Source organism: Anarhichas minor, unplaced genomic scaffold, assembly GCF_050575085.1.
Source record: "Anarhichas minor isolate MPS153535 unplaced genomic scaffold, ASM5057508v1 ptg000031l, whole genome shotgun sequence".
NCBI lineage: Eukaryota > Metazoa > Chordata > Actinopteri > Perciformes > Anarhichadidae > Anarhichas > Anarhichas minor.
Genome location: NW_027466477.1, coordinates 209,856 through 498,213, shown reverse-complemented (window position 1 = coordinate 498,213; position 288,358 = coordinate 209,856). Strand labels below are relative to the sequence as shown.

Here is a 288,358-nt window from a genome sequence, read left to right as displayed (position 1 = left end):
TGGAGGAAATGTATGTTAAAAAGTACTTTTATTTACTCTTGTACTGACTGTACGAAGTACAAGAACTTTACACAGTCTAGTCTATGTCGGTGCTAACACAAAGACCACAATTTACACTGAATCTTGATTTCTGCTTGCCGCATTTGCAAGGGCCGCTCGTGTATGTAACCGCAGATGCGGATTGGCGGAGCGTATGGAGATAATGTTGGGGCTTTGGAAATGTCTCGAGGAGAAACTCACGAGAAGATCCAACCGTTTCCTCGTCGAGATTCCGTGTCAGCTCGAGTCCGTGCCACCGTCCTTGCAGAAACTATTACCAAGGCTTAACACTCCACACTAATGGACAACGTGGCCTTTCCTATTGACTTACATGTCTTTGGATATCACAATTCTGGACCTTCTTGCGATGAGGTAACTTGAGCTTTTTGGGTTTGAGTTCACAGTCGCATTCTGTTTCAGACAGCGGCAGCACGAGGTTCACCACGACTCATTTCACTGTTCGCTAAGCCTCGTCTCCCTTAAATACTGATGCTACACCGGCTGAACTTTCTATTCCAGCTTTGCGTGTGTTAGTTTACAGTGATAACAGGATACAACGGCAGGTCACTCAAAATTCTTAGACATTTCGGAACAATAGGGGCTTTCTTTCAGACAGAAGTAGACAAAAGCAACTGCTCATTTCTAGGCAGCGACTGTTTTTGCGATCTGGAATGACACCTGTTCCTGGCAGATCTTATCAGCTGGAGCCAGCGTTTGCTACAAGAGTTGGTTGAAAACGCTGTCTTAATGTTACCAACTGAATATTTACTGGAAGGACATGTAAAGGGTCTTAACATCTAAGAATTTCTTTTTTTTCTGTAAATCATCACTAAGAAGTTATATATTTTTCCCAACATGTTACAAAGAGGTATGTGACCTTATTTTGCAGGTCGACAATCAGTCGCCATTTGGATAAAATATTTTAACCAAACACATGTAAATATTACCTTGAAAGTTGCTGATGTCCAACCATTCCGACAGCTTCTTTATACTCATTCAGAATTATAAAATCACTTTCAACAAACCTGCAGCAACTTCATCAGAAAGTACTTAAACAATGTCACAAAAACTGACTAATACAAAATATATCCAACCAGCTCAGTCATCCAGCGCGCTGAAGGAAAATGGGGGATGTGGAGGGTGTTTAAAGAGAAACATCTTGCAGACGATTGAGGCACGCAGACGAATGATGGAACATGACACACAACAATAAGTCAGTAATCCAGCGGAGGGCGTTCGAGGTAATGTGCCTCCAGGCAGGCGGTCAGTCTGCGGTCTAGTGTCCCCTCCAAACCACCAGCACGCCACTGCCGTCACCACCACCGCCACAGCGTGTTTACACCTCCAAAAACAAACTGTCAGACAGCGTTGTTGGTTGCATAAACAGGCTGTTTAACGGGTTTAACGCACACACACACACACACACACACACACACACACACACAGACACTTTGTCCCTCTTGTTGTGGATCCTCTTCTCCCTGACCTTGTCCTAAATATACTTCCATTCTCTGTTTCACAATCCCTGGTTGTATTTACTTTTTGGCATTGTGGCTAACTGTTTTTCATTTCCTCTGTCTTTTTTCCACTCTCCATCTATGCATAGTATTTTTGTATTTCTCCTTCTGACACTCTTCCTGATCCTGTTTCATGCGCCCACAGTTAATCATTTCATGGTGCCACATCTCATCTCCTCAACTTGTCCTTTGTACATGTTGTTATTTAGCCACTGTACATACAAATGATCACACAGGATATCAGCGTAATAAGTGACAATAGCTCAGCTAATTCATCGTGTGATGTTGCAGAATGAGTCAGCGCTTGTGGTTTGAAATAATAAGATCACAAACAAGCAGTGGCTCAGATTTTTATTAGTTTCTCTGCAGAGTCTCCTCTCGTTCTCAGTTTTCCTGTGAAGTGTTTTGGAAATGCAGTATAACTGTTTGAGAATCTTTCAACAGGGAACAGAAATCCACAGTTCAAGTGATTCAGTTATTTTCTTCTCCAGCGTGAAACAGAGGTGAAGAAAATAACTGAACCGTAACTTTAGGCAAAACAAATTTTAGCATGACACATATTGCCATTGTCTTCTCTTGTTGTTGATGCTGTCCTCAATATTGTGTGCTTTCCACACATCTCAGCCTACAGTCAGTGTCTCCGGCTTGTGAACACACACACACACACACACACATCTGTAGGGATACATACACATATATTTACAGGGTATATATTTTACAAAATAGTTTTACATTAGCATTGACCATTTGAACAAACAGTGCAGGGAGTTTCAGTTCTTGAGCTGAAATGACAGATGACGCACTTTTCTTTGATTCACAGGAAATCCTCCAGTTCGATCAGACACACACACACACACACACACTCTCTCTCTTTCTCTCTGAAAGAAGTCTTTGACAAAGTCTATTATAAAGTTTACTATTTTAATTATTATTTACAATTACATTAAGAGGAAATATGCTGTCCAAACATGTTTATATCGCGCCAAAGAGGGAAGTAGTGTGATATGTATGTGAATAAGGTACGGGTTGATACACTTAAATTTCAAACTAATATATTTTATTGGATTATCCAGTTAATAAACAACAGTGAACATTTTGCAGGAACAACATGGAAATCAAATGTACGGTATTGCATGTACTTTACAGGTGAACATAGTTTTTAGAGTATTATTGCACACAAAGACAAATGCATTAAATACAAGCAAACACACATCAAAGCCATCATATGAAGCCATCAAAACACATATGTATACACACTTCCATACACATACACACACACACATCCTGCAGATCTCCTGTGTGCCTCTGTGCCAGGCTTTAGGAAGGAACTATACCCGTAACACAGTGGTCGTTTCCTGCCTACAGGAGCTTTAATAGGCGGCGGGGCAGCTGACTCACCAGGCAGGCTGCGGATGTCTTCCCTCAAACGTGACACTTACAATAGGCACTTAGTCTGTTTGAAGGTTAAGAGGCACATCTCACTGTATTTACTTTAGCTTTTGTGGGAGGTTGAAAAATACAATCAGTCTGATCAGGTTTTTTCATGTCCACATACATATTCTACATCCATAGAAAAAACACCAAGCACAAGAGCAGTAACTGCATTGTATGAATTGAAAGAAAAGTCCAGCAAGTTGTTTAGCTGGTTTTTAGTGCATGAATAACATACAATGCTCATCGTGAGGATTACTTTCTACTGTGATGAGTTATTACTCTGGTGTTTCTGCACCACTATATTATCAAGCGTCAATCCAGTGAGATGGGTGCCACTGGCATCAGTTTACTGGTATTTTTATATCATCATTTTTCTGCGTAAATGTACAGTTGAGTACTCTTAGCAAACCTCCTCGTTCTTAGTTGAAATGCATCACTTTTTTTTGGGCGGAAAACTGTCCCACAAAATGTGTGTAGAACACAGAATAAAAAAAAAATGAAACACTGCTACCAAGAGAAAGTTTCATTTGACAATCGTTATTTCAAATAGTTTTAGACCATTAAAAGCCCCTCTGGTTTGGCTTGACAGCTGACAAGACTCAGTCTGGTCTCTGGGTTTGAGGCGATGCCTGTAGCCTTGTCTACCCCAACCCCAGATGGGAGGCAGCAGCTCTGGCTCTGCCGCCGGCCTGCAGTCAACAGTCCAAGTGCTGCCTGGCCTCGGCAGTTATCACCAAATCCAAACTGGAACCCAGCGAGAAAAGCAATTCGGGCCGGCTGGCCAGACACAGAGGAGGGCTGGCTGCAAGTCCTGTGTATTCTTTCCTCGATCCAAAAAAGCCTGTTGACTCAGACCTCGTGCAAACTGCAGCCGGATCACCTGGAGACACTCAGAGATTTGCAAGTAAATGTTTATGACTGTCATCGATCTATTTCTCGTGTGAATCTGTCATGTCTGGAATTTGTAAAATAAAAATTTAACTGAAGATTACAACCTGTATTAAAGTGATAACAGACATCCAGTCTGATCTGAACACAGCTCAGAATCTCTGCTGTACTTTTCTTCATCTTCATCCTCTTCAGTCATCTTGAAAAAAAAAAAAAATGATGCAATTGTAAATTCAAAATTCAGAAGTTTTTGAATGTGCAAATCATCATCATCATAATTGTTGATTTTCATGCACGTAGCCTTTTATCTGTTGCACCAGTCTTTTATTGAAATGTATTAATAATTCTTCTTTTAAAACAATAGCTAATTTTACAATTATCAGTAAAAGCTCAAGTTTGAAGAGTTTAATGTTATCTTGATCTGAGCCGACTTATTGCTCCATGTTTTGGTTAGAATCACTAAAACTAAAACTCCTATTTCTACAACTTCCCCGTCTCTGTGCACTAGGCCTACCTAAGCCATGTTTTGAGTTTGAATTAAGCAACGTGATCTCTTGGAAGGTGTAAAAATAGCATGTCACTTTTACGGACAATTATTGTGTCATGTCATGCGTTTCAAACTTTTCAAGTGTCAGTGAACGCCGTTGTCATTCCTAACACTTCACATACGGATGCACCTTTGGGTTAAAATTAGATTGTTTGTTGCGTAAATTAAGTAGTCAATGTAAATAAGTCAACTGTTGGCGTTGGCGTCTCCGGGGTGAAAGTCACGTGTTGTTTGACCCACCCATCCACCCCGTCATCCCCTTTTTCGCTCTTTATGACTCCCTGAACACTCGCTCAGTGTCTTATATTTGCGGCGGCAGGAAATGACACGAAAAGCAAAAAAAAATGAAGAGCAAAAATTAAGGAATAAACAAAGAAAATTGGCACATTATTCACACGCCATTTGGTCATCAGGCTGACTTGAGACATTTGGACCTCAGATGTTGTAAACACCAAAAACATTTAGTCAGCAAAGCATGATCGTCCTCAGCTGTCTCTTAGTCATTGACTATTCCTGTTGATTTAACGAAGGCGAAAGGAAGTTTGTATAGCGAAATCAAAGCCTGTCATTCCACGAGTTTACATCTTCACACACATATACAACTGCATACAGACTGTAGGCTCATGCAGAGGCATGCTAATGTAAACACATCTTGTTCTTCTTTTCTACTGTGAGACAGCATCAGGTTAGGAAGAGTTATCACCAGATAAGACAATTCGAGCTGTTGTTTCCGGTGTATAATATTATCAGTAGGTAGACTTTAGGATTTCTAGAGGTAGAAGACATTTAAAAAAAAGCAAAACTGGCAAGCCATTTATTCCGGTGGAAGGGCGAGTGAGGGGGAAGACGGTGGAATTATAGAAAAGGGGAAACAGTCACCGAAAGAGGAGGGTGAGACACATGAATAGACAGAGGTTGAGAGACAGCTAGTGGAAGAGAGAATATTGGGGGGGAAAAAAAGAAATCAAGCAGGGGGTAAAAGCAGAAAGGAGGGAAGCGAGGCCTGGCTTTATTATATCCTAATATGCCTTCCATACTCAGCCAGCGAGCAGAAGAGTCCCGAGACATAATTACATCCCCTCCCCGGGCCGTCTCCCTGTATTAGCGTCTCCTCTAGTTCACTGGCTACGACAGAGACAAATGAGAGAGTTTTTCCAGCAGATCATTCTCATCCGTTACTGCCAGTTCCGTGTGATAGATCATCGGAGGTAAAGCGGGGCAATAGATCACGGCGTAAAAGAGACTCACTAGCGTACCCCAGCGGAGCGCAGCTTTACAGATCATCGCCCGCCTAATGCACACGTGGGTTAAGAGTCAAATCCCATTAGTTGTAGTGCCCCCCCCCCATCGTCCTCTACTCCCCCTGTCCCATCATCTCTCACATCCTCGTCTCCCGATTAAGCTGGAATAAATGGGTGCAATTGTCCCACTGACCCCACAGTGTTACAGTGTCACAGGTACTAGTTACTGCTGCAGTGGTGTTTGGGGTGTCTCTGGGAATACGTTGCTTCAATCAATTAGGTGACATTAACAGGAGGTTTGTAATTCAAGTCAGGCTGCAGATGTGTTTTTCATCAAAGCGGTCACATTTGTCTGTTTTTATGTCACAAAAGTAAAGTGTTTACAAGAAAATTCTGATGCATGGAAACATTTTTAAATCACAGGGACGAGTCTTTAAAAAAATAAATATTCTTTTGTAGTACGTAATGATCATTTCACTATGAAATGTTCCTATTCTAGCAGCCTGTCTGTGTCCTTAATGAGACTCACCTGTCTGGTTGATAATATTCATTCACCCGGTCCTCTCTGTCTGTCTTATTGATACCAGACTGTACTTTTACGCTAAAATTACTGCACAATGAAAATTGTACCTAACTGGACATCACGGCTTGTGTGTAGGGTTTGTTTAGATATCTTAATCCCTTCATCCCTTCTCTTCTCATTTTAATTACAAGAAACACGATACAGGGCATTTAGCTTCTCATTTTTAAGCAGTGATTGTCAGTTTAGCTAGTGGAGTCAGCATTTGTAGCTAATTAACGTTACGTTTTCCAAAGGACAAACAGAGACCTTTGGCTGTTGTCTGGTTCACATGCGCTCTACCACTGCTGGATTAACCTGCTAGGAAGCTCCTGGTGCAAGAAATATTGAGTTAACCCACCGTTCCTCCAGCCCTCTGTGCAATATCCAATTTAGTTGGTTCACCATTGTTCAGCCTTGTTGTCCTTGTTTTAGCTGTATGTTTATTTCTGTGTATGTACATTGAGAGCAACAAGAAACAAGAAAGACGTTTCTAAATTCTCTATGTGAACATGAGTATTGGGATTAAAGTAATTCTGATTCTTGATGTGCAGCATGGAATCAAAATAAACAATCTATGCTTCGGACCTTGGATTTTGACTTGGTGCTTCTCTTAAAGACCTTAATATTAGGTAGCTCTCATCATGTCAGTTGATATTGTGCTTTAAAAGGTAAATAGTCAAATTGACTCACAGTAAAGCTGAGAGGCAGCTGCCAGAGTTACCTGCTTGGTAGTCCAGCCTTTCGCTCTGCAAGCCAGTGTCTGTGCTATTTGTGCTCAGCCGAACATGGCTTCTCAGAAAGAAACACCGCTCTGTATCGCTGTAAAATACAGCAGCAGTGGATTTTAATCAGTGAAATTAACAAGGCGTCCTGGCTTTGACAGGAATCTACACAAATAAAATCCATTTGAATGGAAATAGAAAGAGCAGGTTGTTGTATTATTTTGCAGGTTCGCAGAGGACAAGGCTAATGAAATAACTTTGTAGGCAGCACACACACACACACACACACACACATACGCAATCCACGGAGAAATGATTCATGATCCACGAGTGCCTGTCTGACTGTCTTGTGCAAGTAAACTATTATTAACACCAGTGTTGACAATGTTAATCCATTCTCAAAGACTGAGCACAGTCGGCAGTATCAGGTAACATGTACATTATGAACATAACGGCAGTTCACTGTGAGACTGATTGTAGCTGCATCTCGTTTATCACGAGACAAATGGAAGGCAGGAAGTGTTTGTTTTGTGTCTGCTTAATTATCATTATAGAAATGGCACAAGCCTGTTTAATTTGTCTGTTTTATAGTTTTCTCTGATCTGAGAGAGGTTCGGCGTGTGTGTGTATGTATGTGTGTGTGTGTGTGCGTGATGTTTGTTTTCTTGTTCTGCCTGGGATGTGAGGCTAGATTAGCTGCTCAATCAGAGAGTCATTATGTCGTGTTAGCGCCGCTAAAATGTAGGAAGATAGGTGAGATTGTTCCGCACTAAATTGCATTCTATAACATTTGTGAATGGGTGACCACAGGTAACAGGTATCCTTTGCATTTGATTGGATCGCTAAAAGGTGGGCGGGCTTATAATGTAGTGCGATAAGGAGTGGCTCCACACACACCATACTTGATGCTAAAAGCTGCAGATTATTAGTCGGTACTGACACCCCTCATGTAAGGAAAGATGAATTGATTTTGATACAAACATTGATGTTGTGTTCTTAATGAGCTGCACAATAAGATCTAAAAGGGATCAAAAGGGATTTTTCAGTTAATCTCGACTTCAGTGTATTTTCAAGGTAAATTTAAAAAATGAGTGAAAGTAATCAGAGTATTTTAAACGAGTTTATTTGTGGTAGTCGTTGCTAAATATCCAACAAAGGGAGCAGCCATCACCGCTGCAGAATACAGTTAAGTGTTTAGCCAGTGTCTCAATCAGGGGTAGTGAGTAGACGTCCCTAAATAGCACAATGCTTCTTTATATGCTGCTAGTAACACGGCGAATTAGCGCTGCTGCACAACATAACAGATTTCAATTAATTCTGATCAGCACAGATGTTGCATCACTCTCGCACGAGGCGGCCTCATTTTTATGTAAATTGGAGCTGTTAGACCAAGAGAGGGATACAAGGGAAACTGAAATGGACAAAATGATGCACATAGAAGTTTTCAGGTAATTTACAGTATGATAGTTTTGCTTTACGTTGCTTGTACTGAAAATTAAATGAGTGTAATTTGAAGTCTGTTAAACTAGTGCTCATAATTAATTGATTAGAGGATTAAAAGATAGGTTACAATTCAGTGTTTTGTCCTCGTTCTGTGCATTAATTGGAACACTTATGAGGTGTCCTGTTCCATGCAACCTAACAATAAGACAAGTGATGATGTAATTCAAGGCTGGGGTGAGTTTAAAGTGAAGCATGAGACAGGGATGTCCACTGTTGTCATTCAACTCCTAACAGAAGCCTTGACAGGAACCCTGAGAGCTCACGAGGGGTCAAAGTGTCCGTGACCCCCTCTCCCTCACACATCCAGGATATGCTTTAAGAAGGATGAGGACTTCTGTAAACCTGGCCCAATTTTATTGTACAAAAAGAAAAGTGTCAAAGGACTCATTTTTCTTCTCTTTCTCTTCATGGAGGTGTGGGAACCAAGGCTGCGGTGATGACAGCAAATGTGGCATCGGTTGGTTCGATGAAGTCACCCCATTGTTCACTTTGATAAATCGTTTCGATGGATGTGACCTCTTCGGACGAGGCTTCCTTCTATGACTTTGATGTATGAATGTGTGAAAAACCGAAGGGGGGTGTTTCACTGTGTTGTTTTGACAGCTTCCCCGTCAGACGGCGAAAACTGAATCTGAATCCCCAGAGATGGAAAAGTCTTGAAGAAAATACGGCGAATTGATGTAAATGAGGGTAATGGATCGATCTTCATTTTGCAGTTAACACTCGTTGGCATTGTGTGCCTCCAAAAAAACATCAAGTTTTCCATTGACTTTATATCTATTTCAAACCATATCTAAGAAACATCATGAGGAATTTAGCCTCTCACTGTATGCTCCACATGCTTTGGACACGGACAACGGTTGGAAGTGCAAAATATTAACAAAAACATAAATAATTCCATAGTAATGATCCTTTATACCTTTGATTTCATTTCTGCACTGTTTACAACTATAAATTCAGAGATAATTAATCAAAAAGAGGATTTTAGGATTAATGCTTATAGATTACAAGGTTCACTGCTGCAGTTTTCAGGGCAGAGTGAACCTACCGTCTCGCCCTCGCTCGTCTTTGTCTCCTGTCTTTGCCTAATACCTCGACTAGGAGGGAGATTCCCCACAACAGGTGTAGGGGGCAACGGCGGGGTCACAGCTTTCACATTTGGCTTGCTAAAGACTGGCGACAAGAAACCTGCGGCAAGAAAAGAATCCAGGATACTAAAGGATGTGATTTATCACCTCTGCCAGAATTCTGCCAAGACTGTATGAAAAACGAGCAGGAGGGTTAGAAAACAGAGTCTGTTGTCAATATTTTAATCCCAGTGTGTCCACAGAGTGTCAGGCTTTTATGTCCCTTTTCATACTTTACTACGTAGACGTACAGAAATGCCAACAAAGGAACATAAATAGCAACTTCTGCCATCTTCTTAATATAGCTACTATGCAGTTCCGTGACAGATTTTACTGGAAAAAAATAGGTCTTGGTTGGCCTAAAATCACACGACATTTTTAACATATTAACCTTTTTAACAAAGACTTTTACAATGTTGCAATGTTTTTATTGTAACACATAGTATAAAAAAAGAGTAACATGTTAAAATATGGGCAAGAGAAGTAAAATCTTTGACAAGATAAACTCATTTGAATCAAAAATGGATGCTGGCTTGAGTTGTGTTTCTGTTTCACATCACATGATGCTACCGTCATGTCGTTAACGTGAAACGGACGCAGTAGGGTTGAGGCAACAAAGCCACATAGTTAGGTTTATAAAAACATGGTTGGGCTTAGAATAAGTGTGTAAATTAATTAAAATACGTACTTAAACCATTGACTGTGAAGTGGACGTAGTCATCGTGATGTCACCCATTGATTTGTGGACTGCCTTTATGAAGCCTTGATTTCGGCAAATTTCGCCGTCCCCATCTTGGAATACGGCCGTCGCCATGTTGTTGTTTTCGCAAGCAATGAACAGAAGTTACTATATTTGGAATCCAAAGGAGGCTCTGGTAGCGGCAGCGACCTGTCGATCACAGTAAGCCCGTATTGTCCTCACCCTGAGTACAGGAAGTTGCCGCTTGACTTAAACATTGAACATAAGTACCCAGTTTTCTTGTTGTGAGCTTCAGTATGCGACAAGTTGGGATGAGAAGATGTTGCGCCAGAAGAAGCCTTTCTAACTTTGTATATATTACGTCACCTACAATGAGTGTCGCTTGCTATTTGTCACTAGCTCTGAGCGTAGCATATTCACGTGTATTACATCGCAGCCGGTACAGACTAAATGCTGAGAAATGGTACGCCAAAAGCAGAATTAGCTGAGACCAGGCTGTCCTGACCGTTATGAATAATAATTTGTGCTGATGAATCAGATGAACTAGATTGATGCAGACTGCAGATTTTCCCGCCTCACGTCAAACTCCACGCACTACAGATACACACACGCGTGCACATTTGCAAGTAAATTATCTTGGCTGTTAAGATGATGAACCTTCAGCCACAAAGTGACATTGAAAGATTCAGTTGCAAACCGTTCGCCAACTGAACACACACACACACACACACACACACACACACACACACATACGAGCGCACACGTCTGGACTTCCTCAACACCCCCTGCAGCCATCGAACGTCAACTATCCCATCATGTGGGGTAGGGGATGGGGGGTGTACCAGACGGAACAGCCAACCAAATAACTTCGAGCTGTCACCATGGAACAACACCCCCCGACGGCTGCCACCCTTGCCCCTGTCCCCAAAACGACGGCATACGGCTGTCATCGCCTAAAACAAGATGTCGTGTCAAGGCAGGAAAATTACACAATAACGAGGCCCACTTGAGATTAGGCTAATGAGAAAATCAAAACACAATTTAATTCTTGTCAGCGGCGAGGCGTCTTTAAATTACCTCTCGTACTAGCATGCTGATTAAGAGAAGTCTGCCACTCTGCCTGCTGCCCACTATAAATAGCCCCAGGGCTTTTTGGACCATGGCTGGCTTTCTTTATTGCAGGGGATATTAAATGTAGACACACACACATGCACACGCATGTCCCTGTGTGCACACATGCACTGAGCTGCCTGTGCTCTAGTTTTGAGTTACCAAAACTGTGGGTTTCATCAGCGTTGTTGTGGAAAAGAAGAATATCACTGAAGTGTTTGAAGTGTTAGACAAAAAGTCAGGGGTTCACTGAGCTTTACCATAAACAACTAGTAAAACTGTCATTAATAGTCCTGACTTTTACTTGCTTCAGTCATTGAACTTAACCGGTGTTTATATGGGATGAGCCCTTAATTCCTTGACTGCTAAAAAAAGTATGTAGTCACCATTTTTTCGTCTCTGTTGTTTATCATGCCGATAAATCTGAACAAATTATACTTTAGTGCTCATGGTTTCCATAAAATGTATTGAACAATTTATCTAACCGATCTAACGATGATTATATCCATATTGACAAAAGTTAATCTGGGTCTAATTACCTGCATTTGGTGAAAACCTGCAGTGGATAAAAGGGACTCGGTGTCTGTTTCATAAAATGTAACTTTTTTTCAAACATGCAACGGCCCAGAAAATCAGTCAGTTATAAACTGCTAACCAGCAAACAGCTAAATTGAATCTGAATTTATCAAGATGATGATGGATGAATATGACATTCACCAACTTAAATCAAGAGGGAAGATTTGCAACTCTTTCTATAAGTCAGTCGCCTCACCTTTAATAACGAAGGCTGTATCTTTTAATGATCTCCCCCCTGGAGCCTCCCTCCCCTTCCTCCCTCCCTGAGAGCTTTTTCACCAGCGCGGCATCTGCAGTTTGCTTCCAGTTTTGATGTCATGATGGTAATTAACTGGCAAAATGTAAGCTACAGCATGTCATGATACGGCCACATCACTATTCCCAAACAACCTGCGAGCATATGGCACCAAATGTTACATTTCCCTAATAGCCCCTGAGAGCAGCGGCGCTGCCATCAGAAGGAAAGGGGAAGGCTGCATTGAGACGACGGCAATTTCAAAGGCCCAACAGTCGAACTGAGGGCTGTCAATTCATCCTGCCAACATCATGAGTTCGTAGGGTTCTGCAGCGCCCGGAGCTGTTCAGCTTTCAAAAATTAGAGACGAGCAAGGACCTGAAGTCACACCGCACCCATATAATTAATTATAATCTTTTTCACTGGCAGCGTCAACGTACTGGAGCACTGCCTTGCTCAAGGACATGGAAGCAGTGTGCTGCACCTGCTTATCTGAAGCAGGCATGTTAGGTTTATTTGTGTGTTGATGAGGTGTAACGACTTGCTGCTTTGATGTATTATGAATTTAGAGTCAAGTTTAAGTCGATAATTTATTGAACATGCACAAAAGGTGTTTTATATACAAGTATCACATGTTAATAGTCTTAATTTTCTTCACTTTTTTTCATTGATACAAATCTACATGCTGGACATCACTGTGTCTGGATGCTTCATTGCCTTCAACAAGGACAATCATTTTACATTACTGAGTAATGTTAACATTTGTCCTAACAAATAAAAAAGACTCTTCAAGGGTAAAGGACTTGTTAAGATGGATATTTCTCGCCTGGTCACTGAGTTCCCTCATAGGAAACCAATTGGAAAGTCCGCACGCTTAACAGATCAAACCGTTCCGCCATCAGGACGGGCCTGTCTCGTCGCCAAACAGAGTGACCGCACTCATGATCGCCTCCGCCGCTTACATCTTTCACCGGTTCACCAGGACTTTGATTTGCCAACATTGAGCAGCCAAGCGGCTAACACCATTTCCACCACTTTACTTGCACCGCTGCTCTCCTCGTAGCTGCTCTCGCCGAGCCATATGGCTTACGGACACGCTCCCCATTTTTCAGATAACTTCTCAAGCGAGAGGACAGGACACAAGCACGAGAAAGATGTACACCCACCCTCCCATTGCCACTGTGCACGGTCTGGAGAGAGGAGCAGTCGTTATTAGCTGGTCATGGTTCTTTTCGGAGAGATTTTTTAAACTGAAATTGAGTTTGAAAGTGAAACTGATGCAGTCTATTCAGCTGTTAATTACACAATTGTACTCAATGGTGGAAAATAACATTTATTGAAAACGGAGCATCACAACTATATAGCTTTTATAAGAGCATTACAACTGCAAATCGGGGTAAGAGACATTAATGTCTTTAAGAGGCTGTAGTATAGGCTCGGTTTTAAGCTCGTCGGGAAGGAGGCTAAATAACGCTCCAGTAGAATACATTTTGTCGAGGGAAATACTGGCATGGGCAGCTTTCAGTTGATGTACACCACTTCTATGTGGCACCTACTGTTGACCTGCTATCTCCCCTGTAAGAAACCCTGAACCCCTTTAAAAAAGACAATGAGTCAAAGTGGGTCTCTTAGAGCCAATGGGATTACAATTATATATTATAGTGGTTCACCATTTGTCAGATGTACAACCACATTCTTGGTTGATGAACTCAAATATCCTTTCATCAACCCTCCACCTTTTATCAGTTACTAGCTGTTTTAACTTCTCTGCTTCCAACAGTCGCGTTCAACACATGTTCAGGTGTTACAGCTGACTCAAAATTAGGATATTCTTCTATTCAAATTGTGATTTGTATTTTTTCAGTTAAGTTTAGTTTTCACTACTCACAAGTAGTGAGTACAAGTATCCCTGATTGGGAATCATTGATATATATATATATGTACACAAAAAAACCCGCCAAAAACTTTATTTGTTTATTTTAGCATTTCAGTGCATTTCAAATCTTTGTATATCCAGAATCTTATATTTTTCTGCTTTTCAAAAACCCACATCGATCAAACTTTGATATTCTCTGTGTTACGTAATGTCTGCCGTAGAGCACATCACTATCCCCAAAAGACAAGCCTAGAAGAAGTGTGAGCACCTCCGATACTCCACATTATCCACGCTTTCCGTGTTTCAGTTGCTTCATCCATCCTTTATGCCGCGCATTCCTTAAATAGCTGCATCCTCCCGAATCCTCACAGGGCTCCGCCGCTGAAAGAGTTAAGACTTCCTCTCCTGACTGCCCGATGTTGGCAATGCATGACAGCACCAGTTGACAGCGCCGGCTATGGATGACAGATGACAGTGGAGGAGGGAGCGGTTTGGTGTGTGTGTGTGTGTGCGGGGGTGATTATGAAGATAACGTATCCATGGGACACCTCTCAAACACATGCAGACACCCTCAGTGCATTCAGGCCTATAGACACACATGCAAACACACATGCATGCACACTCACTTGCACACACATACACACACACCCACACTCCCGCACGTTCCTCCCAGGCAACATCCCATCTATTTGACACAGTAATTACAGCACACACTGATTCCAATGATGGATGAACTCCCAGACTGGGATGCGCTTCTCTCCTTCCTCTCCACTCCCTCTCTTTCTCTCCCTCGTGTTCCCCTCCCTCGTGTTCCCCTCTCTCTGTCTCACCACAACATCCAGACGCGTTTCTTAGAGCCTTAATGTTGCTTTAGGAGGATGTGAACGATGGTTCCTGACAACAGATTACAGGATATGTGTTGTTATAAGAAGCTACTAAATCAGTGTTAAATTGCCCATAATTTGATGCTTCATAGCAAGCTTTTGATATATTATTGTTACTGTATTATTAATATTAGAAAGCTACATTTTTTCCTTTTTAAAATCTAACTGAATTATTTTAGTATTTACATTTTATTTTCGCTCATTATGCTGTTTTTCTGAATGTATTTCTAACTTCTTGTTAAACTCAAAAGCGCTCTATAAATCAACCTACATTATTTCAATATTATATTGTATTTCTGTCATGTCCATTTAATACAAATGTGTGTATAGTATATTTATGTACATAATCTCTGTAGCTATCTTGCTATCTATGATCTGTGGACGCCTCTCATTGAGAATTAATAAGAATGTCAGTGAGAAGCATTAGAGTACCTGCACCATATCCTCTTTCACCTGTTCTCTCTCTCTCTCTCTCTCTCTGTGTTATTGTGTCTCACCCCCTCTTAGTCTGAAAAACGAGAGAGCGACACAGAGTCAGTAAGGTATTCATGCCAGACTGGCATAGCGGCAGATGCTTGCTGGCATTTAATTGAGTTGTTAATACAGCACACAAAAGGAGAGGCCCCCCGATTCAATTTGGCTCTTTCCGTCTCAACCGACTGCCCTTTGTATTTCATTAAGGGGACACGGGAACACCTGGTGGGGACCCGGGGAGCCATCCTCACCTTGGTCTCCAAGCAAGGTGATGGACTTCAACTCTGGATGTGACAGTGACGGGTCTAGCTCCGAGCTACGACTCACATTTTGTGATGCTTTACATGCCAGGTTGTATCTTTAGAGGTGTTCAGGATGTCTTTGTCTGTCTGAGGTTTAGGATAAAGACAACGGTTAAGGTGTGTGAACATGAAGTGAGTCTTTGATGTGACTGCATATAAAATCAAGTTAAGATGCTACTGAAATTAAGCCGAAGACATGTCCACACCAGTTTTAATTTTTTAACTTTAGCAATAAATTTGCCAAAGAAAATAATAAAAGGTGAGAACGTCTGGGACCATAAGAAGAAAAACTGGAGTGCCTGGAAACTGAAAGCCGAGGAGACTGAAAAGAGGCAAAGTCACGGCATCATGTCACGTCATGACGTTGGGATACAACACATGTGCAGTCAAATCTAGTCTACAATCATAAAACATGGGGATGATTGATGGTGTCTGCAACTTTCATAGCGCCTCCAACGCTGTGTCTACTTCTCTTTGTACATCCATGGTTCATTCTCATGCATTGATTGAGATGGGGAGCAACATTTTGGACAGTTGATATATATTTTTATTCCTGTTGTAATTATTTAAACTGTTCTTTAAGTCCTTCTTCTCTGGGCTGTGACTGATTATTTTGTTCTGTATCTCATTCATATAATTTATACATATTCAAATATTACACACATACAGGTTATTATCGCTATTATTGTAATTGAGTGGCAAGGGTGCAGGGAGTGAGAAGGGAGGGTGAGGCGCAGGTAGGTAGGGACGGGGGCGGTGGAGGAAAGGAGGGTTGTCCCCTCAGGCTGCGAGTGAAGTGATGCTGTAAGAAAGGTCCGTCGTGCCCATCCCCACCGCCTGGCCGGGAAACCAGCCACTCCTGACGCATCAAAAGCTGTCAGAGGGAGAAACAGAGACACGGCGAGGTCACGGCGAACGGGACGGACGACCTTCTCGACGCCTGCTGATTTATTTTTTCATTAGTCGCCGAGGGGAGGGGGTGAAGGGGAGTCGGGTGTCGAGGGCTGCCGATCCGGTCGACTGCCCTGGCGAGTTGGCCCGAAATGCAAAGCAATCGAGGCTAATGTCATTGCCCACACAAATTAATGCAAGTGCCATAACGTTGTGAATGTTGCTATTAATATGGAGGAGGCTCTGTGAGGAATTATCGAATCCCCTCATGCATTTCACGAGTTATGTAAATGAACGAGGAGGTTGTAACTAAAAGGATGATTAAACTGTCAAGAGTTGGATATGAAATTAGCTTCAACGCTGGAATTCTCGGCCTGGCTGTAGACTTGTGCTGCTTTTCAGTTTAAGATTGTTGGAGTCGTGACGAGGCAGGAAGTAGCTGTTGACTCTAAACTGTGTGCGAGAGTCCTTTTTAACAGATTTAGTGGTCCAACCGTGAGAGGACTCAACCAACACATATGATGAACACAAACTAATGCAGCCTCTCGTTTACTGACATCTTGAATAATCGGAGGCTAATTATTGATCTCAGATAAATCAATCAAAGCAGCCTCTTAAGACTCATTAGACCTCCATCCTTACATTACTTCCTGCAGTTTGTACTTGTCAATATAATTTTCATTCAAGTATGTAATTACTCAAGACTTTGATAATATTTACCAAAGAAGTTTATGTCGACGATGCAACACAATTTAAGGCAAATAGTTTTTTTCTGTTGAAATACAGTATGACTTAGTAATTGGAGGAGAAAACAACAACAAAGTCATGTTTTTGTAAGTTTTGAGTGTAGTTTTGAAAGACTGGAGTAGGGGAGAATGTCTGAGGTGTTGGGGGGGAAACGTTATAGCAGCTTTTGGTTAACATCGAGAATTTCCTCCAATGTTTATTTAAATTTGTATTGTTTGTCCTCTTTAGAAACACTTGTATCCGTCCTAGGATGAAACTTACTATAATATTTTGGTCGTATAACTGAACCTTGAGGGAGCACCTTTGCTCTGGCTGCAGCCGTAACTACCTAACTGTTGGTACAGCCTCGCATGAATCACAGCCACACACAATGGTCTGCCGGCCCTCGTATAACTGAGGCCTTTTCCGCCCCGAAATATTGCAAGGGACTGGGGAAAGGCTGCGCTTCCAGAGAGGATGTCAACATGGGCCGTGGGCACATTGTTGGCCTTGAGTCTCACCACGCTGCAGTCTTCCAGGGCTTTTGGAGTAAAGGGAGGGGCGGTAGTTGGTAGCTTACTTCTGTGGTTTCCTGTTCGCATGGCTTTTAGACCTACAAGACACCAGGGACCATGGCCACTGTGAAAGAATATTCAAGGGAGGCGAGTAAATCCCTTCTTGACGTCAGCAACGTGTTGGGTTGGTTTGACGCGTCGAGGGCTGAGAAATGGAACAAAAATGAATTTTCCACTTTTCCGACAGTATGACTCAGCGCCGTCTGTTTACAGAGACTGCGAGAACCACTCGCTTCCTTCTGACGGACCACAGGGCCAAATAAACAGAACACTCCGCCCTGCAAAACCCCGCAATCATACAACTAATTTATTTACGATTTGATTTATTTATTTTATCGGTGAAATGCAAATCACTTTGTAGCATTTACTGAATTATTTTGTATTGATATGAAAACTTAATATGACAGCGATTGATGACTCTACTAGTCTTGATTTGGGATTTGGGTTTCAAACTAATGCTGACAGAAAAGTTATGATTCCTTCCCAGACAGCCGACATGATTAAAACAATTCTAAATCCCAATATTTTCCCTCTCATATTTTACCCAGAAAGCTGCCTTTTATGATTTCCACACTATCTCTTCCTAATGTCATTATCTGCATAAATCTTGGCACAATTGTCATCACCTCAGGAAACGAAAACATTTTTCTCGCTCTGTATCCTTGTCATGTTTGCACATTGGCATGACCCCCTATTGTTGTACAGAGGCAGAAAAGGAGCTCTTTGATGCGCTAAGTGATTTACAGACCTACAGGACATAAACAAATGGTTCATTCAGGACTCTGGGCAGGAAGCGCCCTCCAACTTCAAACGGGTGCTCCGAAAAAAAAAACAATAGCCCGAGGTCGATTTCTCTCCTGTCACATTATTTTCTGTCACTGAGCTCAGTGGCACAAACGGCAGCAGTGGACTGGAATAAGAACAGCTTTTATCTTTTTTTTTGTCTTTCCTCTGTAATGTCTGTCGTTGCCCATTATAAGTTGTCATGACTCATTTGACATTTTATCAAAAAAACGAGTCTCAGGACTGCTGACATTTTTGTATTGTTTCAAAAGTTTTAAAAACACTGTGCATGAATAGGAAAATAAATTAATTTATCTGCTGAGGCTAGATCATGAAGGATACTGTTTAAACAGCCAGTCCAGTTATAAATAGGTGATGGTGGTTAATAAACTCCTGCATATTTTCGGCATATTTTTACTGTCTGCAGATGACAACTGAGCAAGAGAGAAAGGTTGTGAGAGCCTGAATCACCTGGTGGTGCCAGGTTTATTTGATCAGATCTTTAGAGTAACTGATATCTAACGTTTTCATCAACACGGGACAATGATATGTATGATTCTGATATTGTTATATAATCTTTTAAATTCCCATAAGCATCGAAAATGTGCTGCTGTGAGAGCAAAAAGAAAAAAATAGTCTCATTACGCAGCAGGTCAGAGTGCCTGCAAGTAATAAAAAGTCACGATAAATAAGTACAAAATGAAACATTGCATTATTAATGTCAAATCCGATTTTCACAAGTATGAGGTTTTTTATATTCTGACAAATTTACATATTTATTATTTTTTAAACAATTCCCAAAAATACTGACCTCCAGGTAGCAGCATTAAATATAGTACATCTCATAATGGAACCACACCAAATGTATGACTTGTGATAACAAATCATGACATGAGATGCATAATTATCACAAACATATTGATCTTGTATGACTTTTTATATTGCAACAATGACCTAATATGTGTTAGCCAACAATTATTATTGTAGCTAATATTTAATACACACACATACACTGCACACACACACACACACACACACAAACAAACCCACACTTCCTTATGATGAGAAAATGCACTGGTCTTCTATTCAACTATGTTTAAGCTAACCTCATTAACTTATTCACATTAATGGCAATTATGGCAATAAATGGTAATTAGATCAAACACTTTCCATGCATGCTTTATTTATTATTACCATGAACAACCCTTCACCGTCCCAGGTGGATGCTGGGACTCATTAATCTTCATATAACAGCATCATCAATGTCCGTTTGAGTTGGGGTCTGAACCTCTCACACCAGCATGCACCACTGAGGACGCTCCCGGTAGGGGGGGGGGGGGGGTATTTGCCCTTTAAATCGGCATCCTGTTGTGTTACAAAGTGAGAAATAATCATTCATTAACCCCTCTGACCCTGCAGAGGAGGGGGTGAGGAAGGTTTAGATTGAGCCCCTCATTGTCTCGTCCGCTCAGCAGCTGGGTGAAGCCGATTGACGATGCAAATAATGATCTTTAATGGATTAACTGGCCGAACACGCCCCAGAGTTTCCTTTTCAATTATGAACTGAATCGGTTTATGAAACAGAGCCTGGTATGGATAGCAGCGACCAGAAGACCCCCAGGGATTACAGCGTGTTTGTGTCTGTTGATGTGTGTGTGTGTGTGTGTGTGTGAGAGAGATGTGTGTGTGTGTGAGAGAGAGAGAGAGAGAGAGAGAGAGAGAGAGAGAGAGAGAGAGAGAGAGAGAGAGAGAGAGATAGACGGAGAAAAGAGAAGGGTGGTTGCAGCCTTTAGGACAGGCTGGGACTCACATGGAAAGGTGTTTTATAATGGGAGAGGCAAGAGAGGGAGGGTGGGTTAGCTGGTGTATGTGTTAGCATGTGTGTGTGTGTGTTTGTGTGTATGCGTGTGCGTGTGTCTGCGTGTGCCTGGGGGTCTCAGACATGTCATCTCTCAATAAGCTCCCTGAGGTACAGAGTTTATTGTCACAGTGAAGAGCCTGACAGACAAGTTAATCAATCTGGCAATTTGGTGTTGCAAGTCTCCCTTGTCGCCGCTCCAACAACCACCCCCTCCTCCTCCACACACACACACACACACGCGCACCGGCACACTTACAAACACAATCACACGCACACACAAGCACATTGGTGGGATGGGGGGCACTCTGTTTGTATAGCGATGTTCTAGCTTCACTTTAAACAGCAGGTGGAAAATGATCTCCTTGTTATCTCAGCCTTTTCTCACAAAATGAGTGAACTGAACACAACGAACATCTGCATGGAAAGTGAGAGAAATACAGTACGTCTGCACTCCGTGGAGGGATTAACACAAAGAGCGGGAAGTAGTTTGACACTGAAATAGAGTGATGCAAGGCATAGTGTTCTGCTCAGGTTTGTACATGGGTTGATATTTGTGTTACTTCAAAAAAATCTATTCACCAGTCTGCACACAAAGAGCAACATGAGGGTTTGACGGTGGCTGAATGTTTGGTCAGATGGGCTACAGCTACAGTGGGTTATTCATCCACCCAGGCTCCTGTGAGTGGAGCTGTGTTCCAACTTATGTGGAAAAATATATAAATACTGTGATGCTTCCAAGTCGTGCAAACAATTATTCTCTTTTCAAGCTTTTGTTTCAGCTTGTTTTTCCTCATAAAATCAAGACCAAAAAACTATTTATGAATAAAAGATAATAAAGTAATTATTTTGTATCTCACATCTCCACTTTCTATAACCTGAAAAATATGTTTTGTCATCTGGGTTTGTTGAGAAAAAAGAGTCTACTCCTTTAAAAAAAAACAGGCTATTTTTCAGTAAATTAAAAATAAAATAAAAACAATACTGATGATGTTCACAATTCTGCTGTAAACCAATAACTTTGCGTTGTCGTTTGCGTGTTAAGATGGGGTTTGTTCTGTATTTTAGATTTTAATGCTCTAAACATCGAGTACGTGGATGGAAAATGCAATGAACTCAATGGATCATTGATGCTGATCAATAACATTTGCCACTCCTGCAGAACGTTGTGGTGCCCGAATACTTCCATTTTCAACTGCTAAAGAAAATGATGTTGATATCGAGCACAATTTAGCTACAGAGGATAAACAGGTTCACACAACACAGAAAACAATATGGAAGGAGGTTTTATTTTTCCAGTATGTGGTAACGTGATATTATTATCCCAACTCTTAAGCTCTCAGAAGAACTCCATAAAAATGCAGTAATTCCTTAACACCCCTTAAAGGTTTGCTATCGCAACACTGTGCTCAACACTCTGTTCTAGTTATTAAACACGTCTATGTGTGTGTGTGTGTGTGTGTGTACAATATATGTCTGCACGCCTCCTTTGCTGCACATTCAAGTGTTACACGATCTAAGTGGTTTTTGAAGCGCAGCAGTGAGTTGACCGCAGCACTGTGCTGTGTTGTGACAGCTTTGATTAATTTGATAATGATGACCTATTGTGGCACTTTATGCTAAGGTAAGCACAGCTGTCTGCCCGGGTCAGGAGGAGTAGGAGGAGGTCGCCGTATACGAGAGTTAACTTTGTTAACGGAGACACGGCCGAAGGGGAGACTCACACCAAGGACAGCGATCAATGAGAGAGTCTTTTAATGAAATGGACAGTAACCTTGAAGGGGACACAGCAGCAGTACCAATGACTCCAGCCTGCCTTTCTCTATCCTCCTTTCCTTCTTATTTATACTTTTTCTTTTGTCTTTTATGAGCTGAGTTCGTTTTTCTGTATGTGCACACACTCATACACTTTATATATCTTGAATAATTTGCTTGTCTGTTCATGACCTTTTAGTCTTCTTTTTTTCCCAGTTATTTTCGCGTTTTAAAAAGAATGTCAATATAGATATTTTGTTAAACAAAAATGACTTTACACCTGGTACATAAGCACAGCTGGAGAGTTGCTTCAGCTCAAGAAGGCGATCATATTTACTCTCTCTCTTTCTTTCTGCCTGAGCCGGAGTGGAAAGCTGCTATTTCCCGCCGAGTTTTACCCGGCACTGTGAGAGTTTTACTCTTCCTCGCTCTCTTAGCCGGGTTGAGACGAGACACCCGATAGCCGCCCGGGCCGGACAGTGAGTCATCCTTTTCCAGCGTCGACTGGAACTTGAACCTTTAATCCCGAGGATCTCAGAATCCGGAGAGTTGCAGATTCCTTATCATTTACATTAATCTCAGGAATTTGCACCATGCCACGAAGACACAGGCTCCACTTACTTAACTGACACAAAATAGGGTAACAGCTACGATGATACTGGACTGGTTTTAGCCACACAACCGTATCATTCACTTGGTTGTAAATAATAATGTAATAAGACTGGCAGGGGACGCAGATGTTTAACGTAAGCCACAATGTTGAATTTTGACATAGAATGAGCCTCATAGGAAGTTTTTCTTCATGACGAGAGGCAAGTTGTACATTTTCTATACCTAAATTATATTTTCTTTCATTGTCAACATCAGTTCCTATCACATTTTAAACTGAATCACATAAAATCTGAAATCAATCAGTTGAATGACTTCATGGACCACCAATAAGAGATTTACACTATCCTACTTCGATTCAAATGACAAAGCTTCTCAGTGTCGAGGTTTTTATTACTACTTCAGCAGTAAAGATCTGCAGCTCTCACCTTCAGCTAAAAGTTCAACCTCGTCTCTCGCCAAGTCCTTTGAAGTGATGCTTTCAAAAAGAAAAACTCGTCCATAAACCATGCCAGGCCACGTACCAATGCCCATATGTGAAATTAATACCTATTTCAAAACTAACCCCTTAAAACTACCACCACTTACACACCGCGCGATCTGTCTCCTGAACTCTACAAGGCTCGTCGTGAAAGAAACCGGCTATCAGCAAGGCAAATTGTAAATGAATCTTTTGCCTGCATTTGTGGAAAAATCTGGATGAAAACGATGGCGAAGGAAATCCAATCCGTTCTTTGGAAACGCTGCATCAAAGTAATTCAAGACAACACGGCAGCTGTAAGGATGACATCGATCGTTTCGAAATACCTCTTTTTCCGCTTCTCGATATCGGACCGCGGCGGCTGCCGGAGATTTCTTTACAAGGAACCAAAGAAAGTGGCGGCTTCTCCCGTAGAGCTGTGTTCATTTGATCATAACCACACCGTCTGCGGCAAAAGTCATTTGTTGGATTTACCTTTGAGTTACTGCGTCACTTTAGACTTTAATGTCTGGCTCATATCAATTCTTACATAGATCATTGTGACAGTTGTACAGCCAAACCCGGAAGCGTGCGATGTGGGGAATCTCAGCAAGAGAAATCCATGTTTATTTTTACAAACAAATTCTCAGCAGGGATCTTAATGCAGATAGAAATGTTGTTCCGGTTTTAAAACGACATTCAATCGTGCATGACGGTTGATCCAAAGTGTTAATTGCCGTATCAAGAGCACACACATACAGACAGTTTTACGACCTGATTACATGTTCCTCTCCGTGACACAATACACTGAGCCAGGAATGTTAAGTCAGCCTCAGTTTGTGAAGGGAAGAGGGTGGTCGGGAGGTTAGGGCTTCCCAGAATAGTTGGGTTTTGTAATCGGCATGCACCGGCTCCAGAATGTGTTGAGTATTTGCTAATGGCGAGGATGATCTCTCGCTCCCAGCAGGTACCGCCTCCCATTACAGACAACAAGGTTAAACATGGAGGCTTGTTAGGATCAGAAATGTCCTGTTGGTTAGACACAGAGTTAGTGTTGTTGTCTTTGCTCATACAGGAGGAAATAGTGTCAAATGTTTTATCAGAGGGAGTCTGAAACAAAAACAAGGAGACATGAGAAACAGCTTTCTGTAAACTCATGGTGTCATAATGGTTGCAACATTGTTTCCATTAGTGTTAGTAGTGGAAGCACTTATTCATCTTAAAGTAATATGTAATGAAAATGAAGCAAAAAATCACCCTGTTCCATAGATCCAGAGATAAAGATTACAATCATATGCAATAAAATATCTCCACTCTGATAAATAATAAGGGGTCGCTAGAATACAAATATATTGGCTAAGAAAATTTCAATTAGGGTTTACGTAGTAAACTAAGCTGTTGAAGGACATTTTCCCTCAATTATGGACTAGAGGTGCAGACTCGAGTCACATGGCTTTAAACTTGAGAAAATCAAAAAGAGACTTTTAACTCAACTTGGACTTTAACCCCAATGACTCGTGACTTCAGCCCAAAGAGTAAAGAGTGTGTTATTTAAAAGGTGTGCCACAAATCAACACTTAATTCTCCGGATCCACTTTGTTTTAACCCATCCGGCAGCATCCAATCAAGATCAAGATGTGAACCGTGGTTCAGATCAAAGCAGCATCTCTTCACACGTCTCTTCAGACTACGAAGTCTCCGTGTTGTTGGACACTGTAATGTTTTGAATATGTTGTATTGAACAACATGATTGGTTGATGCCTTTTAAGCTCAGAGGAATCAACCTCATTCGTTTTAAGACAATTCTGTATTCTATTAACTCTTAATAGGGTGTTGCATTAATTTACCCTGTAGAAATACAAGTTGAATACGTAAATTGTTGATTAATATGAACTGTAGCTCACAGAGAGTCCCACAATCCAGAACCAGCAGAAGCAAAACTCACATCAAACCTTACATATATTATTTCAGCAGTAAATTACAGGACAACTGGGTTCTAAACTTTTAAGAAAACATTTTCTAATATTTTAGAACTACTTGTAAAAGTCAAATATCTGGGTCAAGATTTTATACTTTAAGTGCTGTCTTTAGCCATCAGTGTTTGTCAGTAATCAGCGGCAATATGTTCAAATAATGTAACTTTATTGTTAGTGTTAATGGTACATGTTGATGTTTTTATTTAGTACCAGTGAGGGGCAATTCTGTGGAAGCAACTCTAATTTTGGAAACAAGCTTGGTCTCAACACAGGGACCAAATCTCTGAACATTTATCATTTGATTTGCGTTCTCATTTATCCTCAACCTCCGAGACCACAAATGGAGATTCCTAAATGACTCAAGAAACCGGCAACCTCCTCGCTGTCCTTAATGGTCATAGGGAAAGCAGGTTAAACCCAAGATAGAGGGCCAACCTTAAATACAAAGCAGCAGGAGATGGAAGAGTTGGCTTTCAGAGGGAGATATATGGCCAGCACAAGACCCGGATCAGTTGCTTTGGGAACTTAAAACCTTGGATGATGGTGAGAGCCATTTATAAGATTAAGATAAATAGGCGCATCCTGGCACCAGCCAGCGTGGTTGGGAGTTTGTCTCGTTTGATGCAAATGAACCAGATCACTGTGTGTTTGGAGGCATTTGGTCTTTTTGCTACATCTTGGTAGTTATCCACCTTGTTGATTTTAGTTTACAGGCCTAATCCTGTACTGTTCAAGGGGTATGACAGTGTCTGCCTCACCTCATTTCTGGAGTATCCCACTGTGGCAGGTAAAACCTCCCAAATCAATAGCACATATGGTCTGCATTACAGTGGGAAAGGCCTCTAAAAAAACCTCTTTCTCCGAGAGTGGCTCACACCGATGACAGACGCGTTGTGATTCCACATATGTTGAAATGTAGAAAGCGTTACATGGCCTCTTTGATACAGGATGATTTATAGGGCCTTGACACCAGTTACAAATGTCTTTGGCGAGGGCACGGGGAGGCCTACACTGCAAGCGGATAGTGTCGATCAAATCGCATTCAGGGCCACAAAAATGGATTGCGTTTCCACTCAGGAGTTTTTTTGACCTGTTACTTTTGTGCTCCTCGTTGGGTCATTGTCGCCAAACGTCGAGCCGCTTCTTGTACTTAGATTGAAAGAAAGCGAGAGAAAGACAGGTTGGGTAAAACTACGTCCTCATGGATATTCAGTGCATTCACACTGACAATGCCATCTGGAGGAAATAAGGAATTTTAATCCAACTTCTCTCAGTATTCTTGTTGTGCACAGATTTCATGCTCCAATTAGACAGGGGCTGAGTCAGATACAGGCGGGAAGAAAAAAACAGCAGACAAAGCTCGGTGAAATCTGCCCAGTATGCATCAAGGACCCTGCCAAAGTGCCCTGAATTACAAAATACAGTTGGCTAGGATCACTGTCTTGAGAGGTATAATTATACCGTTAAACTAAGCCTCACGCTTCTACATAATGGTAGATAAACATACTCAGATTTGTGACACTTCTCAAGTTCGAATCCAGACTGATGCAGCTAACTCAATTAGTGAAAGTGGGGATCAGGCAGCCCCTTAATAGGGATTGGTGGAGATGAGCGAACTTGTTCCCGGAAATTAATTAGCTATCACATTTCTTGTGGTCATCAAAGTACCAACGTCACAGCTAAATCCATATTCAGCGAGGCGCTCGTGTTCCATTAGAAATGTCAGTCATTCGCTTGAGAGAGTAGTGCAGTAATGTTTGCTGTTGACTCGCGCCCTTCAAAAGGGCCCTTGCATGCAAATAAGCTCTTTAGCTGTGTCTCTGAGATGAGGTAATTTGGTTACGAAGGCATATATAAATATTAGAGTACAAACTGTTGGTCACTCAGAACACCTCCGAACAAAGGTGGGTTCAAGAGGGCAATTAATAATGTACAGTTAGACCTGACAACCCCCAGAAGGACGTAAGTGACAGCATGCAAGCAGGGGCTTAATGTCATTTTGCATCTCCATTACGCCACGTACTTTATTGAATAATATCTCAACCCTGTGCAGCACTGACAATCAGCTGTATGCTAGGACCACACCCACTGCTTACTGTCCTGCTTTTATTTGAAATGTCGTTCGTAATAGGGTCTGTGATGTGACGAGCTTTTTGACGCATCTTAAAGTGGCAATCATTAAGATTTCAGTCCTGGTTGATTTTGGATTTATATTTGAGTGAAAACTATGGAATTATGCTTTGAGTTTTTTTGTGAAAGGAAGTTTTCAGATTTGTGTGCATAGTTCCATTTTTATTATACAATGGAGGAAAACTGTTTTACAGCATGTTTTTCTCATTGATTGCCACTTTAATAAAAAAGAAACAGCTTTTGATCCAATAAGTGAATGTCTTTTATTAGCTTGTAGCTAAATGTGACTCATCTGCAAAGCCCCTGTTGCTGAATTACAATCTTATATCTTCTCTTTGCTGCTGCAGCAATGAGACCCAAAACATAACCAGCTCCACTGATTGGCTGATGCTATATGAGACATTCAATTAGGGTTGCATCCACAATTCTATACTACTATTTAGTATGCTAAAACTGTATGAATTTGTATTGTGTACAGACCTTAGTATGAAACGAGTAGTACGGGAATTGCATGTTTCCAGTGAAGTGTTACAGTATGCAAACACTGGACACCATGCTGGCATACATATCCCACAATTCAATGCAGTAGTGATGACAACGTTCACGACAGATATTGGTGGACAGCTATATATATTTGTATTTTAAATATTCGTTGATATCTCCAGTTTGTAGTGATCTTACTGAAAAATCTGGCTCAGGCTCTAAAATAGTCGGTTTAAAAGTTTAAAGGTAAAGACATCTGCAAGATCAAACTGATTCATTCAGAAGATGAAACCTGATTAAAGATGAGAGGTGAGAGGTCTAATTTTCCCCCTATAAGGTTTGTGTTGGGAACGCAATGTGACTGAATCATGAAGTAACACACAAAGTGTTGAGGTCATAAAAGTGGAAGGCTTCTTTCCTCTTAAAATAACAGAAACACGGCGCCCATACTCTGCAAGAACTGCGTCACACTTCACAGTTTAATCAGTTAATTTATTATTTAGTGTGAGATTTAAATAACCAGCCTCCTTACTCCTCCGCTAAAATCATTATGTGTCATTGCAAATGCTGTTTAAGGCACAACCCGGGCCTGAAGCAATGAAAACAACTTTACCACGGGTCACGCGCAACTGGTCTGCGGCTGTGGGGGCGCAGTACACAGGTATGGTATGGCAAGCGTGTGATGGAAACATGAGCCTGAACCGTAAACGTGCCATGAAGGCCAGGGAATGTGAGACCGGGTGCTGGGCCGAGCTGGATTGAGTTTTCAGTCAGAGGGTGCATTCATGGATCCTGTCGGAGTCCAGCTGATGAAATAAAATCATGATGAACGGCAGTCAAGCACAGCTGAAATATAACGATTCTTTTCCAAACAACACCAGTTTCCCCTTTGATCTCAGAGGTCTTTTTGTGCCACACTGAATATAACATGCAGTTGCTGGATGTCATAAAGTCTAAACTTGAAAGAATTGTCTGCATTGGATGTATGTTTGAGGACAGCTTTTGAGAAAAACAGTCACCATGCTTTTCATATGCATACTAATAGATAAGCTGTCAAAATGTATTGCATTTATTGAATATATTGAAATATATTTCAATGCAACAGTACAAAAGAAAAATACCTTTCACCCAATTCTCCCTTCATATAATAAGTTTATAAAGCAAACTAATACAGTAACTTGAAGTCTGTTAAAACACATGTATTTTTAAATAAATTCCATACTGTAAGATGTATTTTAAACATAGTTTCTACAGTTTCCAATGCAAGAACCAACCTCAGATAACATTTGCATTTGTGCAGTCAATTTAGGGAATTCTCTGGATTTCTAAAAATCACTAAAATAAGTGTACAAAAAGAAGAACAGGAAGAAATACATTTAACTCACACTTTGACGTATTCGTCAAGCACTTTAGCCAACATCAGAATTAATGGCAAACCAAAACCTGGAGCTGTGAACACAATGTAGTCTTCACACTGGCAGGTTGTTTGTTTACACGTGGCCGGAGATAATTAGCCCAGAAGTAATGACTGCTCTCTGATGACAGCCGCTGAAACCTGACCCCCCGATGTGACATGCTCTCCCCGTCACTCTCCCCTGCCCGACAACTGCAGCGGGGTTATTTTGTGCCTCGGCTGCTCGTGGGGCTAGCCTGGCGCCAGCCCCTGGGACCCGGAGAGCTAGGGGGCCCCGACGGGGCCAATGCTGCCATTCGCCCCTTAACCTCCCACGGCAAACGGCACCAGGAACCCAACACTGAAAACACTGTCATGGCGTCTTCCATTGACAGAAAGGCATGACGGAAATATCTGAGCTCTGTGCTGATTCCCCTCCAGCCGTGACTGTCGTGAGAAGAGCAAAGAGTTTGAACTGATTTCAGAGTTGGATGGCGTTGCCATGGTGGAAATAGTTAGTGTAGACTTTCAACTTGAGTCCGAGTACCTTTTCGACTCCCATTAGATGTTGATTTAACTTATGTCCACCTATCAGAAACGTTATCATATTTTGTATTATTTAAATGGGAAATTCTCCACCTTTTATGTGGATGTCCAATCCGTTTTGATGGTAAGTGTAGTCAATTGAAGCACTAAATCCCTCAGTGCGTGCTGTATTGACAGAGAAATCTGAGTTCTCCCGGGATTCATATGTACGCCAGTTGAATTCAGCTTCTTGGGATGACTTGGACTCTTCTTGACCACGTGTCTCAGAATCTGGGTTGCAATCCCAAAGCAATATGAAAAGACATCTCAGTGGCACTCAAATTATCTATCATGTTCCAGAGGCCGCCCACTGGGACACAGCTTAACGAAGGCCAGGCGGCTTGATCTTCCTCAAATCTAAAGCAAACAGGCACAACATGGCAGCCATGCCTCCCTGGTGCACTGCAGCTTTAGAGGGAAAACAATGACTTTCCCTGAGCAGCTATCAAAGCTTTGCTGGCCGCCAAGTTCAAAGGCCTCGCAATCCGCTGTACTCTGAGGGTGAGGAGCCTGGCCAGCAGTCACTGTCTGAGTCAACCACCGAGGGACTCGTTTTAAGATCCTGCAACTTTCGTCTGTCCTTTTCGAGACCTTTAACTGGTCAGAGCAAAGCTTCTCAACAAATTTTAAACTTGCACCGTAATCTAAATTTAGAAGCCATTAGGCGAGGAGTTTAGATGACTCAAACTACAAGGAATGGCATTGCTCAAGCAGCGAAAAAGACAGCATGCCAGAGACATACGTCTTTCTTTTGAAGATGATCAAACCGCATCTCCGTTCGTCGTTGTTTTTTGGCTTCCCTGAAAACATGCACTTTAAAGAAGCTAAGAAGGAGGGCACAGCTACTAAAAGTCATTTGAGTCATGTTTCTGGTACTGAAACAAGAAGCTGTACATACTACAGGTGTATTTCAAGATTGTTTATTGAGCTTGTCATAGTGTTGTGTATTTTGAGACATCATATCTGTTCTTTTTGTATGAACATGGATGTTTGTTATAGTGTCAAGAAACGTAGATTTGAATCTTGGCATCAGATGGGGATTTTACAGTGACAGCTTATTTGCTGCTGTGTTGTTAAAAGGTCTTTAAAATGTCTCGTAGATTTATTATCAAATATTTAAACCAGAGGGTTAAATATATAACTTATATTTGTAGCTACCATGTGACAACAAACTAAATATTCCCAGTGATTTAGTAGGTATAAACTCATGAGCTTGATCACTCCAAGTCATAATCAACTGACATGAGGGCAGTGATGTCCAACACGTATCTCTTTTCCACTCAAAGGTTTAGAGGTTACATCCTTGCTCTTGAAAGGCAGACACTAACATTTGAAAGGCCTGAAGGACTGAGGGGTTGCCACTTGTGACCTCCAAATGGTATTCATTCCTTGTCGGTCTTGTGTGTGAAACATTTCTGTTGACACCCTGCAATGCGGTGTTGATGAGTTAATCTAGCAGCTGAGTGTGTCCTTTAACTACACCCAACCCCCCGTGGATTTTCAGAAGAAAAACACCCCTTATCTCCACGGGAGAGGAGGGAAAATAGGAGCCCTGGTGGCCGTAAATTCACAGGATCTGGCGTAAGAACGACAAAACGTGGCTACGTTTGCGTACCGAATGCCCTATCATGAGTTTCCGCAACCCCGCTCGAGAGCTGAAGCGGTCCCTAGTGTTAATCGGGTATCCAGTTTAACTGAGGACTTTGGGAGCGTGGAGTATTTTGTATCTTGCGGTGGGGGGGGGGGTTCTATAAAGGGAGAAAGCATTCCTCTTCTGGTTGAGCAAGACTGCAAAGACAAGTGAAGGGCACCTCAAAAATGTTCCTCCTCACTCTTAGATCTGATAGAAAGTGAGTTTAGACAAAGTTCCCCGGGAATTTGTAACTGGTGTTGCCCCGTCGCTCTTGAACCCCGTTCCCACATCCTGCAAGTCCCAGTGGACGTCACAGGACTGGTCTGCATTACTGGTGGATATTACTTTAACCATCCTGGATGGGGTCCAGGGTTGTCTGAGATCAGGACAACAAAAATAGGCTTAGAGTATGCTGAGCCCGGAGTATGAAATCCACACTAAGGCTCGCTGCCTTATTGTATGTGTGGGCCGCTCGGCGGATATCGCTTACTTCTCAGAACCATCTTGTAACCTGGGCTCATTAGACAGCCTTAATAAGGACATCTGACAGCTGAGGCGAGTTCTTTTCGAACCATACCGATGTAGGTTTTAACATAGTGATGAAGTCGCATCTTTGACATCATACATTGCATTATTGAAAATGTTTCCATCGGCAGAAGTGTTGTTGCCAGAGTAGGTTTTGTAGACTTACTGCTTGGACAAGATCAGCATGTGAAAGCATATAACCACACATTACAACTTTATTTATCAAATTCTAACACCAGCACACCAAGTCTTAAGTCTTAACACAGGAACTCTTGTTACATCTCTTGTCTGATTAGTTTGGGCATTGACCCACAACATTGCTAATAGCTTTTAGCCTTGTAGGGATTTAAGCATTTTCTGCTTTTGCAGGTAAAAATGACAGGAAAACATATGCAGAGCTACACACGAAAATTGTTATCTCATGGAGAATGCAGAGAAGGTTTGGTCCAATAACTGTATGTAAGTCAGTTTTTCACTGTGAGAAAGTCTGGCTCATCCTCAGCAGGGGTCTGGCTCAGAAGGGAGGGGGGGAGTTTGCATGCAAGCTGGATTTGAAGGTGGTAATGACCAGAGTATTCTTTCACACTGACAGCTCCTCTGACATCTTGGAATTTATCTCTTGCAGCACATTTTCACGGGCTTAAGACAGCCCCGTGGTTGCCTCGCGGGTATATCTCACTTACTGTACGGGCAGAAACAGCTGTAAACAGAGACCCGAGTGTGAGAGGAACAGGGCATTTGTTTATGCTTTGACACATCACAGCTACAAGAATATGCATCGTCTTCCGACGATCTCCTGCAAGTGCCACCATTTTGCTTTACAGGGAAATTGATTTGTTTATGTCGTGCCGCAGTTGCAGTAAACTCCTGAAGCCTGCTGAGTTTCTTACTGACAGTTTGACACCTACGAGGCAAAGGTGAACAGCAAGTGTGGCGCTATCAACAGCTTTAGCTTATTAGCCTGCTGCTTTGACACTAGATCCTGAAAGCTTATAATGAGTGCTGAGTAATGTCAGCCAAAATAAATCAATCCAGCCTTGCCTTATGCAATCGGCATGATGTCTTAAAATGATAAAGATTTGGTCCAAGCAGGGAAAATGTGAGAAATGCACACATGCAAAAGAGACAACCATAAAAGGGAAGCAACTTGATATGCAAATTGCACACTTTGATATACAGATTTTAGAATAGTGGATGGGTAAATTATCAAAATGTCTAATTTAACAATCCAAGGTTCAGTACCCAACTCGTGCAAAACTTTGCTTTGGTTTCAGTGCAATGAATTCTGAATTATCTCTGACCAAAGCCTTAACCTGGTTGCAAACAAACTTAAAAAGCTGAATTCCCAAAAAGTCAATCATTAATTGTGATGAATGAATATGGTATGTGATATCCTCACACAATCCCTTAGCAATGGAGAAATGTATGTTTTTAATTGTTCACCTAAACAACATGTAATGTGCATGTATGAATTTGTGTTTCTTATAATGTGACACCAAGTTTGCATTTCTTTTGTCTGTAAAATACAAACTTCCCTCTGAGACCCAGAATTAATGATTTTTAAGAATCTATTTTTGCCTTATGTGAGCACAATTTATATTTTATCCAAGCAAATATTTGCAGCTGTGACTTAGTGAGGGTTTCCATTGATGATGTAATCAATGAAACCTTTTCACACGTTAACTTGCATTTGTTTTCAGCAATATGTGGATGTATATGTTCAGTGTTGGCACACAGTAAAGCACTTATTAATCTTAAGGTGCCCCATGAATAATGGCCCAAATGCCAAAAAGTAAGGACCATTTATTTCTGCTGCAGCCCAGTTGTTCTTGTCTTTAACACGCAGACACTCAAGCCACAACTTGAGCCCATTTGTTATCTGTTGCCTTGGCACAAGTTATTTAGCCTGTCAGCAGAATGATAAACTCTCCCCTTCCATGATAAACTCTGCCCAGCCATGGGTGTCACTTCGACAGCTAGCTCTCGCATTAGCCAATAAACCTATAAGGTGGAAGGGAGTGAAGAGTTTCAGCTTCAAAATACGACATCAACCGCTCTGAGAAGTGACAGCTGCTCTCACAGAATGATCAATAACACAAAATGAAAACAAATGATGGCACTTTGTCAAGACTAAAAGGTAACCTAACAGTTTTATAGGCTGGATCTGCTCGAGTTGAAAAATAGTAACTTAAACAATTTCTCAACATGGATGCTCTGTACAGAGTCTCAGAGTAGACCTCAAATATTTGTGTAAATTCTTGGGATTACAGCTCAAATGCCTCGAGCTGTATTGAAGTTCTGGGTATTGTACACAGAAAAGACTTTGTGCTCAGTACTGCTATTAATCACACTTAACTTGACATTACAGGACGTCTTTATTGGAGGTTAGAGTTGGACGTGGGGTCGGAGAAAGGTCAAGGCGAGTTTCATTTCTGTGAATTTGTTGTAGCCCTTTCAGAGCTTTTCTGAAATCCTCTCTATTAAAACAGACCATTCCCTAACTTTACCAAAAAAATGTTTCAACCCACAGCAGCTGATATCCAATTGAGGTTTTCTTTACTAAAACAAAAGGTTTAGCTATAACTATAGGGTCACAGCTATTTTGTGTTGCTTAAACATGTCTAATGTCAAAGATATTAGTATTGCTTTGCAGAAAACGGCATTAACAATCTTATAAAACAGTTTTTTGTTTCTGTTACAAATAGAAACCAAAGACAACTGCGTTGTGCTTTAATTTGGACAAATGAGAACATTACTAATTGGAAAAATATATCCAGGTAAGACAATTATCTGAATGTGTTTTTTACTATAATTACATTAAATGTGCATATGTAGCCTGTAAGTGCTTGGAATAAACCCTGAAATGTAAAAACACAAGTCAATAGATAGATGGATAGATAGATAGATAGATAGATAGATAGATAGATAGATAGATAGATAGATAGATAGACTTAGAATCAGGGTCCAGATAAGACAAATACATAAAATGACATACACAAACAATAAAAGTACATAGGCCTAGCAATGCCTTACAAAGAGACATCTGTACCAATGTCCCCACAGCTGGGACTGGTAGCGTGTGTTGTAATAACATTTTAGATTTATAAAAAAAATTCTGCATGCAGCCTCAGTTCCAAAATCCCTAACCACGTGACCATGATGAGGTTGTCAATGTCCTCGTCACTCCTCTCCATAAAACCATAATGGGATGTTTTGACAGTGGCCAATTGCTTGGAATTCCCGCTCTTTCATTGCCCTGCCCTGACGAGGTGATTCCTGGGACCCAGGCTCCATGTTATTAGCCCCGAGGGGTAAGTGGTGCGTTGCTCTTCATGCTAGCTGAGTGTGGAAATTGCCACCTCTGACTGATTAGCTTCCTGTCACCAGGAGGTTACGAATGAACTGTCCCTTCTTTAAGCTTCTCGGGAGATCCCCACGAGCAGGAGGCTTAAGAAACTCCACTGCGGGATGAGCTTTCTATGATTTGTGCAGGAATCCTGAGGATTTAAAATACTATATGATGGGATTTAATCTAGAACATAAACTTCCTTCAGTGTCATACCTTCTCTTTTTCATTTGAGCCTCAACTGTAGGGATATTTTTGCGTTTAAAAGTATGATCTATACATAAATAGTTTAAAAAGTTGCATACTATATATAGTGTCATTGTTTATGACAGTGATAATGATGGAACATATAGTTTTCAAGTAATATAAAATGTCTCAGTCTTTTTCTCTTTGAATAAATGTATTTAATTCCAGATGTTAGCATTTTAAGTTTTGATTTTGCCCTCCTGTAAAATTAGTGAAATGGCATTTGAAACCTTCCCCGTGTTATATGATACTAGAAAAAGTACCAATGATTCATTTGAATATTATAATTTTAAAGGAGCTGTATTTAAAGTTATAGTGGAGTAATGGCTACCTGGGCAGAGTCAGTCCCTCTCTGTGTGTGTTGCTATCTCAGCAATGTTGACTTAGCCGGCCCTACCGCCTGTGCTTTTAGTGCACATTAATGCATATGGACGGGGCCCACTGGTTAGCTCGTGGCCGCCGCTCTGCACTGCTCTCATACGACGGTTACAGGTGAAGTTGTCCCGACCGACAGCGTCGTTGCTAACATGTAGCACCAACCCTCAGGTAAACACTGTTAGCTCTGCCAGTGTTTTTTGTGGTGCTGCACTGTTAGCGCTTAGACTGTATATAAGAAGTGGACCTAGTAATCGTGACATCACCAATTGGTTTGTGGACTGCCGTTTTTAAGCACAAGTTCAGTGATTTGGCCACCGACATCTTGGAATAGGGCCGTCACCATCTTGGCTTTTTTTGGAACCGATGAACGAACGTTATCATATTTGGAATGCAGAGGAGTGACGTAGAGACGCCATATACGGCTCTGGTAGCAGCAACGACCTGTCAATCACAATGAGCCCGTCCTGAAGCATGCTCCGCTTTATGGTCGATTTCACTGGGACCACAATTTACTAAATGAACATCAAGCTGTTGGCCTATAGAAGAAGACTTGAAACTAGAGATTGAGTCCTAGAGAAGTTCCCTGCTATGACTCATGGCACTGCCAAGTTCAGCTGTTACTTTACTTTAAACATGTACAGAATGCCCTCAGTGTTCCTCACGGCACTTTGAATAAAAGTGTGCATCAGATGGCTGACACTCTGAGGAATAGTTAATCTTACACATGTGGAAAAGTGTCGGACCATGCTGTCTCCACTTGGCAAGATGTCACAGTGCTGCTCTGTACATTTTGTCGTGACCCCAATTCTGGCTGCTGTTTTCCTTTCCATGCTTCCTCTTCTGCTGCTGCTGCTGCTGCTGCTGCTCTCCAGCTGGCAGCCGGGCCGGGACAGACACCAAGCTGAGGTCTGACCCCTGCTGACAGAAATGAGTTTCGTATTCAAGACCTGTTGCTGGGGGATTGCATTTTGGCGTCTGGTCTGACTCCAGCCAGTTAGATACAGTTTGCCTGATCCAGCATGAAGTGCTAAATTGGTTATTGTTTTCAAAAATGTTGCGACGAGGTGAGAGATTAAAAAAAATAAATAAATCACTCTGCTGAAGCTGCGAACACAACTGTGAGCAAGTGTGCGAGTGTGGGTTAAGTTTATCACATTGTGCACATGAGTACATACGCTTATATTCATGTATGTGTATATAGTTCTTAATGTGTGAATGCAAGTATACATGTGTGAGTTTATCTGTTTGTGTACAAGCATGTATTATGCAAGTGTTGTTTTGATAGCCTGTTGCCATGGTGTCAAACAGTTAAGAGAAGTCTTTGCTGACTGACCGGCCACCTGCTGGAGGGAGAAGCCCCACAGAGAGACAGAGAGGAGGGGAGGAAACGAGGGGGGAATAAAAAGAGAAGGGAGCAAGGAAAGTAGACAGGTGAGGATACAGAGAAAAGGAGACAAAAGAAGAAATCCACAAGCTGAGCATCACATATTCTCGTCAGTAAGTTGGTATAATGTGATGCATAACATAACAAAAAATGGGACCATAGGACAATAAGCTGACTGACTCACATTTTTGCTCCTCTTCTACGTGCAGCCCTCATATGATTTGCTGTGTGATGTGAATGCCAAGTGTAAAATATCATTTGGCTTTTTACGCCACGTCTCGGCCAAACGCAGCATTTTCATTAAGCTTTCTGGAAGAACTCAAAGGCTATAATATTCTCTTAAATTATGAATCATAGACCAGTGTTTGGAGTATACTTTTTCCAGATTAACAAAGTTAAGTACATGAATAAACTATCAACATTCATATGTGTGATGTTATCTTGCATCAACATATAATGGCATCAGGAAGTGAGCAAAGCGGGCAGGTCGGGACAATTTTGGTGTTGAACACTTTAGTGGTTATTATTGAACCACTGAGTATGGTTATAGGTTAATATTCACTCTTGTTATAGCTCTGTTTTGGTCTCCACTAACTCCTGAAAGAATTGCCTTGTTCTTTAGCTTCACTGATGTTCGAATGTCCTCGCCAGCTAGCTGCTGACTTTTGCCTCCTTTCCACTGCACGGTTTGGCTTGACCAGACTCAACTCACTTTTGGTACCAGGTCCTGTTATATATGTTGTGTTTCACTGCGGTAGTAGCCCATCTCTGTAGCCAGGAATCTCAGTTGATTGCCATATTATTTTGGGCACCTTAGCATGGTGACACTAGCATTTAGCTCAAAGCACCACTGTGGCTCAGTACAATGTCACAGAGCACCACTGTGTTGATGATGCAACAATACTCAATCATGATATGTATGTGCAGCCAGAGAGCAAAAATAATGAGCTTAAACAGCTTAACTTCGGGCAAACCTGTGTACCTCTGCACTGTTGTGTGGTTTTCATTGGGTTTTGCTCCCTTTCACAATACTTTGAGTTATGTGATTCATTTCTTATATCAAAGCTATTGTTTAATTAAAAGAAAAGTCAGATTTGAGCCCCTACTCAACTACATTCGTTCACCAGTATTGTGAGCACAGTGGCCATCTATAAGTTACTCGCAGGTCCAGATGTTGTTTTTTACAGAGCATCTTCAGCTGTGCAGCTACCGTTAAAATAATAGAAAGGAAACTGCTGAAAGCCATCCTTCAATCATTAAAGAATATTTACGAGGAAGATTCAGGTCAACGTTTGCATTAGTTCCGGCGCGGGGATAATATTTCTGTTTTGCACCTGTGCACCTGAAAGAATGAAAGTATGTTACACTTGTCTTTACAAATAGACATGAGCAGTGGCTGAAGAATGATTTGTCCTTTCAAGCCATGCCAGCGCATGCGCTATTAGATGCTTGTCCTTTTCATCTGTCTGAAACTATGACGTGAATTACAACCATGTACACCACAACTACATAGAAAGCTTAGCGGAAAGCTCAGTCACATTTCACCACGTACCACTACTATGTTGTACTGCATGGTCGAAGCAATTACACAGTCATGATATGAATATTTCTGTCCTATTTTGTTACCGTTAAGAAATTGTTCATGTTTCATTTCATGATTACAGTACAGCTCAATGTTATTTACTGCGGCATATTTTGAATATATTGTTTACCTCAGTGTCAACTCTACATTTATTGTACTTTAATTGATTCTAGCAGCCTGAGAACTTTAATTCAAACTTCAAAACAGCGACAAATGCCCATTCTGGCAAAATGTGTCCATCAATTTCATCAGTGAAGGCTTGTAACTTCTTCTAAATGTAATGTTTTAATTGCACTCTTGTGGTCTCAGCCTTCAAGAACATCTGTTGATTCTTGTTACAAAGTCTCAGCAGTGTGGCTTCTGTTTCTGATTTCTCTGGACAGATCTTCTCATTGTATTTGTGACAATACTAACAACATGTCAAAGCACGACATTCAGGCTCGCCATGTAAATGGGGCAAAATTGTTACGGCTAATTTTGTAACAGCGTGGCTCAGTTATGTCTTGATCCCATGCCATCTGGCGACAGCTTTCAGCTGAGGTTGGCATAGTTCCACAACCTTACTTCCATCGCACCGGTAATGCTTACTGTCTATTTATACAGTGCGAGCAAATGGCTGTAGCAGGTTTTGTAACATGGCATTAACAAGCAGAGATGTCTGAACAAAGGAACCTATGGATATGATGTGTCATGTGTCGTGGGGCGCGGCTCGGGGATGTTTGAGATGACTTCCTCATTGTTGAAAAGCATCCACTTCCTCACATTGGAGCAGGGGATGGTTTTCAAAGGTGGGGTTTCTCGTGTTCTTCATTTACCCCGGGGGACTGGGCACAAGGCAGTCTGGAGAGAGTCTGTGCACCCCTATCCCCTCCCCCCTTGCCAGACTTCACCCCCGTCGGTGGCCCTCCTGGGGTTTGAACACAAGCCGGACCACCTTCGGTCTTCGTCACGCATTGTTCACCACTGTATTGCGACAGACCTTGTTTTACCACGGCTGCACTGGGACATCTGGTCTTACAGCGGCTGCCACCTGTTTCCGAAGAGGGATCGTTCACAAAACTGGGATCCATGATATGCCCATTTGTCGCCTGCATTAGTTGCAGCGCGTCATGTGATGTGACAGACTAAGCTCTGTACTCAGTACTATCTCAAATTTCCCATTAAAGACGAACAGAAAGAGTGGGAGAGGGGTGATTATGTTTTTTCCGTTTGGTACAATATGTGTCACACTGTATCCATACAGGGTGGGAACAAAGCTGTGTGAGAGCTGTCCGGTTTTTAATTGAACTGGAAGAAAAACTGCATTGTACTTGCTCATCCTGCTGCCTTTTTAAGTCTGTCAGTAGATACAATCTATTATGTTCAACTTAATAAAGTGCTTTGGTTTTACAGTGAATTCAACAGAGTCTATAATACCAATAACAGAGTTCACCATATCTGGGATAAGGCAATAAAGTCAAGATCCTACTTTATTCATCTGGCAAGAGAGAGGTATAAATTGATGAATTACTTCAATAAGTCAGTGACTGTTCACGAACACTGAAGACAACTTATAGATCAAACCTACTGTGTGGTATTAATAGATAGGATTGTATATAAAGCACTTAGCAAAAGTCATGGCCGTTTGCCCATCGCCTCTAGAATCTGTGTCCAGAAGTGCTCCTTAAGAACAGCCGTCGTGCTAACAGGGTGCCAAGAGAAACAGGAGGACAGCACATGAACACAATACTGCATCTCAAGAAAGAAGGGGGAGAGAGACAGAGATGGAGGAGGCCTGAGACCTGGGCCACGTTCACATCAACTCAGGAGAAAGCAAAACAATGAAATGATTTCTCAGTGACACAATTTGGAAGTTAACATATTTAAGTAATTTGCAGATCCAGTTCCAGGAGATATACTTATATTTGATTATCACTGATAAACCTATTTGTCCTTTGAATTTCTATGTTTTAAATCCCCTAATAAGGAAGATGAGACCCTTTTCGTCTGTATTGAGCTGTGAACAGTGTATGATGGCGAGGCGGCAACCTCCACGTCTGAAAAGTGAAGCCAATACGAAGTGCCTTAAACTTGCATTCTTTCTAATGGCCATCAGGGGGCGACTCCTCTGGTTGCAAAAATAAGTCTGATTGTAGCGAAGTCTGAGAAAATGACTCTTCTTGATTTATTACCTCAGTAAACATTGTAAACATGAGTTTATGGTCTCAATCATTAGTTTTCTTCATTGCAACATGATGTTGATTTAGTAAATTATGGTCCATTTAGAGTCACATTTTAAAATGTGCTATTGAGTGGACTTTTCTCCTGGTCTTTGTACAGTATGTGTGTGAGACTAGGCACGTGTGCGTATGGGAATGTGTGTTTATGTACAGTATATACATAACTGTGTGTTACTCAGTGTGTGAGCACTGGCAAGAGTGAGTTGGAGGAGAGTTGGAGGGGGGAAGTTAAGGAAAACACATCCAACTTCCTCCCTGTAAGTAAAAGGCACACTCAGAGGTAGAGCGATTGAGTTGGTGTTTCCCGTCGGGGGGTAAAAACAACCAAGAGCAAGAGTTTCTTCACACCCGCCTTGTTAATTAGCTTCCCAATGGTGCTCGGAAAGTTTTCGCCTCACCTCGCTCAGCAGGGAAGAGGAAGGGAAATGTCTTTCAACTTCACGGGAAGGACTACAGCAGAACAGTTATTGCAGGCCTGTGCCAACCTCTTGCACAATAAAGCATTTAGAAAAATAAATACATTTAAAATAATAATATATATATATATATATGTGTGTGTGTGTGTGTGTGTGTGTGTGTATTTATATCTACTTTTTTTCTTTCAGATTAACTAACCAAGAAATTGAGTTTCATTTCTGAGTGAGTGAAAACAAAATAATTCAATATCTCACAACTCTACAACGTCAGTTTTATTTTGAAGATTAAGAACTTTGAAGCAACAAATCCAGCTTTATAAAGTACAGAAATGGTTGAATGTTGTTTGATGTGGGATCAATTCTTTAGTTGAAGAAGTCAAACCAAATTACAATTTCCAATCCATTTATTTTTCCAATAACCCAACTGAACTATGCTTTTAAACTTTAGCACAGTCTTCCCCGTTGTCCTCCCTTGGGCCTGATGAAAGTCTCTGGAGTGTCCCAACATGTCTCCGACCGCTCCTGATCCCCTTCCCCTTGACTCTCCTCATTGTTTTTGGCAGAGCAGCTGCTCAGCGATTTAGATATCATCATTCAGGCAGGAAGATAGGACAGCAAGACATGTCCTCCGGGGAGTCTGGAGAGCACGGAGAGGCAGAATATGAGATGTGTTTGTCGGACACAATTTGATAAAGAGTCTGTGAGTAAGTGACAGCAAAATGCCTCCCAAGTGAAACCTCGTGCTGCGTTCGCTGGCTCCCCAGACTCCGGAAAACGGTTTGGGAGGCTCCCTGTGATTTTTTTAAATCACTGGAAGTCTTGGCAAAAGACAGAAATGAAGCATTCTCATCTTGAGCAAATAAAAAAATCATGAACATCAAATGTACATTTATCATTGATTGCCGCTGTGCATATTTGTAACTGTAGAATAACATTAAAAACAAATAAGAAAAGATAATTTGTCTCTAACAACATATTTTCGGCATCAGTTCTGTGTTTATATTGCATGTCTGTAAGAGAACATGTGTGCTTGATGATGTGTTTGCATATGCAGGAGACTGAAATTACAAATGCATGTGTGTGAATATTAGTTTGAGGCAATTAAGGCAGCAGCAGTGCGGAGGTGTTGCATGTAAAGTTCTATTAAATATAACACTTCTCTTTTTTTAACACTGTAGCTAAATTGGATCGCCTGTCCCTTTAAATCAGACAGTTCACATTCATTTTTCTGTACGTTCTCTATTGATCAAAGGAACTTTATTGCATCTCTGCTTATTGCATTTCTTAATTTTGGTTCTCTCCGTGACAACGTTTGGCCCAATGTACAGAGGCACCGTTTCATGGAAGGACTCATCAGATGGGATTCCGAATCAATTTGTCAGTTTGTTTGACCGACTCATTACTGGCGGTTCTCTTAAAAAGCGGAATGGGCTCAGGTGACTGACAAGGCAGCTGAAGCCATTATGCAGAGATTTGGGATCTCATCCCAGCGTTGGATTGGCCATCCCCATCCAGAGGCCTCCTAAAGTCATCCATCATGAGGAATTTCATTTTGCTCCTTAATGTGGGCTACGTGTTGTTTTGGAAGCCGCAGAAATGATCAGAATTTGGCCAGCTTGGACCGTGCACCGTGCGTGCTCAGTCATTGTTATCATCAACAATTATTGTCTTTTATTGATTTGGCAGGAAGCGAGTGACTGGCCATGTTTAAAATGGAGACTGGTGCCAAACACTGGGCAAGATCAACTACTCAAGACTGTTTCCTTTGCCAAGGACGGCAATTAAAGCACATTCCAATCCAGACTAGATCCTGGTTTTGAATGTCTCCAACATTTCCTTTTAAACAATTGTGGAAACAGTTTAGATTATTAACATGTGTGTCCACTCAGTCCAGCCCACAGAAGAAACGGATTGTTCAGCTTTGATGAGAGCTCTAATAAATTATCGAATTTGTCACGGAACACATTCCTTCGAAAAGTAACATTTTAATCTCACTATTACAGTCCAGACTTCATAGAAAAACACAACATAGTTTGCTCATGCTTTAGCTTTTCAGTACTTTAGGTCTTTAAAAGCTTCATACAATTCTGCATGGCTTCTTTTTTCTTCACCGTAACTGAATGTAAGTCCACCAGTGCAAAATTGTGTAAAATGTAACACTACACTGTGGTGCTGTGTACATATTGCTGTGAAGGAGCCAACAGAGTCCCCTGCCTGAGATTATCTTCTCTGTGAAACATTACCGGGAAACCCCCAGGATTAATAATTGCCCAAATGATTAATTGCACTCACTGATGATCACTTACAAAAACTGATCCGTTCATTTCCAACGGACCATCTCATTGGGCTTGACTGTAATGCTTGCCATGCATGGAGACTGCCTCTGTCAACACCTTCGAGAAAGCTCTGAGTGTGTAGGATATCTGAGTAACTCTGAACGAGTCCCAAAAACAGCAGAATAATCACGAGTGGGACTTGAATTCATTTCAGACTCTCACTATTTCTTCTGTTCTTATTAGTTTTTTTTAAGACTGATTGAAAAAATTCACAAATTTCAATCTTTTGTTTTATTATGAACTTGCAAATGTAGGTTAGACAATTAGGCTATGGGGAAATATTTATTTTGTTTTTATGGTTATAGTCGGAAGAACTCGTTGACAATAAAACGTTCTCAGTGGTGACATGAGTTGGGATCACAGCCCAGGTTTTCCAGGCCCAAGTTGGGTAAAAGTATTGTTCATGCATGAGTCACATTATTTGCTTTAAAAGATACCATGACTTCTTTGTTAGTCTATTTTGTTCTGATCTTTTGGCCATTTTCTGCTGAAATGGCCTGATATCCGGAGGAGGATCATTTCTGTTTTACCACTTTTTATTCAGTGATATTTAATTAACATTAGTTTGCTAAATCTTTTGAAGCTCCCCCCAGTTTTGCATCTGATCGCAACATATACGTTAATGTTCACAATCACTTTCGCGTTAAAATGTGGTTGTTATGACTTCATAGGTTTCCTTGCTCTTCGGCTTTACTTTATGGCTTCAAGAGGCTTTTATTCAGATGACAAATGGATCACGGCCACAACCAGCTGTAATTATCACCATTACTATGTTTCCATTTCTACCAGCATTCTGGGCTTCTCCTCAGATCTTCGTCATGGTCCCTTGAGTATTTGATACCCAACATCATGCTGTGTTTATGATACCGCCAAAGCCTTTCTTAACGGTCCCGGCTATCTTAACAGTTGGGGGATTTGCTGGGTGCAGAAAGTGGCAGGCAGGCCTTTTAGATGGAAGCACATATGCATGGTGATAGATGTAATCCTTCTCTCCCCCTCTTGCCCTCTGTTAGCTATCCCCTCTGCACAGCCCTTAATAGCGACGGTTCCCCCTTCAAGGCTGTGAACCCACGCAGCGCTCCAGTCTGCCTTCATGCTTGTTGACTTCAGAAGGTTCTGATGTCATAATGAAGGGGGCTGGCGCTTTGATATGGCTCCTCGGGAATTTCATGCTCCCTGTGTTTCGGACTGACTAAGACGCCCAGCTGGCAGGTACAGTAGAAATTGGAGTTTTATTGCCTCTGCCCGGGGGGATTACCAGCCACCCCTGAGGCCGGGTTGGGGCAGCCGAGGCGGCGGCATCAGGCCCCTTTGCTCCCTTGAACCCACAAGCCGTTTTTCTCACGCCATCTTATCTGAAAGCACGGCTCAAATCCTGCTAAGCTCTTCCAAATACAAAGGGATTCAGGGTGGTATAGCAATTACTCCTCCAGCGGCCTGTTCAAATGGTTAATTGATAAATTGTGTCATGGCGTGATGACATATTTAGCATTTGGGAAAAAGTTCCCTATTTGCTCCATTTATTATATCTACCAAAAGTTGCATTGTTTGTGTTGTTTCTCAAGGCAAAAATTTGTCTTTTTTTTGTGATTATGAATTTTATAAATCTGGTGATAAAACATTTCCTTTGTATGGCAGAGACATGCAACGAGAAATCAAGCAAGAAGAATGTAAAATGCAACAGCAGGCCGATGCACAATGGCAGATATGGTATCTGCACTTGCCAGAAATCATTTGCAAGATGTTGAGACTTTAGAGGAAAGCAGAAAGAAGCAGGGAGAGGATGAATATGTATTTGTTTTTATTAGGGAGACACATGTTCAGTGTCTGTCTCTCAGCATAGATCTTTATTACATCAAACGGGCGGTTCCATGTCAGAATAATAGCAGGAACAAAGCCTAAGTTATTTCCTCCGATACCTTTAATGATATAATGTATTTCGCCATCAGCTAGTGGGGAGTAGCAATCAGTCTGAATATATGGCATTCCTACATGATTCCTGGAGCAAATAGTCAGTGCACAGCCGCACTTGACAGGGGTACAAATTTATCATTTGCTTTACGATATCCCCCAAATCAGTTCAGAATGCCTTTCAAGGAGGCCGCAGGGAAGCAGTGCAAAGACTTATGTGAGTCGTCAGTTCACCAGCGTGCTCCCCGCCAAACATAAATTCTAGGCTTCCACAGCGGTTCGGGCCTGAAGTGGCAGCGGACATACTTTACTAATAAAGAGCCGTTTCCAAGCTTTGCTAATGGCTTCAAGGGCAAGGGTCGACTTTTGTTACAGTGAAAACTAAAAGTAATAATAATGTTTTAAAAACTCCTTTGTTCTAAAATAATGGTGATTTCATCAAAGGTCTTTTTTTTTTTTTTTTTTTTTAGATTACTGTTTTACATATTCAGCGTCTGTTGAGTCTTTCCAGAGAAACGTCCTCTCATGCACAGGAAGGCAAACATTTTACATTTTGGCAGCATGAACACGGGTTTGTTTGGAATAAATTGTCGATAAACGTGGCTTCCTAGAAACAGCATTGATAGCCACAGTGGCCGAGAGAAAAGGGAGACGAAAGCAAAGAAAACAAACAAAAAGACGAGACTCGTACTGTTGATAATTAATAAAGATTTTAAAAAAGTTTACTGTGGGACACATACAACTTGTACGACACCCATCGTACCTCAATACTTGTCTGTGAACAATCACGGTAATTAGATAAACAACTTACACACCCACTTGGGAATCGGATCCAAATTTGTTTTTAATCCCTCTTTTATTAAACAACAAATCAGCGCTGCGTAATGCTTATTTACCTCCTGCACAAAGCCTCAACCGCAGCTGACAAGGGACATTTGCATGCTTGCAGAGACATTTTTTGGAGGAAAAATGACAAGATAGCTAAATGCATTTCTCATCTTCCAGACAATAACAAGATTATGTGATGGATAGGCCTCTTGGGAAACCATTCTATATGCAGGCAATTACAGATTGTCTCTTCCCCACATGCTGCTCAAACAACACCGTGTCAGATGGCAATTTCATTAGCTAAGATTAGAGGCAGATTGTAAAGGATTTCAGAACACTATTACACTTTTCTGCCTTAAAGACCCAATGTGTAGTGCTTGTCAATTGCTGTTAGACGTCTCAAAATCCTAAAAGACAACAATTGCTGTCGTAAACTAGACATATCAGAGGTTATGCGAACAATCTAATGAGATTTTGCCGCAGAGATTTCCAGGCAAACTTCGCAAATTTCGGTCTTTAAAATACATAAGATACAAAATCAACTGCCAACTGTTAGGAATTCAGTTCAGTCACACATGCAATTTCATACCTCCCATTATTTGTGTGTGTTTATATGGCTTTCTTATCATCGTTAAACCTTGTAATATTACAAAATAGCATACTGTAGCAAATGTACATAAATACAACCATACATTTTGACTTTCTGTGACCTCGTGTGTGTGTATGTTTCTTCTCAGTAACACGCGATGACGAAGACATTTCACATATGATTACAATTTACGACTGCATTTTTGAATGGTTTCTATTAATCTGCTATATCCACTTCTTTCATTCTTCCTCACCGCTTTCTTATTCCTGTCGCAAACGGAAAGGCCCAGAGGGAAACATGACCACAGGGTTGCGGTACTGTTTGGCAAGGGAGAGCTAAGTAATTGATGAAAGCTTGATTGGGGTGATAACCAGCTTTGGTGGCCGTATGAAGCATCGACGTGTCCTGTAGCATTCTGCAGAAGGATGAGCTTCTAAGAGAAGACTATCCTGGTCTTAAGAGTGAAGAGGGTCTAATGAGCAAAAATGAAAACAGATCCTAAACAGATGCTCTGAGGGGAAGGCACTCAGCCACAGCTATTATTTCTTTCCTCTTTTCCCCCTAATAAAATGTGCATTTCGCTTAGCTGTCATCAAGCGTGAAACTGTTGATGGAGGATTTGCAGTGTGTTTAAGTTGCGTGTTTGCTCAGACTCAACTCTGGCAAGGGTTTGTTGTCTCATGGCAACCCCATCATTGGGTCAAAGTATTCGAAAAAGCAATCATATTTTGATGTGGCTAGCTGCTTAGGACCTTCAACGTTGAAGTCCAAAATGAAGGGTTTGGGTTGTGGTGTGATTCATCGAAAACCTTTTTGCAGGGAGTGGACAGAAAACGTCTTGAGCCCAAACTCAATAGCCTCTAATCAGTGAGCAAAGAATCAAAAGTGCAAATGAACACATGACTCCTGCAGTATGGAGAATATGGAAAGATGGAAAAAGAGTTACCTCGGCTTTGAAAAGAGACGAGGAAATCCATTAAAATGAAAATAAAAAAAGATTCATCTTAATCTAGTTGTGATGAGCGCAATTAGTCAAAGTTGATTAAACGTTGGTACTGAGAGTAATTTAAACATAACAGTACCCTCGCCGGTCCACACCAGAAATACGGTTAAAATACTAATAATATACGCGATGCCACAGCATGACTCTTCTAAGACCACAATCTCTGCTGGCGTTTTCACACCACACATCGTGTCCGTTAGGCGCATTCCTAGTGGGCAACTGGAGCAGACACATGGGGACATATTGATTTCAGCTGCATTTTAAATATAATTTGGTTATTGAAAAGTGTAATCAATGATTTCAAATGGCTCTTATACAATGTTTTACCTTGTAAACTCTGCAAAATGTTGACTGTTTTCTGAGGGTTTTCTTACTTCTAGAATAGTTGATGAGACTTACTTTAAACTTCCCTAAAACGTCGGGGAAATTAGTTGTTGTTATTAGGTTGAAGAGTTGAACTATGAAAAGTATCTGCAATGTTTGTGGAGAGAGTCTTTTAGGCAGTGTAAACAGGAAGGAGACTAAAATAAAAATAAATATCAGGTACAATTAATGATATCCAATCATCTATTAGAGAGGCTTTGTCATTATCGAGTACTTTTCCTATAACTTCTATTCTTTTACATAACCAATGATTCACCCTGCCAGATGCCTTCATGAAATTAAAACAGTGTGACGAATGCCTTTATTTGTTACCAAACATATAAAAGAATATAAAGAGGGGAAAACGATCGATCAGCCAGCACACATAACTGGCTTCTTCAAAGCCTTTTGAATCTAATTGATCTGTGGCCAAATATGAGGTTCCTGATTGTGGCGCACAGGAACAACTGGCATTCATTAATATGGTGGAGAGCGAAACCGTCCCGCGAAAGATAAATGAACAAGAGAGTGCTTTGCTTGTGACCGAGTAAAGGTTGAGCGTGAGATGCGTCTTTCAGCACTGGGTCTGGCTCTTTGCTGGGACACCTTGTTGGGAGTGCTCTCCATCGGACTGCCACTGCCGCTGGAAGCTCAGGAAACAATGAGCAGCAGACCAAATGATGACAGAGGGTTCGTCTTTGATCTGCTGATACATGCTTGGTCTGTTATTTGTCTGTAATGGCAAGTTAAGTTCCCTTTTAAACCAATGCAAATTACCGTAACCACTGGACAATCACAATGTTAATATTGGACGATTAGGCAAAAACAAAAACGGTGCCAACATTCTTTTACTGTTATTTTAATTCATTGTACAACCAAAGGAATTAAAAAGTCCCTCTGTGTACCACCACTGACAGGAAACAATGTTGGTGCCCATTTTAAATTCCGGAGAACAAAGCAATGTGAGCATGACTGACAGTATGACAGCTCACTTTACTGCAGGCTGCAAACAAGTATAATCAAGTGCCTGTCTTTTGTTACGCTTGTAGAGAAAACAATGTCTGGCATCAAGTCTGACTTGAATCTCTGCTGTGGTATCTGTGATGTACTTGATGTCTTCTTTTCTTGCTAACAACACAAGAATGCCATTTCTGGTACTATCATGAAATGCCCACATGGATTTCTCTATGTGGAGTGCATTTTGACTGCACACAGACTGTACCAACTGTATCTGCCTTCCACATGTAGGTAGGCTATGTCAGCTTGATACAGAAATGTCACTGACCAATGATCTATAGGGCATTTGTGCTGCATTCAAGTGGTGTTGGAAAAATTGGATAAATGTGTTCCCATATTCATGGCTCACCTGACCCATTTCCTTTGCTCTTTGTTGTCACGTCAATACTGGAAACAGCCATAAAATACAACACATCCTTGTAGCGTTCATGTTGTTTCCACATTACGACTTAAAGTTCATGAACACACCACGGTCGGAGGAACGACTTCCCAACTCTTGAAATAGGACTATCCCAGGAGCACATGAATGCACCATAAACCTGCCACGCCGGCTGTCTCAACGCGGGCCCTCGCTGGTTCATTCAGTGCAGTTGGGTCCGTGTACGCCGCTTCCAACACATTCTAGCTCCAAATTCATACTGACACTTGGTTTGTGGCCAGCTTTGAGCTTGGCAGTGACGGTGGGTCAGTTTCCACTCATCACATGCATCGTGTCTCACAGGAAGTTAGGTTTAGGCAACAAACCCACTTAGTCAGGTTTCGTTAAGAGCGTGGTCGATGTTATCTTGACGACTCACGTGACTAGTGAGTGACAACGACTCACACGGGTCACGTGACTAAGGGTGGGTTTACTTTAGAATTAGTAGAAAGGCCGATGCGTCGCATCCAGATGCTGAAGGGTGCCTTCGAGTGTCGGTATCAGACTCCTAAAAGCCACTGACAAACCATCGGTATTTGAGGAGTTTGGAGTGAGACAGGGTTGCCGCTTCCTATGTTTTGAGCAACTGCACCACCGTCGCAAGCAGCCCTTGAGCAAAGTGTTAAACCTCTTTGTTGGAGGAACTGGGGACGAACAGGGCAGCTCCCAGAGGTTAAAAGTATGAAAGTGAAGCAGCGCATTCCTTAAAAACTACGTACATCCTCTGCAGATTCCTTTCTGCATAAATAAAAGTGAAATAAATGTCTATGTCAGAAAAGTGCAGCACAGTAACAAGCAGAGTTAGAAATCTGCCGATTCAACAATAATCCAGAAAGGCCTGAAGTGCAGACGACGCGCCTGAGAGGTTAAGTGGCCCTTCAGTCAGTGTCGTTTAAAAAAGGCTTTAATGGCGAGCCCACAATAACAACAGTAACACTGTCACAGACACTCACCTCTTTTATAGTGCTCGCCTCGGCCCCTTGAAGGATTGATGCGTCGCCATAGCAACAGGGACCCTTAAAGTCTTGCAACCCGAGCCCGTGGCCCGGATTTACGGGTGTTTTCAGCTTGTTACAGCAGATTTATCTTCACAATAAAAAAGAACAACAATCTGCAGAAATCATTAAGGGGAGTCTGTTGGAAAAGTCTGGGTTAGAGGCAAAGCTGCGCCAGAAGCAGCTGAAATATAATGTCGATGTGATAAAGTACAAACACTTGGAAGTTAAGTTTAACAACTTAAAAAGCACTTTTGCTTTTGTCTATGAATGACTGAATATCCTGCATAGCTTTACTGGTTACACAGAGACAAAGGCCCAAGTGCAACCAAAGTTTGGTCCAAGTTAATGATGTAATCGTCTGATTGTAGTCGTCTGTGTGGACAGTTTTCTTTTTCTCATGGGTTTACAGGTGCCTCTCTTAAATCTTCCGCTGCGTTAGACTGATTTTTGTAGCTGCACTGATTTCTTCAAATTTAAGTTCTAGGAAGAGTTTATAGTTTAAGCTTCATTTTGAGAGGATTAGCATCACTCTTGCGCGTCTCTTGCATGTCATGAGGCACAGATATTCAAAACCCGAAGATGTCCTCTGGCATCTCATGATGTCACTCAAGACTTCTCCAAGAATTTTTGACTGGAAGTCGGCGTGGAATGGTCCGTGTAGCATAGCGCACTGATGAAGACGGATGACACAAGGGGGAAGTGGTGACGACGAGCTGGAAGGGTGGAAACCATTCGGGGAAACATGGACGGGCGGTGATGGCTGGACTCTGGTATTTTAAGCAGGACATCTTCATTCCTCCCCGCCGACGTGAGTGAACTTCTAGAATTTGCTACGGTAAGACGCTGCGTGACCCTGCGGGGGCAGTCCGGCTGACTGGCCCTTCTCCAGGGCAGCCAGCAGAGCATCCCTTAAGCAGGCTTGACCGACCTGCAGTCACACACTCTGCGGTCAAGCACTGGGCAGGGGGATTTGAGATGTGACAGCATAATCAATTTCCGTGATTCATGATCACCCCGAAAGGAGGGTGCGCCAAGCGACTGGGCAGCTGAAAGAGGAGAGAAGGGGAATGCTGACAGCAGCAGTCCACAACCATGCATAGCACTAGCCGCGCTACTCCTGTTTGTTAGATCTTCCAGAGTACGTAACAATAATGTCAGACTTTATTGATCTCGGTGGAGGGGAAAATCTCTTTTCACTGAACGCTCTCCAGAGAAAAAGTCAGAGCTCGGGGTCAGCCACAGAACAGGGAAGCACCCAACAGTGTTCAGATCCAGATTCAAGACGATTACGATGGAAGAAACCATCTGCACTTTTTCGTGCCGCCTTGAGACACAGAGGTTTTGAATTAAATACAAATCAGCCACTGCAGTCAGCGCCACAAAAAGATGATTATGTAAGCAAATAGAAAATTCATCGGCTAGTAGGCTACATATAACTTCAGCTTCAAGACTAAAAGCCTTAACACACATTCGCACATCAATGTATTTTTCCGAGCTGTTGCTTTTGTCTTGAATGCCTTCACACAGAACGTGCCATTACGCGGCGAAAAAGAACATGGTGGATTTCTCTGAGTTTTCTCACAGTCAATAAAACAACATGGAGGCTCCGTAGTCGGCAAACTTCACTACTCCTCTCAACCTTGACTAAGGCAGAGCAGATCAGATCCACTCCTTTCCTTCTTAACTTTCACAATAAAAGCCCGAGATATATTATATATTCGCATTCAAGTATCATTTATTTGTCGTGCCCTCGGTGTGTAAAGGCCTAAAGAAAGAAAAAATGCTAGTTTGCCTCTCTGACATTGCAGTCGGTATCCAGCAGCAGAATCTCACAAGGCAACTCTTTACCTTTAGAAATCTGATTGGAACTGTTGTTGTATTTCCACTAATCTGAAAATCTTTCTGTTGGTTGGTAGTTTTGTTTTGTCATTATTCCTGGACTGTATATGCTATATTGTTTTAATGTTTTCTCTGGATTCATCTCTGTGTGTTGTTGAACACTCTCAGTGGACTTTTGAGGAATATTTTGTGTTTCACAACCTGATTTGTGATTTTTTTTTTCCTGTAAGAAAATATAAAAGTTGACACAGACAAGTAATTTAAATTATAATATTTTTTAACAAGTATGGCTGTTGAATTACTCTGATGTGGTGAACTGTAGACATTGAGTTGTTAAAATAAACACAGATGATCGCAATCATTTCTGGTTCCCTTTACTTACATACCATAGTAGAGTAGTGGATGAATGAGTGAAGTAAAAGGTTTGTCTGCTCTAATGGAACTGGAACTTCAGTGAAGTTTTAATTTTATTATCAAAATACATTGAATCTGTAAAGCAGCAAAAGTTTTCTGTAATTCTAAACACTAAGAAAGAAAAAAAGGGAAGAAAAAGTGAGCCCAGCCAGTCTTGGCATTCAGTCAAATCAGACCAGGTTTTTATTCCATGTGTGGTATAGAGCCAGACATCCGGGTAAAGGACATATTTGCCATGAACCGTGTTATCCTTGTAAAACCCTGGGTTTACGTTTTCTGCCTTGGGAAACAGTTTGTGTCAGAAGAACTGAATTCTGGGAGAAGGGAGGAAAAGTCTGCTGAATCCTGATCCATCAATCCATCAAATCTCATGAGCGAGGAAAAGCCTGAGATTTACAAATACCGACCATTCATTTCTCTTGACGTTTTAACTGCAAAAACATTCAAATTAATTTCTTGCATTTCAAAGTTAATCCAAGTATTTCATTTCAGAAATGGTCATTAGGTCTTTGTGTTGTTTTCAATGCCCCGTCTACAGTTCACTGATAACTCAAGGCCAACACCCGTTCCCGTCTGCAGCGTCTGTGAATGACTCTAACAGCTGAAAATCTCTGCAGATGTGAGACTTTGTCGCTGTGGATAAATGTCACCGACTCGTAAACGCCGTCTTGAGACTGAGAAATTGAATCTACAGTCACTCCCTTGCATTCTCGACGGGGTTCATCCCTTGACCTTCCCAACCCCAAGAAAGTCTTCAGATATTAATACGGACTGGGACGTTCATGAGGATGATTTCCTCACAGCATTGCAATTTACAAACAGTAAACTAAATGTTATTTACGGGATCATTTGTTAATTTCACTCCGTTTGATTGGATGGCTTCATGTTTTATTGCTCTAGTGAAAAATGCTATGTTTTAATTCAAATGTGTTTATTTACATGTTTAGTGTGCTCATCATGCTGTGACCGGTGATATTTGATCTGTTGAAATCAATGTAAAAGTTTGAAAATGAAGAAAAAGAAAATATTTTTTATTTCATTCTTTAAAAACAAAATAAAGCGATTAATGTAAAAACAACTTTCATTGCAGCATTTTCTGGAATCTTTGAGGAATCTTTGTGCCAACTACGTATTTAGTTTCAGTTATAGTTGTTAATGGTTCGATCGGCCCTATTTATTTGAAGGGGGCAACAATTAGAAAGCACTTAAAATGCATGATTGTAGTATCCAAATATAAGCCAGTGCAGTAAAACATCATGAATTATATAGTGTATGTAGATATACTATCACAAAGTCTAATTCAAAAAAAGAGGAGCCATATTAAAGGGGACATATCATTCTCATTTTCAAGTTCATATTTGTATTTTGGTTTTCGACCAAAACATGTTAATATACTTTACTGTTCAAAAAACACATTATTTTTCACTTACTCTCTGTCTGAACATACCATTATTCAACCTCTGTCTGAAACGCTCCGTTTTAGTGCCTGTCTCTTTAAGCCCCCCAAGCAGAAACAAAATCCAGTCTGCTCTGATTGGCTTGTGAGAAAAATGTGGTGCACCTTTGCACAAGTAGTTCTTGAGTCGTGGTCAGAGATACTCAGATGGGGGACGGTTTATTATAATGTGCCTGCATGTGACATAAGAAAGGGAGCCAAATCTGAACGACCTGTTGAATCAAATCATTTCTGATCCAAGCAGCCCACAAAAGACTGACTGGGTTGTCGTATTTCACAGTTTGTGGGTTGATTATCCAGATACTCAAATATATATGCATAAGCATGGAAAAGTGAGTTTTACATACATTTCTTTTAAGCAGCAGTGCAATCCAAGTAGCTTAAGCTTGTTATCTTGTTTGCCAATTGTATGTTTGAAAAAAAAGAGTTATTGAATAAATAATGAATAGAATGTGTTTATTAATTATATATATCTTCCTTGTCACAGTTAAAGGTAATATGCTTACAGTTTCATACAGTATTTACTTCCAAATAAATACTTTAAAAAAGTCAAAAATTTAAAAAGTCGTAAATAAGAGGCTGGTTAGTCACCTTCGTCTCGCCTCGAGCTCCCTCCTCGTTTGTTTGTCCACTCAAGGTCACGGTCTCTGGCCCATTAGCAGACCACGGCTGCCCCGTGTGCTATACATGGAAAGGGTTGATGGTATGTATGTGTGTGTGTGTGTGTGTGTGTGTGTGTGTGTGTGTGGGAGAGATGGGAGGGGGGGCTACAACTGAAGAGTTGATATGTCTGTCTCTTAAAGGCCAGCAGGAGATTGGCCTCTCCTGCCCAGACGGCCGCTGGCCCCTGCAGAGACAGTCCCGCTTCAAGTTGCTGCCGGGTCCCTTTGAAAACACCTCCACCCTGCTTGAGTGATTGGCCATATGGGCGACAGTGCCATCCAAGAGCCCCCCCGCTGTGTCAGGCATGGGGAGCGGGAGGCTTGAGTGGGAAGCATGGCCCCCTCCCCCCAACTCCTATATTCCAGTCATCTTGTTTCTAGTATCTGCAGAGTGTGTCGTAACACAACTACATGCTGTAATTTACAGTATACTAAGACGGGACCTTCCCCTTCACATAGCACACATTCAGACACACATTCAACGAATACGCTCACACACATAAAACACCAGCGCAGTCGTTAATGTTGTCCCAAACACAAATCCTGCAGCTCATTTGTTAGTTTTCTCATTAACAAAGGATGTTCCATCTATATTCATAACACTCGAGCAATTACATTTTTGACAGTTTTAAAACAGAACTGAGCTCACTGAAATGTACAGGATCATAATTTGCAGCCGGTGTATAATTTTAGCAAACACAAAGATTGGGCCTTGCAATTAATTGACAAAGAAAATAGGAAGACTCATCTGGTTTCTCAGAGCCAAATGCCTCCGTGTCTTATTGTGAGCCAGAATCAGACCGGATGAACAGCACGCATCCATATTTATGTGCACACAACACCAAACACATGATCATGGCTATATGCAAAAATACGTTTGTTCCCCCGATGCTGTACAACATAAAGGTGTCATTGTCTGTCTCGTTTTATTTTGAAATTCCTTTGACAAATAAAACACTTCCTTCTTTTAAACAAATGACAAAAAAAATGTTTTTTCCAAAGAGTTCGACCTGTCCAAACAATCTGGGAAATACCGGCACATCACCAGCTTGTACATCAAGTGAACACGATGAAATCCGTTCAACGCGTTTGTAACAACATTAAAAGTGTTTGATTGTCAAGCAAATAATTTATCCACATGTGAGTTTTGCACCTGCAAAATTAATCTATTGGCCTTTCTTCCTGCTTTTTTTTATTACACATGACATCTTCATATTACAATATTATGCAATACCAAAAAAACGTATTTAACACTGTTGTTTAATCTGGTTAACAGATTAACAATGCCGCCTGATGAATAATGGAATAACAGTAGAAAATGATCTGCTGTTACCACAGGGGGGTTGTGGAGTTTTCCATGCGGTTTCACGCCCCTTCCAACATGAAAACTCCCACACCTGCAGCACATCAGGCCGCATATCTATACAAATTGAAGCATCATGACTTTTAAAATATAAAACTCCAGGCGGGCCAAGGGGCCCGGAGTCATCAATAACAGCTGAAGAATGAAATATGTTAGCCTACCTTAAGTGGGATTTTTATTGATTTATTTAGACCTGATAACAAGAGTCGTAAAGCCATTTTGAGGCGCCCCTTCCTCCTCCTCCTCCTCCTCACCGCCCTGCCACCTTTCCTGCACTGTCGGCCCTCTGGTTTAAAACACTTACTGCTGCTGCTTCTGCTCGAGCAGCACTGGAAACGTTTCGCCAGAGTTGTAAATCTCCTTGCCAGATATTTCTCTTTGATTTCTCCCCTCCTCCCCTCGTCCGTACACATCACTGTGTTTCTTTTGTGCGCGACTGTGCAAAACCTCAAAGACTTATTTGGCAGCATTGAAGAGGCAAGGGGATTAAAACGGGCAAAAGTAATTTCACGTTTACGGGTACAAATTTGTTCACATTTTGTTTCAGTTAAATGTTGCGGCTGCACACTTGTCTCTGTGAAAGGCGGGGGAATCCCCTCGGAATTTGCCGTTTCCAGTCCATATGCTTTGTTTCACATGGCTTTGCTTTTTTTATTATTATTTTACCAGGCCATCTGGTCTTGGCCTGAGTCACTCCCAGGTCAAACAGTACTTTCACTTAACATCAACTGAGAAGACTTTTTTTCTTTTTCTCAATGAGGCATAGAGTGCAGGGAACATTTCAAAATATAAAATGGTGCGATAACAGATATGTGTAAGCTAATAATCCCATATGTTATCACATCTCCAACTGGGATAAGCCTTCTTTTCACTCTTTTAAATGATACAGAAATACATTTGTATCTACTATTTAAATAATGTATGTCCCTTTATGAATCTTACACCCTCCACCACAGCTGTAGTCTCACTGTATCACGCTAACTACTCGACTATATTGTTCATATCTGCTTTTAGACATCAGTTTGGCTCTCGCTCTTTACTATGAATGTCTGATTCTGACACTGTTTATTGTGAGGAGTGTTCAGGGAGAGAGAAACAGGTCCAGTGGGCCCCAATGATCACATGCAAGCCTTGTTTGCTCAGGCAGCTGCACCCCTACGAAGGCAACAGTAACACGAAACACTTAACAGCACATTGACAAAGGTCATTGATGAAGTCAAGGTGTTAAACAGGTGCGGGGAAAGAGGAGAGTGGGAGGAATAAAGCGGAGCGAAGGGAGGCGCCAAGAGAGGAAAAAAAAGAAAAAAGGTTGGGTTGAAGAGACGTTTCGCTGGACAAACTTCGACCTCTCACTCCTAGATGGATGGCGTTGTAATAAATTACAGGTTGTTAAGGGTCTGGACACCTCTTGGCACCCACTTCAAAAGAACTCCAAAGTTCTGCCTGTTAGCTCCAGATTCGGCACGGAGGACGGGCAAGTTGTGATCCAGTTGCTGCTCCGTGCACCTCCACATCTGGCTGGCAGCACCTCGGCTGAAATTGAGACTTTGTGTCTCCTGAAGTTTTTTTTTTTGTGACATCTTTATGAACACTTGCTGTTACAAGTCGCAGCACCCGCCGCCGTATCTCTGGCAATAAACCATCCCCCCCCCCCCCCCTCCGACTGTCCCCCGCTGACCCCTGGTTCCCAACTCCGCAGCTCCAGCGAGGGTGAAACCCTTAATGCGAAACATTTGGAGCGTCTTCCGTTTTTTCCAGGTCTCTGCAGAAGGTGCTGCTAAGTGGAACCTTGCAAGTTTGCTCGGTATCCATCTTGAGCGAGCTGTGAGCAGCGGAGGAACCTGCACACCTTGTCTACATTACTACAATGGAGGCCTTTTATGTTGCAGTCCTATCGATGAATCTATCTCGCCTACACTGATTTATTGGTTGGCCTGGAAGTGCCCCCCAAAGCCTCCAACCCACTAAAGTTCTCCCGAAAAGAGAGTCGAAAAGAGAGTAAAATAAGATAATGTTGTGCAGTTTTTTGTTTTATTAAAGCTCTGACCTGTGCACCCACCTCCACTGTCACCATCTCTCCAAAGCGGGACCTGGCATGGAAACGGAGCTTATTGTCGGCTCTGAACAGGTGCAGAGTGGAAACCGTGAGCTCAGAAAAGGTACATAAATTACATGGCAGGCCGAATCACACGGCTCTGTTGCTGTGTTAATCTGCCAAGAGCTTTGAAGGCCAGGACAAGTGAATTCACCCTGGGAAGAAGAAAAAAAGTCTTACTGGACTGAACTGCCACCATGTGAGGCTGTAACTCTGACGGGGCAAAGGCTCGCCATGATGTTCATAAACAAGTTTGATAAGAACCATGAGCTTACTGTTTGATCTGTGGCTTTATCTTTACAGAATGTAGGAGATGTTGTGGAGTTCTTTATGTTTTCAAAACGGAGCGTTGAAATGTTACCTAAACTTGCCAGCATGCTGAAGATGGGATGTTGCACCTAACATTTGTGGGTATCCATGTAGGCATCAGGATTTTACATTCACCTTTTGCTGTGTGCATTTCTTCTGACTCCAGAAGAAATTACACCCAAACCCTCTTGGTGTTATTGAGTCCCTGATTGATGAATATTCATGTTGCCCTTATTAAAATAATAGAGCTGCTATTTATCCAGCAGTACAGCATATTGTATTGGTTGTACTGGGCTCAACTGAAAATGTGACGCTCTCTATGGAAGTGGATGCACGCTCAGCTAATTATTTTCTAAACAGCTGTTATGTACAAATATCCAGTGAAACACTCTGCTCATCAACCATGTTCACTGTTCAGAAAACTTACCGTAGATGCAGAAATGTCAGACTGAACAGTAAAGAATAGTGAAAAATAGGTGTTCACATAAATATTATCTAAATATATATACATATAAAAAAGCAGCAATGACCAAAAATTTAATAAAAAAGTAAATAGTGAATGATATACATGGACTGGATGTATATGTACAGTATTTACATGTAAATATGTATTTATACTGTATATACAGCATGTGGGATGTCATTTTACAGTGACAGATGATATACATATTAAAGAATAAAGCCTTTAAAATTATAATCTCTAATGCAGCAGTGAATATAGGTGTTGGATGGTTATTGACAGAGTATGACTGATTTAGCTGTTCATGCAGAGTGACAGCTTGCAGGAAGAAACTGTTCTCGTGTCTGGTTGTTTTGGCGTGCAGCACGGAAGCACATGGCTAATTATTGTGCAGAATGACATCATTGGACCTTCCCGGCCCAAGTAGTGCTGTTGCCGAAACCTAAGTAGATTTCTGGCAGAAAGCCCGAAAGGCTTTCTTCTCCCATGTGCAAAAAAATAAATTGTGAAGGTCAGATGATGTCATTCTGCAGAAGAATTAGCCGTGTGCTTCTTTTTTGTTACGGGGGGGTATTTTAGGAGCAATGGGCTTTAGGAGCATGGGCCTGTGTTTTCGAGCTAACGGGCTGTTGGACAAATGGAACATTTTTCAGAATCATTTTTGGAATAATGGGCCTTAGCAACAATGGTCAGTCCCCATATAATGTATACACAGTTTAATATAATCTATGTCCCAGAATGCAATTAGTTCCTTAGAAAAAAAAATTGTTCATTTTGGAAAATGCTCAGAATATTTTCAGCTATTGTCGCCTCCTGGCAAGCAGGTCCCACATGGCCGCCAGAGGGTTTATGTTTCCCCACTTGAGAGCCTTCTGTAACATTTCCACAGTGGTCCCAACAACATACAGGAAGTGTCATTAACATTTGGGGGTGGGACGTTCTTGGCTGTGGTGCGTGGCAGGAGAGCCGGGGGGGGGGGGGGGGGGGGGGGAGGCGACGTGTGACAGACAGGTTCATTGTGGAGCTACAGGAGTCGGGCCTAGCCGGGCTCCCGGTGGTGTCCCTCACGGCACCGTCCATGAGGCCTGTCACTTCGAGACAATGGACTCGGCTCCGGCGAAAGACTGATCTTCTTCAAGCGGTCTGTGCGAGTCCTTTTTTTTCGGGGAGGGGGGCGTGGTGCCATCGCCGGGGGCACAGAGCATCTGACAGTCAAACACACGGCCATGTTGAAAGGTTGTCGAGGCCAGAAAGCTACACACACGCGGGCATACTGGAGCATTTACAAGCTCCCACTCACAGAGAGAGATATGCAAACTCAAACATTTATATTTGTCAAACCAGAGAGCGAACACCGCAGCCATGAGACAATAACAGGGGGAATGTGTGCCAGAGAGAGAGAGAAAGAAAGAAAGGGGAAAAACCAAGGAGACTAAAGGCAGAGGGGAGGCTGGGGGGCATTCCCTTTGGCTTTGACAGGAGAAATAAATCATCACAATTATGGGTCGGCCCAAGTAAATGGGGACAGGTCACCCTTATCATACCCAAGTTCAAGGTGTTTCCTGCTCATCCGAGCCAGCCAGGCCTCGTTGCCAACAGACCCATGGCCAGTGGGATCTAAATGCGCCCTGGATGCTTGTGAAACGCTTGGCACAACTAGAGACCTGATTCCTCACATCCCAGCAGACGTATTGACGTTGACTAGGTGTTGATACGGGCAGCTATGTTGAAGTGTTGCTACAGTATGAACATTTCGATGATATTTGTGGTCGTTCATAGCTGCTGCCAGGACCGTTTGGTGAAATCAGAGCCAAAATATTCTACTTCAAATGAATTTCCAAAGCTTGTTATAACACATATTCCTATAATCAAAGCTTGCTGCGATGCTCTGGTAAAGGTGTTCACGCTTAAATCCACTAATCTTTTGAAAATGTCGTACACTCTTGGATTGCAGTTTCTGTGTACGTGCTTGTGTGTTCAAGATATAGAAGGTGAAAGAGAGGGATACAGAAAAGAGTTTATTTAAGTGTGTTTATGAGTGTTTGTGAATGTGGGTCCCTTGCCAGTCCCTGTAACTACTGCAGCAGTCAACACAGACGGAGATTTACACAGACGACATTCTGCTCCAAAAAAACATCAGTGTCAGACTGCGAGCGCGACCTCAGAAACACCACTAACGCGCAGCCTTCTCTTTAATCCTTTGTTTCTTCACCTCTTTCATTCCTTCTTTCACCACCACCATCTGACTGTTTTGCTTTTATCCCTTTTCATTCTTGTTCTCCCCCCCTTTTTTTCTCTCTCTCTCTCTCTCTCTCTCTCTTGTGGATGCGAGTAAGGGAGCGCAGGACAGGGGGAAATTGGTGTAATGAATTTAGGGCGCTCATGCTTGCTGAGGCGAGCCTCCCTTGGCTGCTCGTAGCCATTAATCTTCCGCACTCTGTCAGAGCAAAATGTGCCCACAATAGGCAAAGGGGGAGCTCAAATTGACTACCAATTACGCGCCTGTGAATAAAGGATATGGAGAGAGGAGGGAGGGCACAATATGGTTCAGCAGCAACGTTTATTTTAACCCTGCAAGCGTCGCAGGAGCGTAAAGGCCTGGAGATAGAGTGTCTGTGTGCGGAGGTGTGTGTGTGTGTGTGTGTGTGTGTGTGTCTGCTCAAGGGTGAGGAGTCTTTCTGAGGTCCTCGTTCATCTGGGGACGTAGTGGTTTACGCCACCGTGGGGTGTAATAGGTGGCTTGTAGGCTGTTTTGTTCTGATTCTCGGTAACCGTGCCACATGTAACTGTACTATTAAAGGGTTTGGCCCACAGATTAAGTGTGTTTTTTATTTATTGTAAAAAGGAAGTACTCAAGTACTTTATACATAGTACATTTTAGAAAGAGAGACATTTGGCTTTTCTTTCTTCAAATCATATACTTCACAATTACTATGTAAGGATGATAACTACTTTGCAGATTAGGATTGTACACAAACAAATATATGATCACTTAATAAAGCATGATGAATTTATACAGATAAAAGTACCAGACAGTATTTTTATATGTCATTGTAAATTGAATACTTTTGGGATTTGTACTATTGGACAAACAAGCTAAGTATATTAAAGACGTCTATTCTTATTTTTTCAACATGTGATGGGTATTGTTATGAACCATAAAGTATTTACCAGAAGACAATAACCAGATACAGATGTCTCCACTGAAATGTTGCACATTTATATATATTTCTAATTAGAATCCTATAATATAGTTTAGCTATAGTTATACTTTGAAAAGGGCAGTACATTTACTCTCAGTACTTGAAGCCCTTCTATAGGATTTAAACATTTTCCAACTTTGGCGACATCTAGGGCTGCTTTTACAACAGACAGAAAGTGTGCCAACTAATACAGTATTGGTACATTTTAGTCAAACACCTGAATGCTTCCTTCACTACTGCAATATAAATGTATTTCATATTACCAAACCATGAGTTCATCTCCTTACAGTATCATTTATAGTTGACACTTATTACTTAGCTTTTTGCTCTCTAGTGACATTGTGTTTATGTATAAAGATGCTGTTTCTACAGAGGCTATGCAAATGTTTTTACAGTGCGGATGTCTTGCTTAACACCTTTGGAACAAAGGGTGTGGCCTTTAAAGACACCTACAATAACACAGAGTCAGGCTGAGCCAAGACACTGTAATGTGGGGAATTCAATTGTTAGTATGATTGCAGCCCTGATGGTTGTGATTATTTGAGCGCCGTGTTTATTGTATTACCCACAAGAACATGACAAGAACTAATAAGTTCCCTAATCGTATCTGATTTCATTCAAGCCTAATTTTGCTAACGGAGACGAGGACCAGTTTGCTTGGAGACCAACTCCCTCTTAATAAGACCATTACACGAAGGGTGCGCTCAACATGTGGCGGAAAAGAAAAAAGAACAGAGAAGTCGACTGAACACTGGAAGATAAATCGAATGCTTTAATGAAGTTTGACTTTCAGGATTAGAGAATTTAGGCCTGAGCCGCTCTGAAGTTCTGCACAGTTAAAAATTCCAAGAAAAACTTTCACAGCTAAAATAATACATTTCAAAGCTGCTCGCTGTTGCTGGGTTTTGTGAACTTCAACACGGCGTGAAAAAAATGGCTGGAATGGAGCTCGGAGTCTGCAAAGCATGTTTGGAATGTGCTGCTTTCTGTGCATATACTGTGCAAGAAGGTTGATTTATAATGTGAAGATCCAGAGGGGACAACAGAGTTATGTATTGTCTTCATCATGTAATTCTGTCTGTATTCAAGTAGGTGGAATTAATGTATGAAAATAACATTCATGTATAAAAGTAGCTGCCAGCTTTTTTTTTTTCCAATGTTTTTTTTCTTAAGTTATGTAAAGTTATGTTCACAGTGAGATGAAACTGACTTTTGCAAATGAAAACTGCAAAATCTTCTGTTAGATAAAAGAAATGCTGATGATAGACAGTACAGACAGATGTTAGATAACAAACTGGCATATTTGACAAACATTTTGTTGTTTGCTCTTCTTTTTTTTTACATTCCGAAACAGTGATGATCCTCAAAATTAAAATTTTCCACTTTTCCTTTCACTTGTCAACCAGTTTGAGCAGCACTGTGATGTCTTCTTTGGATTTTGTGTTAATAATGAGTTTCGCTGTTTCCGTTGATGCAGAAGCTATCACTGCTTCTGCTACTGCTTTCATAAAGCACACCAACAACTTCAAATGCATCATTTAAATAAAGTCAAGAAACTTAAACAATGTCATAAACTAGCTATAAGTGGAATCACTGATGGTGTCAAACTGTAGCAAACTCTCAGCTTTAATACTTTTGGCAGACAACAACATTGCAACCAACCCAGATTACAGAAATCTCCTTAACACACAGATTGTTTTTTGGGGGGGGGGGGGGGGGGGGGGGGCAGATGGACGATGTTGTTCTGGGTGGGATGAAAGAGGTGTGAAGGAGGCACAGTCAGCCAACTGCTCAGGGTCATGTAAGGGTTGTGCTCTCAGCTTGAAAGAGAGAGAGGCAGGACCAGGGCGACTCAAGACATCAGCGGCTGAATCTTAACAACCCCCTCCATCACACCCTCACACACACAAACACAAACGCACACGTTCGCACATGCACGGTCCCCAACACAAACATTATTAGCAAAACAAACACACTGATTGACAACACAAGTCGGGTGTCACTGAGAAAATGTCCTCGTTGTGTGATGTGGAGTTTTTCTTTCTGTTATATTAATCTGTTTAGCACAGCGGCGATCACTTGTCAGTCAAACTACGTGCAGTTCTGTGTCATCGTTCCCCTCGGTTTCTACGTCAAAGGTGTAAAAAGTATGATTTTTAAAATGTGCCACAGTGCAAAAGGACCATAACATATCATGCAAAGAGGGTAATAATCAGAGCCATGAAGGAGGAGGTGGAAGATGTTTGGTTATGTGTTCATTTGTGTGTTTGGAATAGAACTGTTTTTTAAAAGTCCAAGCCCATTTGACTTTATAGACACTTTTTCATCTCCACTTTTCCCATTAATCACATATTCAACTGCTCAGCAATAGAGGACAGTGCACAACAGTTAACTCCTTCTGAAACAGCAAACAGGCCAATAAGAGCTGTTCTAGTGTTTGCGTGGTGGTTTTTGTTTGATGTCTGCCCTGGTGTACGCCGTGACAGAAACATGCTGATGTTAACTTTCACTCTATTGATCATTGTGGGGGGAAATTCATCCTCATATTCGACTCATCCGACTCAGTTAGGAGCTCTGATTCCAGAGCTGTGGCTAATCTAAAATGACTGAAGTGTCCATGAGTATCTTCTAATGTTTGAGAACACAACCATGATGCTCTGAAGTGAGCCACCGTGGTGCTTTCAGTTTCTCCTGTTAGATGCTACATGTGGAGAAAAGCCAGACAACACATGATGCCTTTTTTTAAAAACACCTGAAAATTCACTTTACATTTTCAACGCCCAGATGCACATTGTGACCGCTACCTTCTACTTTTGGCTATTTTTTTACTACCAAACGGCTCAAATCTTCAACTCATAACCTTCCAGACTGATAGTCTAGCTGCACTCCTGCAGTCTGGATGGGTGGAACACAATATGTCGGCCGCTGGGAGAAAGTCTCACCGCTGTGTTGCTATGCCCTCTCACACTGACAGAGGGAGAGTGGGACATCAATCTTTCACTAATTCCTTCAAGTGTGAAAGGGTCCTTGTGGTGTCAGCCAAAGGGGGGAAAGATGGTCCTGGCCAGAGGTATTGACTGAGGGGAGGGCAGAGAGGAGGATGGGAGGAGAAGGGCCTCCTCCACCACAGAGACCCTTCCTTCTGGATCCCCCCTCCCCACCGCCTCAACCCTAAGGCCGACACCCCCGGACGGCCGACCAGATGGCGGCAGCATTAGCCCAACAAAGGCTATCTAATTAGGGGTACAATAGAGAGAAAGGAGGGGTGTGCGGTGTCCTGATGGACGGCACGCAGGAGGGAGAACAGCCAGGCAAGTCAATACCGACAACCCCCATCCCTACACGTACACACCCTTAACACACACACACACTCTCTCTCTCTTACGCCCCCCCTGGCAGTAATATAGGGGACTATGACTTTATTACCCCTCATTAACACAAATTAGACCACTTGAGCCTCCCTGAATGGCGATGACAAATTGAATTAAGTGTTTGGAAACAAGTCAATCCCCACCCCTGGCCAGGCTGCGACCATATTGCGTTAACATTCATTGAAGGGTGTGTGTGTGTGTGTGTGTGTGTGTGTGTGTGTGTATGTGGGGTTATAAAAAAACGTAGAGCTATTATTTAGAGGTAGGTGGAGTTTTTAGAGGGTGTGAATGGTTAAATTCCTTTAGAAATGCTATGGATCCTCCTGGCTGTGGTGAGTTAACTGCCGAGTTAAAGGAGGAATAAAACAGAAGGGAACAGTTGGTTTGGCCCGAGGCTTCAGTCAGTGAGGACCTTTTATGACAAGTCCAACTAAAGTGAGAAGCTTTAGAAGCAGAAATCCAGACACAGATATGGACTATCAAATGAAATGTGTTAAAGAAACTGCATCTGGTTTGATTTCACTGTGCGCTTTTGTGCTTTTGTCCAGTTTAATCTCACCTGCATTGAAATCAAATCTCTTCAATATGAATCAGACTCACCATTGGTTTCCACATTTCATTTCAGAACATAAATGAAAACTAAATTCGGATAAAAGATTTACACCTTAACTGATTTCCAGAGCAATATACCTATATTAATACACAAAGTTTGGTTATTCACTGCAGTTGGTTTATCTATGATAAAGTTGAAATGTTGACCCATCTATGAGGGAAAGTGTTTGAATAGTAAAGGTAATCTCAACACATCATATCTCACTGAAAATGATTAGATTACAAGGAAATAATAAAAAAAAGCTGCACAAGCACGAGTAGAATAACCTTTCTTTGAGAACTGGAGTTGGAGTTTTTATTATTGTTTATGAAGATATTTTTTTTTTTGTATGGGGGTTATGTTTGAATAAACATTATAAGAGACTATAGACCATGAGCTCACACATCAAAGTTAAATGTAAAATCAACAGTGCCTAATGTTACCTTGAACATTTAAATACCTGAATGAGGCTTGTCGACAAAAATGATAAACATCAGATGCGAAAATATGATGACCTAATCCAACCACCACACTGATGATTTAAAGGTAACATCTGGGTTTATTATACATCTTACAGGAAGTTACTGTTAGCTATCAGGATAATTCCAAGGTGTAAATTGTTGGTTAGTGTTGCTGTTGATTTCTATTTTTAATTAATTTTGCTGACAAGACAACAACAATTCACTTCAGACTGGTTTCATCATCTCTAAATATGAACATGGTCACTCTGAACCTGTGTCATTCAGGATTAATCCGTTTGTTCTTATTCTGTTACAGTTACACTTGTGTTGAAAACATTTATATTTCCTTTTTGAAAATGTTCATCATCAATAAAAGAGTGAAAATATTGAGGATTTATTTTCACGGATTGAGGGTGAATACATTAATAGTGTGCATTTAGCCTACGTTACTGTTTCTAGAAAGCAATGGTGAAATGAAATGATAGTTATTCTGCTTTGAACCCCTCAACATCCAATATGTAGCAGTGAGGATCAGGCTGATAACTTGAGTGCATGAGTGTGTGTGTGACAGAAAGACAACGCATCACCATTGTCTCGCCACGGACTGAGATGCACAGCTCCTCTCTTGTAGGTTGTAGAAGACTGACACCTTGTGGCAGCCAGTGAGATTACAGTTTGCTCTGATTCTTCCTCACAAAATAAATAACTAAATCTAGATGAGATATCCCACCTGCCATCCCACCGCGTAAGCGGAAGTAATGAATTGCATTATACACATGTGACTTTAACAAAGGCAGTACTTTCTGTTTTCTTGGTCTTTTTTTTGAGTCATTTGCAACATTAGTAGTCTTATTATAATAAAGCAGTGATTCAGTGCCCCACCCGGCCAGCAGCTAAGTGACCCAAATCAAACTCACCCCTGATTTTGCGTCACCAACAGGTGTGTGCCAGGTGGGGCAAGCATGCTAAAATGCTAAAATGCTTCTGCCTGGTTTGTTTGGACGCTCTGCGGTGTGTGACACTTTCAGCTCGAGTGGACTGGTTATCCTGGCACAGAGAGGCCGAGTGGACTGGTTATCCTGGCACAGAGAGGCCGAGTGGACTGGTTATCCTGGCACAGAGAGGCCGAGTGGACTGGTTATCCTGGCACAGAGAGGCCGAGTGGACTGGTTATACCGGCACAGAGAGGCCGAGTGGACTGGTTATCCTGGCACAGAGAGGCCGAGTGGACTGGTTATACCGGCACAGAGAGGCCGAGTGGACTGGTTATACCGGCACAGAGAGGCCGAGTGGACTGGTTATACCGGCACAGAGAGGCCGAGTGGACTGGTTATACCGGCACAGAGAGGCCGAGTGGACTGGTTATACCGGCACAGAGAGGCCGAGTGGACTGGTTATACCGGCACAGAGAGGCCGAGTGGACTGGTTATCCTGGCACAGAGAGGTCGAGTGGACTGGTTATCCTGGCACAGAGAGGCCGAGTGGACTGGTTATACCGGCACAGAGAGGCCGAGTGGACTGGTTATCCTGGCACAGAGAGGTCGAGTGGACTGGTTATCCTGGCACAGAGAGGTCGAGTGGACTGGTTATCCTGGCACAGAGAGGCCGAGTGGACTGGTTATCCTGGCACAGAGAGGCCGAGTGGACTGGTTATATTATGCGTTGAGAAGTTGAACCTGGAGCAGACCGAGGAGGACTTCTGGAACCACAAGAGTCACACAACGCCATTCAGTCAGGTGAGTAACGTTACAGCAACACACAGATGGTTAGGAAGAACGTCAATGTTGATTGGGAACGTCGCGTCGTGTGCATATGTGTGCAGCTCTGTTTGTGCTTCAATGTGTTTGTTTGTGAATGATTAAATGTCTGCCTTGGACGTTTTATTTTTGCTTATCCACCATGGTGTTCATAGCTCTTGTATTTATTGTCTTTTTTTAGGTCTTTTTCACATGTGTCCCAGTGTATTTCCTGTTGCAGTGTATGTGAATGTTATAAGCTGACAGGAAGCAGCCTAAACATGCAATGTATAAAAGGAAGACGCCATGTATTTGGACATCAGGGCTCAGGGGTGTGATGTGTATAGGTTGCCATGTTATTGTACTATTTGCAGCCACAGTGTGTTCTTTACTTTAATAGGTCTATAATATAACATCATCATCATCGTCATCGTCATCATCATCATCATCATCATCACAGGCCTATCATTGTTGTTAACCTTCCCTCCACCCTCACTTTCTCTTCATTTAGGTAACATCTGGCCTAGTAGGCCACTTACCTGCTTTATGCTTTGATCTAAATACATTTTGAGTCAACAAAAAGCAACAGTACTTTTACTTGAGTATAATGTCCTACTCTTTTCAACCCTGGTGGAATGGCAGGAAATGGCTGAATCAGAAGTAATTAAAGCAGAAAAAGGTATGTTGATGAGTTATCAGTGATGTAGATGTGCAACTCTGATTTGCAGCTGGGTTTTCTTTGTGCTTTTGGTGTTTGGAAGCTGTTATTGGAAAACATTTACATGTAACGGCACAGTACAACAGTAGATTAACATTATTATGAATACAAAAGACAAATCTAAATGTTCCTCTGCCAGTGGAAAATCATTGTTTCCAGTCAGTAGTGTAATGGAAGCAGTAACAAGATGCTGTCAATATTTTGTGAGTCACTCAGTGATCTTGAGTATGCCGTGTTTTTAGTACAGAACACACACATACTCGCTTTCTCTCACACACATCATGAATGCTGTGAAGCTGTTGGCCTGCTGCTCTCAGATGTCACAATTTTGTCCTTCCTCGTGTGTGTTCCAGACAGCTGTTTTTATTTCAAACAACTGCTGACACTGGTTTTAATTAATAACATTCACACCCCGGGGCGGTTGGGACTTCAGTAGCTTGCTCAGGCGCTTTTTGTTAGTGTTTTTGTTGAAGGAGAAGGAAAACGTCACTCGTCCGTCCACATTTATCCAGCCAGTCCTGGGATTTACACCTGCAACGTTTTTTTGGTAGCCTATCACCGCCATCATCTGTCTGTACTCCGAATTAGGATTTCTCATCTCACTGACATTGAATAAGAGGGGGATCTCCAGGGTGCATGTCTTTGTATTACAGCTGTACTTGTCCAGTGTACTTTTATACTCTGGACTACAAGGGAGAACATGCAGGGAAGACCTCTAGAATAACAATGATGGAAGAAAGCTCGGGAGAAGAAATCCTAAAAGAGATTTTCCCTCCTCGCAGCTATAATGCAAAATGTGATTATAGTCCAATGATATGATTAAAATAGTCCAATAAGATGAAGTCAAAGTCTTTAGAAATAATAAATGAGTCCAATATTCACAGTCTTGTTCACACTGCAGTGGTCAAACTCAAACATTACTCTCCTCTTCTCTGCCTCCCAAACAACTGCAAATGATTCAATCCATTGTCTGAAAGGCTTCACTTATACATGTACTTTTTCTTCTTCCGTCAATAAAATACATTAACCTATCAACAATCAAACACCAGATGGTGCTAGAGGTTAAACACATTCCTTGCCTCTCCTTAAAAGACAGCACAGCTCCTCATAAACTGAACTTTATGCCGTATTACGTAATATTTATGCTTGAACATCAAATCAAGGTGGTTACTAATCTGGCAGGTCAGTCACGGTCTAGATTCTCTACATGCTCAGTTTCACTGCAACAGATGTTCTTCTGAAGAAAACATTTGAGAAAAACACTTCATCATAATGCAAATGTACATTCATAAGTATATTTACTCAAGTACTGTCAAGTACTGTGTACAACGTGGTTACTTTTACTTTACATGAGTTTTTCCATTTTTTACCACTTAATCTCAGAGGTAATATTGTGCTTTTTACTCCGATACATTTATCAACTAATACATTATGAAGTAACAGTTAAACTACCCAGCAGCATATTAAGTAATTAAAATGAGCTCCTCCTTTACCAGCTGCACATTAATACATCAATAAATAATCCAATAATGAGTACTTCTCCCGCCTCTGGTTATAATAGCTGAATTTGTAATTCACATTAGAAGTACAGTTTTCACTGTGAAAGATTTTCAAAGTAAAGATCTGGTTACGTGCATAGAGAGGCCGTTGAGGTTTATGTAACGAGGTATAATCTACTGCAGCAGACGGGGAATGTTGCATGTCAATTATAAAAAAATAAAACATAATTCAGACTAAAGTATATCAGGGCAGATGGCAGATTGTGAACGGCTATTATTTCTGACCAAAACTCCCCCTGCTGATTAAAACCAAATGAAGTGAAGAAGAATGTTGCTGCAGTTTGTTTATGTTTTGCTGCAGCTGGTTGGAGAATGCATGATATTAACATTTCCATGGTTTGACATTTGTTTCCCATCGGGGACCGATACTCCAAACAGGAGAGTGTTTTTGCACGGCATTATAATTGGATGTTAACAAAACCTTTCCCACACTTTTTTTTGCAAGCTGGTTTTGTTTTGGACACAATGAAAGACTTGGTAAATATAATCCTCACCCTCATCTTGATAAAAACTATTAACTCACTAATCTGACTACAAATTAAAATTTCAGTTTTTGCTTTTTGGACTCAAAAAGTGAATCCAACGCTTTGATTAGTGATGGATCTTCATTGAGTTAAACTACAAGTATGTTTAGCCAATCTGTCTACCTTATGTGGGTCAGCTGTTGTTGCCGTACATTCTTAGAGATCTCTGTTCCTTTACTAAACATAATATCCGTATAGTCAATAGGCAGAGATGGGTGCAGCACACTCAATATGGTACAATGCAATCAAATATTCAAATGAAATCCTACAAAACATTCACATAATCGGCCTCTGATAATGTGTGAAATGTCTGTGATGTGTATAACTTTCCCGCCTCTGTAGAAAAATGATCTCTATCACAAGATTTTTGATGAGACGGTTTTCCTTCAGGTAGTTTGAGCTGCGTGTTCTCTGCAGCCGGATCGATTACAGCATCACGACTCGTCTGCGTTATAGAGATTGAGCTTTGAAAGCCTAAACTCTCAGAATCAGGCGAAGAATTCACTGAGTTACTTATATGCACTATATATTTTTCTTATATAAAAGTTGGTTGGGAAAATATGCACAAATCCAAAAGTGATACAACAATGTAAAAGTATGTCATAGCAGTAAAATGCATTAAACAAATGAATTTATTTGAAGCCACTGTGTGTATGATTTGTACTTGATCATATCTTCTATTATTGTGGTGGTGTACGTTTTGTAGAGTATTTCAAGTATGTGGTGACGGGTCAGTGGCTGCCGTCATTGATCATTAGTCATGTAGAGGGTGTAAAGGAAAAGAGACTGTGGACCAGTGTTATAACCCCCTAAACCGAGACCGAGTCATGACCAAGACCAGACCACTACATGACCCATTACATCAAAATGTGGAACATGTAAACCATAAAAATCCCCAGAGAAAACAAATAAATATTCCCCCTCAATCATCACTTTTGTTGCTACATATACTGTATAAGTGTGTATGTTAAATCTTACCATGATAAATGTCTTGAGGTTTTTAAATCCTCCCAGATGAAGTACCTCTTCCAGCCTTGGGGTTGTGCTGTTGCACCATCTTCCTGCACGAGGTCTTGTTTGCCTAAAGACGGGCCCTGTATCCACCTGGAAGTGGTACAAAAGCACAGTTGTGCAGGAAGCTTCTGCAATTTCCTCCCTCTTGCGTCACAAACGCATTACTGTGTCTCTCGCCCAAACCACAACCACATGGGACCCGGTGCAGCGCTGGAATTTTCCCACTGACAAAAAACACATGAACTGTACAGAGCTACGAACCGGCTGGATGGTCGGGCCGAGCTGTTGCTGTGATCCCTGCGGTGAATGAGTCTCTTCTTAGCAGCACCTGTTGTGTGTTTCTGGGAACAAATGAAGGCACATATGCCCTTTTTTTTACCTAAATCAAATTTGAACATATTTTCCATTTCCAGAGACGTCCCCGTCTGGTGGGTGATGTTTGAGTTGTACTGGCTTTCGTTTGTGTGTCTTTCATGTCTCAGCTCGACGGTCTCAGCTTGCTTTGCCAAACCAACAGCTGTGGTTGATCTTTGTTTAAAATCAGGGACAGATAAAGATTACAGATTACACAGATTTCTAAGAAATGCACCTTGTTTCTCCTCTCTGTAAATGAACAATCTGCAAAAAGTAGGTTTATGAACAAGTTTGCAAGCCTAAAGATGAGTTCATCCATCAAAAACAACTGTTTCTCTTATTCCTGGAAAGCCACAGTGACTCACAACAGTGTCCTCTTTGGTTTCATGTATCACGGTACTTTGGTGGTGCTGACATATTGTAGCTCTCCTTCCGAGCATTAGTGAGCCACACGTTGCGTGGAAATAAAGCAGCCGGGTGGAGTTTTGGTTTAAAGTTTGGTCAAACCATTAGCCGAGCTGCTATTCATTATTCCCTGAAACCTGCAGTTACATTTTCATCGGTGTTACCCAGAAACAATCTCAAGTGTGCGGAATAGACCACCCTCTGGCAGTTTTAATCCACTGCATTATTAAGTAAGAAGAGATGGAAAACAAATCAATTTTCCACTTGGACGGTGATCAATGTAGCAACACGATCACAACAAACAACAACCCTGGGCCATTTTGAAGGAACATTTTGTCCACTAGGATTAAGTAGATGTGAATGAAAACAAAGTGTGATGCACACAACAGTAACACTGATGTTGAGTGTTTTTACTGTCTCATGAACTGTGGGATGTTTTGCAGTCACTCTGCCTGATTAGAGACGCGTTCGGGTCAAAGTTATTCCAGGAGGTCACCGACCCCGATGTGCTCAAAAAGATTATGAAATTTGATTTCTCCCAATTCCATACTAGTAGTAACACTATGTGCTATATTCTGATGTTCATGGTGTACTTCCATACTAGACACTAGTGTACACAGTACACTGATTGTATACATTTTTGCAGTTAGTATATGAAAACCGATATAACGCTCTTATAAATGATGCTGTTTCAGTCAAATATCAATTTAACTACTAGGTACCAATTCGCATACTGATAAATAAACTTCCCACATTTTTTATTATTCATCTAATGTTTTGTCGATTTTTCTCTACCTACAATTTATGTAAAATGTTTGCAGCTGTAAGTTGCTCCTCTAACTCATTTTCAGACGATGGTGATTTGCATTTTTTAAATTTGTATACTGATACATTTAAGCAGGCATACACTTAATGTTGTCACTTCTCTGTTGTGAATAAACTACAGACAGCTTGGAGATAAAGGTTTTTGGATAAGTTGTTACTAAGAGGAAACGATACGAGGCTCGTATGAAGCAGGAGAGAACGCAGTTTGGAGTAGTGTTCACCTCGATACACTCACTATTCAACCAGATTTGGTAGATGCTGTATATGGACTGACTGACTGACTGTATCGTGGCTCAGTTCCTCTCCACTCAGACTAGCAAAACCAAACAGGTGAGTAGATGTCAGTCAAAAGTAGTCGTGTATGTTCCACAGAAAACAGCAGTACACCTCACCCATGTGATAGAACAGTGAGATAAAAACGGGTCATTTTGTTTTAACAATAACAGCTTTTTGTTGATTATCTTTACAGAACATACATTGTTTATCGTTATCTAGACAAATGGTAGCGCACACATAATTTGGTAGTGCATATTTACATACATTTTTTTTTTTTTTTTTTTAAATCCGTGTGTGCACATGAATTACTCCAAATCACCAGCAGGCCATGGAGTGAGCGCTAAAGATGGTATCCTCTCTGCTTCGCTCTACGGAATGACGTTCATGCTTGGCTGCTGTCCAATTTTATCTCCAGGAGTTGCTAGGCGACAGGAATATCCTCATTGCACAAGTGTATTGTGGGAAATGATCGGACCAATAAGTGAGCGCTGCACATGTGTAACTTATTATCTGCTTTCAACATTGTTATTGCATGGGTCAGTGACACAACTGGGTGTTGTGAGACAGTCGTACAAACGGCAACAAAGCCGGGTGTTGATAGAACGAGAGACACTTAAATCTTACATGTTTACCTTTTGAAGCTCATCTGATCTACTGTGCAGGAACATCTGAAGTTAAGCTGCTTTTTAATTTAAAAATGTCAATAATTTCTACTTTCTATCAAAAGAAGAAGTCACCAGAGATGTGACGATTGACAGGACTTTGTCTTTTACCTTCAAGCTCTGCAGAGCTGCAGTGCAGGTTGATTATATATATTATAACCTGTAAACGCATCATCACGCTGTCATCACAGTCCTGAACTTCTGCCCTGAGCAAATAACAGAACACTATTGCCCCACTAATGTCCAGTATAGCACGATATGGTCCAGAGGGTAACAGCAAGGGAAAATACTTCATGGAGCAAAAGAGAGAATATTTTCTCAAAGATTCAACACTGATTTATGTTTCCTATGGTGTTTTGGCAGCCTGAAAATTACTTTCCCATACAACGAAACTGCTATGTCAATGAAGTTTATACAGTGATTGACCAGGTGTGAGGAAGTGAGAAGGCAGGCAGTGTTAGAATTTGTCTCTAACTTCTCTTTTGTTTTGTTAGTACAAACAAGTGAAAACTCATGAATAATGAAAAACAAAATGCGACATTATATTTTTGAAGGCCTGACTCAAAAACAATACTTTTAAAAATGATCTCTGATATCTAACTAAATGTTCTTGTTTAGGTGAGCAAGTTTATTGACAAGTTGGGTCGTATCTCCTGTTATGTTGAGTGGCCTCTGAAAATGTGTCGTAAAAATAGCTTTTAAAAGCTCACCATGTCCAGGAATAGTCAAAACGGTTGTTCACAAATGTGAACACGGAAATGTTGTTTGAGTTTTCTCTTATATTACCATTAAATACCCGGTTTCTTCTGGGCCTTTTATGTGTAGCCCTGTTGCAAATGGTCCACAGTACAAATGTGTACCTTTTTAGAAAACCTCCCGTTACTCTGTTCAACATGAAAAGCAGTAGATTTAGTTTCTGCTCCGACATCATGGTTACACTACTGTATATTAGAAGTACAGACCCAGTACGAACACATGTGGGGACCCTAACCAAAGGCCTCTGTGGTCCATTATTTTCTATTAACTATACTGTGACTTGTGATCGAGCTGAATGTGTGGATTCTGTTGCAGGGTAGTGTGAGCAGCCTTATTGTTAACGATATTAGTCTTTGATGTGTGTGCAAAGCTTGCAGTTGATCTTCTGGTCATTTATATGAAATATTGTTGTGTATTGAGTCTGTAAGACACCGGAGCGCTAGTCGGGTTCATTCGAAGCGTATTTTCGCACGCCGGATTTAGATTTAACTAAACGCGGACACAGCGCTGTTCTGTTGCGGTGTAACACGTTACAGAGCAGGGAACGAGCATCTTTACAATGAGGATTCATTGAGGTCTTCTGTTGCTAGGGCAACCGCTTTGGTCCAAGTTGACTTCCTGTCGGCTGCTGCATTAACAAACATAAGAGGAAATACAAAGGGGCCCATTTAGAACGGTTATGTTGTCAAGTTTGAAAAGGCCTGTTCGTAAAACATTACATGATGTCGGATTCATCCTCGCAGTCTGCAGAAAGACGCAGATTGTTCAAGACGACGTCGACAGGAAATTAAATTCCTGATTCTGTATTTGCACCACGAGGCACAAACAGAAACCCAGTCCCTTGCTGTCTTGTTTTATATTTATTGTTGACTGTCTAATAAAATGCCAATGCTAGTGGATAAGCTGAGAATGTCCACAGCAGGAAATGACTGAAGCCAGACATGCGAGTATTTCTAATGCAGAACAACTTTTTAAAGAAAACGCACCCACAGAATAAATGTTGAGATTACTTGATGCGGAGCAGATCTTCTGCGGATACGCACCGGTGACTTGGAGGATTATTTCAACTGACAGTACATCTGCACCAGCGAAACGGCCACTGAGAAATAAGCCGATCATGCTGTGAAAGAAACTTAATAACCTGTCTGGCTCACTTAAACAGCAACGCTTTTTGCTTTCAGATAAATCCTTTGTGAAATTTCAATTACGGCATCAAAGCTGCAATCTGCCCTCAGAGGGACAGAGTTGTTATCTCGGAGCGCTGCGAATGGTCAGCGCAGCGTCGTTGACAGAGAGTTCAATAACACCGTACTCGTCATTATGATGCCTTCCACATCAGCGGCTTTGAATAACACTGGATATCAGAAGTGTCACACAACAGGTATTCATGTTTTTGTAATGCCTTTCATCCCCACAGGGGGTGCTAGTGTGTTTCAAAGGACATCTATGCCAAAAGCCTTTTCGGGGGTTTTCTCTTTTTTTTTTTTTTTTTTTTCCTTATTCCAATTTTAAAATCAAACCGGCACCAATAAGCCATGTAATGTGAAGGCCAGAGATGGTATCCTCTTTAGCTCGCTCTATGGAATGACTTTCATGCTCAGCTGCTGTCCAATTTTATTCCCAGGAGTTGCTAGGCGACAGGAGCATCCTCATTACAAGTGTATGCTGGGAAATGATGTGACCCATAAATGAATTCTGCAGATCTGTGACTTATCATCAGCCGTCTGCACTGTTGTCATGAGGGGTCAGTGAAAGAGAGGGATTCTATGCAAATGGCCCATGAGGTCGTTTAGCAGAACCGTTTCAGTATTTGCTTTGTCCTGCAGAACCAGACGGATTAGGTTTTAATGTTTCAGCTCCATTACACCACAGACAGATGTGATCTATTGTATTTTGATGCAGTTTCTCAGTCTGCATCATTAAGAAGCAATTGAGTAATTCAAGAATATTTTTAAATCTGCAGCCGGCAGAGAGGCTATGATGGCTGGAACAGTGTTTTCTGAGAGCTGATTGGACCAGTGGATTAATTCTCCAGATTCATATCTTATTATTTGCCTTTTAACATTATTACATGGGTCGATGAAGAGGAGGGGTTCTATTAAAATGGGCCAGGGTTTCATTTTGTCATGTCAGGATGGCAATACAGTGGACAATAAGAAAACGCATAGATGAAGGGTGCATTTCATCATCTGAGAAATGAGAGAAATTCTTCCCTTAAATGTCAATAAACGGTAAACGATACCCTTTTTTCCACCAGTATTTGTTGCAGGGTTTTTTAAACTCAAGAAAACTCACAAAAAATAGGATCTGGACTCTTCCCATTGTCAGCATCTGTTTGTTTTTTTGTTTTTTTTCTGGTGAGTCTCTTTTGACACCATGAATGCAGCGGAAAGCAGGGTTAGTAAACCGTGAAAATGTTACGGTGGTTACTTCTTTTTATATATATATATATATATATATATATATATATATATATATATATATATATATATATATATATATATATATATATATATATATATATATATATATATATATATATATATATATATATCTGCTACTTATTCAGTCTCTCTTTGAAACTCTCAAACCAGAGTTGGTGACTGTTGGAATAGTGGAAAGACTCACAGATCATTTTGATGAGTTTGAATAGTGTGTTTTACGATGATCAGCGCGGTAAAAAGGTTTCTGTCAATGGAGTCTGGTGACTTTTGAGGAGAGCATATTATTTATATGTTTTGTAAAATAGTAAATAATTGCCCAAATCCCTGTTGTTTGTATTTATTATATGTCCGTTTCAGTGCGCATTAAAGACTAACCTCAGACACATTTGTCCCGGGAATGAATTCAGATTATAACCTTTTAGCACTGAAGACAAAATCAAGATGTTAGTCAGTGTTCGTGTTTCTGTTGTCCAGTGAGAAAGGGGCTTAAAAAAACCTTCAGCGTGAAAATATATCTTGTAATCTACTGCAGTGATTTCCACCAGGCTTCTTCTGCAATTGGAGAGAGACTGTGTGGTGTATAAAATAAACAAAATATGTGTTTAAGATTTAATAATCACATATGGGATTTAAATTTGCTGTGATGCTGATGGTGTATTTATTGTTAGAAAAAAAGCTAAAAATGATCGTGAAATGGTTAAACATCTACGTTTTTAGACTCCTAATGATTAGCAGATCATAGCGTGAATGTAAACTGAACAGAACTTTCTGAAAAAAATAAGGAAAAGAGAGACCAAGACTAAACATACTCAACTCCAGGATTATGCCGCTGTGAATGGATTCACAGCCACGGATCAGCCATTGTGTCTCTGTAGTTTAGTGATATCAGGCAATTCCATGAAGCCTGCCCATCGATCAGACCGGTACGATGACAGAGTACTTGAGCCCGTCTGATCGGGGTACATCGGACGTCTGCTGTACAGTAACTACAGCTCTTTAACCAGGAAACCTTCTATGCAGCCACCGTGATGAGCAGCGTGGATTAATGAGTCCTCTAAATCACAGCAAAGACTAACTAATGCTGCGGAGCATGAGCTGAATCTTAATCACCTGCCAGAGGGGATCCCATTGCCTCATTCTGGGTGATAACTAATACAACACCTGACCGATAATGCTGCCATTTAATTTCTTCCTCAATCATCTCCCATCTCTGTTAAAGAACATTTAGTACATGGCAGAACTTTGCTGCCTCACATCTGAAACAAACCTCATTTGTTTCTCTGCAGGGAGATTTGTCGTGCACACAAATATATTATAAATATATAAATACAAGTATATTGCATTAAAAACAGCCACATATTATGTGATCATGGGAGATGCATATCTCATGAATGGTGCACCTAAGTAGATTATAAGGGCTCTGTCTGCGGAGCGGCTAATGGAGGCGGCGTAGAGGGAATAAGACCTGTTAGCGTACTGTGTTTGCCTGAAATGCGAGCCCGCCAGGCTTTTTCACCACTGTTCTCACAGAGATAAATCCCTGTTGCACTTAGTAGTCATCCATTTTTAATGGCGCAGCCTCAGCTGGGGAGATGCATGAAGGCAGAGGAGGAGGGAACAGGGAGGGAGGAAGGGTGGGGGGGAACAGCCAAGGTGTGGATGACACCAGCTGGTTGCCTCGGGCTCATGTATGTACACTCTTCTTGATGTGTTTTTGTAGTGCATGCTCAGCGTCAGCAGCAATTATAAACGTCTGAGGTTGTTTTGCTGGCGAGTCGGGCCGCAAGACAGTGAAACCATTCATGAGCTCATCATGGTTTTATTTATTGCGCCCTCATTGATGGCGCATTTGTAAGAAACCGAGCACTCACAGCTGCATAACTGTGTTCAGCTCTTTCCGGAAAAAAACCCCCCGACAAGAAGCAGCAGCAAAGCTCTCTGCCTGCTTTGAGCCCCCTTTTAAAGTCTGCAGCAGCCATTCCACAGATGGCAGGCGGAGAAGGCCGGGAGGGCCAGCTATTCAACCCACTTCAGTGCAAACATGATCCGTTTGAACGGCGAGGCCTAAGCCAAGACATTCTTGTGTGGGCAGACCTCCCTAAACAACCGCCGCACTGTGTTTGTCCTTTGGACACAAATCTTTGAGATACCAGATCAGCAGATCAGTTTTGGTTTGTCCAAAAAGCAAAAAGGTTGTTTTATGCATGAGGGGCTCAAACGCTTACACGATCCACATCCAGTCTGTTAGTTAGTCAGTGAGGCAGTCAGTTAGCAGGCCAATTAGGGCAAGCAGGGGTGTTCCTGGAAGTGTGTTTTTTAGTCGACTTCCCTGCTTGATTCAATCAGTCCATCTGCAAATCACCAAGTCAGTCAGTAAACCGGTAATTCTAGACTCCTGCACACCAACAAAAGAATGCAAAAGGGGTTTATATACCCACTCCGTTTAACCAACTGAAGAACACGACCACATAGCTCCAAATATTTGATAGGTTTTTATTTCTCTAGTGGATTCATATGTTGTTATTCTGCACAGCAGCATACAGGAAATCGTGGCAAAATATAAATAACAAAGTTCAACAGTGTTTTCTTTTTCTATTATTCATTTAATCAAAAAAATCCTCTGTTAAAAGTGGCAAATTGTGTCAGCCTGTTTCAATATCCACTCTCTGGCACACTCTCAAGAATGTAACATTGACCAACTAAACTTTAAAAAGTATGGGTATAATCGTTATTTACAGACAATCACCTTTTGGTGAGCAATGCTTATAGCTTCTTGGAAATTCACTTCCGTCATGTTAAATGCGACAAAATGAAAATACAATTATGTTATACAAAGATCAAAAATACTATCAAAACCCTTATTATAAATGGCAGCACTATATCAATAAACTGCTGTTGACATTTTACATGTAAGTACAAAATCCTGTTGAGGTAGCGCCCTCTGAAGTCACTTGTAATGTTAAAATACTGAATAAACATCACTTTATATACAATACAGCAAATCTCTCTTCTTTCTTCAATGCAATTGTATTCCTTTGGTAAACAAAACTGTCAGAAATGTGCAGTCCTGCAAGTGACACTTTCAATCATACATTCACAACATTTTTGCATCTTTTTTTGGGATTATTCAGGAAAAGAAATAACGGGGATAACATGTCGTTGTTGTTTGCTAACATTCATTTGCTCTTTTTCACCCCACGCTCAGAGTGAAAAGACTCTCAGAGCAGGCATGAGACTGTCCGGTGAAGATGTTGGGCAAATCAAAACAAACCACCAAAAAAAAAACCGCTGTAAAGAAAGAGAGACCTGGCGGAGAAAAGGAAATCCAGTGTGTCGCACTTATTTGGGAATGTAAACATACAGAAACGCAGGCTAGTAGCTCTCATTTCTGACTGCTTGTTAAGTCAGATGACGTTTTCATCACATAGCATTGGAGTAAAAGTTTGGCTTGGCAACATTTGATTATAATGTCCCCCAGAGAACATGAGTCCTAAACAGAGGCCACATTGTCTCTTTTTTTTTTTTTTTTTCTTCCTGCCTCGCAGATTGAATGTCAACTTTTTGAGCACGTTGGAAAATATGTTGTGGAGTTTTTTTTTTTAGGCAGGCAGATGGGAGCAAAGAGTTCCTCGTCCAGTCAGACGCACACAAGCACTCATCAATGACACATTCTTGAGCTTCTTTAATGGCAAACATAACTTTGGTTTTCTAAGACGAGAAAGAAAATCGCAGCGAGTTTAGCTCACCGTACAAAAATACTTGGTAGAAATATGACATTCATCCCCTTTTTGCCAATGTCAGTGTGTTTCCCTACATGACCAAAATACTTCTCTTCAAATGTATTCACACTTTGTGACTATTGATACATGTTGTATATGCACACACTCAAATGACTATAAACTAGCAAGAAAAATAAATCCAATGTATAAAGCATAAAATCGTTCTATGTCGATAAAATAACTATAAAAATATAAGAGATCTTAGAGAGAGAGAGAGAGAGAGAGAGAGAGAGAGAAAAAGGATAAAATCAATATGTTTATGAAACTGGGATAAAGGCTAAAGCCGAAATCAAAACAGTCATCTGGAAATAGTTCAGTGCAATTCAATTTACTCTATAGTCATGTCTGTTTAGAATATTTTCATCCTCTTACCACCCACAGCCCTCCCTCCCTTTAATGGTCGCTGGGATGGCTGGTCTTTTGACAGTGGACAGTATTTTATCGTGTGGGCATTGTCCCCGTTGGCACTGCACAGGGGGCAGGTGTAAGCCCTCAGAATCGGGCACACGACCCTGCCGTCCGGAGTCTTCAGGACGTGAGAGCCGTACACCTCCTCGGGTGCCCCGTTATTTCGGCAGAAGACGCAGATTTTGGGTTCCTGCTTGCTCCTGGAGGCGGGTTTGCGCATCTTCCTCTCCATGCCGAACAGATCGAACCCGGCGAAGCTCCCGCCGAAGCCCACCTCTCGCTCAGGCAGCTGCACACCGAGCTGGTTCTGGAAGGGGCTCAGTATCGAGAAACGCTCTTTCAAGTCCAGGATGGAAGCCGGCGGGGGGCTCCCGGACGGGCAGCAGCAGTCCAGGTGACCGCTCTCCCCAACGCCGCCCGCGATTACGCACGGACACGGCGGGGAATCGTCCAAGCCCAGGGTCGCTTTAAGGGACTCGGTGATGGAGTTTGGGTTCTGGGGGATGCTGAGCTTATTATTCTTCGTGACCAACGTCGTCAGCCCGAGATAGTCGTTCCAGAAATTAAAGGTATAGTCGTAGGGGCTGCGCGCATTCAAATAGTTGTGATTGAGAAAATCCATGGCCGCTTCTGGTCGTTCGCTCGCGGTCATGAGGGTGAAGCAACCAGAGTAATCCGTAAAGTCTTTGTAGCCAGAGTTCTTCTCCAGGAACGGTTCGTGCACGGCGACGTGGTCTCCAGTGTTCCGGTTGTGTTTGTGCGTCCTGCAAACAGGCTTTCTGGTTATAAGGAGCAGGAGGGCGGGGCGCTCTCCCTTCAAAAACCAAGTTTGTGATCAGGTTGAAAGCAGGCTCCCTCTCTTCAACAGCAACGTTTAGACAGTTGTTTTTCTTGCAGCCGGGCACTTTTTCTTCTTCTTTTCGACATCAATCATCATTCTGGCTTTTTTGGAGATTCTGGCATTTCTATTAAATAAAAGTTGTTAATAGTTAATGATTTGGGAGCAGAGAAATAATTTCGCTCTTACTGTAGTTAATTACGTTATGTCAGCGCGAGCACCAATCAATTGGAGGAGGATAGCTCGGCTCTTTGTTTCCTCTTGGTGCTAAGACGTTACAATTCCGCATGTTTCGTGAATCAATATCGTTAATCATTGCGCTTGAATACCGTCAGCCAACTCGGGCGTTCGCACACCTTAACCCGTTGTGTGCCAGCAGCAGAGGCCCTTTGTTCCACGCAGCAGCGGCCATCCTCTCTCACTGTCCGGGGAGAAAACGGTCTGTGCTGGTGCATCCGATCAATGTTGAAATGGAACCAATATGAGGCGAACCTATAAACCAGACACTCGTGTTTCCTCACGCTGAAGAGGTTTACGGCTCAATTGTATTGTCTATTCAAACCAGCAGATTATGATGGGTAATTAAATACAACTGTAGGCTATTTCTTACATGTAGAACATATTATGTATAAAAAGTCGGTTTTCCTCCAGAGTTGTAAACTCAATAGGAGTAAACGACTCTTAAGGACATCTTGGTGTAATAAACCGCTGCTCGATTGTGACGCACTGTCAGTCCGGGTAGTAAAAGCTCATAAAATCCAGACAAAACACCACATCAGTCCACCCAGTCCTGATGTAAACACAACATGCAGAACTGCTCTTCAACAGGGGGCAGCATAGTGCAATTACAGGTCAGTTCATTCAAACTAAGAGACCCCTCCCTCCCACGTCTCTCCTCCCCCTGAATGAATGAGACTGCCAAACAAAACCTACAGTAATGATGGCCACTGGCTGGAAGATGAAAGTCACCCATGATGTCCCAGCAGCCAGATGTCATTAGTATATTCTGATTCCACAGAGGCAACAAGGAGCACACGACCAAGCCGCACGGATCAATGAAACTAGGACTCATAAACTGAATCAAATAAGAGAGTGGGTGGAGGTCTAATGAGGAATCTGTACAATTAATGTAAAACACAACATGTGTAGTGTTGTTAAATGGTCAGTTCACTCTTCTCCCTTACCTATTCTACCTTATCTGGTATCTGTGGTGCTAACGGAGCTAAAAAATCATAACAGCGGCATGCCCATTAATCTGGTTAGATCCACAGAACACACTGGTCAAGGTACTATATCCTTGCTCAAAAGTAGTTCCCTAGAAAGCTGTTCAGAGAGAGGTCTAGATGTGTGCCTGCTTGGCAGCCTGACAATTTTATAAGATGATAAAGAAGTAAATAAAAACACTCGCTATGTAATTATATCTCAAATCGTAGGTAGGTATATTCAGGAATCATCACAATTATCATTATAGATGAAAGATATTTTTTTGGTTTGGAGTCCTTTTTTTCACTTTTATGAAAAGCTGAGAAATAGGGTGATATTCGGCACTCAAGTCCTCCCCCCCCCCCGAAAAAACTGCTTCATTCAATCATTTAGGTCTGAGAGCCACATCTGGAGAGACTGTGTTGGCGTTTCCACATTGTAAACAGACACATCTGTTGGGGTTGTCAGAGTTTTTAAAGAAAAAATCTTGTACTGTTGGTTACTTTGACGAAATGGACCATGTTGCCTTCAGCTTTACTGGAAAACACCGAGTTGTTGCCTTAAACATCAATAACAACAGCGTAGAATAACCTTTCACAGAATAATGTTCATGGAGCTCCAGTATGGCTGTATAGAATGTTAGGGCTCTTGTTTCTTTTCTTGTTATATGCACATATCTGGAAAGCTCATTGCATGTAGAGGGATGAGTATAATCTGCTGCTTTTGCGACTTTTCTTTTCATTTAACGTACCTGTTAGGAGTCTATACATTTACAATTTTGATCTCTTCAATGATCCATTCAGATCCAATCCAATCACATTCGAGCACATTGGCTCTCCGTCAGTGATTGAAGCGATCCAGCTGTCATAAACGGTCCGCTCGCTGCAGGCCTCTGACCCTGTGATGAAGTGGGCAGCTCAGGAATGTGGAAGCGGCCCTCTTGAAACAATGCGAACACGAGTGACTGGTGTTCTAATTAAAACTTCCAGGGGGAGGCTGCGAGAACTCACTGACTCGGAAGGCCCACATCTATTTTTAAGGGATCTAATAAGAATGCACTACCTTAGGAGACACCGTGATAAAAGCAGAACAAAAAAAGGCACGGTCCAATGAGCTGCGGTGTTTTAGGGGCCATTTCTCTCTGCTCTCTGCAAGTTAGTTTGAAATAGTATTGACTGCTCATTGGATTTTCCCTCCGGAGGCCCCATTCGGCTGGCGCAAAAAAAATATGAATTTTATGACGAAGCATTAATAATGTATGTAATCGCCAATTCCTTTTTTGCACGCCAGGGCAGATTGTGCGAGCAGATTCCCAGTGTTGCTGCAGTGCCGCTGAAGTAGTCATGGCCGTATTATTTCTTAATTTTGTTGTGACTAAGCAGGATTAATACTCATCCATTAACTCAAGCTAATTCCGCGGCCGCCTCGAGGTTGCACGAGTATATTGGACAAGGAAGTGAGATTAGCAGTGGAATGAGGCATAACATCAGCGTGGTGGCTGTGGCCTGTTAATCGATTTAGGAATCACACTGACTAAGTGATTGTTGTGTAAGTGTTTTTTTTTTTTTTTTTTCGTTTTTTTAGCTTGACAGGAGGAGAAAATGCAGATCATCAGGAAAAGTGGTGGCTGGCTGAGGAAGACACTTTGTTCTTAATGACCAAATCATATTTCCTGCGTGGGCTCATTAGCAATCTGAGACTTGCTTGTTTTTTTTGTTGCTCAAGATGTATTATGCAATGCAAATCAGCCCAGACGTGCCTTTTGCTGAAGTTAGGGGTATGATACTGTGAGATTTATACCATCCCGTAGAGCTAATCTGCTTCATGCATTATGATTATTATCAACACATTCCGTGCTGTGATCCAGGCCTTGTGTTGTGCCGGAAAAAACTCTGCTCAATTCATATTTGACGTGATAAATGAATGATTGATGGTATTGTGAAATGCATGAAGAAATCTGATCCCTTGCCCCCCCCCCCTTATTGCATCTGCTCATACTGCTAGCAATTATTTAAATGTATCATTTGGGCATGTTTTGCATCATTAACATGGTGTCTGTAACCTCTTAGGCTAAATCAGAGAACACACTCTTTCTGTGAAATGTGTTTCTGTGGCTGTCTGGATATCCTTTCGTTCTCTGTTGCTTTTTTCATGAGGCGAGTTTCGGCAGTGGCCTTGGAGAGGGTGAATGCATCGGGAAGGATTACACAAAAGCGCACACACACAGGGAAGCTTTGTGCGTATTCCTACACTGCTACTAGAGGCAGCTGCTATGGATAAATCATTTCAATGCCTTGCTCAAAGATACTTTAGAAGTAGATATTCCCTTCAACTCTATTTAAGCTGATAATCCAGCCCTCGGCACCACAAATGGGCCTCAGTAATACTCCTTTTCTTCATAAAACAACCACCCCCTCCATCTGCATGTTTACAGAGCAACATATTGATCACGAAACAATACATAATCGGTTTGCAGGAATTGCTGAAAAATAAATTTTGCCGTATCGATTGTTGTAATGAAGATGAATGCTGAATCCCTCAGTATGAAAATGTCTCATGTGCATTTGCATCCTGCTTTTTTCATACCCATTTTTTTTTTTTTTTTTTTGTTACACTGGAAAGACGGCTCTTTCTGTTTGAGCCTCAGACCCAAAGATTACCATGTGTTTTTATTCACAACCATTAGAGCTCTGTTTGTGATTATGCAAATGAGAAAACATGCAGGAAATTTAATCAGTGCGCAAATTTGATTTCACGTGAACGATTGCTCGAGGGCGGGCGGGTGGGCGGGGGTGGGGGGGGCTTGATCGTATAATATCGAGCAACCAAATCATGTTCAATATTTGTTTTCACAGTGGGCCTCTACTTGGACACGTCGCAGCTTTATAGGCTTAAGGTTTGCCGTGGTTTTGGAGGCTGGAAGTTAACAGCACCGCAGCACAAGGTTTGATTATCCTTTGTTCTCCCCTGAGATGCTGAATGGAAACTGCACTTAATGGGAAGCATTTCCATATCGGCAGCAAAGCACAGCAGCTTGTGTTTATGCATTTTTATTATTGTTGCGTCCCCTGAACCAAATATCTAAGTGCTCCGTTTTCTTTTGTTCCCCAGCTGAACAGCAAGAAAATGGGCTCTTTGTAATTGCACATAAACACGGAGGATGCCTTTGTACGGTTATGTGTGCCGCTGTAGATAACTGGTGATTAAACTGGATGTTACTCCAGGAGCATGACAGAAATGAAACTAATAAAGTGTGTCAGTTAATAATAAGGGAGGTGGGTCTGTTGATCAAGCTCAGAGATGTAGAACAAATAAATGTCATTCAGCTTTTGGCAGCGACCGGCCTCGGTTCAGTCGACCTGCGACCCGAAGTTTCAAGGTAATGACAGGAGGGCTGTTGTACATCTTTCATTAACAGTCTCTGGAAACGGAGCTCTACGGCCTTGGCATTCTTTGTACGCACACTCCCTCACAACTTGACCTTGTATTAGTCTGCATGCACATCCTGGCAGAAGCAAATGAAGCTTTGCCATTTGCCTCGGAACTGCAGAAGAAAACACGCATTGCTGAATCGGCACAAGTGAAGTACCTCCAGAGCAAATTTGTGCACATTTCCCCTGGAGATCTCAAGTTACTCCACAACTTTTTAGCAAATACCAGAAGCCGAGTGACTTTCAGTGTGCAGAGGGCAGCTACTTCTACATGTCTGTGGGGCATATGGCCTCAGGTGTAGCTAGCCTTAAGTCTCCCCCATTTTCTAATGATATCCAGTTTGCTGCAAACATTGAGCGTCCTTTGTTCCGTCTGTCGTCCTTGCAAACATCTAGTTTTTGTGTTTTGTTTCCAGACACACACCAGCATTTTAGTTTCTCATGAGGAATACTCCGCTAGTGATAACAGTTGCATCTTCTCAAAGCTTGAATAACTAGATGTTCACTCAATATGGAAATATTGACCCTTACTAGAGATGGGACAGCTTCTTTGATTTTACATTCTGTACCTTCACATTAAAGCTCAATACTAAACGGCTCTAGAGAAAATAAGCCATTGTGTCTCAGATTCTTCTTCAGAGTCAAAACAGGACAAATTCACTTGCTAAAATTGAGATTAATTTCACTGGCCTGAACAATCACAGACCCTGACAACTTCAGTTAGTTTAACTGCTTTGTCCCACAGACAACACAGCAAGGTTATAAGCAGAGTCAGCACTGCCATCTTAGTTTCAGACAAGATTATATGTAAAAATAATGACATGTTATCCAGATTAATGTCCAGTGAAATGGTCTTTGACATCAGGTAGGTTGACGGTCCAATCACAAAGCCATACATGCAATCTTCCTTCAAAGCAAGATTGTACTTGCTTCCATTTCCTGCTTTGTAGGCGCTTGTCACAATCTTGAGCCAGCCTCTCACCCTAATGGAGGGAAAAAAACAAACTCACAAAAGGTCACTTTGATATTAAACCAAGGGCAGCCACTGCATTTCATTCCAACATTCACTTGTTAAATGCCAAATTTAAAAGCAACCGAATCAAGAACTGTGGCTTCTCTGCGATGACTCACCCATGGCTCTCCCCAGGAGTTGCGCACAATCCAGTATTCAGTGCCATTTTCTATCGCCCCCAGCCTGCTACTGATACAATGTGGTTGATGTCAGGTGACTGAACGTATTCAGAGTACAGACCCCCCGTGAATGCGTCAAGTGTCTCTGTGGCTGCGAGTCCACAGCTGAGGAAAGGGGGATTAAATGGATGTGATTTGAGGAGAGAGGAAAGTGATTTGGCATTCATGGCCACTGCTGGAAGAGAATTTTAAGTCATTAACCATCCTCAAACTCAATACTGTAGGGGGAAAAGCAAAAGCAGCATTCACACAACTCCCTGCTAAACAGTTAAAAAATATATAAAAGTTGAACTCTTCCTTGGATTTCTCCCATCATGTTATCCCGTCCACTGATGGCACCATAGTTGCCTTTCCATAAAGTGTAGTTCTGCACTTCTCTCTCATCAGGGATGCCGTGTTTGTGGGCGTACTGCCACCCCTCCATGGTGCCCTCCGTGACTCCGGACTCAGCGCAGTTGACCACATGTCGGACGGACAGATCAGCAGATGGCCAAGCTCCTTTCCACTTTATGTTGATACGATCTGTATTAAAAAAAAAAAAAAAAAGGCAAGAGAAAAGACATTTTCTCACAAATGCAGTAAGTGTTTTAGAAAAGCTCTGCTCGCATCTCAAGTGATTTATTATCACTGATGATCCCATCTGTTATTTTGTCAAGATCTAATTTGCATGCTATTCTTGAGAATATATAGTCAGCTTTCACCTCAGTGATGCCGTTTGCAAAGTCAGATAAAAGTCAGAGCTGGTGCACCAGAACTGTGGGTTCAGGTATGACACACCTCAAGACTAAAGCAAGGTCAGGTGTAGTCATGTGGAGAGCCAAGTACCTTTAGTCATAATTACATGTCCGTACAATCGTGCAAAAAAATGAAAGCCACACATTTAGGTTCAAATCATGGGTTACCCAAATTACACAATTCTTAGCCTTAGGAATAATGGAACTTTATGTGGTGACTTGTTTTTGGCCAGGATTCACTTTTTGTCTGCAATATACATGTACGAAGCCAGAGCCAGGAACATGTGTTTGGTTCAGGAGGTACTGGTTTTTATCGAACTGTTGGCAAAAAGCAAATAATAGAGTCCCAAATGTCCCAGCTAAACCTATAAATGTTTAACGTCTGCCTGAAATCTTAATGAATGCGAATGGAATTCAAATGTCTTTGTAAAAATTAAACATTTAAGTTAATAATGTGAGCATTCATATCTAGACGTACAAGTATATTAAGTGTTGACAGCACGCTTTGTACATCACAGGAGTGACATGTCTTTATTTAATTCAATTAAAACTTAACTATTGGCTTTGCTAATAAATGCCATCAGGAGAAAAGTCCAATTTGACTGGAACACGAGCTGCAGCAGAGGAAATATCTGACCTGTCATTGAGCCCAGCAGGAGCCGCAGTACTGAGGGCTGTGCTGGTTACGAGTTGTAGTGGCGTACTTCATGCCGTTTACGTTGCTCCAGTCCCGGGACTTTAACAGCTGAACGAGGTTCAGAAGTTCACGAGGACGAGCTGCGATTCTGTGGGAGACAGAAGATTGAGAGTCGTTTTTACAAGCAGTGAGATTAAAGAGCAGCAGGTTCACAGTGACACCGACTCCCTGTTCAGTTTGTAAAATACACATCGGAAAGGTTACGGTGAAGCAGAGGCAAGAATCACAGCCAGAGACTCGGGTATTTGGGTCAAATATTTATGTTTTATGCAATTCAGCCTAGCCAACTAAGGAAGGGCATTAAAGACAAAAGTATGTAATGCAGTTAGTGGTCAAGGCTGCAGGCAAACCACACAGATCTGAATGAAGCCAAGAACCTGAAGAATAAACCTTGTTAATGTCTTGACTATGAGAGCAATTGTGCACATTTGAGCTGTGTACAAGTCCCAGAATCTACGTTTAACCTCAAACATCTGTTCCCTCAAAACAATTAGAGCTCGATCACCGAGCATGTGAAATGCAGTGTTGGCCAAAAACAGCAATGGGTGTTGACTTCCGAGGAGTGGGTTAAACAACATGTGGAGACCATCACACAAGTAGGATGTATCTCATCTGAACATCTCATCGACAAAGTTAACTGAAAACTATTTAAAACGTGTTGCGATACGCTTTTTGGTACATGTGTTTAATGTTTAATTCCTTTCGACCCCAACTAACCTCACAGCTAGCTGGATGTTAACCGATGAGAAAACACAAAAGGCTAACTGCCAAAATCAGGCGACTTACTTCACCCCAAAGTCAAGTTTCCTGGGCACCGGCTGGTAACAACTTGGCCTCTCTCTACAAAAGTGTTTTGCCGAAACAGCAGGATAAAGGATAAAAATGACAAACTGCGACACGTCGAGCCTCGAAGCATGAAAACAACACAATGCAAGACTCTTTGGTTCAGCATAAATACACCCAGCGGACCAACCAGCAGAGAGATAATCAAGCTAATCGGCCTTTATTCTTCTCCCTTGGGATCCACTCTGGTTTAGTGAAGGTGTATGCTGGAGCAAGTCATCACATTCTGTCAGGGTCAGATCAGCTGGACAGCTTGCTGACTAATAGACGGATACTACTTTACTTTTTAATTTATTTAGCATTTAATTGACCAAACTTGCCTTGTAACATGTTACACTGAGGGACAATTAAATGCTCCCAATGAACATGTTTCTGTGACATAAACACACATAAATACAATGCTATTCAAGAAAAAAGATGTAATCTCTTGATTGAACTTTTAATGATTTAACATGATTTTAAATGGAAAAATGTGTAACATAGTGGGCCACAGGTGCTACACAAAGTCAGGTGAATTACAGTCAATCAAACTCATTATTTAAGAAAAGCTTTTGATTTTCCATTTATTTATTTTGATATATAAGTTGCATGTTGGGCCATGATTACCTGTATGTATTTGACACATTTACGTATTTACATGTATGTGTTGGAGTTTTAATGTCTGCTTCAAAGTGAGTTTCCCTTAAAAAGTCAAGTGATGTCAACACGTTTTGGCCACTGATATTAGGAAGAGCTGTGGATGCTTCTCAGCAACCAGCATCACAATGGAAGTCAAAAGTACAACAGGCATTAATATGTTGGAGTAGCTGGGACTGAAGATTGAGCATCAGATACTTTAAATCTTGAGTCGCGTGAGTTGGAGAACACAAACCCTCCATTAATGCATTTTCTGGTTGAGAATTTAGTTCAAAAAATATCTTTTCAAATGTTGTTTTTAAAGCGTTGATCCTTGACAGAAGCTCATCATTATGTTGCCTCATTCTCTCATTTCCCTTTTGTCTTTTTGTTTGTGCTCTTACAGCCTCTGTGATAACACACAGACTGTATCAGGCTTCACTGTGCGACTGCAAACAGAGCATGATGCTAATTGACTGCGTGCCATCCTCTCCCATCTGCGGGGGGGGGGGAGCCATATTCAATGCGTTGATTAAAATCTAATCCCTCCATGTGAGTCGGAGATGAAAGTAATTTTCGTGTAATAGACTATTAATATTTATATATAGAAGGGAAAGATTTCAGATTTGCAATCAGCTGGAGGATCGTAAATGATATTTAAGGCTGCCAGTGAGCTGGAAACCAAAGCCAGCAATTCAAATATGACTCTTTTCCAGTTAACATTTTTCTTTCTTCTCACATATAAATGTGTTTTTTTTCATATTTTTCTTTCTTTTTAGTTATAGTGAGACCCTCTCGGTTATCATGAATCAAACTATTCACCACTTATCCGCCAAATTGGATGTCTTCTCATCATGATGGAGTAACCTGATTTACACTAGAACGTGGACTCCCTGTCCCCACCCCCTTTATTTACTATTGGCCTGGGGCTCTTTGTTCCACTGAAGGGAAGTCTTCTGGCTACACATTCAACATATTTCCATGTGCTGCCACCTTTGCAGAACTTGACTATGCACAGAGCCCTGAGCTCAACCCCCCCCCCCCCCCCCATCCAACACCTTTGGGAAGCATTGAACGCCATGCTGTGAGTCTGGACACATCATCCAACATCAGTGTTGGAACTCAGAAATGCTTTTGTGGCTGAATGGGAACAAATCCCTGCAGCCAGGTTTTAAAAGATGAAGGAGTTTAGAAGTTAAGATGTTGAGAGGATGGATGTTCAATTTTTCAAAAGGTTTTGGCCTCTGACAAGATCATGTTATTGATTCACCTGGTACTCATTGGCTGCTGATTCTACCCGATACTGGTGTTGCAGGTTTGAGAGTAAAACTGAAAGCTTGAAACTGCAGATATACTGCCATCTTCTTTTGGAGTAACTCTACTTTTAAATAAGGATGTGATGATTAACTGTCCACATACTTTTGGCCATGCAGTGTATCTTGCCTTTGATGCGTGACACACAACCGTTGCATGAGATTAAAACGTTTAAAACGATGTGTGGTTTTTCATGCGAGGGTTAGCGTCTTCCTTAATGAAATTAGAAAAGTTCAGCAAAGTGTGGCAAGAATGTTAAAACTGCTTCAGGCTGCTTCAGAAAATCTAAATTAAATATTTGATCCACAAGGTTTTTACTCGAAAGCAACTGTTTAACATATGTGACTATTGCTGAGAAGTTACCTGAAAATGTACCTTAAAGTAGATGGAAAAACTATTTGAGATACGTGATTGAGTTTCTGTTGCTATTTGCTTTCCTTTGGCTTGAATCAGGGAGTACTCCACATGTATACATGAAAAACACAACCTCACATCCAAGTAAATCTATGACTCATTCACTGATATGACGGATGTTACGCGGACTACCAGTGTGATCCATGACTGGCATCGTTAGCTGCCTTCATGAGCGTGTCCCCTTCCTCATTAACGTCAACGACATTACTGTGCACTGGCGAGGTGATTGATTTGTGTGTGTGAGAGCGTATTGTGTGTGTGTTAGGTGTGGGCCCATGAACACATAACTGTTGGAAGTGTGTGTCTGTGTGCGTGTGGGGGTAGATAATATCCGTGTTCACTGATCCGAGTGAAACTTGGAGGTCAGTTTCTCTGGCATTCCCTCAGGAAGATATCTCACCCCCACATATTCTCCTCTCACCTGTCAGCTGTCATGAAGGAGTGAACATCAGATAACTGGACGGTTCGCTCACTGGAGCAGCCAGAGGCAGGTTTCTACAGGCGGCTCAAATCAATTTTATTCACATATTGCATTGATAGAGAAGAGAAACGGGTCCAACCCTGTTTGAGGTCGAATTTAACGACAAAATGAAGTGAAACATGTCTATTTACCAGTGTTATTGTTCATTTTCTGTATCGTAACAGATATGTATTTAACCTGCTCCCACAATTCTTGTTTTAAGTGGTTTAAATTTAGGCAAAAACAAAAATTTCAACCAATGATTGAATTCCATCCTGTCACAGACCTGCTTTCCCACACCTTTAAAGCTGGGGTAGGCAACAATTCCTAAAAGCCTTTCAGCATATTATAACTGAAGTGGTACCCCAAGGTAGGCAGGTTCCTGGAAAGAGCAAAAAAACATCAGAATTTGAAAATGCAGCCCTCATCATGCAGTTCCCTCCTCTCTCTCCTATAAGCCCCTCCCACCAGGCAAGTGTGAGTAAATGCACGCTCTTCATACGGTAACCTGTATGAGTACTAGTTTCAGAGTATGGAGAGAACATGTTGCTGATAGTTTACCTTTCTGTGAACCGTAGCGCTTAAGGCTGCTGCTGAGCAGTGATGCTAACAGCTTTAAACCGTTGGCTACGGTTAGCAGAAGGCAAATCTATCAGAGAGAACATGCTTACTTTTACCTGCAAGTTTTCTTATTTTTCCACAGAAGCTTATTTTCAATGCGAGTTTTGCCAACTGTAGCCGTGAGTTAAGCTTACCCTCCGCCATGAGCGTTTGGCTACAGTTAACAGAAAGCAAAACTATTAGCAACATTTTCTTCTTAGAAACGCTTGCCGATATTCTCAGACTCTCTTTTTGAGAAGTTCGTCTTTCTCTTTTGGGTTGCTCTGCAGTGTCGGCCGTTGTTACCAATGCTTGAATAGCAACTTTTTCTACGGGAATTGATCTGCCATTGAATCAGGCTTTCACTGAATGGACGTGCATTTGTATTTGCAGAACAGCCAATAGGAACGCCTCTCTCTCTCTGAAATGACCTGTGATTGGCCAAAGTCTCCCTTCACAGGCTAGATTTTCTAAAAGCCTAAGATCTATTTTTCTCTCGGGCCACTTGAATTACAATATGCTGAAAGGTTTTAATAGAGTTCCTCCCCAAAAATATTCTCCCTACTGCAGCTTTAACGAAGTGTTTTAAGTTTCCAAACCATAGTTTACTCTTGTATGGTTTGGGCCTGCATCTGTCAACATGCTATGGGCAGCAAAAGCAGTTATTATGTCTGTTCATATTTCACTCGTCACTCTTAAAAACTTTCTTTTAAGACACTGCGGCTGCATCCCTGTGGCTGTTATCCATTTTGAAGAGTTCATACACATCATTTCTGGTATTTCTCTAAAACGCTCCTGTTGGAACAACAGAAACAAGACGGCATCAAAAAAAGTATATGTAGCACCAAAAGGAGCAGAGAACAACAAACATGGAGGAAAGCTTTAGATATTAATGTGCCTTGATTAGGTTTCGTACCTGTTTACTCTTCTTAATCGCTTCAATTGATTGCTGTGTTCTGCATGACTGCAGGGCCATTACACATAAAACAGAATAAGCAACATTAAGTGAAACCATGAATCTTGAAGCCTAAATCTCCACCTATTATTAGTACTCTATTTCTTTTATAAGTTTGCAATATTTTTAAGCTGAAAACCTTTAATTTGTAATCTGTTTCGATGATTTGATTGAAATTAACTTTCTACTTTCTAACAAAGGGACGTCATGGGCCAAACAAAGCCAAAGGAATTGAGAGCAGATGTAAAGAGTTCACTGCAAACTGTGTCACTTTGTGACTGGTTTCATGATTATTTTACACAAGTACAAGAACAAGCATTACATCTATGATAACGTCATCTGCCTCAGTGTATTTTGACCAACTTTAAGGTGACATAAAATACATAGTATAATTTATGGAGATGATTAATGGAGAAACAAGAGAATTGATTTCATTGTGTTGCACAATGTTTCATACTTGTTCTCTACTTTTTGTCGTATGGCTTCTTCTTAACTGATTGCATTTGTTGAAATTATTTTTTTAGCTTGTTTTGTATTTCATTTTTTATTTTTATTTTTTTACTGCAAAGCACTTTGTAACATTATTTATTCTCCAAGCGGTGAGATTTTAAGACCCTGCACTAGATTAAATGACTTGATTTGTAGCGTAGACCTCTTGTCGTCTTAAAAGCCACCACATTTTCCAGTTGAGAAGATTTCAAAGGCTCTGCGCTGAGCTCCTGCCTCTCCAGTGGAACCACCTGTCCACCCGGACCAAATCCCTCAGCCTCAAAGCTCACCGTCGGGGGTTTCATCACCCAGCAAGCCATTTCACATTCGATTGGCTCAACTGATGCTGACAAAGCTGCAGCGACGACAGACTTGTTAAGTTAATTTCAGTCATCGCCGTCATAAATGTTTTTTAATAGAGAGGGCATTAGAATATGGTCAGAGGACTTAAACCTGAGGAGTCCCGGTGATCTTTACCCGTCGTGTCATAAAGCCGATAATGTTAACGGCCCCCGTGGTTCATGAGGAGTGAGGGGAATAGAGAGGGTTAAGCAGACACGAAGACTGAAGCTACTGATGTTAAATCAAATGCATCCCTGTGGTTACACAGCAATAATTAATATAAAGTGGATACTAAAATATGGAGCAAGGATATCATCCTTATAAAGAATAATGAATCAAATGATACCAGTCGTCAGTTTGTGGATTTATTACATTATTCCTTCACTTGGCTCCACAACCTGTGGTTCATCATCTACAGTAGTTTATTCTTGCAATGAAAGTGTTAAGTGTTTACTTCATTACTACACCATGGTTTCCATCATGATTAGTCATTTGATTGTTTTGGAGCAGAATGTCTACTTTAAAAAAAACTACTTCACACATTTTAAATGAAATATCATTATGGCACAGTATGTGGTGCTGTTAGAGAGCAATGGTGCCAACACATGGCCATCTAAAAGCACTTGATGTTTGTTCTTCTCTCTTGAGCTCGAGGTGTAAGTGCAGTGCAGGTGTAAGTGTTGCAGTGTTTTTTTTCTGATTATTTATTCAAGACAAATCTGTCAGTAAAGGCTACTACACACACTTCTGGTTTCACATCTTCTTCCATTATACATTCTTTACAAACCAGCCTTTTCTTCACCCTGCCAACTATTTTAATGGCTCTTCGCCGGTGACACCTGTAGCCGGAGGCATTATGTTTTGGGGATTGTCCATCTGTACATCCGCCTGTCCGGTCCATTCTTGTGATATCTCAGGAGCATCTTGAGGGAATTTCTTTCTCCAAAATTGGCACAAACGTCCACCTGGACTCGAGGATAAACTGGTTAGTGGTCAAAGGTCATGGTCACTGTGCCCTCACAAAACTCATTTTTGGCCAAAACTCAAGAATTTATTTGCTAATAACAGGATAAAATGATGAAGTGATACCTCGCTAATTCTAGGTTCTATTCAAATCTTCACCAAAAATGACACATAAAATATTTCTATGATTCCAGAAATAAGAAATAGGTTTTTCTTATATGTTGTACATTTTTCTCAGAATTGCTTGCCAAATTCTTGGAGTCTTGACTGCACTTATCCATCAAACAGTCAGCGCTGCTCTGTGACGACTTCCTGTGGATCGGCTGTTAATAACGTCTGATGTTCTGACAGAGGTGCTCTTTTCTGTTCAGCTCCCTCATTGTTGTTCTGTTTATTAGTCGCTCAGCAGCACCTCGGGGCCCACTGTGCTTATTGATTGGTTGATTGGTTTGTTTACGTTTAAACACATTTTTTCTTCCCATCCACGCTGCTCGGGGAAATCACAGTGTGCACTGTTCAGCTGTACAGAACCCTGCAGAAGGGAAATACAATGTGCACTCATGCACCAGGTGGAGATGTCAAAATCAATGTAGTTTCATTCCCTCCAATCATTCACCCCCTACCCCCATCATTTCCACTCCAGCACCTAAAAAAGTGCTTGCATTGTAGTTACTGTAAAAAAAAAAAAAAAAGTACAATGCTTCACAAAAACCACCACTTCCTGTTTGCTAGATGATTTTTCCAGGGGAATGTCTAAGTCCTTTGTGAACTGGACACAGGATGAATCACCATCATGTTATGTTAAGGCCTTTGCACACTGGGGGAGTGACAAATATAAATTAAAAGCGACATGAAAATGCCCAAATACTCACCTGCAAATATTTTGCATCAAAACTATCCATACCGGCAGAAATGCAAATTGGCAATAGTTGCAGCACTTCCTTAATAACAGGTTTGAATAGAGGACCAACCACCAGGATCGTATTGACCGATGGCAGTCAGTCTGTCCTAAAACCTAAGTTTGCTATCTTATTGAGTTTCCTTTGCCAAATGCTCTGAGTGGATTTGAGTTCCCTTTGGTGAACAGCATCATGGGTCTTTTATTGTGAAAAGGTAAGAACCTAGATCTGGTCTGCTCTGCTTCTTTCAAGGTTGAAAGGAATAATAAAGTGTTCTGCCTTGGTTCAGACTACAGATCTGCCTCCATGTTGTTGACCACTATGGCGTACATTTTGAATATGTCCGTTCCGCACAACGTGATTGGTTGATTCCTTTGTTCGCGGCGAGAAAGCTCAGAAAAATCGGCCTTGTTCTGAAAAAATATTGCGTTGCTTTTTCACCAAGTAATAATTGCGTTCTGTGTGAAAGTACTCAAAACTAAAAAAATATATTAGCTAATTGACGTGCAAATTACAAAAAATAGCCCCTGCTGTGTAAAGGCCTTCAGTGACAAAGAGCAGGAAATGCTGCAGCTATGTAATCTTTCCTCGAGTGTCGTCTGTCAGATGCTACTTAAGCCCACAGACCAGGCCATCCTCTGGAACATTTACTGTTTATTTGGCTGTGCAGTCCTGCAGAACTGAGCCCAGTTGAGAACAAAAGGTCACCTGACACATATGAAGCCTATTCCAGCTCTAGCATGTCCACCTCTCTGTGGTTTTGTCCTCCCAGCACTCTTCTTTTAGGCCCCTTGAGACTGAAAGCACATCCCCGGAGCACAAACTGTGGATGTTATGAGTTTGCTGAGCTCTCCTGCCTAATGGCTTACCTTACCTTGAATTCCCCCTCTTCTCATTTAGTTGGTATTTTCGCTTGTGTTGCCACCAGTTACCCCCTTCTGCGATGTAATTTTTGTTAAACAAGTCTTTCAAAGTCAAGAAAAAGAATCTGAAAACGGAGTATGCCTGAATGGTTGATTCCCACTAATCCCTTGACTGAGCTGCCCCCTCCTACAGAGTCAATGTATGGATGTGCATTCACAGATTCACCACCATAAGGTCACATTTGTTTGGCTGGCTGGATCACCACCACAGAGGGCTAATCCTGCAGAATTAGTCCATTCAGCGACCACCTCTTGACCAGGAGGCATTGGCCATTAAAATGGTTACCAAAGGAATGCCTGAGTCCCTTACAAAGGATTTTTTTTCTCTCTCTCTCTCCATAAGGTAAAGGTAACCAACAGAGTGAGTTACAGTTCCTTCACTCAGTTTGAAGCCCCAATGTGGCAGATTTCATTCTGCACATGGATTGTGCTTATTAAACATTTAGAGAGCCTAATTGGAGCTTGTGCTGCCTACATCCGCTCAAACGAGATTTGTTTTTCCGTAAAACGGTGGAGCTGAGCAAGCGTTGATTTTAATTTGCGAATCAGAATCATCCGTGGCTAGTGGCGATCGTGCTTTGTGTGATCCAGAACAGTGACGCTACAAAAGCTTTTAACACATTTAACGCGTACAAAGTCCTCTGGCACCAGGACATATCCTTTCTTTCTTTTCCATGAAACCTGTTATCAAGATGCCACATTAGATTACTCCTCTTTTTTTTTCAAATTGAGTCCCAATTCAAGCAAGAGCTATCTTCCCCCTTGTTGAGTGGTCTTGACAGAAGCAATTTCCTAGTTCTAATCGAAAGATTTCTTCATTGGTACAGTCTGCTAAATACCAGACCTGGCACACGGCACCACCAGATGTGTCCCAGCGTCCCCAGAAACACTCGAGCTTATTTGTGTTTGGATACTTGCAAAGAAGCATGGCGAACATGTGCCGGATTTTAATTTTTCCGTGAATGAATGTGTGGATGCTTTCATATTGAAAATTATTCTGTTCCCTCATGCTGGATTACCTTCACTGCCTCTACTCCAAAATGACTATCACACCAAAAATACTGACATCTTTCTGTACAAAATGTTAAAAAGAATAGCTTGATGAGTCTGAGAAAATATAAAATAAGATAAGGTTATCCTTTATTGGTCTAGAAAACCTGGTGTAAACAATTGATCCATGGCTGCGTGCTGGATCCCCGGACGTGGTTAATAACACTTGCATAAACCAGTAGCGAGACCAGAGCAACAAGTCTTGTCAATGCACGGCGAAGATTTAAAAAGTGATTAAACGTAGCAAAGTACAAAAAAAACAAATTATATTAAAGAAACTGAAGGGAAAAGCTCAACGGTGAGCAGGTGCTGGTGTAAAAAGCTGCCCCTTGTGCGTTGCCGTTTTGATCAGAGTTAATGCTGCACTGATAAAACCAACAGTGCGTCCCACTTCCATACTATGTACCAATGATATGCACCACATATCATCTGTACAAGCTCCCAGAAAACAAGTCTCAGTTCTTTTAAAACAGGGCTTAAGACAGTTCACTGTGTCTCCTTTCATCTGTTTTATTTGATTTTAGCTTATTGTATTATTTTCATCTTCTATTATGTTACTCCTTCAATTGTTATTCTTCTATGCAGTCTTTTTACAATACCTTTTCTCATTGCCCTTTAGGTCTTTTGAATTGCTTTTTTGAAAGGTGATATACAAACAACTTGCCTTTCCTTCCTATGAAATATAACAAATAATCTTATTGCGAGACATTAATGTTCTGAACTGTTTTATACTGAATTGAGACAAGGTGCATCCATCAAGCTCACTACAGACATTTCAAATTTCAATTCTTGAAAACTGCCTCAGTTATCTGAACTGTTTGACATCAATATCTAATATTTTTCAGCCTTGTGTCTGCAGTTTGTGTCTGGCTGGCTGTGGCACGTCTTTCCCAATTTCTCTTGAATAGTAGAGAAATGACAGAAATCAACTGTTAAAGAGCCAGTGTGTATTGGATGTAGTGCCATCTACGGTGAGGTTGCAGAATGCAACTAACTGAAACTTGTGTGTGTGTGCCAAGCGTGTAGGAGAACTAAACACAAATGTCTCTCGAGAGCCAGTGTTTGTTTGTCCGTTCTGGGCTACTGTAGAAACATGGCGGTGCAACATGGCGGACTCCATGAAGAAGGCCCACTCCCTATGTAGATATATGAGTGTTTTTTTAAACACCCTTTTGCCAAGAGGACACTGTTTTCCAGTGCCTTCCTTAATAATTGGGACCACATCAACAGTGATTCATGTATTTGATCTATGTAGGGGTAAGGTTTCATGTGGTTTCCACACAAAACCTACTCGATTATGCTAAGAAGGAATAATCGGTTCCGGGGAAGGAGTCTTTGTAGGGTTGGCTACAACAAAAAGCTGTTGACATTTCAAAGAAAAGGGGGAATCAAACCGAGTTCTTCCGTGTCACATGCATTTGCAGACCACCCCCCCTGCCCCCTTGACCTCCTCTCTATGGGGGCTTTGAGCCTCTAAAACAATGTCATGCTACTTCCACCTTTGCCCCTAACAGACAACACTCATAATTCAGATGACACGGTCCTTGTCAGATAAACATGAACATGTGGCTTTTGTGAGGCGGCAAACAATTGATGTGGTTGTTTTTAAGTGAAGAATAGCGTCATCGTAGTAAAATAGTGCCAATTTAACACCATACATACAAAACAAGCGCTACTGCATTCATGAAGGCATTTTTAAGTGTATTTAATGTTGCATTCTTACAGCTACAGGGACACAGTTTAAAGATCTAAAATCCCCCAGAGGCAGCGATAAATTTAAACTATCGTGAAATACTGTAAATTACCATTTTCTTGTCATACTGCATACTGTTTGAGTGTCTTAATGAATCATTCCACTATCTGCATCCCTAATCTACATCGTGGTAACGGGGTGCTTGCAGTCTGTTTTTGCCCATCTGTTATTTCTGTTTGGAATGAAATGCAGGTGGTCAGCTGCTAATGTGCCCCAGCTTTGGCCCACCATTCATCTCAGCCCACTCATTCTCCACACGGTGATCAAAAGCAACTTGGCTGCTAAATATACAAGCTCATACATATGCATGACACGGCAAAACGGTCTCCACCGACACCCATTAGTCGTACATTCACACCGAGGAGGCCTATTTGGAGGATTTGCATGCGCACATTAGCAGATTAATCACGAGTGACAGTCGAGGGAGAGCTGCGGTCAGAAACCACACGGGAGCCAAGATGGACTCTGACCTACATGTAGCCGGTAGATTCCTTGCCTGGTTACTTTATGAGATTCAAATGATTAAAATGACCCAGTTTCCCTCTGGCTGTGAAACGTGAACCAAAAAATGATCAATTCTCAAAAAGGAAAATTATATTTTTAGATAGTTGGGTGTAAAAAAAAAAGAAGGTACGACTTTGTGTCCCTTTGATTAAAGGTGGAATGCTTCACTTTGGTCAAAAACATTGTCACAGGAGAAGAAAACACCTTGCATATCTTATTTGCACACAAGTACAAGCACTCACTTTAGCTACATGAATATAGAGCTGTAATCGATGGTGTGTGTGCGCCACTCTGTGAGAAGCACATCCTACATCATTCATATCTGTGGCTGCAATGGAAAAATAATTTATCACTGCCTATTTATAGTGCAGATGGACTCCGGCTTCTGCGTCCAATTTACCTGTTGCTGTGAGAGTCCCCAAGTGAGCGAGGCTAAATTTAGAAACGGCACATCACCCGGCACCACGGGTATCAATCACACATCTGTCTCGGACAGAGAGAGAGAGACAGAGAGAGGAGGAGGGAAGAAGAAGAGAGTGAGATAGCGGGAGAGAGTGAGGGTGACAGAGCGATGAGGGCTGTGCAGCTCCTCTTAATGTCGAGCCCTGAGGCCAGATACTGGTAACTGATACTGTGTCAGGTTGTACCTCCAGAACTGACAGAGTATTAGCCAGGTATCCTACATCATTTTTAATTTTAAGATGAGGCCAACCATGACCCTTCATTAAATCTCTTCCTGGCCTGAAATCCAAACCATCTGGCGTGTCAAGTTATAAACTATGAGGACGGCACTGATTTCCTCTAAAGGAGCATTCCGATTTAAGTGGGAAGCAAATTTCCGTCTTGCTTTATGAACACGAATTTGATAGCTGGAGGGTTTTTGCAGTCAGTCTTCTGGAATGTTTGTTTGTCTCAACCAGCCAGTGTACAGCACTGACAGCACTAGCATGGAGCTAGTAGCTACCGCAATGGCTTGTGTGTTTGAAGTGTGACAGCTGATCTCAAAACTAACCAGGAACTCCAAATCTTTCTGTGACTCGTTATCGCATATTTCTGTGTGCTTTCACCTTCCAATAGATGTTACTCAGCGTTCTGTCTGAATACACCTTCAAATCTGTGGCATGACAGGGGTCAAATTTAAAGAGTTAAACTGACATGAAGATGGACAATCAGAGACTTTAGCCTCTAAACATCTGCAGTGGTAGCGACTGCACACATTGGACAAACACCAATTTAGTTTCCACAGCACCGCCTATATCTCTGTGTGACACAGTGCTCCAAATTCCGCTGTATTCCCTGTACATTAAACCAACTCGTCCATGTAACTAATAGCAGCACAATGTGGCTGTAAAACACTGGTAGGCCTGTTATATGTAATAAGTAAAAGTTCCTTCATGTGCAGGGAAGAATAGAAGCACAAAATGAAAACCACATCGCTCTGACTTCTAGGTTGCAAAGTCAGAGACGTGTCAGCTCAGTCAAACAAAAGGCCTTTATTCCATCTGTGGTATTTCAACCACACAAGCACAAACACTGGAAAATGCATACGAGACAAGTAAAAACATGTGGAAAAAAAAAGATTCCAAAAACAACATTGTTTGGGGTTTCTCCTGGAAAAGAGGCATTTCAGCCTGCGGTGATTAGGAGGAAAAAGAAGTCCTGAAAATGTATGAAATGCAGGTGTGTTTCTTTGACACAAGTAATCCCGGGTTTTATTGGTTCTGCACTCCCCCTCAAAGGCCCATGGCTACTTGAAATTCTTTACTGCAAAAACTCCGCAGCTTCTGAAGCCTCTTTAGCAGGCAGAGGGAGGAGTCGGGCCTCCATTTAGCCTGATTTCCTGTCTTTAAAAAGGATGAATGACCAGCTTTAGGCCATTGAGAGTGCCCTCACCTATAGCACTGCGTTTGATCTCAGCATCACGGCCGCAAACAGGTTGAAAGAGAGCGGGCCCTTAATGTCAAGGCCATTCTTAATGAGTCTCAGTGGACAGGACCAACCACAGGCCTCAAACAAAATGTAATCCCCTGCTTTAGCACAATGACTTCCTGTATGCCACCCTGTTCTCATCGGCCAGCACTACAGTGGTCGAGGAAATATGAGGAAAATATTTAAAACCTTCATCTTAGCCTTATTAATGGATTTTACATTAATCTAGGCTTCTGGAGTTTAATTTGCCATAATCGGTTTAATGTTTATTGACAATAGCTAATCTTAATAACCTTATTGTTTTGTTGTTATTGTCATGGCTGGTGTGAACTCATCTTCTAATGCTGCTTTCTGTCAGTGGGAATTAAAGCGGTATCAAAGCTTTATCGGTTTACAGTCAGCCGCTGCAGTTTGATTGACAAAATGCACGGCGATAAGCGGAGGATGAATTGAAATGACTTTGGACCGGCTCCATCTTTCGCGCTGCATGGAGAATCACAGAAAATTTCGTGCAATTTGACTAATCACGTCTACAACGTTGTCATTTGCATATGTTAATGAAGCAATTCCAGAGCGAGCAAGAGAGAAAGACAGGGTGGTGGTGGTGGTGGGGGGGGGGATTAATGTGAAGTCTCCAGGCTTGTGCACAGCGGCCGAACCCGCCGGTTTGAGCTCAGAGCATTGACAACAAGCGACGTCTACTTCGGCTTTGCCGTTCAGCGGCGGCTCGGCTTTGTGCCAGCCTCTCCTGAAATCTTCCACTGTGCTATAGGTAGCCCCTTTGTGTCACCGTATTCCCTCGGCTCTGTTCCACCCCTTTGTTTGCTTTGGTGCAGTTTCCGTGGCGACTGAGCCCAGGGCCCCCAATCAGAGGCTCACACCACTGACAGGCAGGGATGGGGGAGGGGGAGGGTGGGTGTTGTTACTGAGGGGGGAGGCAGCCACACTGACATACAGTGAATATACACGCATGAACATGAGCACACGCATACATGCGCTCACCCACATATTCGCCGTCCCATTTGCACAGACGCACACCTACAGGCCATCAATTATCAATGGTAATCGCTGGCCCTCGACTATAAATCCAGCAGCGGTGGATGCGTCGATGACGAAATGCCCTTGTGATAACACAGTGAGCTGTTTTTGCACCCTAACGTAGCATGTGACAGCTCAGAAATTCTTCTTCGTCCCTCCCTCCTCCTTCCCCTCCCTCCGTCACCACAACACTACCTTCCATTCAGGTGAAGCCTTTGTCTCTGTGCGCTCTTCCTTTTTGTTTATTTTCCCCTCCTGTTCTCTTTTTTTTTATGCATTATCATAGGAATTTGGGAGGGCTTACACTTTGAAATGTCAACTACCACCTGCCATCGCTACAGGCCTTGGAAACCCCTGGAGTTTTTACTCGGGCAGGTTTAGGCTACTCATTGCAAATGCTTGATTTGACCTGTTGTTCAAGTGCTCGAGGGGGGAAAACCCTCTAATACCGTTTAATCACCAGTGTTGTCCAGCGAAAATGCCCTCGTTTTGTTTTTTTGTTCTTGGGGGAGTAAATGTTGGACTTCAAAGGGATGTTGAAAGTTGATCGTGTTGTGCATATCTCTCCATTACCTCCCCCCCCCCCCCTCATCTCCTCCTCTCCATTACCTGGAATCTGGGGAAAAGGTGATCATATTGCGCCCTGCTGATTGACTTGCAGCCGTGTTGTCACGTCTCCTAACCTTTTGTCAGGCTTTAATCATCTGTTGCTAGCTCTCTGCCCCCCCCCCCTCCCACCTCCTCCTTTCACCCCTCTGGCTGCTGGAGCCAAGAAAACTGCTGTAGGTGCAGCTTGCCGGAGAGGCTGCAATTTATTTCAATGAAGCTTTTTGAAATCGTGTGTTGCGTTGATTGTGTGTGTGTGTGTGTGTGTGTGTGTGTGTGTGTGTGTGTGTGTGTGTGTGTGTGTGTGTGTGTGTGTGTGTGTGTGTGTGTGTGTGTGTGTGTGTGTGTGTGTGTGTGTGTGTGTGTGTGTGTGTGTGTGTGTGTGTGTGTGTGTGTGTGTGGCTCCATATGCATTGGTGGGCTGTGTGTTTGGGTGTCTTTGTCCACAGCTTGCTAGCATGCTCTTTATGTTGTACAGCAGGTGACTGGAATACTGATTGCCTCGGGGTCTCCCCGCAGCACCGACACTTCCCTTTTCTCTCCGCAGCTCGGATGAATTGTGAATTTCGTTTGAGAGACGAAAACGCACAGTGAGATCAAAAGAATTCCACCAAAATTTGGTTTTGATTCACTTGGACAGAACTGCAGGGACCTGCCATTTTTGGTGTTATTTTCACTAACTCGTGAAGTAAAAACAAAAGCTTTAAAGATACCTTGAGTCTTCTTCTGGAGAACAACAACCTGAAAGCCAACGTCGGTGGAATGATAATCTCTAAGATGATATTTTAGTCTTTTTCAGCGTGAAGACAAAGCCCAGATTGATCTCGCTGAGGTTCCAGCCATTTTCATCACACCCTGATTGGCGACTCAAATCAAATCAAATGCCAGGATGTGAAAATAATATATGAGCACAGGGAAAGAATCATGAGTGATGAATCATGGCAGAACTCAGAGGCCCGTGAGATGACTGTGCCAATTGGTTTGAATGTTAACTAGGTTTTACAGACATTTTGGTGCTTATGAATGAATATCTACTGGACAAAATTGTCATCTGGTCGGATGACCTTTCTATCTCACTTTTTCCACGGTCGATTACTTTAAATGACCAATTTGAATTGGACAAAGCCAACAGCTACTATGGGGAACAGGAGCAACAGGGAACAACATACCTTTAGAATCATTTATTTAAATAAATGTAGCCTATCCCTGTACTGTTTTACAAATTATTTTGACATTCAGTAGCTCATGAAAAATAGTGATTTGTAAATCCTTCAACTGTAACAAAAATGTTCCTTTAATACAAATTCGATGACCAGCAAAGCACATTCCTACTACTACTGTAATTCGCTTTGCCAAATATGATTTATATGAAATGTGATTGCTGTTGGGATTGCACTGACTGCCAATTTTCAGCGTTACTAATGTGACATTTTTGTTGCCCAAAAGTCATAAGGAGGAGGGAAAGGCTTTAGTCCCACGTCCCTCATGTTGTTAGGTTTAGGCTACTAATGCACTCATTACCTTACGGATATGCAGATCTTTTTTTTTTATATTTACCCAAAACCAGAATCTATGCCTAACCTTACAGGAGATGGAAATTTTGGGAAACATGCTGATTCACTTTCTTGAGAGTTAGATGAGAAAATGAACACCACTCTGTCTGTTAAACAGCCAGCAGCTGGTTAGTGTTTGGATGGATTCAACCAACGAGATATACGGTGTTGGTTATTGAGTTTTAGCGGTGCTGCTGGGTGGATTCTTTTTTAAACTTTTGGACAGAGCCAGACTCGCTGTTTCCCCGAGCTCACAGTCTCTCTACGCTGGGCCATATTCCAACCGATGTTACCTCCATATTTAACGAACAGACATCAGGGTGGTGTTCTGCTCTAACTTTCTATATAAAAGTAATTTTGGGGGGGAAATGGGAACTTATGGAAAAATAAATAAATTACCATGTTGTTTTTTACTTTTATAATTATGTTTTTCGTTTTATGAAAGTGCTTTGACTGGATGTTATATCTGTCAAAAGGAGGAACTTATGACTGTGATTTGATTAAAGTGAAATTTAATTCACGACATCAGTCATTTGAGCCAGAGCCACCATAAAAACATCCCTCCTTTCTTTTCCCTTCTCAGTTTTGTTTTGTGCCTCCGAAGTCTGAAAGGAGCACGAAACAAACCGAATGCTTCACTTGTTGTTGCCCGCCCTTTTCTTACTTTGAAGGAAAAAAGACAAACCTGTGTTAATTCAAAATGTAACTTCTGATTATTCACAGTATTTATTTGGTTCCTCTTTTCAATTCCCTCACATCCTATATTCAGAGGGGTTATCTAAATGCTAATGACTCAATGCATCAACCTGAAGGCACAGTCGGCTCCACAAATGGAGAACGCCCTTTGTTATCACCGTGGTGGTGGTGGTGAGAAGTGAGAGTTTTATTGAAGGGTTTAGAACATAAAATAGATGTCACCCACAATCCCATGTTCTATTTCCCCCGCCTGCACTGGAATTGGCACAAAGGACGCGTCATTTAGATTTCTGATAGGGAAAGTCTGGGCCTTGCACTCCTGCACACCGTGTTGAAATGTTCAATTTGTGTCGTGAGCCTTCCAGTATCCCCATGCTGCTGTGGATTAGGCATCAGAGATAGCATTATATCCTCTGTCAGAAGGACACTGGCTGAAACGTGTGATATAGGGTGTGTGTGTGTGTGTATGAGGGAGAGGATGTATGTGTGTGTGTATGTGGTGCAGGTTGATGGGGCATGATTGAGTTAAAAGGCATTCTGGTTTATTGGGCGTATACTATATATTGCACAAAAATGTCCACTCCCTTTCCTTTCCTAGTTCAATCTGTGGATGACAAACCGTGCAACAAAGCTTTCCTTTCCTTCTTGGTTCAGTCTGAGGATGGTCTCACCTGTAAATCACCTTTGTATAGTATGTATATACACTAAAGGCTAATTATTTTCTTTCATTCCTTTCTCCGTCCTCTTTTCCTTACCCATTTTATTCAAACCGTGGATCATCTCGGTGCTGATAAACGCTTTCCTTTCATTGCTTTACTCTCTCTTCTTTCCTCTGGATTTGCTTCCTCACCTGGATACACTCACGAACTCATCTCCCTTCCTGACAATAGGCGTACGATCTGTATATAGGTGAACTATTATCTTTCCTTTCTTTTTCTTCATTGTACATAACAAGGATCACCTGGGAGCAGATTTTCTTTTCTCACCTTCTTCTTCCTACATCCTCTCCTTCCCTGCACTTCCCGGCTCAGTCAGAAGATGGCTAAACCTGGAAATCCCCTTGATAAAGATGAAACCTAACCTTCCTCTCCTCTATTCTTCTCATACTCTCTCCCTTACTTCCTTTCCTCTCCTCTTCATGGCTCAACCTGATGCTGGTAAAACTAAGAAATTACATTTTAATTGCTTTCCCTTTCCAATTTAGTATGAAGACCGTAAAACCTGTAAATTACCTGGATACAAATAAATGCCAACCTCTACGTATTCCTTTCCTTAACTCCTTTCCATCTCCCTTATTTCCTTTCCTTTCCCACACTTCTCCTCATTCGATCACCTGAGTCCAGATATACTTGACTCAGTTTGAGGATGGCCCAACCTGTAACTCACCTGGAAACAACTAAGTAAACACTAACCTTTAAACTAACGGCCACCTGGGTTCAGATACACTCTTTTCTTTCCTACCCTCTCTTCTGTCTAACTTTCTCTTCCCTACCTCGCCTTCCTCTCCCCTCGTGGCTCAATCCGAGTACGGTCGGGCCTGGAAATCACCTGGCTACAGATAAATACCCCCGAGGAATTTGTGGTGCGTCTGAAGTCAGCAAGGCAAGCGAGTGAAAGCCCTCCTCTGTGCCCTCCCACCCGCCCCGGGTTGTATAACACTTCTCTCATGGAATCTGACCTTCACTGCATTCCAGTTTTTGTCGAGTGTTAGCAACAGCAGCAGTGGACCCTCTGACTTACTTTCCCAGCCTGTTACAGATACAGTAAAGCCACCAACCTCACTCGCATACAAAAGTGTAAATGTGACAAGTCATGGCCAATCAGTTCAAGGTACAATCATGATTGAAACATAAGAAAAAACATGATTTTCTCTTTTTTTTGATTGCTGAACATGAAGTCATAGTGATGTTGATGATCTGTGTTGTTTGCATGGTGACTAAAAAGGCCCTGTTTGTTCTGACCATCACCTTTACTTTTGCCACACAATGTGGATTTAACCTGGAGATAAATGTGAAATGATGATGATGCTCAAATGTCCAGAAGCTCAAATGGGGTCTCTTAGTGGTGGCCATGTAGCTGTATCCTGCTGTTTAGTGTTTGTGTGGCAGACAGCCTCAGGCAGAAGTACTGCAGGTCTTCCGCTCTTAGAGTTCTCAGCTGATTGCATTTATAAACTTACAGCTTTTCCATCTCACCAGAATTCATTAGATATTGTTCCTGCAGCTTATTAACTTCAGGGACTGGGCACTTAGAGTTAGCTTGAAGCTCTTTTTTTGTGTGTATTTTGATTTTTATTAATGCAGATTCTCCATTCAGAACTCTGCCGTCTGGAGAAGCATTTGTCCTTCATGCAGGGTTCAATTGAAGTGAATGGGAGATGAAGCAAATATTCAACCCAGTTATATGTTGAATCACAACATTTTTAGATACGTATATATCAACGTTTTCACTGCTTGTGGACCTTTTGGTGTTTTGAATGTCTCAATTACATTTAGGCAACAAAAGTACTTGGTTAGGTTTAATAAAAAGATTGAAATACATACGTTATTTGTGGTTTTGCACGGGACACAAACACTTGTCTCCTTTACAAACACTTGTCTCCTTGCTGAAAGTCCTTAGTTTGACTCAACCATCAACAACAATCCTCCTCCTGTGTAGCCTTTGATTTGATACGTATTTGTGATACGTCAAAAACAAACGTAATCCGTGAAAGTGTAATGTGACTCTAGAGAGGCCCTCTCTTCATCACCATCGTCAAAACACTGAACGAGGGAAGAACAATGGTCATCCCACAGACTTGGAGAATCAATGCCAGGCTCAGGGTTGAGTTCAATCTGTTACCCATCTGTACATCTGAAACTTTGATGTACGATATTGTTGAGAATACTGGTATTTCCTATATTTGGTTTCAGCTTTGATTTGTGGGCATGCAGGATATTTAGATATCTGTGGTGACATGATGTGTCTGATGACAGCAGAGATTGAATAGGAAACCAGGGGAGTATCGGACATGCGGCAAGATCCTCACCAGTATGCATAAGTCACAGGTTTTATATAATTCCGATACTAAAGTCTGTCTCTGTGAGAGGAGTTACCTGCTGAGTTTACTCACTCTGTGGCATATCATAGTGGTTCATTATATCCTGTCACTATGCTGTTTCTGAGATGCAAAGGTATTGTTTTACCACTTTTTCCATAATTCCTCCGTGTGATCACTGCAGCTCTATGCCGACCATGAGGCAGCGCAATATGACCACAACACACTGAAACAATACTCCATTGATGCATGCCTCTCCCGCTGCTGAAGCTGCAAGTTTTACTGGGAAAGAATCCCTGCAGTGTGGGCATATTTTATCCCCCAGAATGTTTAAGTCATGAGACAGATCTTCAGTTGTGCAGGCGTCTTTCTCTTTGTTCCTCTCTTTCTCTCTCTCTCTCTCTCTCTCTCTCTCTCTCTCTCTCTCTCTCTCTCTCTCTCTCTCTCTCTCTCTCTCCTGTGTGCCTCGTCTCTCTCCCTCCTCCACTTATCAACTGAGGGAATCAAAACAAGTTTCAATGGCAAAACATTAACAGAAATTTGACTCCCATATGTGAGCACTTAAGAGAGAGATTCATCGGAAAAGGCAGTTATAGGCACATCATCCTAGCCAAATGCTTATTTGGTGGGATTCAGAATTAGGAACATTTCTCAGCTGCTCAAGCAGAAATAATCTCATTGGCTGACTTACCTCCATAGCTGGACCAAGAGATTTTTTTTGTGTGGGTAAGTAGTTTTAGATTGCAGCTCTGTGGAAAAGGCAATATGTAAAAGGAGAAAGCAATATTTTGGCACAGCTCTGCAATTACAGTTTGACATGGAGAATTATTTTTAGCTGCCAATTACTGGCAGGTTTTAAAGGTGTGTGTTTAAATATGACTAAGTATATAGTCAAAAACTTGAGAAATTACCAATTTAAAAAAAGTGGTCGAACTCAATGCATCAGAGAGCGACATATCCTGACTTTTATGGGTCAATAAGTGGATTCTGCTCTTGCCATAATGCATATTGATCAAGACGTTCAAGCGTCACTAAAGTCACACTCCATGCAACAAAGATGTAATGCAGGCTTTTCATTTAAGTAGTGCAGTAGTCTACAAACCAAAGTTGAGATACTCATGCTGTATGATGACGTTCAAGTAATTTCCTCAAACTTCAGAAAGTTTCCTCCAGAGACCCAGAAGACGTCGTACAACCTTTTGTATGTTTTCCCCTCGGAAGACAGACAATTTGTCCTCCATTAATATCTGGACAGGAATGGTTGATTAATTATGATCCATAAATAATATGTAGGTATGTGACAAACATAATAATCTTTTAGAAATACCTATAGAAATGGGTTGAGCTACCTTACATGGCAGTTCTAGCCATACTAGCTCATATAACCTGAGGTGGGTATCTTCCAGGGACATAAATGGTTATGTATGACCTAAAGTAAGTGGTCATTGCTATTTTAATTTTCTTATATCTTGAGCCAGCGTGCTGTCGTTGCCATTCCAGTTTGGCTGTTAGCTATAAAGCCGGTCCCTGTTGAGGTTAACCGATCTGCTATCTACACACACACTTTTAATGCTGTTCAGTCCTAATGGTCGTGTTGGTTTGTGTCCCGCTGCTGCAGCAGAACTCTGGTTGTATATTAGTCTTAATTTAGTCAGAATCACATTTTTACTAGTGAACGTCATATCTTGTATAGTATTGTTCACTCTTCTAAAGGCTACATAAAATGCAGCTCTTCCAGCAGTTTGAAATATATGTTTTTGAGACCACAGAGTACCTGATCGCCTCCTTTGTAAGTGTACCGCACGCGACGCATCCTCCCGGAGCGGAGGGACCTCTGCTGCTTAATGGTGCAGAGAGAAGCACCCATGAATGAAACACAGCCAGGTGGAAGGAATCACACCTGCTGGAAGGTGTTCACACGGATCGTGCACAGCAATGTGACACAAAGATGATGAATCGGGAGCTGCAGAGCGAGGCTTTTTTATACGGCCTTCCACTTTTACTGTAATGCAGATACTCTTGCTCCCACGATACAGTGGGAGGAAGAGCAGAAAAATGCATCAAAGCTGGCTGTTTGTTTTTTCCGTTATTCTGCGAGTAGCCTACTTGATGGACAACTTGATCCGTCCCAGGGTACAAAATTACTTTGGGAGAAACAACACGCATGCCTAAGCACACTAGTTTCCAGTTTCACGCCTTAATTTGAGTGCTAACGCTGAACTAAATTGAGTTTGAAAAGCGACAGCACATCGACCTGTGGGTTTTTTTCTCTGTGAAATAAAGTCCAAGTGTAGCTCACAGCAAACTTATTTATTATTAATTCAGAATTTACATCACACTGACTTTATCGTGCAAGTAGATGCACAGTTGTGCAGCGAGCTAAACTGTTAAAAACAGGAGTGAAGACTGTGAGACTGTGACCAGCTGTTCAATGAGTTATACCGTCCATCATACCAAGAATAAAGTATCACCAGTGTGTAACACAGTGAAATTCACAAGTTAGCTGAACAGCAAATTAAGTCACTCAGAATGTTGAATTAGCAACACATTAGCCACAGACAGCTAGCATACTGACTAGCCTTGGTGAGCAGTAAACTGATCACAGAAAACCAAAATGTACAAGTAATCAACATGGACAAAACAGCTTTGATAAAAGAGTGTGGTAGATAAAAGATGTCTGTCTATATTTGCTTGGTCACAGATCTGACAAAATGGCTGATGTATTAATGTCAGTTGAACTGCTCTGGAAATTTGCCAGGTTGCTACAGCAGCAGATTGTTGGACTTAAAACAGAGTGGTGCAGGGGATAACGTATTTCTGTAGGCCAACCCAGAAGTTAGCATCGCACTGGTTAACTCTACAAAAAAAACAATATGATTATTCCATTTGATTTTGGATTATTGCAGCTAATAAAGTTTAGGATACTTACACCTTTTGTTCAGCAAGATAATCTTCACAAATTATTAAACCACTTCTGTGATTTGTAAAGCCTAAATACAATTACCAGAAGTAAAAAGCCAACATTAGGCTATAAACAAACTACACCACGGTCACATGACTTCACGTCACACCACTAAGCTAAAGGAGGACTAGTGCTCTGGTGATGTCGTTTGTTTAGCCACTAAAAACCTTTAGCCACTTCTTAGCATTGCAAAAATGCTGACTCATTTCCAGGTTTTAGGAATCATTCCTGCAGCACTCTATAACTGCTGGTGATGAAATCATCATACTGCAGGCTGAGAACACACTTTTCTGACACGTTGACACCCCGTACTTGCTTTCATCTAATTTTTTGATGGAATAAAACAACTTTTACCTGTTTGTCTGGGATGGATGCATTTCTTATTTCTGATGACATCCATCTCTTGTTCCTATAGAGTTTACAAGCACAAATTGTAACTCGTCTTTTAAGAAAAAACAAGAAATGCATACATTGTTTTCCTGAATGTTTCAAGTGAGATTTTGGTTTATGTTTATGGTTTTTAGCTACTGCAGTGGCGTAGCCTGAGGGATGGCAATGTGTGTCAGCTAATTGGTCCAGACATAAAAATCTCAGCAATGAATTGCCATGACATTATGCAGAGAAATTCATGCTGCCTGGACAGTGAATGCTACGCTATTACTTTGGCGATCCCTTGACTGTTCCTCTTGGGCCACCTTAAGGTTGACATTTTAGTTTTTTCGAGTAAAATCAGCTATAGAATGGATTGCCATGAAATTTTGTACAGATACTCCTAGTACCCACTGGATGAATCCTGTGGGATGAATATTGCTACATAAACTAGATGGATTGGCGCGAGTCGTACTGAATTTGGTGATCCCCTGAAGTTTTCATTCGCATGTTGACATTTGTTCCTCAGAGTGAAATGCCATTTGCAGATATTTCTCTACAATGAGCATTACAGTCTCACATATAAGGTTGTAAACTGGACTCGTTGTCTTGTGTAGTTTATATAATCATAGATAGGATGGAGGTACTTGTGCACCAGTGGTTTGCAATATACAAAAGAAAGACTAGGTTATCCTTTCGGACTTTATCGCTCCCTTTTCTTCTTATTCTGGTCGTAGGTGGCCAGCGATCCAACGCTTACCCCTGGACAAATGCTGAGCCCACGGAAATTTAATTAGAGCTCATTAAAAGGCCGTCGTGAAAGACATGTGGCTCCTTGCCACTGCCGCTTAGATACAGGGAGTCTATTTGGCTGAAGTCTGCGACAGGTCTTCATTTCTCAGCTTAATCCACCACGTCTAGCAGACCACTGACAGCTCCTCTTTGTTTGGGCCTCATTCAGGTTTGGATTGAAACTCTGGGAGGAGGGCAGGAGGATTGGAGGGCCCTTATGAGAAACGTGGGGATGCAACAATACCGCTGCTATTCCTGAACCCGATTGTTTGCTTTTCTGAAGTGTCTGCTGGAAAAAGAAGGGGGGCGGTCTGCTTTTTTGACATAAAAGGGATGATTCTTGAGTTCAGCAACAACGATTTAGCCTCCAGGTTCGACTATTGTCTTTGTCTCCTATCTGCAGAAGGAAGTAGACAATGGAGCAATCACCAAGCAGCACGGCACACAAATCAGTGTCAAGATCCATAGATCCATAGATCCAAGTGATGACAAATATCGTCCCGTCATTGTAGTTTTGATTAGCATTATTGTTGATCGCAGCTGCTTATCGCATACAGCACACTGGTTCGTTTTAGACGGTCAACACACCGCAGAGTGTTTTCACCCCCCCCCCCCCCCCCCCCTCTCTGTTATTTCACAGCCCTTGCCACCCAAAGCCCCTCTTCGTGCTCAAAAGGCCATGACAGTGCTCACAGAGCCAATCCGAGCGTGACACCATTGTAGCTGAATGTGTCCGGATGATTTTCTTTTTTTGTCCTGGGATGTGTGCTGAGCTCAAATGGTTTGTGTGTCAGTGGCCCAGGAGTCAGGCTCATCCTGGAAACAGGATCAGCACAGGGCCCAGAGGTCGATGTCGGGGGGGAAGGGATGGGATTAGACTTATTCCCACACGTCTAATGATCGATCGAATGGATCGACACGATACCAGCGTTCTTGCTGGTGGGGGGATGAAAAGCTCATCTTTTTATTTGTTTTTGAAAGGCATAGAGGTTTGCATGCTTCCTGGGAGATGGGTGCAGCTTTCCAATGATGCAAAACTAGATTTTTATGATGACAAATGTAATTACGTGGAGCCATTATTTTGAAAAAGGGGGGCTGTTTTAATATGGCTTTGCGGTGATGAATGGAGGGGTTGTCGAGGCTGCCCAAATGATCCTCAGATTATGGAAAAGTACATCCCCTCCAGATATTAAAAGTGGATGGAATCATTGTTAACGCATGTTAGCTAGAGTCAATGATGAAGGTGAGAACTTTAAGAGGTCATGGGAGCGTTGCTGTGATGATCTGGTGGTATTGCTTTATTTTCTAAACGTTACTCTCGTTCTTCTAAATATGTGTATTCATCATGGCTCTTTGGCAATCTTATAACTAAAGGTAATTAATGCTGTCTGTTTGTGTATATTTCAAATTAATGAAAAATGCTTGAACGAGAGAAGTAGAAAAGGGGGATGTTTTGACATTCAAAGAACTAGACATGGCATATTAGATATGCAAAAAGCAATTAATGGCAAATTGTGCTTGTTAGTTGTGGCTATCTTTAGCATTTGCTCAAGTTGCTGCCAATGATTGTCCTTTTGCTCTTTTGCAGTCACCTGCATTAAATCACATACAGTATCTGACAGTAATGGCCTAACTCTTAAATGACTGTTCTTAATTAAATCGTCTGGTCTGTCACAAACCATCCAACCCCAAATTATTGTTTGCATGTTTGTCTCGGGGCACAAATAAAGTATCTCTCCAATTAATTTGAAAGGCCAAAAATATATAAATATATCTTTTTTTATGTACGAGCAAAGAACAAATTCCATTTTGAAGGTCAATCCGCAGTTTTTACATTTTTCTGTCCATTAGGGCTGCATGATTAATTGGATTTTTAATTATGTTGCCATTCCAATTAATGCCGCCAGTGTGATGATTGGCAAAAGCCCAGCACGCCCCCGGTTTTATTAGCACTGATGGAATTGTCAAACACGACACGTTATGTTTTATTCATAATTTGCGATTTCCACACCACTTGCTGTTAATATATCAACTGTCAGAAGCAATGACTTCTTTGGACATTTGTCTGTGGAAAGTGAACTGATGCCAGCAAATGAATGGGCTCTCAGATTAACAATTCACATAAAAGCTCCACCACAGAACTCGCACTCAACATGACAGCGGTTACTTTTTTCCCATACAATATTTAAATATTAAGATCGGCAGATTTATTTAGTTTTTTCTATGATGTATTTCTTTCCAACTGGCTACACATGAAAATATATACTAAAGTTTAATATCCTGGTTTCTACACATTCCTTCCCTCCCCACCTGTTACTCGTTACAGGTTATCAGGGTCGGATGTTGAGGACAGGGCAGATGGAAAAGGCAAATGATAAAAAATGAGAGGCAAAGCAAACTAATGTTTAACATGAGAAGAAAAAGAATACACTTACTTGACTGACGTCTGCATGGTCAGCATGCAAAGACGTGTCATATTATTTTACCTGAAATGATTTTGGAGACCATTATCGATTCACAGACAATGAAGTTCACCTTTTTCTTCCTAGAATACAACATGATTTTGAGGATACTTCTTACGGAGGAAGTGCTCTCAAGATAAGCTTTTTCTAGTATGTGAATATATTTAGAATTTTTATTATAAATCAATAAACACTGTAAATTCAGCTAAAAATGCTCCGTCAGTTATCCAAGTTTATTCTTCATGTTAACTCTTAGATGAAATATAGAAGATCCGAAGTTAATTTATTTTGAGGGCAGAGGACATTACCTGCAGCATTGCACCGTAGCTACTATTAAAAAAATAGAAAAAAAAAATACTGCAGTTTATTACATTTGTAAACAACAAGGGAAGCACCAAACAATGAACACGGAGCTCTACAGCGGTCTTCCTCTAGCTTGCTGACTGAGTTGCGTCTGAGCGCTCACTCGGCCAACTTTGGAAGGCGCCTCTTGCTTGTGGAGCGGCGGCCAACACTGACCGTCAGCGGCTTGTTGACTTTAGTCCTCTCTTTATTGCTGACTCTCTCGACTTAGTGCCAAACGGTGGTCCTTTGCTACATCACTCGCCTGCTTCCTTTGCATAACATATTTCACACACTGGTGTTCCCATTATAACCCGCCAAAGCCCCAGTGTCGTCCCATTGAAGAGTCTAAACACACAGACCATTAGGCTTGTCTGTATTGACACAAGCACATTTTGCACATCTACTCAGAGTGGCCTCGTGGTGTGAGCGACCAGTCGAGTGACGAAAACATCACAGGTTTGATCTCTGCAGCAGCTATTGTATGACTCAAAATATGTCTTTTGAGTATAGTATAGTATAGGCATCACTCCTGTGATCATTCTTTTCCCATTTCCAAATCCAGTTTTTCCACAAAATGTAAAGTTACCAGGATTTACTTTCACTACTTGTTATTTGTGTCCTGGTGGCAATTCTAAAAGTGTTTGGGGAGTGTGAGTATTTCATCATATGAAGTAGCGGCTTATTTCTCAAGGGAAGTTTCATCAAGGTGTAAATCTGTGTAAGCTGCTAAGACTAAAACTGAAACAAACATGAATGAAAGTACTATTGATTCTGTTTCAAGCCTTCCATGTTTCCACCAAGGTGGTGGATGGATAAGTGGATAAGTTTTCTCTTATAAGTGTGAATCTATTGAAGATGCCACAGGGATATATTCAGTGCGTTTTTAAATGCCACATTGTCTCTGAGTTTTAGATAGAAGAACATTTTTGCTGTGTTGTAACCTCAGAATGATTGTTTATTATTAATGCATAATCACTTTCAACTCTTTGGTGCTACTGTGATCAGGAGTTCAAGTACCTTTTATTGCCACGCAGATGTTGACTGTTTTGTTTTTTATATTCCGATGGAGAAAGACATTTTTCTGTCATCTGGCGTAATAATCGGCCACATTTTCATGTTAAATGTTTGTTTTTCTTCTCTCTGTGACTGATCGATCTGACACCGCATTAATTAAATCCACAATAAGATCACAAAGCCTTTTACAAACTGTTCTCAGCACTCCCAGAATAACCGAATCATTTAAGGTCTGCAGAGATTGCACGCTGCATAAACAAAAAGACCAAATCTGCTCACTGTGCTATAAATTGCCTAAAGTGGCTTTTAGTAAAATACAACCTTTGCACCAATCATGATTCAACATGAGTAGATTACAGGTAAGTGCTATTTATGATATTATATATTTAAATTTAGGGAAATTTCTAAATATTGTAGTGATGCTAGAAATTCAACACATTCTCACTCTCAACTTCTCAAATACAGCCGCTTGGCCCTACGATTCAAACTATGCGGTTCCCCTATAGCGTCAATTTTGGACGTGTCAGGCCCGGCTTGTCAAGTTTTTGCTCACCACATGCATGGTGTATTTTCAAAATAAACTTCTGTGTCCACAAGAAACATGCAGTTTCTGCTCTTTACATGCATACAGCAAAGATTGTCATTTGGGCTAAAGCAAGTACGCAACTGGTGTCCGGACGTTACGCAACAAAACTACTCTAGAATAATTCTTTGACTTGGTTCAACACGGGACACGAACTGCAGTCTTCTGGGTGAAAGTCCTGTTTGTTTTAACCACCTTCCACCTGGCTCCACACATTATCATTGTGGTATAGAAGGGGGAAAAAAAGCGGTGCCTTGCAAAATAGATAGCGCAGATAGTTCAAGGGGAGGAGAATGCCGCATGAGGTTCACGGCCAATGGCCAAAGTTCTGTTGAAATGGGATGGGATTCATGATATTCGTAGCCGCGATGGGTGGAATTGGCACAACCCATGCTACTCATTATTTTTGACTAACCCTGCCTTTTCAGCATCATTACCACCAGCTTTGCACTGGTCTATCTGCCAGCAAAGCATCAACTCATACTGCCATAAAACTGGAAACCACAGAGAAAAATTGAGGACTAAAGAGAGGATGGTTTTCTTCCTCAGATCAGGGAGTGCTCTGGATGTTTTCTTTTTTTCATATTTCCATGAGAAGCATTCCAATATTCGTTTGGATCGCAAGTTAATCAGCAGAATGAGTGGCGTGAGCTGTTGTAACTGTCATGTCTCAACAATGCAGAAAAGAGTATCATCTCCAGAAAATTCATTTTTCTCAAAAGCAGAGAAAGACATCCCACTGTTGGACACGCTGTTTGACTGACAGCAGATCTTTGGGAAGTGCAGTGCAAGAAAGACAACAGCATGACTACTGAGCAAAATTGTAGCCAGCATGAAAAGGAAAAAATAACTTAAAAGTGCCACTTTAAAACTCCAGTCCAACTGAAAACTTCAGACTGCCATATTGTAGTTACTGAATGATGACCTCAAAGTAATGACACTTCCTAAAGGAAATCTTAAAGAGTGCTACTTGTAAAATGCAGCATTTGAAATGACCTCCTGATTTGATCCAAACTCCCTCTGTGCTCTTCTACTGTTGTCTCCCCCCTTCACTGAATAACTCGCATTCCCCAGCCGCTGCATCGCTGCGTATTATGTAGCATGAGTACAAGCGAAGGCCTGGCAGTGCATGAATAGGGTCAGTTAGATTTCAAACCTCTCCCGATGAAAAGAGTCCTGGCTGGTTGGAGACACTGGAGCTGCTCCCGGCAGCTCCACAAAGGCTAGCTTTCAAAAAGGAAAGGACATGAGGGAGTTGTGAGAGGATTTCTTTTTTTTCTTTCTTCCTTTTACCTCATCTTCCATACAAGTAAGGGATAGAAGAGATGTTGGAGAGTAGGAGAAAGACAGAGTAGTGAAGTGTGAGAGCCAGAGAGAGGCACCAGGAGCAAAGAGACGATCGGCATATTGCTGGAAAGGGAAAGAAAGGAAACAAAGAAAGGTGATGTTAGAATCCGAAGAAAGAGGGAAATAAGCTGACGAGATAAAGAGATTCAGAGGTACTCTATTAGTGTTTTTACTATATGGGTAGGGGCTAGCTGAACTATAAGCAACCATGACCACTAATGTCGGCACGGTGCGAGTGTTGTTCCACAGCACAACGCGGCAAGGTTAAAGGTGCTGTTTAACTTCATGCTGCGAGGTTTCCAGAAGAAGTCTGTCTGCAGCTCGACCAACAGCTCACTGTCCATATCTAGTTGTGTAGACCTGTTTTTATTGAGCAATAGCACGACTAACAAAAGCATTGATACCTCCTAATGTGATAAACAAAGCTGTTCTCATCCAGCATTCGTAGCTATACAAAGATGAATGCGCCATAATACGTAGAGTTCCCCTCACAGCACATAGTTAAAGTTCAGTGTAAGATTGTGGTCTTGAGACATGAAGTGTTTGTTTACATTCAACAGAAACCACAATCTTTTGTTGCCTGACCCCGACCACAGAAGGACGTCTGGATGTGAACTCTGTGTGACAGTTCTGTGCTTTGTACACTCCTGTCTACATACTTTGTATACTTTTGATCTGGGGATGTTTTTCATTATTTGTGATGGGCTCCTTGGTTCCAATTAAGGGAAATCTTAAAGGGACAGTTTTCCCTCATACCTGTAGTGCTATTTATCAATCTAGATTGTTTTAGTGTGAGTTTATTTAGAAAAATACTGTTTGCATTAAATGACCCAGTTACTCAAGATAATCCACTGTTGTGAGTAGTTTGATGTAGGAACTATTTTATTTCTACCAAACTACATCCGCCAACCGTATCACCACGCAAAAGGAAGCGTGCATTCAAAACTCTGTCCTGCTAGCTCACCTAGCACCACTGAGCTAGCTAACGTTACAGCTCAGTCAAGGACGTCATTAATGTTTACATCTAGCGCTGTCACAAGCCTCTCGCCCATGAGTTAGTGCACGCTTCCTTCTGCGCAGTGATACAGAATATGTATTTTTGATATTCTTTAAGGGTAAAGATACTTTAGTTAAGAGTGTGTTCACGTTTGGGGAGCGCTCTTTCCTGCTTCATTAATCAGGTCCAAAGAGAAATGGTTTTCCCAGATTAAGGGGTAGAAGAGGGAGACCGTAACAAAGAAGGGAGTTGAATGAGGTGATTTTAGTGGAAGAGAGGTTAAAAAAAAGGCAAAGTAAAGAGAGAAGAGGGTACTACAAGGAAGAGGAAGGCGATGAAGCTTCAGAGAAATAGACAGAGTACTGAGTCAAGTATCAGTCTGAGAGTCATTAGTAAAAGTGAGAATACAGGAAATGAGGGGAGGAAAACAGGCAGAGAAAACGAGTAGAGGGTACTGAAAGGGAAGAGAAGGGTCTCAAAGAGATGAAGAGATGGGAAGGGAAGAGGGGAGATTTGGTAAATGGAGCCGAGGAGACAGAATGGGAGAGAGAGAGATGACAATAGCGAGTGAAAGGAAACTGGGCAGTGTAAGAGAGGGGGGAGAGAAGGGGTGACGACATGTAAAAGGGAAGAGAGAGAGAAAGGGGGGGAGTGAGATGAACCAAATGAGAGGGGCTGAGTGAGAGCGAGCGAGGGGGAGAGCCCCCCCCCCGCATGTCGAGGAAAAACCCTCCTGTAAAATACCAGCTCACACAAAAGAACAGGTGTTTGGCGGTTTAAGGTTTCAGGCAGAGGGAGCTGATGGGATAACAGGGATGTTGACATTCGCCGACGACAAAGGAGGGCCTGTTTCACGGACGTTATGTTGTTTTAAGGGAAAATATGCATAAAAGATTAAGGCATTATGAGCCATGCGACGATGACAGCTATGAAATGTTATTGGCTGGATATCTCGGGCTGGATCTTTATTACACTCTGACAGATCCTCACATGTAAGGGCCTCGCGTACAGAAAGCACAGAAAGCCTAATTTGTGTGTTCATTTGCTTTCACCAGCTCGAGCTCCAAAAGTGCAGTTTCTGCCTTGACATTAAGCTGTCTTTTAAAGGTATTGCTTTCCATCTAGGTGATAGTTGAATAATCTGGGCTCCAGAGGGAAATTCAATACCTTGAAAAGTACAGCCCCCGAGGGGAACAAATTACTGTTTTAAGTGTCACATGTTGACAGGTGAGAGGCCCGGGCCTTCACAGCTCATTTATTGCAGCTCTTTGTCAAATGTTATTGTCCATTCTTGAGCCGAGGGGGTGGGGGACGGTGTGCTCTTGCTTCCGCTGCAGTAATGTTTGCTTGTGGATTTTTCTTTGCATAATGACAATACAGCTTATGGCCATGCATACATCAGAAGGGGTAGGGTCACAGTAAGTGCTCCGCTCGATGGGGCAACACCATTGATTCTAAGCGCTCAACACTCTCAGTTGCGAGCTCACGCGCTGCTTTCAACTTCTGCAAACTCACCACTGGCTCCATTACTGAGGCGAATGTCAACCTCATCAATAACAAAATACGCCCGTCCATTACTGATGAACATGGGCTGCTGGATGATTTTTCTTCATAACGTCTTCAAGTTTTGTCTCTTCCTCCCTGCCTCCCTGTTTGTCTCCGCGCTCTCGCAGCGGCCTGAGACGGGTCTTAATGTCAGCGATCTGAGAAAAGGCTAAGCCCAAGGAAATGAACATTGAAATATGATTCATGTCATTCCAGGTAATGATATATGCCACAGTGCATCATTGCCTATGTTAAGGTAACAGATTGGCCTGAAGTTGCACGATGCATCAGAGTCAGACTCAATTTAATTGCCCTTTACAAAACATGAGATGCACTTCGAAATGAGATATCCAACATTTGAAAAATTTGTGACGCACGCTGCCTCTCCACCTTACTGACGTCTGTGTACATAAAGATAAATGACACAATACACAGGAGAAGCACTGTACAGTGACATTTGATAGTCAGCCGACATCATAGTGTTGGACCTTATCTGTTTAATGAGACAAGATGGTGAATAATGACTGCTACGTTGTGTCTTTTGTTGTTGGTTTGATATTTTCTGATAAATAGTGTTTTGGGAAAGACGTGACAGCTTGCACAGTTTCATAGAACAGAATAAGGACTCTGCAAACACGCAGTAAAGCCATCCAATTGATTCAATAAACACAAATCAGTCAAGATGAAATCAGCTTCTATCGGTGTGATGGCCATTTCAAAAAATAAGAACTGGGTTTATCAACCTAAAACAATAATTCATTGTAGAGCTGAAATGAAGGGAAATTACTTTTTTTATGCTCATTCGTCATTCTTGAAGTGTCACACATTAGTTCAAGCCTCTCAAACGTAGGATTGACTTCTTTTATCTGCATTCTAAACTAAAGATCTATGAGTATTTGATTGTTGTTCAGACAAAACATGTTATTTAAAGTCACTTTGGACCCTTTTCTCTAACAATTCATACATATTTCAAAACCATATTGGCCAGCGTATAACACAACCATCCTGATTGTAAAACAACCCCACATTTTCCAACACCTGTGTTTGAAGATAAGAAATACCTTCCTTTTCCATGAAGCCTCCTCTCTAGTGAAAGTAAAACATGTTTTCCATGAAAACATATCTGTTTTCAAGTGCAGCTGATTCTTCATTCTGTTTATGAGTCACATCATGATGATTCAGCCCCCTCTATGTTTCTGCAGTAAAGCTGTCTTTCACTCATCCGTGATTTACTTCCTCTGTGGCAACAAAACATGTTAGACACCGAGAAACTCCCGTAGATCAAACTGGGCTTCCTACTTCCTTTTAGGGCACACTAACTCCAGTTGTTTTCGGAAAAAAACAGTTTTGGGTGCTCACTGAAAGGGTCCAGGTGAGCTCCCCCAAGAACTACACACCTCAAAGGGCTTTTTTTCTGTTTGCAGTCACACCTGCAGTCAAGCTCTACGTTAGCCTTTTTAAGTAATATGAGAATAAATAAGCAGCTTTGTTACATGCCACAATTATACAAACACAGAAAAGAATAGCCATATTCTCTCTTCTTAGTTAATGTTAAGAAAAGATAGTTGTTTGGGTTAAAATAACCAAATAACGGTCTCCTGGGTCAAAGATCTGTGTTTGTTGGATTGTATTCTTCCATTTGCTCGCAAATCGCATGGAAATACCATCGAGACGAACACTCGCTTGCTGTGAATTCACCAGACAAACAGCGGCTCTATTCACACATTGGCTCAATCGGACATTAAACGCACTTTTTTCTTGGCGAGCTGGCAGGGTAAAGTTAGTTTCAAACGGATTTAGACATTTGCGTTCTCACATACATCTATAGTGTAATATCTAAATATGTTCAGGGCTACAGGGCTCGTGTGAAAGTTGTTTAACAGACGCACCAAAAACAAACATGAAGGAACTCACCAAGCATCAGCTAAGCATCACTGTCAAGTAACACGTTTCCTCTGGAGGAGCCAGAACGTCTGCTGTGTGAATATGTAAATGCTTAGTCCTCCAGATATAATAATAATCCAGAGAAACATGCTGTATCCCCATATATTAGTGTTGATACGTTGGCACTGTCGGCCTACGTGATTAATGGTTATTTTAGTCTTGAGAATGAGTTGATTCACTGGCCTTTTCTTGACTTTACTTCAATCCTCCTTGGACTTGGACTTGGCAAAGGTGGTGATGTCTGCCGTCCCAGTTACGTTCGTAGGTGGTACAGCCGGTTTACCCCGTGGACTTCTACCCCGGAGTTCTAACTTTCTACCAAATCATGCGGCCTGGCCTAGATACACATGAAATGTTACAGCCCGGGGCTCCTATTTTGTACCATTCTCTTCCCTAACCATATTTCAGGCTTATTCTCACAAGGGCAAGATATGTCCCTCTCAGGCACAAAACAGCAAAGTGGTGTAGACGGAGGGTACCCAGCAGAGTCGGCTGTCAGGTGCGACAAATTAATGGCAAATCTAACCCGGCGCTGCTGCCAGGCAGACAGGGGTGGCAGCTGTTCGACGAGAGACTCGCTCTCGCTGCTGCACACATTAATGTGGCATGGAAACTTGTTTCAGGCATCACTGAGACGATGTTTACGAGCTCTGATTTCTCCTGAAAGGTGAAGCATGGACGGAGGGGGAGCAGAGACCAGCTGTCGGTGAAGCCCGATGGATTTGAGTCAGCAAAGAGGATCTGCTGTTAATGATTGCTCTCAAGGATGGCTTTCACACCACCGAGGGTGAAAATCCATGCTTACAACATGTGGCCTAAAGTCAAAAACATCTTCTCTTTTTCTAAGATATGACAACCTGCTATGTGTTTTTGAGTGACAGAGAGCTTCACTGTGCACGTTCAGCATTTAGACTTTGATTTAAAGGTCACATATTGTAAAAAAGTGAGATTGTCATGTATATTTTATTATAAAGCAAGCCTTATTGCTACATAAATACTGTGAAAGCTTGAAACGCTCAATCCACAGCGAATTCAGAAACTGTGCCTTCAAAACAAGCCTCCAGGATTTCTGCACGTTAACGTTCTGAATGTGTCAGTTTATTTCAGGTTGCAGTGTGAATGACAGGAAGTAAACATGGACCCAATATGTTGTTTCCTTAATCTAACTGTTTGTGGTTATTTTAAGCCCAACCATGATGTTTTTCCAAAACAAAAGTGTTGTTTTTTTTACCTAAACTTAACTCTGGTCTTTAACGCAATGTCGATTGCGGACAATTCGCAATTGACAGGTTCGCAATTTGCAGTCTCTTTCTGTTCCTTGAATTTGTGACTATTTTGACATCGACAGAAGCCCCTGTGAAAGTATTGAAATGATAAATCCACGGAGAGACTGTGCCTTTAAACGATTTGTCAGGATTTCTGTACGTAAACATTTTAAATGTGTCCCGGTTTATTTCCGGTTGCATGTGAATGTCATCAGCTGACAGGACGTAAGCATGGACCCAAGCCATTGCCTCGCGACGCAGGTCCATTGAAACTCGCTAAAACGCAGCGTTTCAGACAAAAGGGTGAAGACAAGTTTATTAAGACAGACAATAAGGGGAAAATACAAATGTTTTGAACATGTTGCATTAAAAACCCTAAAACAAAAGTTCGAACCTGGACATGAGTAAGATATGTCTCCTTTAAATAATAAATTGTGGTTATAATGGTCTAAAATAACCCACAGTGTCGGGGTTTTCCCCCTACCCCTGCCCGTCTCAACCCTCTGACTTTCATTCATCCAACCACAGAGACAAACCGCTGAAACAGAGAGCGTTGTCGTCACAGGTTCACCGAGTTTGAAATCGTACCCGGACGCCCGCCTCCTTCCTCTGTCTCTGCGCCACTGAAATGTGTTTGTCTGATTGCTTCTGAAAGCCTGCACTGACCTGAAAACAACTTCCAAAATTATAAATATCCCCCCCCCCTCCTTTAATCCAGTGGCTGCATGATGGGAAAGTGGCCCCCTCATTCACACATCCAATCAAAGTCTTTTGAAAGATCAAAGGTGTCTCTGGACACTAATGCAAATCTCTAAAGATTAACACCGGATGAAACCACTGTGGAATTTTCAGCGACTCCGAGCTAAACCCTGAAACCCACTGGCAAGAAAAAGAGAAGTCAATAGAAGCAACAGAGCTGGAGTTGAAATGATGAGCCAATCCAGTGCGAAACAAAATGGCCATATCCCCTTTACTCGATGCTGTTAAGGCATTTAGCTGCACTTTCATTCATTTCAGGTCTGCGCCTTCTGAAACATCTCCCATTGTGCACTTTTATATTATGTATAACCTTGCTTTTGTCTTTGTACTTTTATGAAACTTCAGTTGTCGCAAGTAAAATCACTTTAATGCTGCTCTTGTCAATTCAATAGTTTGCAATGAATAATAAAGAAGCACGACCACTGAACATAATGAGGTGCACTCGGTTAACATTGATTTTCAGAAGGCAAGAAATGACTGAAACAAATATAATTTCTCCAAAGTTGCCGCTGCCATAACATAATAGAAAGTACTAAACATCAATTATAACACTTACATAAGGTGAATAAAACAACTAAAAAACTGTGACCATCCAGATCTAGACATTGAGATGTTGACAGATGGATGATCTACTGTAACAGGCGCATTATATTCTGCTTAAGCTATCATCTTATTTCATTTCTTACAGACAGTTAGTTTGGCTTAGCACAATTAGCTGGTTTTGGATTAAAGGGGTAAAATGACAACCTTTAATCCCCAATTTAGGGGCAGTAATGTGTCAAGATAACAAATGAGATTTAATTTGTTAATTAGTGAGCTTTTGGGGTGCTGGTAGTGGTGTAACGCACCGCAGTAGATCTGTGATCTAAAAAATCATGATCGAAGCATCTCTAAAAGTTATATTTGCTCCCTTTTTATCTGATGGTCTGATCTGTGACTCAAAACTGTGATACGATCTGAACCATGAGTTGTGTTACCGTTGGACCGAGCCAGGCTAGCTATTTCAAGCCTGTGCTAAGCTAAGCTAACCGGCTGTAGGCATGAGAGTGGAATCAATCTTTTACCTGGTGTGCAAAAAAAAAAAGCCTGCATGGTGTGCAAATTGATAATTGTTCTCCAGAAACAACTTTACTGTTTCAAAGAGCAACAGTATTTTCCGTTCTTTTCTTTTGTCCTCTACAGGTGTTAATCCATTCAAACCACAGCAGAATGTGACCTCGCTATATTTGGAATCATAACATCCTCAGCAAATGGATTTTCAGTATTGCATGGAAGACTTCCAACAAATTATAGCTCCATTGCTGATTGATTTCTGTTCAGCGTCCTCTCAAACGGCACTGAGCTCTGTTGGATTCTCCATCTGAACTCTGCAGAGGTCTCAATGTGCAATGTGTTTGTGCACTTGTGAGGGAGGCTCCGTAAATACTTCCAGAGGTGACCCCCCCCCCCCCCCCCCCCCCCCCCAGCAGTGTCCTTTCCAAAGGGCCCCGGTGAGAGAGCGGTGCACTCAGTCATCCGTTAAGTGAACACCCAATCGCGGGTCTGAACTGGTGCACCAGCTAAGTTACAAGTTGTGACAAGCTCAGATGGCTCCCTGACTCTCAGGCCACGGTATTTTTTAAAGTCTATTCAGCTCTGTGTCTTGCAAAAATAAACAGAGTGCCAGGCTGCAGGAGAAAGTGCTGACAGTGAGCATACTTTATCCAGGTTGGGAAAGAATGGGGCTGAGCCTTATAGCCCCGAGGTTACCAAGCCTGCGGGGGGAAGAGCGAAGCGCTACCAACTCTGCAGATGGAGCCCTATAGTGGGCCGACTACGTGAACAGACCTTCTGCTTTCCAGTTGACTTCAGGTGCAGTCATTTGCAGAGTGAAATGGTGGCGAGAGAAAGAGCGAGGGGGGAGGGAGGGAGGGGGGGGAAGGGGAGAAAGATTAGGAGATAGAAAAGAGAGAGAGCTGAAGAGCACCGCGCTCTCCTGCCAAAGAGGGTAATGAGGAGAGGAGGTGCATAGAGAGGAGAGTTACTGAGCGGTTCATTGACATGCTAAATGTCAAAGGTGAAGTAAAAATCTCTTGTTAAGCCTGTGGCTCGCCCTTTTAAGCACGGTGGTATAATGATGTGAGCTCTGGCGTCAAAACCTGACTGCCTGTGCTTGTGTGCTCTTCCACGACTCGAGTAAATCCAAGAGGGAATATTGAGTATCAGGAGCAGAGCTGAATGTCTTTAAAAAACAAAACAGCCAGTCCCTTTAGCTTTAAAGTTCAAGTTGAAAGAGCTCCCAGAGAGCAGCGGCAGACTTTGGCAAGATTAAACAAAGAAAAGTTGTGTTCTTGACGATAACTCCAAAAAGACGGAACAAAGTGTCGCCGGGTCAAACTTACTGCTTTTATAACACAATCATAGGGACATATAAAGCTCTCCATGTCCTTTCCTCAACTTGTTTTTTTAACTGTGTGTGATCTGAAAGGGGTCGTAGTGACAAGCCCACTCTTTTGTAAACCGGCACTGTAGTTCAATTCAGCTCTATGGAGCGTTTCACTGTCTTTCAGCTCTTTGTTTTGGTTTTACTGCCCACAGTTTTACTCTTTCGGTTCATGAACCTTGTTTCTAGACAAAACATTAATTAATTAGCAACAAAAAAAAGCTCTAAAACTCACACATCAAACAGCAGATAGACAGAGTTAGCAACTAAAGAGCCAGTTGTTGTCCTCAGAAGTTGATGAGGGCCAACACAGAGCTTTAAATAGAGTGAATATTGGATTTACATGTGTAAGAACGCCAGAAATACGACTCCAAACAAATGGTAATGTCGCTCTATGTCTGCTTGAGATGTAAATAAGCAACTGTTGGCTAATATCTATTTCGCAATAGCAACTTAATGAGGTAACAATACATCTGCTGCACCATAGTGGCAAGCAAATTTATAAATGCAAGGTTCAGGTTGGTGAAAGTACCTGTTTAGATATTGAGTGCAGTATTAGCACACACGTTCAATATACAAGTTTACTTGTTATTTTAATATAAAATTAATCCAGGCAACATTATACTTCCTGCAAAACTGATTTGAAAATGAAAATGAGTATAGATACATTATGAAGATAGAAAGGGTTTGTTGTTCTAAAACTAATGCATTTCTTTTAGTTTATTTGTGAGAAAACTGCCTCCGCTCCTCTGTCCAGTAACGATTTTCAGTGCAGGTCAAACTACGCTTGCGGCAGCAGCTTGGAGCAAACACTTGAGCTGCATCTGCTTTGTTGTGTTCATTGTGGCGTGTGGTACTTCACGCTTGGCATCCGGTGTGTTTGGGCCTGTGGTGAGCACCAAACTGATGTACGCATTTCTTCACTCGCTTCACTGGCCGGGTTCCCTCGTCTGGCAGATTTACCCAACAAACATCTGCCCTGCCCGCCCCCGAAAGAGAATGACAGCCAGCGAATGTGTTGCTTTGTCTGCAAAGCACCTGCAAATTCACGGCTGCTGATTCAAATCCAAAACCGGAATCTAAATTAGGAGCTGGAATTGGAGCTCGTACTCGCCTTGGAAATAATTAAATCACCTTTGAGTTTTAATGAGATTGACGTTGAGCTTTTGTGCACAACACAACAATTTCACCAGCAACTTGCAAATGAGTTGTTTGACTGGCTGCTGGGTTGTGTGTCTGGTGAGGATTACAGGCTGTGAGGAACGATTTACATGACGGGATAATCTTCTTTCAGATTTTCAGTACAAACAAACCATTTACAAAACTTTCTACATATCGGCCAACTAAAAAGTGTCCAGTTTATCCGGAATTAAATTTCCTGACGAAACCGCGAAGAGGATAGAAGCTGCAGTGGAGGTCTTGATGCACGGTGTGTGGGTGAAAGAGCCCTGGGGGAAGAGGATTTACACGGGGAAAACCAGAATCATCGGAATTCAATTTCAAGATCAAGGGGTGATGACCCCACTTTTAGGGAGAGCCTCAGGAGAAGGGCTTAGAGATTGGCTGCCCACACCCGACTCCCACATGTACACATCATCCTGTGGTATCTGTGGAGGGTTAATCACTTCCTCAGACCTTGGGCTGTGGGGCCGGCCTGGGCCAAGACGGTGCTCGTGCATTCAGACCACATCTCCGTCTTTCTGTCTCAATCCATTTCTCTTTGGGTGTCTTCCTGTCTATCTTTCTCCCCCTTTTGGTAACCCTCAAGCCTCTACTTCCATTTCTGTGTTGAACACAATGAGCAGTCTTTTAGATGCAATGTTTTGTATTCACGGAAATACTAGAAACTTCAGCCAAAAGATAAGGGCAGTCGCTGAATAAGGAAAGCACAGATAGGGAGTTGAATGACCGAGCTCGGCTCAAAGCCTCGCTGTATTCCTGTACAGTGTTGTCTTCTCTCTCACTCTCACTTTCCTCCTCTCCCTCGTGGCCTCCTCCTCTCAGGTTGTGAATACTGATGCTTGTGGCGGCTGAGGCCCCTGCAGAGCTCACTGTTTGCACTGCCCTCAAGAGGTTCAGCACGACTCTGCAGAGCAACGTCCAGCCACGAGAGCAAAGGTTAGTCAGACAGGAAGTGAATGATTTCCTCGAACTGATGTGGTTCAAGTTCAATTGTTAGGGTCAGCTTTTTATACTTTAATAAACTGGTCCTTTGTGGATTCTTCTTTGAGATCTACAACAGGGGAAGAAGAGACTTTTAAACCGTGGATTGTTAAATAAAACCGGTATCTATCAGGTCTATAAAGTCAGTTTGAAATGTTGTACTGTATGTGATGTGCAATATCGGTTGTCTTTTGTGTCTTCCCTGCTTTCATGTGCCTGGTTCACATTTTTTTGTGTCAGTTTCAAGTATTTAGTTCCATCTGTAGTTTTAAGTCGTCGTAATTGTGATTGGTAATTGGATTATATTGGATTTAAAACCTAAACTAAAAATGGCTTTGCGAGAAGTAGCAAAGTGAAAACTAAAGTGCCAAGTCCTTGTCACTGTAATAATGTTTATGACAGGTGAAATTAATGTTGTTTTTAAAGATGTTTGTCTTCGCCAGAGATAATTTGTCAGCTTTCTTTACAAGGTCCTTTTTTAATATTTATGTTATAATATCCTGCTGACTCATCCCCCCCCCGAGAAAAACAGCAGCATTACTCGTTTGTCTAAATTACCAAAAGTGACACACTGTTTTATTAATGTGTAACTGACACAGGCAGCCCTGTGAATTATGCATCTTTAATTTAAGAGCAAAAGGTGGAACTAACTTGATGTTATTAGACAGCCACAGTCGTTTTTTAGAGAGGTGGAGGTTGGTGCGGATGTATGGCTTGAGAAACACAAGGCCCCAGTTTGCTTCCTATTTCCTACCAACAGTCAACCTTCGTTGTTGTTTTTGTGCCTAAATCGAACTGCACCATCAGATCAGAAAACGCTTATTTGTCACATTTAGAAAGGCAATTACTTCCAACGTATTTTGTTGTAGTTTAATTTGTGGTGTTAATACTGAAATATGTGCCTACATTGTCTGCCTTATGTGTAGTTTTTACAGCTCATTTAGATAATACTGATGACAATGTGTATTATTTATGACAAATAACAAAATAAAGGAAAGAAACACAAAGTTTCGCACATGCAGAGACGGCAAGACATACAGAAATGACAGGGGAACTTGTTAAATCATCATGTTTGAAGTAACAGTTTCCTCCGGCGTTTCCATGTGCACGTCTTTACATTCCCTGCGGTAAACAATCAAAACCAGGTCACAGTGCGACCACATATTCAAAGTAAAACACTATCCTATATCCTAAAGAAAGGTCTTTGGCAAAACCACAAACAAACACACTGCGAAAGAGCGAATGGATTTCATTGTTAAATTCCAAACATGAGCCCGTCACCGCCGCTGCATGAACTTGGGAGCGATTGAAGGCCTATTCATTCATAAATGTTGAAAGGAAAGCATGCGCACACAACATATGGAAGTGTTTTTCCTGAACCAGGTCCACATGGTAGCATTATTATCCACGGCAGCATGACAGGCTCGGAGCTGGGAGAGGCAGGAGTCTCTGGGTCTCTGTGCTCAACAGAAAGACACTGGTATCTGATGGAGGGGGAAGAACTATCTCAAGAGCCCCTCCACATATGGAGGCAATTACATCAAATGGTGTTCTCCGGCAATTCCCCCAGTCGAAAAGAAATCACTGCAATTCTTATCCCAGTCTCTTTTCTCTGTCCGTTCTCCTGCTATTAGCTCAGGCACGCAGCAGTATACCGTCCTCATGTCTGCCCAGCCTCTTCTTAATCATTATTTCTTTCTCTGCAGCAGTGCCCCACTGATGATTAGAGGCTCTCAAGGTCTTGTTGCAAATTTCATGAAAAAAAAATAAAAAAAATGGCCTTGTGTCGCAGTATGTCTGCCAGGCTTTGACTTTCAAATACCTTTGTCTACCACTCCCGAATTAATTACCATGCCCCCTCCATTTAAAAATGCATTATTCATATGAAGCGTTCTGTTCACTTCTCATTAGTTCTAATCTTATTTTCATTGAACTGATAAACCCTCAGATGTTCAGTGTTGATGAGTCTATGATGAGTGTTTATTGCTGTGGTGTTTTGCTTTGATTCTTATTGAGAGATCACTCGTCAGTCAAACTGTATGAGACTGATGATGTTGATGAAGTCGGTGGCGCTGTAGGTGGCACGCTTTTCTTCCTCTATTCGGTCATGGTGGCTGTTGCTGCTCATAATAACCCACAGAGAATTAATATAGCAGCAAACTATTTGCTATGTAAAGATATAGTGGAGTAATGTCTAACTGAGCAGAGAATGAACTCTCTCCTCATCTGTGTGTGTTGTAATCTGTGCTTTGTTTATGTTGCCGGTCCGGCTGTGCGTGCATGTTAGTGCATGTGAATCCCTGTGTGTGTGTGTGTGTGTGTGTGTGTGTGTGCCCCACCGCCGCTCTGCACTGCGCTCATACAGCTGATAACGGCGCACCGAACCTGATAGATCAATCAGACATGTGTTGATTCTAATTTATATGCTCATATGCGTAATGGATACTAGCTACTTATTAACACTGTGTTTTGCACACAAACACAAATTATTCTTCCTTTTACTGCCTACGATACTGCTACATTATCACCTCCTGCTGTTAGAAAAGACATTAGCCATCCAGTCCACACAACTGGAAGACAAAGCATGACTTTGTTGTTTGTCCAGCCTGTTAATATGCTTCAGTGGAAGTAAGACGGATTTGTTCAAACAAAGCAGAGTTAATCAGGTAAAAGAGCACACAGAACGTATTCCTCTCAAGCCATTTTATTCTCTGCTTGCACCCCCATCCTCCAGTTCTAACACATTCATGTTATGATATGCATCAAGTTCAAAAACAGTGTCTGAACATTGGTGAATAACTCATTGTTATGAGACTGTGTTCTAATGTGGAAACTCTGCTGAGCTTTCACCATCAGAGGAAAAAAAAAACCGAGATTGAAAATAAAATGGAGTCATGACTTCATCCTTGCTGCAGCGTGACCTTGTGACTTCCTGTGAAAGTGATGGAGGCAGAACATAATACATCGGATTGAAATGATAGAGGTGAGGGAGTCATATTCAGCCACCCATCACAGTGAGCCTTCACTTTCATCACGCCGCTCCTACTGTACATGAAGAAGAAGAAGAAGCCGTGTCGAGTAACTGTTAATCTACCAGAGGGTCCACACATCGTCGAACTACATTTCACAGCAAAGAAGTGGAGGGTTAATGAAGTTGTTAACTTTGAATATAGATAAACGAACGAAAGATGTGTCAAAGATGTTTCATACCCATTCAAGTGCAAGCAACTTTTGTCTGGTTTGAAATTATTACATTCAATTTAGGGTACAAACTCAGTAATGCAATCTGATGAATTTTTGGTCATGTAGTATAAAAAGTTTCTCTTTTGAATTCTATACACTTACGTTTGAAAAAATTACTTTTAATGTTTTTGACCCACTGAAACCTCCACAAATCAGTGTTTTGACATTAGCAAAGGATGAAATGACTGTCTGATGTGAAAGAGGTTGTTCACAGTGAAGAACCAACAGAATTATAACTCCCAAATCTGCAGCTCTACGTACAGTAGCTTTTAATCCTGCGCTCATTGATTTGGTTGCACAGTTCAGTGAAAAAACACTGTATGAATTGTATGTTTGTGCAAACCACGGATACGTTGAAGGTGTGACATTAATGCATGCGGTCGGAGCAAGTGATGATCCACAATGAGTATTAATTCCACGTATCCTGTGGTTTGCACAAACGTACAATGCCACCATCTTTTCTGCCGACTGGGTTGCAGTGGCTTAAGCTAAAGTTATCAATGAGCTAGTGAACTCAGTCTGACAAAGCCAAAGACATGTCTTTCTCTTGCGTTGGTGGAGACCAAAGCAGCGCTGAAAGGGAAATAGATAATAGATTCAGTGCAGTGAAGTAAATCTGACCTCAGGTGAAGAAAGGAGTCATTTTAAGATTCATTTTAAGGTTATTCCTGTTATTAATTTAAATAGCATTACCTGTGCAGCCGCTCTCCATGCTGTCGTGACCACTTTGAGCCGCACAAAGCCAGATCACCGCAGTTCCTCTGGACATTAATATTCACCAGCATCTGCTTCAAAGACAATCCCTTTACAAATCCAGGAATGTATCTCCTGTGGATTTCAGGCTTTGACATTTCACCAATGTGGATGTACCCCTTGGCTTAATGGCTTGAAAAGTGCACCTTCAGCGCTTCATAGTATGTATTATTCCCCCTTATTTGCCAAGGGAAGTCTGTATAGGTTACTTATAATTTAGTTTTGCTCCCCAGCTGAGGCAAGGTCAGATCTATTTGGAAAGCATTTCAACCGCAGCTAATATAAATATGTATTATTGAGGTGAGCTTTTCAGAATTCCACTCTACATTTGTACTGTATGGCCGTGTCAATCATGATGGTAACAAAAACCCAGCACTGCATACTGAGTAGTGCATATCACCTCTTGATCTGAGCAGCATGGTGCCTGAATCATGATTGTGTCAATGTGCAGTTGTAGATGTTTTTCCATGAAAGAAATATCTGTTAATTCCCTGTATTTGTCACATCAGAATTGTTGAAATAACCTTTTACCCCGACTGCAAATTAGATACTGTGGTCGTGGATGAATAACAGCTTCGGGTTTTAGTTTGTATGTGATTAAAATTAAGAAATAATTGGATCCGTGTTGACTCTCGGGTCACCCATTTGAGAGGTGTATTTACATTTGGTCTTTGCCTCGGTGACATCAAACACTAGCTCCTCTGGGTGTTGAAACAAACTCATTCCCCCCCAAACAATCTGCTTGAATCTCTAATTGTACACATCTCCAATCCTAAAACCTTCCTGTTAACAAAAATCTAAACAAAGGCAGTAAAAACCAAATTTTGAAAGACCCAAGCCCATGGCCCACTTTAGCTACCCGACAGGGCGAATATAAAAAAGAAAAAGCCCCCCCCCCCCATCGATCACCCTGCACACATGTCAAGATTGCTCTAATAAAAACGAGGTGTAAATAATGTAGGGGGCCGATATGGCGCAAAGCACCATTTGCTGTGTGGAGATATAGGCTGTAAAAACACAGCAGCACTGTTTGTCTCAATCTGAGCTGCTTCACTTTCCTGTTTTCCACCGCACCACCGTTTCAGCAGAACTCCACTCTGCGAGCCAGATTTTCAATGTGTTTAAACGAGATGTTGCGTTTGCTTCTTGGCAAAGCGTACGTGGGAGATGTTTTCTGCCCCATATTTCCATAACAGGTAAAGGAGACTTCTGTCAGATTGTGCGCATGATTTAAAGTGTTTAATGTTGCTCTGCCTGTAATGCTAAATATTAAACATATTTCAATGTAGGAGGAATCAAGACAGAGAGTTTAAAGACATGCTAGCGGTTCTGCGGGGCTGCGCTTAAGAGACAGCCGTGCTTTTGATTGCTAACATGGTCACAATTCCAATGCCAACATGCTGTTTAGTATGTTTACCATGTGTGGTAGCATGTTAACATTTGATAATTGGCACTGAACACAAAATTCAGATGAACATGATGGGACTATCAGTCCACTGCTGGTGGCACAACATAAAAAAATCAGGGGATCACCAAAGCTATTAGGATTCATCCTCTGAGAACATTCAATGCCTGCACAAAATTGAATGTCAGGTCATTAAATACATTAGTTTGGACCAATGTGGTGAAGTAACAGACTGAGATGACAGTTCTTAGTCACGCTGCCAGCTTGGTTAAAGGAAAAAAACTAAAAAAATGCATTTATTTTCCAGCAGCTTTTTTGATGTTTCATCACTTGGCCATGTAATTCGAGAAAGTGTCCATGAGTCCATATTCCACCTAATAATTCAGTTAAGAAAAGCATTAAATAGGAAATGCATGGCTATACGAGGTCAAATCAGTCGTGCATTTATAAGCAAATGCAATATGATGAGATATTTATTATAGTTTAGGGTTCTTCACCTGAGTACGGTTCTTGTGTTTGTGCGATTTTATAAAAACACTGAAGAGCATCCAAGCCGTAATATGAAAAACACAAGGCCTCAGTAACCTTTGACACAAATACTGTCTGACCCCATAAGTCAGTGAAAATGACAAACACTCCTAGAGGAGCCTGTTACTTTCCGCCTCATTGTTTCTAACCAGTGAACCTGGTGGGTTGGACGTTGTGATATGCAGAGTAGGCGCTTTTGATATATGTCTCGCTGTCAAAATTCATACACTTCAGAATGCCGTCTGCTTCGCGCCGCATGAGCGTTTTCTCCCAGCACAATGGAGATGTCACACTAGGACATGTGGAAAGCTACAGCCCCATTCTCTGCCCCTGGGGCCCCTGGAGAACACAGGAGGAAACCCCTCACTGATAAAAAAAGAAACCAAAAAAAACAATACATCCCCTTCCCCTCGACTACTGTGAAGTGAACTCTTGTGGGTGCCTACTGTATGTGATGATAATGAGGGCAGGAAGGAAGGCAATGACTTTGTAAGTGACCAGGAACTGATATACGAGGGCCCGGTTAATTGGTGGCTTTTACGAGGTGATGCATATCGTGTTGCTCTGTTACAGGAGGTCTGGCTCGGTTCCAGTCGCCCCCGTTTACATGATGTATTTATGACTGAAAGCAATTTTCTCGATGAAATATTTATGATAGTAACTACAGTTTCTTAGTTCATGTACACAGGGGTCTGCAGTGTCCAGTTCCTCTGGTAGTGATGCTTTATGTGTCGGGCACAAAGACGGAACACAATGTGACGGTCAAATAGTTACATTTATGTACAATTCTATACATTTTAATACCAAACTGGGATTTTCGCCAATTTAGAAGATTACTGTCGTCTGTAAAGATCAGATATAGCAAAGGCTTCTTCTGGTTCATTAAAAGTCAGGTCTTGTTTTTTATTTATATTTTTGTACCCATGTAATTAAATGCAGCAATCTGAAAACTCAATGACATCTTTGCCAGGAAGTTGGACGTCTGATGATCTGAGATGTAATTTAAGCCAGATCATCTAAATCACTAAATTCCGTTCTTAAAGCAGCATTCAGAGCATTGATATAGCAGCAAACATCTGTTTTCTATAGTGGAGTAATGTCTACCTGAGCAGAGAATGAAGTCACTCTCTCTGTGTGTTGTTATCTGAGCTTCTGCTTGCTTTGTTGACATAGTCGGCCGGCCACACGGGCCTTTGGGTGCATGTGAGTGTGCCCCACTGGTTAGCTCACGGCCACCGCTCTCATCCGAAGTTTACAGCCGATAACGGCGTCCAGACCTATGACGTCATCATGTAACCCGTCAGGTGAACAGTAGTTCTACCAGCGCTTGTTGTTAGCACGGTTAGATGTGAGCCGTCGCCACAATGAGAGGCTTTAGATGCAGAAGGAATGCTCCGAATCTTGGATATAGTGCACCAGAAATGTCAGTAATATTCCCTCATATCACTAGAAAACTACAGTAAATATGGTCAAAGTTGAACCAAGATGTTGGTCTGTAAACTATTATGGATGTTCATAACAGTTTTGATGCTCGTGTTTTCTGATTCTGCTTCCATTGTGATACGTGAACAAAGGCGATGTTCCCAGATCTCAGCATGTAACTTTGTACAATGGAATAAAATGTTGTTATTACTGATTAGAATGATGGCCAAAACTCACGACTAAGTTGTGGTAAACTAGAATGTTGTTTTTCAGGAAATCTCGAATTTCCCAAGACAGTGAAATGTTTAAAATTTGGAGTATGAAAAAAAAATGTCCCATAAAAATTCAAAGCATCGCCGGAGTTGCTGCTCTTTATCATCATGTTTGGGGGGTGAAAGCAGCAGAGTGAAGAGCCGGTACAGCAGCCAACGTGATCTGTATGATTCCTTTGAGTCGGTCACTCCTCTGCAACCTCAGCGCCAAAGCAAACTCCCCGGTAACAGCGCGTGGATTGTACCTTCACTTGGCTGAGGATATAACATGCACATTCATGAAACCGACCGGCTCATACCTGACTGCTTAGACAAGGCACTCTTTCACCCCGCTGCTTGTTTCCTCGACCAGAAAACTCCCTCTGGAGAGTTCGTTAGATGAGTCGTCCAAGGTCATTTTAGGTCGTTCAGTATATGAAACTAAGAATCTGAAAAAGACAGTTATGACATTCTTAGTTTTATTCAAAAGAATTTTACTGATCAACAAAAGCTATTAAAGTTAGAATAAGTACTTTTTGGTCCAAATACAGTTCAGTAAACCACAGCAGCAGTTGTGTTTCTGGCCCTTGGTCCAACATTCACTCTCATTGTAACTATGCGTTGGTCTCCTCCTGCTGCTGAGGGAAATGTCTGCCTCTTTAGCTGCAAAAATGCTTCGCTACGTTCAACCAGCTACTCACTAAATCTGTCCGTGTTTTCTGTTTGTTGCTGAGCAGACGGCGTAAAGATGTTATTTTTCGAGCTTCTTTGGTGAACATACCTCCCGGCTGTGACTGAAAACAATGCTGGTGACAACTGTGTGAGCGTGAACCAGAACGGCTCTGTAGAGCTCATGGTGCAGGTGATGAGTGACACCTTTCACAATACACAGTCATTTGATCCATTGAGAACATACAAATATTGATTAAAGTAGCTTTAAGTAAATTGTAAGTATTTCTATTAAAGTATATTAAAAGTATACAAAACCAAGCTCAAGACAATTTCAGTCCCAAACTTTAACTACAGGATTACTTAAACCTACTTCACATACAAAATGACCATATGTATATCAATCATTCACCATTTGTTGCCTTGAATCCTTGAAGAAAATTAGTTTTTCTAACATACCTCCACAGTGAACGAAGAATCAAAAAATGGAGAAAAGTCTTGATCAATCAAAGTTAGTTTAGAACATGTTTGGCGCACTACACGTCCGGACTCAACTGGACCTGCAGCGCACGCGTGAGACGGAAGTGTTTTAAATCGTATCATGTTGGTGAAGATACGTGCGATTAGGAAGCAGTGAGCATAAGGCTGGTTAAAGGAGACTTGGATTATACTGCTGATGTTTTGATATAGTTTTGCTGTCGTTAAACCTGGAACCCCATTTACTTTACCTCATCGAGGATTTACTCTGTTTTCAGATGCTCAGTTCTCCGGGAAGGCATGAGAGAAAAAGCAAAGTTTCCTTCAAGAATTCAAGGTGACACAAAGTGAGTAATTTATATAAAATCGGACATTTTGTGTAGTATTCCTTTAAATAGTAAACTTACAGCAATAAAGTGAACTTTGTTTTATACAATATCAACAGATCCCCTATCAGCCTCAATCAATGGTTCTCATCAGGATTTCACTAAAAAGGAATAAGTGTGATTTATTTATTTTTTTCTGCATGAACATAAACAAGCCACTCACAGTGATGGTGTCCAGCAGAGACGTTGTATAGAGCTCCGGGTTCAGGAGAGCAGCTGCTGAGGGAAACAAATTCTATCAACACTTCCTTGGCAACCTTGAAACCCAAGGTTTACCCAATATGACCGTGAATATTTTAAGACTCTCTGCTGCTGGAAAAATTACACATGAGATATAAAGATGTCTCTTTCAGAATGTTATTTCGTGCATGCTGGGAAGTATCAACAGGGTGCCAGCCAGAGAAAATATCAAAACGACAGAAGTGGAGGCAGACTCTAATCACAAATTGGATGTGTACAAAACCTTGATGGTGTCGCTGTGAGAAGCAGGAAAACACAAACTCGTCGCAAATATTTCAACCTGCAGAAGCACATACAAATCACCATGAGAGGGTAAACACAAGTTCACGACTTTGCTTTTACAATGCACTGTAAGGCGGCTTTGTGAGAGTAAACCACGCAACAACAATCAAGCCGTCAATCATAAGGCGCTGTGTGTTTGAGTGCGGCCCATTGGTGGTCTTTGCCCCCTCGTAGCCGGTGGGGGGAGGGTTGCTGCAGTGTAACAGGCCCCTGCATGGACACCAAAGACGATGGTGTCAAACAGGCGCCAGCTGGTCGTGACTACTGTAATCTCTGCCATTGATTAAATGGGTTCCCAAGTCTTAGGGGGGCACCGGAGTCCTGATGGGGCAGGACCACAGTGGAGGGCAAATGGATGAACACACCCTGGGCTGCTTTCTGATGTCGTCTGATGGGGCTGTTGGTGTGAAAGACATCGGCGTTGGCAGCCCCAGAGAGATATTACCTGCTGTGTGGGTCTATAGGACAAGGGGGGATTTCTAAAGACGGCGGCTGGATGGGTAGTGTGAATAGAGGTTTAGAGAAATACTGACAAAGCGTAAGAGTGAGCAGGCAGCGACTGCTGGGTGCCGCCTTTCTACAGAGCCATTAAGAAATATTTCGAATACCTCTGAATACCTTGACTTGTATTGACAGATGAGCAAAGAAAACACAGGGGGGAAAAAAGCAGGTCTCTAATTCAGTTTTGTCAGTGCAAACATGAAATATCGAAGTCCAAAAATGACCTCTTTAGCGCCCTGAATTCAATGCAAAAGACTTATGCAAATTGTGACTTAGAGGATGTCTTTCAGGCAAAAGGAACATTTCTAAATTGGTGAAATAGTATCGTTAATACACATATATTTAAATGCATTTAATGGCTCATTGATATTTACAGTGGTAGTGAAATGTAGGTTTCCTGATCAGACTAGGATCCATTGTATTTAACTTGCATATAAAGTACATTGTGTTTGCTTTGCTCAACAAACTACTGCACAGCAGTAAATGTACCTCTGATAAATGCTACGTTGACAGACTACTGGTCTGTAAATGCAAACACATTTAGAAAGAAACGTTAATACCGCCTGGATTACATTTGTAATCACCACAGAATGGAAATGCTATTAATTACTGTACATTACTGCAACCATCAGCAAAATGTTCACTGGCAGCGTATTATGTTTTCCAACAAAATTAGATTTTGCAATACGAAATCCACTCTCAGCAGCTACAGCATGATTACACTATACCACAATCTTTCCCTCATCTTAAACCCAAACAAGCTTCTGTTGCCAAAATCGTACCACAGCCCAGGTTTCAGGATGCAAACTCCAGTCACCTGTGTCAAAGTCCTGCATTTAGTACACCCATCATGCACCCCGACCTCCTCCATGTACAAGAACATGACACTTTGTTCCCTATAGAAAGCCTGCTGAACGTAACTGCCGAAACAAATTAGTTTTATACACTTAATTTCTGAGAGATCTTCTTTGTCTGTTATCTGTATAGAATTGAAAGATTAACATCTGAATGAAAGGAATGAAAAAGAAAATTGTGATTTAGACAGCAAGCTGCACTACGTCTCAGAGATAATATCACAAGATTAATATCAATGATGATTGAAACTAGCAGAATACAGCGCTCCAGCACTGAATAGTGCTAATAGGCTCTCTTGAAGGGCAACTGATCTGTCATCAAAAATCTTGAAAATCATTATACGTAATGGGCATTTTGTGATACATAACTTCTATCATATCCTCTTTCTAAAAACACCAGCAGAAGGTTTCCACTCCAAGACAAGACAGTCTTTAACAGCCCACAGCCCCTTGCATACCCTTGAGCTATTACGGCCTGTAATTGATGCACATTATGAAGTCATATTTTCACAGCAGAGAGGGGAAAGCTAATTATGAGCTGAAATCAAATATAGACGTCGAGTGAAAAGGCAATATGTCACCGTGAAAAATAGAGTAATAATAACCCCGCCGTAGGATTTGACTGTTTTTTAGCTTGAGAATGAGTGTGGCTAAAAATGTCATTTAACAAAACGTCTGAAATTCAGCGTCTGAAAATGTGAACAGGAAGGTTTTAAAAACAGTACAGGTCCGTTTCCTGAGAGCCAGATATTATCTACAGTGAGCATTTGTATTGATCAACAAGCCCCATCAAACCACAGATATTGATGTTATATTTTGCCGTGGAGCAGTAAAAACCTTACTTATTGCCCCCTTAAAAAAGAAACTGCATCTACAGTATGGTTTGATGTCCTAATTTACACAGCTATGGCACTCAACAGCCAAACAATTTCGTCTGGAGAGCACACTGGTGAGAGCCAATACATCACACCACCCTGCTGACTTGAAATTCGAGTGATGGCGAGGGCTGATGTGCCCGGGGGGGGCAGTTTTCCTCAGGGCTTACCTAGGCCGTCGGAGGCAGCGGACGACAGGCTTCTCCATCTAACGGCCTCTCGCTCTAATAACTGCAAGTCCCATCTCAGAGAAAGCCCGCCGCGTGACTGATCAATGTCGACAGGTAGTTTCAAGGCCGCTGCTCATATCGCCCAGAACAGGGAGCAGCACATTTTCCTGAGGGCTCAGCTGTATCTGTTACATTAGATAATAAACTTTATTTGCGTAGCACTTTTCAAAATGCAGTTACAAAATGCTTTACAGACAATAAAACCAGGGAGGTATCCGTTTAAAAAAACAGATGTTTATGCCTTTTTTTGGGGGGGGGGTGTATATTAATGCAGATACAATTTTGTAAGCACAGCACTTTTAAAATCATAAAGCCAAACATTTCAACCATAATTTCATCTTGAAGTTGCTGTTATTAGCAGTGACTATGACAGCAGCTACATATTTAAATATAGCTCTGGGTGTATTTTGGAGTCTAAACAAACTAACTGAAACCTGACGAGAGTGAAAACCAAAAAGCAAACATCTTCAGCATGTGCAGAAATCATCTATCTGGTAATGCACTTTTCCTGGTTCCCACTTTCTTTTTCTTTCTGCTATGAAAATTATGGGGAGACACTCCGACTGCCAACTTCAATGGCCGTCTCAACGGGCAGCACGTCATACGGTCGGGCAGGAAGCACCCACCATTGGCCAGCCACAGTTTCCATGGAGACCACAGCCTCCTTTCCTTCCCCAGAAAGCGTAAACAGTGAGTGAACATGAGGCCATTCATATAAATTGTTTCCTAATCTTGTTATTTCTCATTTCCATGCTGAAATGGATATTTGATTACAAGAGTGCTGGGAGTGGAGGGAAGAAGGGTTGCAAAAAAAAAAAAAAAATGTCATGTTTTGTTATTTCACTGGAGCGTATGTTCATGGTGCAATCACCAGCTGGTGATTTAAATGATCAGGGAACAATCACATATAGTTTAGTGACTATGAGGATTAAAAAGAAAATAGACAGTTAGGTTACCTTCATTAATATATTTGTAATTCCAGGAATATTTGTTAGATTTATTTTCTTTGTTTTGTTTCTGTAACAAGACTAAGAGTAGTGGCTGTACTGAGCTAAATGCTAATGTCAGCATGCTAACATGTTTAAAAATGAAAATGCTAACAGGCTGATGTTAAGCAAGCATAAAGTTAGCTATGTTCACCAGCTTAGTTTAGCATGTTAGCATGCTCACATTGTTTTACTACTTAGCACTAAAAACAAAGTGTGATGGGGATGTCGTTAGTTTCTACATAAACTTAAGTATTAAGTAAAGTAAAGAGGAAAAATCAGCGAGTCACCAAAGTCAGTAGGCTCCATGTTCTTGGAACCATTAATGTCTGTACCAAATTTCATGACAACGCATATAATAAGTGGTGCACCGACCAACAGACAGACTGACATCTACGCTCAGGCCAAAAATGTGGAAGTATCTTCATCAAAGCCTCAAACTTTTGAAGTCAAGTCATCCCTTTTTCCCTTCAATGAACTCCTTTTTTTTGGTACTGCAGGCTCCGTGTAATGTCAAATAAATCACCTTGGTATGCAGGAGGCTAAGGATGAGATATGGATTCCTAACACTCCCACTTCTGTCAGGAAAGCTTGACCTATTTGCACCGCAGTAATCTCTGACTCTTTTGTGCCGCTTTTGATGACACTTTACCTACAGGCCCTTTTCTTTCTGAACTGAAACACAAGACAAGAGGGGTTAGCTGCTTCACGGCTCCTGCATTTGCTGGTCTGCTGGATTTCAAAAGGAAGAGCTATCTTTGCACTCCAGAAGTGTAATGTCCCCAGGTCAGAGCTCTATATCATGTCCAGATATGAAAAGGCTGTCAGTGGGGCAGGGGCCCATGAAATAAACACCTCTTGACCATTTGCACCCTTTGCATTCATCACGATTGTGCAACAAGCACGGCCTCCTCTGCCATCAGAGAAAATACACACAATTGGTGTCAATTAATGGAATTACAAAAGCGCCATAAGCTGGACCGGCATCCTCCTAATACTGAAGCTAATTTTCAAAGTGCTGGGCTAAGCTTGTTTTCTGCTTATTCAGGTGGTGAAATGATGCCACTTATACACAACGGTGCCATTCATCATGCTTTTGCACACTTGTGTTCCGAAGAGGGGTCTTCCTGCTGGGAGGAGGTAGAGGTTGGTGGTTCATGGTGCATTCATTAAACACAGAAATCCACTACAGCTCAGTGAATTAGAAACTATATTACCACTGCCACTGCATGCTCCCGCTTCCATTTGTTTCCTGATTTACTCTTGGTGTGGATTAAGCTGCACGATATAACTATGTTAACCCTCGGCATTACATCATCTTGTTTGTGTTGAGAGCAATGTGTCTGAGTTGGTGAAGTGAAGCCGAATCTTTTGTGCCTCTGCAGAATAATATCAGCATCGATGGATTTTACAAATCCAATTAGTTGGTTCTGGCTGGCTCTCGCTGCTGATTGTGAGAGCTCACTGTTGTATATTAATGGCACAAAGTAATTAGCGAAGTGAAGACAGTCCATTACAATCATCATTGTTATCATCTAATCAGGGATATTACTTATGGAGGGAAAACGTTAACTGTTCCTCAAGGGCATACGGATCATTAATAAGAACAGGGGAGGGTCAGGTCGCCCTGACTTTAATGATACTTTCAACAAAACATAGAGCTGAGGAAAATAAATCTAAAGTCAATTTGAATTCTCATCACTTTCTGGTAAAGATATATAAACCATAATGATAATGCAGCTATTGAGCATTTGTTTCTGTTATTGAAACAATGATCTGTCTGTAGAAATGCAATGTCTGTCTCATTACGACAACATTTGGGATTGGGCTGTTAAGTTCGTGTTCCACTCGGAATGTGGAAGCTCATACTGTACATACATATATGGTGGAAGCTAGTTAGCCTTAGCTTGCTAAGGTTAGACATAGGTCTTCTTTTACTTAATGTTATTACAACTTTTGCTGAGTGATCGGCAACTCCTGCACACTCGGTGTGTTTGTCCTGCACTATAGAAAGGAGGCGGTCTAGCTGACATTAGCTTAGCTCACTGTCTGTCATAATCAGGCGGCCACCTCCAGGTCTGAAAAGTGAAGCCAATGCTGAAGTGCCTTAAAGCTGCATTATTTGTAATAGCCAGCAGGGGGCGACTCCTCTGGTTGAATTGAAGTCTATGTGAAAATGACTCTACTTCTCACTTGATTTATTCCCTCAGTAAACATTGTAAACATGAGTTTATGGTGTCAATCTCTAGTTTCAAGTCTTCTTCAATACAGCATGATGTTCATTTAGTAAATGATGGTCCATTTAGAGTCATATAGACCATAAAGCAAGTTATGCTTTGGGGAGTGGCTGCTTTGTGATTGACAGGTCACTACCTTGGCTTTGTTCGGTCTGGGAGTTGTCTCTGTTTTTGTCTTGTAACTTTAAGCCTTTCACTTCATGGAAGTTAATTTTAACATTTTGGTTCCCTAAAAGTTTCTTATTTAGCCTTTGGTTGGACTTCACTCCACCCTCTTGTGTCACTTCTGGTTCCAAAAACCAAGATGGCGACAGCTAAAATGCCAAACTTGAGACTTCAAAACGGCAGTCCACAAACTAATGGGTGACATCACAGTAACTTCGTCAACTTCTTGCAGTCCATGGTCATAATGGGTCAAAATGTGGTGATGGTAAATAACTGTCGAAGCTCACAGAGTATCGTTAGTGAGGGCTGAGAGATGGGACAGCAAAGACTATAATGTCTGTCCCCTAGTTGTGTCTTTATTTCCATGTCTTGGAAGGACAAGGATCATCAACTGATGCTGACCTTTTGCCTGGGACATGTAGCTTTAGCCTTAGCCTTTTATGTAGATAGATAGATATAGATAGATACTTTATTCATCCCCAGGGGGAAATTTGTTTGTTAGCAATTGAAAGTCAGCTGGGGGCGCATTTTTCAACCAATTCATGACGCACACATTAGCTTATTTAGCTAGCTAATTTCAGCCGACAAAGGTTGTTGGCTAAATGAGAAGCCAGCGTTTCTTTCTCATGCATCAAGGACCCATTGTTTGGAAAATGACTAACAATTTTGAGGGGTGAATCTGCCCGTCATCGTTGTAAACTGCATATGTGCAGTTTACAACCTCTAGGAAGGGACTACAAGTCAGTAGGGCAAACAGCAATCAATTTCCTTCTCTAAGTGTGAGAAAGTTAAGCTAAAAAGTATATTTTATAGTGCGCTTGTTTAGGCCACACCAATCAACTGATGGTGTAGTAATAGTATCAAATTGCCAATAAGATAAGCAGGAGAAATGCTGACAACTGAAATGCACCAGCTTGCTGAATCGCACCTCCTTCAGTTTGTTTACGTTTTTTTTTGCTCCCTTAGTTAAATCCCACCGCTCGTCTCATTGATTTAGGGTTATTACGTTAGTGGCAACTGGGCTGCAGAGTGTAAAAGGTCTGAGATTAATGGCACCAGTGATAAGAGTGCAACTGTGTTCAATAGCTCCTGCGATGGGGTGCTGCAGCTTGTGGATTTCATTACACAAAGACAAATGGATGATCCAGGCACAGCTGAATTTTGGGAAGCAGAGGCCATGTTGGCGTTGGGGGGGCCAGACAACTAGCCTAATCAGTGGTAGCATGTCTCAAGTGCTGTGTAAGCATGCAGTGAGGCGGCCTGCACAGTCAAGGAAATGGCACATTTATCCACTTCTGGAAACTGTAATCTGTGGCAGAAGATCAGAGCAGGAAAAGGATATTTTTCATCCATGGCCACTATGGACTGCCTAAACACAAAGATGACTTTCTCTTTTCTTCCCTATTCAGCCACAGGTGATTTTTAGCATGGGGACAGATGAAAATACTGCAGAGGAAAGCTGGCCTCCTGCCAAACATGCTGATAGAGTAGAGCAGTTCAGCCAAATTTACCAGCATGAGGCTGCTGGTAATTTCTTATCCTTCTTTCACTTTCCTTGAAGTTAGGATTAGAAGAGATGCTACGGTGTGTGTGCGTGTGTGTGTGCGTGTGTGTGTGCGTGTGTGTGTGTGTGTGTGTGTGTGTGTGTGTGTTTTCCTAAGGAGGTTTCAGATATATGGTAATCGCTCCCACAAAGTCTTACCAAGGCAATAGGATGAAAACAGCTCAAACACCATTGAATTACTAATCAGAGCTTTTGTGGAGGAAATGTAAACTCTGGCACTGCGAAGTGGAAACATGTCTACTTTCAGTTTTTAAACATTTGGCTGTGCAGAGTAAGAATAGTTTAGGCCTAATAGAGCTATATTATCTTGTATCAACTCAACTGACCCTTTGCTCAGTCCCTCCCCTTGATTGCTGATTGGCCAATCATAGCGTAGCATCGTCCGTCTCCGACCAGGGTCCGACAACTAAACGACTTTACTCCATAGATTCTCATGCAATCATTAAACATTTTCTTCATTTTCAGGCTAGTTTTGTGTATTTGGAGCTAGTCATGGTTAAATGTTGTGTTATAATGATACTCGTTGCCCGGAGAGCTTAGATGGAGATATGCATATATACATATATATTTAGCTTCTATCTTTTATCTTGTTAACCTGTTTTTGCTGCTGAATCAGTTTAATTAACATCCTGGATCTTCAAAAACATATTGGAGACTCTGAAATCTGTTTTTCCAAAAATGTGATAATATTTATTGAGTGAGTGCAGTTAGTGACAGTGTGGGCTCCATAGTAGCTATGACAGTAGCAGCAGGGGGCGGGGCTTCGCAAACGGTCAATTACAAGAGGCATGTACAGACCAAAGCCATCAATGCAAAATATTGTTGTGTGTCTGCAGAATTATCATTTATGAGCATTAAAGAAAAGAAATAAGGGGGAGAAACAAATGTGTACAGGGTTATAAAAATGTACAATCCATGACTTGTGGGGGGGCTCTCACCCATGGCCTGTCGAATTACATATCACCCACTTGTATGAGGAAACACTGCCAGGGGTTCTGTGAGCAAATCAAATGCTTATGAAACTGCTCTCGGTCCAATGACTGACTTCGCTCCTTTTGTATGCACTGTTCAGCATTGCTCTCAGCTGTTGATTCTCTTTGGAATTAAAATGTTGTTTTCCCCGCATGTTCTTTGATAACATAAAAGACCTGACTGATACTGTGCATAATGGAGAAGAGAAGAAAGCCCGTCTGTTGTGAAGGAGCCATGGCTGAAAACACATCTCACTGTGGTATATTTGAGCTCAGCCTTTGAAGTCATAAGTCTGCTAATGCTTCCTGTTGGACTCGAGCTTCGAGAGTTTGTTTTTAATTGCTCCCAGAGAAAGAGGTGAATGGTAAAGGAGTAACAGATTCTATGTAAAGGGGATTACAGTAATCTGAATACAAAATATCGGCAGCTGTAATTTGTTTGGAAATTCTTTCTTTTCATCATCTCTTATGTTCTGTCCCATGAGCTGTTTTAAGTCCATATCCTTTGGGATCTGCAGGGAAATTATTTTGAGAAAGCATATCAGATTATGTTTCAGAGTTTGTTTTCAGCATCGCATTGGTTACCCACCCCTAATTGAACCCGTATGGAAGAATAGATGTGTTTGTAACCAGGTTGAATGACCAGGCCAGCTGAAAAAAATCTAAACTGGACGCCAGGAAAACACACACTGATAATAACAACCATCAAATCCCTTGAAATAACTCACCTTTCCCCCAATTTCCCACTGGCCAGAAATGTAAACACACTGTTCTTTTGGTGAATGCATGTGAACTGAAAAGCAGGGCTGAAAAATCACTTGTATGTTCTGGAGTTAATAAAAGTGAAGCTGCTCTTTGTGTGCTTATCGAACACTCAAAACAAATCGATATTACAATCAAAGCATCAGCAGCGGTGAAAGATCCCACCATTAAAAGCTTTTATGGAAATACATAGAATGGCGGGCATAAAATCAATAAGTGCCCACATGCACTCACCACGGGGAGTCATTAGGAACATCTGAACCGAATTCCCTCACATACATCAAGCGTGCTGAAACACAATAGACTTTAAATCCTGTTTTTGAATGGCTGACTTGACATGGGGCGGCTTATTGCCATTGTGTTGACACAAATTTACTTCAACAATGGAGCTGAGGGGGGATCAAATGTGGCCCTCGACTAACCATTCGTTATCCTGCTAGCTTAATGACCTGTGTAACGTGACATTACGACCACGAATATTGCCGTCTTAATCTCATTTCTCAGTCGGACACCAATAGGCATCTGGTGTTGAGGGAAAGGCCTTCCAGCGGAATAAAAGATGATACTGCCAAACCATTTTACAGCATGCGTCAATTGTGTTTTTAATTAAGATAAAGGAAATCATGTTTTAACAGAAAGTAGTATACACATGCAGAGGAGGGGGAGAAACGTAGAATTAATTTGAACTTGAGGGCTCCATCTTTCCAGAGCTCCTGGTGGCTTTTATCTTGCAGTTGGGGCTCATTATTTTACATCCAAAATCAAACTAGCAAATGATTGAAGCTTGAAGGAAGTCATTATGTTGCGTTTGTAGCACAGCAATCTTTTCACATAATTGTATTATTGTCCTATTCAAATCCATGTAGTTAAATATCTTCATAAAGTTCTACATTTTTAAGCCATTAAATAGGTGCACACAAAGCTAAAAGCTGGGTTAATGAGTTCTAATAATGGTTGTAATGCTATTGCAGATCGGCAGAGAATAAAGAAAGTATTGAATGTCTTCAGCACTTTGTGAAAATGCTTTTCTTTCTCCATTCTTTCTTGGTTACAATCTTTCCAATGCTGACGAGGAGTTTCATAAAGAGCGGAGAAAGCATGACTTGGACAGTTGCATCTTGTTAGTGCCGCTCCAACATGTGAAGTTCCCTATCGTGCCAGATGTTAATAGGATAATCAATCTCTACTAAATTGTAGGTCTAAAGCCTTGGTGCTTTATTAGTGTCCCCATGTCAGCAGCTCCCCTGTCCTCATTTCCTCTCCTCAGTAAGCTGCAAAGTTCAGGGAGTTACAGTGGAGGAATTATCTCTGTGGATATCTCAGGCTCGCAACAGGAAAAAAAAAAAAAAGCAGTAAAGGCCGAGAGACGGACAGATACAAATAGGCGGCAGCAACTGTCCAAGTGATTTATATGTCTTTACAGGACAGTTCACTGGGGGAATACACCTCATCTGATACCTGCTACCTTTGACCCTCAGCCAAGCTTTTACACGTTATCTTGTCAGGAACGCTGCAAGACTTAAATCCCTCCCCCTGCAGCCTGAACTCTAATGGCAGATGTTTATGGAAGGGGCCGGCTTGTCCCCCACTTAGCTGGCCTGATGGAATTTAGGTGGCAGGAGCTAACAACATATGGAAAGCCCATTAGAGACTGCATTAGAAACGACCTTTTAAGCCCCGCGTCTGTGCTACATTTCATCATTTTGGACATTACCTGCACACAGGCGCGATCCGTTCAGGACTCTGTTTGAGTACGAGAGGATTAGGATGTCTATTGATGTCTGAATTTGGGGAAAACTCAGACGAGTGGTCTGTCCACTGTTGAAAAGAAAAAGAAAAACGGCTATTAATCGTGTCAGAAATGTGTTTTGAAGTCATGAGTATTACTTTTGAGGATTCATGCAGCAAAGTTAGCGATAGAAATTTAAAGGTTTATTGACAAGTAGGTTTTCACATACAAGGAATGTGCCTTGGAATTTGATGCATAACAATAAACATAGTAGGAGAAAGAAAATAAATCAAAAACAAGTACTGCAAACGTTGTTTTTTTTATGAAAACAGCTGCACCGTGTTTGAAATGAAGAGGATGGAATGTGAAAAAAATTTACAAAATATTCAAAAGTTCACAGAATGAAGTGTAAATAATGTGCAGAGATAATTCTTCTTATTCAATTTTTAAACAATGTGTGCAGCATTAAGCAAAACAAAACTGTACAAAGACTGCGTGCTTCTACAAACCAGCAGTCTTCTTATAGCACAAATCAGATTACTGGTGCATGCCTTTCATTGTTCTCTTATTTGAGACTCATTTGCATCTGCAGGCCCAACATAAATGTCAAACTGCACTCTCTGGCTCATTAATAATAAAATGGAACATCTAGATCCCAAAGCTTGTGTGGCATTTTTGGCAATTAACGGACTGACTGTTGTAATTTGAAGTACTGCCCTTAGGGGTCCAACATGCATGTGGTAAATATTTAAATGAAACTGCAGTCAACAGATTTAGGCAGCAGCTATTTAGCTATTGTCAGTCATTGTTTCACTGTTTACCCTGTAGCTCAGCAAGATTCATAAATGTGTAAATGTTCTCTCATCAGCATATTCTACCGCAACGCACAAATGTAATTTAATTCTGTCCTTGGTTTTTATTTGAAAGTGTAACTGCACTTTATTACACTTTATTTAATCTTTGTTCATCTGTGTAGAGTCTTTTTAGCACCATGCTCTGTTTAAGAGCCCCTTGAGCAAGTCATGTTTCCAGCTAGTACGAGAATCATAGTGCATGTTACATTTGATTATTTGCGTATTATTTGCGTATCACGTATGTTGCAGTAAATGTCCAATTGCTTGTTTATAGCAATCTGCGATTGTAAATTCTGCTTTATAACCATGGCCTTGTGTTTGTATATTATATTTACTTTAGTGCTCGCTGTCTATTCACTTTATGTGTTTATAGTCTAATTGTCTTCCACCCGATTTACTGCTCTTTTTACTATTTGTGATCACTTTCATTTTATGTTGTTGTATGTGCTCTACAAATGAACTGAAACCGTTGAAGGTATTACAGCTCCAGATGTCAGCAGAGGGCAGTTTCAACTTCTGTGCCTAGAAGGCATGTAAAAAAGTGCATGCTCATGTGTTACCTAATGCTGCACCAAAGGAAAGAAAAACCAGCCCTTTAGAATACAGCTTACTCTGCAAACCATTAGTATTTCAGTATTGCACAGACCCAAAACCAAAATGGACTCACGAGCAAATACAGTCATATACACGTGTTTTATTGGGGTATTATTAGAGCTGGGTTTCGTTTCAAAAAATGATGATAGCAATACCAGTACCCGTAAAGTTTTACTGATACCAATGTATACCTATCGTGTGTGTGCCCACCCTCTCGTTCCCCCTTAGCTCAGTTAGCACTGTTGCGCTGTTTTTACTGTTAGCACTGTTTGTTGTTAGCACCATTTACTGTTAGCACTGTTAGCTGCTAGTCGCCGGCTCAGTCATATGTGTTGAGAGGCGTTGGCAGGCAGGCAATCCCGGCTGTACAGTAACATTTTGCAATAAATCAATTCTTTTTTTTTTGGGGGCTGCAAGCAAAACTATACATAATACAAATGCTATATTATACTACCATTTGTTTTCTTGATCTGGGCACAAAAAGGATTGATTGCAGGTATCGTTTGACGTTTCGAGACTACATGGTACTGGGTTATTTTAGTCGAGGTGTTGAGTACCGATACCCTGCCCTAGGTTTGATGCTCATCTGTATTCAGCACTTCTTTCATATTTAGAAAGTTGAGGCTTTCTAAGATGCGTGTCTTGCCGAGTGCAACTTTAAATAAACAACAGACTTACTTTCCCTCAACAAGTACCATCAAAGTGCTCAAGTAGCCATGTGTATGCGTGTGTGCGTTTATCCCTGGATCCCAGCGGAGCTATTCCTCCAGGCAGCTGCTGCAAATAAGACTGTGCTTAGTCAACCTGCCTGGTTGAACAACAGCTAGAATGTAAAACACTGTGGATATATCTTTCGCTTCACATTCAGCACAAAGCCACAGCAACATAATAGCTGTGGCGTAAGTGCCATTTCCAACACTGCCTTTGGGTAACACATTCTTAACTCCCCCATTTAGAATCTCTAAGCACATTATAAATTCTTTGTGCCGCACTAAAAGTGGTAGTTGTAAACATATATGAGGACATGTGGTAAGTGTTTGTTCATGCATTTAGAAACAAGCGTTACTGCTCCTGAGGCTGAGCTAGAACTGGTGCATTAACAGCTCATGTTTTTTTAAACAATTAAAATATGACATTGCTGTACGGTTCTTCTGATTAATTATTCACAAATGCACTGTGCACTAACTAAACATGTTTCCATCTCCTACACCTATTAAGTACTTTTCAGGACTGTGCCGTTGGACACGGTCAGCATTTATTACATTTATCTTGCACATGTATAAATTATTCATATTCCTGGCAGTGTCTATTAAAATAAATTCCTTGACGGTCTTGCAATTGTTTCTTTAAAACTCATCTCAAACACTTCTGTCGCTCAGCGAGAGTGTTTGTGTGATCCCTCTCTGCTAAAGTCGGTTTAGCAAACCACTTGTCTGCTCAAGGATAAGTGTGTAAGACTTGTTCCCTAGCAAACATAGCACCTGGTTCTTGAGAAAGCCTTTATGCTATTGATATTTCATTAAACAAAGTTGTGCTGACCATAATATTTGTAATGTTTATTAAAGGAGTAGTTTTCTAGGAAAGACATGATATTGTACTTTTGTTAAGAGTTGGATGGGAAGATCGATTACCACTCACTCACGTATCTGTGCATGAATGCTGTGTGGAGCCTGAGTGTCCATTAGCTTGATGTATATTAGCATAAAGACAGGAAGCTATAGAGGAAAAGAGTTAGCCGGCTTTTCTCCAGAGCTCGAAAACATACCAGCAGCACCTCTGAAGCTCACAAATGAATGCTAATTATAATACAACTTAGTAGTATTATATTATTAGTGATCTTTAGAGGTGCTGGTATGAGAATGACCAGCTCTAGGCTATCAACCCATTCTGCTACAAAATCATGTTCCCATACAACTAAACTACATTTCCAATTGCGTTTCAAGGGAAATGTAATTTCTTTTTTTTTGGCCGCAGTTTTGAACTTGTTGATAATGTTGCAATTTTAGAGAAAACAAAAACGCAACAAAACTACTTGATTAGGTTTAGTGAAACATCATGGTTAGATTTTAAATGGAAGTTTGTGAACTGACTTAAGTTAAATTAACATAAGTCAACGTTGACTTTTGGTTTCACACAGCACACAAACAGTGTACTTCTTGTCTTCAGAGTCAATATTGTCGTGATTATTTTGGAAATCAAGCAAGAAACTGTTGAGGGAGGAAATAAACAGATGGGAATGTATATTTGTATCATACCCTGTAAATTGCAAAGCAGATAAATCAAGAAACTGACAGTAGACACATCGTCTCAATATATTGTTGTATCACCCTCCACTACTCGGGTATAATTAATTACAAAAAGACACAAAGCTACAGATTTAGTTAATGACAGAAACAATCTAATTATTCACCATTTGGAACCACGAATACAAAGCACGACTCACATCAACGATAAATCTCAACGTATTAAACCGTTTTTACTCTCTGCTTGTTCAGCTTGCTGCTTATTTGATTTGGATGAATGAAAATAACGAAAACCAGGCAGCAGATTTCACCACAGTGCAACAGTATTTCCCAAACGTCACACCACCTGCTTGGCTAGCCCCCTGATCAGTTCACCTGACTGTCGGCAAACTGTGAAGAATATATCTTGTTTGCTCTGCTGCGATACAATAAGCAGCGAGCGCAGCTTGTTATCTGTGGCGGGACAACTTCAATCTTCTCGAACTGTGTCCCGGTTCCGCTGCCTGTTGAAGAATACATGATGATATTGCTTTAAAAAAAAAAAAAGACACGGGCTCATCCTCCGCCGGGGTTGCTGGTGTCTGAGTTTTATCGGTGTTTCCTTCGCCGTCAATGCAGCTCTCATTGTTTACCAAGAGAACACAACACAAAGCACAGTATGAGGCAGTGTACCCATTCAAAAGATGGGCGAGGGAAGTCGGTACCAACTGTGCAGTGAATGCCATTATCTATGGTCTGCATATTGAGAGGCACCAAGGGCATCAAGAGCGTGTTGTGTGTTTTGCCATGCTGTGAGCTGCCTTTCAAACGCATTTCCAAGGGCAGCGTTGGAAATGCGCTATAGGGGCCCAAAGATAGAAAACAATATTCTCAATAGGCCATCAGCTTGTGTTCTTTTCTCAGTGGCGAGAGAGAGAGAGAGAGAGGGGGGGGAGGGGGAGAAAGAGAAAGAGAGAGAGAGGGGGGGAGAAACTGCCGTGACCTTTAAAATTCACACAGGAGAGATGCTCCCCTCTGGGCTCTCAAGAGCGTTACAGCCCGAGGCCAATATCATGCAATTCCAGTGTAGTTTAACCGTGTCAAGGGAGGCCTTGAGTGTGCAATTTCTGGTATTACCCCGACTGAACTTGAAAAAAAAAGGTGTTTTCTGTCAAAAACAGATCCAATGAATGTTTTTGCTCTGCAGGATTTAAGTCACAGTAGTCGTGAGGATGATAAGAATATAGCTAAAGATGTCAGCGTGTTATCTATCGGGGGTGTAATTCTGGTTCGGACAATTCTGTGCAGCAAAGGAAGCAGCTCCATCAATGTCACACCGTCTGGCTCGCTCGTCCCCCTCAGGAGTGAAGCTTCACAGAGTGGCTCTGTTGGTAAACAGGAGCATGCGGCGTGTTGTGTTTTAATGATTCTAGGATGGTCCTATAAGATCCTAACAACCATCCTCACCGATAGAATAGTGATCTTTTCCTAACTAAGTAGCTTTATGTTGTGTGAACTCGAAGCTTGGAGGATTTGCTGCAGAGAGCAGGCCAACTCTTCTGCCCTCACTATGCATGCAGGTACACAGCTAGACACACTTCAAATAAAGGTTGAAGGCGTTAGTTAGCTTTTGAAGTTGTTGCTGAGAGCGACTGTGAGGCTGGAAAAACAGTATGAGACAACAAAAGTGATTACGACCCTGAGAAAGATAACAAACCCTGAACCCTGTGTTGTAGCAACAAGGAAGCTGGATTAGCGATGTAGTCTCCAGTTGGTTCTCAAACCGCGTAAACTGTTGTAGCCGAGGGTTATGAGTTGCGCCGATACTCATGAAGTTAATAAATATATAACACAGAGGCCCTGCAGTCTGAACCAAGATGGCAAACTCTTTATTACTACTTGTCAAGGACAGTGCATTACAGCTTCAATCTTTCAGTTCTTAACTTTCACAATAAAAGCCTTAGACATACACGCTGCATCACTGCTCACCAGAGGGAAGTTAAATTTACTTTCAACATTTTGCTAAGAAGCAACTCAACACACTAGCTTACGCTGGCTGTGTCTATGACGTCTAAACATTTCAGAAAGCCAAGATATATTATGAGTGTGTGAAACATCTTGTTTTTGAATTTCTTCTTCTTTTAATTTCCGGGAACTAGGCACAGGAAGCGTTTATTTGCATGTATAGAGCCGGGCTGTGAGCTCCGATCACAAGTGCTCACTCGAGACGCATTCTATTGCCAGGTGTGAACTGACATTCTTAGAGCCGTCCACTTGTGATCGGATCACCCAGGACTTATGTTAATGCCGGGTCTGACCGGAGTCACAGTAAGAAAGTTACTTCAGCTGCTTTCCGTTTCAAAGTGAACATAAACAGTCGTACTACTTCCTGCTCCCTGTTTAGGAAATGTTGGTTACATGGGAACTTTCCTCGACAAAATTCCTCCATAAGGAACACCCTGCAACGTCTCCAATGCAGACATGGCTTCCTCTTTGCGTGACTCTGAGGCAAATTTGTGATTTTGGGCTGTGCAAAAATAAATGGAATTGAATTGAATAAACAACTCGGATAACAGTTGCTGCTACTGTGGAAATTTTACGCTACTGAAATAAAAATGCACTGACAACTAACGTTAACGTTTAACGGTCAGTTTCAGTTTGAACTGAGCTTTGTTTGCTCTGGTTTGTCTACCCCTGTGAAGTGAACTACCCTGTGAAGTGAACTACTTGGCAACCAGAGAATCAGAATCTGATTCTGATTCTGATAATGTTGTATTAGGAACCCTTTAGCCTCGGGCAGCTAACGGCTAGCTTTTATAGTGAATGCGCAACTGAAACCAGCTGAGAAGCAGCAGCTAAACAAAGAGTTCAGTTCAATCTAAAATGTTGATCACCGGTTGTTTTATGCTCAAACATCCTTATTGTAAGTGTTGGGCAGTGGTGGGCCGTCAGGGCCGGCGAAATACAACTGGGGGAGGCTCGACTGGCTTTGTGGTTGTCATTGTGTTAATTACGTTGATTTGACTATGCATTGTCCGTTAATGACGCAGCGTCCCGTCATGCACGGATTCATGTATCTGCGCCGTAGCTGTTCAACGGTAGTAGGACAGCACAGAAGGCCCAGGCATAAAATGCACGGCCCGCCACTGGTGTTGGGTGGTGTTATATTGTTGGGCCAGATGTGTTCTTTGTGTCTCTCTTGTACTGAATGACTCAGTGCCAATGTGCTCAAGGCTTTCTGAGTAGTTAAGCTCGCTTTCCGCTCTGAGACAAACATCTCATTCAATATTTGTGTTCACTTTAAAATACGCAACGCTTGACTGACACAATGATGGATAGCACGAAGCAGAGATATGAGTGTTTCTGTGTAAGTTTGTGCCAGTCATTTGTGTTGTAACTCCACATAGTTGTTTCCTCCCTTCAGACGAGGCTGTTAGCTGCCATTCATTCTTGCGCAGTATGAAAAACAACTTCCACACAGCGAGATGATTCATCACAGGAAACATTAGGCTGTAATTCAGCTTGGTCAAAGTTTCTGTTGTATTTTTATTTTATTATAACTGAGTTGAGTGTTTACATATGACTGCTGCATTAAGTTATTGCTCACTTGCTGTCAATCATGTGAAACATGCACAGTAAGAAAAGGAAACATGTCGTATAAATCTAACAAAGCTAACATGCACAACTGTGACATGTTAAAACATGGAGACATCAAAAACATGGAGAGCATACAAAGCGGAGAGCAGAGGAGTTGGATTATGCAGCATGTGTGTTTTGAGTTCTTGAGGACGGTTTGATGCTCTTTTTGTCTCTGAAAACTTCATGGGACTGATGTGATTTCAGGCTGACCACATGTGCCGTATGATTATATGACGGATGAAACTGTCAACTTCCACATTTCAAGCCCACAGGGGCTGAGTGTTTGATGCCAAGGATGGTGCGTCACATTAGTTCCATATCAGATGTAGGTTGTATGAGCAGGTATATACAGCTTATGCTTCAGGGGAGACAACCCAGGACAAAACGTTTTTAATTCACTGATCAATTTTAAGATTTTGAGCTATTTTACTTCCATTACATTCAGAGTAGTGGAAAGAAAACAACATTTAGTTGTTTCTTTTAATGGACTTTGTCTATTTGCATCTTTAAATGTCTCCTAAATTCACCAAAATGTTAGCTTTAGATTCACATAACATTTCAGAAAACATGTATGAATACCCTATTCCCCTGTAGCGTATTCAAAATGTGATTTTAGGATACATATGTTTAAAGGCCGTTTTCTCTAAATTAGTTTTCACTGTGAGCCAGAAATCTCCACTTCAACTAACACCAAACTGTTTCATTCCTCTCTCTGAAGGTTTCTACAGAGGGGTTTGTTCATACATCATTCATAAGATGATTTATACAACACAAACATTGGGGAAATGGATTAATCTATGACTGTTGACGGTATTTTCTGATTTATGGAGTGATAATGAGAGATATCCAAACATTCCCTCCGTAAAAACCTTTGACTCTAATCTTCTGATAACCATAATGTTCAGATGTCTGTCTGGGAAATGTATGCAAATTAGCACATACTTGATTAGATAATGCCTCATTTGCATGTTTAAACATAACATTTCAGAAAAATTGTACTATAGAAAAATGATTGTCTTGAAGTAAGTAATCAATGGGGAAGTTTCATGGTGATATACTAGTTTTTGAAAGAAATGTTTACAAAAAAGAGAGGCTTTTTGCAATACTACTTTAAGTGGAAAGCAAAAATAAGAAAGAAGACTACTGGCCCATAGACGCAGAAAAGAGATCGTCAGTTCAGTTTTATTTCTATTGCAGCACCGTCAAGACTAAAGTAGTATTAAAACAAGGTTTATAATGGATCCTTCTGACAGCAGCCTGGTGGGAAATCAGATCACGGAACAGATGAAACTCAAGACAGCCCGCCAGAATTTGTCTTACCATTCGATTGTCCAACAGTCAGATCATTGATCATTCTGCCAATTTATGGGCGTCGTGACTCCCCTAAAACTGAAGGTCAAACAGCCGACCTAGTGGGACTTTGGCCCAATGCTGAACTTAAACTCAAGGACCACATTCAGGGGTTTACTCCATATAGTGTCTGTTCAGCTCTACACATCAGGAACACGTGAATGTGTGAAGAGATTTCCTTTCTCCCAAACATTTGGACAGAAATTCATTTATTCATATCGTTGTGTTCTTTCCTTGTCAGCGGCGCACAGCGAGGTCACACTGCCTCGTCCTTTACCGAGCCACGGGTATCTGAAAGTAATTACAAGCGGCAGATCTAGTAGAGACAACGCGGCGAAGACAAAGAGGGTGAACCGCGGTGGTCAACATTGAGAGCATTAACGCTGCCCCCACGTCTCATCATTATCCCAGCGCAAATCTAAAGCGCAATAAAATGCAAATCAAAATCACCACTGTTCTCTCGTCGGGAGATTTATACATTAAAGTGCAGCAATAAAAGGAATCCACGGAGGTTTAAGGTCATGTTGGAAGAGCGTAGAGTAATGGAATATAGAATGAGCATGGATTAAATTAGCTCTGTAGCATGCACTGTGTACTGTTTGGTATCAGGTGTTTTAATCAGCTTTGGCTGTGTGTGCGAGCGGGGGTTTACACACTTCATATATATGATTTATTGCAGAGCCGTGCTCTTCTTTTCTCATTGAAGAGGGAATTTCTTTTGGCCTTCTTACATGTTCCTACACGAGAGACAACAAGGCGAGCGCTGGCAGCATTTAGCAAGCAATCATTTTTCCAGAGCGCTCTTTAACAAGCACAGAAATAGGGGAATTATTTTCTTATTTTGCTAATTGCAACTTAAAAAAAAAAAGCGTTGTTGATCTGCTTCAGTGTTGAAACTGTACACACATTAGCATACCTCCCCCCCCCCCCCACACACACAGGCTGGCCTTTGAGGAGCCATGCTTTCTTACTTTCACATTTAATCCAATTCATTATTGCGGGCCCCCCTCGGTACACTCAGCTCAGCTGTCAGGGGAGACAAAAGCCCTGCCAAATATGGATGCCTTTTTGTTCCCTCGGATTTGTGCTGCCCTCCCCTGGGGATACTGAACCCCCCCCCCCCCCCCCCCCCCCCAACCCCCCACACACACAAACACCCTTCGCCCCCCCCCCCCCCCCCCCGCCCCCGGTTCAGGAGTGGTGAAAAAAATACCTGGGGCTGCTCATTGTGTCACCTCTCTCAGGGTGGAAATAGCATTCAGAAAGGATGGAAGTGAGCGCACTCACAGCGGAGGGTGTATTCTTTTGAGGGTCATGCTAATTGAATGTAAAAAAAAAAACTCAAAGGAAAGTGGAGATCTAAAGGAAGATATTAACTATTGATTGATGAATATAGGATGCTAGAGGGGCTTGATTATGATGGGGAGGGATGTTTACATTTTTCTAATTAAATTCACAAGTGTTTGAATGCAGTGTTTGCTTGTTGTGTCATTATGTATTACTGTTTTAAAACTCTATTCAGATCTCTTTTTGGCAGTTTTGCACGTTGATTTGATTCCAAATAGCCAACTTGTGTCCAATAAAATACATTTAGATAATGATGTTTTCCTTTGCCAAGTACATCTCGGAGGAAATATAATTGCTGCATGGATTAAGTTTATTGGCAGCATTGTTTTTCCCAGCGGTCTTCGCTACCTGCACAACATGTGTTGTTAGGTTTAGGCTGCTAAGATGTTTGGGAAGTTGGAGCAAAGATTGAGGTTTAAATATTGAAAACACGCGCCCTCGCTCATGCTCACGTCATCGTTTTTCTATATTTAACTAAGTCCACAATTTAACCAAGTTCCCGAACTTTAAGTGCTTCAAGTTGCCTGAACATAATCATAAAAAACATTGTTTTTTTATAATATTGTAGATGGAAAATATAATTTGTTGACATTGAAGCTCATTCAGATGTATTAAATATAAACGTTTCCCCGTTGTGTTGATAAAAAAATGTGATCCAGACTGCATGCTGAAAAGATTTAATTGCAAATGCCAATTACTTGTATATTAACATATTTTTAGGAGATGGTGTTTAAATGGGAGTAATAATTATCTGAAACGGTGAAACATCTAGAAATGATGCACTTATAATTTAAGTAAACTACTCATCTATTCCTACTCGGTTTGAAAGCTTTACAATAATTGTCACAATGAATGATAATTGGGATTTTCTAGTCATTAGCAAGATTTTGGTCTTGCTTCCAGCTGCCGCTTTGCACATGTAGGTAAATCAGGAGAAATACCTTTAACACAAACCTGCATCCCTCTCTAGCTTTCTTAATGAAACATCCTCTAGAAGCAAACATATCCTTTGTCCGAAAGAGACTCTTCAACAAAACTCTGTCAGTCACAGCTTTTCAGTTTTTAGCTCTCTGCGGCTGCATTGCTACCAATTACCCAGCATGAGTGATGGGCGGTGGCGTGGAGGGCTTGGCCAGACACCGGGGTCACTGATGCTAGGTCTCAATTAACCACACAGCTACACATGGGATCTGCCATGGCCCTTATCTCGTATTTATGGAATAACACAGAGACAAACACGGAGCCCTGTCAAGAGGCAAGACCCACAAGGTCAGCTGTTGTTACTGCTGGATATTTGCAGCTGCGGCACAAGGACTGAAAACTTTACAGAAAAGTAATCGGAAAAATGCAAGGAAGCTCTCAGACGCTGTACAGCTGAGGTTCAGCTTCTGGCCTTGTTAGGTGTCTTAATGTAGGGAGCAAACACACCTACAGATGGTGTCTGTGGTCCAAAATATCCACGTTGAAAAAGTTAACTTTACTTTTTTTGTATTTCACTTTTTGAGGTTTCTGCTGCACAATTACAAATAAACACAGGCTTTGAAACAACAAAGATTCAAATACAATTGCACTCAAGTCATTTTTTGTATGTTTTTGTCATCTTAGATAAATCACTCTCATCCCTCATGTCTTAAAGGCGTAGTTAGACATTTTGGGAAATAAAGTTTTTTGCTTTGTTCTTGAGACTTAGCTTAGCTTTGCATAAAGATTGGAACCAGGGGGCGACAGCTAGCACATCTATGGTTCACTCAGTAACACGTTATGTCTTGGTTGTTTAATCCGTACAAAAAAAAATCCTCCTGGAGTCTCTTGTAGGAGTCCCGAAACCTCACAGTGACGACAAGAATCCAGAATCCAGTTTATATAAATTCCCCAACTCTTGGAAAGAAAGCTAATTAGCGTACATTTCTCTTTGAGAGCATCAGAGGAGGGATCTCTCTCCCAGGATGGACAGAAGTGTGATCGATGTCATGTGTACAGAATGAACAACATAACAGAGTGCAACACATTCAATGCATATGACAGAAATGATTCATATAGTGAGAGTAGAAAGCAGAATAATGATGGAAAAATTACACTACCATTACTTCCAGCAGCAGTAGATATAGTAGAATAATACACACCATATAAAGCGCATTGCAGTGAACACAGATACTGTATGTTACTGTACAGCCACAGCCCATCTTACCGTATAAACAACAGACGTTCAGTCCAATATTAAAAGAAGCACGACAATTTCTCCTCTGAATAATCTCTCTCCAGCACATGAGCCTCAATTTAATGAGCTTCAGCAGATTAAATATTGTAATCCATGTGCTAATGGCCATGGCATTTTTGTCTTGCTTCATTATGGTGATTTAATGCAGAGAGAGGGGCTTTCAAATCACTTTTTGTGACAAGTGAAACGCAATCAAAGCTTGCATTAAGAGGTTCGTTAGGTGACTCTTAAGGCTTTGTGGGATCCAATTTGCATCGCGAATCCTAGAACTAACGGCGCAAAACACACAGCGTGCATGCAGATTGGTCTAATTATAGTAGCTTCTGTCTTCCCGAATGTCCGCAGATTATTATGGTGTCTGCACTTGACAAGAATATCTACGTAACATATGATAATGCGCAGCAATGCGAATAATATGAAAAACAAAGTCGAGCCCCGTATTCTACTTGTGACGACAGGATGCAGTGTGATTCCAAATGCTTTGTGAATACTAAACGAGCATTTGATTGGACTCATATAGCTGTAAAAGGACTTTGCATACGGGTGAGGTGAAAGCTTAGAAGCCAGTGCAGGAAAACATTGTACTTCCAATGACAACTTATGTTAAAATACCAGTTTGTATCAGTAAAGGGTGAACTCAGAAACAAAGCAACTGTAACCTGCTTCATGTAGAGATACACTGCAGCGTGTTTATTGTAAAAACACAAATGTTTTACCAGCTTAAATTAAAAAAACAAGGCTGCAACAGAGATCAACTTTGCACTTCTGTTGATTGATGTGGCTGGATTTACAGAAATTTGTATTTTCAGCTTTGTTCATCTCTTTGCAGGTCACAAATCAGAATTTTAGAGCCAAACAAACTAGGACCAGTGGAATTACCAAGACAAGATGTTTAACTACTAACCGTGCCCGAAAGTGACGCTAAGAGAGCGGTGAGAGTGAACCGAAACAGAAAACAATCCGCTGCTTAAAGCTGAGGGGACCTGAAGACTCTCCTTTTACACAGAGATAGTCGTGATCTGTTGTTGATATAGGAAATTCAATTATATATGTCTGGGTGTTGAAACTCATCTCTTGTTGTTCTCTCTTGCTGCCCTGCAGCTTGATTGTTAATGACCGTTACTTGTTTTAGAAAACAAGAGTCATTCTAGACTTAGGCCTGAGCACATAAAGTACCTTTAATAAAGATAAGCAAAGATTTGGTTTGTTGTTAAGTTATCGTTGAGCTTCACCTGCCCAACACTGAGCCTGAACTCACATGTTTAAATTACAGGTAACGATCTTCACCATTCAAACATTGAAACCCAAAGTGCTCTCTGACATTACACGATGAAAAAGCTCTCGTTCAGTTCTAATTGTGGCTTTTCAGAAACACAGTGCAATGAGAGTCAAATGCTCTTCCGAGTCTCGTTATGTGGTGTGAAGTGAGTTTATCAGAGTTTTATTCTGAAACCTTGAAAGGCTCGACAGTAAGGGTTGCCAGGTTGCCATTGGCAACTATTTGAAGAAATTGGTCACCAATTACGGGCCTTTGGTCAGTGGCAGCTACTTCCTAACATGTCAAAACAGGGACAGACGGACAGAAAATGTGCGTCTCAAATCGAATATATACTGTATATATTTCAATATTTGTAGTTTCACCTTTTCAGATAGTTGTTACTCCCATTTCAACACCATCTCCTAAAAATGTGTTAATATACAACGGGGAACGTTTATATGTAATGCATCTGAATGAGCTTCAATTTCAATGAATTATATTTTCCAACTAGGGTATTATAAAAAAAAATGTTTTTTTATGGTTATGTTCAGCATTAGTGATATTTGATTTGGATATATTATGCATTTGGAGCCACATGATGTGGAGTTGGATCTCACAGTCACATGACAGACTGGTGGGCATCTCTGGAAGTAGAGATAATGGACGAGCTAATGATGATGTCACTCGAGGGACCCACGAGCCAAGACTTCAGTGCTGAAGGGCCGATGGATCTGTGGTGGGAATCCGCACAAAAGGTCCAGAAAACCAAACAAGCAACCGGTGATTCGCTGGATTCATTTTGAGGGATTTCTGAAGAAAATTACAGCAGCTGCACTTCTGGTATTTTGTTTACCAGGAACTGATGGTGGACACGTTAACTGATAACACTTACAACCTAAATTCTGAGATAAAACATAAACTTCAAAGAATTGTGTTCAGTTACTGTAATAGAGCTTTTTTTCACTCTTTCATTAATAAACTGCATAGAATCTTAATCAGTAAAAATACAAGGTGACTAACCATATTGTCGTATTTTGGCAACCAAAAGCCGACTGCTGAATTGATCTTTCCAGTAGTTGCTTTTGTATTTAACCTTATTCACTGTAGTGAAAAAGATACATAGAGGAACTGATAAAGGACCCTGGGAGCCATGTCTAATTCACAATAAATTCAGCTGCTGATGCCATATTCACAACTTGAAATGTCTACTAATCTACAGTATAACATCTACTAATAACAGCACAAAGTGTTTTTTTCAGGTAAAAGTGCATTGATTCATTAAAAGATTTATTTTGATTTCCACATCTACCTGATTAAAGGGGAACCTGAGGCACTGCAGCACGGTGACCTTCTACCTCCCAGCAGCACGGAGGAGAAAAAGTATTCCCTTTTAAACTGGCCTTGACGGGTCCGACTATTCAAAAGGAAGAAAAAGCACTTGCCTGATGAAATGTTGCACGAGAGAATAAGAACAAAGCATGTGGTGCTTTCTCGTATTCAAATCTGTTTTTTACAAAAAGAGAAGGATTTCTAGAGAGGACCACTGACCGCGTTTCCACTCTCCTGTAAAGAGCCAGCACAATGTGATGCTCCCCAGTCACATGGGGCTCATATCAAGGATACTGTACCTTTGAAGTATAATAGACCCACAGATAGCTTTAATGGCGTGAAATGTGCCACAGTGCAGTTACACCCACCGTGATATACAGACCTGTCAGGAAAATCACCCAAATCAGGTCAGTTTTGCACTCAAGTAAAAATGGAAAAACTCTGGCCCAGACAGATTTAATCAGTGTCTGATTTACCACCTCTAACCACCTAATGTCCCAGTGCCACGTTCACATCATATACAAAGAAGTATAATAAATCTGTGGAGGAAAAAACATTTTTTTTTATTGAAGAGTTGTTCGTCTCTGCTCTCAGCTCGCTTACAGAGGATAATGGCCATGAAATGGGGGCCAGAGAGATAGCAAGAAGAAATCTAATATTATTGTACCAAACACCGCCGTGCAACTGGGAATACAGCACAATATTACGGTCTTATGGTATATGCACCTGGATTTTGATATCTGATAATAACCAGCAGTTACTTGTGCTTGAAAAGCTAACAAAGCATAATGACTCAACAGCAGCCACATTAGCAGGATGCAATTAAACGAAGCCTTTTCCCATTAAACGTTGGATGTTGTTTTCATGCTCTACTTTTCATTGGACACTGAACCCTAAAGAACAAAATACAAAATTGCATGAGCACACACACGCACTAAGTGCAAATCAGACTGCAGAGCATTTGTGAAAGTACAGCAGGTGCAATTTAAAGCTGCAGAACAGCGAAGAAATGGACCGTGTGGTGAGATTGTTTTCTCCACTGCTGTTTTCGAGGTCAATGATGAACTTTGAACTTTAGCTGTTACGCTGTTCTGGACTTAAAGTGGCAATACTAACATCTACAGTTCTACAGAGCAAACGCCTTCTGCTGATAGAAATGGTGCGATGTAATTGAGACTAAATGGACCGTTTGGTGAGATTTACTTTAGTCCACTTGCAGGAATGCTTTGACATCTTTGGAACCAGTAACAACACACTAGTTCAGGTTGTAAGGACTATGGCTGTAGGTAGTTGATCATCACAAGGAAGCTTTTCATTTGATGATCTTGAGCAGCCATACATGTTATGTTGAGATGAATTTGAGAAATTTAAAGAAAAAAAAATCTTCACCGGTATCATCTTCATGACATTCTGTAATAATCAACTCACATTTCACAGTAACGTACTTGATGCATCAGATCACACCCTGGCTCATACTCCAACACAAGCACAGACACTGAGACACACCTTGATTCACATCAGTAACAAAGAAAACGGCTCCTAAATGGACCTTGCTCCAGGTCTGCAATGGCTCCATTGTTTGAGATGTGATCAGCTGTGCTGCTGCTGTGACCCAAACCCATTCTGTGTCCTAATGAAAAGTCCATTTGGAAGACAGCCACGCTGCCTCCTCTTCTCATGTGGGCTTATAAAACGAGGGTCTACACGGGGGAGATTGAGGCGCACTTGTCCTCCATTCTCAAACAAGATGAAAGAAACCATGGCGATGCATCAGATTAGACATCCACAGCAGTCATTAGGGGCTGCGTGCAGGAGAATCTCTACAGAAATCACAGGCAATACCGCAGCAAATAGCGGTAAAGAACAACAGCGAGGGGCCGTGGAAGTGAATTTATGCCATTAGGGATTTGTCAAGATGGCCTCAATTCAAGTGTGTTGGTCAGATATTAAAGAATATAATTTAAATTTCATATAATGCTGTGACTATACTAACTGTCATAAAAAAAACATTCATGAATCACATGATGCTTATTCTGCTTCGAGGCTTAGTATATCTACGGCTACTCTCGGCAGTAATGGACTCATGGGAAATAAACTCGGTGGCTTCATAACAGTTTCTACTCCACCCATGGCAGTGTGTTGGAATTACTCTCCATTTGAAATAAGGTCATTATAAGACCTGTTCTTGTGGGGGCAGGGTGGAGCATGTGCGGGGTGTGTGAGGGTATTAACTTATTAAATATGGTATATTTAGATAAACTTTGCCACATCCAGAGGAATTCACATTGCTTTAATATTGTCATTTGGCAGAAATTCAATCTAGTTCCATTGTTTGTTTTTAAACTGAGAACACACTTTAAGGTTATTATAACCTACAAACACGAGACGCTTTATACAAAGTGACTATTTCCACCAACACACACAGGTTCTTGCAATGCAGCTCTAGGGATGACGATGTCCGGTGATCACTGGGGTCCAGACTGAAATATCTCAACAACATTTAGAGGAATTGATGTTTAATCTTGCACAGAGATTCATGGTCCCTAGAAGTTGAATCCTACCGACTTTAGTGATTCCCTGATTGCTTTGTCTTTCAATACCACGAGGTAGACATTTGGGATCTTGAGTGAAATGTCTTAACTATTTGCTGGACTGCCAGGAAATTGGATACAAACATTCATGGTCCCCAGAGGATTAATTGTAATAACTTTGTTGATCCATTACGTTTTTCTCGAGCGCCCTCAGCAGGTGGAATGTGTCCAATACGTATTTGATCAAATACTACCAAAACTCATGACATACACATCAGCCTTTACTTAGTGTTTGGTGTTCATTTGCTAATGTCTGCATGCTAACATGCTAAACTAAAATAGTTAACATGGTAAACATCATACGTGCTAAACATCAGCATGTTAAAGTTATTACTCTACGCGTTTTTAGCATGTCATAAGGAGAGTATGATTGGAGTCACGTTGCTGAGCATTTGTGGCCAGTTTTGTTTTTTCTTCTTCTGCCACGTGATACAAGGTTCCCGATTCCAGTTGTAAATATCATTTATGTTATAAATTGCCGTATCAGAAGACAAACAACTTCAACACCAATTTGTATTTGCTGACTGTCAACAGCAATAGCACTTAAGTCTCAAATGTAATGTAATGAATTAAATCACGTGTAGCAACTTTGATTTCACCGATCACCTTGGAATAATATGCTCACTTAAAGACGGGATATAAACGTGATGGAGAATACCCACTGTGCATTTCAATCAAATAATCCTCTCCTCTGCTCACCTGTGAGAACTTTCCAGTGGCCATTCATGTCTTATTTTCCTGGCAACTTATAGATCAATGCATTCACATTTCTCAGGCTCACCTTTTTGTGTGTATTTTGTGCTGAAATCAATACGCCCTCAGTGGGCTTTCAAAGGTTGATGATGCAGAAACACAATTGATCCATTAATAAAACAGTTGAGTCCAATCCATACTGAACAAGAGAATGAACATTTGGCTACATGCATTCACAGGCGCACACACACACACACACACAAGTCACCCAATCTGTTTTTCGAATCTGGTGGGCCAAGCAAATGCTTGAATAATACATAACAGGTCAATGATAATAAGATGTCCTGTCGATGTACGTTTATTGAAGTAATTGCACTCGTTCCATCTCTTCACCGAGAGTATTCCCCCTCCAATTCCCTCATCGACCCTCTCTATCTGTCCTGTATCTCTCTCCTATATGGGCCCAGTGGCTGAGCACAATCCCTTTGCCTTTTCGTCACAACGTTATGCTATAATAACTTCTCTTACAGTAAAACTACTATCTGTATGCAAATATGCCGCCTCCAAAATTAAATTTGCATTTTGTCTGAATTAGGAATGTCCCTGTGATATCAGTTAACTAGCTAGTAGCTAGCGTTAGCGTTTAGCTTGCATTTAGCTGATTTTTAGCTTCTAGCATGCTATTGCAGTTTAGATTATCGGCAATTAAACCGTACAATTATGCAACTCTCTGGATAATAACAGTAGATACGTGTTGAGCAAGCTAACGTTAAAGATAGCTATAGCAAACGAATCAAGCAGGACAATCACATGCTCGGCATGTTGCTAGCTTGATACCAAATACCGTGATGCCAATGACGGCAAACAATTCACTTTTTCAAATTCATGACATGAAAATGCTTTAGCATCTTACATTTTGAAGTATGAAATGGAATAGAAATACTTTTCTGAAATAAAACAAAATCAAAATAATGTTACATTTTTAAAATATGTCAATAACTAAATATATTAGGGTTTATTTATAGTCTACAGTTTTAAAGTGGATGAAACTAGTTAAATAAGCACAAGATGTAGGCTATTCGTATTTATAATGGAGCCAAGTTGTCACCATTTCATATCGTAATGAAAATGTGTGAGGACAGTTGTTGTGCTTGTCCAATTTTCCCTCGGCACCCTGCAAGTGCTCTTAACGTCTGGAGTATGAGACATGGACAGCATGTCTTGCTTCTCCCCATAACTAAAAAACCTCAAGCGTAGGAGGCCTCTTCAACCTGGAGCAGAGAAAGTACATTGTGAGAGGCTTCAGCCCTCTTAAGACACCGCGTGGTGGGAGGTCTATTTTCTCTCAATCTTCCCTCTCTCCACAGGGAGGGTGAGTGTGTGTGTGAATGCATATGTGTGTGTTGGAGGTTGAAGTCTGGGTCAGAGGCGGGTGGTAGAGTCACTTCACATTGTCAGATCCCTCCACAGATTAACAGAGAGAAGCTGTGTTTTCATTTTTCAATAGCTGACACTCATCAGAATGATAAGAAGTAAAGGAGCTGACCTCCTGAATGTGTCCATGGCTTAACTGAAGCTTCCTTTATCAAGTGTGTGTTTAAGTGATGCATCTCACAGGGAAACCGTTTGTAAACGATCTTTATACTTTTTATTTATTAAAATGAATCTCATTAAGTTATGTAAGTTTTACAAATAATCTTTTGGCAGTACCATATTAGCACAGTTAGTAACAGAGACTATGTAAACAGTGTAGCGTCAATAGCATTGATCATTTTGACTGGGTAAAAGTATGAATGAAAGGAAGTTGGAGGGACAGGACAAAAGGGACGTATTGAGTAAAATAATATTTAAAAAAATCCTGGCTATACATATACAGTATGTATATAGTATGTACATATATATGGAGGTGTAGAGAGAGAGAGAGAGAGATCTATATAGAAGTATAGATTAAATATAAATCAATGTAGATTCACAGTGCAGACTCATACAGGTAGGTACAAGCCTATAGCTCTCTTATAAACAACTCTACAGGCAGTTTAAAAATAAAGCTGTGTCCTCACTCCTGAAAAAGGTGGGGGGGGTGTAATCACAACCTATCACAGTGTACCAAATATAGAAGTCCCTTGGTCTCTGGAGAGGCCATCAAGTGTCTCCTTTCTCCTTTGACTCAACCCACTCTAGTTGATGAACCAGACGCAGAGGGGAAGGCTTTGTTCCTTCACTGCCTGAGAAGACGCATGGTGAGAATTTAAAATGACTTTGTGGTAAAAAAAAAAAAAAAAAGGTTGTTTATGCTGCAATTAAACACGCTGATAAAAACTTTCCCAACCACCAAATTCTCATAACTAATAAGAGATTGTAGCGGTGCAGTCGAGGCCAATTCAGTTGCATTCAGTCGTCAACTCAGTTAAGACTAACATGTAGTGACACAGTCGAGCTCCTCACAGAGAGCGTTTGTTTCCACTGATTACAAAATAATAATAAAAATATGTTTATTTCACACTTTTTCAACTGTGACTGGGTAAAGGAGCTTCACATTATTTGCTCCTGTAAGTTTTCTCTGGGTTAAGTGACTTTATGAAGTGTATCCCCTCAAACTGTCTCTACAAGATGACAGCACCAGCTGGTTGTTCAAATGTTTCTTATGATTACCTGACAGCTCCACTCAGCATTATGGGGCGTTTCACTGTCTTTGAACTAGTTGGTTTGATTTTCTGGCCCGCAACTTCACTGTTCTGCTTCACTCTCACCGTTCTCATCAGCATCGTTTCCGGGACTTGACTCCTATAACCAGAAGGGTGGGGAGGTTATTATTTTGTTCTTCTCACAGTATTTAGCAAAAAATCTTAATACGTTGATAAACAATGGACAAAATATCGTATTTATGATTATCTCAATATGTAAAGTTGATGAAATTGTGTAAACCAACACAAATATACATGTGACCAAAATCCAGCAAAACTGCTCATACTGTCAAACATCATCTAAGGATATAGAGTCATAGACGGTAGAACAGCCAGCACATACAAAAAAACATAGCACAACATAGCACAACATTTTCTGCATAACTTTGACGCTCACAGCCACTGAAGAGGTTTCTGACTCAGTTGTGAATGTATCCTGGTGAATAGCTGGCCATATAAGTTCCCAGCAGTGCAATGTCGGGTGTTTGGGTATGAAGGCCCGGCCTTTGTTCAGAGGGCCCGAGGGCAGCGGAGCGGAGCTCTTTTTAGAGTTTGATTTATAATTGAAAGCTGTGTTTACATCAGCTCTCCAGCCTCCGTAGCACAGAGAGCAGTTCAAAGCTTGATGAAGGAGGAACCCAGAAATTGAACCCATTCAAATTGGAATTTTTAGGGAAATTGGAGGAAGAGGCGAAGGTTGGGCTGGTCATAGAGCATGGTGTTTACACTTGATTGTACATCACTGTGTACACTGGTGGTACTCTGAAAAGAGCGCAAGGAAATGTTAAATCATCTCTGACAGCTGAGACATTGACCACGTCCTGGCTCTGGCACTTGTGTTGTGGGAAGGTGGGAGACTCTCTAGGTGGAGAGGGCAGTGGAAGCTGCAGAGCAATCATTACGGTTGGTCTGCTTTGTGTAATTACATCCACACACTGGCTATTTTGGGACATGCTGCATACTGCTAAAACTATTGTAATTCTGCCAGTATTCAAAATTCATCTCTTAGTGTATTGCGCTTTGTTGAAGGCAAATACAGACAAATATGTAAACATCAACATGGGGGCAGGGGTGAAAAATAATTTTCAAAAAGCACCAGCTGCACGCAGTGGGGCACCAGCATGCATGTTAGCATGTGTGGCAGCCTATGGCATTATGTTTTCTTCATTTTAAGGCCACCCAAGAGGGCACTTCTTCACATTTTCACCACTGGAACAGCAAACTAGAGAGCATTTCCTCAAGTTTTCTCCACTGGAAGGGCAACGTAGAGGGTACTTCATCATGTTTTTTCTACTGGAAGGGCACCCTAGAGAGCACTTCTTCACATTTTCTCCACTGGAAGAGCAACGTAGAGGACACGTCATCATGTTTTCTCCACTGATAGGCACCCTGGAGGGTACTTCGTCAAGTTGTATCAATGGTAAGGGGCCCTAGAGGACAGTTTTGCCTCCAACCACCCACCTTGAGACCACCAGTAAGCATGAGAAATAGCATGAGAGGTAAACCAAATACAAACTTCTAAACAGATATATAGATGTACATAAACATATGTGTACATGAGCCTGGTGGGGAATCGATGGACAAGGGATGAGTGTAAATCATGCAAACCAAAAAGTGTTACTGCTTTTATTTTCACTTGTGCAAATCGGATTCGGGGGAAAAGAAAGAAAAGTTGAGTGAAATTACTGATTCATTTAGACCATGTTGTTTTTCTTTATTAAATGGGAATATCAATGCATAATTCAAAACTGGTGTATGCATATGCTGATTCAGAAACTTGGAGTAAATATTTACAAAGACAACAAGCTGTGCCAGAAAAAAAGAATCCAAAGTCTTGAATCTTTGTTGTCATCAAGACACGAGTTCTTTCATTACAAAACCCAAATTGCAAAACTCCTTTTAGTGAATGAAAAAACTGAATCCTCACAGATGATTACAGCCATCCTGAATGCTGCTATTTTCTAAGCAAAATTCTCCAGATTGCTAATTAGCGATAATAATATTCAGTACTTTGACTTTCATGCAGGAAATCACTGCCTCAGAGTGGGCGTCACCTTTTCCCCAAATGTTACACGTCTTAATTTGGAATTAAAGTGTTACATTCTGATGCTGATTATGAGACGTCGTATACTAATCAGTTGGTTGTTTATGCTTCTGCAGATCTCAATAACAGAAGTCGTATTACCGGCTGGGGAGCAGACAGTAACACTTTCCTGTTTCATTTTCTATGTTCAGCAAATAGAATCGCCGCTTCTCCTGCTGTGTGCGAATAATGATCCACGCATGAGATTATAAAGTATTCATGCAGCTCGTCAAACTCACCCAGCTCCATTACCCGTGTTCCTCTGTGGAGACGTTCACAGTGAACAGTTTAACTGGCCCTCATCTCTGACCATGTATTACCTAATCTCCATCTCTAATTTATAGTCGCTGACAATTTACACCACTTCCCCTGACTCTCTTTTTCTACCTGTCTCTCTTTAACTGCAGCGAGCTCTCTAAGTTTGTATAATTTTACTTTCATTGCGCTGTTGTGTAACAATTATCACCTCAAGTCGAAACCCACCCCTAGGCTCTTGGAAATATTGCATTTAATTAAATTGTGTTTTTGCACCAATATTATTTATTTAAATGCTGCACTAAATTGTCTCTAAACCACGTAATGGCCTTCCTGCTGCTTTGAAAGCCTCGGCAGTGTCATTAGAGACACTTTCATAAAACTCCATCTGAGTTCTACCCACAGGACAACCGTGATTCTCCTCATCTGAGAGGCACCGCATGCTGGAGCACCGCATCTTCCACTGCATGACCGGTTAGTGTGGGCTGATGTTTGTAAAGAAAAACAAAAAGAGGGGGAATAAAACCACTGGGAGCAATTTGTTGAATAATGCTTTATTTTTAATCGTAAACATTGACATTGTGGTCTGACAAATAAATATCTCAACATGCACCAGAGGGAGGGTGCATCAAAACAAGTCTGATGTGGATCATCGTCCTCGTCATGAATGAATCAGAACACATTAAGTGTCTTTACGTCACATATTCAAAGGTTATGTTTCCTGAGGGTTTACAACTGATGTGTCCTGCAGGGATAACATGTGCGTTTTTAAAATGGGTGGCATCTCCCTGCTTGTTTTGTTAAACCTACGTCAATGCCCGAGTTCCTCTTCTTTTAAAAAGCAGAGAACGCCATCAAGTGGTGTCTCTGTGCTCTACATCATGTTTTCTTTGTTTCCTTTGTTGTGAGGAGAGCTGATTGTGTGAGCAGCTTTGTTGTTTGTTAATATTACAAACAAAAGGACAAAGTATTTTGTATCTCCTCTACCTGTGTGTGTTGTTGGAATCATTATGTGTAATTGCAAATACCAAACCTGACATGTGCATTACCAATGTATATTAAACTCTGCAATATCAATACCTCATTATGCAATAATGTATATTGAGTGGTTCAGTCTTACTTATTATTATATTTTGCTTTTAACGGTTTACTTATTTACTACATCTTGTTGTTGTTATTATTGAGGTTTCTTGTTATTGCGCTCTCCCCTTTGCTGCTGTAACACTGAAAATGTCCTCGCTGTGGAACTAAAAGGATCATCTGATCTAGTTTGTCGTTTGGGGTCCATATATGATGAGGCAACCGAAAATATGAAACATACGTAGTAATATTAACCTTTCCTTTTTTGGCTGTAAATCAGATATTTAAAATTATGAGTAATATATAGAATGAATACTGCTTTATGTTGTAATACATACATATCACTTAACAATTTATGGAAGGAAAAAACAGTTGTGTTGAAAATAATTTATTCAGCATGTGTTTTTTATCCTGCAGTACTTTGACCCACAAGAGAAGGTGAAGTATTTAACACTATTGGTTGATACAGTCCACACAAAACCTCAAAGCACACACCTACATCTTTAGACTTTGTTCTCACTTCTCAACTTGTGCTTTTCTTTTGGTAGAAGATCTCCGTCATACACTGAAGCTCTGACTTGACGCTGTAGCGGTCGGGCCTCGCTCCGATGTGACCCAGGACTTCTCTGCGATCTCCGTCTCTTTGGTTCCTGTAGATCAGGAGGACGGAGCAGCCAGAGGGGCAGAGGAGCTGCTCTTTCTCCAGAGCCAGCAGGTCTGGGAGGTACTGCTCGGGGTCATGGTCCATCAGCACCAGATTGAGCCCCTCGCTGGTCCCTTGATTGAGCTGAAGGAAGGAATGCAAAGACGGGATGGCCTCCGCTGAGCTGGATGTCAACACCTGGAACTGAAGAGGGGTTAGAATCCTTCTGGTGAATTTAGCTTTCCTTTCAAGGAAATAGAATGTTTGCCAATTTATCTTCTATTTAAGTGCAGCCTTCCCTGGGCGTACCTGGGAGTGTTTGAAGCCAGCCACCAGTATGATTTCCTCCCCTAGCTCAGCTGTGAGTGGGTCCAGCTCCACTGTGACCAGTCTGCCAGCAGAGGGCAGCAGACGCAGCATGCGGACAGAACTGTAGCCACAGTGCATCCCGAGCTCCAACACCCGGGAGGGACGGACACGCCTCACCGCTTCATCCAGTGCTTCACCTGGGAGAGGCGACAGGTGATGCTGATTCCTTCATCGGCTTGATGACAACTTGATCCTTTTCATATCTGTGACTGATTATTGATCTGACACTCGTTCTTTTATTTCAACGTAGAGCACGATTCGTTACACTGTGGACATGGATTTCCAAACAGAAAGCTAATCTTTTTCAATCAAATAGGTCAAATACAGTTATAGTAAAAACTTAAGTGGTGTCTTATTAATATAATGTGAGGAACTTATGGCTGATAGATACGCAGTTAGATGTAAAATATTATTCTAAGAGAATTAAGTGAGTGAAATACAAAAACCACAGTGTTCATTTCACATAAAGTGAGATTTTCACATAAAATCCTCTTCCCTGATTTCATGAAGACAGTTCCTTGTAACTGAATGCACTAAAGTGATTCTGCATACTGACCCGTCTGTGGGCTGATGCAGAGGGACGGGTGTGTGTCGGCGTACAGGTCGAAGGTCTCCAAGACGCTGTCGGCTTTGCCGTGGGTGCATTCGGAGAACACAAAGGCGTGGGTGCTCCTCACGCACACTCTCCCTCGCAGCAGCCTCAGCGTCCAGGCCAGAGCTCGATGGCACAGCGAGGCAACTTTGACACGATAACGAGCGGACGCCATGATGATGGCGGGGAGCAGTGGGACAGAAGCGACCACGAGCCACATTTTATAGGATGTGAAGGAGACAGGAAGACCCGTGAAAACCTGCAGGTGTAAAGAGGAGAGGCAGGAGTGTGACTGAGAGGACGAGAAATGAGATTCAAGAAAAGTGTCACATTTCTAGTTCTGATTTCTGCTTCTCTGTTCCGGTTTTGAATAAATCCCAGCTCTGATTTGTCTTTTCAGGCAGCCATTAGCAGCTGTTTGACACAAATTACGAGGTATTTTATGATTCTATTTTGGTTAAAAAGATAACCTAAAGAGAGGAGAGAAGGTTCTCTATGTTGGCATGTTCACTGTGTCACACTTGATTCTTCTTTAGTCTAAAATAGCATTGTGGGGACATTATGACTGCAGGAAACACTGTGACATACAGTATGTGTGTTTCTCCATATTATGACTAGTCGTTATTACCATTATTGGTGGTACATAATTGTCAAGATGCCGGTTTTATACTCAACCTTACACATCACTTAACAGGAATAATAAATAGCATTAGGGAGTGCGTGAAGCAATATATTAATTTAATTATTTCTAAGTCTTTTTAACTGGCAACCAGTACAAAATAACTGAGCTCTGGCACCCCCTGCAGACACGTTATGGTATTTCTGTTGGCAGGAGCCTGTTATAGTGTTTCAACTCTTAACTCATTACAATGTAGAAATAATATAAGTCACAGGAGGCAGAATGCCTGCATATTTATCTTACAATCAAATACCACAGGAAGTGCTTTCACTGAATAGATCTGCTCTTGGAACAAAGAAAGCTCTCAACCATCTTTTCAGAGTCCAACAATCAACTCTCAATACAGTAAATACACCACACCAGGATTCTGACTGTAAACACAGTGATGTGGTATGGTGGGCATTTTGACAATTTCTAACAGTAAATTAACTAACTGCATTCCCCTTTTCATGTTAAAAACATTATCATTGTGGTTCCATAAATATATGTCATTGTACCGGCCCTGAAGACAATAAACCAAATGACACAGTGGAACTGTTCAAAAATCTAAAAAGCAGAAAGATAAATCCTGTCTGCAAAGATTAAGGGACACATAAATAATGTTAAGTTAAAACTAAGTGCAAAACTAATTATTCATCTTTAATAGATGCACTATCTTTGATTCATAGGTACTTGGAATACATTTAAAAAAAAGATTGAATATACAATAACATTGTGTTAAAGTTATATATTCAAACATTGGAAAAATGTGGATTCTGGAACATTTTTAACAAAGAAAATGAAAAATTCTAACAAAGATGTTTCTTTGTATTTCCTGAGACAGAAGTAATGACATATTTGCAGTAGAGGTGTAATACTTACCGCACTGCCCTGGTGTCCGTCCAGGTTGAGAGTGTTACCTGTCAAGCACAGATGGGACCGTCACTCCTGGAAGTCAAGAAGGTGAGCAGCTTAAAAGAAACCGTCAGCCTCCTGAAAAACGGACCATGATTGTCTCCTGAACAGATATATTGTGGCACAAAGATTACATGAAAGAAATCCACTAAACTGTTTTTGGTATCCAGGAAATCGAAGACTGAGGAACAGGAGAGAGGAGCGGCGAGTGAATCATTACAAATGAACACATATGCCTGCCTGAAGCTCCTCCTCCTACTTTACAGTACTGCTGCATTATTCCACAAGAGGTCAGCAGATATGTGAGAATATCACCAGGCCTGTGGACACACGTCTGTGTCTGCAGGACCTGGATAAGTGCATATTGGTGGTCATCAAACCTCGGATACAGTTTCATAAACTAATGGCTTTTAATGTTTTTTATTGTGCTTAAGACATGTTGAAATTGTTTGTGTGTGGCCTCTCATTTTGAGAAACATCCCTGATTGTCTTGATTTATTATGGAAGCTGTTTTTGTATAATCTCATTGACCACAGAGGGCATATACTTTACATTAATTACTGTCAGAAATGTCTTTATAAAGACTTAAGGAGACCACAGGGGGCAAAACACTTGATTTTAATCAACAGTATCTGGCTTGGCTGTGCACTTCAGCAAACACAATTGACCATGTTTTCAGCAGGGGAGATATCAAATTTTAATTGCAGATTACATATTTTAAATAAATGTTCCCTGGGCTTCAAGTGCAAGTTCCCTGCAAGTTTACCATCCAAGACATTTTGTAATTCAGGTTTAGGGGCTGTCTTTAAAACTTAATAAATGGGGCTAATTAGAAAAGTTTTCCCAGCTTAGCCATTTCCACTGTTTCATTAGGTCTGCCTATTAAACTTTTTGTTTATCGGCCTGGTCGAGGGAAACCTGTGAACCTTTTTACTTGCAAAATGTAGTTAGATTTATTTGTTATGATTAAAACAATTCATAGAAAAAGAGATAATGAACAAAAATAAAAATTCTAAATAGTATCTGTGTTAATTGCCTCATAATGATCAACGACTGGAGTTATGAGTCGGCTCTTTGCTTTTTGGTGCCTTTGCTCTAAATCAGTGAACTTAATGCTCTCAAAGTTGCCCCATATAGTTGAAATGGGTGTGAGATCCCCAGTGTGTTGCTGCCCTCATTGGCTGGTGGTGGCGTCGCGCTGCTCTGTGTATTTCTGGCCATTGGAGCGGATCATACTGTGGTGTGCAAGTCCTGTCGGTCCGGATGCATCACGTTAGCCAGCTGCAGCTAGATTAATACCGGAAGTAAGGCGGTTTTGCAACCAAAATAAGAGCCTAAACAAATGGCTGGTGGAGTGGATGCCAATGAGCAGTAATAACACTGACAACAATTTGTGAATGATGAAATTAGTTTAGATTATAAAACAAAGAAATAGTAATAGATATTAATAGTATTTTCTAGTGTTTATTTTTTATTTAACAATGAGTTAATAATGTCCTAAGCAATTTCCGGTCACCTGTCTTGTTGATTTGTTCATTTTTTTTTTGCGCCAAAAAAAGACATTCACTTCCGGTTTCCATCGGCCTTTAGTTTTGAGAGTTGCAACAGTAGCGAGTGGAAGCATTTTTATTTCAATTGAATAAATGAGTCTTTGAAGAATCTGCAAATGTCTTCAAAACCAGCGGTAGGTTAACTGATATCTTTATCTTTAAGAAACATACACTAACTTTAAGTAATATGACGCAATGTAAATATAATAAGTAATAAGATGACAATTGGTTAGACGGCCTGACGTTACGTTAGATGCTGAAATTATTTTAATGTGTGTGACAGCAAGGGTTTCTTGTTACTACATTAATTCCCTAAATATTTATTGTGTTATATTTGAATCCCCCCATATTGTGAAAGTATGTGCCTACGCTTTTATTTTGAACGGTCTAACCGGAAGCGATATGGGTGACTCTGGCTGACTTGATGCTGGTTGTTCTGCCTGCAGACTCCCAACAGGAGCGACACTGTGGAGCAGCAACTGGTTCGTTCGCCTCGCCGGTGCTGCTGCTGCAACACAACCGACCGACACAATTCACGTCTATTTTTCGGTGGAATAACGCAGCACTGAGCTGATTTTCACACCTTTTTATTATTTTTTTTTACAAGCTTTAATACTTGGAGAGCAGAGCTTCTTCGCCAATGGCCAGTCCGGTTGCAGACATCGGACAGTCTCATCAGCATCACCCTGTGACCGAGGAGTCGGCCGCTGACTCCGCGTTTCAGGAGGCGCAGGAATGGATAGAGGTGAGTCACGCGGAGCACTTAACAGAGTTATGAATGCTGTTTTAACTTCGCTTCCCTTCTCGCGCAGGTGTTTTGTTGTATTGTCGCGTGGCCCTGGTTACTGGTTTTGCAGCCGGTACCTGCAGCGCCTTCTCCTATAATCTGCAGTTTGAATTTATTGCCTCGTCACCTGTTGAAAGGTGACTCAAACTGCAGTTATATGACTTATTTCTGACAAGATATTCCTTTGAAGTTTGTTTGGTTAAAGTGTGCTTCTTGCTCAGAAATGCATTTTTCGTGAATATATTTAATTTATTGGTATTTTAGTCTTCTGCAATATCACATTCCTATAATAACTTGTGACTGAATCCCAATGAAAACTACATTAAAACCCTCAAAATAGAAACCTTCATGCTTAATCTCTACAGATGGAGCCTTACTACAGTAATGATACTGCACATAGTTGTACTCGACCCTCCTGAATGTTGCAGCAGGCGTTCAGTTGTTCTTGATGGAGCTCATTGTACAGTAGCTGTGGGGCCTGGTGCGTGTTTGGCTGAAAACAAAGAATGCATCATGTGGAATGGATTTTTTTTTTTTTGCCTCATTGAGAGCCCAGCCTGGTGAACAATAATCACACAAACGAGGTTTTGTTCTGGGAGCATTTTCAATCACGACACTTGCCTGCCCTCCATGGCGTCTGACTGTGTCATCCTGCAGCGAGCTGTCCTCGCGACCGGCCGGTTATCTGTTGCACGTCGGTGGAATGCAGTCGCAGCTCTGCAGGTTTACGTAAAGGCTTCACAAAGTGATCTGAAGCTCGCTGTGGCACGAAGTGAACGGTTCAGTGTAGCAGGGGCGTGGACGAGGAGTATGGGGCTGTGGGTTGCAGCATCTAAACTGTAAACTAAACTGTTGAATCCCTGCATGTTTATTATATCTTTGTCAATAGCTCCCACTCTGCACTTGTATTGGCCAAATGTTTCCACCCATCATTTATAGTTCTTTATTTAATGCATGTCTCTGTACCACCAAGAAGACAATTACAACATTTCTATATATAAAGAGTTTTTTTTTAATACGTCTATTGTTTGACTAGTATTTTTTCGACTCTGGTCATCTTACTGACCTGATGTGTTTTCATGTGTAGATATTTGCCATACTGCGTTTGAACTAATCAAAGTGTACTACATCTCAGATTAGTATTGAAAATGACAGATCCTCTTGAAGAGTGTCAGCAGCCATTACAGACCTATTTAGCAGCACCAAACTCCTTGGAGGCCCATATCAAGTCTTTAAAAAGCCACCACTGACCTAGAATCTCTGAGGCAGATCAGGACCAAGAGCTCAGAAGACGGCAGTGAACTGATACCTCTCCTGTGTGGCTCTTTTGTCACCCTAACCCAGCGGGGACTGGTTTCATTACCCATCCACACCTGGTCACCTCAGGGAACCAGGGACAGGTTACTGGATCCTGGATGTGTGGAACAACACAAAGCTTCAGACAGCATTAGCAGCGGTTAATGTTTGACGGCTTCTTATTCAATTCATTTATTCACATGCTGTGTCATATATGGTGTCAGGACTCGAGGCGAGCGGTTATAACGACGGGTCTCCTGTTTGTCATTTATCGTCAGGAATAAAACGTGCAAAGAAGCTGCAGCCGGCGTCCTCGCTGTGGACTGAGTTCACTTCTTCAGTCATACATCCTTCATCTTTGTCCTCTCGTTTGTTCCTTTTTAAGTTTGTAATCGTAACTGTTTGCGTCAAAGACCTATAAGTGCAATATTAAATTCTTGATTGCAAAGGCACATCTCTATCTTCTGACCTTCTACAGGTGTGCCATTCTTAAACAACGGCTGCCCATCTTACATATTCTGAAACATATACTGTAAAAAACAACCAGATAACATTAACGGGTCTTTGCAGAGGCACGTTTGATTACTTCATCGTGCTATTTTAGGGCCTGTTTAAACTACGTGTATTTGGCACGATTTTAATAACCCACAGCAGTTACTCTTAAATCTGGTTTGTTATGGCAGTTGACGATAATTTGAACTCTGCTGTGGATTTGCTAACCACACACACACACACACACACCCTTAAGAGTCCTGTTGAAAACCAGATTTATGCCTCTCTGTGAACGTGGTCTGGTGGTCCTGTCACCGTTGCATCCGGAGTAGAAACTGCAGTTCGGCGTAGGATTTCACCCTGTAGCTTAGCATAGCACCACCGTCATAGTAAATGACTGTGTCAGACATTTGTTGTCTTAAGAAGTTCTTCACACCTGTTGCGATACACAGCAGAGATGGGATGCTTTGCAGCACAGTAAATGGCTTTGCAAGTTAGATCACAAAATGTTTCCGAGCATCTATTTCTGTGCAATCACAAAGAAGTAATCATGTTCATGTTCTTTCACTCACAGAAGGGTTTGCTCTTAAACGGCTTTGCTAGATTGAGAACATGTTGATTCATTTAGTGTTGCTGAAAGGAAAGATAACTTCATCTTCAACTTGCTTCCTGTTTTCTTCGCTACTAACTGTCTCTACCAGCATTCAGAGAACAGGAGCAGCCATGGTCGACCAATCACAGTTGGTCACATTTCTCCTATCATCTCCTAATTTAAATCCTCTTAAATGTGTCACCATGGGGGCCGAGCTCAGACAAATGGCAACAAAGGGCCCCGTCTGTAAAAGCCAACGCATTGAAGAAGCGCTCACACCTGCACTCATTACTTCCTGTGTCTGCCGCTTCCTCTCACCAGCTTGTCACTAATGCAGTCACTAATGACGGTGTTTAAGCTCCTGTGATCTTCACAAGAGCCCGACTGGCCCCTTTGATGAGGATGATTGATTTGTGTCACATAGCCACAGGCAGTGTGCATGAACAGCAACCCAATGAGGTTATCTGACTGCTTCATTGCTATGATTTTGGAAATGGCTGTTTATTTGCCAGACGATGATCTTGTTAATGCTGGATTTAATCGTGTGTCATACATTTGTAAATAGTTCTTCTTGTCAAGATGTCCCTTTTTTTCTTCCAGAGCTTGTCTCAACTAGTTCTGCGTCTCCTCTCTGTTGGTTCTGCTTTGTCTCTTTCTCTGTAACCCTGGATCCCCACCTCCTCCTGTCCAAGTCTTGGCATGTTTAGGGGGCTGTGAATAACAGAAAGTTCCATTGTGACCAGCCTGAAAGGGAGGGTGATATCATCTACATGTCAATGGCTGATATCATTCCAGTGATATCATTGTACTCCACAGACAAATCACCAGACGGATCCATGTCACTAGAGGATTAATCCTCATTCAGTGTTTCAGTCTACACAAAGTATTTCATCAGGAGACTTGAGGTACGAGTGTTTTTAGTATGTGTGCAGTGTTGTAATGTGTGTGTATATAGGAGTCAACACACAAATAGGGGTTGTGTGTTTATTCTTTGCATCCTGAAATCAGCTAGTAAGTCCTGTGAAAAGGGCAAACGGAAGACATCCAATCGACACTAGACTAGACTATGTTGCCAAACAAACAGCTTTCAATCAATCACCATGCATAGGTGCAATAAGTACAATTAGGACCAACCTAATCAGACTGGAATGAGACGCAGTTCATGAGGTTAAAGTGCCAAACGGGCTGAGACTTGATGACGGCTCCTGCGGTTTGCTACGGAAACTTTGAGTTAAGGTGCCAGGAAACGATGAGCCGAGCCAAGCAAATGGGCCAAAGAGTTTTTAACACTGATGATGATCCTCACGCATTGTGAGGACAATGTGTCATATCTCCACACTTCCAGATGCTTTGTTCGGTGTAAGATGCATTTAAAGTTTCTTTGCAAAACCAGTAATTTGAATAGCGGTTGTACATTGTGCCAATAATATAACACTGTGTCATGGTTTTGTGATTTGATTGATTGATTTTCTGTTTGAACGTTGTGTGGAACAGAACATTCAGAAGGTAGTTTTCATTGAGAGAAATAATTTAATATTTAAATTTCTGCTTTTCAAACCCTTTTGAAATATGGAATTGTTTTGATGTTTTAGTAATCAGCACTTTAAAGTCGGCCACCAGATAATCGTCATGCTTGAACTCCTGTGTTTAAAGTGGAGGCTTGTTTAAAGCCGACACGTACTGGAGTTCTAATTGGCTTAATATTAATGGCCTTTGTAGCTGTTTTTGCAATCGTGATCAGATAATCGATGGTGCTTTTTGAAGTACATTTAGTTTTTTGCTGCACACACACTATTGATGGATACTCATGAGGAACCCTTTGTCTCCGGTCTGATTCTCACCATGACAGCCTGTTCAGCGACACAGACCCCTGACCAAAAAGATCACATGCTCAATCTGACAGTAATGATGCGAATCCATCAACAGCTGTTTGTCTGTCAAAATGTCCTTGAGTAGCACTTTCGTACCAGCACTATACAATGTTCATGTTCTGAATCAGCGCTCGTAAAGGCTCTTTTTCCTCGTTGGATCCCATGATGGCAACAGAACTTGAGAAATGTGATGCAGCACACCTCTCTGTTCTTGGCCCGGGGCTGTTTTGGGAAGCTGGCGCCGTGTGCTTAGAAAGATCTATAGTCTCCTCTGAACTCATCCATGATGTCATTCCCAGTTTGGGGGCATTGTCGTTCTTTCCTACAGAGTCCACTGATGTGTTAAGTGCTGGGATGTCTCGTCAGTTATTATCAAAGTGCATGAGATGCACCGCTGTGACTACAAGCCAAGGAGGAGTGTACTTTTAGAAGGAAATGTCTGTCAGTGAAGGGTTTAGGCTGGATTGAGGACGTCCCCTTCATCACTCACCATAGTGCTCCGATGAACTGGAGGTCCATGGTCCAGTCCATGGTCCAGCACAACCCCCCCCCCCCCCCCCCCCCCCCTCCCAGTGCAGTACACAGTTTAGTGTTTTATTCCGGGATGAGAATTAAGTTGGAACATGGACATGATTCATTTCAGGAGCCCAAGTCTTTCATTTTGTTTCTCTGCATTCAGAGCAAAATTTATGACTTCTGCCGTCAGTGTGGTTATGGTTACGTAATGTCATATTTAAGGAATTTGGACAAATTGGATAATGAGTCTGATTCATGCAAATTTCATTAGCAAAGTAGGTAGATTGTGTTTACAAGATAGTGGGTTGCAATGTTAAGCTATAGACTGACATGAAGTTTCTATCTTTCATGGATCCCTCCGGGGAGAGTGTTACATTTAGCCATTTTTATCAGCGCAACATGCTGCTAATCACGATCCTAAAAATACTTTTTAGACGTTTTACGGCATGAAGGACAACAGTCTCCACATGCTTGTTGAATAAGCTTTATTGGCCACAGTTGTAGTGGCTTGTCATGCATCTATGTTGCCTAAATTGAAGCATCCACAGCTCTATTGATAGAACAAGTCACAACATGACCGTCCACGTTCTGCTCAGCTGAGCTGGAGCTGAAACAAGTGCAACACAAAATTGGATGCTGTTGTATTTTTTTTTACAATTTGATTAAAGCTCCTTCTTTGCCAAAACACAAATCAGCGTCGCACAGCTTCAGTCACTCACACAAATGAGAAATCCCTGAAAGTAAGATGCTAATCACTAATCCTGTGGTTATGATCTTCTTAATCTCAGCAGAAGCCGTCTGTCCTCTCCTGCTGAAGCAGGGAAAAGAGCCGGCGTGTTGACACTGCAGCATTAGAGAGAGAGAACAAGGGATTAGATGTTTCAGAGAAGCAGGCCTCGTCATTGCACCTATATGTCCATTATTTCAACCCCCAAATAATACAGCCATCTTTTCAAGTTCTAGCTATACCTTTTTAAATGATATCAGTGCTAATGCGACGCATCAGTGTGTTGGATATGGCCAGATGCTTTCGTGTATGATTTGGACAGTGTGTTAAGAGAGCAAAAACCCACGTAGTAAACAACAATAATGCACTTGTCAGCAAATGCCTGCCAGTCTGGGTCCAGATGGGTCTTTATGAACACACGCACGTTTGGGTTGAGAGGCATTCATGTGGTAGATTACCAAAGAAGATGGGAGATTAGCCCCCCCCTCCCCTCCCTCTCCACTGTGTTTGCACGTCTGAACATTTGTGTTCATTCAAGTCACTGAAGCAACATGAATCCACTTAAGGTTATTCCATATTGTTCTGGAGATCCAATCTCATATCGGCGGTGACATTTAGGCAAATAATGACCACAGTTTCTGTTTTGTTTTCATACTTTCTGAACTTGAACGCTGAGTCACTGATCGTCAGCCGTTCTGGTGTTCACGTGTGTCCTGCCTGTAGCCGACTTGCGTAACGTCCTTCATCGCAAGGAGCTTTCAAATGAAGCAGTGGGGTTTTTTTTGGCTGCTGTTCACTTCCAATAACAGCAAAGTGGATATTTGAAAGCTATACCTGCCAAACTAGACACACATAAGATAGGTGCTCCTCTTGAAGCAGGAAGGAAAAGAGAACTCAAATGGCTCAACTTATCTAGTGAAATCTGCAGGTACTTCATTTTACAATCAAATATATTCAAATAAAGTAGAGCACTAGGCAAGGTGAAAGCAACTTTATCCAGTTAGGTTGATGACAATTTATCACACACAACAGTATTCTTTAAGAAATCATCTTTGTTAGGGTGAGTAGTTGATGGGTTTCCTAAAACAGCCCTTTATTTAAATGAGACTATCTGTGGGTTTAAGAACAGATTTAAGACCGACTGGCTAACTGGCGCGGATTGGCCGATTCTTGTGTCACATGATGCATTTATTTGAGTTTACGAAGTGCCACCCCAAATATTACATAATTACATGTTACCCCCTGTGATATACATTATATACCTACCTGTCCAGGATATACCCTCACAGGATGCATGCTGGGATAGCCTATAGCCCAGCTGGATCCGAAACTGGACAAGTTGTAACAATAGAAGGATGGAGTTATATAACATCCAGCAGAGCACCGAGAATATCAGCTGCTCAGTCTGGACGTCCCTTTGACTTTCTGGCTTTGTGTGCGTCTCTGTGTGTGTGTGTGTGTCTGTTGGTGCCTGATGTTCCAAGTCTGTCTGTGACAAGGTGAACATATTCATCTTGTTCAACTGTCAGGTCTGTGTGTTCATGCGCTGAAAGAGAAAAGGAGCCTTCAAGGAGGAGAGAGAGCAAGGCAGCCTGGCACTCAAACTGCAGTGCGACACACACACACACACACACACACACACACACACACACACACACACAATAAGCACCACAGTGAAGGAGGTACAGCCGGCTGTGTGCCAGGGCTGCACAGCCACTCTCTGCAGGGAAGCTGGTAACAATTGTTGTGACTTACCACACTAGCCAGTGCAGCTAATGCTCACGCTGAAGACAAACATAACTGACAGATGTTGACGGCATGTTACTGAGGCCTGGGAGGTTAGGCGTTTAAAAGTCTATTTCAAGCATGATCAGAAACCCTTTATCCAAAAAGACTTGCATAATAATAGTAGAATAGGCACAAGATTGCAATATGAATGTTTACGTGTACCTCACTCTCAGTAACTTTCTGTCCTTTCCCGTGTGTATCTGCCTTTTTGTCTGAATTTGTTTTTTCTTTGGTCGTACTTGTTGGCGTCCAACAGGGTGTTGACAAGCTCGAGGTCGGGCTCTCCGCACACCCTGAATCTAAGAAAATGAGATCTTCTCCTCGTATAATGATGAGACATTCAAGTGGAAAATAATGAAAGCTAATGAGCCGGAGAAACCTCCATTCTGTTGGTTTCCGCGCTGACCACAGCTGCTTCAATTAAGACGTTGCCATTAACTATTTCTTTTAAAGAAAAGAATCAAAGCCACTGCAAGGCACTCTTGAATTAGAATTTATGATGCAGTCTGTGCTACTTCATCACGAAAGGCACAGCATGTCCGAAAAGCCCTGGAGTTGTTTCCAGTTAATAATGCTCCTTTGAACTAACTATTAATATGAAATATGTTTAGGTTTTAGTTGAAGGATCTGCTCTCCTTTTCATCAGGCAGCAGCCACAAACCAAAGACAACCTTGAAACACACAACTCCGTAGAAGTGTTCTCCTTCCTGTCTGCTTTAAAATGAATCAAGTGATTTTTAAAATATTCAACACTGGTGTTGTGGAGTAGATACAGGGTGAAAGCAACCATACCTGAAACCTGCTCTGTACAGTCACCATGACCGCCATCGCTCCTTGATCGTTTAAAATCCACAAAATACTTCACTTCCTCCACATTTTCTCATCTCACCCGTTCAAACTGTCTAGTCTTCTCTGATCTTTGCCATAATTACAGGCTGTGCCTCCTCTGTCCTGTAATCTGCCATCACTCTATTGATTGCCCTTATTCAAAGGCAATGTGGGCCGCTGAGCGTGCCTCCCATTCAACTCAGATTTATTGATTTGTTTAGTGGGCTTTTGACCTAAACATTAAAGGTTCAAGTTCTTACCCTAATTTGAAATCTTTCTCAAATGTGCAAGACTCTTCTTCAGCCCTCCAGCAAAGACCTTTCAGTGAATAGTGTGCTGTCCTCATCGCACATCTGCTGAGCTTCTTCAGTGTCCAACAGTCTTATGTATCTGGTGTATGTGTGATAAAAGAGCATGACCATCTGTTTGATGGACAGGACAGAGACTGATGTTCCTCCACCGTCCAGGGGATATTTTCTAATTGGGTCATGCAGGCTGAGCTAGTTTCCTGAGTTTGGGGCACTGGGGAGCTGGACTCTTTCTGACTATCGAGGGAGCAAGTGCAACCTTGCACTGGATGGCAGGCTGACTGATTCAAATAGACCCGTTTACTGCCGATGTCATGATTACATCATAGTGTGAGCTGGAGGCGAAACGAATGAAAGACTGGAGGCAAACACGAATCACCTCAGAGTACTGGGCTAAAGTTTAGCATTCAAAATGTTGCCTTGCTATGTTGTTGGGTGTCAGAATCAATGTGCATGTATTTGATTTTATAGCTTCTTACTTTATCTTTGCCTGAAATGCACATTTGATTGTTGATCAATGTTCAGCTGGGTGATATCTGTGTTTGAGATTGTTCTGCTTCAATTCATCATCATTTTGAGGATGCAAAGTGACTATTTTTAATCAGGAAGGTGACCTCAGCTCTTGCCTTGTTTCAGATAGATATTTAAATAAGATATTTTCTGTTTCAAGCTAAACGTGAAATTGTTAGTCTACATGTGAGATAAAAGTCTCAGTATTGTTTTTTGCACTGCAGAGAACCAGAGGACTCACGTTCGCCATGAATGGAGGCTTTTAGGACTGAGTGGGATGCCTTTCATTGTCACACACACACAGTCTCATACACATGATTCTATGCACACACACTCTGACATTCCTGAGCCCCTTAATCCTCATCCCATTCAAACACACACACACTCACAGAGCTCCCCAGCTGGTCGTCCTCCCCAACAACAATGCATGCTGTCACCACACTCTGGAAAGTGACACAATTGTCTCTCAGCTGACTGGCATTTGTCTGGAGAGAGCTGCATGATGCAGCATTGCTGCCTGTCACTAGTGTATTTCTCTCTTTTCAGAGGGGGATTAATCTGTAACTGCAGTCTAGGATTCTACTCCATAATGCTATAAGTGTGTTTAAAAAAAAAAGTGGTCTTTCAAGAAGTTTATTAGAAAAGTGTATTGAAATAGAATGACTCTTGGTTTAAGATGTAAGAATCTAATAGTGGATTGATAAGATGCATGTTTCTGCTTCCTGTCTCTTCAGAATTGTTGAATTATTCTGTCAGTATCTGTCTACACACACTCACTGTGGGAACACGTGTACAATGTAGGGGTCTAAAGACAAACAACTGGCCATCCATCCTTTTCTTCTTTTCTAGAGCAAGGAAAGATGCAGTGCCTCGTTAACTTAATGCTAACTACTGGATCGGCTCATATTACCATTGCACTGAAGCATCAGTTTTACTGTAATGCTGACTGGTGCAACACAGCACTGATCTGTGTGAGGTTGGTATTTTATGGGATAAGTGTTCAGACCGAGAACAAGCTTTATGTGTTGCGATACTACAGGCAGCAATAACAAGTGAGCTGAACAGAATAAGAATTGGGTGATCATTAAAAGAAGAATACAAACACCTCGACTCAGTACAAAAATGGCTCCACCTGCTGTCCAGAAACTCAAAACTCATTGACTTAATATCTGAGGAGATGGACACCACCATACGCTGTGAGCAGCAACACTGGGAACCCAAAGCAAGAACAAACAGGCATTGACCTACTTGCCAATTTGTAGCCTAGACTAATGATTTTGTTGTTTTTTAAGGCACTGAGTGAAACCCATGTAATGCAGCTTTTTGCTTGTTTGTGACGGAAGGAAAGAAAGAGACAAGAAATGTTTTCCTCCAAAATATTGACATAATTACTCGGAACCATCATTGCACCACTTACAAACAGTAAAAATATAGCAACCCTTCTGTCAGCTTTGGCAACCACATGCTGATGGCTGGCTACAAGTCTGGCAACCACTTTAAACTAACTTTCAGTCATCAATTGTTTGTAGCTCAGTGGCTACAGCCTGGCACTGCCACTGCCCGGGTGAAGGGTTCAGCTTTCTGCTGAAAGCACAAGCAGTCACTGTAGTGAAGAGGATAAAAGCATCCGCTGAATGGCAAATGTTTGACTTGTACAGTAGGAGTCCTGTTCTCCCAGACTGCAGCCGGTCGGCCTCTGTGTGACGACGGCAGCAGGCAGAGGTCTCCGCAGGCTCCATCAGGCCTGGACCACCGCCAGCTCCTGCAATTCAGGGAGGCTGTTTGTCAAGTGCTGGCCACAATTTAATTGTGACAGGGCATTTAGCAATTCTCATTGAAGTCCAAACCTAATATACACACTGCAAGAAAGCATGTCAGATCAGTGATAAGGAGCCAACTGGCCAAATTCAGTCCTTTTTATGCTGTCTAAACTGGCTCCTGTTGTTGTTGCTGTTTTCCTATTTTGTGGTGTTATGTTGAATGCAACATAGCCCACTAGACACCTACTGCTTCACCAACAGATTCATTTGATCCAGTGCGGTGGCTGTTTATTCAGTATTCCTGGTGGAGTGTCGTAGACCAGAACTCTAAACAGTTAACTGACTGCAGGTCCCTCTAGTTAAGAGTGTCAACTAAATGCCTACCATGGAATGACTTGGCTTACAGTACCGGTCTCTTGAGTGCTGTAATCATCATCAGGTTGCTGGTAGCAAAGGATCAACTCTAATCCTAACTAATCTAGCCAGCTGCACCTCCCTCCTTTTGGGGGTTGACCATGACCGCTCCCCTGGGTGGCCCGAGTCCAACTTAGAAATCCGTAAAGAGATGCGTGAAGCTTATTTTAGATGCTCTGTTTGCCAATCAACACAAAGAGATTTACATTGGGTAACTCAAACAAGGTAGTGTCCCTGGAGCAGTTTGGGGGTTTAGTGCTTTGCTCAAGGGCATCTCAGCAGTGCCCAGGAGGCCACCTGGCACCTATCAGTCATCAGCTATCAGTCCACACCCCATACTAAGTCTGCACGGGCATTTAAACCAGCGACCTTCTGGTTCCCAAGCCAAATCTCTGCATGTATTCCCTCGGCACTGTGACCTTTTTAGAATTCTTGCTATAGGTTGCCTGTAATGTTGGCATTCTGGAAGTTTAAAGTCTCCAATTTATCACGACTAAAGAAGCAGTTATTGGTGATGTACTGTACATCAATTTTGGGAAGATGTGATCAAACATTAGTGGCCCCAGTATGGAAATTTAGCATCATGTTTGTTATTGTTTTTATGTATAAATTCAGTTCTACATTGAAATTCAGCAAACTGGAGTAAATCCAGCTTGCCTCTGTGCCAGACTCTAGATACAGTACATTAGCCACCGGAATTGGTCCAACGTGCACCGGACCCTTAAACTAGTCTGAGAACTCAGTCCAAATCGGACCAAATTCTGCACCCCAAAAGGCTGCCTTACACAGCAGATCCAGCTTACCTTTGGTCCTCAACACTAAGCCGGCTACCTGTGTGAAGATGAACTAGTGAAATGACTTGGAATTGAAACCTTCCTACTCTCTCATCTCTGGTACTAATGCCCGTCCCTCTTTCTATGGTGTTGCTGTTGCTTTTCCCATCTTCACATGTAGATCAGAGCTGAAAGCAAAAAGGTCCTGATCCCTCTCTGGGGGTTGTTGAAAGGCTTTCTAGGAATTCACTAATCTTGAGTTGAAGTGAACAAGACGGGTTGAACGATCGCAAAACCAACAGCTAGGATGGAGTAGACATAACCGATTGGTAACTGTAAGGATGTCAAAGTGTTTCTCTTATCAGCTCTTATTGAAATGATATGTTGCTATGATAAAGCAATCAAAGTGGTGAACAGAATGATTGAAACTAAGTTTTACCCGTTTGTTTTTGTCTGGTTGATCTAATCTAACATAGTATTAAACATACATGGAATACTTCTACTCTTATTACATTTCCTTGTTTTAAGAATATTAAGATCATATCTGTGAACTCGCATAAACCAACACATTAGTACTTTACACTTGATGTCATTTTCACATTGTGCACTCACTAAGCAATATACTGGTAATGGTTTCAGTGATATAATCATTTTTAATAATCGCATTATATAATATTTGATATTTTGATATCATTATTCAAATCGCTGGGAGAGGGAAGTCTGGGTTGGCCTGTTGCCACCGCGACCCGACCCTGGATAAGCGGAGGAAAATGGATGGATGGATGGATATTCAAATCGCTGATAAGCAACTTATGGAATGTGAACAAAGCCTAAGCTTCAATAATGAACCTCCCCACATTTTTCTTCCTCGACTTAGTTTGCCAAGCTTATTTCCTACACTAATGTTAATCCTTAGTTCCCGACCTGATCAGTCATCAGTCCATCTCGGATTGTACAGGCGTGTGTGCGTGTGCGTGTGTGTGTGTGTGTGTGTGTGTGTGTGTGTGTGTGTGTGTGTGGGCATTATGAGTAATATGACTAAGTAGGGGCTACTATGTAAAACAGTGTAGGTTTACATCATCCTGCAGTGGAAATCAGAGCTTGATCTTAACCAAATTCCTCTTAAAATCGGCTTCGAAGAAGTATTACATGTTAACGGATTTGAGCTTTTTCGGGTTTAGCTCACAATCCCACAATGCTGTGTTCTTTGGACCTGCTTTATTCACATTTTTGTAACTATATTACAGAATATAACCCTCAGGTTCTGTGTAGCGGTTCATCGTGTTCACCGTCTGCTCAGTAGACTGACTCATAGTAGACTGTGAGTATAAATTGGTCGCGTATTTCTCCGACACTGCCTCCTGTATTTAGTGCCTCCCATGATGATTGTGATTGGTTTAAAGAAACACTAATAAGCCAAAGTGTTTTTTCTCTTTATGCACCTTTACCAGAATGATAATGTTTGGAGCAAGACTTTTACAAGGCTCTCGTTACAGCGCTGTGGAGAAAGGTCTGGCTATGTGAGCTGTTAAGGGACACTTAGACTTTGGTTGACATCAGCTCTTTTGTGACACTGACATGACAGTCACACTTACTTTTCATCTACCTTTCTGCTAGTGCACTGCTTCACTGCACCTCACCCGTGGCCCGAGGAGAGTAGTGTCTCTACCCTGTATTCATTTTTTCCATCTGGTCCAGGGATTCATTCAGTCAGTTAGCAACCTGGCAGCCACTTGTGTGTGTCTTCATGCAGCTCACCTCTTTCTCTCAGTGAAAATATGTTATCTCTCTGGAAAGGTGTGATTTTTGATAAATTCCTGGAGGATCTGGTACATGCACCTTAAACCAACCTGCACCATTTTAGAACAAACAAATCAAATAGTTGCTTCAAATCTAATAATATAAATCACTTTTAACTTTTACCTTGCTGTAGTTATCCCAGAACTATTGATTGTACAATATTGACACACAGGTATGAATATGATGGAAGTACTAATACCTGAATGTCAAAGCTGTACATTTACTGTATTGTTGTACAGTGTAAAGCTGAGACGACTAGGCAGTCAATCGATTAGTCCATCAACAATCTGAAACATTGTTCTATTGCTACTGTAAACCAAAATGAATAAAAATATATATAATACTGGTTCATCAATGGTTTTCTTAGTCTTCCATGTATAATATTAACATCTTTAGGTTTTTGACTGTTGGTTGGACAAACTGCGAAACCATTAGAGGCATTTTCTTCTTTTCTCCAATTTTTTCAAATAATTATTTGCAGCCCCAGTAGAAAATTAAAATAAACATTTTCAAAAGCTTAATTAACTGTTTCATACTCATATTACATCAAGAACAGAATGTGCCGATGCTTTATGGGGACTGAGAGAATGCTAGTGACATTGTGGTCCACTTTATCTCACCCCGACTGCATCCTCGAAAGAATTTGACAGTGAAGTCTGTTATTTAGTTCTCTTTGGAAAGATACTTTATCATTCCTGGAATTCCTTCTTAAAATCCCTGAACCCCTGGGGAGAAGCACAATGGCAGGATTTCTGAGCGTTTGGGTAGGAACAGCCCGGCTCCGTGCTTCCTCTTCCTAATGGGGAGCTCAGTGCTAACGTGGACTGACAAACACTCATGTTCCCAGGGGTGACAGAGGGGCTTAGCTTTGGGAAACTGTCAAAGAACAGGGATTTGTTTCCCTTCCACTTGCATATTTAAGAATTTGAGTCCATAGTGTGGCATCGTATTTAATGTAAAGTCATTGAAGCTTTTTCTGACACGCTCACCTGTAGTTTCCTCCAGAGACGACATCAATCCAACAGAATCCAGGGCTAACTCGTCTTTGTACTCCATGGTATTGGTTGTGTGTTGCAAATACAGTACATGCATGTAAGGATACAGGTAACACATTTGGATTTGGTTCACCTGCGCAATTGAAATTAAAGTATCTAAAATCCATTAATGCCAATTAATCAAACTGCTAAAAAGCAATATTTATAGTTGCCTTCTATAGTATGTTGTTAAAAACTTGAAAATGTCTTTAAGTTTAGAAAATTAGTTTCAAAACTAAATCAATTTGAATCACATTTGTCTGTTGATTGTCAAGAACATTTCTTCATTTATTTTGTATTCATTTCTGCACATTGAACCATAGATAACTTCCCACTACGTTTGCATTTTGGGAATGCCAGTAGGCTGTCGTGTTGGCGTTGTAATGGAAACCAATTTGTAATAGAATCAGTGTTGATTTGTGTCTCAAGTAGATGTTTCAGCGTGATTACACCGCTGGCCAAAGAGTGTCCCACACTTGTGAGAGCAGAAGCCGTTGTAAACGCGCTGATTAACCCGCATAGTGATCCGGTGTTGACACAGTATGTCAGTGAAGCTCCTGATTAGGATGGAGCTTTGTAAGGAGAAGTCAGGAGGGCATGTCTCAACGTGTACACGGAGGACAGAATCTTCTCACATTGAAAGTTTAGAAGGCTTTTTGTGTGTTTTGGCTGGTATACAGGCCGCCCCCTCTTGTAACGACAGCATGAAGATGAATCTACTTCTTATCATCCTTCTAGTATTTACTAAAAATTCAACGTCTGTTGCCTGGATACTGTGCTGGGCATGGTGCACTTCACACTGTGCCAAATCTTATATCGCTCAGTCGACAAGAAAATAACACTTGGGCTACACTTCACTAATTTCAATGAGCTCGAAGCTGAAGCCATGTTTCCATGGGATTATTATTAGCTGGGGACATCCAGTCATTTAAAATAATTGCAGCAATTGTCAGTGATGCTAATCCGGTACCTGTAGTAATTGGGAGGTCTCGTGATAATACTCGCGATGATACTATTCCCATCAAACTCCCAGGAACACAAGTTGTACCTTGACCTTGGTGGGATTTCTGTACTCTACAATGAAAAGGGGAATCAGCTGAATGACAGTTTTATGTATTTCCTTTGAACACTTTTTTCAGTTTTGACCCTTGGTGAACCCTCGGTCATTGCCGATTTTAGCATTTTTTTCCACCATGTTGCAATTCTGAGGCTGCATGAAAATCCACTAATTACATGACAAACACTTATATTTACCAAGATATTGTAGACATGTTTATTAGCTAGACGCGTCTTTTTAAACCTGACTGATCCAACACTGGCGTCATGATGTCCATCCCAACAGGTCTGCCTGTCTGTCTGCCTGACTGTAGCTCCCAGTTTGGCTGCAGGCTGGACGCTGCCCTCGGCCCCACGGAAACTGTAGCAGGCAGGATATTGGAGACCAGCGGAGGCCCCTGGAAAAGCCCCGCTGCTTAGGAAGCTTAGCTCAGAGAGCTGGTGTCAACACGGGGGCTCTTTGTTTCTGATCTCACAGAGCTGTAGGGGGCTGTCACTAAAATCCTGGTCGGTATGGGATATGTGGTATGGAAAGGTATTTCTGTGAGCTACTTGGGTTGGTTATCGTGTAAAATCGGAAACCACCACGGTCTGGATGTTTTTGGTCTACGTAGACGGACCCGGAGGCCTCAGTTGTTGGAAGGGCTATCTTGATAAGGCATCATGATCCATGCATGACAGTGTTGAACTGGAGCTTTACTTGTTCACACAGTGTTTTCAATGTGCCCGTTACATTTCATGGGAAAAATCCCCATGTTTTCTTCTATTTCTTCTTAAACTTTCCGCAGTATTCTTTCATGTATTCATTCTCACTTTCACTTCCTGTGTCTAGTTTCACTAAAATGAAATTGTGTATGAGATGAGCTTTGTTGGTAGAGTGGGGATTTGTAACTGCACTCCCAGAGTGATGGCTAAAATTGAAGTGGTGGCATTTGTGCCACCGAGGAAAGTTTAGTAGACCCCGAAGTGTGCATCGAGCAGAAGGATTTGAAGGTCCAGTCCCCCTCACACACAACTCTTCAAGCCAATGTGGGGCGACACAATCGAAGCCCTGTGTGTCCCAGTCCCACCCAACTGGTCTCCCTCGTCCTCTGAAGGGACATTCTTGCGGAGTTTCCCTTCCACCGCAGTCCTTCCTCAGCAGCTCTGCACTGCATAGAGAGCAGAGGGCTTTCAAAGTTCCAGAGGCCCAAGCTGTGATGCAGATGTGCAGGATACGAAATAGTCACAACGCCTCCTCAATCTAGCACACTGACGGGCCTTTTAATACACAGGAAGAAACACATGAACAGCTCCTTTTGCATCACACCCTTCAGTTATGAATACGAATATATCTATAATGTGTATCTATATATCTATATACCTGTGATGCTGTGTTTTCTCAGCCGTTGGAGGAACTATTTGTCATTTACAGATATCAGTTAACTGCAAACACCTCACCTCACTTTGTATTAATGTGGCCAATGTGTTGTTGTACACAGGAAACTTTAACAAGGTGAAGAAGATCTGACACTGATGAGTTTAGCTTTCTCTAGAATTTCTTGCATACTGATTTTTTTGGAAACTCTTAATGTATTTAAACACACCAAAATAAAGAGTGCCACAGATAATTTCCCACCAGTGACTTAAACTCACCATAGAATTAAGTTGGCGGGAATAAAGTGAGTCATACACACACTCGCATGCCGAGAGGGTAAATGACTTGGCAGACAAGTCACAACTGTCAGCATCCCCCTGCAGCTAAAACCTTCCTCTCGTCCTGCACCTTATTTCACATGTGACCCTTGTCAGACTTTGCTCCGTCCTTTTTTAGCACAACCCCCTTTCACTCTCCTTTTATCCCTGAAAACTGCCAAGCCATCACCGTGCCAAATACTTCTTCCTTTTCCCCCGTTTTGGGCTCAAGGCCCCGCCAAGCCTGAAAGAGAATGGAGGGGGAGAAAAACATGGGAGGGAATGGGGGTGGAAGTGAGTCTCGCCAATGGGGGCCAGGAGCGGGGTTAATCCACAACCCAAACATTGTTCCATCATCTAATCAGGGTAGAAATGGGACGGACTGGCTGGAATACTAACATTTAGCTTAGGGCTAGGCCATTTTAGTCGCAGGAAATGTGGCTTGTTTAATCAGAGGGGCTTATGGAGAGTCGAGGGGAGCGGGAGGCATACAGAAGAGAACCGAGCGTCGGAATTCAGACAGTTAAAGCTCTTAAGAAAACAAGTTTGGAAGCAAGCAGTCTCCTCTGCCTGAATGCCAGGTGTGTGGTGTGAATGCAAAGAGCACACTGTTACACACGTCACACGGTCATAGTGTTTGTTTGCAAACTTAAGAAACTACATTTTATTTTGAACTTTTCGAGATGTTCTGCAGTACTTTGGTGCTTCTGGCAGCCGGTCTGATTCCCAGCTGAATATTCAACACGGCTCTGTCTGCCATGTGAATGGCTGCAGTGTGGGAGTGTGTGGCACACTTTCTAAGCAGTTTTAGCCTCATTGAGTGATAATCACTGCCACAATGTGACAGACACAGTTGTTAAGGACACTTATTGTGCTGTGGGTTAAGTTGGAATTGATTGGAATGATTTCGGCAGCATCTTATGAATATAAACTATTTTAATTCCTCCTGTAGGGTTTGTCTCCATGCGATTGCAACACACCACGATCAAGAACCACGTCTGCAGTATATGTTGACTCCTGTTGAACAGGAGACTGCTATGCTTTATTCTTTAGACATTTGAAAGTTGACCTCCTTGTTTAGTTTCGAGCTTCCTCTGACGATGAGTTTATGAGAACAACTTTTCATCTTTCATGTGAAAGGAAGCCGAGAACAAGACCCAAACCTAGAAATCTAACAAGGGTCAGAGGCTGATCTGAAATCCATGGAGAACCACTGAAACATAATACAGAACCAAAGGAACTCTGGTGCTGAAAATGAAGGATTTTGCATACATATTTTATATTAATATATGGGTATTGAAGTTGAGTAATTCAAAAACTGTTGACTTGCAAAAACAAAATCATCACTCTACTTTTTTTTTTTTAATGATCTCGGCACCTGGCATTGCTTCACTTGCAGTCATTTCTCTTCAGAATGATTAAATTAATAAAGTGATCGATTTTCTTCTGTTTGCAATTAAATTGTAACTGAGTGCAGAATAACATTTTGCATTATGGCCATAGTAGTTGGTTAAAGTCCCACTTTTTTTAAGAATGTAGTTGGCTGGTAATGCAGCCAATAGTTGGATGTTTTGACTTGTAACTTTCCATGGACTGTGACCTTGGACGAAAAAAATATCTCGCAAAATATACTCTGCTGAAGAGCAGGAATTGTTTTTGCCTGCAATTCTCGCATGGCTCCCTATTGACATCATGTGTTTAACTGTCCTTGACAATATGTATTTAAGGTTTGATTGATGCTGGAAGGAGAAAGAATGCACCTTCACCTTCAGGACCTTTTTAAAGGTGATTCACAACATACTTGGATGACATGTGTCACTAGCAAATTAGCGGTAGCTTGTTCGTTAGGGTCCACTCCCTTACTGAGCGAGACGAAAGGAAGCAGATTTGTAATTTGCCCTTTTCAACGTCTCATTGAAGCATTGTTAACATCGATGTGTCACATGGCTCTCTTCTCTCTTGGGAAGTGTTTGATTTGTCGCTCTGTTGGAGTGAGATGCAAAAATCTAGCATGTCAGGAAAACTTTCTCGCACTCCAAGTCCCTCACTTGTCTTTGGGAGTTACTGTCACAGAGAGTTTATTTGAATACGACCGGTGTGTAGATTTGTGCATGCTCTGCACGTTTTCTTGTAATCATGAGCAGGTGACACAACTGTTGCAGAAAACTATATTTCATCTTGATCACTGGTCCGACAGCATCAGCATCAGTATCAACGCCAGAGAACTTGGATTGTATCAGCAATGAGGACACAGACGCAGTCAGCCCTCATTATAGGGCCGGACAGTTCATTGAACATTTACGACAATCACGATTTTGGCTTCACACCATTCAATGAACATGATTGACATTTACAATCCGTGGTCCACTTACAGAAAACTCCGCTGCATGTCAAATCAAGTGCTCCCTAAACTAACAGCAAGCCTCCAGGGGGCGATCAAGATGTTTTGGCTTCACTTTTGGGGAGCTGCCACGCCGCTGTGTGCGCACCCTGAAGCGACATCCTTTGAAAAAGTTTGCAAAAAAAAGCTGCAGGTCAGAGATGAAGAGTAATATACTTTATATTACTTGTTTTGTCAGGGAGCAGACAGCCAAAATAAAATGCACTGAATTCCACTGAAGAAGAACCTTGTTTTATGTCTTATTTTGATGCAAAGAGTTGTTGATCAGCAGGAACGGAGCACAACGTGAAGGTCTAAGCGGTGCTCTGTTGATTTGATTTTCGGTACAATTTTCGGTACAATTTTCAGGAGATTTACTGTGAATAACGATTTGCTGATTAGCAGAAATGTAGAACAACATTGAAGGGAAAGCTGTGCTCTGTTAATTTAAATGTTGAAGTGCAATAAAACCGATTTGTCCCTAAAATCAATAAATATCGTGATTTTCATTTTGGCCATAATCGTGCAGCCCCGAGTCATGCACAGTATACGTTTTCAACAAAACCTGAACGATACCACATTTAGGCAACTTTTATCTTGATGTTTTGTCTTTGACTGAGAGCTGTTCACTGAAGAGAACAATCTTCATGAAGAGAACATTTCCCTGCCCATTTATACTGTAAATTGGGAAAGTGGTTGGCTTAATTGTGTTAGAACTAAATGTTAGCTTGAAACTAAATCCACTCACTTTGTTGGGTTTAAGACTTTATGTCTCCAAATAGCTCTATCTACAAAGAAATTACATTTTTCTGAAGATCATTAATTGCCGCCCTGACAAGAAAAACACATTATTCTATAGATGTATGTAAACGGCACAAGACTGTGACTTTGAGATTATATAATCACAATTACAAACACTGCTACAAAGCGGTGTCATAGGGCTGCATGATGAAAAGATGCATCGGTCACCTTTTAAATGAGGTCTGACAATCAGCACTTTGAACAGTATGTTTCAAACGCAACATGAGACCGAACAGCTCAAAGGGATCTCGTCATCTGTACCCAGATACAGATGTACTGCTGGATATCAAATAAGAATAATTCATCAGGAAAACCTTATGGCATAATGAATCATTCTTATTCAATAAAATGCTACTTTGTCAAAAGTTACAGACCAATCTTGGTGCTGAAGTTTGCGGCATTTGTGACAGAAAGTGGGCTCGTCTCCAGAGACCAAGGTGTGACATTGAAAACAGCTCCACTCTGGGGAAATGTGTTCCTGCAGGCTGACGGATCAGCATTCCCCAGAGTGCTGTTATTTTACGGTTTCTAATTAAGCATGTAACTAACAAGGGATTCCTTTTATTTTTTATTAATATTTCAAATGTTTGTCTCATTACAGTGAGTTTGCTGGGGAGTTCTTTGACAATACGAGATGTATTTAAATGTCTTTTGGACCACTTCTCTTCTGCAGAAGTAACCGTGGAGAGCTTACAGGCAAACTCACTCAACAATGAGCTTTAATCAAAATCTAAGTATTATATAGTATTAATATAAAGATATAAAGGGAAGTGTCAAAGGATGCTTGTGTCATTTATAATGAAGTCTATTTTTTCATGTCTCGTGTGTAGCCTGTAGGACGGTTTAGTTGTTGGTGAAACTGTCCTGTAACATGACGTGAGGGTCATGGGTTTAATCCTTCTGTCTGCACCAACTTGGTGTCATATTAAAAATGCCCTTTCGTAATAAGAAAAAAAACAGCACTGCCTTTCTTCCATAACAATGAGATGCTGTATAAACAGCTCCCAGTCTTTTTGATCAGATGAGACCAGTGCGTCTTGCTGAGTCGGAGCAATACATGAGTCATCAGGGTTGTGTAAGGTCTCCTCACCAGATGACTCTCTCAGGGTCTGAGAACCATTTGTGCTTTTCTGAAGCTAAAACGAGAAAGCAACAGTAGACAGTGTGTTTGTTTGTGTTTTAGTTACCTGAAAATATAGAGGAGATAAGGAGCCGAGCTGTATTCCTCCTCTCATATGTCAACATGAACATCAGTGTACTGTAAAGAGTTGTAAAGCTTGTTTCCAGTGTAAACATTCTGGTTATCTGTTAGCGTTCTCGTAAAATGTTGTTTCTACAAACAACGTTGGGTTTTATGGCCCCGGGAATTTCTGTCTTCAGTGATCTGGCTCAGAGTGATTGTTCTCCACACTTGAACAGCACACTTATTTATGTCTTCCGGTCCTTTTATTCTGCTCTCCATGACTACAATTCAACATAATGCAGCGTGTGGTTGGCACATGGGACTGGTAAGCTTGCGTAACATTCTGCCCCACATATAATTTCTCTCACGTTGGCTTTCTTTCAGAAAATGATATGATAGTTTTGTAGCTGAATGCTTTTTGAATTAACGTCTGGTCCTTTTATTCTGACAGAGGTCATTATTCCCTTTCTTCGAGGTGGTCTCTGAAGATGTTAGCCGTTACAGGTTTTAGTCTATGAAACATGGTCATCTGTCACAACAGACTGAGCTTAAAGAGTTTGCTTTCATCAAACCAGTCTGATAATATTCTCCTCAGAAGCCGTTTGGTCCGAATCTGGGATTGGACTGCCGCGCTCCAGTGCTGATTTCCACTGTACAATAGCAAGCCAATTATACTCCATTAACTGGCATTACCTGTGATGATCCCTGTTTCATAATACTCTCTTGTTCATTGTGTCTGGCCCGGGCAGCGGTTCCAGCTCCAGTCGATTGATCTCAAACTTCAGCTGCTTCCTCAGAGCGGTCTGTCTCAACTCCCGCCAAAAAGAACAAAAATGGGGTGTTTGTAGTCGGCCTCCTGTAAACACATGCCGACATCAAATGTATACGCTGATGTGTTTGCAGGCGTGTGGGTGAGTGAATGCTTTTCGTGTGTGGCCCAATGAGGGACCATGAGTCATTGTGTTTGTGTCAGTTAATAAAACATCTCTAGAGTTTTCCTATATTTGGCTCGAGACTGTATGAATGGCTCTTACTAGACTATATGTTCTGCTGTATCTGCTGGCGTCACTGTCTCCAGATCAGTCTGACACGGTGAATTGTTGGATCTGCGACTGATTGTGGTGACGTAGCGGTGATCTGCCATGCAGGATTTAGAAGCATGATCCAATATTAGCCCAAATCTTCTTAAACCTCCGCCAACTCAGAGAAACAGCATCATGCATGCTAAAATCTGGCAACAAGGAAAAAGATACAGTTTTCCAGGCCGACATTGGCCCCAGATGCCTTGAGCACCTCTGAAAGGGAGGGTTTCTAACAGATGGAACATATGTCTTATGTAGAGCTACAAATAATGATTATATTCAGCAGGGAGGGTTTGGGAGGAGGGGGTTGAGGGTTAAGGATGGGGGAGTATTATGGGGAGGAGGGCTCCTGTTCAACTCTGTACTTTTTATTCGTATTATTATCAATATATTCCATTAATATTTTTCCTTTTTGTATTTAGACATGTATTATTCTGCTTGTCTATTAATTCTCATAAACATCCTTTTATTGTAATGATATACTGCTGTGAAGTATACCCCCCCCCCCCCCCCCCCCCCCTCAGTCCATCCACCAGCATGCCAACACACTGAGCACAGAGTCCGTAGTCACAATGGGGGATCCCTGTGGAGGTGGCAGCTTATAAAAAGGTCTGGATGATTGACCGCAGGAGGATACTGCTCCTCACCTTTGGCTGAACTTGTTGGAGCTCCATAAGTTAAGGGGACCTCCAGCCAGAGCCCCCCCCCCCCCCCACACACACACACACACACACACACACACTCATTTCGATACTGGTGCTTTTCTTTTGCACATATTTTTTTTCCATTAAATCCTTTTTTCTCCTGCAGCCAAAGACAAGATTTTAATCTTTTTTTATGATGATAAGATAACTCTGTCTTATCTCGTCATGTTTTAGGTTCTGCAATACTGACCAAATTAAGTTTCATTGTTGTATCTTTTCTTAAAGAAGACACTAGACTAATCGTGCATCGGCAGCATTGTTTCTCCTCCCCTTGCTCAGGTCGTAAAGTTTGTCTTTCTGAATGTGACAGATTGCACACTGTTGTTTTTTGTACTGTGAACCAGAAGCATTTACAGATTACGCTCTCTTGCCAAGTTGAATTAACAAGATTACTGGCTGAAGGCCAGAAGACGTGTTTACATGCGTTCTTGAACTAGGAGGCGCAGTGCTGGATGCAGTCAGGATTATGCAACACACTCACGACGACGTCCTGAAAAGTAGAATGCTTTGTGACTACGAAGCAGGCGTGTGGGTTGAGAGCACATGTCTCTGTTTATGTTCACCAGCCCTCGAGCTACCAGCTGTCAACTCTTTAACAGACTGATCGTACTTCGCCTCAGGGCCTTGAAGTAAGTGGTGTTTTATTTTCTCCAAGTCACGGAAACCAACCGGTTTCAGACCTTGAATTATCAGTCGTTCATTTTGGGACAGGTAGCTGTCCAATGCGGGGCCTCTGAGTACTGCTGCAATGCAATAGATCTGTTTTTATTGGATGGGCCCCAGGGTGGCGGGGTCGCAGTCAGCTCGTCCAGACAGGGAGACGTACAAGTACTGATGCACAGTCGGGGACTTGGTCGCTGTTTGAAGGACAGCTCTTGATTTGGCTGTTGTGAGGACTTGATACAGTTTTTCATCTGTGTCCTGTTTTAAACATTGTATTTTTCTTGGCGATATCATTTCAGTAAATGGTCTTTGAGTTGTGGTCCACTGCCAGACATGATTTGACCGTGGAGGAGTCTCCTGTCATCACATTGATATTTTATCTCTCAGAATATGAAAGCGAGGTCTCGTGGGAAATTTCATGCTAAAACTTCAGTGGCTTTTCTGTTATATAATTCATCAAAGCAGAAAAAAGATCCACACACTTCTGCTCCCGCAGAGGAAAACAGAATTTGGCAAAAGCAAAGTTTGCTAATTCATTCATGCATTTTTAAACCAACAAACTGTAGAAAAGCTTTGTTTTCGGATGCTAAAGTGACCGTGATGACCGCTTTAGACGTGAATGAGAATGACTTTGGTTTGGACATGAAGGGATTCCAAAGGAAAGGAAGTGAAAAGGACGGGGAAAAGCCGACCGTCATCGTTTGATTGTTTGTGAAACAATGCGGGCGACGTTCCACTGACGACAACAAAGGCGACACATTCCTCTTTTATAATTGAATCCCCTCATATGACCCCGCGGTGGTTTGAACACACTGTTCAGATCCAGACGCTTCCAGCATTTTAGGGATGCATTCTTTGTTTGACTTCATTTAAAGTTAATTCACAGTCACAGCATCATCTGTAGATCACTTGTTCTTCGTTATACTTTTGATTTAAAATAATAGACTAAAAAGGAGAAATATTTTTTGAGTTTCAAAATGGTGTCACCATAGTTTTGCAAAAATATACCTACATAGATTGAGATATTTTTTCTGACTCAGCCAACCAAATCATGCATAAAACAGTAGAGTCTACGTTCTATCATTGGCAGAGCAGACGGTCACACTGAGCCAGACAGCAGCCTGCTGCACAACACAAGAGCCACAGACTTTTGAACAACAAGCCACATCAGCTTTCCTGCTAAACTGTCCTTTTACATGCAAACATGAACACGGGTGCTCTGTAAACATCAGTTTGTAGGCTAGATGGCTAATAAGCTGTTCAGCTGCAGCACATTAAACAGAATGTAAATAGACCTACAAATGTCACATTTGTCATATAAGGTTCATATTAAACTGTTGTTATCCTAATGTTCCTATCTGAACTATTTCACTCGTTTGCCCTGAACCCACTAATAAACAACACTTACTTACTTTCATGTGAACTGAATACGCCGCCTCATCTTTTATAGCAATGGTACTGGAGCTGGAGCTTCCTGCTGTTGCTCAGGAGGTGTTTTATTAGACAGGAAGGTAACGCTCTCTAGCATGAAGCAAAGCCCTCCGTCCCATCAGCCTCCTGATGGTAACGTAACGGTGAGTACTGGACGATCTGGTCAAACTGTACTTCATTACAGTGTAATAAAAGGTCATTTGGTGAGAGAAAGACCTGTTCACTCACTCGTATACGTTTCCCAAATGTGTGTTGTCTCAAACTCAGTGCCCCCTCTGGTCGGTCAGGAGTTTCATGGGTACTTCAGCTCTGGATGACACTTATGGGAGCAACAGATGTTCATGAATCAAGGGCCTCAGCAGCTCTGCAGTCACTGCCGAACTGAGCGATCAAGATAATGAGAAAAACGGAATCCCTGATATTTTCTAGTCATAGACGCAACGTAATACGTTATTTATGTTAATGTGCATGAACCCCAAAGGACAGAATATTATTTCACCTTTAAGACACCGGTTTCCACCTGGAGGTTCGGGTCCCACCAGAGGCCCATTAAGTTATTTTTGGGATTTATTGAATCTGGAAAAAAATGTTTCAAATGCATACACAGATTTGAGTCTCGTCATGAGTATGAGCAGTTTCTGCTCCAATACCACCTGTAGCCTCATTCATCAGCATGAGGACATTTTCCACATTAATAATAGTAATAGCAAGTCCTGGTGTGGCCTCGCCTCTTGTCCTGCTCTTGCCTGAATTCTGTCCTCAAGTTGTAGTCGAATCTATGTGAAGGTGGTGACACTGTAATCTCTCCGTGTGACACTGTAATCTCCCCGTGCACTCACACTCGTTGACATGGTTGGTGAGGAGCTGACGTAGTTATTCAACACTGTTCTCAAAACACACATGTTCAACTCCTGCAGCAACCAGCATGTTAGCAAGCAACCTAAACCTGACCACATGTACCGCACGGTGAAGGACTGTGAACGCTACGTGTCAAAGCAGGTTAGCCGTCTTTAGCAAGCAGAGTGTGAGTAACATTTATGTGACACATTTATTGGGGAGCTCCTAAATCAATGTCGTCTACTCAGCTGCAGATATAAAATGATGTAGGCCACTGGATCGTTACTCAGATCCGACCATAAAATCTTACTCTCCTACAAAACCAGGGAAAGCTCTTCTGTAATGTGCTAACTCTGGGATTTCTATACATTTACACCTGTGGATGTGATTTACTCGCGTATAAGACTACAGAATGCCGTCTGCTATCTGTGCAGTTAAACACAAAAGATTAAACTTATTTCTCAGTTGAAGATCTGGAGAAAGAGTGAATCTCATTGATTAAGTGAAACCTCAGTGGGCAGAGCCAAAGATGTTTTTCTGGCCAAGTAACTTTAGCCTGAAGCTCAGCGGAAAGGCAATAATTATCATGTATACTGGTCTCACCGCTAACTAAGAAAATGCAGTCTAGCAATATACGGCTGTCTGTGTCAACTAGTCTGTTCAGCTTCCTTTGATTACTCCAGCTCTACTAGATGTTTTAAAGAATAGCTTATTTCGGGAAAGTAAGCTAATTTGCAGTCTGAGAAGATTGATGCAACTCTCTGTATGAAGCTTATAGCATGAAGACTGTGGGGGGGAAACGGCTAGCTGGGCTCCCTTAAAGCCCCCTTTAAAACCACAAAGTGTGTTTTTCCCCACGGATTAAACAAACTAGATATAACATTCAGTTAGTTTGTGAGCTTTGGAGGTGCTGGTAAGGCTTTACTTTTAGCAGTCTGGGTGTGCCACTAACCTAGATGTTTGATTCAACAAATACTATTGTGTCTTCCTCCAGAGCAGGTTCATAACTGTAATCAGAGAGCCGTATGTTTGCCTCACTCATCACTTTAGTGCTGTCAACACCAGGCACACACCGACCCTGTTCACAAGTGCTGGCACAGTAGGGAATAGTAGCAGTGAATAGCTAAATGTCAATATATAGGGAAAATATATATAGGGATCTGTGCCACTTTTTTCTCTCTTCCCCCCCCCCCCCCCGAGCAGCAGAAGTGAGGCCTACCGCTGGTCTACTCGCTGACACACAGCAGTCCATTTGTTTTGTAACAGATCCAGGATCCCAGACGAGCCAAGAAGCGCACAGAAACGAAACACCCAGAAACTCCTCCACACTTTTCTTCCACAGCTGTGCAAATAAATGTAAAAGAAAGTCTCAGGAAATTTTATCTTGTAATTGTTTTGGCTTTCAAACCGGCAGTCCAAAGGGGGGGTGCAGGCAAATCCCTGCCAGTGTTTGTGAGAATAAATGGGTTTTAAGTAGGCCTGGTGCTAAATGTCCCGTAACAGCAGATATTCTGGAGTGGGAGACAATTATTTCACTGCTGCTTGTTTATGTTTGCACTCGAGATGTTTGTGTGCTTTTCATGTGGTGAAATGCATTAATGAGACGTTCTGTTTACTCCCATAAATAAATGTGAAAGGTCAAAACTTAAGCTGAAAGTTGGACGCCGGGAGCAGAAAACATGAATTTAGATTCAGTTTGTTTTATAAACTTTGCTGTGACTGAACCGTAAAGTTTGCTGCCCTGAGCCACTTACATGTCTTGTATTACAAATAAGAAGCATTTACGTGTGTTGCAATATTTGTCCCAAAGCATGCACGCCTGCTGATGTACTGTATTCATGTCAATACATGCAAACAGGCTGCTTCTCCTCCTCAGAGGGTCTCAGTAACTGTTTCCCAATAAATCCCCTGTCACAACACATTAGCCTGCCAGAGCCATTTGGTCGGGACGATTGCGGCTTATGTCAAGCTTGTTAGCGTGTAGCGCTGTTAACTAGAGAGGGACTTGATATACGGCCGGCAGCTCTTTGTGCACCTCTCCATACCATTCTCAGGATTTACCGTGAAGGAAAGACGTGAAAGGAGTGCTTATAAAGGTTGTTGGGCTCGTTTCTTGCCTTCCAAGTGGCGCTTGTGTGTCTAGACTTCAGATTCAGAGGCTTACTTGATCATTTGATGTTCTGCTTTTTGTTCTTAATAAGCCCTGTTATCGTTATATTTTGCTAACTCGCTCCCTTTGTTCTCTCCGTAGGCTGTCACAGGAAGATGCTTTGGTGACAAGGACTTCAGAGGAGGTTTGGAGAACGGCATACTGCTATGCGAGTAAGTTCTGACTATTTTTTTTTTTTTTTTTATCTGACTGTGTTTTGTAATTAAATTGTCCACAAGCTGTCTCTTCGGCTTTTATCTTTGTTGGTTTTATTCTCTTCCTTAAGAACATGATGCATTCGTACCACTGTCTGTCAGTGACTGTGAAATACAGGTTCTTTTAATTTGACTGTGTTTCATTTGAGGCACTGAGATCATATCGTGTTCCTCTGTGACTTAAACAGGGTGCAACACCAGAGAAAGCTCCAGTCCAGAGAGGAGTGCAAGGGTCAGAATCATAATGTCCACAATGAGATCAAGAGAGCACTCACAAATTCTCTTCTTGCATTCTTTTTATCAAATTTATAGGTTTATGATTTACATAGTTTGGTGCTCTTCCTTCCTCATCTTAACAAGAAGTTAAAATAAAATAAAACTCTTGGGTCAACATAGAATAACCCCATTTGAATAGGAAGAACATTTACTGACTTGTTACACCAGCGTGGTCCAGTGATCAGAGAGACTCCCGTCATGTTAAATCGTCGTCCACTGCGACACCGTGAACTCTCGTCTGAACACTCGTAATTAGGCGAGACTGAAAACACACACAGCCGCTTCTTCCACATTCCTGACTATCGAGTTCAGTTGCACAACCCCAATGTTTACACCATCGTTATTGTGAATACAGACATCACATCCAATTTAAAAGTGTCCCCACTGGTTTCGGAATTTCTTGGATATCATGCAACATCTAGAGGAAGTAACTCCAGGCCCTAAAAAAATCAGGCCATGATATTGTTTTCTAAATGTGTGATTCACAAAATCGATATCGGGCAGATTAATTGGATATGAAAGGTCATTGAAATTGGCGTCGGGGCCATCACAGGTACAATCACCAACTAGTGTTGAAACATTTAGCCGTTTAATCGATTAGTCAATCACAACATTAATTGGCAACTATTCCGACAACTAATTAATCATTTAAGTCATTTATCAAGCAATAGATTTGCTGAACTTGTTTTAGTTCCAGCTTCATGTGAAGATTTGCTTCTTTTTTTCTGTTTTATATGATTGCAAATTTGATATACTTGTGTTTTGGACTGTGTGATTTAATCATCACCCTACACAAGCAATGCATGTAAACGGTATCCACGCAGCAGAGGACGGAGCATGTTTGACTTCCTGTGTGAGGCTTGTTTTGATCTCACTACTTCCACATTGAAACACTCCACAACCTCTTCCTCTTTTCCGCTTGTGCTGTTTGTTTTGATTGTGTCTGTGTTTGAAAATCCAGGAAAACTCTCTCTCTCTCTCGTAGTCATTGGCATTTCCTTTTGACCCTGTAACAAGTTTAAACTGTGACGGTCTTCAGTGGACACGTATTCCTGCAGATAACTGGCAAACAATTTGATTTCATTATTTCCAAATGTCCAAAACATTTTTGTCCCGATCCATCTTGGAAGAGAATCAGAACTCTTTTTGTTGCAATTTGGGGAGAAAATAAACAATGAAATAATGCAGACTGCAGCATTATTATCATTCCAGGCAGTCTTACAAGAGTGGAAATATTGTCTTCACTGTTGCCATTGCCCACTCTCCCCACCCACACGTATTGTAGGTAGCACTGAGAACACCCCCCTTCTCTTGGGGTTGTTGAAAGTTATTCTGGGAAACGTACAGTACGGCAGGAAGTCTCTCACTGAAGCCAAAGTAGATGAGAGTTCACTACAAAGGTAAATTACAGCAGCTCGTAGCAGAATACCTGCTGGAATGCCATCAGCAACATCACAGGGCCGCTGATATCTAATACTGCAAGAGTATCCGAGGGTGGGTCTGTCTTCTACAGGGAAGAGTCATTACAGTGCTTCCTCTGATGAAAACACACACAAAAGATGAAACTGGAGACGGAGAGAGCGGGGAACTCTGAAACTGTGGCTCGTTCATGACTGACAATCTGTCTGAGATTGCAGGAATGTACTGTAACTTTGTAAAGAAACGTTTTCCTTCTTTGTGTGTGCACCGAGAGATGACAGCAGAAGGTCTGACCTCTTCGCCTGGTGGTTCACTGCGATATGAACCGCAATAAAACTATTTAACAGCTCCCAGTGGGTGGAAGGAGAAGCAGCGATTCTCCGCTCTGATTTAGGATCTGTGTCAGTATAAACCTTCCAGAAGCCTCTGTGGGACCCTCAAAAATGTTTCTCTCCCTTTTTGTTCCCCCCTCTTCTCTCCGAAGAGACACATTCACCAATTCACACACTCTTTATCTCTTTCACCTGCAGGTTTGGACTTACTTTGCGATGCATCATTGGACATATTAAACACAACTTGTCATGAAGACACATTTTAAATGCATGACTGGTGACGTCTCCCTCCCTGTGTGTCTTTTGTTAGGTTGCTGAGCTCTATTAAACCCGGCCTGGTGAAGAAAATTAACAGGCTTCCAACACCCATAGCTGGCCTGGTGAGTCCTCTACCTTTACTCAACCTGAGAGCATTTCCACAAAAACTTCCTTTCATCCTCTTGGATCTTTATTCTGTCTCTTCCTTTTCCTTCCTTTTTGTCAGCATCTCTTTCTCCCCATTTATTTATTTTTTCCCTTTCCAGGGATGCTTTCAGACAGTCTTATTCAGTGCTGTCTAATGTTAAAAACTTGCTGTAATCCTATAATAAAGTACATAACTTCATACATATCATTGCATAGGGGCTGTACTGTATGACAGCCTTGTAAATTGAGATCATTGCGTTGATACCGGTGCAGATTTCCAAAGCAGAAAGGTGACCTAAAGGTTAGCAGCGCTGTCGTACTCCAGGTGCCTCATATAAAGTACATCACCATGTAACTTCATTGTTGGTGTCTGTTCAGGTTATTTATGTTCTGGAGTGTGATTTTCTGTCTGTTTTCAAGATTTTTTTTTTTTTTAGTCTTGGTTATAAATATCCCCACAACCTCCACTGAATAAACTTAGTGCCCAGGAGTATTACAATAATCATGTGACATGCATTATACGGTACCAGGTGTGTAATCGGGGGTTGATTACAGGTACCTGCAGCTGAAAGTTCTCCGTTTCAGCTGTCGTGTGACACACTGAGCTCTTAGCACCTCACTTATTGTAGAGTGAGACAGTTCTGCAGTGAAACAAATCATCTGCGGACTCCCACTCTGTAAAGAAAACACTCAAAAATATATCAAAACATTACATATCTGCAGGAGCTTATGTTTCAGTATGATTTACTGTCTTTCCATTGCATTTCTTTCACTAAACAAATTAAGTTTGATTTACTTAAACCATCAAAATGTATTTTTCATCTTCAGCAGGGAGAAATTTCTTCCAGATGCTAAAACCTTCAGTGAAAACTGTACGTTGTTGTCCATGGTTTTATTTAAGAATCTTAAGTTTGCCTCCTGCTTTGAAAAGAGAGCCTGTGAATTCCAGTCGACCAGAACACTGATGCATCTCAGAGTAGAGTACAGTGCAATACACTGGAGCCCTTTCATGACGACCTAAGACCTTGATTTGGATGGAGTAACCTTTCAGGACCCCGACCGGCGTGTAAACAGAGGCGCTCTGAAAGTTGAGCGGATTGGAACTCACGCTAGACGTACTTCCGTCTCTCTTTCCTGCCTAACTTGCTCTTAATGGCATTCCTAACTGCTGTGTCAAAGACTGTTTCTGTAAAAACAGCGTGGCTATTCTGTTGATGATCTTGTTTGGTATGCACCAGGTTACAGTACAGAAATGAATGATCAGGAATAAAACTTTGTATTTATCTGCGAGGGCTCGATGGCACTGATCACTAAATGGTTCCTCTGTAACATACTGAGAGTTCTTTCTTCTAAACATGAACTATTTCCTTAAAGACACTGATAGAAGTTATTTGGATCACAGCAGGACAGAACAGAAAGTCTGTGTTGGGCTTAAATGGGTTTTCTTATCTCATGGCGTCACTAATGGCTGCCAATGAGCCTTCTCTTGTTTTTTTACAAGTGTCTGATAATTACACAGCCACATTCTTTACGGGCCTTTTTATCCCTTCATACAATCACTGCTAGAATAACAATTGATTATCCTGTTAGAGCTGTTAAACCCACGAGCTTCTGTGCTCTCTCCATCTCGGTAATGTTCTTGTTTTTCCTCATCTGGTTCTACTATCCTGCATTCTTCACTTTGATCTAATTTTCCTGTATTTGTAGCCTAATGGACTCTAATCAGTTCATCTGACAGCCATGTCTTTCCTGTTCATTTAAAGCACTCTCGTATATCCATCGGGTTGCAGTGCCATTTTTCTACAAAGCTGCATTATTCTGTGAAAACTATTGACTTTCACAAGTTGTTTAATTGAGCGTTTAATTGTCAAATCTTGATTTTCAAAAGATTAATCAAAGCTGCAAAAAGAAAGTTAAAATTTGATTTGCATTAGCAGTTTCATATTAAAACTTATTTCGATAATGACACCAAGTAGGTGGAGACATTAATGCCAACAAATGGTACAGTTTTTAAAGGTTATCCATGCTTTCTGAGAGCGCAAATGAGGCATTGATTCATTTTTTTTGATGTAGCGGAAGATGTTTCAAAGATTGTGTGATTGTTGAACTGTTTGCTAGTTAGTTTCACAAGTTTGGAATTGTATCTCAAACAACAGTGACTGAAAAAACAACTGTCTCAGGAGAGGCAATGCAGTTGCAGGACGAAAAGCATTACATGACAATTACTGCCTGGCCCAAAGGGGGCAGATGAACCATCAACTGAAGACAACATGTTTACAGTAGCAGTTTGAGGACAACATATTAAAATAACACCTGCTGGTTTAATTCCAGTCTAAACAATATGACCCTCTATTGGTAAGTTTCATAATTCTGGCCCTCAGCTTCTTCCTGTGGCTTTGCGGGGATTTTTCTTCCTGTCGGCTGTGATTAGAGAGGTGAGAAACGCATAAACAAGGCCTCTGCTGTTATCTGGACCATCGTAATAAAACACAGGCTGCTCCCCCTTCCCCTTCCTGTTTGGGGGGCTAATGGGAAAATGAGTCTCTGAGGAGGTTTGGCTGTTTTGTAATTAGAGCAGCTACCTCAGTGCTTTGGCAGCTCGTCCTGTGTGGCTCAGTGTTCGTCTGAACAGGTCGGTTGTTGCGTCGTCTGTTCCCAGCCGTCTCCGGGTCGACTGGTATGCTCATGTTTTACGGTGTGTAAACAGACATGTAGCGGAGATCGCCCTGCACGTTGACTGGTAGTGATTCACATGTTTGAAAATGTGTTGTTTTCCAGACATAAAGTTTAGAGCAGCAGAAAAAACCCCACCTCAGACTGCTGTGTAAAAACCTTGTTATACCCACTTTGGAGATTTTCAGTTTTGATATTCATCTGAGGGATTGTATGCCTCATTAAGGTCTTGAGATAATTCAACTACCCTGATTGCAGTGAGAGCTTCTCAGAGCCCTGTCGGTCATCCTGAAGTCCATGTATCTCAACTTAAATGGATGTAAAGAGGGTTTTACTTGAAAATGACAGGATGATAAAATAATATGAATTCACACAAGTGTGTACTATAGACAGCTTAATGTCTATTTATAAAATAAACCCATTACTTAATCAAGCATTTTTTTAAAGGATCTACTATTTATTTCTTTATTCATTTTTTACATTGTGACCGCATTGTTTCTAAAATAACTCAAACATGTCTTTTTCATTGACGTGCTGTAATTTCTCGTTGCAGTTTGACCGACATATACAAAGATACTGATGTAACTGCAGTTAGCTAATACTGGAGGATATACTGGTCAAACGCCAGTGAGAATGCATAGATATATGCACATTATGTATATAACATTAGTATGTGTTGGTGAATCTATAAAAAGTGAATTTCACATCACATGCAGCAGGTGATTTCTGTACATTAAGGACACACAGTGCATCATGCTGGGCTCTCCCCTTCCTCTTCCTCTTATTCTTATTTGTGGGAGTTGAGGAGAGGAAAAGAATCTGGAGCGTATCTTACTGACACTCCAGTGTTGTGTTTCCTCATCCTGAGAGGCTTTCCTCTGGATTCTGTCAAGGTCCAACATCAGGGCGTGAGCACTGATCCTCTTCCCTGAGAAACCTTGGTGGTCTAATCGTGGTTGTCGGATATTGATTACAATGAGGGTTGTGTTAAAAAACACACACTCTTACACGTGTAGTTACAGTGTAAACGCACACACACACAGTCAGTAATACTGGAACTTTGAATATGTGGCCTTTAGACAGATCAGGGTTTACTTTCTGCTTACTTATATTGATAAACTTTTATTTAGTGCTAATTTAAATATATATAACTCTGAACATATTTAGATTTGTTGTGAATGTGTAGAATTTTTAATTTTTTTTTGTAGTACAGTAGACAGGCTCTTTTGAGTCAATCTCTACCTCCCAATCCTTCTACAAACACATTCAGCTGCCAGTCACTCCTTTGCGGTAGACGCCCAGCTTCCTGTGGCAGTGACCTGTAAATCACAAGTTATGCTCACTTCTTAAGACCCACACACACATGCTCACACACGCCAACACCCACTACATTGTTGTCATCATGCCAGTTGCTACTAAATTAGCCTGTTTAATTGTGTGTCGGCTTGTTTATTGCAGTGTTTTGTTATTTCAATTCCAGACCGTGTGAAATTGTGAGACAACATTGTTTTACAGCTGAAGTCAGAGTTGCTCTGTGATAGCGGAGATTGTTGTTGTCAACGCCGCCAGATCCCCATCTAGCTTCTTGCTCAACTAGACTAAACAAGCGCTCCCTTTTTTGATGAATGCTCTTGGAAATATGGTTTCCTTGGTGGTTCCTTATAGCTGATGAGGGGCCGGTCTCTGAGGGAAAATATCTCTTCACAGTGACAATGGTTTAAAGATTGCACAACATGTTGTAGGTAGAGGCTGTATAATTATAGCAAACATCTTATGTTTGTTTAGTTTTGCTGCTTAATATCATGATCATTCATCACATGTGTCTTGGTTTCACAGAGAAGAGGCCGTGGTTACACTCCTTTTCAAGTCTTCACGTCTTTTCAATGCAACTTTTGTTTTGTCAATGCCGGGACACGTAAACTTATAAGTCTGTACGCTTCAAGGTCAGATCTTGGATCACATTGGGATCCGATCAGCCAGACCACATGCCGAGGTGGACTGGCTCGCATTGAGTTGGGATCTCAGTGAGGTGTAGACTGCATCTGAACACAATCCGGACAATTAATCAAACGTATAGGTCTCCATCTTCTTCCCTCCACATTGGAGTTCCTCTACAGAGGAGAGCAAAGGGAAGAGAGGAGCAAAACCGGGGGCTGCAATTAAGTAAGCTTGCGCACAGTTATTGAATAGGCTCAGTCTTCCACTTTATTCTCCTAGTTTCCTTACATGCGTCTAAGTTTTTGCTAAAGTTTGATCTTGAAATAAGTTACTACTGTATCAAGTAGTTCATGAGCAAAATGGGTAAGCACTTGCTGTATGTCTAACAAAAACAAATTTAACTTCAGAATCTCATCCAGCGGGGATATTTGTGTCAAATTCTGGTCATAAAAAGTTTGGCAGTCCCAATTACAGACTGTCCCCTCACACTAAGGGAGTCCCTAATTGTCCCGCAATTGTTCTAATATCTAGAAAATATTCTTAAATAGAGTCCACATTGATATTCATGGTAAGCCACTGGACTTAAGGCCCTTTATTTTGAACTCAAATGTGACCCTGATGAGCAGTGTGAGTGTGAGACCCACTGTAGGGTGTGTCCTCCCTGGAATAAAACTGTCAAAAGGAGAGATCGCTGTGTCCTCGCTCAAAGAGCCTGGTGTGTGTGTGTGCGCATGTGTGTATCGGTGGGTGGGGTTGCCTCAGCAGGAGAGCAGAGATGGCGCTGTCCCAAAAACACAGGAAGCTGCAGGGTGGGTTTGGAGTTGGTGTTGTGCTCCGAATGTGAAAGGATCGTGAGAACAAGTGTTTCCAAGTATGTTTGTTTACGTGTTTGCAGCCATGCATGTGATCTTACACCTGCTAGTGTGTACATGTAAATAAGTCTCTTTGTGTTTTGTGAGTCCGATCACATGAAAGGATCTATATTTAAAACAGCATTTTGTCTAAATGTGTGCGTATTGTATAGGGATGTATGGGCATTGTATTTGTGTTTTGGTGTGTGAGAGAGAGGGAGAGAGTATGCTTGAGACAATCAGGGTGAAGAGAGAGAGAGAGAGAGAGAGAGAGGTGGGGAGAGAGAAAGAGGGAAGGGCTTTGGCTGTGTCCCTCTACGGATAGAGAGGCATAGAAATGAAGAGAGAGAGAACCTGGGAACAGGAGAGGAGAGCTCGGCTCAGGTTGCATCCAACAAAGAGTTTGTCTGAGAGGAGAGAGGGAGGACGACTGAGAGGATGGGGAGAGAGTGAAAGTTAGGGAAGAGGAAGAGGGAGAAGGAACGACCGAGGAAAGCAGGATTAAAAAACGGAAGCCACTTGAAGGAAGCAGAGAGGTGGTGAGTGAAAGTTGGAGTCGTCTGAGAGAGGAGACGCACGAAAGCCGTCCACAAAACCCGCTGGTGTCACGTTTCTGCCGAGCAGGTATCCTGATTTTCATGTTGTGTTTGTGGTGTGTGTCTTTGCATGTTTTTTTAATGTAGGGAAAAGAGATGAATCCTGTTCAGATCCCTAAAATAGGACTCCTGGCATCTCTTGTACTTTTTTTTTTACACTTTCAGTATGAGGGCTTGTTGGGACTTTTAAGACTGTTTGTCCACAGGTCTGTAAATGAACATTTGTGTGTGTGTGTGTGTGTGTGTGTGTGTGTGTGTGTGTGTGTGTGTGTGTGTGTGTGTGTGTGTGTGTGTGTGTGTGTGTGTGTGTGTGTGTGTGTGTGTGTGTGTGTGTGTGTGTGTGTGTGTGTGTGTGTGTGTGTGTGTGTGTCATTCTTAATGAGCCATACTTCATTTTCTTTGCTGTAGCGCCAGAAGTTTATTTTCTCTGATACTGTATGATTTGAAGTGAATCGGAGAGAAACTGTGTGTCATGGGTGAGTTCAAACCTTGTGCAGTTAATGGACCTGACCTCGCGTTGCCTTCTGTCTCTGCCAACAGCGTGTTTATCCTGATGAAACTGTGTGTTTGCGTGTTTTTGTGCAGGACAACCTCAGTGTGTTTCTGTGCGGCTGTGAGGAGTTGGGACTGAAAGGCTCCCAACTGTTTGACCCTGGAGACCTGCAGGACACGTCGACGCGCCCCACCGCCAAGTAAGTCTCAGAGCTTCAGTGTCACCTGACTGCTCAGGTGTGTGTGTGTGTTCTAAAGCACAATGTCCACCAAGTCTTGTGTAAAGGTCAAAAAGTATTTTTCAAGGCAATTGTTTTTGTTGACATCTATTTGTATGGTTATTTGAGAAATAGACTGTCCTTGTGCATTTTGTGACTGATTAATATCTTTAGACTTTTGTGCTCTGTGTGTGACGGTGTTTTTAGCTTTTGTTCTTGTTTGTATTGCTTTTAAAGACGGACCTGGTCCAGAAGGCAGCATAAAACACGGTTATGACTGCAAACACTAGGTGTTAAATAGATGACTCAAAGTGATCTTGTATCTGGTTAAATAAAGGTTTGATGTTTTTGTGCTTCAGTGCACAGGACAGAGAGAGGGTGCTCACAGCAGTAGCTGCTCTGGAGCTTAAAGGTCTTCTCTTCCAGTCTTGAGCTTGGCTTGTTTTTTACTAAGTGGATGAACCGAGTGTTGTTGCTGATGAACACTTTAATTGTGTCTTAATAGATGGCTGTTCTGTGTCACTGGTTGTGTGTCACGGTCTGTCAGTCATTCTGTGCATCAGACGATCTCCCTGTTCACAACCAACATAGATAACCGAGTCAGTGGAAGTTTGTAGAGCCTTTGTCGGTGAAGCAACAATACCATATCTGTTTGACACAACTGGTCTCTGTCCAAATACAACACTCGCTCTCTGAACCACTACTCCCACTTTGTTGCTTGGTAACACAAACAAGTGCATGCAGCTCTTAAGATATACTGTGTGTTTTTTGTGTGTGGGTGTGTGTGTGGAAGTGTGTCAGTGTGTGTGTTGCATGTGCTGTCCTCGGGCAACAACAAGGTTTCATTCACGGAAGGCTTTAGAAAGGTGCTGCTAGAGATGTGTGTGTGTGTGGGGGGGGGGGGGGGGGGGGGGGTGTATTGATCTCAGGAGGAGCTGCTTGATTGGGTCTGTCAGGAGAAGGACTTCTTTGTGCACTGAGGTGTGTTTCTAGTCCGCCGTTGTTTATGCAGCCTTTGTTTCTGAGCATGCGTGCAACCATCTCCCTGCTGCACGCATTCGGCTCCAGTATAAACTGGGGCGCTTGTGTTTTTAGTACTGGTCCATTTACTGCTTCAGTAATATAAAATAATATATGGGCAATCTGTACAGTTGGCACAAACTGATAAGGAAACATTGCACTCTTTGTGCTGTTTCCAGCTGTTATGTAACCCTCTGGCATACAGGATGCTATTTTCTTGACACTAACCCATGACGGGAAGCAGTCTCTGGACAGGTGTTTACTCATCTAGGAAACAGCTTTGGACAGGCGGGCGTAAAGACAGACAGGTTCTGATCCATGATGAGCTCAGGCCTGAAACATCTCCTGGTCCTCTGCGTGAAACCGATTTTCAAGATAAGTGTGACTTTTCCTGGCAGAGTCGATGAGAGGAGAGAAGAGAGAAGCTGTGCTTCCATTCAGCCGGCTAACAAATATTACACAAAGTTTTGAAATGCTGCAAAAAATAATACAAAATCATGAATGAGTTTCCTTCCGTTTGGTGGATGAAAATCAGAAATCGACAAGAAAACACAAGCCCGTAACAAGTATTTAGTTACTACTTCTCTTTACTGTCAGCAATATTTCATACTTTCATCTATAATAAATATACATCATATTATTAAAAATAATAAAACAATTATAATAAAAAACAATTTAACCACCTATCACACAACATGGAGCCTACCTGGGATATTTCTGGATCAGTTCTCTTGACTGATTTTTTTTAAATTTACATTTCAGGATTTTCGTGTTCTGATTAGAGTTTATTAATAATTAATTAGAGTTTATTAATAGTAGTGGAAGTACAAACCAACTGGTTGTGTTAAGCCTGCATCATGATTTATTCAAAATCCTTTCCTATTTTAAAGGTTTGTACTTTTTTATTGATAAAACCTTGCTGACTGTGACTTTCCTATTAGCTTTCCTTATTTTTGTGATATTGATTATTGACCCACACTAAATATTATATATTTATAGCTTTTAAGAGGTGTGAATTAAGAGTGTGAGATATACCATAACAGTTGTATATTATTATTCAAAATGATTACGGTTTTAACACAGTAGTTTTGAAATTGTACATCTTTAACATCTGTGTTTGTGTTTATCGTTGATACTGTTTGAATAAAATCGTGGATGCTGAATCTGATAGAGACAAAAAAGAGGGACGGAAAAGAAAAGGGAGTCAAATGCCCCCTAAATATGTCATACCTCGTGGAATCTGTCAATCAGATTTGTTTCTACAAGGAAACGCCGGAGAAAAGCAACCTGTCTGTGTGTTTATTTAGACAGCTCCCAGAGGAGGGGAGGGTTAACAGATCGTTCCCTCCAGCTACGTTCACCTTGCTCCTCTCCTCCTCCTCCCATCTCTCTCTCTCAGGTCATCACTGTCATGGAAAACCCACCCAACTGCAATCTGGGTGTCCCTTACTTATCTGTTGAGTGAGTTGGGCTTTGTGACTGTTGAAACTATGTTATGAACAAAATGTTCATGATTTCCATATGTTGTATAAATGAAACGTTGTTGTGGCTTTTGTCTGTATATATATATACAGACAAAAGTGTGTGTATGTATGTATGTATGTATGTATATGTGTATATATATATATATATATATATATATATATATATATATATATATATATATATATATATATATATATATATATATATATATATATATATATATATATACAGTAAGGGCCCATTAAACTGGAATTCTACTTCCCAGAAGATCAACGTAAACATCTCTAATGTATTAATATCCTGTAAGGCTGGTGTTGGGCGAGCACTTTGTTTTGTTGCCGAGCATTTAACCCAATGAGCCTGAGCTTTATTGATCACAGTCCAAGAAGAAGCCTGAGGATGACCAGGCCTCTGTCATTATGAAACTCTGACTGGTCCTTCTTATCTTTAACCCTGTCTTATTAAGAACACTTTTTAAGATGTATGTTCACACTTTATTTTACTTTGTGACATAAAACTTAGTGCTGAAGGAGTTTGCAATTGTAATTGTCACAGTTAACTGTCACAGTTCAGGAAAAGAGATGGATGGATTTCATTGAGTTAAGACTAATAACCAGGTCTCGTGTGTGTGTGTGTGTGTGTGTGTGTGTGTGTGTGTGTGTGTGTGTGTGTGTGTGTGTGTGTGTGTGTGTGTGTGTGTGTGTGTACATCTCTCTCTGGTGCTGCTTTGTCTCCCTCTTTTAGCCTAGAAGTGTCTGTTTCACAACACAAGTGTGTATCGAGGCAATTTTACAAACGCTTCATTCCACTTCCCATTTATAGCTTCAACTGGTGATCCGCAAGATCCACATCTTTCCTTTTTGTCAGCCTCTGTGGCTCCGAGTGGCCACTGATGTGGCGTTTCTGCACTTCACCTCCCAGAGATCACTTGGCAGTCAAACCATGTGGCCACCACATCTGTCTTCTCTGACTCTCTGTTGAAGAAGCATTTGTCTTTGTGAATGATGACTGCTGGTGCAAAATGGTAGATCTAGAGGCGCCCTTGCTTTTTATATTGTAGTTTATATTTTAGATGGCTGAAGTCAAACTGCAGCCAGTGAACACAACTGCTGGAAATGATAAATAAATGCAACAACAAGCTGCGCCCTGAAAAGCAAATGTAGAGTGTGCTAGTTCTCCCTGCGTGGGCTACACTCACTTCAGAGTCCTCTGTGCTGCACTGTTTATTCAAAAAGTTTAGTTTTTGCTGTTGTTTTGCACGAATCTGTGGGAGTGTGGTTGGTTGTGTCCTGTTATTTTAATGTAAATATTTCATTCAAAAATGCCAGAAGGCAATGTCTCACTCTCTCTCCTTCTGCTTCTCTCAGGGGAAACGACTGCAGCCGAAAGCTCAAGAATGTAAGTGATACTTGTGGATTACAGAGGGATCATTTGTTTGTTTGCTAAATGTATGTTTGGAAGTAAACTGTTTTTATGGTTCAGTGTTTCTGTTTGTGCTGTGGTTGTCACACTCCGCTCTTTGTCATGTCGCTTCCAGCTCTGTTCACTCCACAGTCAGCTCTGTACTATTCTACTAGAATACTATCTACTTTACTATCTCTAGTCTGACTTTAAAGATTTTATAAACATAACATTCATACATTTGAACACCAATACCATTTTCTGTACTTCATCTGCATCTTCTCTCTAGTTTACTTCTTCACATTCTGCATATTTCAATTCTCGGTGTCGTTCTTCTTCTGTCTCCCTTTCTGATTGTCCATTTTCACAGTCCAAATGTTGTCTATTTCTGTTCAAATATACCTCGGCCCCCTCTTCTCTTTTTCTATTAATGCTGCTTTAAGAAGAAACATATAATGCTAGCCCTGCCCACTCTGCAATCAGACCTCTCTCTCTCTCTCTCTCTCTCTCTCTCTCTCTCTCTCTCTCTCTCTCTCTCTCTCTCTCTCTCTCTCTCTCTCTGAGAGATGCTGCTGTGTACAGTACAACTGTGTCGAGCTGCAGAGGGCCTGCTAGCTCATTTAGCTGACTACACACAGGGACTCTCAGCCAGCATTTGCAGCACAAACTTCCAGCTGCTAAAGGCTTTAGCTGGACCTGCTACCGCGATATGCTTTGGATGTTCCCTGCAGACTGAGGACTAGGATTTGATAGCAGCTGTCTCTGCAGCACATCACATATTGAGAGGTGAAGGGACTGCACCAAGAAGAATTTGGTGATAAAGATGTTGTTAGGTAGATTGGATGTTGAAGTAAAAAGTGGGTCTTGCATGAATGGGTGTAATATTGCTGGAGATGATCATTTAGCAGTGCAGTTGTGAACAAGAAGGGGTGTGTGTGTGTGTTGCGATGACTAGTTTAGAGCATCTGTATCTCTATGTACCACTACAGGTCTACAGATGTGTGCATGGTGCATGCAAGCGCTTGTGTGCACATCATGTTTTTGGATTGTAGGTGCATTTTTGGGGGGTTTCTTCATTCCCTTGTGTTTGCATCACTTAACTGTGTTTGCACTTGAAACAAAGAGGTGATTGTTGTTTTTCGATGGAACCTCTTTGACAGGTCTTTCCACACCTGCCAGATCAGACAGCTGCTGAAACTGAAGCGTGTGACGCTGTGCACTACTTCACTGTCAGGCCCGCCGTTTACATTTCTGACATGTTTTCTTTGAACTATGCCTGGTGCTCGTGTCCAAGTTTCGGTTTTGGTGCAGTTGTTTGTTGAAGGTTTAGTGCAGCATGTGTGAATCATGCAGGGCACAGTTGTAGAATTCTCTCCCGTTCAGTTGGGATCAATATGGATTTTATAGCATACTAGTAAGCAGCTGAAACACATTTGGTGCTGACCCACCTCCAGTGGGAGCTGGCACAGATATTCGCGTTGTATTGGTGACACAGAAGCAATAAACTCTGCAGCTCCGGGTCCTAAAGTGTGCAGATAATGAAGCATAACCACAGCGGTTGCAGTCTCGCTTTAGCGCTACTATTGTAGATGAATGGCACTCTGTGAGGAAGCAAGATGAAATATCCTGTGCTTCTAATACACTAAACGACAAATGCTATAACTGCAAAACATTTACTAGTAGTTTAGATCTACCTTTAAAAAGGCTTCTGGTTATCCCCGGTGGTCTGGTGTCCACTCTTTTGAAGTCTCCTTGGGGTAAATATTTATCCCTCCCTGCTGTAGATTTGTATCCGAGTAAGGCCGATTCTCTACTTAGGGCTAAAAAGATGAATTTCCACTCAGGAATCGGCCCAATAACACACAGGAAAGACTGTGTGCTTCTTCTAAACAGCAGGACAGTTCCATTATTCTTCCTCCAAGTGTGTTTGAACGGTGGCAGAGAGGCTGTTTACACTGACGATACCACTGAAATAAACACATTAAGCCATGCTGAGCGTTCTTATCAAAGCAGTCCCTGCAGAGTGCCGGTTGACATGGACACAGTAAATATAGCTGGGAAGACTTGGTCAACAGTGCGAAAGGTGCAGCTCTGTGTGATCTCCCTGTGGCTCCAGCCAATCTGTACAGTCTGCGTTTTAGACATCAAGCTGACTCCGAAGGGAGTTCCTCTGAATGCTGTAAGCTTCACCTCCTCAGCAAAACTTCAGGACGTTAAGTTTCAAGCAAGAAGCAGGTGTGCAACCTCCTTCAGCTACTAATTTTAAAAGGTTACTGTGTTTAAAGGAGATGAGATTGACCTGGTAATTTATACACTAAGATAGCTAACAGGCAAATATAAATCACTGTGACCCCTGAACGGATGCTGTATTCTAGCAGGAAAAGTGCCCGTGACTGCTTTCAGGGTCAGAACAATGGCTCAGTCTGGTCGTGTTTGTGCAGGAGGTCGACATGTAACTTCTTTGGAGGAGGCTGCGGTTGCAATAACCAGAAAACAAGTTGGTATTGTTTTTGTAGGGAGAAAACAGAAATGAACAAAGTGGAGAATGATTTCTAGTGTTTGCTTTGAGCACTTTTTACTTTCCTTCATGGTTTCATACGTTGGCCTGCATTGCTACAGCATTGGTTTTGAATGGCTAACTCGGACTTCAAACATATTGGCTCAGTGTACCCTGAATGACATGTTTAGTCTTGACAGTCTTGTTTTGAAGACTTTTGACTGAAGTGAGGAACTTGAATTCAGGATCGCTGGACGACCTGCGTTTCTGTTGTTTTAGCAACAGGCCTAAACAGTTCTCCCTCCGTTAGTGTTTCATGAATATGAAGCATATGTTATTATCTTTTATTTATTATTATTTTTAATAAATCGGTGCAAGAAGTTATAGTGGATATATTGACAAGCAACCTTACTCTGATTGAAAATAAACTATATCTTGTCCTTGTTTTCACTTGGCACTGAGAAGGACTATTGTACTTTGTTTTCTTTACAAACAAAGTGTCATCTCATCGTCTTGTCTGATTCTATTTTTTTTCTTTCCTTTTTAGGTTCTAATCACCATCTACTGGTTGGGTCGTGCTGCCAACGGCTGTACCTCCTACAACGGTCCCACGCTGGACCTGAAAGAGTTCGAGGGCCTGCTGTCACAGATGCGAAAGGTTTGCCCAGTCCTGTTTAGTGATGACCAGGCCTAGAAATATCTAAATCTAAAGCACAGGGACAATTTATCAGGAGTTGATTAGAGATCTCTTAGCAAACTGTATTTAAACTTAGCAAATCATCTGACAGTGTATTACACCCCCCACCCGAAGTCTAGGGCTGACCTCGGTTAAACTGGGTCCTTGTGTCAATCATCTGGTTCCACCTCTTCACCGACCCGAAGGGACAAAGAGAAGTTAGCATTAGCGAGCCCTCAAGACGCGCATACAGACACACGGTAACAACCACTCGTAACCATGATGTCACCCCCATGAGATTTATTCCTCAATGTGACGTCCCCTTTTTCTGCTCTATTAAACTGACAAATCTCTGCCAACTCAGCAGAATAACTACCAGATGCTCCCACGTTGCCTCTGACCAAAACAAAGCCACGTTTCTATAAAACAAAAAACAGATTGATAATAAAATGAGATTTGAAAATCATGGAAAGCACTTTAGTTGCATGTATTAAAAAAAGGAAATTGGCAGTTAACATTTCACTTCTAATGCTTATGAAATGGAAACTGGGCCTTTTTTTAAAATTATGATTGTAATGCAAGAAGCTGGTGAATGTGTGAACCAACTGCATTTCCATCTGCTCACTTCCTGTTAGTTGCTCAGGATAAATGCATCAGTTAAAGGATCCGTTCACTCAAATTAGGAAAAAAAATATAATGTATATATATATATATATATATATACCAACTCACTTCCTACAGGTAGTACACATCTGATGTAGCCATCCGACGGGTTTGGATTTATTTGTCTACATTCTGAGATGTCCCTCTCTTACACCCGGCTACCGCTGGATGCTCCGCGTTATGTTAATAGTCACCCCAGAAGATCATTACTCCGCTCCAGTCAACAAGCAATTCTGCTCCTCTGCTCTTTTCTACAGAGCTAATCTCTCTCTGTGTGTGTGTGTGTCTGTGTATTTGTGTCTGCTAATCACATTAAATCCCTGTTTAGACACAACTGACAAATATGTGTAATAAGTAGCCTGCTAGATTTAAAATCCACAATCACAAACGGCAGTGATGCTGGCCTATTTCCAGGAAATATAGTGGATGACCATATTTTGAAATTTATCATTGGGAGGGGGGTAATCAGGGAAATTGAAAGTCCAGGAAAACAGCAGCAAATGCATTGGCAAGCATGCATTTAATCATTTATCAAAATCTATATAATATATAGTTTGTATCATTTATAGATTATCAGTGTGCTGTCTTGCCAGATTTTCTGGCGGCACGCAGAGAAGACTAATTTGAGTGAACAAAGTTTTTTAGCTCTAAATACAACGCATCTTTACTGTAGAATGTCACGGCTGCTTTATCAAAGAAAGATAAAGACATAAGTGAGAGAGAATCTCTGTGGCAGTACAGCTGAGTTGCATAACAGACGGTCCAGGGGAACAGGAAGTCTTCTGGTAGACAGGAAAGGCCTTTCCCCACCTTCCATTAGCTGCATAGACCTGTTTGAACTGTCGACAGACAGGGGGGGGGGTCACTGAGGTGAAGAGAGAGTGAGAGGGATTTGAGCAGAAGAACTGATGAGAAAATGCAGAGAGGACGAAGGACAAACGGCAAGAAGACTAGATAAGGTTGATCTTGGACTTACAGTGAGATGTTTATCGGGGACAGAACACAAACAAAATCTTCAGATGTTGGTAAAAATGTAATTCTCTTCACACAACACAAGTTTACTTGATGCACTTTGCACAAAATGTCATGCATCTTCTCTTTTGTATAGACAAATGTTACACTGATTTGTGCATTTGATATAAGGTGGGCGTGTCTTTCTAAATGTTCAGGAGGCGGAGGAGGCAGAGAGCCCTAAACGCAGCATCCGGGACAGTGGCTACATCGACTGCTGGGACTCCGAGCGCAGCGACTCTCTCTCCCCGCCGCGCCACGGCCGCGAGGACTCCTTCGACAGCCTGGACTCCTTCGGCTCACGCTCACGACAGACCCCGTCGCCGGACGTCCTGGTCACCCGCGGCAGCAGTGATGGTAAGAACTGGACTACTCCTCACACACTTTACAGTCATACTCGCCAATTACACAAGTTAGTATTGCTTGTGAAGGTGTGATCGTGTGATTGGACTGACCATCCTTCAAATTAAAGGTTGCAGGTTAAATCTGTTTTGCCATCGTGTCATTTTATCCAAACCACAAACTGTATGTTGAAGGGAAGTAATTCAGTACTTCTGATATAGTGTATAGATAAATTAGGTAATTGTCTTTGTAGTGCCACTGTAATAAAAACTGTTGTTTACACAGAACAACGCCCAGTATTTGAAATATATTCTATTTCAAGTGAAAGATCTCAGTGTGATGTCTGGTTTGAAGCCAAGCTTTGGCCATTGTTTCAGTTTAGTTACAGTACAGAAGCTGCTGTTTTTGTTCTGGGCATATTATGAATAATACAGTTTGTTATAATTGTATTAATAATTGATAATATGTATTAATTACATAGACAGCCGACATGCTCAGCATAAGTCTCCACATTCCTTACTGAAAAGCTGCTCATGTACATCCTCTGCATGTCTGTATCACTTCTCTCACATCTGATGTGAGCCTAGCTACAATAACAAGTGCTGTCACATCTGTTTTCAGTTATGTATTGTTAACACACGCTCCCCCAACATGACATCCAGTGTCAGGTGACAGAAAACGGAAGATAGTAATAATGACTTTGATTATTTAGCACCTTTCAAAAACCGATTTACAAAGTGCTTTACAATATAAAAACAGAGATATTTGATTTATTTGTTAAAAAGTGTCAAGAAGGCTGCACGCATACAGGTGTGATTTGATGTTAATTATTATATTTTTTTCTTTAATTATAATAATTTGCTTTTGTCTTTTGAGAGGAATAAAGTGTGGAGACTTTTGGCTATAGTTTGAACATTGTGAGACAATGAACCCATGTCAGTGGTAGCTGTTTAAGAGAGTCAGATAAATGTCTAAAATTGAAATATAAATGTAGGTTGTTTTGATTCGATATGCTGATATTAAGATTTATTTATTTACTTTGTGGAGCTTACCGCCCACGACACCTCCTCTTTGCAACGCATTAACCCACAGCTGATTAGTCACATTGTCAAGCTGCTCCTAAGCAAAGTATCGTGCTCTGTCATTCTGGAAAAATTAACCAAATTGTTAACCGTAATCCCTCCAAAACACAGCATTCAGACACCAAGACCTTGAGGAACACCATAGAAAAATCCATGATGTAATTTGGTATCAAAACCTTTTGACATTTGGAGATTTCTGCAAGAAATACATTTTTTGCTGATCGGATGGTGAGCATTTTATTGTCAGTATACCTTGGAAAGAATCCTCTGAATGCCCTCGGTCTCTAGTTTGTGGTTGTAAAGTTTCTGAGGTCAATGCTCTTTGTGTGAAATTACTACTACGGGGACTAACACCATCACACATGAATACAAAGGGACTCATCTGTCAGTTAGTCAAGACCAAGATCAACAAATTTGAGGTATTTGAAGGTAACATACTGTCAGTGTGCAGATCAGATCCAGGAGGCACGGACTAGTGATAATAGGATAACAATGCTTTGAGTACACCCAGAACAAGAGCATCTATTTATTCCCATGCACACAAAGTTGACTCAGCCTGACCTTTTTTTTTTAGACAAAGCCTTTCACTGTTCAGCTCTGTAAACTGACTTCACCCGGACAGTAATTGGGGGACAGGGAGACGAATCTTTAATTCAGTCTCAATGCAATATTGCAGATGCTCTTTTGTTTGGGCCGGGTTTTGTGAGTGTTGATAAATGAGACACTTTGTCCTCCTCTCTTTCTCTCTGTGCAGGACAACACCCAGTGCTAGTCAAAGGCTGTTTGAAACAATAAACCGAGGGATAGAAATTGCCCATCGCACAGGTTTTGTAAAGTACCAGTTATCCAGTCTGTAAAATGTTTCCATGCTATGGGAGAAATTGGAAAAAAGCATGAATACTATCCCAGAAAGTGTCATCATTTATTTGACTTTAATACTATTGGAAAAGTTAAAGGGAATCACTATCACTCTTCATTTGTAATTCTGTTTTTGCTTCCCAGTTACTGTAGCGCATATTTAACTTGACCTCGTGGCTTTTACACTTCTTGTGGTATTACTGCATGTTGATGGTTATTGACGTAAATATGTTTCTGTGAAGCTCTGGTACCGTGTGGCACTGACTCATGACAAACACTCCCTCAAGCTTCAGTGTTCCCAGATGTGCAGAGTGAGCAGATCGTCCCGTAAAGACACATGTTGCTCCTTAAGGATGGATGGACTCGGATGGTAAAGTCGCTCGGGTTTCCAATTGATGAGCTAAGAAGAGTCATAATTGAACCACTCAGTTGGAAGTGCAGATACCTCAAGGCCTCTTTTGGACCTCGATCTGTCAATCTTTTAGACCACATAAAATTAAGTCTATTGATAGAAAAAGGAGGTTTTTTTTACAACTGCAAAATGGGACATTTGTTTCCACTGAGAGCCGCAGCTGCATCCACTTGTATCGGTTCAGCAATAGGGGAAGATTTCACGCTTTAGATCTGGCTGAAATTGTGGGCTTATACTTGGAAAACGTATACATTGAGTCATAAATTCAGAGGGCATAGATTGAGTAAGCACACATCCAGAGGGAGGGGAGTTCCAGTAGCACATGTGCTGAACATCTTGGAGAGGAATTCTGAGAGACCTTGGGTAAATCAGGGCTGCAGGTATCCATTACCTGTAGTTTCCAAATGTTGAATTGGGGTTAGCAGAAAAAACAAGTGAATGAAGATGGAATGACTGGTATGCTGGAAACAGTACATCAATGGGATTTATCCTCATTACTCTTCTTTTTGTTTTGTGTGCATCACACATCTTGCGGAGGAATTTAAGACGTCCTTGAGCGATGCACTTCTGCAGCACCAGGTGTTGCCTCTGACATGAAAGAGCTAACAATGTTTTTCAGATGGGATGCAGACAGACTCTGCGGCATCCTGAGTGAATTCTTCCGAACTGTAGGCTAGAATTTAGACTGCAGGAGCTGCACAATACAAATTTCCTGATGATTTATGTTACTTGCTTTGTTTCATAAAAACAGGCCGTCAACCCGCTTGGGGTTGATTTATGAGTGCACTGCATATAATATCACTGGAACAGCACTTTAATGTTCTGTCGTCTTATATGACGTAACGACATTGGGGGAAGTGGAAATGATATTGTTTTTATTTATATTTTTATTGTTTGTCTCTTTTGTAGTTTTCTTTTTACCACAAATTATCATTCAGAAGGTTAATAGAACATATGAGAGACATTGTATGTATATGGAAGAGTAATAACAGTATGAGTTAACATTTAAATGGGTCATTTGCTGTTTGATAAATCTCTGTTTTGTTACATTTTCAATCTCTTATTAATCTGAACAGAACTTACAACCCAAGAATACAATGCCACATCTTTTTGAGTCATGTTTTCCAGTAATAATAGCGAAGCACATAGAATTTAAATCTCCTTCACTACCTCTCTAAATCATTAAAGAAGCTGTACTTACTTGACACCATCTCCTGAATAATAATAATCATAATTGTGTTCTTCTCTAAACAGAACATATTGAATGTTAACTGTACAATTCAGCACATCTGCAAAAAGCTGAACCTGCGAGGATATTAGATTAATGAACTCCTTCACCCTCCTCTTCTCAACAGGCCGCGGCAGTGACTCCGAGTCCGACGGCCCCCCCCACAGGAAGATGCCAGACGTCCGTAAGGATGACATGTCGGCGCGGCGGACGTCCGTCAGCGAGCCGCGGACCGCCATGCCCTTCAACCAGTACCTGCCCAACAGGAGCAACCAGAGTGGCTACGTGCCCACGCCGCTCCGCAAGAAGAGGGACGATAAAGAGGACGGAGCGCGCAAGAGTTGGAGTACTGCGACTTCACCTGTAGCCGGAGACAGACCTTTCAGGTGAGCCTCACTGTTTACTCTTATTTGCAATTAGAAGGGAAGAATCACAAGCAGAGCTTTAATCTGAGAATTAGGGTTTAAATCAAGCAAACACGGTATTGACGATAACGAAAGTGTAAAGCAACTGATCTCAATATTATGATTTAATGATGAAAGTCTGTGAATGAAACATTTAACCACTTTACATTATACAATATTTAATATAAGACATTTTACATAGGAGCTTTAAATATTCTAGGTTTGTTTCTGTATTTGTCTAAAGCAACTGTGAATATTAATAGTATACAAGGTGGTGAAGGTCCCGGTGTAATTGCATAATAAACTGGTAATTTGGGGACTATGACCTTGTTTTAGCTTGAAATGGATTTGCTGGATTTAAAAACCTTTTAAAATGTATTCTTGTTACTGTTTGAAACTACTTTGTTTCTGTCAGAGAATTCGACAAAATGTGTGCTTGTAGCTGAAAATGCAGTTTGTCCAGAAAATGTGCTGCAATACTAAATGATGATCTAGTCTCCTTCGTGCAAGTTTGGTGAATTAAATGTATTATTATAGACACAATGGAATTTATTATTCTGGAAGTAGACCATGAAGGATATATGAATCATATGTTGTTTATTATTCAAAATGTCTAATACGAACCAGCATATTTTTTTGTAAATTCTGTAACGTTTAATAATTTAGCAGGAGAAGATGTCACTCGTGGCAAATTACAGATTAATGTTTAAACAGTTTATTATTGTTCTCTGCCCAGTAGTGTACATATGAGAGATGCTGATGGAGGCCACATGTGCGTTTTCATTGGCTCCGACTCTGATTGAAGCGAAAGTCTGAAATATGTTGCATAGACGAGGCAGATTAAAGTCTGATGGTCTTATTGGCAGTTATTGGTTTGGCATGTCAAGAGCACTGGTTTTATCATGGCTCTCACCGTAGAAGGTTCACATTTCTGCTGGCTTAGTGGATTCCTTAACGTGCTTTGATCTGTTGAAATGTCAGTGTGTGCAGTGTTAGTGTGTGTGTGTGTGTGTGTGTGTCTAGTGTCAGGATTTAACTGGAAGTAGTTTTTGGCCGTAGCATTATTTAACTGTAGCAGCAGCAGGAGATCGAAGATATAATCTAACAGTTACCCAAGTGTGTTTACATTTTCATAAAGTGCTGCGAGTGGGTGTGTATACAGTAGGGTAGTGGGTTGTGTGTGTGTGTGTGTGTGTGTGTGTGTGTGTGTGAGAGAGAGAGAGAGAGAGAGTTGTTCCTGTGTGTAACACCCATTTTGTGTTAATCTGTCTTTCATTCCCCCTGTTGTTAACTTCATCCATCGTGTTACACAACATGTTGTGCGCATGTATTCATGATTTTGCATTACTGTTCTTTTTTTCTTTTATCTCCATCTCCTTCCTTTGCGTCCGTCATGGTGTTTTCCCTCTTGCCTCCCTTCTACGTCTTGTGTGTGCGAACCTCATTTTTCCCCACATCTGTGTGTTCCCTGTCTCGTGTCCACCATGTTGTGGTCATTGCTGCTAATTCTGCTCCAATGTCATTACGTCATCCTTTTCGTGTGTGTGTGTGTGTGTGTGTGTGTGTGTGTGTGTGTGTGTGTGTGTGTGTGTGTGTGTGTGTGTGTGTGTGTGTGTGTGTGTGTGTGTGTGTGTGTGTGTGTGTGTGTGTGTGTGTGTGTGTGTGTGTGTGTGTGTGTGTGTGTGTGTGTGTGTGTGTGTGTGTGTGTGTGTGTGTGTGTGTGTGTGTGCGTGCGATGTAACAGTCCAAATGAGGTCCCTAGCTTAGACGACCCACCTGGAGAGTCTCCCAGCCCGCCCCTCGAACCCCAGATACAGATTCAGGCGGTGACCCAGACTAAAATGGACGAGGAGGAAGGGGAGCAGACTGCTTCCACACCTTGCATTAAGATCTATGCGGCGGGCGTGAGGAGGAGCAGTGAGCCTCTGCCCCATGCAGAGCCCCGCTCGGAGACAGTCACTCGCCTGATGGTCACCTCTGAGCAAAGGTCTTCACCTCGATTCATGTTTTTCTTAAATCAGCTGCCCAATTCTATTTGACACAGTTCTGATTCACATTTCCTCAAAATCAACCAAAGATAATAGATCGCCTTATAGCATTTTAAATAGTTTGTTTAGATTTCTCTAATGATAGTTTGGTGATATTGTTGTGTGGTGTTTTTGTTTTTTGACAACTCCACCTATTTCATACACAAAAGTCTGTTTACAGGCTAGTGTTACTGCATTTGGGGAAAATAAGTTGTAAAAAGACTTTTTGTGTCTTCAGAGGGCAGCTATGTGAAGTCTGATGTATTTCCTCAAGTGATTACGCTCACAATTGTGAAAATGCAGAAAAAACGGTGTGTTTTGGAGGTAGAAAAAGTGAGGTAACCAGACCTGTCTGTTCCTCATCTCTGCTAGAGGTTTGAGGCTACATTAGCTGCTGCTAGCATGGTCTTGCATACCCAGACGTATCTCCACAGCACTGTGTCAGCACTAAAGAAAGTTCTGACTCCGCTCGCTATCATTCTGGTAAAGGGGGGGGGGGAGCTTTGGTTTGATTGTATTTCTTTAAACCAATCACAATCTTCTTCGGCGGCGGTAAGCATAGGATGCAGTGAAATAGAGGGAAGAGAATGGCAGACTTATACCCACAGTCTACATCACGTGAGGCAGACTACTACAAGCACAACACACCAGAATCACCGACCACACTGTTGACGGCCGGAAGAAGAATGCTTGGAATAAGAAAAAACAATGGCTCTTTTCTGCTGGATCTATTTGTATGCGGTGCTAAATCTGTTGGAGAGTTATTTAAATGACTCGACCGTGTCTTGAGTCAGCGTTGCAGGTTCTTATTGCAGCAGAATATTTGCTGTGTTGAAGGGTCAGTTCACCCAAACAAGAAAACAACTCAACTTGCCACTAGGGACATCTAGCAATGCAGATCATTTCAGCTTCATGTTCAAATTTGCCCACTTTGACTGCCTGCCTGCACGACCATACTAGATGAATGGAATTGTATTTGTGCCACTCAAAATACTGAAAAGTTCCACAAATCTGCAGCACATCTGTCCAAAAACAATCTCCCAGTTAATCGGGGTAATCCACTTATTTCGGTTTCCATCTGGACTGTCTCTTTGTTGTACAATAGTTTCAATTTTCACAGCCGGTATTTCCATCCAGCCCTTTTCCTTTTTGGCACTGCCATTACCAGATCATCGTTTCCAATGCCGTTCTTCTTCAGAGCAGCATAACGGTGAGTCAGCGAGAGGTCCAGGGCTCAATGAAACATGGAGATCACATTCTTGTAATGCAGTCTTTACCCAGCAGGCCAGCCAGGGGTCACAAATTATCAGTTTTGTGTCGGATTAACATGGTGAGGATTATGAGCTGTGAAGCTGCTGTTGTATATCTCACAGTGCGGAAGACCATTATGATTGCAATGTTTGTCTCATGAAGAGTCTGTTTGGGTCTCTGTTGTTGATTCACAATCCAGCCCTATCTTGTGCTATTTCCTGGTCCAGCAGTCGTTTCATTCACAGTCCTGTTGGAGAGTTATTAGTCACACCCCCTGTTTCCAGCTTTTTCTGGCACAGATGTTATGGCATGGATCGGATTGTCAGCATTTCAAGGGAGTGAAAAGAATGCTCAAAGGAAATCTGACTTGTGTATAGCTGCGTTCCAAAGAAAAGGGGGATTTCTAGGGTGTTTTTAAAAGGCTTTAATATCAGCATCTTTAGTTGGTATCAGTTTGCATTTTTCAAGAAGAGAACTGAGGCTGGAATTTGTGTGTTTTAGTGTTGCCAGGAGTTAAATCTTTGAAAAACAGTTGTTTAATATCAACATATCGCTGTTTGCAGTCGCCCATCAATGTTTTGTTTTCGAGCTTCTTCAAGATCACTTGAACTTTTTCCGGCAAATTCCAGGAACAAAACTGCACACCACCCCTTCAAATACAGACCCATGCATATATCCAGCATGTACACACAAACATGTACTGTATGGTGTTCACACAGAAACACACTCCCAGAGAACGTGAACATGCAACCCACCCTCAGGATGTAAGGAAATGAGGCTTTCTTCCTTCCCTGACCCTGAACAGACTGGGACTGGAGCCTGGCCTTTTCACAGCCTGTCTCTCCCTGCAATGCATCCTGGGGATTTATAGTTCAATAATAACCCTTTCAGAAAGTAGCTGGATGACAGACAACTGAGGGTTCAGCGAATTTTTGCTCTTGGCTTTGTGACTCCTATTTGTTTTCACATCCGGTCTGCTCGGATGAGGTTTGTAAACCATGTTAGCTCGTCAAGAAAAACTCCATTTAGGCTCCTCCAGAGGAATGCTGTCTGATGAAATAGGATGATAACCAGGCAGCAGTACGTTTTAGTTTGCTTTGCTTTCTGCAGTACTCCAGCTCGCTCGTGCTCAGAGGAACTATTCCACCATTCGACGACTCGAGCAGCAAGCGCTGCAACGAGCCCCGTCATCGCCTCCGAGAAACATCCACCTGTGACGGAGCAGCAGCAGGTGGAGAAGGAGGAGGAGGAGGAGGAGGAGGAGGCGGCTGTGAGGAAGGCAGCCGCTGGTGTCCCGTCAGTCGCAGATGGAGAGCGAGATGAGAAGCGGTCCCGCCAAACGCTGACCTCTCCCAAACACGTCACCACCCCGAGTCCCCCCCACTTCCTTCCTGTGCCCACTGCCGATACAGGCCGACGGAAGGGGAGGGCGCTGAGTGAGAGTGACGACCCGCAGAGAGGGAACTCTTGGTCGGACAGCAGTCTTCCAGCAACGTGAGCCCCCTCCAGCAACTACACTACATTTAATGAACTAAAACTACACAATTCATCTTTAAAATCAAGGGATCGACTCTTATCTCAGCATGTGACCTCGACCTCAGACCACAATGCTGCTGTCTGGATGACTTAACTATCTCAAGATTGCATCACCTTTTTTTTTTCATATGAATACAAATTGATATTGCTTTCTAAAAAGCTGTTGTTGCTGTAAAGAGAATGCATGGAAACGTATTAAGACATTTGGAGAAGCGTTTGAGAATGTAGTTTTTGATGAACTACGCCTGACCTTAGATGGCATCCTTTGATCTCTTCAGTACACCCAATTAGGAGAATTGGGGCAATAGACACTTAATTTGACCCAATTTGAACCCAAATTATTTGGTAATAAATTGGTCAAACCATTACCAATCAATCAAACATCCACCATTCCAATGTCTGCCAGTAAAAAACTGGCTTTAGCGCAAACCCCACTGTGTCACAGCCTGACATCTTCCTACAAACAACATGCGGCAAGTAGACATTTTACTAAAACAAACAAACAAAGTCTATCTGGTCCTGGTTTAGCGAGGCTTCTCTTAATTTAGTCTCCTTGTTCTCTTGTGGCGAGAAACCACAGGCCACGCTGTCTCTCACACCCCTCGAACATCACAGAGGCAGCTCCATAAAACAGACCGTGTGAAGACGCAGGTTGAGGCCAAACCTACAGCAGTTGGTCACAGACAGAAAGAGAGCCACATCCTTGATGTTTCTCGTGTGCTGTCTAATAAAAGATGCATGTGCTTCTTTTTTTTCAATAGTTAAGTGTCAGCTGCAGTCTTAAGATCATTGCCATCTGCATCTGTTGTATGCTAGCAGTTTTGGTTTGCAGTGATGCAGTAAACTCATCTTCTGCTCTGGCTGTGTTATGGATAAGACTGCCCCCTTGTGCTTGGTTGGAGGATCAGCAGTAAACCCAGAAACTGACATACACATCTGTACGTGGATGCAAAACCAGCAGGCACACTTGTTTAAAACAATAATAATGAACCATTCTCAACTCATTGTCAGCTGTGATGTTACCCACCAGATATCAAATATTCCATCACTGTGTTTTGATATTCTCGTGAGTGAATGACGTGTTCCTCTGTCGAGTGTCCTCGTATTCATTTGTGATTGTGCTCTCTCTCTCCATGCTCTCTGCCGTCTGTAGATTCAGCCGCACACATAGTGTGTCAGATGACCCACAGTAAGTCGTCCATTTACCACTCAGAGCTCAGCTATCTGGCCCAGCACTGCTCTGCACTAAAAGACAAAGACCTCTCAATAAGTCATTCAATTGTTCGTTGAGTCACTGAATTGGATTTTTCTTTATGCAAGTGGGAAAATCTGCCAAAGGTTGAAGTCATTTAAAGAACTTTCTTGAAGTCTTTGGCAACAACTAAATCTTTTGATGTTTTTGTTTGATCAAATATTTTGTGCCAGTTTTTAATATCTTTATGTTTATCGTTTTTAATGACGTAAGTGCGACAAAAAAAACCTCTATTTTCTAAGTCTGATCTAAATAGCTTGTGTTTGGAGTGCATGGAAAAATTAAAACTCACCTGGAAGAATATTATTTTTATTTTTCACTAAATTTGAAAAATTATTCTGACAAAACAAATCTTTTTCTTTTTTTTCACCTGGAAAATCAAAAAAACTTAAAACGATTATCCTGGCAAAAACCTGTTCTTGCGTCATAAACACAGAAGAGTAAACGATTCAATCATTCGCTTTAAAACTTAGAAAAGTGACGACATGTGCTCAATACTCTTTCCAGGGAAGAAAATCCTCTAAAATGGCCACTCAAACCTCTCATCTTATCCTTTAATTCTCTACTGAATGTCATTAAGAAGTGATTTAATTTACAGTATTTTAGCAGCTCCCACACAAATAGTTTTCAGGCAGAATTTGAGCTGAATGAGATCAATTAATTTATAAAACAACACTGAAGAGTGAAATGACTGGACCAAAATATTCCATGTAAAGACAGATGATTTTATGTGATTCAGGACAACTCTGTACAGAAGTGTTCTTTAAATGGAAAACAAAAATGTCTTAAATTTAGCAGATTTTTCATACTTGCATTTCTTAAATTTAGATTGTAAATAAGTTAAATGACTTGTTAAGGTGGACGTGTTTGACCGCGTGCTGGCAGACAATGTCCCTGGAGCTCAACGCTTGATCATGAAAATGTGTTTTCAATAATACTACATCCATTCCTCTCAGATGTATTCAAAGTTCTGCAGTAGAGGCTGTGGAGAGGACTAACTAAACTGTGCTGCTCCGACATCAGCTCCGTGCTTCTACTAGCTGCATGTTTCACGTAACGCAACCATTTCAGTGACCCTCATAACTCCACATCCCTTACAAAACAAACCATCATGGTGATGTCATTTGTTGATGTAAAAAGTGCAGCTTTTCATGAAGCAGGAGAGCTGATTCATAACTAGGAAATGACTCGCATGCTTTGTTTGTTGTGATTCAGAGGAGCAGTTGTTGAGCATTGTAACCGTCCCACTAACCTTTACAATAAAATAACATGTCCGTCATCTCTTCCATTGTTCCACCCAATATTGTATGTTGGCGATCAGTTTTTTTGAATATTAAATCAACTATTATTGCACTCATGACTTTGTTTTACCCGTTCTAAGTGTGTGATGAGCTGCATGCTCCTAACCAAAAGGCTGCACTTCACTGTCTTGTTTATTATCTAAAAATGCTTTAACACGACTGACTGAACAAATATGAAGACCAATGTGACCACACGGGTTGTTACGTAGAACCACAGGTGCCTGCACCTGAAGCTGATGTTGTCAAAGGTCTCATTAGACAACCTTAATGTGAGGCATTTCCTGTTGAGACAAATGTTGGAGTGTGACGTGATTATTCAAAAGGAAAAATGACTTACTACTTTTTTGTTTTGTTTTATTTTGATTGTCTTATTGGTTCTAATTGGTGAGCAAGAGGTTACCTTTGAAGATGAACAGTTTTCCATTCATGTGGTCTTATTTTTTATTTCTATGTGGTTATCCATGCTGAGCCGTTGGTTACAGGTTATTCTCTTCTCCTAATAATGATGGATTGGATGTGTTGTTTTTATGTTACAGTATAAACATAGATTTGGGGGGAGATATCTTATTAGCCATTGCTATGTTTAAAAAAAAAAAAAGGTTTGGTTCAAAGTTTGCACAAAAGAAAAGTGTAGAATCACTGCGGGCTCACTAAAAAAACTAAACCATGTCCTACTCTGGAAATGACATGTCAGCACATCTTTTTCACTTTCCATATTCTCTGTCTGTGTCTCTCTCTCTCCCTCCTCTCCTTAGAAGTGTGAGTATGATCGACATGCGTGGTGAGGAGGAGGCCATGTTGCAGCCTCACAGTCAGGTGCGTCATGAGCTGATGCACAACCAGTACAACAGGATGAAGGAAGAGGACGATCACTGGCAGGATGTGAGTCTCTCCGTTTTGTCTGACTATTCTTATTTCCCTCAGTTTGTGTATTTATTTATGTTTGAGTAAGATAGTTTTGTACCTTCTGGATTGGGATTACTTTGTCTCATCTGCTCAGTTTGTATTTCTTGTCTCTATTGCGTCAGGAGTTTATCAGTTATGTGCAATGATTTGAGTGCCTGCAGGCTAAAGCAAAGTAATGTTTTGCTGTGCCCCAGTTAAACAACTTAAATCAGTTTTCTAGGGCCACAGCAGTGCTTCAGGTCTCACAGCGCTGCAGAGCCAAGCCCTCTTGCCTTGTTTCACTTGCAACTGAAACTCTTTCCAATCTGTTTGTGTGTCAGGACCTGGCCCGATGGAAAAACCGGAGGAGGAGTATCTCCCAGGACCTGATCAAGAAGGAGGAGGAGAGGAAGATGATGGAGCAGTTGATGACTGGAGGCCCCTGTGTCTCCCAGAGGAGAAGAAGCATCAAGACCTACAGAGAGATAGTGGAGGAAAAGTAGGTGAAATGCACACAAATAGGATGTTTGATTTGTATTCAGCGAAAAGTACAAAACAATACTAGTATAATGGGACACTAGGCCTTTCTTAGAGAAGAGGCTTTAATCTTTATTCTAATTCCTGTTAGTGAGCACAAAGGTGACGGCGACTCCTCCTGGAGTTCATTTAAGTAGGTCTCCCATAGAGAACAAGTAAACTAGGAAGAGCAGGTCTGCTGAGTGAGGTAGAAGAAATAGATGTCTATGATGGGGAAGATCATCTTTGATCAAATCTTGTTAAATTTGATGTGTAGTTTGAACAGGTAAAATCAGTTGTCATATCACCTAACAATAGAGTAACAAAGTTATCATTTATTTAATGTAAATCAAACTGGGTCATATCAGTTGCTTCACATTTTACACAGCTGAATTGCTTTGTTATCCCTCCTCCACCTCCTTTTCTCTTCAACAGGGAGCGTCGTGAGGATGACCTGCGGGACGCGTACAGGAGAGCCAGAACCCAAGAGGAGGCTTCGTCCATCCTGCAGCGTTACGCCCAGCGCTTCTCCATCAGTGAAACAGTCCTGGAACGCCTACAGTTGCCAAACCTCCTGGACCGCAGCATATCTGCTGATCCCTCCTTTCCCTGCTCTCCCTTCCCTCTCTCCCTCTCCCTGTCCGCCTCCCCGACGACCCCAGACCCCTTCGACGTGGACCCCGACGGGCCCATGAGGTATCTGCGCCAGCAGTCCGCCCCGGCTCCGAAGTTCACGTCCACACTGGAGGCGCGAATCGAGGAGTTCCCCAAAGACTCCCCCCCGCACCAGCGGCCTCAGATCCGCTCTCGCTCGTCCGAGCCGCCGTCCACTCGAACCCTGTCGCCCAAACCGGTGCCTTTGCTGATGCCCAAGCCTTACTTCCAGCCCCGGTCCTCAGCGGGTGAACCATGGCCCAGCAAGGTGAGACTGACTCAGAAGCGCTTGTCATCATCTCAACTTCCCATAAAAGTCAATGCGTTATTGCTGCTGTGACTACGCTTTACAGCATCCTAATGCCATGTGGGTTGTTGACATTTTAAGTGTCTGGTTGTCACCGTTAAACCTCCCCTCTCGCCCACAGTGTTGACTCTATTTAGACTCTTTACTCGTGATGACTCGTAATGATTGAGATTCGGTTAGTGTGACTGTCTTGACCACTTTACATGTGGTTACTTCCCAGTGTTGGCTGATGTCCTCACAGGCTGGTGGGTGAATTCCCCTCCAGCTCTCTTGGCACTTCCATTAGGATGCCACAGAACCGCCATGGTGATGAGTCGGGTGGTTTCTAGGAAAACACGAGACTCCCCCTCCCAGAAGAAGCATGTAATGTTTCAGTTTAGCTCAAAGTACTCTCAACAGGGTCCATTTCCTTTTCTTCTTCTAAAAAAAAAAAAAAGAGAAATCCAAATGGGAATATTCAAAATGAGATCCTATGTTTTGGTGTGGCGGGGAGGGGAGGGGCAGATTATTACCAGACCAAATGGAGCACAGCGCTTTTCTGGAATGTCTTGTCAGGATTCTGAGCGGCGCCCGGCTTTGAATGGAGCCCTCTGTTCCCTATTGACTTAAGAAGTTCACAAGTAGGGTCCTCTCAATGTGAAGTGGGCTCCAGGCGGACAAAGAGGGCCCACACAGGCTGCTAGGAGAGGGATGAGAAGGTGGAGGCGGAGGGGGAGGGCGAGGGGGGGGCCAGACTGAGAGCCTGCATTCACCCAACTCCACCACTGTGTCTTAAGTTACCGCTCACTAGGAGCTCCTCACACATACATTAGTGCCTCTTTGTCATAGAGGCCAGCTAGATGAATAACTAATAGCGGACAGAGATGAGAGGCTGGTAATGACCACGAATGAGGGCACTGGGTTTGTAGGCATGGGGTTCATCTTCATTTCTTTGTTTGTCATCAAATCATTTTGTGTACTGTTGAAAATATTTTGAGCTAGAGTAGCCTTATTGTACCGGAAATTCAGCCAATGTTTCCTGCAGATGTTTCAAAACTCTAAACCAATTTGTCATCCAGCTAAGTCCTATCACAAGTTAAGACAAATTATAAACATTAAGAATCTCATACAGAACCAAATTTACTCGTATGCACTAATTTTTTGATAAATAAATAATCCAAATCCTTTGGAATTGAACAGAATAGCGACAAAATCCAATGAAAGAGAATATTTAGCCCATCAGCCAAAAACTGGTCATATTGTATTAATCAGGACAAAATAAATCTGAATTAAATTGAATTAAAATTCATCATGAATGCATGTACTGCCTGGACATTTCTTATGACCCTTTTATGCTTTCAAAGCATCTTCTTGAACTCTGCAGTGTGTATATGAAGTCAATATTAAACATGTTGTCTTCCCATTTAGGCGGATTGTTTGCTCCGAGTCAACGGCGACATAGGAAGTGACGACGTTCCCACCACGCCTGAGAGTCGAGGAAGGGAATCTCCTCCTCACTTCCAGGCGTCGCCTTCCAAAACCAGCAACAGCACTGTAGATGCTCCCTCACCAACACGCAGACCGCTCACCTCAACCAGAGGAGAAAACCCCGCGTCAGCAAAGGCCAAGGAGGCTCAAAGTGGCACAGAACTGACTTCTAAGGACGTCCAAGAAGAAAAAGTCATCTGTCATTCAACACCACCCAGCCGGCCCACCTCGCTCCCATCGGTCAGGAATTTTACTAAATAGCAGTAAAGATAACTGTGTGACATGTTCACCTCCTGCCTTAGCTATTTGTCTATTATTGCATTTTACAGTCTCGTGATTATTGAACTCTTCAAGACTGGAATCAAATGTTTTATACATATACCTCACGCACTACATATGCCTCTTGATCTCAGGCTTGTTTGATTTATTATTCATCTTTGAAACCATCTGTGATGCTTATAGGAGCTGCAGAAGCCAGAAGAAAGCGTTGGGGAGACTGGAAGCCAGTCGGTAGCTGCTCCAGAGGAGGAGAAGTCAAAGGCTGCGTCTCAACAAACACCTCCTGCAGGTCTGAGCAGCATGTTGCTACACTGACCCCTTGTGGTTGATCGTAGACTTGTGTCATCCAGGTCATGGATTGTTATAATGTGACCTAGAAGTTATGGAAGACACAAAAAATAGATCTTTTGAGGGAAAAAATGTAAAAGGAAAGTGTCTTTTAAAGTTTTAATCAAACTGTGTTGTCTGTGTGTTTTCAGACGCCAAACACAACATTGTCAAGTCAGGAGTCAACACACGGCAAAGTCAGCCTGTAACTTTACAGGTGAGGCTGCAACCAAAACTAACACAACCTTTAAAGAAACATTCACCCTGACATCCAACGGATAATCTTTGAATCTCTCTGCAGGCAAGTGTTCCCAGTTCCCAGGACTCGTCACAGAGAAGAGAGAATTTACCAAGCTTAGCTGCACCAGGATCGTTTGAATATCACCCACCAAGGGAAACGACAGCAGGTTGGTGAACTCTTTACATCCAAATACCAAGCCAGCAGCTTCTTTTCCATACACCTCCTTGGTTTCTGAGTTTGATTAGCATATCCTCCTTGCTGGCTTTTCCCCCTTTTTGCCTTTCTTTAAAGACCTAAGATTGTTTTTCCCAGTTATAATTAATTTACAGTATCACATGAGCACAACAGTAAAAGCCTTCCCCAGTTTGATTTCTCCAATTCTCTGTTGTCCATACAACTCTTGGTTTTGACATCTGTCTATTCCTTATCACTCCCTTCCCTCCTTTCCTTCCACCCGCATATTTTTTATTTCGCTATAGAGCTTGCAAACAGTATCAGGTCTCCACTGGCCACCAGCAACCCTAACTTACGCTGGGAGTTCTTCGTCCCGCCAGGTAAACCCCTTCATTCATCGGCGGAGCTCATGTTTCCGTCCCCGGTTGCTGAACGCACAGGGTTTCCCTGCCGTTTTTTCAAGGGCTGCACAACAGCCCCTTCAGTCCCATCTCTTGTTTGTCGCTCATTTCCAGAATGCTGTGGATGATCAGTGATGTGCTCTCGCTCTGTTGTAAATGTTTTTTGAAGTATAATGGTGTACACATGCTCCAGGTAGAACTCATCGGTGTTGCAGTGTTCTTTATTTTGACTCGTACTGGTTTCATCATGTTGATTAGGATGCTTTTCCAAATTATCCAGTGGAGTAGGTCACCTATGCCAATTTATGACAATCCTCATAGATGACCTACTTAACTTTATGAATGTTCAGTTTTATGTTTACATTATCATCTTATCCACCAAAAGCTACAGCATCAGGTCGACCTCAACTAAAGGTGCTCCGATCGATCGACCGATATTCATTCTAAATAGTTTGATCGGTGGTCTATAAACAATTCCAAAATTGAAATGTTTTCAATCCTTGTTTGCCTGCTTTCTCGCCCGCTCTTTAATTCACTCTGAGAGCGGATCAACACACAGACATGTGTACATAGAAATAGATTCAAATAGACCCCGTAATAATAAATCCTGACCGGAGCTCTCTTAACCTCAACATCTGAATCACTTCTAACCAGAGAAACTTTAAAAAGTTTAGATTTACAGCTCTCCACATCAAAACATAAGGACAAAACAACAGCAAGATAAGACATCTTATTGGTTAACTCCAGATGCAGTATGTTGCTCTTGGTGGACCGGACTCTCTCTTTGTTTTCTTTCATCAGCATCTTCACTGCTTCAGCTGTCAAACCAACACTTGCCGTGTTGTCATTTTCCTAAATATTTGTCCCATCTAAAGGCATTTCGTTTTCATGACATGCATCCAAAATGTTTGTGTAATTGTATTTTAACTAATGTTCCCTGTCACGTTTCCTCTACAGAAGAGATGGAGAAGGATCGTTGTGGAAACGTGAGTAAAAAGCATCATCTGACGACATAATATTTTGCTGTCAGATTCTGAAAACGTTTGCCGCTTCTCATCTGGCTTATCTCCTGGGTTACAGTAGTGTAGTTTAACATACTGCATGAACACGGAGATTAAACACAAGTCAAATGCTGGAAACATAGTCTGCAGGTAAGGATAAGGAAAAATAAATACTTTCATCTATATAGAAACATAACCTAAACCAAGAAACATTTAAAAAAAGACTGTTGGCATCTAAACCTTTCATCATTTTCGAGGATCAGGTGTTTGTCACTGTGTTAAACTGCCAGGCTCTACCACACATCACAGGACACACACAGCTGTTCATGTAGCATGCCAGATGAGGACGCTGTAGAAAACGGCCGAGACAGCTTTTGTTTTCGTTTGAGCTCATCTCTCTCTTTCTCTGTCTTCTCTCTCCTTAGTAGGAATCCTTTGGCTAGCATTGGAGTAGTGCTGTTGTGGTAGACCAACTATTTCTGTCTCCTCCCTTCCCTTCTTCTTTTCCTGTGGTGGATGTGTAAACACATTTGTGTGTGTGTGTGTGTGTGTGTGTGTGTGAGAGAGAGAATGGTGGTTGGTTTGTTGGTGAGTGTGAATGTGTGCATGAATATGTGTGCGCTGTGTGTATTTGTGCATGTTGTTGATGTTTGTTTGTGTGCGTGTGTGTGTGTGTGTGTGTGTGTGTGTGTGTGTTGGGGTCTATCAGGTGTCAGACCCGGTGTTGCCCCAGGCCAGGCGGGGTGACCGCTGGTCTTGGGACCCGGATGAGGAGCGAAAGCGTCAGGAAAGGTGGCAGCAAGAGCAGGAGCGCATGCTGCAGGTACACAGAATACCTCAAAGGGTGAAGCATGGCGCATGAGTCTGCAAGGTCAGGGGTTCAGTTCCCTCTGGAGCTTAGTGGGTGGAGCAAGGCACCAGCACCGTGAGGATTAGGCACAGAATGGATTTTTTTGGGTTGTAAATGTCTTATTGTGTTTTGACAACTGAGATAACAAACAACTCCTAGGGAAAGAAATCATTGGTTGAGGTGTGAAGCTAGTTAATTATGAGGCCTCACTCTCTCACTAAAGTTGTTCAAGCACACAGCTGACCGAGTTCAGCTATGAAGTTTGGCAATCAGCATGTACAGCTTTATTAGCACATTTACACAATGCAGCTATTTGGGATGACTTGTTGACAAATAAGCTCTGCATGAGACATAGCATAAGACAGGCATTGTGTCTCATCAGTAAGTATTAGAAGTAGATAAAAAGATGTGTGGACTTAAAACTGGGCTAAGTTTGTTTGTCTGTCTTTGTAGACATCTAGGTTACATCATAAATGTCCAAACTAGATACTGAAAACCTTTTCAGCCCAGAATACTTTACTGTTAACCATACTGTGAATCATGCAGTGGCACAGGAAGCTGCTCTGTGACGGATCAGATGGATTAACCACATTTCATTGCTCCTTGCAAAGCTTGCCTCCATGTTTGTTTTTATATTGAGCCTGTCCTCCCAAAGGCACCGCCCAACCACGCCAGATGCACACTTTGACCACTAGAGGGCGGTGTCGTGCAGCGAAAGAACCTCCAGTGTGGTTCTGTCTGCTCATTTCTCTATCTCATGCACATACACAGACAAAGGACTTTGTCCGAGGTTGCTGCTGTTGCTGCTGCCCAGATCACCCTCTCTCTCCTCAACTAATCAGAGGTGCATCTCAGGTCCACATATCTTAAACATTTAAAGGATTCATTGGCATCCATAATATACTGTACTCATCTACAGTGTAATCTTGATAAATAAATCCCAGCAGTGATGAGTACAGATTTCCCGTCTGTCCAGTTGACTGTTTGAGATGAGATGCGCTGAAATGGATGAATGTCTGTCTGGTGCATCAATGTGCTTGTTAACTTTCCGGTTCTGTTCTATTATCTGTTTTCTCCGTGCATTGATCTGTCATCTGTCCTGCTTATGTTGCTTTGTCTCTAAATTTTGGATATTTCGATTTGGGGTTCCTACACAAGTCTGAGAAGAGTAAAAAAAAAACTAGTCTGATGATGTTTTAGCTCGTCTGGAATAACCTGAAGTGCTGGCGCTCATGTTGCCCAGCTGCTGATACATACATAAATACATACATAAATGGAAAAGTTATGAGCAATTTTCAGGCAGCTTTTGAAATATAAATTGTGTAGGAACCTCTGCATGCTCTACTTTTGCCTTTTGTCCGCAGTGCCTGCTTCTGGTCTCTTTTGTTTTCTCTTTATTCCTAACAAGCAAATATAAGATCTGAGCTATTTTACCATAACAGAGGTGTAGCAAGCTGCCTTTGCATTCATTTATGTCTCTAAGTCCAGGCTTATATTTAAAGTGCATACTGAGGGAATCACACACGTACATTTTATACAAGTCTACATAAGTCTTGCCAATTATTGCAGCAGGATGTACAGGTCGCAGTCCCTTCTCGGATTAAATTAAGCAGAATGCACTAGAAGAGAAATTTGTATCATCGACTGATTCAGACTGAAGCCTTTTTGAAAAGCCTCTCGATGGCAGATATGTCTGCGCATCGTCTCTGTTTTCCTGCCAACATATCCACCTGCAGACAGCTGAGGCTCTGTGCTGTATGTCATGTGTCTGTTGCCATGGTGACAGGAGAAGTACCGGCGCGAGCAGGAGAAGCTGAAGGAGGAGTGGGAGAAAGCGCAGAGGGAGGTGGCGGAGGAGGAGAGGAAGTACCACGAGGAGGTGCATGTTTTAAAGCTACATGTGATGCTGGTTACAAGATAAGCCAGTTAAATGTAGTAAAGTGTACTTTCTGACTGATAAAACTGACCCAGCCCTCCCATCACAACAGGAGCGTAGGATACTGGAGGAGACTGTGGCGCCTCTGACTCCCCGCTCCTCAGCCCTGCCCTCTCCCAGCCGAGGAGAGGTGTCCTCCACCTCGGAGCCCCAGGACACCATCGTCCGTTCGCTGGCCGACTGGGAACGCAAGCAGGAGCTGCTGGAGAGGCAGTCGGTGAATGGCTGATTGATTATAGATAGTTTGTTAGAAGCGTGCGTTACTTAAGTATCGATCCGGGAGAGGAATCTGGGTGACAATTGGATAGAATTACTTGAGTGGGCACGGTGTTCTGTTTTTGATTGGTTGCTCGGCTAACCGTTCCCCTGTTTGTGATTGGACGGCACAGAGGGGGAGCTCAGAGAGTGTCGAATGGAAACGCAGAGAAAACGACCGGACCAGTGACATCAGCACCGCTGACGACAGCATGAAAACGGCCAGAAGGTTAGCGACCAATCTTAAAGTGACAAATGTTGCACTGAAGGCATTTTCAGCTGAGATTCTGAGCAACGGTGGCTTAAGATGTGGTCCTTGTACAACAAGGTTATTTACAATCTTGTGAGAAACATATGTAGACGATTAGACAACTTAGAATTCGGTTGTCAAGTTTTAGTTTAATGTTTACCTGCAGATACACAATGAAAGGTCAAATTTGCATTTGTTTTCATGTGATACGTGCCTTTTTTATTTATTGAAACTGGAGCTGCATGTGTTTAATACAGTATATACTTTGCAAGTTATTGTTGTGTCTCAACTTTTGTCTCAGCCCTATTTGCGAGTCAGGGTATCAAACTGTATTATTGTATCATACTGTAGATTTCAGTGGGATCAGTCCTAAAAAACGTTAGAGGAAATATGAAAAGAGAACGTGTAGATACGATGAACAACACGGTTTGTTTCTGATCCTCAGCTCGGTGAGTCAGAGCAGCAGTCAAGCAGAAACTCTCGGTCACAGTCTGCAGAACGGCCAAAAACTCCCTGCCATGTCGACCAAAACCTCGACTCCAGTGAAGAAACAAGAAGAGCCTTCAGCAGACAGCAACAAGCCCAGCCGGCCTGCAGGAGACAGGAGGTGTGTGTGTGTGTGTGTGTGTGTGTGTGTGTGTGTGTGTGTGTGTGTGTGTGTGTGTGTGTGTGTGTGTGTGTGTGTGTGTGTGTGTGTGTGTGTGTGTGTGTGTGTGTGTGTGTGTGTGTGTGTGTGTGTGTGTGTGTGTGTGTGTGTGTGTGTGTGTGTGTGTGTGTGTGTGTGTGTGTGTGTGTGAAGCCTTCAGTCCAAGAGTTCAGTCCCTTTTCAATTTTCCATTTATCAGTTATAAGTTAGGAGCCCACTGTTGAAATCACACAGAATGTCCTTTAATGATTAGTGTGGTGTACAAGACAACCAAGCACTGTTTACAGCAACACTATGTATTCACGTTTCATTCTGGCTGTAAATACGTATTTGTGACTAGCAGAGTGGATCTTTTAGTAACACCTTCAGTTAACCTGTTCGACCAGCAGGTGGCATATTGCAGCAGTATTTCCCCCCATAGTCTTCCTCCACATAAAGAAACAATAGTCTGTGACAAGAAAAGTGTTCTAAACATTCATTAGAGTCAGTAAAAGAATAAGGTAGGTCTGGGTTTTGCTTAAACATTAGTGAGTAATGTAGTTTGTTCAGCTCGTTCTGGCTTTGGATTGGTTCGTGTCTGACTCTGCCAGCCAATAGAGTCGCTGTAGCTGTGAGTCATCATCATGTTGCATGTTGCTGTCCATTTCTAGGAGTGGTCCCATTGATAATAACATGTGCCGCAGCTCATCAAAACCCCCCGCAGCATGTCCACCGCCTCCAGACACGCTGCCTCCAGCACCCAACAGGTACTGCATCACAAACAGCCCACAGGGAGGGAGAGGGACGGGGACGGGGACGGGGAGGGGGGGGGGGGATTCATTTCTGCACTGTCATTTTCTGCTTTGCTGCCCACATTTCTCCACCCGTCTCATGTAGCACTGCAGCAAGGACCCTTGAATGCAATGTGAATTTCAATGCAATGAGAGGAAACGGGAGTTTTTAATTATTTTCATTTCATCTTTTTCTTTGTTTTACACTTAAATGTTCATTTGTAAACAATAACAACTTGAATGTGCCAGCTCACCTGCAGTGAAATACATTTTTCATTACAAATGAGTGGGAAAATAACACACAGAAGGCACAAGAAAACATGTGAAGTAGACGGAGTCTGGTGAACGTTAAACACGAGGACCTTGATCAATAGAAACATAAACAGCTAAGAAACAACAAGCTATCAGACAGAATAGCAGAAGGAGCGACCTGAAACATTGTAGGCAAGGAATGGAATATATTTATATATAGTATACATATATGTATGTATATACAGTATACTGTATGTATACCACCACACTTTCTTTTAAAATAATCTATTTTTGTTCACTGTAGTCCACTGCAGAGGATGCTATCTGACCTTAAGTTCAAGATGAGTAGTTGTTTACTGTAAAGAGGTTCTGCTGTTCTTTGGGTTTTGAAGAGTAACTGTGGCTGGGATTCAATTCATTACATCAGTTTCAACAAAACACTGACAAATGAACAGCTTATTGTGCTTTTCTTTCATATTCACTGTCAAAAGAGCCTAACTGTTTTAAGTAATCAGTACTTCACACCGTCGACAGGTGCTTCTGGTATCACAGGCTTTTCTGTCTCTCCCTCCCTCCTGCAGGTCTGTCAGTGGGAAGAAGCTGTGCTCCAGCTGTGGGCAGCCTTTGGGGAAGGGGGCGGCCATGATCATAGAGACCCTCAGTCTTTACTTCCACATTCACTGCTTCAAGGTCGGTGACAGAATTCATTTAGTTTTTTATTCATTTAATTATCTATTACAAGTATGAACGCTACTGTACCTTAACAGTAGTGTTGGTGTGTGTTGTGCAGCAATTATTGTGTTCAAATCTACAGTTGTTGTACAAAAACTACCACAAACATATCGGTGATCCACACTGTTTCACTGGCTGACATCTTTACGTCATTACAATGAGCGGCGCTATTTCAAGTCAGTCCTTCATACACCGTCCTGCTGCCAGAAAGACTCACAAGAGCACCAAATGTATATTAATCCGCAGTTGAAAATAGTCCCCCTGTCTCTCTTCAGTGCGGTGTGTGTAAGGGACAGTTAGGCGACACGACTACGGGGACGGACGTCCGGATCAGAAACGGCCTCCTCAACTGCCACCAGTGCTACATCCGCTCCCGCTGTAAGTCCCTCCTCCCTCTGTTCTCTCACACAAGCTTTGCCCTGATTCTCTCCCTCTTTTGTCTCACCCCTTTTCTCTCTGTATACTGTTTCTATAACAATGTTTCAAACCATCCATCCACATCATTAATGAGTTCCAGGCACATCAACCACCAGTCTGAATATCTAAAAACACAACCACCAGGAATAAAAAGATAACTTCCCCGTTACGTAATGCTCATAAATACAAAGTTTAATTGTTCTCTAATATTATAAGAAAGGGTAAGGTGTTGTTGTTCCTTATTGTTTGGTAATGTCGGCCATATTTCATCTTTTCACTGATGAATCATTTCAATAAGGTGATGGTGTCATAGCACCAGCAGTAAATACGGTGCTCATAAACCAGGTAAAGAAAAACAGACAAAGCTTTGTTTGATTTATTATTTTCAAAGTAAACCTGACACTGTTTTATGATCAAACAATGAAAGGTGCACTTCAAAGGTTTCATTCTTTATTGCAGCCTCTCTGTGTGGCTGATAAGACGAGTGTACTTTAATATAGAAATCCGACCCGGTGCAGCTTTAATAAAGGAAGTGTCAGACACAGTGAAGCTTGGCTCAATGGGTCGGTGGATCTGAAGCTGCATCAGGAGGAAGAGAAACATGTAGCAGCTGGGAGAGGATGACAGTAACTTTCCGTCCCTTTCTCCTTGTCTGCGCGAGAGCAGAAGTTCGAGCTCACATTTACATAACCTCTCAGCAGCTGTGATCATTTGGGGATCAGAAAACCACAAAATCAAATCAGAGACTCAATCAAAAGACTCCAAAGTCATTATTAGAGAGCTTTTCTTTCATTAGAGCTGCATGTCCTTGCCTTCTACAAACCCCTAAAACAATTTTGGTTTATAAAAATTGTGGGTTTCCTTTTCTGTCTTTCTTTTTCCTTTCAAGCGGCCGGACAGCCAACCACATTGTGACGCTCAACAGAAAAGCACAAGGTTCACCGGAAGAAACCCCATCCCTGTTCTAAAGCGATTATCTGCACATCATGTCCTTCACAGCGTGTCGGGATCTTTGCATCCTCTGCAGCTCAGTAACCAATGAAGATTCATCACGGGGGCCAAACGGGGGATCTGGGGACAGTCAAACATTTAAAAAATATATATATATATATAAATATTCTACGTGTTTTATGTCATCTGATATGTGAGTGAAATCTGGATTTGATTGGTCCACGTACCACCACAGACTCTGTTCCATCATGCAGCAAGAGGGGGAGAGAGAGACTGTTCTGGGGTGGCGGCCATGTTGAAAATAAAAGGCAATACCATGCTTCAAACACAGGTAGGCTGATGTTAACGTCCTACACTGTCAGAGTGAACACACAAAGAGAAAATATGGTGTTCAAGTCGTTGGTTACGTTGAAGCAGATTCTATTTTCCTGATTGGAAAAAACTATTCAATTCCATATGATGTAAATGCAGTATATTAGTTACTGAATCATTGTGTTATCATTTAAGAAAGATTTTCTTAATTTGGATAGAAATCCAAAAACTGGTGGGAAAACTGAATGTGTGGTCAGGCAGCTCAATTTGCATTTTTTTTATTTCTCCAAACAGACGGGATCTGTAAAATATTAATAATTGTATGACCCTTTAATTTTAAAACAAGATTAAAACAACAATATATAGAGAAACTTCATTTAGAAAGTACAGTAAAGGTCACTATAAACCCACTACTTTGATCCTTTGGCCCTCACAGTGGCCCCTAATGTCTCCTGTTCTGTGCTCCTGAACAAAATTAGCTTCTGATACAAAACCCACATATTAAAGATGTAGTTTCATCTTCAGGGCAATAACTCGACTCGTGAGCTGTTTTTGTGCTTTTGGGTCACAGCAGGTCGGCTCGGAAAGTCAGGACTTTAATGTGCCTTAGGAAAAGCAAGGTGATGCAGGAAGAAACGCACCAGCTGTATGGTGTTTGATTTCTTTTTTCTTTTCTTTTTTAAGGGTGGAGGGAGGGATTTGGCCAAATTTGAACCTTAAACTGCAGACAGACGGGCTGCATCTCTCCCTTACATCACGCTTTACTTCACTTGATAAATACTGCTTATTTTACATAAACACCCTTCATTTTATCCCCCCCCCCCCCCCCCCCCTCAATCCCTCCGTGATTTGCAGTGATAAAAAGCAGTGCAAAGGAACACATTTGTTAAAAATATATACTGCAGGGGATACCATTGATTTATTTCTGAATGTTTTATTCTAGAGAGATATAGACTTCTGTATGCTATTAATTGAGGTAATTTTGATAATTGCTCAGTGGTAGGATTCATTTATACAATTACAAAAACACAACGTTGCATCTAGTTGAACAGCAGAGGTGATATGAACACTCGTACCAGCAGCAGTTGCACCCGTGCAATATTTGGTTGGATGAAAACTAAAGATCTGTGCCGCCATGCTGGACATTTGAAATCACTTGCTTCATTTTTTTGGACTTGTATGAGAGGAGCTCGGTTGTGTATTGCGGATGTTAAAAAAGAAAAATGCACGTTTAAGCCTAAAACCAAATGATTTGCTGTATGAAAGCAAACTAGCAGCCTCCTCCTCCTGAACGGCGTCCTATAGCCAAGCTTCTCCTCCGGGTCCATCTCTCTGATCTACAGTATTTTTAAGCTTCTGTTCTGGTTGTGTATTTTTTTTTTTTTTTTTTATCCTCATTTAGTTCATGAATAAATCTCGAGTCTCTTATAGCGGGATCTTTGAGACGGAGCTCTATATTCAGACGGTCGTCTTAACAGGATGGTTGGGGAATGGAGCCTTCACGTCTGTTCTGTATTTATTGTAATATTCACCTGAACACTATCCGAAATATAGATTCATTTGATGTTTAAATGCAATGGCATTTATAGCAAACTGTATGTTTATAAATAAAATGTTATAAATTAAATCTGTGATTCTGTCTGTTATTTTTCCAATAATCCCCCCCCCCCAAAAGAGGAAAAGGCATAAACTCACAGAGGAAACGGTGAATAAATACTTGATACTGCACATTACGTCTTCTGTTCATAACCAATGTGTAAAAGAAGAACCTAAATATCAAGTATATATTTGGAAACCGGTGTCGAGTCAAAGTTTTTTCCATTTCAAATAGTTTTGAATGCAGCACTGCCCAAGTGGTTTATTTGTTCATTGACTTATTTTATTATTTAACCTTTTTTAACCAGGTAATTCTCGATGAGGGAGATTTGGAAAAAAAAAACTATATGAATTCGTAAACAATATAACAAAGAAAATACAAAGTCAGAGGACATGGCGAAAAAATCAGATGCAACTGAGAAAATAGATATTACTCTTAAATTCTGCCATTAACATCATTCGTCTTAATTTAGTTTAATTTAAAGACAGAATATGGTTAGACTCGGTAGAAATGACTGGTTGAGTGTTGGGTTTAGTTGTAAGGCACCTGAACAGGTGTTACATCGAAATATGTGAACTGATTAGGAACTTCAGCTTGTTGCCGAAAATATGCATTCATAATATTTCCATTGGTGTCACAAGTTCTCATAAATTGTGACTGTGGAGATACAGATAGTGTCGCACATTTAAATAGCTGTGACAGACAGTTTCTCAGGTCGGTCTAAAGAGTCACAGCTGTCAGTGTTTGGTCATTATTTGTGTACAAAATCTGACGGGTCACAGATTTTTGTGTAACACCTGCTTCAAAAATTCCCCTTAAAAAGGTCAGTCCAATGTTGAGCTTTAAAATTTATATTTTCTTGCATCGATGCAAGATGGTTTTGTTTTTTTTGTTTAAATTCGGTCCCACACTACATTCTAAATATTTGCATTTAAACTAGGTGAAATGATGTTAATTTAAAGGTGAATGTTTTCACCGTTTAGGAGAAGTTAGTGAATACTCAGTGAATTGTGGAGCTCTCCGTGGTGCTGAAATCTCCAGCCTGTGCAAGCGACCATGACCAAAAAGAAACTTCTATTAATTTATGACAGAGTAATTATCAAGAAGCTTGTTTCAGGTTTGTGTAGTTAAAGATTACGTAAACCGATAATATAATAACGAATAACATTCCCCACCAAAGAAAACATGACAAAAGCATCTTGGACTATTATTTTTTTTTTTTTTTATCATCAACAACCATTTCAATGGTACACCTGGAAAACTATGTGCACATGTAGAAATATTTCCTTCTTAAATATAAGCATTCATTACCTACATATAAATAACTTTCAGATCCTGGACAAAACGTGTTACATAATGCTCACAAAATGGAAGAGAAATCATCGTAAAATCAGACAAAAAGACAACATGCAAATTATATAGAAATAAATACCATGTTTGCATCCATTCCCTCTCTTCTTTTTTTCTTTTTTTTTTACCCAAAATAAATTCTTCCGAGGGAATTTTGTAAAACATCAAAAAGACTTGTATGATCGATCTACGAGGGAGTATGGCCTATGGTTCAACTATAGGAGACAATAATACGTATTAACACTATACAGTTTGAGCCACAAAAACACTGCCGTAGAAAGACACACAAAACACACAGATTTCCTGTCTGAGGTGAACATTGCAGTAGTTTGTGCCTTTTTTTTTTCTCGAGGAAATAATTGTGTTTATATCGATAATTTAAAGAAACTAAACTCTCAGCAGCCCTGGAAACAAAAAAACAAATAAACACACACAGCTGTAAAGAGGCTGCTGTCCAAACAGCATATTGTGTCTGCACAGATCAGAGAAGCAGGTCGCGTGAGCGCATCCTCAGCCGTGGATGTTAAACGTCTCTTTACCAAACAAAGCAGCTGTTGAACTCTGACATGTGATGTGACTTAACGAGGCTCCTCTGCGCACTGATGGCATGAAGCAGCGCGCGGACGTCTGTTTGCTCATAAACCTGGCCCAAAAAAAAAAAAAAATGTTCATCTTAACAAGTCACTTCATCGAGGATTCAGCCTTTCAATGTGTCGTTTGATTCTTAAACATTTTTGCTTTGATGTTGTCTTGTTCTGGTTTTACGCGTGAAGAATCTCAGCAGAAGTCTCATTTTGTTGATATTAATACGCCTTCTGCCTTTTTTTCAGGATTTCAGTCTTTAGATGAAACACGTGGAAACGTTTCACCCAACTTGCACTCGTTTTAATGAAACCAAAACGATGTTATTAGCAGACAATATGACTTGTCAAGATGGATATTTTCACAGCAAATGTGTCAACTGACCACAAGAAACGGCGCAAGGCATAAAAATAAAATAACAAGAGTTGTCAACTTCTTTTTCACTGCTTTTTAGTGTCCTTAAGTCTGTCGTGGGCAATTGCTTTTCGGTCTCCGGAGGATGGGGGAGCTTCTCTGTTTCTCCCCCCTTTCGATGTGAAGCTTCATTAGAACATGCTGGTCTTTACTAATGTAGCTTTGGCTCCGTTCTGTCTTTGCAAAGACGACAGTACGCTGGCGAACGGCCCGCCCAATGAGTCCGGGATGGAGGTGATGGTCCCCGGGGCGGTGGCCCACCCCTGGTTTGCCGCTGTCACCCCCATGCCGGTGGACACGGAGTTCTTCACTTGGTCCACCTGTCCGTTCCCGGTGGTGTTGACCTGGCCTCCGGTGGGGCTCGGTCCTCCGCAGTTGGAGGTGGGGATGGGGTTCGGGCCCGGTCCTCCTGTGCTGTCGGGGTCGGTCGATTTGTTGTCTTTGCTGTCTTCATCTCTGGGGTCGCACTTTTTTCCGGAATTGTTCTTGGCAGCTGCTACGGCCGCTGCAGCTGCCCGCTCCTGTTTGCGAAACTTGGCGCGACGGTTTTGGAACCACACCTGGAAAAACGAGAAAGAGCGAAGTACAAAAGTTAAACCATGAAGGCTTGGTTTGTGAGCAAACAAAGTGCATCACTGCTCTATAGTTATTCGCTCAGTTTTGAAGTAGACATGACAACAAGGCTATACGGCGCACATCTAGAGGAATGAACTCTAAGTCATTGTGCTTATAAATGCGTTTTGATGTTTAAATGTCTCAAGTGTCCCTAAAGACAAACCCCCCATGTGATGGTGTGCATTAATGCAGGAGTGTATGGTGCCAGCAGTTGGAGGTCAGTTGATCATGTCAAAGTAATAAGTAAATATCTTATTTCACTAAAATCTATTAAAAGTAAGTAATTAGATGCGATGTGTTAAAAATGCTTCTTATTTGCATCATAAATCCACGCGTGCGTAATCGCGCGTAATCGCGCGTATAATGGGAGCAGGCTGGCGTCCGTACCTGCACTCTGGCTTCAGTCAGATCGATTTTGAGTGCCAGCTCCTCTCTGGTGTAGATGTCCGGGTAGTGCGTTTCAGCAAAAACCCGCTCCAGCTCCTTCAGCTGGGCGCTGGTGAACGTGGTCCGGATGCGCCTCTGCTTCCTCTTCTCGTTCAGTCCGCCGTGATCCGTGAAGAGTTTGTAGGGAACTGTAAACGAAATGAATAAAAACCGTTAGACGTGCAGTGGTCTCATCCGTGCAGCGTGACATATGAGTGTGTGCAATTGTGATGTTGTCAAATGGAGGTAAATTCAAACTCGATATATTGTATAAAATCCGGTTGTGGGCGCTGGGCGAAAGCTTTCAATTGTATTATGCCTTTGATACCTGAGAATTAGTTCTGAATTGATAACGTCGCTGACCTGTGATGCGGTTAATTGTGATGTTAAACTAATTGTTGCTCCTCACATTGAGGCTCAAATTTGAAAACTTGTCATAATGCTCCCATCCGCCCCGCTTGCTGCTACTGTAGCTCCAATTCGGTGCCAATAATGAGCTTTAGTCTTTGGTTATCTAATTATTTTCGAAGCTTTATGTCTCATCGCAAAGTAAATAAATTATGCCTATCATTTTGGCAGCTTAAGATAATTCTGTTGGCGGTTTTTGGGTGTGACTGGGATAGTGTAACCCCGTAACCGAATTACGCTTGCCTGCAATCGCTTCTAACGTGATAAATTCTTTCATTTGTGTAAGCAAATTTCGTTTGGTAAATACTAAACACATTTCCATTTTCAAATGCAATCAAGGCGTCCTATATTACGGCGGGTTGAGGCTCCGGAGCCGCTGCTTACCTGCGGCGTATGGACTGCTCTGGTGGTCCCGCAGGGTCCCCAGGCTGCAAGACCCCGGCGTGAGGGACGGACAGCCGGAGGTGGCCCCGAAAGTGGTCCTGATGGGATTGTACTGAAACCCACTGGCTTGACTGCACGAGCTGAAGTCCGCATAGGCCGATGCCAAGCTCGTCGTGTCCATCCCGGCCATACATGACTCGTAGGCAGAGGAATTTAGGTAAGAATACTCCATTTTATACATTTGAGAAAGCTCGGTGGAGTTAAAAAGCTGCACCTCCCGGAAAAAGAAAAGTCAAACAAAAACTACCCCCCAAAAAAATTGGGTTAGTAAGTAAAAAATAAAAAAAAATAATCGAAATAAAAATGAGGAGGACGCGCGGTCTGAGTTGGGGGGGAAAGATGACTTGTTTGGTTTGAACTGGTTGGAAGGAGGCTGGACGGTGGGTAGATGTTCACTGCTCAGCGCCTGCTCCAAAACTGGCCTCCTTTATAGGAACCTAGCCCTGTTTTATGAAAAGCCCCCTAAGAGCCGCCTAGCCCGAGGTCTCTAGAGCATATAGTCCTCATAATAAACTTGGCTCTTTCCGCTTGGACAATAGCAAAGCGTTTGGTCTTATTGCTAGCGCTTTTTTACATGACAATAACTCATCAGTCTATTGGGCTGGCACTGGGGGCCCGGGCTGTCCAACCTCCCTATCATTGATCCCCTGCATCTCTAATTAGAATTTAATACCACGCCATTACGCACTCCTCCACCGCCGCCGCCGCCCCCACCACCCCTCTACCCATCCACCCCCACTCCTCTCCAACCACCATCTTGCCCTTTAATTCAATCACACCACTTGGAAATAATGAAAGTTGGGTGACGATTCTCCCTGATCCAATTTTCTCCAAGCTTTTAAGCCTTTTAAGCGAGCGTATACCTTGGGCAGGATTTCACATAGTATTCCCCCTCTGCCTCTTCTCCCTGCCCGTCTGTTGGCTTTCTGACTCTTTATCTTCTGCACGGAGGCTCCAAAAACATGTTCCTTTTCACGGGTTTCGTCGCTTAGGCTGGACGAATTTTTTTTATGGTTCAAAATCTCCCCTTTTTTTTGGACAAATGAAAATCTGCAACTGAGGTGAAGTCCCTTGGTTTTAATTAAGTTGTTGCACCATATATGGGCCGAATTATTCTGCTTTGTTTCAGCTCACTGACTGCGAGAGAACTGCTGAAACAAGCAGATGTGCTCTGAAACAAATCATCCGATTTTCATATTTTCTTTTTAGAGGAAAACACTTTTTTTAATGTCGCTACAGTGAATAAAAAAAGGCTTCTTCAGGTGAATTTCTTCCCACGGTGTATGTGCATCAATCACATCCATAACAACAGAGCTGTAGACTTCAACATCCCCTTTGTTTTGTTTTCTCTCTTTATATCACATTACATTGCACGAGTCTGACATTTCTCAGTGTCTTTAATTAGTAATTCATACTTTTAAATCAAGTCTGAAGTCAATCAATGAAAGTCAGTAATTGTCTCAACATATTACAAATTACTCCGTAATAAACGAACCATCTTCGCTTTAATAAAGCCTTTTTTTGACAAATAAACACCCCGTTTTTCCTCTGCGCTGCTGCAGTAGAATCTCTGCTTAACTTCCGGGTGTTTTCTTATGATTCAAACGAGTTTGTAATTGTCTTTATTACTTTCATTATTCCGTTTATTTGGCAAATAACATCTTTCTAATGAAAGTAACGAACTGGCGAGGCAGTCATCGGACCTCTTAGGCTCACAATATTGGCTGAGTGGTTAATTTGGTTTGTGTAATAAGGTGAACAGTTTTCTATGGCGCTTACACACTCGTGTGTGTTTCGTTTTTCTTTCTTTTTTTTTCATTGGACCGACTTCAAGTCCTCGTTTCGTTTGAAGCTGCGAGTTTTTTTTTTCTTACAAATGATCGAAACACAAAGGCGCAACAGGAATTATGGGGCAGCAATTAAATTTATCAGTTTGAGTTTGTTCACCAGTGTCTCAGTGATTGATCTGTGTGCTGATGGTCTTACACTGAAACATCACTATGGTACCTATATAATAATCCTGAGTGGGTCTACGATGCTCCATATGAGCCTCTATCAGTATTGTATCATCATGTTGGATATTATACACGTTTCTCTCACAACCTGTTAATTTTTATTATAGGATTATTATAGATCTTTTTTTTTTTTTTCTTTTGATTTGATTTTGTCCTTCACAATATTGATCCTATTTCTTCATCTTAATCAAAGAAGGCTGAGAAGATATTAAATACACATTTATTTGTTGAAATTGGGACGACAAGGAGAAAATAAATAAATAAATAAAAGGCCATCTAAACCACACAGGTCATTGTCTGAGGTCACTGGTCTAAAATTAAGTTTTAAAATGTGTTGAGGCACAAATCATCTTTTCATCTCCGTTTAAGAAATCTTTTTCAAGTGCTTTCATATACACACGTGCTGCTGTTTGATGAAATATTCACTTCTTTCTGGAATAAAAAATAGAAAAGGGCGATTTAAATCTTATATTTCTGAATTGAACATTTTCTGCACGGTGCAGCTCCCGTATTGTCTGTTAAAATACACCCGCTCGCATTCGCCATCAATTATTTTTCTCCACAATTGCTGACGTGTTGCAGTGTGTTTCTCCCTTTTCTTTCGTGTGTACATTGTCTTTTCAGAGATCAACGAGAGCCAGAGAGAAAGAAAGAAAAAAAAAAAAAAAGAAGTTAATTCTTTCTTGACACAACCCGGTGCCTATTATGTAAATGTTTTCTTTTTTTTGTATTTTCTCTTTTCTACACACGAGCTGGGACCCAAACGTTGTACCAAATGGTTAATTTGATTATTGAAACCAAAGAGCCAAATGGTTCACCGTCCTCCCTCCACGCGTCTGGCCGCGAGAAAAGAAACCATCTCTGGGAATTAATCTAATAACGCTCAAAGAAACGAGAAGTCTTTTCTGATATTTCGCCGAGGCAAATACAATTATAGCTTTTAGCCATCGGTTTCTTTCACTGAAGCCGCTCTTTATTCTCGCAGTCTATAGTCCTTACACCATAGTCCACCCGCTATTGGAACGCCTCCTCTTTTATAGTTTCAACATCTTTTAATCCTTTAAGCTGTTGCGGGTGGGACGAGGAGACACTGCTTGATACTTTGATGTGAGGATATTAAACCCGAAAAGGCGGAACTCTGCAGTCTGAGTTCAGTTAATGTATTTGTTATTATTAGCAGTTTTTGCAAGTTGCAAAACGTCCAGGCCCCTCTGCAGGATTATGTCCTGCAGAGGGGCCTGGTGGCTGCAGGTTGTATTCAGCGTCGTTTCCAACCTGCAGCAGTGCGTGCAAACCGTGATTTACAGTAACATGATGGTCCATTAATTCAAATAAAGCGGTAGTTAATTCGTAATTATGTGGCAAATAAAGGCTCCAACCATAAGCCTTCACTTAAATAAATCAGGAAAATGCGATGTGTGCAAGACCCTAAATCCCCCTGGCAAGTGCCGGACAATAGGCGGGATATGGGAGCAACTCCTCTCCATTTAGTGCGCACTATCGTTGCTCAGCAATATAGGAATGCGGGTCGACAGGAGGGACAAAAAGAGGAACAAAATGCCATTGTCTCTGGATGGATTGGATGGATCCACTCCCCCGAAAAAGGCAAAGAAACAGAGGAGGATAAAGAGCGAGGGAGCGCGATGGGAGGGTCCCGCTGTCACATTTCACCTACAACGTCTCACTCCTCCGCCCGAGGAAATCCTACGCTTATCAAAATGGTTATTAATAAGGCCGCGTGTTGCAGGGGAGGGGCTCGAGAGCAGATACAAAATTCATTTTGGGGATGCTCTCGTGGCAATTTAGTGTGATGTCTCAATTTGACAGGATGGATAAAGGCGAGCCTTCACCTGCAAAATGCAGGAAAGAAAACTGTGAGATAAAAACTACCCGAGCCGACAACCACTTCACTGTTCCACAAAAATGATCGTTATTATCCAAAACAATTATAATATCCTGTAATAAATTATAATATTTTATGTCTTTATTATTTCACTCAGTTGTTAGATCTGAAACTGTGCACGACAAAATAGTTTGATGCAACAAAGAGGGGGGAAGTCAAACATCTAAGTTAAAGCTGTTCCAGGCTGGTGCGTAAAAAGCGCATCGCGTTTCCAAGCGCACAGATGGAAAGTGACATCTGGAGAAGAGGCACAATTAAATTAGAAGCTGGTGTCTTCTCTCTGTGCCTCCAGTAGAAAAAAGAAAGAAACGTGCGCCACAAAAGACGTCAGTGTCTCAGTCTGCTGCGTGCAGGCTCGTGTGGTTGTTATTGTTATTCGACGTTTTGTTTTTTACGTCTTTTCACCTCATGCTTCTTTATCTCGTCTTTGGCGCACATCTGAGTGCAGTGTCCGCCTCCGAGTCAAAGGATGACGGAGAGGATGATCCAACCTGATGCCATTTTATCCTGATTATTGCAGGAAATAGAGTTTATGCATCTTTATGGTTTATTATAAATGCTCAAGCATCACAATGAAATTAAAATTAATATCAGATGTATGACCCTTATCAATATTATTTAGCCTATATGGAAACATAAATGACAAATGTACGGATTCCACACGAGGAAAAGGGTAAATAGGTTATTCTCATGTACTCCGGCTTCTTCTGTGTGTGATGTTTCTCTGTTGTCTTCCATTAATTCGTCTCGTTGTTTCCCAGATGCTGCAGCCAGCTCCTGCAGAGCACGGCTCGTCTCTGCATGGCCTCTCCGGCCCCTCTGAGCCTTTATCTGCGCTTCCCAAGTGACCAAGAGACCGAGCCAGTGGATTAACATAAAAATCTTATTCCGGGGGATAAGATTAGGAAACATATTACCCTCAAATGCGGCCTTGGCACGAGCGAGAGCCAGGCAAGGAATCAATTACTAAATTACTCCAACCTCTAAGTCGACATTAACGCAGAGAAATGCCATCGACCGCTTCTGAAATAAGATTTCGCCAAGATGTGATCATTAAATCTCTTGCCAGCGTTCAAGAATTTGATTCATAAAATCGTCTGAAATGAGATGGAATTAAATTCTTATCGGAGCTCTTGTCATCGTTTCATCCCGCGCTGTTTAACGTTGGTCAATGGCCTTCATGAGATTTCCCCCTGTAAATAAACTTAGTAATTGAATCCGCCTATCCGCGACACATTGTTTGGTTGTTATTAATTTATTGCAGGCAGGCTGGCGGACGGATGGGGCACGCGGGCCTGAGTCTGGCCTGCATGTTGCTCTAAACGCTTTAATTCACGGACACCAGAACAACGTTGTGTTTTGGACGCAGTTAAGCTGCAGCATGTTTTTTGTTTTGCAGGGAGGGGGGTGGGGGGGTCTGAAACATCATCTGTCAATTTTTTTTTTTTCTTCTTCTTTGGCCTCTTGCATTTCACCCCCAGTGGGGTCAAGGCATATTTTATTTAGCATAGTCTACTGGCATTGCCCCCCCTCCCCACCCCCACATTAGCAATTGACAATTATTAGCCCCAGCCTCATAAATCAGCTGCGTGACCCGTTATTATTGTTGAATTGAATAGCTGTTGGGGAAGTGAGGGTCAGTGTCATTAACTTCCCCTCCCCCCTCCCCCCACACCACCCTCGGGCCCCCTGAAGGCATTTGGCCCTCTATACAAGGACCTGCTGGCTAATAATGCCGTGTGGTCGGCCTAAAAGCTTAATCACACATGCATTAAGCGGCAGACAGCGGCCCTTTGTGCGCGCGTAGGTTTACTGGAATTAAGCGATTAATGGTCATCTGAGCGGCAGGCGACAAGGCGGCGCATGGAGAATGATGGAGCGGTTTTTAATGTCAAAAAAAAGGGAAGGGAAGAGAGAGGACTGGCCTGTAAGAGCGGAGGCGTCAGGGTGAAAGGCAGGAAGGAAGGGAGGGAGTAGTGGGCAGCAATTACAGTAGGCCGTGTCTCCCAATCCATCATAAAACGTCAAGGTCATTGTGAATTATATTGATTATTATACAACGCATTGTAATGTTTATTACACCCCCCCCTGCTTGGACATTATAATATGCAAAAAGATACCACATGTAAACACCTGCTATCAATTTCTAAGGCTGCTAATTTGTCTCGCCTCGTGCCCCCCTCTCATATTCCTTTGATGTGTTATGACTAAAACTCGTACATTAGACTCTGTGTTTTGCCCCCCAGCCTCCATCTGCATAGACCATCGGGCAGCTCATATGAATTATTATTTCCATATATTCAAAAGAGTCATAATAGCACGCACACAACGGGATACTCTGCCCAGTGTTGTCTCAAAAAACACAATCATTAATCAACTCTTAATTGAGACATTGTGGTGTTTTCATGAATAATTTGATGATATAACAACAGTTTGTATCAGTGTGAGTGGAGGACAACCATCTCTTAAATAGTCCACTCTATGTCTACACAGGTGTTAGGCTGTAAAGCTCTCTACAGCTGTGTTTGATTGACTCTTTTCTCACTGCTTGGTTGCAACCGTGAAGTTAAAGCCCACACAGTCAACTGGTGTTTTCAGTTATGTTGACTTCTGTGCTTTTACTTTCCTGTTAGTTTGTTGGAACTACTGTGGATGGAACAACATACATTCACATCATTCGTATGTGTTTGGTGATATCATGTTCATCCCAAATCCACCCAACAGACAGCTATGACTGAAAACAACTGTGCTGGTGTCAGTCAATTCTGTACCTTGATTCTCCCTAATTCTGCAGGAAAATAAAAAACCATTCATGTCAGAATAGACTGAGGAACATGAGCAACATTTAGAGCTTTCATTTGTTCAACTAAGCACCTTGTTTGTCCCTTAATAATCTCATGAACATTTTAAGAGTGCATTGTTATCTAAAATCCCCCGCAGGACAGTTTTCGGTCTGCACTGATTACGCACAACTCTTATTTTATTTTTGATAACCTTTTGAGACGGGCTAATTTCCTTTGCAAATATCCTTCGTGCCCTCTGTTTTATTTAGATACAGACTTTTTATCTTTTGCAACTATTGCAAAGTGCACTCTCAGATATATGGAACATTGTTTCCACTGATAGTGGATATACTTGCTTATGAATGTGAGAGAACTATGAAAAGTATTAGATGTTCTGTTCTTTCTTGCTTTCTAGGACCATTTAATGCTCCAAATTCTTTCATTTTTTAAGCTTTCTTTGCTTGTTTGTCTTCTAATGCTCTGTTTTGTTTCACAAAACAGTTTCGATTTAGAGTGAAGTCAATCTTGTTTCAACTTCATTTAATATTTAGAGCTATAATAACATAAATACTATGAAATAAACAACAACAGCCAGTGATGACAGTAAATCATGGAAGAGTTTTGATACGACAGAGTTTATTACTCCCTGTGTGTTTATCTTTAAGGTGAACCACATCCATCTTTGAACACAATGATCCAAACATCATCATCTCTCTCCTCACTAACAGAGAATTTCAATTAGTAAACTGTATATTGTCCACAAGGAAGTCAGCTTCCTTGAATTTCATGTGCACTTTGTCATTTTTGCTCTTCCTCAGGAAAGCCATCCATATTGATGGCAGCAGGTGATTTATATTGCCAGGACCACCATCCAATGGCTGCGCCTGTTGATCAATCAAAGCTAATTTGATTGGATGGACGCCTTAAAGAACAGCCAGATGGGAGCCATCAGAGTCGGTCTGTCCACTGCCGGCTTTGATTCACTTCCTGTTCCCAGAAGGCCGCTCTCTGGGCTCTGAAGGATGATGCTGCACCACAGAGCTGGACAAGATAGATTCGGTATTCTCGCTGAAATCAATACATGTGGATGGGGGGGAGATTGGTTGGTACACAAAATGGGTGTCTCAGAATGTTTTATAATGGGGTCAGAAAATATGTGCTAGTGGGCTGCGGCACACACCGCTTAGATAACTGACATGTTTTTTTCGTTTTGTCAACAAATCGCATTCAAATACCAATGAGCCACACTGTTAAACATGTTCTTTTATTACCTTAAACATGGGCACCGCAGTTTATTTTGAGTGGATCTTCTATATATCATCCTTCTGCTGTAAATACTCTCTCGTGCACCAACTCTGCTCATGAAAATATTTGCAAACAAACTCACTGTATACCATTCAGTAAAAAACAGTTCCTTGTGGAGACGAGCTCGGGAAGTTGGAAAGACAGACTGTTGTTGGTTTTTTTTATGGGATTTGCTAGTAAAAGTATAGAATAATTTCCCACATTTCTGAGACTCCAACACTGTAAAACAGCAAACAAATCGATTTCAACATTGTTAAACAAGAATGAGGCTCAAAGGAACCAGAGAAACGGGTCAGTTGCTGCGTGAACTGATGCGTAAACAGATGTCAATGTTGAATTGTAGTCTACAGATTTGCGTGCTAACATCAGCATGCTCACAATGACAATGTTTACACGCTGATGGTACGCTGCAGGTATAATGTTTACCGTGTTCACCATCTCAGTTTAGCGTGTTAGCATGCTAATATTTCCTCATTTGCACTAGTGTGTACACAAAGTACACCTGAGTTTTTACAGGTACATTATGTGGTCAGAACTCAACCCGATCACATGAGAAGGCTTATAAAAAAGCACGATATTTTAACGACATTCAGCACGTCAAGATAAGCCATTTCAGGCTAACACCGGTCTCCTGGTTGAAAGTCCTGTGTTTGTAAGTAGTCCTTCTCACTTTTTATACCACGTCACAAAGCGTATCATATTCACGCATGTCAGAACAGACGTGGCGTAAAAAGCAAGAGTGGTGGCGTTGATGCAAATCGTCGGGTCATTCATGCATCGTTTGTTATTTTCTATTGGACAAATTTTCGAAGTCAGGGGGATCACAAGAGTCAGTGGAATTCATTGTCTGTATAACATTTTACAGCAATCCATCCAATAGTTAAGATTTTAACTAGCGTCTCAGTGTTTCTATCCCTTCTATTTCTATGCTGTGTATCTGTCCTCCTCTGCCTCCCCTGTTGAAGCTTGACGTGACAAATAGCTGGATCTGCACTTTTCTGTAGCAAAACCAACATGCCCCTCATCATCGCCGGGTGCAAATTTGATCAGAACACACCCAGAGTCCCCCGGGCTGCCTGATGATGAATAGGCATATTAGGACCGATGTTTATGCATCAGGCCAGCACTCTCCAGCATATGACAGTAAATTGCTTCTCAGACAAATCTCTGGTCTGGGATTCAACTGACTGAGGATAAATTGAACCTTCCTCGTGGGTTCCAGGAAAAATTGTCAAAGAGAGCAGATGATGAGTTGTCGTTAATCGACGCAGATTCGCAGATGTTTTTTCTGTGAAATTAGTAATTTTCTGATAAAAATGAACTTGACGTCAAACAAACCTAAATACACAAAAGCACTTCAGGATCAATTTGTTCCTTATTGGTTTAGAACTTTTGAGAAAAAGCTACATTCATCCACAAATTACTTTTTACAGCGTATTTACCTTTTAATACACTCTGTCAAATGTAATGTCCCATTGATGGAGCGAGCTTGTGAACTCAGCAGTTGAACTCGACTGTTCATATAGCTTTTATATGAATTAACGTCAGTGCGAGCTGGTCTAGCTGAGCCTGGTCCAGGTCCAGATTGAAGCCACAGAATGAAAACCAATAGCCCTGGGCTGATATAGAGTATGAACCGCGAGAGGAGCAATAAAGCTAATGTGATCAAAGAAAATGGCTCTCTGAATAGAGGTGGGGATGAAAGCCATACCCCTGAAATCTGGGTTTGCAGGCCCTGGAAGAGGTGACAGCATGATGAAGTTTCTACTGGATTTCCTGAGAGTGGAGGCAAAGTGGACCTCAACCACCACCACTCACGTGTTGGATGTGAAATTGATAGGCAATATGTGTTCCTCGTAGGTGGGCCTCTATAAGAATAACATCCCGGAGTCGAGAAAATGTGACATAACGGAAGTAGAACAGCATTAGTGGTAATTGTTGTTTGGTAAATTAGCTGTATTAGCACCTAGAGCGCCCCCTGTTGTTTCTATGTTAAGATATGTTAACATGTCACATGGTCAAAAAAATACAGAAAGGTTAATAAACCTGCTGCAAAACGGCCACAATGGCAATAACCACAAACAACAACTGACGGTTCAATCATTACATGGAGAGGTTTTCTGTTAAAAAAATACTTTGATATTTTAGGTCGCTGAGGAAATCAGTTCCACTTCTGTGGGTTACTACATACGGAACCTTAAAAACTGGAAGCAGGGGCCTGGCTCTCTCCAAAGGTTAAAAATCAGCCAATCAGCATGTGTAAAACTCAAATGAACGTGCTGTCTTGTTTGTTAAACCAAGCAGTGGGGATTTGTGGTTAGGTTTTATATGTGTTATAGTCATGTGAGGAATCGTTTCTGAACGTAACTTCCCCTTAAACCACAAATCATCAATCATTTTTACATTTTAGATACAATGTGTTAACTAGTGAGCTACAGATTTAAGCTAGCTGCTTCTGGTCTTTGTGCTAAGCTAAGCTAGCTCCATACCTGAGCTTCAACTCAAGACAAGAGTTTTTTTATCAATCTTTTCATGTGACTCTCGTGCAAAAAAAGTGAATATATATCACTTTATTTTTTTGTTTTATTAAAGTGAAAGTGAAAGAGGAAAATTAGACAATCAATCTAATAGTGGACTACAACAGTGGCCCCATGTGGCTAAAATTCACTGCAGATTCTGTTTAATGACAATTTACATAAATTCAAGTGGCTGATGTTATTGTCACTTTGAGTAACTCGGCTAATTTCTGACTCTGATTCTGAACATCCCATTTGACGTGGCTGTTTTATTATTTCAGCACGGAAACACCTTTTAGTTTTATGTCTGCATAAACACGACATCATGATTCAATTTGATGATAAAATATTAGCCAATATCAGTACACATATTTCTGTTCCTGTTAACATTGGATGCATGGTTCTTTTAGACTTTTATTTTCCAAGCTGTGAATGTATACTGAAATATCATCACAGATAGGAATTCATATTCTGTCAAGTGGTTTCATAAAGTATGAAGGCATTTGATTATTTTTTGGATGCTTTGCAATTAAAAGAATGAACTGCTAAGGCAACAGTCCTCATCGTTTATGTTGTCTAAGTGTCTAGTGTTTATTGGCCATCGGCGGCATGTAACACCCTGAGGCAACATGCAGGGTGTGTCGAGGTCTTGTTTAGCTTCCATTCAAAAGCAATCACAAAATGCCCACCAGTTTGCGACCAGCTTTCGTCCGCCCTCTCCTTCCCCTGGCTGTGTTTGCAGGTTTGCATCTGAATCAGGGGGCTGGCGGGGGCCCGGGCCGCTCGGCCACGTGGACCAGATTGATGTCATTGTCTCGGCACACTGACCTTTGCTGTAATACCCACGGCAGACATCACAAACTCTCACATCAATTTAGTCCAATTGGATGTGGCATGTCTTGGCTAACTCAATTTGTGGAGAAATGCACCTGTCTCTGCCTTCCCTCCCTATAGATTTACTCAAGGGGAGGAGGGGGGAGGAGGTATTGCAGGGAAGAGAAAGGGAGAGTGAGGGGAGGGTTTTTGGAGTAGAGTTGGCTTCTGATCCGCTACCCCCCCTACTCACCCACCCAAAAAAACACTCACCCATATGCATATAAACACCAACTTCTCCCTCTTTCTCTCAGCTCTTTTCCCTCGGCCATACTTTGCAGATGTAGCTCTTCTGCTGCAGTGTGTGTGTGTGTGTGTGTTTGTGAGTGTGTGTGTGTTTTCCAAGGTCTGGGCAGAGCGTCTGGGAAGAGCAGAAGGAGAGCCATTAGCCCAGCGGTAATCAGATTAGAGCGACGTTAAAGGGGGATGTGAATTTAAACAGCCAACAGAGGGAAGAAGAGGAAAAGTTGGAGGTGTTATTAAGGTTGTTCATTACTCATATGCTCTCAGTGTGTGTGTGTGTGTGTGTGTGTGTGTGTGTGTGTATGAAGCATGAAGCATATGCTGAAGTATGGTGTGCAAGGTCACTTTTGCATTCAGCATATGTGTCCATAGAGTACATGAGGATTTATGCAGCTGTGCAGGATGCATGCATTCATGACAGCCTGTTAGTTTAAACGTACATGTGTTCTTAAGTGTTTGCAGCACATTTATTTATGTGTGTGTTTACATGTGTGTGTTTTTACGTGTGTGTGTTAGTTTCATGCAATGCGGGCGAGCTGTCAGAGATGAATAATATGTGTTGGGATCTGAGCATTAGGTAATGAGCAGCATGCTGTGAGGTGAGGCAGAAGCCCTCCATCTGCACTGATACTGTTTACTTGTAAACACACACACATTGGTGATACTATCCTTGTGAGGACCTCTCAACCAAAACTGGGCCCCAAGTTAAAGCTGCACATTAATACTAAATCAAGTTAAGTAAAAAGAGTTGCCTGAAGATTATCACACACCTGTGTAGAAAAAAAAGAAAAGAATGCGCTTTAATTCATAGATATCCACGTAATCATGAACCAGGAAGTAAAGACACAGGGCCTTGGTAGATGGGTCCAACCAAAAACGGTCTTTAATTAAAGAGACCATTGTTCGTTCCTCGTGTGAAACGAGAAGTAAATGTTGATTTTTTTGTTACATAACTTCCGTACTTCAGTAATTCCACTTCCAAAGTTATTTTAACCCAAATGACGATCATTTCCTAAAACAAACAAAGTTTTGTTGCCTTCTTTTTTTGAAAGACTGTATGCATTTAACAAGCGAAAATTGACACGTGTTGCTGGACTATCATGGGAAAACGCACAAGTACATTTTTCGTAAGATATCATAGAAACCGTTTGAGGATGAGGATACGTTGGTACAGCTCGGTGGAACTTTTTTAGCCTTCGTTAGCTAATTATGTGTTTGGTTTTACAGCACATTTTACAGTTCCGTCTTTGTGCTCTTATCAACCTTGCTTACAGAAGTGTAAAACACAATGTACGCTGCCCAGCACCAAATGGAGGACATATAAAGTTAGCAGCTATCTGGTGAAAATAGAGGAGTGTTTAGCAGCTAAAGAGTCGCATATATTTCTCAGGACTTGGTGGAGACCAAAACAGACCTGCAGCTGGACGTTTAAACTGTAGACCAAGAATTACGTGCATATTGGACGATCCTGCATGAGGCCAATGCTCAGTACCGGCACAGGAAGTAGTCTGTCTTTTAGAAAAGTAGACCATAATGCCGTGGAGGTGGGCGTGCTTTCCCAGCACAGATCTGAGATTAACGTTTACCTTATTAACCATAACCATCTTTCCCTTAACTTCAGTGTTTCAGATGCCTAAACCTAACCCTATTTTAAACGTTTATTTGCCTTAAACACAGTCTTTCCATAACGTCAAGCATCACAGACTATAAAAATAAGAATCTGGGGTTTTGCAGTATCGCCGATAGGGTTGATTTACTAAAAATGTACCCACAACAGCATTATAATGTAATATGACCCTAAACTTAAGCTATCATGTTGCACCAAAGATCTCCCTTTGTTGATACTTTCCATCTTTATTTCCTCATGAGGGCACTTGTCCTCATATGACACGGAAAAAAAAATTAGAACATAAAGACATTGTCCCTAAGATAATTGTATTTTCATGTACACAATGAATGTTCTTGTAAAATATTGCATGTTGTTAAAGCCTCACACACATGAGTGAACACGCACATCCATAAAACGGATGTTGAGATAACATCTGCAGGCTTTATGGATTTTCCCTGCAGTCGTATTGACAGGCGAGTCAATAAGCTAGCGGGGTAAAGACAAACCTAACCTTACTATTCACTTAACATTGACTTTAGTGGAGTCTCCTGGACAACACAGTGAAAAGAGCACTGCACGTCAAAATACCAAAATGCCTCGCATGTCAAAATGTCAGTGATGTTCATGAGAGTCATAACATTTAGCTTTTCAATGTGGCTAACTGCATCGCTATTAAACTCAACCAAAAGTATTTTCTGCTTTTCGTTTTTTTTTTTTATAAAATATTTTAATCTGATAGGATAAGAAATTATATTTCCTCTGAATAATTTGTACTGCAGTTTCTTAGTTTACTTAGTTTAAAGGTGTCAGAATTTTATTTTGTTTAAGCGCTCGTCAGATTGTCAAATCTAAAACCTCACAATCTGACAATTCCGCCCCCTTTACACTGTGATTGGTCAGGTGTGCAGAGGTGTGAGTATCTGAACTTCTCTCTCGACCATTATTATTTCATTATTCACACAACTACTTCTGCTAACTTTTTGTGGAGTGCAACAGTATGATTGCCTTTAGCTTTGCTTAGAGATGTGGGAGGTTACACCATTAAGATGGCTGCCTTTGAGCATGGTCATTTGGTACAAGATGTGTATTTCAGGATACTAAACCCTTAACATGTCGTTTGTTCCTTTTTATCAGTGACTTAATGTCACTTCCCACATTCCACTTCTCATGCACATCTATATATCTGGATATTTTGGATTTTGTGGATATCTGTTTATTGATATTCTATAAATGAATGATTGAAAAGGAAGCGCCAACACTCCATGTTGCTATGGAACTTGTAGTTTTATACGGTATACCTGCATCCCTGATTTTGATCGGAGGTTCACGAAATTTTGACCAGTTATATTTGTGTCATTGCTACTTTTCAGACAATAACAATTATTTTAGTGGCCAACAGTTTGAAGATGTTTTACTTGTCAGCTCTTAACTCAGCTTTGACATTGGAAGTTAATGTTGAAGGATAGATACATTTTTCAGTTTGAAGGTCAGTTACAATGGATTCCAGCCATCACCCATATATACATATATAATACAATAATAATGTATCAAAATGTCAATAGAAACTTGTCAAACCTCACAAAACATCTGTCATCTGTTGTTCCCCACCACTGAATGCAGCAAGTTCATTCTATCTCTTTGGAGGATGTGGAAAGGCATTCTGGGAAATGTAGGAAATGACCACCTGAGGTAGAATTAGCTGAAGAAAACTGAGGACAAAAAATTACAACTCTTAATTACCCCAATGAAATGAATGTGACAGATTTATAATATCTGATAGAGAATCTCAGGGCAGATTCATATTTATGGAACACCTGAACAGGTTTAAACACACACACACACACACACACACACACACACACACAGTCACATAATCACCCCTACAAACATGTTTTTCCCCCCCTCTTGTTCCCAGCCAAAGGTCCAGTTAGTGACCTATTACAGCCAGGCTGCACAGAGTGACCCCCACTGCCCCCTCACACCACCCGTCCCTTTGCCCTGTTCCCCACCCGAATGCTGAGGCATCACTGCTCCTGAGCACACAGTCCTGTAGCACCCCTGACCCCGCGCTGTCCCCCATTATAGAGCAGTCAGAAAGCTTTTAGGGGCTCCGGTAACGCTGAAAGATTGATGGCGTAAAATGGGGTGGGGGAGGGGGGAAGAGCAGGTGGTTAAGAAGAGAATGTCCTGCTTAATGGGTTGCCAGGAATGTAATTCAATAATTATGAAAAGTGACTCAGGAGAGCTGGCTGGACGGATGGCTGGCTGCATGGCTGCTGAGGGAGGCAGAGAGGCTGCCGGCCTTCTGCACATGCCTGAGCATCGTCGGCCTCCAGCCGGGCAGAGAACAGGTGAACAGATCAATTATTCAGCTTCCGTTTGAAACAAATAACTATGATTTTAGAAAAGCACAAGCCCTCCCAAAAAGTTTCAGCGATATCAAAGACATTTAGATGTGAAGTGGGAGGAGGTGTTTTTGGTGCTTCAGAGGTGATAGGTACATTTCAATCCATCTGTTTTCTTGCCCATTTTCAATTTGCACATAAATATCCTGAGAAGAAACACTGTAAATTAGGGGGAAAATTCAAAAATATTGCGAAAAGTTGGATGTGTCAGTTAGTGTATCGATAAAAATAAAATGTGAAAAAGTGCTGTTGAAACAGATTTGGTGAAAAATCATGACCTTTACGAGTCTTTAACGTCCGCCGATGAAAAATCTAAAAATCAGAAAAAAACAAACCTAAATGTCATATTTACATGTTTTCTACATTTTTCCACCGTTTAAGGTTTGTTCTTTAAATTATATCATCTGGTATCATCACCCGACTTGAGAATTAGCGCCACCTTCTGCTGATCTCGATGAACCAACTCCTAATATTACAATATAACAGTAGTAGACGGAAATCTGCATAAATTCACATTTTCTTTTCCATATTTTCTGAAAATGTGACTAAAATTTGCATAACATTTAGGTCAAAACCTGACTAATATTATGTGACTCACGTCCTGGATCAGTGTTAATTCTTCTGGTCGAATCCTTGCGTTCTTTGATTTTGAACTGATGCTTGGTACGTGTACTCGCACGTACCCAATAAAGCATCTAGTCTAATGACTGAAAGTCTGGTTGTCGCCCACCATAACTGGTCTTTCTCAATGATTAATCCTACATCACTCCGACTGTTGCATAGTCACGTGTTTAATTTGTGTGCACCGCGAAAAAAGATCCCATTTGACTTTCCATTGGGATTATTTTCGTGCTGAGCGACACACACAAAAATGGAAAAGTCGTGTCCATGTACACAAATCCACATTGAGGACTTGACCTCAATGCAGCTACGAACACAAGTGGTCCAATCCAAAAACATGGACACATTATATGAGCTTCCTTATGAAACCTCAAAGATATAAATAACTCAGAATATCAAGATTGTAACAAATACTAAAATTACCAATAATCATCTTATTAAGGACGTTAATTTGGATTAGTTTCATCTCATTTAGTGTCACGTTTGGTAAATGTGACAAATTGCTTTCTGTTTCCTTAAATTATACCATTTTTAGTTTAGGTGTCAGAAACGGTAACACCGCTCATTGTAAGGCAAAAAATAGGAACCAAAGTTTTGAGCAATAAAGTTTGATCAGCCAGTCGCAGATGATTAAAAACAAACAGCTCAGTTGTGTGAGACTCATCTTCATGTCGCCTGAGGTAATTGTATATACATTTATGTAGATTTCTAATATTATTGTCCCTTTGTAAACTCCCTGGCTGCTCGGCTGCTTTTTAAAAAAATCACATTTCAGGATGGATTTCTTTAGCTGTCCATGTTTACTGTATGAGTTTACTGATCGGATTAAAGCTATTGCTTTGCCTCAAACTCTGTGTGTCATCAATATTTTGCCGGCCAGATGCAAAACACTGCAGACCCGCTGCATCGCTTTAAAGTCTGTAAATATGATTCTAGTTCTTCCTGATGTTGTCAGAATCATTTACAAAAGGAAAGAAAACAGAAAACTGTTTGTGTTGTGTTCGGCTGATGTTTGGTTCAGTGGAAACAGAGGAGAATATCAACTGCTGATGTTTGCAATATTGATTTTTTGTTTCTTGTTTAAGAGTTGACGTGGTAATCTATCTGATGAATGAACTTTTAAAGTTCTGTAACTTGTGCTCACTCAGAAAATGTTTTTTCTATGCTCCAAAATAAATTGTTTTTATTCTTGGAAACGGCAAAATGGTATTTTTATTTACTGTACACGGCTTCCACATTTCAATATACCCAGTTTTACTTACTGGATATAACAGGTGCACAATAAAGTCTCTTCCGAGCAGGAGCAGTATTCTGCAGTTTTGATGTGATTTACAAACATCTGACCCCAGCATGGCAATAAATCCCTTTTCCAGTTGGTGAAAGTCTTCCCATCAACTCTTCCTCATCCTTCATCTATTTCATCCTCTCTCTCTACCCAGGGTCTACTTTTGCTCTGTGTCTTCTTACTTTTGCTCTCCAAGATGTATTGATAATTTCCAGCAAAAATAGGATTTCAGTTTATTCTACAGAGCAAAAAATCTAATAGCTGAGTCCTCAATTCAATTGTGTTTTACCAGAGTGGAGAACAATAAACAGAGAGGAGGGCTCCGTTCCAGACGTTCACCATGAGATTATTGTTCAATAGAGATCTGATACGATTACAGGAAGCAATAGATGATAATTACATCAGAACATGACTTTTCCTCAGCGAACACTTATATTCATCTGGGTTATGCATCGGCCCAAAACTGAAAAGTGACAATGCATGAGATGGCATGGCCCACATAGTGCCAGAGCATCACAGGGTCACGAGGCCAGTTATGATGTCTATATACAAGAGGAATCACAACTCATTATTTTAATGTTGAATAATCGTCCATTCTTGTTCACGGCTTCTCAAATGTGAATATTTGCATTAATTTTTTTTAAATATTAAACTGAATATATTTCGCTTTTTGACTAATTGGTTTGACAAAGCGAAAATACATTTTTGTGACCAAACAGTTAATCAATTAATTGAGAAAATAATCAACACATAAATCAATAATGAATCAATGATTGTTGGTTGCAGTGTTGTGTATTTTATATCAGTAATGTTTAAATACTGACCTGGAAACAAAGAACCACAATTAATTATAGTTAACATTCAATTTGACATTAAAAGCCCAATCTATCATTTTTTTAACCATATAAATGTATTTGAGGTGTGTTCACAAACAGTGAATAATTTGAGTTACACATACTAAATTAGCATTTTGTGTCTCTTGACCGATCAGCCACTGAACAAGAAAATAAAAAACATAGAAATAGAAGAAGAGTAGAACGGACATTCTCATTTAAATAAATGTAGCAGGATGGTCAGAGCAGCCGCCATTTTAATGTGTATAGTTTCTATTGCGACCATTGCAGCCGGTTAACTTCCATATAAACTAAACTGACTTACAGCAAGTCGGGGACTCACTGAGGTGAGGTTTTGAAGTAACGACTAAAAAAAGTAGCATAGAAGTAACGTTACGAAGCGTAGAGGGCGACAGTAAATGAGTAAAATTAGTAAACTTAATGTTTCATCCACACAAAAGCACATTGCTATCGCCAGATGAGTGACAATTTGGCTCATTTTCTGTAACCAGTGTAGCATTAAAGCAGTGGAATTATCAAGCTGGCTAGCTAGCTAGCGGAGTTAACTCCACCATGCTTTAATGCTACACTGGTTACAGAAAATGAGCGGGATGGTGAAAAGCGGCATCGCTGGGTCGTACAGTTCCTCCGCCTCACTTTCCCACCGCTCTGGAGAAGAAGGACAAGCTACTAACGTTAGCTAACTCACCAGCCATCCGTCTCTAAAGCTGTGTCTGCATTTCCCCAGTGAGGTACGGCAACACTTTGTGAAGTTGTTTGTCTTTGCATATAAGCGGAATTAATGCCCTTCTTCCTTATTATACACAAATGCTACATCGACACACACAAGCCTGTGGCTTTTACATATTGGAGTTCACCTGACCTGCATGTTTTTGGTCTGTGGGAGGAATCTAAAGCACCCAGAGGAAACCCACACACTCAGTAGAGAACATAAAAAATGTACACAGAAAAGATATTTAATAGGCATTAAATACGTACGTAGTAGCTATGAAAGTGTGTTACTGAAACGTAATAAAAGGATAATTAAGTTTTGATAGATTTTACAAATGACTAAGCATTGATCCTCACTGTGTGTTGCTGTGGTTCTGGTCACTGTTGTTGCCAGTTCCTCAGTAACAGTTGGCCACACAATCTGTGGAGAGAAAAAAAGCCAAACAAACTTGGAGTAATGACACTCGCAGTTTGCCAGGGTCGGCTGTTTGGTAAAGAACGAGCGGTGGTGAGGGGCCAGGCGGTGAAAGATGGCCACTTTTACAAGGCCAGACAATGCAAAAGAAAAATAACAAAACTGGCCAACTTTGATGGCCCCTGAATATATTGGGCACTCTGCCTTGTGTGTGTGTGTGTGTGCGTGTGCGTGTGTGTGTGCGTGTGTGTGCGCCTGCAGCAGCGGGTGGGGGGCAGAAGGGTTAAGTAGGATAGAAGGCACCCATACTTCAGATTGGCAGCAAGCTGCCGCAAGGATAATCTAATCAGGGGATGCAATTCAATTAGCCAAGGGTCTCTGGGGCCACCGAGCCAGGCAGCCGGTGGCAGCGCTGCTACCGAGGGCTCTGCTGCCTCCACACCCGACACCCCGACGCTACAGCCTCCGCCGGGGCCCTGGCCGCTGCGCATGAATGCAGATGAAATTTGAAATATGAAAATCTCCAGTAATTTATGGAAGTTGTCAGGAACACAGAGCCAAGCTGCTGCCGCTGCTGCTGGCTGAGAGGAGAGGGAGGAGGAGGGGGGTGTTTCTCTTCTCTGGAGATAAAATTGTCTTGCTGCTGACATTATAACACATATTACAGGCTGGTGTATCAGTGCTGTAATGAGAAAATCCTCTGTTATTGCCATTTTGGTGATTTTCATGTTCATTGTTCATGTTTGTCTTTAAGACCTTTAAGTGTATGTTTTTGTTTGACAACAGGGAGATCTCACATGATGCACGAGAGCATTTAGGGGATCTAATTAACAGGAAAGGTGCACTTAGTAGAGCGATGTTTTGTATTAAAAATGTAGAATTTTGTACATAAACATCAATATATAGCCAGTTAATATAGCTAATAATGTTGTTTGATGGAGAAAAATGTGTAATTTAACTCTACCATCTCTGGATCAGTAAGAGAAAAGAAGGTGTCATAACTTGGGAAATACATTTAAAAATATTGCTAAATATCTTTTTTACTGTGCAACAGAATCTATATTATTACATGAAGATAAAAGACAGCAATGAGTGTTTTTAAAGGTGCCCTGTTGCCTGAACATTTTTCTCACGGAATAGCATGCTGCGTATCCTCCAGGTCTAATAAACATGCCCAATTTATATAGTTCCTCATAAAACATTTGAAAAGCAAAATATTTTAATTTCTGTATAGTATACGCTCATGTTGACAAGTCTCCCGTTTTCTTTGTTGGCATGTTGTTTCTTTGCTCCTTATTGCCACCAACATATACATAACATAACAATATTTCTATTTTTTGTGTCATCAATATCTTAAAATGAGATACAATAAAACACATCGCTCCAGTTAAAACAAGAAAAATGACACTTTTGAGTTTACAAATAACACTTTGTATTTGTACAATTTTCTCACTGCTCTTGCAGATTTATTACTTTAGAAAATTCGATTTTTAAGGAACAAATAGTGCAGCGTACATTATATACACCGACATTAACTCCTCAGGCATGGTTTGAAATATTGCTGCACACACCTCTACTGTTCAGCTTTATACTCCTCCATATCTGTGTCACACAGCTGTGACATGCACCTCCTCAGGAAAATAGAAGGAGCTGATGAGAGCTGGAGTAGTGGGGGGGGGGATAGAAGATGGAGGGAGAAACCAAAGCACACGGAGAGAGAAGCTCTTAGACAGATTATTGCTCATTAGAGGCTGCCTTGCACCGCACCATTATGTCAGAAGGAATCCTTTTTCATTTGCACAAATTTGCCTGGAATTTTTCTTATTTAGCCTGGCCGCCATTATCAGAGCTGGAAATCAGATTAGCCTGTGATTATTCTCTGGCTCGCTTGCCAACATTTCCCCATGCGGCCAACGCCGGTGGCTCGGATTTGTCTTGGCCTTTTGCTAACCTCTGCCCACCAACAAGGCACACAACAACAGCCGCGATATGAAATAACTGTGCTGGATAATGTGCTCGGCCTGAAGGTCCAGCGGGATTAGATTTGTTCATGCTGCACATAAACACATGTTCTCCACGTCAGTCAGAAAGGGGACATTATGGATCATATATCCCTTTTGGATGCATAAATGTGGATATAATATTATGTACATGTTATATAAAGTCTGACTTGATTTTATAGATATTTTGTAACAGGGACCAGTGACTAAATACTGTACTTAAGCAGAATTTTACAGGGGATCTTGTGCATCAAAATGTGCTTACAGGTCTTGGTTAGTACTACTGCATATGTGACAAAATTTGAATAAAGACTACAATCAAATATATTTTTTTAAAGAAACGAGGGGTCTGTTGCTCCTCATCTCTGCTCGAGGCTACATTAGCCGCTACTAGCATAACACAACAACATCTAGGCTGAGCAGTCTGTGATCGCGTTGCATTGTGGGTAATGTAGGAGCCATGTTTTGACAAGTAAGCAGAAGAATATGTGGTACTGCTGAACAAGATATGTGTCCGAAAGATTCTTACAAAATAAATGTTGTTTCTTCAACTTGACACATCTTGTTCCTTTGTACCAACATGAACGTATCGGTACTCTACTAGTCAGCCTGGTCGCTGCATTGTTAATTACGCTTTGTGGGAAACTTATTTTCTCCCGGATTATGTGTGTTTTTGTTCCTGTCGTCTAAAGCCAAGAGTTAATGTTAACTTATTTTAATTTACGTCCGTAACTTAACGTAACAAACATACTTATTTTAAGCCAAACCAAAACGTTTTACCAAATATAATCAAGTAGTTTTGTCACGTTTCTGTTTTGCTTCGTTTTATTTAAAACGTAAACCATGTGTTTAAAACTGAGACAATAATCAAAGAAAATGTTTTCCCCTCAAAACGTAATTGAGAATGCACTTGTTTACAATGTGAATTAGAAAGTATTATGCTGTGCACTGTAATATAAAACATTAACTATTTAGTTAACAGCTTTAGTTTAATAACTTTTCAGATTATTTTACATAAAATAAAACACATGATAATAGAATACAAAATATATGTACTATGTAAATTGACAAATCTTTAGTGATAATCACTCAAATGTCTCTATTAATACACAAATACAGCAGAAACATAATAAATACAACACAGTATATGTACACGTTAACTTGTGTCATGTAACACATGTTCAGTGTATGATAAATACATATACTTGCGACCCTTTGGAGGGTCCCGACCCCTATGTTGGGAACCACTGTACTTCATCAGTATTGGCAATATACATGAATATTATAATAATATATCAGTCACAGAGGACATTTTACTGCATACTTTTACTTTTGATACTTTATTGCGCTGATAATACTTCTGCACTTGAGTAGGATTTAGAATGCAGGACTTTTACTAAATGGAGTATTTTTACATTGTTGCACTGGTACTTTTCTGAGTACTTATAACCGTCCATGTCAACACGACTATCAAACACCGTTCTCTCTTCCAGAAGTACAGAGGGGGAACAGGTGGAATGGTTTCCCATTGCTAAATAATCACTCCAATTAGGAAATTAAAATCCGAGGCAGAATCAAGTTATGGATACCCCACGAATAAGCCCCCCGGCACTAATCACAAATCAATAAAGACACGTTTGACTGTTACGCTTTCATTAACCTATTGCTTTTGAACTGCTCACACAGATTTTGTGTGGCTTTAATTGGCTGTAAAGCAATAAAGTGTAACGTGTTGGTAGTTATAGATTCATTAGTAAATAATGTAAATTGTTGATTATAATCATGATAATAATATTAAATTTAATAACAAGTCAGATATAAGCAGGGACGAGAGTGAACACCATGCAGCTTCAGAGTGCACCTGAACAGGTGTGTTGATCCGTGTTACTGCCGTCATTTTAAATTATTTTTGGTTTGTTATTTACTATTAGAATTATGGGTAAATATGTCCAATAAAGTAGTGTCGATGTTTCTTAGCTGAAATCTGTTGAGTGTTTTCAGCTTTCCTGTCGCCTCTTGTTGCAGGTTTGTAGTTAATCAAACCGGCCTGATGCTCATCTTTTGAAAGAGGAGATTCATCCCTGACGTAGTCACGTTCATGCTGCAAAGACACTGTGTTGAGAAGTCTCGTCTTGTCTATTCTGAGTTTTCATCGTAACACACTGTGTGTTTTGCGATTGTCATGTTAAAAAAACATTCAGATCTGTAGATATTGGATCAGATTTCAGTCACTAAATCTTGACGTGAACCTGATTTTTCTGCAGTGAGACCTGAGCTGACTTTAAAGCAGCTTTAGCCTCCAGGTTTATTTTCCTTCAGTGCTCATGCCGCTCGCACAAGTACCAAATACTGTTCATTAATTGTGTCATACTGATTGAATTTATGATTGAGGTTGTGTACTAGAGAGTCATATCTGCATAGTCCCATCTTTGCTATCGGCCACCCCGGAAAGGTTTGAATGTTTGACTCGGATTTATCTCAAATGACTTAAACCTGTGCATATCTCCTAAATGAATGAGTGGACGAGCAGAAATGAAAAGAACAAACAGCAGTTATTTTGTGGAAACTTTGGTAGATTTATTTCAAATTATCAGATAGTGCAAAAATGAATATGACTGATTTACACAGGGCATTGCTAAGAACAAAACATGGTATTTTTAATATTAACAATATTTTCAAAATATTTTAAAGCTCATTTTAGTTTAACAACAACAGTTCAGCATTTTAGTGCATTTGAGACTTTTAATAATCTCGTTTTAATACTCTGTCTCTTTGAATCCCTTGGAAAATCAAAGTGAGTGCAACATATTGCAGAGGCTTGAACTGTAACAGACACATAATAACTTATCATCCTTGATCTCTTTGCACCCTGCAGAGTAGAGACGATCGTCAGGCCATCAGTCTCAGACCTCCGTCCTGCCAACTCCAGCCAGGAAGGGTCTGCAGGACGTCGTGTATCCATGCTGGAGTCACTGAAAGCTGGCTTGGTAGGAGCAGATTACTGCCTAATTGTGCTTTTCAGAGCTGCTGTGCACTGGGGGGAGGTTACAAGAGGGAGGCATGCGGTCCGGGGCCACAGCGGTGGACGCTGCACCGATGGAATCCAACCTAGCAGGGTCTCATTGATCTGCTGAAGCAAAGGTCACAAGAGTCCTGCATCTGTTGGCTGAATGACGGCCACCAGAGTAGCAGCAGCAGAGGCTTCATCGTTCAGTTTAATCACTTTCTTGTGGTCAACTTTTCTGATCTTTTCGAGCATGTGTGAAAAGCATTCTGCAGATCTCATTTCCAGTTTTGTTCATCCGCTTCCCTTTCCCCCACCCCCCCATTATGAATCCTGAGACTGGATGATCCATCTCTCTCTCTCTCTCTCTCTCTCTCTCTCTCTCTCTCTCTCTCTCTCTCTCTCTCTCTCCACACATCCTTCGTCCCTGCATCCCTTCCCTCCAGCACTCCACCAGCCAACCCCTGCTATTTTCACCCCACACACATCCGTCGCTGCACTTATCCAGCCTCAGACGGCTGCTGGCTCGATAGCTAAACGGATTATCCAACAACAGAGCACCTCTCCTTCTCCCTCCCTCTCTCCCCCTCTCTCTCCCCCCTCTCTCTCTCTCCATGCACTCCTCTGGCCGTGGGTCCTCGGAGGCGGAGGGGCCCTATTGAGCGGGGCCCAGGCTCTCCACTAGCCAGGCTCTTTATTGAGGCGTCTATGGGGCTTTATGCTGCCAGCGCTCGGCCTTGCCCTTGCCGTCATCAATCATCCTCGGCTCCAGGGCTGCTATCACTGCCCAGACAGCCGGCCAATCGCATGCAGCCTTCCAGGAAGCTCTATAGGAGATGGAGAGAGAGAGAGAGAAGTTGAGGGGGAGAGAAAGAAATGGAGAATCACTCTGTTTCTGTTGCTGCCAGTCTGATTTGATTGACATCTTCTGTACCTTGTGGGTGCAAAAACATTGGTATGAACCAAGATTAGATCATGAAGTGAGAGTCTGAGTCATGAAAGCACATATAACCAAGTTAAAATCATCATCATCGAAAGCATTCGGCAGCAATAACGGAGCCTTTTATGGAAGATCTATAGTAATCCTATAAGTTTGAATTTTACATGAGGGACTCAGTATAGAAATATTGCAGCAAAACTATGATTCCCCGAAGAAATAAAGTTGACGGATTAAACCCAATACGGTCAGTGTAAACTCACTAAAGACTTTCACAGTCACAGTAGACGTTTCTATAAGAATAATGTAGGTTTATTTAAAGAAACAAAGAGGAGAATTTCGATGTTGAAGCTCACTTTTCTCTTTTTCATCAAGCCTCAACAGTATGTTGAATTTCTACTCGAGTCTTAACTGGATTTTTCTTTTCTTTTCTATTTTTTTGTTGTTGTTCCTGTTGCCCCATCTCTCTCGGCAGCCCTGAGCTCTCATCCTGCTCCAGGAGGAATAGGCAGAATCTGATTACAGACCTATTTTACAGCAGACGCCGGGGCGCAATAAAGGGAGAGAGAGCACGGAAACGGGACTCGGCCCATCAATTAGATCTCTATTAGCAGCCAATGCAGACCTCACCTCAGGAAACGCCGGGGCCCTGAAATTAAGCAATTCTTCAAGCTCGACAAGCCAGTCAACTGTGCTATATGTTTGAGAGAGGAGGAGGGAGAGGATGGTGTCCTTACCACAGCCTCTATCCTACAAAACCTCTTATAAAATCATGCAGAATAAACAATATGGACCACAAGGATTTGGCTCAAAAGACACAGGGAAGAAGACACTAAAGACCTAAATTAAGGTCGGTTCTGAGAACCAAATACATGATAATACACCATTATTTTGGATACGCTTTAAATTATTTGACTCTACAATTACATTAAATTACTGACATTACTTTTACAGTAAATGATTGTGAAATGACAGCTCTATAACTCAATGTGACAGTATATTACTGTGATTTAGCAGCTTTTGAATTACAATATTTAACTGTAACTTCACAGTAAATGTCTGTAAGCTGCTGTGGAATTACAGAATAAACGTATTCAAATACATAACAGAAGGTCAAAAACAGAAGCATTGGCTACCTCAGACTAACAAACACAAAATATAATGATATTATAGTCGTATTACAGTGGCTTCTTTTCTTGGTCCCTTGTCCTGTAACCTCCTTCCGATGCCATTAATCTCCGACTGTTGACCTGCTGACCTGAGGCGGGACAAAATGTCAATATTGGATAATTAGCCGCAGCATTAAGGCCGTTTAGAGAGGACACCTTGAGAGGCGTCTGGCAGGGCCCGTAATTCATAATTGCCTTTTCAGGGAATTAAAAGTTTTACTTTGAAGGTTTTCCTAATCTCATCGCAGGTCTGCTCAAACGACAGCTGCTGCGAGATGCCAGATAATTGGGTTTTAGTCAGAGGGATGTGGTATTTCCATGTTAACAGGGGTTTATTGGCGGGAGAAGGGGCAGTGCAGGGATGCAGCATCAGCTTCTGAAGACTCCATGTTTATGGGTCCTTATCTGGTTTGTCTCACCCAGTAACCTGCTAAGAAACACTAACATTACTGGGATGATTTATTATGCCAATAGCTTCTCAGCAGTCAGAGGTAACCATTACTGTTAGTTTTTATGTATAAAGCAGACAAAAGACAAAGTAGTCTGCTAATAGTGGCCAAGCATTATGAGGTCTTTACATAATTCTAGACATGTCA

At 41.5% G+C, this 288,358-nt stretch overlaps 4 protein-coding genes and 1 pseudogene across 4 annotated transcripts; 1 reads left to right on the top strand and 4 right to left on the bottom strand.

Moving 5' to 3' along the window:
• Positions 1 to 82,779: 82,779 nt before the first annotated feature.
• nanos1 (nanos homolog 1) lies at positions 82,780 to 83,490 on the bottom strand. Its single transcript, XM_076105330.1, has one exon. It carries the CDS (start codon positions 83,488 to 83,490, stop codon positions 82,780 to 82,782), a length of 711 nt encoding a protein of 236 aa, XP_075961445.1.
• Positions 83,491 to 88,933: 5,443 nt separating this feature from the next.
• LOC142964707 (cathepsin Z-like) lies at positions 88,934 to 175,092 on the bottom strand (annotated as a pseudogene).
• A 3,042-nt stretch (positions 175,093 to 178,134) lies between these two features.
• On the bottom strand, positions 178,135 to 179,435 carry LOC142964706 (transmembrane O-methyltransferase homolog). Its single transcript, XM_076105191.1, has 3 exons — positions 179,180 to 179,435; positions 178,564 to 178,760; positions 178,135 to 178,458 (listed from the first exon to the last, which is right to left on the bottom strand). The coding sequence occupies exons 1-3, from the start codon at positions 179,433 to 179,435 to the stop codon at positions 178,135 to 178,137; spliced, it is 777 nt and encodes a 258-aa protein (XP_075961306.1).
• Positions 179,436 to 182,591: 3,156 nt separating this feature from the next.
• LOC142964733 (LIM and calponin homology domains-containing protein 1-like) lies at positions 182,592 to 254,930 on the top strand. The gene is made up of 29 exons (XM_076105233.1): positions 182,592 to 183,083; positions 211,897 to 211,967; positions 214,347 to 214,416; positions 221,085 to 221,191; positions 225,082 to 225,112; positions 228,160 to 228,270; positions 230,121 to 230,319; positions 234,012 to 234,270; positions 236,033 to 236,275; positions 238,677 to 239,060; positions 240,256 to 240,291; positions 242,411 to 242,537; positions 242,882 to 243,039; positions 243,492 to 243,978; positions 245,425 to 245,724; positions 245,947 to 246,052; positions 246,243 to 246,307; positions 246,392 to 246,497; positions 246,811 to 246,885; positions 247,864 to 247,892; positions 248,617 to 248,730; positions 250,544 to 250,636; positions 250,746 to 250,910; positions 251,083 to 251,177; positions 251,644 to 251,805; positions 252,495 to 252,590; positions 253,448 to 253,556; positions 253,874 to 253,976; positions 254,905 to 254,930. The coding sequence occupies exons 1-29, from the start codon at positions 182,979 to 182,981 to the stop codon at positions 254,928 to 254,930; spliced, it is 4,032 nt and encodes a 1,343-aa protein (XP_075961348.1). The 5' UTR covers positions 182,592 to 182,978.
• A 4,422-nt stretch (positions 254,931 to 259,352) lies between these two features.
• Positions 259,353 to 262,081, bottom strand: phox2bb (paired like homeobox 2Bb). The gene is made up of 3 exons (XM_076105277.1): positions 261,055 to 262,081; positions 260,224 to 260,411; positions 259,353 to 259,781 (listed from the first exon to the last, which is right to left on the bottom strand). The coding sequence occupies exons 1-3, from the start codon at positions 261,293 to 261,295 to the stop codon at positions 259,353 to 259,355; spliced, it is 858 nt and encodes a 285-aa protein (XP_075961392.1). The 5' UTR covers positions 261,296 to 262,081.
• Between the last annotated feature and the right edge of the window lie 26,277 nt (positions 262,082 to 288,358).

Excerpts from the sequence above, each read along its gene's own strand:
- phox2bb (XM_076105277.1), bottom strand. The coding sequence starts at position 261,295 with ATGTATAAAATGGAGTATTCTTACCTAAATTCCTCTGCCTACGAGTCA. Across the intron at positions 260,412-261,054 it reads GAGCAGTCCATACGCCGCAG|TTCCCTACAAACTCTTCACG; the intron begins GTAAGCAGCGGC and ends TTTCGTTTACAG. Across the intron at positions 259,782-260,223 it reads TGACTGAAGCCAGAGTGCAG|GTGTGGTTCCAAAACCGTCG; the intron begins GTACGGACGCCA and ends TCGTTTTTCCAG.
- LOC142964706 (XM_076105191.1), bottom strand. The coding sequence starts at position 179,435 with ATGTGGCTCGTGGTCGCTTCTGTCCCACTGCTCCCCGCCATCATCATG. Across the intron at positions 178,761-179,179 it reads CTGCATCAGCCCACAGACGG|GTGAAGCACTGGATGAAGCG; the intron begins GTCAGTATGCAG and ends CGCCTCTCCCAG. Across the intron at positions 178,459-178,563 it reads CTGGCTTCAAACACTCCCAG|TTCCAGGTGTTGACATCCAG; the intron begins GTACGCCCAGGG and ends ACCCCTCTTCAG.
- LOC142964733 (XM_076105233.1), top strand. The coding sequence starts at position 182,979 with ATGGCCAGTCCGGTTGCAGACATCGGACAGTCTCATCAGCATCACCCT. Across the intron at positions 240,292-242,410 it reads AGTGTGTCAGATGACCCACA|AAGTGTGAGTATGATCGACA; the intron begins GTAAGTCGTCCA and ends TCCTCTCCTTAG. Across the intron at positions 246,498-246,810 it reads ACCAAGGGAAACGACAGCAG|AGCTTGCAAACAGTATCAGG; the intron begins GTTGGTGAACTC and ends ATTTCGCTATAG.
- nanos1 (XM_076105330.1), bottom strand. The coding sequence starts at position 83,490 with ATGACCGCGAGCGAACGACCAGAAGCGGCCATGGATTTTCTCAATCAC.